The sequence below is a fragment of the Geotrypetes seraphini genome, chromosome 2 (assembly GCF_902459505.1).
Source record: "Geotrypetes seraphini chromosome 2, aGeoSer1.1, whole genome shotgun sequence".
NCBI lineage: Eukaryota > Metazoa > Chordata > Amphibia > Gymnophiona > Dermophiidae > Geotrypetes > Geotrypetes seraphini.
Window position 1 is genome coordinate 516,714,369 of NC_047085.1, and position 223,851 is coordinate 516,938,219.

The window sequence follows — 223,851 nt, forward strand, 5'->3', positions numbered from 1 at the left end:
CCCCTTGCTTCCTGAACAGGTACCACCAACCCCCTCCCAGACCCACAGGAAAGACCGCAGGCCTGGTGGTCTAGTGGCAGCGCTGGGGCAGGAGTGATCCTACTCGCTCCTTCTCATTCTCTATCAGCGACAAAAACAGCTACTGAGACTTCCAGGGGCAGTTTCATGAAGTTCTGAGTAGCCCTTCTAGTGATCCTTCTTTCACTTTCACATCAAGCAGCATTGTGGGGTAAAGACCTGGATCAACTGCTCTCGCCCACTACTTATGAGGAATTCAGAAAACATCTAAAAACTCAACTGTTCCTAAAGTATCTAGACAACCAACCCACTCATCTTCTTTCTCCTCCATAGTGATTCCTCTGTCCTATTAATCTCTTTCTCCTCAACAACGCATTTCCGGTCCTATTAACTCTCCTCTTCCCCCCTCTTAAATTCAATCAATATGTACCTCGCTTAATCTATTGTAAACCGCATAGAACTTAACGGTATTGCGGTATATAAGCTGTTATTATTATTATTATCTGAAGTGAAGTGGTAGTTGGTTCCAGATGGCATCGCCTGGCACAGCATCCCCTGCTGCCCACTTCCTGCCAGTCTGTCCTACCCACTGAGCAGAAAGCCCTGCGGCCATCCTGCCCTTCTCCTAGCACCAGCTCTGACTTCCTCACTGCACTGTGGGGGTAGCTTTGAATTTGCCAGCAGAGAATGACACAGTGACAAAATTCAACACTGTTCCCGTCCCCGTGGATAACCGCGGGAAACCATCTTCATGTCATTCTTTAAAGAGAGGGAAGAATAGAAACATAGAAAGATGACGGCAGAAAAGGGCTATAGCCCATCAAGTCTGCCCACTCCACTGTCCCACCCCATTAAGTCAGAGTGCTGCTCGACCCACGTAGAGATCCCACGTGGATGTCCCATTTATTCTTAAAGTCGAGCACGCTAGTGGCCTTGATCACCTGCACCGGTAGTTTGTTCCAGTGATCCACCACCCTTTCTGTAATCAGAGTATGAATGGCCACAACCACTGACCCACAAGCTTTGCTTTGAAGAAAGCTGGTGTAGAAGGACTGAGGCTGAATAAGACACTAGAAAATGAGATGGGATTATTTCCCGCGGTTATCCGCGGGGACGGGAATGGTGATGAATTTTGTCACTGTGTCATTCTCTATTTGCCAGTCAGGTCTCCGTGGTAAGCCACGCCTCTTCCTGGCGAAAGACATAAGAAGACTTGAGGCGGTCCAGAGGAGGGCGACGAAAATGATAGGAGGCTTGCGCCAGAAGACGTATGAGGAGAGACTGGAAGCCCTGAATATGTATACCCTAGAGGAAAGGAGAGACAGGGGAGATATGATTCAGACGTTCAAATACTTAAAGGGTATTAACGTAGAACAAAATCTTTTCCAGAGAAAGGAAAATGGTAAAACCAGAGGACATAATTTGAGGTTGAGGGGTGGTAGATTCAGGGGCAATGTTAGGGAATTCTACTTTACGGAGAGGGTGGTGGATGCCTGAAATGCGCTCCCGAGAGAGGTGGTGGAGAGTAAAACTGTGACTGAGTTCAAAGAAGCGTGGGATGAACACAGAAGATTTAGAATCAGAAAATAATATTAAAGATTGAACTAGGCCAGTTACTGGGCAGACTTGTACGGTCTGTGTCTGTGCATGGCCGTTTGGAGGAGGATGGGCAGGGGAGGGCTTCAATGGCTGGGAGGATGTAGATGGGCTGGAGTAAGTCTTAACAGAGATTTCGGCAGTTGGAACCCAAGCACAGTACCGGGTAAAGCTTTGGATTCTCGCCCAGAAATAGCTAAGAAGAAAAAAAAAAAAAAATTTAAATTGAATCAGGTTGGGCAGACTGGATGTACAATTCGGGTCTTTATCTGCCGTCATCTACTATGTTACTATGTTACATTCAGGTTTCAATCCCTCTGGAATGTCTATAGACCAAACAAAGCACTGTGTTCAGATGGTGCCATGAGACTATTGGCAGCTGCTGAAGAAAATGTGTGATATGTAGTTACAAAATCTAAGATGTTTTCAGTAGCTGGAATGTCACTTTGGAATAAGCTGTCGGGACATCCAAGACTAAGCACTGACCGTTTTAGTTTCAAAAAGCTGTTGAAAACCAAGCTCTTTGTGAACGCCTATTTGTAGAGCTACTCCGCCTTCATATTAATACATTTTCTGATAGATGTATCTTCTGTCTTGACTCTGTGTGTGAATCAATAACTGGATTTTTAAGTGCCTTTGTTATTAATTGCCTGGGCATTGTTTGATTATGGGGAGCAAATCAAATTTTTTTTTGTTTAAAGAAAATGTATTTTAGGGTACTGTCATTTAGTTTTAATTTTAGAAATCTAATTTTGTTTTATACTCGGCAATTATGTATGTTTAGTTTTATGGAAACCGCTTTGTTTAAAGGCGGAATATAAAATAGCACTTACCAATAAAAAGATGGTGCAAGTGCCCAAATTTAAATGGTGGTTAAATCTTCTAGAAAAGGAGTTGGAAAAACAGCTGTAGTGGATCTGGAAGCCTGATGGGCTCCTCCCTTAAACGTTCTCTAATTTGTCATCTGAGATTAATTTGGTACTATTGTGTCTAAAGTTGAGAGTGGCACGGGGACTGGTACCTGCAGTTCTCCGTGGGGTGGGAACAGGGCCAAACCGTGTGTCCCCGTGTCATTCTCTAGTAGCCTTAAACAGGCCCTTCCAACTACCGTCTTGCAAAACACTCGCAAACCGCATTACTCACAAACTGAGGTTTGACTGTATATGGAAAATCAAATAAGAGAGAACAATTTAAGATTCTAGAATTTTCCAAAATCTCCTTTTATTCCCCTTGTAGAGATGGTTCAAATGTACCATCTGAAACATGCCTCCGATTGTAAGAGCTTTAAAACTGAATTTGAGAAGATCTTTGGCTATTTCACCGACCTTTATACAGTCTTATTTCTGTGGTTATCTTGCCTGGTTAAGGGATGAATGTCGGCATTTAACTGGCCAAGTGCTGATTCTGCACCATGGAACACCCCCAAAATAGTTGGTTTTGAGTTTGGCGCTAGGAATTAAACATCAACCAAACCGCCACCATCCTAGGGCAAACGAGAGTAATGAAGGCGGAGAGGCACCCCTGGACACTTATGAGCCCCGAAGATGCCACACCACCCCCTCTCCCCACCTAATCCCAGGTATCCTATCTGTGACTAAGCGCCAGAACCTTTCAATACCCCCACCTGCCCTCCCCAATCCCCCCTCCCCTCCCCCCCAATGGTACCCTCCACCCCGCCCCACCAGTTCTGGCGCTTAGTCACAGATAGGATACCTGATTTTCTCTCTCAGCGTCAGGAAACGCAAATCCCTTTTTTGTACAGACTAGAGGGGAACTGCACGTCTGTTTCTCCGCTGTTGCCCTTCAGCTTTCTGCTGTGTGGTAACATATCCCCCCTGTCCGAGGGTCTGGAGGGATTTCCCGGGTTTTCGAAGAGTCTCAAGCACGGCGCGATGACGGCATCGCGTCGTCCGCGCATGCGCAGAGGCTCGGCAGACCCGGAAGCAAGGTCCGTGTGGGGGCGGGGCCGGGTGCCTTCTGGAAAGAGGACAGGTGGCACTAGCAGGAAGCGCCGCCCTCGCTCCTCCCCTCCCTCCTGAATCTCCGCCCCCAGGGTCATCCTGGCCAATGACTGGCGGAGCCTTCGAACTACTACCACCCTGTTCCTTTCTGACCAATCAGCGGTGAAAGGAGGCGGGGGGGGGGCTCTCCATTGTGACGTCATCAGCCGAAGCCTGGGCTGGCTTTGATCTCCTTCTCCCAGCCTCGCCTTCGTTTCTGATCCTGGGAAATGGCTGCAGGAGCTTCTGCCCAGGTGGGTCTTGTGGACAGGAGAGAGATCTGGGCTGGGACAACCCTTCCCTCTGCCCTGCTCAGCTCTCCCAATAGATATATATATTTTTAAGTTTCTCTACCATTGTCCCAAGGGAGCTCAGAACAGTTTACATGAATTTCTTCAGGTGCTCAAGCATTTTTTTCCCAGGGGGCTCCCAATCTGCCTAATGTACCTGGGGCGATTAAGTGACTTGGCCAAGGTCACAAGGAGCAGCTGGGTTTGAACCCCCAACCCCAGGGTGCTGAGGCTGTAGCTTTAACCACTGCGACACACTCTCCCCTCTAACCCTCCTCTGGGATTCTGTACATCCAAAACATCTCCCTCTGCCTCACTGAGCCCCAGCACTGGCAGCTCTTCTGAAACACAACTAGTCTGGCACTGTGGGTTATGTGAAGGTCAATTCTGTACATCTGCCCTTGAGAGATACTCTGGGATTGGCTGTTAGGTGGCTGTAATCTATTTAAACCCAGAAACATCTGCCTCACTGAACCCCAGCACTGGCAGCTCTTCTAAAACAGAACTAGTCTGGGACTGTGTGTTATGTATATACAGTAAATTTTCCTCCTCCCCATTGAGCACCAGCCCTTCCTGGAAGAGTTGCAGAAAACGCTGAATGTGTTTCTGGTTTGTGTTTCAGATGCAGGTGACATTTGAGGAGATCGCTGTCTCTTTCTCCCAGGAGGAGTGGGAGTATTTAGATGAAGAGCAGAAGGAGCTGTACAGGGAGGTGATGAAGGAGAACTATCAGATCCTGATCTCATTGGGTATGAGAGAAATTTACATGTTTATTAGCAGTAGTGGGCCATCATTATAAAGACAATTTTGATTATGCTTTGTCTCATCTGACGTGGTGAGAAAGTGAGTGAGTACTGGAGTGATCACTTAATATCTTCTCAGGAGTGCACATGTTGGGGGTCAGTATTAGGGACTGAGGAGCTTATGGCTGAGTGTTTGGCTTCTACTAGGAGATGAATGAGAATATATTTTCTTAAATGCAAATGCAGTAATGAATGAGGTGTGCAGAGAGACTGTTCAGTGGCTTTATGTGACTGTAGGGCTTCAGTTAGCCTAGTGAATTGCAAACCACACTTTCTGCAGAAGGAAATGCCAAAACAAGGCTCTGTGGAATCAGGGTTTTCATCTGTTCAAGATACCTGGGTAGTAGCGATCATCAAACGGTTTGGTTTGATATAACGGCTAAAGTGGAGAGCGGCCGCACGATACTTAAAGTCCTAGATTTCAAACGTACGGACTTTAATGCAATGGGAAAGTACCTGAAGAAAGAGCTGTTAGGATGGGAGGACATAAGAGAAGTGGAAAGACAGTGGTCTAAGCTGAAAGGAGCGATAAAAATGGCTACGGACCTTTATGTGAAGAAAATCAATAAAAACAAAAGAAAAAGGAAGCCGATATGGTTCTCCAACCTAGTGGCTGAGAAAATAAAGGCGAAAGAGTTGGCGTTCATGAAATATAAAAAAACCCAAGAAGAGGAGAGCAGAAAGGACTACAGGGTGAAACTGAAAGAAGCCAAGAGAGAGATACGTTTGGCGAAGGCACAGGCGGAAGAACAAATGGCTAAAAATGTAAAAAAGGGAGATAAAAATTTTTTCAGATATATTAGTGAAAGGAGGAAGATAAAAAATGGAATTGCTAGGCTAAAAGATGCTGGGAACAAATATGTGGAGAGTGATGAGGAGAAAGCAAATGTGCTAAACAAATACTTCTGTTCTGTGTTCACAGAAGAAAATCCTGGAGAAGGACCGAGATTGTCCGGCAAAGTTACACGAGAAAATGGAGTAGATTCTGCGCCGTTCACGGAGGAGGGTGTTTATGAGCAACTTGAAAAACTGAAGGTGGACAAAGCGATGGGACCAGACGGGATCCATCCCAGGATACTAAGGGAACTCAGAGAGGTTCTGGCGAGTCCTATTAAAGACTTGTTCAACAAATCTCTGGAGACGGGAGTGATTCCTGGGGATTGGAGGAGAGCGGATGTGGTCCCTATTCATAAAAGTGGTCACAGGGATGAAGCAGGAAACTACAGGCCGGTGAGCCTCAATTCAGTTGTTGGAAAAATAATGGAAGTGTTGCTGAAAGAAAGGATAGTGTATTTCCTTGAATCTAATGGGTTACAGGATCCGAGGCAACATGGCTTTACAAAAGGTAAATCGTGCCAAACGAACCTGATTGAATTTTTTGATTGGGTGACCAGAGAGCTGGATCGAGGACATATGCTAGATGTAATTTATTTGGATTTCAGCAAAGCCTTTGATACAGTTCCTCATAGGAGGCTGTTGAACAAACTTGAAGGGCTGAAGTTAGGACCCAAAGTGGTGAACTGGGTCAGAAACTGGCTGTCGGACAGACGCCAGAGGGTGGTGGTTAATGGAAGTCGCTCGAAGGAAGGAAAGGTGACTAGTGGAGTCCCTCAGGGTTCGGTGCTGGGGCCAATCCTGTTCAATATGTATGTAAGTGACATTGCTGAAGGGTTAGAAGGAAAAGTGTGCCTTTTTGCAGATGATACCAAGATTTGTAACAGAGTAGGCACCGAAGAGGGAGTGGAAAATATGAAAAAGGATCTGCAAAAGTTAGAGGAATGGTCTAATGCCTGGCAACTAAAATTCAATGCAAAGAAATGCAGAGTAATGCATTTGGGGATTAATAATAGGAAGGAACCGTATATGCTGGGAGGAGAGAAGCTGATATGCACGGACGGGGAGAGGGACCTTGGGGTGATAGTGTCCGAAGATCTAAAGGCGAAAAAACAGTGTGACAAGGCAGTGGCTGCTGCCAGAAGGATTCTGGGCTGTATAAAGAGAGGCGTAGTCAGTAGAAGAAAGAAGGTGTTGATGCCCCTGTACAGGTCATTGGTGAGGCCCCACTTGGAGTATTGTGTTCAGTTTTGGAGACCGTATCTGGCGAAAGACGTAAGAAGACTTGAGGCGGTCCAGAGGAGGGCGACGAAAATGATAGGAGGCTTGCACCAGAAGACATATGAGGAGAGACTGGAAGCCCTGAATATGTATACCCTAGAGGAAAGGAGAGACAGGGGAGATATGATTCAGACGTTCAAATACTTAAAGGGTATTAACGTAGAACAAAATCTTTTCCAGAGAAAGGAAAATGGTAAAACCAGAGGACATAATTTGAGGTTGAGGGGTGGTAGATTCAGGGGCAATGTTAGGAAATTCTACTTTACGGAGAGGGTGGTGGATGCCTGGAATGCGCTCCCGAGAGAGGTGGTGGAGAGTAAAACTGTGTCTGAGTTCAAAGAAGCGTGGGATGAAAACAGAAGATTTAGAATCAGAAAATAATATTAAAGATTGAACTAGGCCAGTTACTGGGCAGACTTGTACGGTCTGTGTCTGTGTATGGCCATTTGGAGGAGGATGGGCAGGGGAGGGCTTCAATGGCTGGGAGGGTGTAGATGGGCTGGAGTAAGTCTTAACAGAGATTTCGGCAGTTGGAACCCAAGCACAGTACCGGGTAAAGCTTTGGATTCTCGCCCAGAAATAGCTAAGAAGAAAAAAAACAAAAACAAAAACAAAAAAAATTTTAAATTGAATCAGGTTGGGCAGACTGGATGGACCATTCGGGTCTTTATCTGCCGTCATCTACTATGTTACTATGTTACTATAACCTGATGTTTTATTGTTTGATTTCATACTGGATTTAATTGATGTTGCTTCTCAGCCCTGCTTTATTGTAACATGCGGAATTTTATTAAGCAACAGGTTTTTTGTTTATTGTTTTCACCATACACCTTTTATTATAATTTTGGAGGGAGGTTTTGGCTATCTGTACTTGTATTGATTTGGCACTGAGAAACTGCGTGTTTGTACAAATCACTTTGGGATACCAAATGATGTAAATAGAGCTGGATTGTGTCACCTAGAGCCAGTTCAACAGTTGAAGTACTTGGGACTCTATTTCAAAATGGCGGAGAGCCATATCTTTCTTCCAGAGCCATCCAAACAGAAACTGACCTCAGATCTCAGACTTCTTAACTCAGAAACAGATCTCAGACTTCTTAATAATAATAACTTTATTTTGTATACCGCAATATTTTGTAACTTTGTAACTTTATTTTGTATACCGCAACTCAGAAACAGATCTCAGACTTCTTAACAATGCCAGCACCTATGGCGTGGCAATACCTCTATGTCCTAGGTTCCATAACAGCGATCGTAGAAGTGGCTCCGTGGGCGAGGGCTCATATGCGTTCTCTACAGCATGCCCTGTTATCCCGCTAGTCTCGGATAGATTCGCTACAGAAGCCACTGGCATGGATAGTAGAAGCTTGACAGAGCTTGTTCTCGCCAGACTGCTTACAGCCAGAGGCGTGCCACCCCACATCTCCACTTGAGTGGCTTTGACGACTGATGCCAATCTCTACAGCTGGGGACATTATTGCCTTGGGTATCCAGTAGTGCTGCCCGATTTCTTTTCAAATCAATTCATTTCAGGTGAATTGATTCAAATCGATTTGATTAAAAAAAAAAAAAATTGGCCTGGCCGATTCTGTGACTGACCCTCCTCCCCGTGCCTTCCTAAAGCAGAAGCAGCAGCGCTGCCTCTTGCTGGCTTGCCGCTGCCGCTCCTGCTTTAGGGTTCGAGGACGGAGGGTCAGTCGGGAAGAGCTGCAGAAATCCTGGTTTTACCTTGTTCCATGCTTAGGTGCTCTTTGCTGCATCCTCCGGCTTCCCCCAGGCCTCCTGCTCTTACCGCAGCCTGCAGAGAGGATCGCCGGTGTTCTAGCGATCCTTGCAGACTGCTATTGGAGTACTTGGGAGTCTACTTCAAACTGGCAGAGGGCCATGTCTTTCTTCCCGAGCCATGCAAACAGAAACTGGTGAAACAGATCTCAGACTTCTTAACAATGCCAGCACCTATGGCATGCTACTACCTCTATGTACTAAGTTCCATAACATCGATCATAGAAGTGGCTCTGTGGGCGGGGCTGGAGATGAAAAAAGGGAAGATGCCAGACCTCCGGGGGAGGGAAGGGAATCGGAAAGAGAGGACAGAGATGGAAGATGGATGGTTAGCACGGAGAAAGAAGGAGACCCTGATCAGAAGACAGCCAGAGTCTGGGACCAACATTATTTGAATAATGACCAGACAACAAAAGGTAGAAAAGATAATTTTATTTTCTGTTTTGTGATTATAATATGTCAGATTTGAAATGTGTATCCTGCCAGAGCTGGGGTTAGACCGCGAACGTGAGCTAGGATTTAACAGAGAGAAGAAAAGTATTTTTTGTTTATTTTGTTTACACCACAAGACCAGTGTGGGTAGGAGAGGGCAAAGGGGGTGAAGAGGCTATAAAATAAACCTACCAGGATGTTTGAAATAAACACCCACTTGGGCAGGAAAATCAATTCAATAGGCTGAATTGAATCGAATCTACATTTTTTTCCTGAATTGGACAGCACTAGTATCCAGTCCAAGGTCGATGGACCCCTGTTGCAGAGGAAATGGTCTATAAACTGTCTGGAACTCCAGGCCATTCGGCTTGCCTTGCAGACTTTGGAGAAACCCCTGCAGAGCAAAGCAGTTAGAGTTTTCTCGGACAATGCCATGGCGGTGTCTTATGTCAATGAGCAGGAAGGCACCAGGAGCACTTCACTGTTCTTGGAGGCCGAGTTGCTATTCAATTGGGCCAAGTCCCACCTGCAAGCAACTTTCTCAGCAGGTCGACCTTGCTCCCAGGGGAATGGTCTTTTTCCCAGAGGGCTTTCAAATGCATAGTGTGATGCTGGTGTCCAGTGCTCGACCTCATGGCATCAGCTGCCAACAGGAAGATGGCTCACTATTTCTGCAAAGGTTTAGAAGCTCTGGTCCAGCCACGGCCAACACAGAGAATCTGCAGTACATGTTTCCCCATGGCCCATGATAGGCCAGGTCATATGTCGGATAGCAAACCATCATGGACAGGTAATCCTGGTAGCTCTGGTTGGCCATGTCAGCCATGGTACAGGGACTTGGTGCGCCTGCAAAAAAGACTAAGGTCTCCCACTGTCAGTGCACATGGATTTCTTGTCTCAGGGTCCAGTTCCCCTAGAAAATCCAGAACGCTTTGGTCGTAACAGCATGGCTCTTGAGCGCTCAGCCCTCGTGTACAAAGGCTATTTGGAGGTGGTTATTACTACCCTACTCAGAGCAAAGAGACGATCAACCATCACAGCTTATTCTAAGGCCTGAAGGTTGTTTCAGCAGTGGTGTACAAATGATCAGGTAGATCCTTGGAAAGTTCCGGTGTCAGTGGTGTTGGCTTTTCTGCAGGCAGGCCTCTCTTAAAATGCAAGTTTGTAGGTCTCATGTTTTAGAGACCAAGTGGAAAAGGGTTCATCGGCTTCACATCCAGATATAATTGGATACTTGAAGGGGGCACTCGGGTTGAGACCGCTGGTAACATTATTCCGCACAGCCTCTGCAAGGCCTTTGCAGGAGGCATCCCTGCTGAATGGAACAGTGAAGACAGTTTTTTTGATAGCCACAGCCTCAGCGAGGAGAGTCTCTGAGATAAGGCACTTCCATGCAGGGACCCATTCCTCAGGATTACAGAAGCGGAGGTTTCCCTTCATACAAACAGCGATATTACAGAAAATAATTAAAAGATACATTGATAAGAATTATACAAATTTATCAAAAAGATAGGATTTTACTGTTTTTCTAAAAGTTTGGTAAGAAAATGCATTTGAAGTAAATTCACTTAGGCATTGAAATGATAGCGTCTTATCTAGAAACCTTTTATAGATACAACACAATTTTCTTACCCCAGGAATAGGTTCTCCGACCTTTACCCCTAAGATTATATCTCAAATTGAACGAGAGGAAGAGCCGTACATCAGGGGAGAGCCCGGATCAGAGGAAAGAGGAAATGGAAAAAGCAGCTGCTCAGGTGAGTGCAGTAATACGAGGGATTAAGGTAAAAAAAAAGTGCCTTCTCTAGACACCTTCTTTAGGATAAGTCTCCAGTCATGGTATGTGGGCTTGTCGTGCTTCTCTTTTATATATAAGAAACGGTCACTTACTAAGGCGCGTGCTTAAAGCTAACACATGGCAACGTGTCCGTAGGATATAATGGACGCGTTAGGAAGCGAGCCTTCGTAAAAGGATCCCGTAGTCTGTGAAAATTAGTTATCCAGCCAATTTTAATCTGACTCTATTATTTTATTGAAGCTTTTTAACTTTACCCCCCCCCCACCTTGTTTTTTCCCTAAATGTCTCACTTTCTGTCAAATAACTTGTAGTTCTTTTCCTTTTTTCCTTCTGTTTTTAGTTTTGTCAAGTTTGTTAATAGTCCCGTAGGACTTTGTTTTTGTCATGTTTTTGTTTTGTTTCCCCAACACTGTATTTTTATTATGTACATCGCTTAGAATCAAGATGAAGCGATTAATCAAAATTTGATTAAACTTGAAACGTGAAGTCAGGGGTGTCCAATCTGCGGCCCCGGTTGTTTACCGTCTTGCTGGCTCCAACATTTTTTTCGGCCAGTGTGGCCCAGGGAAGCCAAAAGGTTGGACACCCCTGCTGTAAGTGAAGGCTTAACATACAGGCCACACAGTGTTGGCTCTGGAAAAGTGGAGGGAAGGAAAGATCCAGGTTTCTTGTATCTTCAGGTCTCAGAAATCTTGAAGCTCAAAACTTAGAAGGTGTGTTTTGTGCAGCCCAATCCTGAGCTGTGAGTGTTGTGTGCTTTGCTGTATACTTGGTCTAAGTGCCAAAGCCTGGAAAGCAGCAGAATGTCTGGATGTTGTCCATTTGGCTGGCATAAGCGCGAACACCTAAATGTGTCCCTTAAACACGTAACTTAGTGTATTCATTTTACCTCATACTAATGTACCTCCGAGACGCTGCCGATGGCTGCAGCGATTCATATTAATTGCTGCTGCGCTGAGGCCCCGCACGCTTCTCTCAGTCACATCCAGCCAGGAAGGAGGGCGGCTACAGGTGATGAATATGAATTGCTATGACAGAAAAATTCTAAACTCCGAAATGGATTCATAGACAACCCCGCGAAAGACAAAGGCGCGCGCCGACAACTGAGTGCAAGACGGAGGCGCGCGCCAAAGAAAATTACAGTTTTTAGGGGCTCCAACAGGGGGTTTTGTTGGGGAGCCCCCCCCCCCCCAGTTTACTTAATAGAGATCGCGCCGGCGTTGTGGGGGGGTTTGGGGGGTTGTAACCCTCCACATTTTACTGTAAACTTAACTTTTTCCCTAAAAACAGGGAAAAAGTGAAGTTTTCAGTAAAATGTGGGGGGTTACAACCCCCCACAACGCCCCCACAACGCGGCGCGATCTCTATTAAGTAAAGTGGGGGGTTCCCCACCCACGCCCTCCCCCGGTCGGAGCCCTAAAAACAGTAATTTTCTGCAGCGCACGCCTCCACGCTGCGCTCAATTGTCTGCACGCGCCTTTGTCCCGGCGCGCTTTTGACCTGACACCCCGAAATGTCTCTGGTCCCTAGCATTTCGGATAAAGGATCTTGTACCTGTATATCTGGGAACAGGAAAGAGAAGAATGCATTTTACGTCGCTGATAAACAAGTCCAGTCGCCAAGTAGGCCGCTGAGAGGCATGTTATTGGTCAAAGGCGCCCTCAAATAAAAAGATGTTGAGACCTGATTTCAATCTAGTGTGTGATTCTCGAATCGAAGAGTTGAGGGAAGTACTGAAGATTCCGATCGAATAGAGTCGTCGTAGATGTTGCAGAATCGGGATATAATGAGAAGATTTGAGTTAGTTTCAAGTTTCAAGTTTATTAAAATTTGATGGTTCGCCTATTAAATCTAAGCGAATTACATAATAAAAGAATTATAGTATAGAACAATAAAACAAGTTATTTTACAGTAACAATTTTCAAGGGGCTACGACAGATTGACAATACAGACGAACTAAGAAACATTAGGAAAGAACATTAGGGAATAAAAGTTACAAATTGTTGTTTCCTCAAGGGAAGAAAGGGGTATGATATGGGTAGGGACAAACGATTAGGTTGGGGAAGATATGTGAGGAAGTATTAATTGTTTAACTATACGCGGAAAAGTTGTTCTAAAGGTTAAATGAAGATTTGAAGAGATATGTTTTTAGATTAGTTTTAAATAAGTTAAGGTCCAGCAAAGAGTCCTAGAAGGAGTGTAGGGAATCAGCAGTCGAGAAAGGTGTGAGCCAGTGAGAGGGAATTGTCTCGGTAGGAGCTTTCTTACCTGTATGCACAGACACGTTAACCAGGTTCTCCAGAAACATTTCAGTCAAATGTTTCCGTTCTCCCTTCACAAGTTAAAGTAGAAACAAACATGACCCAACAGAGGCCACGTTTCAATAGGACTCTGGATTAGAAGTCATTTCTTCATCGTTGTGGAAGAAATCCCCTGATAAGCACAGATTATAATATACACTTCCCCCTCAGTATTCGCAAATTCCGTATCTACGAATTCGCTTATTCGCGGTTTTAAACCCAAAAATGCATTTTCATTTTTCAGCCTATTTTCAGCCCTGTAAGCGCTCCCCTTAAGCATTACCTGGTGGTCTAGTGGGTTTTCGGGGCAGGAGCGATCTTCCCACGCTCCTGCCCCGTGCAGATCGCTCACAGTTAAATGGCTCGAGAGACTATGGGAGCTCAAGGCAACCATTTCCTGTGAGCGATCTGCACGGGAAGATCGCTCCTGCCTGAAAACCCGCTAGACCACCAGGTAAGGCTTAAGGGGGGGGAGGCTTACAGGGCTTAAAATAGCCAGGGAAAGCGGGGGTTATGGGCAGAACTGGCCTGAATATTATTTACGGTTTTTTAATATTCGTGGGTCAGCTCTGCCCCTAATCCCCGCGAATATGGAGGGGGAAGTGTATTCTCATTCTTAAGAGCCTCTTCCCTCTAATTCTATACATAAAGCCAAATGCAGTTACATGCCACAACGGAGGCAGCTGTGCTCGTAAATAGCGCTTAAGAAATATAGTGCTTAAGTGCGAGGGGGTGGTGTGCAAAAAAGCAGGGCACGCGTGGACTATAGGTGATTCCTATATCTACAGACTAGATGGGCCGTGGCCCTTATCTGCCGTCTATTTCTATGTTATGTTTCTACATGCAAAACGTATCGATTACTATCAGAGCACTCAGATTTTTAACACCCTTATAGAATTAACTCCCTTAACTCTACACACTGCCGTTTCCAAGGATCAGCTCACAAACTGGCCCTGTCTAGAGACAAATGCTTGAAAAATTGCTTTGCAAATAGGAAACTGACCAATTCTCGAGCCGCACATGGAAAATCCTGGTGCAACATAAACTATCTTTCCTCATTATACACAGATTCTACTAGTACAGTGGTACCTTGGATTACGAGCATAATCCGTTCCAGGAGCATGCTCGTAATCCAAAATGCTCGTATATCAAAGCAAGTTTCCCCATAGGAAGTAAGGGAAACTTGCTTTGATATGTTCCCACCCCCCACCTTCCCCCCCCCCCCGAGGCCAGCAGCGCTGCTCCCCCCCACGAGAACTGGCATTGCTCCCCCCAAAGGCCCCCCCGCGAACCGACACCCTCCCCCCCGCGATCCAGCACCCCCCGCCGCCATCGAGCACCCCCCCCCCCGCCACCATCGGGCACCCCCCCCCCCCCGCCGCAACCTGAGACCCCCCAACCCACCCGAACCCTCTTCTTACTTCCAGTGTAGCTTCCGCATCGGCACCGGCACCGGCACCAGCATGTCCTGTGCGTTGGTGCCGGTGCCCGAAAATCTGCTTCCTGTGCCAGGTTGAACGTGAACTCTCAGGCCTTGAGCATGCGCACATGCTCAAGGCCCGGCACAGGAAGCAGATTTTCGGGCACCGGCACCAATGCACAGGACATGCTGGTGCCGGTGCCGATGCGGAGGCTACACTGGAAGTAAGAAGAGGGTTCGAGTGGGTTGGAGGATCTCAGGTTGCGGCGGGGGGGGTGCCCAATGGCGGCCGGGGGGGGGTCCGATGGCGGCCGTGGGGGTGCCGGATCGCGGGGGGGAAGGTGCTGGTTCGCGGGGGGGGCGCTCGTACAGCGAGGCAAGCTCGGTTTACGAGGCACCAAGTTTGCGAATGTTTTGCTCGTCTTGCAAAACACTCTCAAACCGGTGCACTCGTAAACCGAGGTACCACTATATCTTAGAAACCACTGTTGTTTTCTAACTCATGAGAAATACCTTCTGTTTCTATCCAGCAGATCATCAGATCCAACGCGAATGGAAGAGAGAAAAGAATCAAGGAGAAGATCCTGTAGAAATGGAGCAAATCCAAACTCAGTCAGAAAATGTCTGTGAGAATATTTCCCAGGGAACTGAGAGGATTAACACAAAGAATTATAAGCAAGAATCAAAGGAACAGAGAAACCCTGCAGAAGACTTGATGGATGGAGTCACTAATTGTGAGAGAAATGACAGGGAGCTCAGTAACATCCCAGAGGACAACAGACACCTAGAAGAGAGATCCTTCCAAATTAATTATAGTAATAAAGTGACTTCTAAATTCCACCATGGCAAAAAGAAAGGAAAAAAATACCAGAAAGAACTTACATGTATTGCATATAAGAGGAGAATCAAATTTATTTGTCCAAAATGTAAGAAGAGCTTCCCCTTGTTTTCAGAACTCGAAATGCACACAATGATTCATAAAAATGAGAAACCATTTATATGTTCTGAGTGTAATAGAAGCTTCGTTCAGCTTTCACATCTAAATGTTCACCAGAGGATCCACACAGGAGATAAACCGTATACATGTACAGAGTGTAATAAAAGCTTCACTCGGCTTTCAGTTCTTAAACGACACCAAGTGATCCACACCGAGTATAAAGCATTTATATGTGCTGAGTGTAATAAAAGCTTCACTCTGCATTCATATTTAAGAATTCATCAGAGGATGCATACAGGAGACAAACCATATACGTGTACTGAGTGTAATAAAAGCTACACTCGGCTTTCAACTCTAAAAACCCACCAACAGATCCACACAGCAGTCAAACCATTTACGTGTACTGAGTGTAATAAAAGCTTCACTCGGCTTTCATCTCTAAAAATTCACCAAAGAATTCACACAGGTCACAAACCATTTACGTGTACTGAGTGTACTAAAAGTTTCTTTAATCTTTCAGGCTTAAAATTTCACGAGAAGATCCACACAGGAGACAAACTGTTTAAATGTACTGAGTGTAATAAAAGCTTCAATTGGATTTCAGGATTAAAAAGCCACCAAATAATTCATACAGGTTACAAACCATTTACATGTACTGAGTGTAATAAAAGCTTCAGAAGGCTTTCAGCTCTAAAAAGACACCAAAGGATTCACACAGGTCACAAGCCATTTACATATATTGAGTGTAATAAAAGCTTCAATCAGCTTTAAATATAAAAATTCACATCACGGAGTAAGACACTGGCTATGAATCAACAGGTAATTCCTCTACTCTCAAATAACTTTGGTATTGTAGACTGGCTTCTGACCATGTTGCCTTAAATAATAACAATGCTGCTGGAGTTAAAGGCAGCCATCTCAGAATGTCTCTGAAAATCCTAGCAGCCATTTTGACTGGAGATGCAAGCTGGACAAGAATGACTGGCGATTGATCCTGCCCCAACTTGCCACTAGACCACCAGAGCAAGAAAGTAAGCCCAGGAGCAGCATTGGCTTCAGCCTACGGATGTGCTTAGAGAGGAGAGCAGCGCTAGCAGTGTATGAGTGGGCCTAGAAGAGGCGCTTCTTATATTTGAGGAGGGGTGAAGAGAGGAGGACACCCACTAGGCCAAATGCGCATTTCAGCTTGGTTTTGGAGCCAAAGGCAAACCCAAAATTCAGTCAGCTTCTGTTTGTGTGCGTATGAAGCCAGAAGAACCAAACCGTTTTGGGTTCTGCTGCAAAACGACCACAGTATGAAGAATGAATATGGACATTGTTCTTTGTTTTATTCTATTCACATGCTGCCTTCTTGGCACCAGGGATTTTCTCATTATCAAATTTATCTTTGAAGAACTTGAAGGCGGCAGAAGTCAAAAAAATCACTCAATAGGTGTAATAGTGAAATTAATACTTCTACAACATACACTTAGAATTCAAAAATATGCTCAGAGACACGAAGGCAACAACATGGAGCCACAGCCCCAAGAGAAAATTGCCTCGCCACCCAATTATTGCATATTGTAAATTCCAATGGAAACCAAAATTCTACACAAGAACCATAAGAATTGGCGCTGCTGGGTCAGACCAGTGGTCCATCGTGCCCAGCAGTCCGCTCACGCGGCGGCCCTCTGGTCAAAGACCAGCGCCCTAACTGAAACTAGCCCTACCTGAGTACGTTCTGGTTCAGCAGGAACTTGTTTAACTTTGTCTTGAATCCCTGGAGGGTGTTTTCCCTTATAACATCCTCCGGAAGAGCCTTCCAGTTTTCTACCACTCTCTGGGTGAAGAAGAACTTCCTTACATTCGTACGGAATCTATCCCCTTTCAATTTTAGAGAATGCCCTATCGTTTTCCCTACTTTAGAGAGGGTGAACAATCTGTCCTTATCTACTAAGTCTATCTCCTTCAGTACCTTGAATGTTTTGATCATGTCCCCTCTCAATCTCCTCTGTTTGAGGGAGAAAAGGCCCAGTTTCTCTAATCTTTCGCTGTATGGCAGCTCCTCCAGCCCCTTAATCATCTTAGTCGCTTGTCTCTGGACCCTTTCAAGTAGTACCGTGCCCTTCTTCATGTACGGTGACAAGTGCTGGATGCAGTACTCCAGGTGAGGGCACACCTTGGCCCGGCGCACCTTGGCATGATAACCTTCTCCGATCTGTTCCTGATCCCTAGCATTCTGTTCGCCCTTTTTGCGGCCACGAACGGCTTCATTGACTTGTCGATCATAACTCCCAAGTCTCTTTCCTGGGAGGTCTCTCCAAGTACCGTCCCGGACATCCTGTATTCGTGCATGAAATTTTTGTTACTGACATGCATCACTTTACACTGATCCACGTTGAACCTCATCTGCCATGTCGATGCCCATTCCTCAAGCCTGATTATGTCACGTTGCAGATCTTCGCAATCCCCCTGTGTCTTCAGTACTCTGAATAACTTTGTATCGTCCGCAAATTTAATCACCTCACTCGTCGTACCAATGTCCAGATTGTTTATAAAGATGTTGAAGAGCACAGGTCCAAAATTATGTACAGTCAATCATGGTATCATTCCTCATCTGCCCTCGCCAGTGCTTCAAACAGTTAACATCACTCAACCAGGCCCTAAACAACTGCAAAGATCAATTGGTCAGACAGGCAGTAGGCAGATCTCTGCACACTTGAAAACTGCATCTGATTGGAAGAGTCAGAGCACACTAGCGCTAGCGGATCCATTCACTGTCACATGATAATGCAGGACTAGTCACGTATACATCCATAAAAGGGGACTAGGAATGTGCTAGTTTAAACTGGTTTTCAGCAAGGTTTTTTTAAAGGTATTTGAACATGCATTGCGGAAATTGTAACATGTAACTAGGCCTAACTTTTGTTCATAGGCAACTGATTCTTTAACTATTTCATCCTGTATGCATTACAAATGTTTTGTAAACCGCATTGAACGACCTGGTTATGCGGTCTAGAAATTGATTTATTGTATGTTAATATTTACTCATTTAGTTGTTTTAATATACTATTTAAATGTCATTTATAATTACCTTTTATTGCTGTACATCGCCTAGAAGCAAATTTTTAAATAAACTTGAAAGTTGCAAGAAAAGGATATATAAGCTGAGGCTAACATAAGAAATTGGGGGAGTTTCACTTCCTGGGACGGAAACAGCTGTCGTAGGGGGTTCTTCCCTGTACCTTTGTTCTCTGAAAGGGGCAGAATTGTTAGTGGTTGAGTTCTTAAGTTTGCTTGTACACTGAATAAAGAAGAAAAAGATGAGTGAGTGATTGTAGTCATCTCTTTTTTTTTTTTTGGGGGGGGGGGGTAAATCTTTATTCATTTTCAAAAGCCAACATTAAGTGCAACAGATTAACAAACAAATATTACAATAATCAGCACTCAATACAATCAAATGATATAATAAATATATAACACCCCCCCTCCCGCACCTCCCACCCACCCTTCCTGGATGTGCATAACAGAAATCAAAGGGAAATACGTTTGTTCATTTCATACAAAATTTTGTTAATGGATCCCAGATTGCTTTGAATTTATTATACTGTCCCAATTTTAACAAATTCATATGTTCAAATTTATAAATTTGGCATAAAGTTTCCCACCAAAAACTATAATTTATATTATCCCAATTTTTCATGATCAGCTGCATAGCAATTCCTGTCATGACGAGAAGCATTGGACTTTTGGGCATTAATAATGTTCCAAACAACACAACATCATACGTCAATGATAATGGATCTTCCAGGATCACAGTAATTTGACCCCATATAGATCTCCAAAATTTAAGGATCAAGGGGCAATAGAACAATAGATCAGTGGTTCCCAACCCTGTCCTGGAGGACCACCAGGCCAATCGGGTTTTCAGGCTAGCCCTAATGAATATGCATGAGAGAGATTTGCATATAATGGAAGTGAGAGGCATGCAAATCTGCTCCATGCATATTCATTAGGGCTAGCCTGAAAACCCAATTGGCCTGATGGTCCTCCAGGACAGGGTTGGGAACCACTGCAATAGATGATCCAGTGTCCCTATATCGAGATAACAGTGCCAGCATCTATTTGACTTAGAACAATCTAACTTTTGCAACTGAACAGGGGTCCAGAAAATTCTATACAACAGAAAAAGCCAAGTCTCATAGATGCTGATGCTGTACATCTCATCCTCCAAGTCCAAATCTGTGGCCATTGAGTAGCAGAAATTTGCCGCTTTGTCTCAATGCTCCAAATGTCTTTTAGACTAGTTTTAGGTTTTTTATTCAGATGCTCAGATATTAATTTATACCACTTGGCTGCCTGATGTCCTAGAAAATCTGTCTGGAAGCACAGGCCTGGCAAGCTATACTGATTTTTACAAATTTTGCCAGTCAGGGAACCCCTTCTGAATGGCCTGCTTCGACTGCAACCATTTATATGCTTGAGATTTTGAAATACCGAATGATTGTTGCAGTCGTGAAAAGTCAAGCATTTTCTTATTTGATATCGCATCATCTAACGTGCGTATACCTGCCTGCAGCCAATGCTTCTAGAGGATCTTGAATCTTGGAGTTCAACTGTAAGGACTGACTCGTGACATCTTTTGTGATTCTATTCTGAGAGATTGGTAAGTTCCATGAGTGTAGGTGAGTTGTAGCTTCTTACTGGCACAGTGAGAGGCGTTCCCTACACCTTGGTGGGCCAGCCAGGAGAGGGGATTTCGCGGCAGCGGCAATGGATGGGGCCCTAGTCGTCATCGGAACCCATCTCACACCGACTCTACTTTCCATCTCTGAAGACTTTGCACAGAAAGTCTGAATCTTTTCTTATATCATGTTTTCTCCCTTAGATCGTGTACTAACCTCTGCTCCCTAGACTGCAAGGGTTCTGATAAGTCTGTTTAAAATAGCACAAAGGTACAAAATGTTTCTCTCGTTGTTGGCCCCTTAATGGGTCCTTCAGTTTGACTGCTTGAAATATCCTTAATGTTGGCTTAAAGCCACCAAGATAAAAAAATAACAAATTGCTTCAGAAACAGCTTGACATTTTAGAAATTGTGGGGGAGCAAGATGGCGGATTGAAAGAAAGCGCTGCGAGTCGCTCTGGTCCCTCCTTAACCTTCTATATCAGGGATCTCAAAGTCCCTCCTTGAGGGCCGCAATCCAGTCGGGTTTTCAGGATTTCCCCAATGAATGTGCATGAGATCTATCTGCATGCACTGCTTTCAATGCATATTCATTGGGGAAATCCTGAAAACCTGATTGGATTCCGGCCCTCAAGGACCGGAGTTGCCCATGTCTGACCTATGCCTAAAGGAAGGGGAAAAACAAGAGCTTCCCCTGCAGCTCCTATTCCTGTATTGGTGGGGCAACGAATCCAAAAGAAAACCTGCAGTGATGATGTACAAGGTTCAGGAGCTTTAATTTAGGTTAATGAGATGTTTTTTTTTACAAAATCGTCAATAAAATATTTTACACAAATTGGTTCTCATAAGTAAGAAGACAGGACCCGACACGGTCCGTGTTTCGGAAAACACTCCTTCCTCAGGGATCCGTGATGTTCTGTACTTCACTACTGGAGAACCATATGGAGAACAACAACTTGACATAAATTTCTAAAGAAAGAAACAGGCGGCGTAAAGCTCCTGTCTGGTTGCTACACGGTAGAAATACTGTATTAGTGAGACCTATGGATCGTTTTGCAGTCTCGGGCTTGTTGGGAGTGGCATCTTCCAGCGGGAGCAAGCGACCGAAGGAGAATCGCCCTCCCTGCTTGAAGCTGACATCTCTTTGAGCCCCGATATTCGGAAAACCCCGACAATGCCAGCGGCCTTGCTTAAAGATCTTGCTGAGTCTTTTCCCGATGAAGGTTTTTTGACTCGGGCTGCAGGGGTAGAGTAGAGCAATCGACCGCTGAGACCGACAACACAGGGTGCTGCAATTAGCACTTCTATCGGGCTGTTCAGTGAAGTGGAGAGAGCAAGGTGAGCAGGCTGAATCCTTTCAAGGTGAAACTTTATTGCAGTTGAGTAAGTCTTTATTGCCCATCACATATTACTTTGGACTCAAATTGGGACGCTTTAATGAGTTTGGAGGCTTCCTTTTCTCAGAAATTATCCACTATAATGGAAACAGAAAATTTATTTATTACAAAATCTGTATACCACATACGACTATGCGGTTTACATATCACACACATAAAATCTTATTTCCCTACGATTTCCACATATAGCATAGACATGACTGGACAACATCATAAGCATCCACCCCAGTATAAAATGTCAGTATATCAAGTTTCAAGTTTAAGTTTATTAGGTTTATATATACCGCTTATGCAGATTAAGCGGTTTCACAATCAGGTACTCAAGTATTTTCCCAATCTGTCCTGGTGGGCTCACAATCTATCTAACGTACCTAGGGCTATGGAGGACTGAATGACTTGCCCAAGGTCACAAAGAGCCACGTGGGGTTTGAACCCACAACCCCAGGGTACTGAGGCTGTAGATCCAACCACTGCGCCACACACTCCTCCAGGTAATACAAATTTTGCCAATTAAGAAAACAAAAAGGTGTCGGATTAAACGATCAATTCCAAAGTAGATGACAAAACCAAGTCACATTTGCATGCAAGGCAAGTCAAATTCCAACGATTCAGAGATATAAACAGGCTTTTAAATCATACATTACAGTCAGGGGAAATCTGAAGAGGATATTTTCAGATGGGATAAGCATTAGCGTAGCAAAGCATTGGCAAATAATTGCATGTTCAGAAATTTTGAGGCTTAAGGAGGGACAAGTGGCTCTGATCAAAGAAAATGGTTAGCTACAAAGAAAAACAACCCCCCCCCCCCAAGAAAAAAAAACAACTCTGTGGAGTGATGATGTTCCTAAATGGACTTTATTTGAAAGTGTCAAAGTTCCAAAGGTACACTGAAATCATCCACATAAAATAATTCCTTCCACATAAAAATAAATCATCCACATAAGAGCCTTAAAGGACCTAGTCCGCTAGGGATACAGGACCCAACACGGTCCGCGTTTCGACAAAATGTCTTCTTCAGGGGTCCCTGGGGGCCCTTTAAAGGTGAGTACGTGGGAAACAATTGTGTGGTGAGCCGGAATTGAGACACTGCTACAAAGAAAACCTGCCTGTTTACAGAAGGAGGGTGGTCTCCTAAACCTGGGCCTCAGTCTTGTATTTCTACCTTCCCTTCTTCACGCATCATGTACCATTTTTTCCATGTCATTGGTATCGCTGCCCCTCCTAACACAGGGGTGTTTTTATTAAGAAACGCTAACCGATTGAGCGCGCACTAAATGCTAAGGTACCCATAGGATATAAATCGGTTAGCGCACCTTAATAGAAAGACCCCACAGTATCTCCTGTTTATACAGCTGCTCTCATATCTTATCCCCTGTGTTTTACTTTTGACGGATAAGATTGCCCTGGACAGCTTCTGGGCAATACTACTAGTTAAAAACATAATATAGGGTCAATCTAAATAAAGGCCTCTTCCCAAAAGAGTATAACTATAATAACATAATATAGAAGCCAATTGAAACAGCATATATTTTTTAGTTCAACTTTTTTTCCCCCCTCCCAAATATAAGAACCTAAGAATTGCCACTGCTGGGTCAGACCAGTGGTCCATCGTGCCCAGCCGTCCGCTCCTGTGGCGGTCCTTAGGTCAAAGACCAGTGCCCTAACAGACTAGCTATACCTGTGTACGTTCTGGTTCAGCAAGAACTTGTCTAACTTTGTCTTGAATCCCTGAAGGGTGTTTTCCCCTAGAACAGCCTCCGGAAGAGCGTTCCAGTTTTCTACCGCCCTCTGCGTGAAGAAGAACTTCCTTATGTTTGTATGGAATCTAAACCCTTTTAACTTTAGAGAGTGCCCTCTCGTTCTCTCTACCTTGGAGAAGGTGAACAACCTGTCTTTATCTACCAAGTCTATTCCCTTCATTATCTTGAATGTTTCGATCATGTCCCCTCTCAATCTCCTCTTTTCAAGAGAGAAGAGGCCCAGTTTCTCTAATCTCTCACTGCACGACAACTCCTCTAGCCCCTTAACCAGTTTAGTCGCTCTTCTCTGGATCCTTTCGAGTAGTACTGTGTCCTTCTTCATGTACGGTGACCAGTGCTGGATGCAATATTCCAAGTGGGGGGTACCATGGGCTGATACAGCGGCATGATAACCTTATCCAATCTGTTTGTGATCCCCTTCTTAATCATTCCTAGCATTCTGTTCATCCTTTTATTAATTTTGCATACAGAAACAAAACTCAAGGTAGCATAGTGTACAGCACAATGAAATGATTCCTATGACTCTTCCAAACTCCCACCCACCCAGATAGACAGAAATATCAGCTAACAAATGGTATACCCCATTCCAGTGTGTCATTTACCAGGAAGAAATCATACATTCAACAAGTAACTGTGGGCTCTGGGTGTCAAAGTGAGCCAAAATGGTTCCCAGCGAGTGCAAAACGCTCGCCCTGGCAAAGTGTTCACAGATGGAGGCCTGCTGCAGCGTCAACGTACTCCAATGAACAAGTGTGGGAGAATCCGAGGAAATCCAACAATGGAGCATCACCTTCTTTCCCAACAGGACAGCTCGATCCAAGAAGCTCCAGAAACCCCTCGGAGAAGATCTAGGAAGGGACTCCAGGGTGAACAGCATAACCGGGCTAAACCCATAATTGTGGTACCACATAGCCATGATATGTTGATGAACTTGTTGCCAAAACGTTTGCTCCTGCACACAAGACCAAAACTGATGTCCAAGAGTAGCTGGAGAGTACTGGCACTTAAGGCATTGATCAGAGGCACACATTTTAGCCCGATACAAGTATGACGGGAACCTGTGTAAGCGTAACATAAACTTATAGTTCATTCCAATCACGATTAATCTAGACCAGGGATCTCAAAGTCCCTCCTCGAGGGCCGCAATCCAGTCGGGTTTTCAGGATTTCCCCAATGAATATGCATTGAAGCAGTGCATGCACATAGATCTCATGCATATTCATTGGGGAAATCCTGCAAACCCGACTGGATTGCGGCCAAGGAGGGACTTTGAGATCCCTGCTCTAGACGTCAGACGGGCCACTCAATGAAGTCCTCGTTTAATCATTTGATCAGTTACCACAGAGGGTAGATCCAAAGACCATTTGTCTGCATAATGTCCATACTGTAGTTCACCCAAACACTCCTGGAGATGACGATGAAATCTCAAAGAAATCTGCACTTGCGCAGACAAACATAATGCCTCAGAGAGACTCCATGTGCTGATCAGTAAGACAGTCTTGTGGCAGTGAACAAATGTGGTAGGAGAGCTGAGTATAAGAGAGCCAGTTTTGAGTTGTCCAACCATGCTACCATATAAATGCATCCAAGGATTTCAGGGATCCATTAGAATGCACAATTTAAAAAATAGACTGAGTAGCAAAGTCCTTCCATCCTGTAGAGGAAACAGGAGACATACCAGGAACAAAAGTCTCCATTACCCTGCAGCAGTAGGTAAGGTGTCACATGATAGGGAATGTGAAGTTGCTGACACAGGAGCCTCCACCAACGTCTCAGCGGTAACAGCAGTAGGTCCCTTGCTACAGATGTCTTCGGAAGCAGGTGTTTCGGGTGAAGAAATTACTGAAATGAAAAGGGTCACAAAGGGATAGTTTCTGGCTAGTACCTGAAAAATGTCTAGTTCCCCTGAACCAATCGTTAAGGTGTCTCATTTGGCAGGCCTGAGACAACATTCTAAGGCTTCGCGATCCCAGACCACCCCTGTCCTTAGGCCTCGCCAACGTGGACAAAGATAGCCATGCTTTCTTCCCATTCCACAAGTATTGTTGTAAGCCATTTTTGATCTGCTTACGGCAGTTCAAGCTGTTCACACCTGAACTTACAGACCCCTGAAGAAGCCATAATTGGCGAAACGGGTCCCGTTGGGCCTTCTGTGGATGGTCTCGGGACTCAAGGATCTACCATACGAAAAACGGCTTGACAAATTACAGCTATACTCGCTCGAGGAGCGCAGAGAGAGGGGGGACATGATCGAGACGTTCAAGTATCTTACGGGCCGCATCGAGGCGGAGGAAGATATCTTCTTTTTCAAGGGTCCCACGACAACAAGAGGGCATCTGTTGAAAATCAGGGGCGGGAAACTACGAGGTGACACCAGGAAATTCTTTTTCACTGAAAGAGTGGTTGATCGCTGGAATAGTCTTCCACTACAGGTGATTGAGGCCAGCAGCGTGCCTGATTTTAAGGCCAAATGGGATCGGCACATGGGATCTATTCACAGGGCAAAGGTAGGGGAGGGACATTAAGGTGGGCAGACTAGATGGGCCGTGGGCCCTTATCTGCCGTCTATTTCTATGTTTCTATGTTTCTATCAAGCGACTAGTTAAAAGATAAGTGTCGCTGTTTATACTTGTATTCTTGCTGTACATATTTTTTGTGTGGGTATAAGAAGAAAGTTATAAGAGTGTTGTAGAGACCACTTGTTTAAAAAGGATATGAAAACCCAGTGAAAGACAAACTGCATGCCTGCCGCTAGCTGTTTCAGTGTTTTCATTGAACAGTGCAGGATTCTGAGGGTTTCATAAAAAAACACACTCTATACCGATTGTTTCAGCCAAGTGCAACAGGTTCGTATTTGTTTTTCCTTGTATTGGTGGAACTTGATACCATTGCTATTAGACTAGGGCAGGGTTGGCAACCTGAGGCTTTTCTCCTATGACCCCTCCCCAACCTACCAAAATATCTGGTGGTCCAGCGGCCCCTGCTCCTTCATGGCAGGAGCGTGGCAGCCTTCTAAGATGGCTGCCGCAACCTTTTGTGAAAGGTCACAGCAGCCATTTTAGAAGGCAACCACGAGGAGGCAGGAGCAAAAGGGCCGCACTCCTGTCACGAAGACCCCCGTTGGACCAGCAGGCATCTCGATAGGCCCGGGGGAAGCTAGGAGGGAGAACTGATGGACATGGTGGTAGAGAGGAGGGAGTAAATATTAAATGTTCTGGTGGAGAGAGAAGGGTGGGACAGATAGAAAAGGATGCAAGAAGGAGCAATGTTGAACATGGTGGAGGGAATTAGAGAAATATGGCATGGTGCTGGAGAGGCGTGTTGAAGGAGAAATGTTGGGCATGGGGCTGGTGGGGAGGGGCAAAAGATACTGGCTAAGGGCCAAGAGATGAGAGAGGGAGAAATGTAGGACATGGCTGTAGAGGGGGTGAGAGAGAAGCACCCTGGATTCCTCCATCTCTCCCTTTCTCCACTCCCTTTGCAGCAAGGGAAGGACTGAGAGGGAGACATGGGGAGACGAGGAGAGAGGAGGAAATGCTGTGCAGGAGTGGGGAGGGGTAAATGAGGGAAATGATCCAGGATAGAAGGGAGGGAGGATGCTGTACAATGGGAGGGAGGGAAGAGAGAAATGCTGGACCATGGTGGGAAGAACCAATGGACAGCGACCGCTTGAAGAATTTGCAGAAGACAGGAAAACAGAAAAAAGAGAAACTGGAATTAACTGGATGGAAAAATAAATCCCCAGACAACAAAGATAAAAAAAGGACCGTGCTGAGGATCGAGTCGGTTCAGCGAACGGCCACCAGGATGGTCTTGGGGCTCAAGGATTTCACGTATGAAGAAAGATTTAAAAAATTGCGGCTGTACTCACTTGAGGAAAGAAGAGAACGGGGAGATATGATTGAAACATATAAGTACATCACGGGACGCATCGAGTCAGAAGATGATATCTTCTGGCTCATGGGACCCTCGACCACCAGAGGGCATCCGCTGAAGATCAGGGGAGGGAAGTTTCATGGCGACTCCAGGAAGTACTTCTTCACCGAAAGAGTAGTGGATCATTGGAACAGACTCCCATTCCAGGTGATAAAGGCCAGCAGCGTGACGGATTTTAAGAGAAAATGGGATACTCACGTGGGATCTTTAAGGGAGTAAATTCAGGGGAGGGGATACTTGGAATGGGCAGACTTGGTGGGCTATAGCCCTTTTCTGCTGCTTTTTTCTATGTTTCTATGATGTTAGCTTTGGAAAATGTATATAGCTGATGTCTTTGTGTTGCGGTCAACAGAAAAGGAAGTGCATTTCTGGTTTTATTTCTCCAGTGTTGAAGAACTTGCTGACCCTTACTGTGGCTGGTGAGGATCCCCAAGCACCACCGGCTGAGGACATCCTCCAAAGATAGCCAAAACTTCCCTCTACCAAGCGTAGAAGTCGCTGGCAGCATCCCTGAACCACTAGGGCTACCCGATTTTCGGGAACAAAAATCTGGACCCATGGCCCTGCCCCCAGGCCCACCCTGTTCCGTCCGGCCATGCCCCATTCTGCCGGGTTTTGAAACGCCGCCTGGACATGACTTCAAAAAGAACGACAGGTCCGGGGAATTCCAGACGTCTGGTAACCCTATGAACCAGTGAGGTGCCAGCATCTATCTCAGAGACGCTACTGCTGTCTGCCAAGCTTGGCAAAAGGGACCCCCAGCCACCTTCAGAGGAAGTCCTCATCTGCTGGATATTTATATTGTATATTTACATTAGAGGCTCGGGCAGAGACTCATTTACAAAGTATGCATTCTTCCCAATGAATATTTCCCAATTAATATTTGTAAATGGGTCTCTCTCTACCAGTAGCATAATTAAATGAAATAACGGGGACAGAAGCGATTACTTGCAGGGATGGATTTGATTCCCATGCAACTCCCTACTAAGTAATCCTGAATTGTATATCCCTGATTTTGCTTTAAGCATAGAATCTAATAATTTCCCATTAAATGTCTACTCTACTTTTAGCTGGTAAAAATCTAATATAATAAAACCCTAAGCCACGCATGCGCACTCCCACCTGGGTGAGCCCGTTTTCCGTGAGCTGTAGGGACCCGCAGGTAGGAATGCACATACGTGCTGCGGCACGGAGCCTGTCGGCCGCAGCGGCTCTTGCCGTCAGAAGGAAGGAAGGAGGAAATGGGACGCGATCCCCACCTGCGTTGGAAGTCCGATGAAGTTGGGGATCTTGAGAGGAGCCGCCGCTGTGTCTTTAGAGAGACAGCTGGGACCGAAGGAGCCAATGGCAGAAATCGTAGCTCGGGGATCCGCAGCTCCGCCTCTTTCGACCACGCCGCTCCTCCTCTTTGGGCAGCAGCGTTTAAAATTCACTGCTGTTGCCAGCTTCAGGCCTTCCTCTCTGACGGGTCCTGCCTACTTCATGTTTTCATGAAGACAGGACCCGCCAGAGAGGAAGACCTGAAGCCGGCAACAGCAATTAATTGTAAATGCTGCTGCTGCTGCCCGATGAAGTTCAAGGAGGAAAGGGAGCAGAGGGGGAGAGAATGGTAGGGCATGGAGGTAAGGAGGAAGGTATGGGGGAGGGGGAAAAAAATGCTGTACAGGGAAGTGGGTGGGAGGGAAATGTTGCAGCACAGGGAAATGGAGGGGCAGAAAAAGGAAGGGAGGCATACTGCTGGACAGGGGGAGCAGGAAAAAGGGGTTGATGGACAGGGGAAGAGGTGCTGATGGACAGGGGGGGAAGAAAAAGAAAGGGAGGCATACTGCTGGACAGGGGGAACAGGAAAAGGGGGTTGATGGACAGGGGAAGAGGTACTGATGGACAGGGGGGGCAGAAAAATGAAGAGAGGCGTACTGCTGGACAGAGGGAGCAGGAAGGAGGTGATGATGGACAGGGGGGAGGTAAAACAAAGGGAGAAGGGCTGCTGCTGGATAAGGTGAGCAGTGATTGGGTGGTGGAGGACACAGGGGAGGTAAAAGGAAGGAGAATGGACAGGGGGAGCAGGCAAGGGTTGGTGGTGGACAGCCAAGGAAAAAAAAAAAAAGAAATACAGAAAGCGGCTAAGGAGAGAGAAAAAGAAATAAAGACAGACACACACACATATATTCTAGCACCCGTTAATGTAACGGGCTATAAGACTAGTAAATAAATAAAGTTTTTAAAAAATTATATTTTCCTTTACTTTTGGGGGATTTTGGGTTTTCATCTGTCTGTTTCTCTGCTGAATTAAGGACTCAAAATGCAGGAAAATGGTTGCGAGGAGGGGGATTCCCCTGTTCACTACATCTTTCAAAGTGCGATGAGGAGGGGGATCGGATCTATCTCTGTTCATTGAATCCGTCTATGTGCAGAATTTCAGCAAACAGGTCTGTGATGTCATGGCGACAGGGAGGTTGTCATACACACTGTGTGGACTCCTCCCACCGCCGAGAGCAGAGAGCTGCTATTGGCTCTTTTGAACGAGTCGGAGCTTTTTTCAGCCTGATAAAACAGGGTAGAGAGAAGCTCAGGAGGCAGTTGGTGTGAGAGGGGAAAGTGAGCAGTTGAACGTAGGGAGTAATAGTTTGTCTCTCTCTGGTTAATAGTTTATCCCAGGACAAGCAGGCAGGTATTCTCACATATGGGCGACGTCATCGACGGAGCCCGGATGCGGACGCCTCACAAGCAGACTTGCTTGAAGAAACTCGAAGTTTCAAGTCGCCCGCACCGCGTATGTGCGAGTGCCTTCCCGCCCAGCGCATCTCCTCAGTTCTCAGTTTTCCGCGGAGCCGAGAAGTCCGTCTTTGACTCTCTGCGTTTAACTTCGTTACTTTTTGCCTTCTCTGAACTGCGGTTTGTATTTTTTTCTTCATGAATCGCTGTTCTTATTTTATTTCTTTCATTTTCAGTTCAAAAAAAATTTTTCCTCTTCCGTCTGTTTCCCAGAACAGGCCGCTCGGCCGCAGCCCAAGGGCTTCGATTTTGCAGCGGCGATTTTTACTTCTATGTCCCAGCCTGTCACGGGCTTCAAGAAGTGTAGCAAGTGCCAGTGTGCGATTTCTCTTACGGATCCACACCGTCGCTGCCTCAAGAGCCTTGGGCCGAAACATCATCCAAGTTTCAAGTTTATTGATTTTTAATATCCCGATCATAAAACAAATATCTGACCGGTTGACAATAAAAAATTTAAAATAGGAGAGTAAGAACTAGTTATTAGTGTATTAAAAAAATTAGAGAAAACATATTAGACATATACTGACAAACATGACCGTGAGGATAAGTGGGAAGGAAGGAAAAAGTTACATAATATTAGAAGAAATGAGATAGAGGGAAGGGATAGGACATGAAGGATAAGGGTGCATGGTACAAAGGATATGCGCTGAAATAAAGGAGAGCTTTTAGGAAAAAGATAAGTAAATAAATAGATAAAGAAAAGATTAGGATTTGTCAAAGGCATCCTGAAATAGGAAAGTTTTAAGATTAGTTTTAAATTTTGGTAAATGAATTTCATCCCGGAGAAATTGAGGGAGAGAATTCCATAATGTGGGGGCTGTTATAGCAAAGTTAGTTTTCCTTGTATAGTAGGATTCTTTTAAAGATGGAATGAAAAGGAGTTTTTGGTCGGTAGATCGTAAGGAACGGGGAGAACTTTGATGTATTAATAATTTGTCGAGAAATAAGGGCAAGTGGGAAAGTTTGATTTTAAAAGAGAGCAGTATGATTTTATAAATTATACGGTGTGTGACTGGGAGCCAATGAGCCTCTTTGAGAAGAGGGGTGACGTGTTCGAACTTACCTATTTTGTAAATGAGTTTGATTGCGGTATTTTGTATGAGTTGCAAACGGCGAAGTTCTTTTTGGGGTAGTCCATTTAATAGTGAATTGCAGTAATCTAAGTGAGAGATAACTAAAGAATGAATAAGGATATTAATCGAGTCGGTATTTAAAATAGAACTGAGTGAACGGATGATACGTAATTTAAAGAAACAAGTTTTTACAACTGAACTTATGTGGTCATGAAAAGTAAGATCTCTATCTAAGGTAACGCCTAGTAATTTTATTTTAGTATCCATAAGTAGGGGTGTGGATTTGATGTAAATTGTTCCTGGTAAAGTTTCGGATTTTTTAATGGGGAGAAGTAAACCACAAGATTTGTCAACGTTGAGTGAAAGTTTATTAGAGAAGAGCCAATCACTGATATCTAATTTGGTATTTAGATCATTAATATCTGAAGAGTTTGAAGTATTAATTGGGTAAAGCAGCTGTATATCGTCGGCGTAGGCAAAAATTGAGAATCCTAGTGATTGGGCAAGAGAAAGAAGAGGGGATAGAAAGATATTAAATAGTAGTGGGGATAAAATAGAGCCCTGAGGAACTCCAAAAGTTTGGGTTACTGGAGAAGAAGTTTGGTTTTTTACATGAACTTTAAAGTTGCGTTGATGAAAGTAGGATATAAACCAGTTGAGAGCGTGACCTGTGATGTTACAGTCTGCTAATCTAGATAAGAGTAGAGAATGGTCAATAGTGTCAAATGCTGCAGATAAGTCAAGGGAAATTAGTATAACCGATTTTAAATGATCGTGGGAGTATTGTATAGTTGTAATGAGACCAAGTAATGATAATTCAGTGGAATGAGAAGTTTGAAAGCCAGTCTGATAAGGATGTAGGGCATGTGTTTGTTCGAAGAAATCTGATAATTGTGAATAAATAATTTTTTCGGTAAGTTTAGAAATTAAAGGAAGATTGGCAATGGGACGATAGTTGTTAGGTAAAGAGGGATCAGTGTTGTATTGTTTAAGTTTTGGGAAAACTAGAGCTGATTTCCATACAGTAGGGACACAACAATCAGAAAAAGATTTGGAGATCATTTCCCTTATATAAGGTCCGAAAAAAGAAAAGAATTTTTTGATAAAATGTGGAGGAAAACTTTCAGTAATGTTATTAGGTGAGTTTATAGATTGTAAAACAGAGAATAGTTGAGTTAGTGAGGGTACTTTGAAATTAGAGAAAGAACTGAGAGGTAGGAAAGTTAGATCATTATTAGTAGGAGCCGAGAAAGCAGGAAGGGAGGGTCCAAGATGGGTTCTAATAGTAGTGACTTTGTTGTCAAAGAATAGGGAAAGTTCATCAGCAGATGGTAAATTTGAAGCAGGAGGAGAAAGTTTTTTTTTAGAATATTTTGAAAGAGATTGGGCAATACTGAAGAGAGTGGATGAATTACTAGTGGTAGAGATAAGTTTTGAATAGTAGTCCTTTTTAGTCTGTTGAATGGTCTTTTTGTAGTGAGAAGCTTTTTCTTTATAGGAAAGAAGGTGACTGTTATAAAGAGTTTTACAAAAAAATAGACTAGTAGAACTTAAGGTTTAAGATACCAAAAGTATTTGTGTACTCTCAGATACCCGTCTCTTAGATCAATGAAGTTTTCACTAAGATTGCATATACGGGTTCAGATATCAATCATTGAGTACCAAAATTGCAAATAATATTGTGAAGTGCTATAAAGTGCTGTAAAGTGCTAAATGAACTCAAAATAAGTATGAAAATAAATCTATTGCACTTATCTTAATGCACCCAATACACCCTACGGGACCCGTTTCACCCGAATTGGGCTTCTTCAGGGGTCAAATTTTTGTGCTGTCTCGAGTTAACAAGACAAAAAATGGCGCTTTAGGGTGTATTGGGTGCATTAAGATAAGTGCAATAGATTTATTTTCATACTTATTTTGAGTTCATTTAGCACTTTACAGCACTTTATAGCACTTCACAATATTATTTGCAATTTTGGTACTCAATGATTGATATCTGAACCCGTATATGCAATCTTAGTGAAAACTTCATTGATCTAAGAGACGGGTATCTGAGAGTACACAAATACTTTTGGTATCTTAAACCTTAAGTTCTACTAGTCTATTTTTTTGTTTATCTTTGGATTATTTAGACTAAGTACATTGGTTCAATTTAGTATAAAGAGTTTTACGCCATTTGTTTTCTGCCGATCGGACCTGTCGACGGAGGAGGATCAAGTTTTCGTTAAACCAGGGTTGTTGTTTCCTTGAGGAAGGGTTAAGAGTGGGTTTATTTTGTTTGACAGATGTGGGAGCTAATGAGTCTAGTAGGGATTTCGTAGCAGTTTCCCAATTAGAAAATTGTTCTGTGATTGAGAGGGAAGAGAAATCTTTGAGATTTAGATCAAAGGAGGATTGTATGGCAGAGAGAGTTATGTTATTTAGATTACGAGTGAAAGAAGAATTATTTGTCTGTTTGATGAGATTTGAATGGGTTGGAATGTTTGATTGCCAAATAATCAGTGTATGATCTGACCATGGTACAGGGATGAAATCGAAATTATGGAAAAAATAGGTCATGGTGGTTAGGCATAGGATCATGTCTAGAGTATTTCCTGCTGAATGAGTGGGCGTATGGATAAGAGGTGATAGTGATAAGTCGGCTATCAAAGTTAGGAGTTCAGAAGTATTAAAGTGATTAGGACAGTTAAAGTGGATATTAAAATCTCCAAGGATTATTGACTCAGGATAGGCGATATTGAAATCAGTTAAAGTGGAGATAAGAGATGAAAGAGAGACTTTAGTTATTGGCGGGGGTAAATAGATAAGAAGAAAGTTAAGAGGAGAGGGAAGTTTAATTGAAAATTGGAGAGATTCGATAGGAATGTGAGAAAAAAGGTTGGAGGTATTTACCTGAAGAGGAATTGAAGCATGATATATAATTGCTAGTCCACCTCCCTTTTTGTTCGGGCGGGGTTGAAAAAATGCTTTATAATTAGGTGGGCAAGCCTGAGTGATGTAAGCATCATCTCCCTGAGTTAACCATATTTCTGTGAGACATAGAATTTGAAGGATATGTTGAATGATAATATCGTGAATTAAGTGATGTTTATTTTTTATAGAGCGGACATTTATTAAACCTGAGTTGAATGTAAGGGAGTGAAGAAGTTGATTATGACAGGAGTTGGAAGGGGAATGAAGTGGGATGGAAATGAGTTGTCTTGAATGAGGTTTGACATGATTTTTGCCAACTGTAGGGTTGACATAGCGACGGCCCCAAATAGTTGGGATGGAAGACATGGTATTAGAAGTAGTAAATGAAAGAATATAGGGGACAAATTCTGAGCCGTGAAATATCAAGAAGAAAAAGAAGAAAAAGATATATAGGTTGAGAAAAAGACAAAAGGGTCTGAGAATGGAGGAGAAAGTAAACAAGGGTAATGTAGAATGAGGGGTATAACGTGAAGTTAATAAGGAATGAAGGAGCTGCATGAAGGAGCGCATAAAGGAGCAGAACTTGCTCCTTAGGTGTGCTCCTTTGGCGCGCGCCTTTGCGGCGTGCGCCGCAAAGCAGAGAAATTTATAGGGGAGGTTACCAGCGAGGTAAAGTGGGCGGTCCTTTGAGAGAACGAGAGGGCCTGTAGAGAGTGGAGAGGACAAACATTAGAAGGATATATGAAGAAACAACAGTAGCAATTAGTATAACAGATAAAATAATCAGTAAATCAAGTTATAAAGATAAAATATAAATACCAGAGATAGAAGTTCTAATACAATACAAATTAAAACAAACTTGAAATGAATTGGAATTAAAATGAAATAAAATAAAATTAGTAAAACCAGTCAAGTGGAAGTTTTAAAATTGAGACAGTGAATCAGCAGGCATAACAGAAAACCAAGCAGTCGTGCCTGCGCTGTGCTACGCTTCAGCCTCGAGCCTTCAATCGTCGTTGTTTTTGGGGAGCTGCCAGATAATTTCTCTAAGCAGCTAGCTACCCCTGTGCATATAGCTCTGGGGTTGTATCCCAGAACCCTAAATATACTGGTAAAGGGAGAATTTCTATTTGTCCTTTACCTGATGGTGTCTTCTGGCCTGCCTCCTGTGTGCATAACTGGCCACAGGGTACCATAGGAAGCCAGGGGCTACACAGTCAAGTAAAGAGTAGCCATTTTGATTTTTAATTTGTTCTGGAAGTACTTGGATAGGTTAACTTCATCAGGATGTTGCATGGAGGAATTTGAAGTAACGTCTTTAGTGGAAATTAACAAGGTAAAGATATTGATTAACAAAAAGAAGAGAGTCAGCTGGAACAGGTATCTTATCTGAATTTTGTGGTACATATTTTGAAGTGTTTTTACTCTATGTCATGGCTACTTCAGCTATGCAGGCGAAAGAACTAGAGAAGTGTGCCTCTGGGCAAGCATTTGAACTTATAGAGTCCTCGGTCAAGTGAATCAGCCCGAGTTTCCCCTATCTCCTCCCCAAAAGAAAGATGTTTCACTGGAAGAAATTAGAAGCGGCAGAAGAAAGGCACAAGTCTCACGAAGCTGAAGTGTTAAAGCAACTGGCTGAGAAACGGGAGCATGAAAATGAAGTGCTTCAGAAACCAATAGAAAATAATCTCTTCAGCAAAATGGCAGAAGAGAAACTGACCCATAAGATGGAAGCCAACAAAGAAAATTGGGAAGCGCAGATGGCGGCCAAGCGAAGAACAAGAAAGTGGAAAAGGTTCGAAAGAACAAAGAAACCAAAGATGATGCTGAAAACTGAATTATGCTATTCAATCTGGCAGCGTGTGTGGGTTTAAAAAAAAATAAAAATTTTACTGTAATATCCAAAGATGGTTTTTCTTTACTCACTAGTCAGTGTTTATATTAGTATACCTGCCCACCCTCTTCACACTACCCACAGGCCCTGCTCTGCACATTGAGTTCTCAAGCAAGGTCCTCGGCATCATCATCGATTCTTCCCTCTCCCTCAACGATCACCTGAATTCCTTGGCAAAATCATGTTTTTTCAGCCTCCACATGCTGAGGAAAGTAAGATCCTACTTTTACCAAAAACATTTCACCATCCTTGTACAATCCATCATCCTATCCAAACTCAATTACTGTAATGCCATTTATCTATGCCTAACAAAAAAAAGTCTTCGCAGACTCCAGCTTATCCAAAATACTGCTGCCAAGCTGATTTTTGCAAAACGCAAATCTGATCACGTCTCCCCACTACTTACCAATCTTCACTGGCTCCCAGTACTTTCCAGAATTTATTTCAAATGCTCCTGCCTGGCTTTCAAGATCATTCACGGCATCCTTCCGCCCCTAATCCCTCTATCCTTCATCGCCCTGACCTTTGCTACCACCAGATCCGCCCACAGACATAAACTATCCTTCCCCTCTCTACACGGCATCCTCCACACAGGCAAACTGGGAAAATCCCTCCTCTCCAAAATCACGGGCCTTTGGAACGATCTCACTATCCCGCTGCGGAACCTGGACTCCCTCCAACTATTCCGAAAGCAACTGAAAACCTGGCTTTTCTCTAACATATAATGTAATGTGCCACACTTTCACAAAAAATGTATTAATGTCATAAATAAGTGTAGGCAGTGCTGCTTTAGTTCAAGGGGGTGTATGTTTCAAAAAACGGAGGAAAAAGCCTCAGGCAAATACCCTCCCACCACCACAATGGTGGAAAAAGGTGTACCGATCATAGATAAGTTGAAAGTTTTTTCATCTATCGATTGCATAGACAGCCCTGCTTATAGTTTATTTAACAGGGAGTGCAAAGGAGGTTTTCTGCCAATGAAGATTACCACCCAACCACCTTTTTCCACCATTGTGGTGGTGGGAGGGTATTTGCCTGAGGCTTTTTCCTCCATTTTTTGAAACATACACTCCCTTGAACTAAAGCAGCACTGCCTACACTTATTTATGACATTAATACATTTTTTGTGAAAGTATGGCACATTACATTATTGATATTTCACATATCCGAGTTTCTTTTGCATATTTTCTCTAACATATAACATTTCTTCTCCTGTTTACATCCCCTCTATCCGTATGCTCTTGTAAATCTTTCTCCTCTCTTCTTATATTTTTAAGCTTTGTAAACCGTGTCGAGCTCCACTTCCGTGGAGATGATGCGGTATATAAACTTAAGGCTTAGTTTAGTTTAGTTTAGATTGTTTCCGGAGTGACCCTAGAAGCTGTAATACTGTAGATCCTTATAGCTGATCAAAACTGCACATGCTAAGTGTCAAAATCAAACAAACAAACAAAAAAATAATTGCAAGATTTCACTTTTTTTTTTAAGCTGTTGCATCCCTTTTTCTACTGACAGCTAGTCAGCTGTCTGCTTGTTTGAAAGAGATCTTTTTTTTTATATTTAGTCCCCGTTATATGCTGAATATTGCAACTTAATCTGTAGGTGACTTGGTCTGCAATATACTGTAATTTTTTACAGTTTACTTAATAAACATACAGTATATGTATAAAAAAAAGAAGAGGCACAGGAGATGTCTAGACCAGACAACTCCGGTCCTCGAGGGCTGGAATCCAATCAGGATATCCCCAATGAATATGCATGAGATCTATTTGCATGCACTGCTTTCAATGCATATTCATTGGGGAAATCCTGAAAACCCGACTGGATTGCGGCCCTCAAGGAGGGACTTTGAGATCCCTGATATAGAACATGTAAGAGACGTAACCTATACATCAGGGGTCCCCAAAGTCCCTCCTTGAGGCCGCAATCCAGTTGGGTTTTCAGGATTTCCCCAATGAATATGCATGAGATCTATTTGCATGCACTGCTTTCAATGCATATTCATTGGGGAAATCCTGAAAACCTGACTGGATTGCGGCCCTCAAGGAGGGACTTTGAGATCCCTGATATAGAACATGTAAGAGACATAACCTATACATCAGGGGTCCCCAAAGTCCCTCCTTGAGGCCGAATCCAGTCAGGTTTTCAGGATTTCCCCAATGAATATGCATGAGATCTATTTGCATGCACTGCTTTCAATGTAATGTAATGTAATGTAATTTATTTCTTATATACCGCTACATCCGTTAGGTTCTAAGCGGTTTACAGAAAATATACATTAAGATTAGAAATAGGAAAGGTACTTGAAATGAATATGCATGAGATCTATTTGCATGCACTGCTTTCAATGCATATTCATTGGGGAAATCCTGAAAACCCGATTGGATTCGAGCCCTTGAAGACCGGAGTTGCCCACCCCTGGTCTAGACCAACCTTCAGTTACACATGCACTTCCTTTCAATCCGCCATCTTTCTCCCCCACAATTTGTAAATATCAAGATATTTCTGATTTTTTATCTTAGCAGCTTCAAGTCAACATTAAGGGTAACTAAATCATTTAGACTGAAGGACCCATTAAGGGGCCAATGACAAAGCAAACATTTTATACCTATTTTAAACAGACTTTTTCCTGAACTCTTGCGGTCTGGGGGGGCAGAGGCCAGTACATGGTGTAAGGGAGAAGACATGATATAAGAAACGACACAGACTTACCGTGCAAAGTCTTCCGAGATAGTCGGGGTGGGATGGGTTCCGACGACGACTGGGACTTCGTCCATCGCCACTGCTGCAAAATTCCCTCTCCTGACTGGCTCACCAAGGTGTAGGGAGCAGCTCTCACTGTGCCAGCAAGAAAGAAGCTACAACTCACCTACACTCATGGAACTTAGGATAGAAACACAAAAGATGACTACAGACAATCACTCACTCATCTTTTTTCTTTTTCTTTATTCAATGTACAAGCAAATTAAGAACATAAATTGGTCCGACTCAACCACTAACAAATCTGCACCTTTCAGAACACAAAGTTACAAAGACAAGGTGACGGGGGAGAACCCCCCTAAGATAGATGTTTCTGTCCCAGGAAGTGTAACTCCCAGTTTCTTAGGTTATGCCTCAGCTTATATATCTAAACTAAACTAAACTAAACCTTGGGTTTATATACTGCACCATCTCCACGAATGCGGAGCTCGGCACGGTTTATAGGAAGAAAGATGAGAGAGGAACTATTAAAGTGGAGAGATTAAAGAGTTAGGTGTAAAGGGGGAAGGTGAGAGGCCTAAGAGGAGGGAAGTGTTACAGTTTTGAGAATAGCCAGGTTTTTAGGTGTTTGCGGAAGAGTTGGAGGGAGCTTTTCTTGCAAGCCCTAATGAGGCCTACTTACATGTTATAAATTCTGCTGTGGGTAAGCAATGCATATTCAAATGCCTCAAAAAGCCTTGTTGAAAACCAGTTTAAACTAGCACATTCCTACTTCCTGTTTATGTTGATTTATGGATGTATATGTGACTAGTCCTGCATTATCACGTGACAATGAATGGCTCCACCAGCGCTAGAGTGCTCTGACTCTTCCAATCACAGATGCCGTTTCAAGTGTGCAGAGATCTGCCTACTGCCTGCCTGACCAATTGATCTTTGCAGTTGGTCAGGGCCCAGTTGAGTGATGTTAACTGTTCGAAGCAGTGACGAGGGCAGATAAGGAATACTACCATGATTTGACTGTACATAAGGGCCTTCAAGGTCTTCATAGATAAATTTGATAATGAGAAAGTCCCTGGTACCAAGAAGGCAGCACGTAAACAGTATAATACAAAGAATAATGTCCATATTCATTCTTCATACTGTGGCCCCATTGCCTGGGCAGCACTGACAGGTCCATAGTGCTTTGCAGCAGAATCCGTGATAGTTTGGTTCTGGCCTCATATGCACACAAAAAGGTTGTTCAGGTTGAGGCCCTCTAACAGGAGCTGACTGTTTTGGCCTTGTTTTGAAAAACCTTATTTTTTTCTGGCCTCGTGGGTGTCCTCCTCTCTTCACCCCTCCCCAAACATAAGCGCCTCCTCTAGGCCCACACATACACTACTAGCGCTGCTGCCACCAGTGCCGTTCCTGGGCTTACCTTACTGCTCTGGTGGTCTAGTGGCATGTTGGGGCAGGATCAATTCCCAGTCACTGCTGTCTAGCCTCTGTCTCCAGTTAAAATAGCTGCCAGGACTTTCAGAGACACTCTCACGAGATGGCTGCCATGACCTCTAGCAGCACTTTGGGATTTAAGCCAACATGGTCAGGAGTCAGTCTACAATACCAAAGTTATGTGAGAGTACAGGAAATATCTGTTGATTCATAGCCATGAATTTTTATATTTAAAGCTGATTGAAGCTTTTATTACACACAGGATATGTAAACGGCTTGTGACCTGTGTGAATCCGTTGGTGTCTTTTTAGAGCTGAAAGCCATTTGAAGCTTTTATTACACTCAGTACATGTAAACGGTTTGTGACCTATGTGAATCCTTTGGTGTGTTTTTAAAGTTGAAAGTCGATTGAAGCTTTTATTACACTCAGTACATGTAAATGGTTTCTGACCTGTATGAATTCTTTGGTGGCTTTTTAGAGCTGAAAGCCAATTGAAGCTTTTATTACACTCAGTACATGTAAATGGTTTGTCTCCTGTGTGGATCCTCTGGTGAAATTTTAGGCCTGAAAGCTGAATGAAACTTTTATTACACTCAGTACATATAAACGGTTTCTGACCTGTGTGAATTCTTTGGTGTATTTGTAGAGACGAAAGCCGAGTGAAGCTTTTATTACATTCAGTACACGTGAATGGTTTGTCTCCTGTGTGGATCCTCTGGTGAAATTTTAGGCCTGAAAGCTGAATGAAACTTTTATTACACTCAGTACATGTAAATGGTTTGTGACCTGTGTGAATATTTTGGTGTATTTTTAGAGATGAAAGCCGTGTGAAGCTTTTATTACACTCAATACATGTAAATGGTTTGACTGCTGTGTGAATTCTTTGGTGTATTTTTAGATATGAAAGCCAAGCGAAGCTTTTATTACACTCAGTACATTTAAATGGTTTGACTGCTGTGTGAGTCTGTTGGTGGATTTTTAGAGTTGAAAGCCGAGTGAAGCTTTTATTACACTCAGTACATATAAATGGTTTGTAACCTGTGTGGATCACTTGATGTCTTTTAAGAACTGAAAGTCGAGTGAAGCTTTTATTACACTCAGTGCACGTATATGGTTTATCTCCAGTGTGGATCCTCTGGTGAACATTTAGATGTGAAAGATTAATGAAGCTTCTATTACACTCAGGACAGGTAAATGGTTTCTTATTTTTATGATTCATTGTGTGCATTTGGAGTTCTGAAAACAATAGGAAACTCTTATTACATTTCGGACAAATAAAGCTGATGCCCCTCTTAGATGAAATACGTGAAAATTCTTTTTGATGTTTTTTCCCTTTTTTCTTACCATAGTGGAATTCATAAGTCACTATATCACTACTATTAATTTGGAAGGGTCTCTCTCCTAGGTGTCTATGGCCCTCAAGGATGTTACTGAGCTCCCTGTCATTTCTCTCACAATTAGTGACTCCATCCATCAAGTCTTCTGCAGGGTTTCTCTGTTCCTTTGATTCTTGCTTATAATTCTTTGTGTTAATCTTCTCAGTTCCTTGGGAATTATTCTCACAGACATTTTCTGACTGGGTTTGGATTTGTTCCATTTCTACCGGATCTTCTCCTTGATTCTTTTCTCTCTTCCATTCGCGTTGGATCTGATGATCTGCTGGATAGAAACAGAAGGTATTTCTCATGAGTTAGAAAACAGCAATGGTTTCTAAGATATAACCTTTCTAGAATGAAACTATGTCGCACCAGAAATTTCCATGTGTAGCTTTGAGAATTGGTCATTTTCCTATTTGCAAAGCATTTTTTCAAGCATTTATCTCTAGACAGTGCCAATTTGTGAGCTGATCCTTGGAAATGGCAGTGCAGAAAGTTAAGGGAGTCAATTTTCTCAAGAGCACCAAAATTCTGAGTGCTCTGACGGTGATCTATAGGTTTTGTGTGTAGGTTTAAGAATCACCTATAGGTCACTCATGCCTATTTGCACCCCACCTCCTCGCTCTTAAGCGCTATTTACAAGCACAGTTGCTTTATCACCTCTGCTTCAGCATCAACGTTACACGCCAAAGTCGCAGTTAATGTTTGGCTCTATGTATAGAATTAGAGGGAGGAGCTCTTAATAATGAGAATATATTATAATCTGTGCTTATCAGGAATTTCTTCCACCACGATGAATTAATGAGTTCTGATCCAGAGTCCTGTTGAAATGTGGCCACTCTTGGGTCACATTTATCTCTACTCTTAACGTGTGAAGGGAGAATGGAAACACGTGACTGAAATGTTTTTGGAGAACCTGGTTAATACGATCATGCAACCCCCTCTTCTGAAAGAAGCCCACATCTCCTTCAAAATTTCACTTCTGGTATTCGAAACTAAACAAAAAAAATACCCTGGCTTTCATTGACAGATTGTTTATCCCTCAGATAACATTGCGACTATTACGATTTCCCAAAAGAATCCCCTATCAATTCCTTCTCTTCGCCATATATTTTATGACACAACAAACAAAACAATCTTTTCTGTTGTGGCCTCTACCTTATGGAATATGTCCCCACCAATATCAAGAACGAAACTTCCTTACCCATATTTAGGACAAATCTAAAGACCTTCCTAAGAAATCTCCTACCTTAAGCAGTATAGTACTTTATACTTACCCCCTCCCTTTATGTTAGGCCTTTATATACAGTGTTCCTCCGCTAATTTATGGTTTGCAAATCGTGGTCTACTCCAACCACATCTTCCTGTAGTAAAGTCGGGCTACACCAATCAGGAGCTGTGCATCAAAGCAGCTCCTGATTGGTGTAGCCCGACTTTACTACAGGAAGAGGTGGTCGGAGCAGACTGCGAGTGATTTTCTTCACCCGCTGGCGCTCCAGCTACCCTCTCCTGCCTTTTGACAGGCGAAAAACCGCATTTGTGGTTTTTCAAAATTCGCGGGGGTTCCTGGAATGGAACCCCCATGAATTTGGGGGGGGAGTACTGTATATTTTTTCCCCCTTATGTCTCTAGTCAATATGTTATCATTCTTATATGACCCAGTCTGATGTCTTTATTTTTAAAACTTTGTTTAACTTATTGTAAACCGCCTAAGCTTCTACTGAGACAAATCCCTCTCACTGGCTCATACCTTTCTCAACTGCTGAGTCACTACACTCCTTCTAGGACTCTTTGCTCAGCTAACTCAAACCGACCCGTTATATCCTTATTCTGAAACATCTATGATGACTGAATTCGGTTGCAAATCTTCAGCATAACTATTCAAACCGCATAGAACTTAACGGTATTGCGGTATATAAACTGTTATTATTATTATTCTCTAGAAGGCACTTCCCTCAACTCTTTGAATTAAAGAATCACACACTAGATTCAAATCAGGTCTCAAAACCGTCTTAGTTGAGGATGCCTTTAAGAACATAAGAATTGCCGCTGTTGGGACAGACCAATGGTCCATTGTGACCAGCAATCTGCTCATGTGGCGGACCTCTGGTTAAAGACCAGCTCCCTAACTGAGACTAGCCCTACCTGCGTACGTTCTGGTTCAGCAGGAACTTGTCTAACTTTGTCTTGAATCCCTGGAGGGTGTTCTCCCCTATGACAGACTCCGGAAGAGCGTTCCAGTTTTCTACCACTCTCTGGGTGAAGAAGAACTTCCTTACATTCGTACGGAATCTGTCCCCTTTCAATTTTAGAGAGTGCCCTCTCGTTCTCCCTACCTTGGAAAGGGTGAAAAACTTGTCCTTATCTACTAAGTCTATTCCCTTCAGTACCTTGAATGTTTCGATCATGTCCCCTCTCAATTTCCTCTGTTCGAGGGAGAAGAGGCCCAGTTTCTCTAATCTTTCGCTCTACAGCAACTCCTCCAGCCCCTTAACCATCTTAGTTGCTCTTCTCTGGACCCTTTCGAATAGTACCGTGTCCTTCTTCATGTATGGCGATCAGTGCTGGACGCAGTACTCCAGGTGAGGGTGCACCATAGCCTGGTACAGTGAAATGATAACTTTCCCCAATCTGTTCGTGATCCCCTTCTTTATCATTCCTAGCATTCTTTTCGCCCTTTTTGTCACCGCCGCACATTGCGCGGACGGCTTCATCGACTTGTCGATCAGAACTCCCAAGTCTCTTTCCTGGGAGGTCTCTCCAAGTACTGCCCCGGACATCCTGTATTTGTGCATGAGATTTTTGTTACCTACATGCATCACTTTACACTTATCCATGTTGAACCTCATCGGCCATGTTGATGCCCATTCCTTGAGCTTGATTATGTCACATTGCAGATCATCACAATCCCCCTGGGTCTTCACTACTACCTACCTAGTGACTGGACTTTATGTCAAACCTACAGCAATCCCAAGGTTTATCTCAGGGAAATATAGGAAAGCATACAAACCCCGGTGCAGAAGGGCAGACCAGGTCAGAGCCCATGACAGCAATTTAGCTGACTACCCTATGTGTAGTGAAGATAATAATAATAATAATTTTTTTTTTTTGTATATTGCTATACCAAAAGTTCAAAGCGGTTCACAACAAAGTAAAAAAACACATACAATCAATATATATTGAGTACATTAAAACGGTCAAAAAAATGGAATGCATCAGTTAAAAAGTAAGAAGTTAAACAGTACCACAACTAAGACGTAAGCTTGTCAAACAGGCATGTCTTTAGTGATTTTCAGAAATCAGAATAAGAAGTAGCCTCTAATATAGGTTTTCCAAGCCATGTATTCAATTTAGCGGCCTGGAATGATAACATTCTAATGAGACCGAGACAGAACAGGAAAGCTTTGCCTTACCTAAGGCAGTGCCAAAACAAAGCAGGAAATCTCTTCCGTACTATTATCCAGTTTCTGTAAGGCAGAAAACAGACAGTTTTCCCTCAGAGAAAGGTCCCAGGCTGAGGAAGGAAAGCCCTCCCCCCCACTGAAGCCAAGGGGGTGTGGTTTTCCTCAGCTTAAAGCAAGGCTCAGCGGAGAGCAGGGAGGAGAGACAGGAAGCTCAGAATGGGCCTGAGCTTACCCCAGACCAGGCAGGCAGCCCTGACTGGGAAATGAGCAAGTTGAAGGAAACCTTCCTTCAGGATTCTTTTCCTCTGAGCCAGGTGAGGCAATGATAGTGGAATTCAACAGTGCTGCAGCTGAGATTTGGCCAGAGCAAATGGAAGTGGCTTGAAACAAACGTGAGTCTATTGGATGTTTTCCTTGGCTGTTTTTTTTTCTCTGGTAAGCAGACTGGGCTACCAGAGAGGGTAATTTTGGACTGTAAAGTTTTCTACAATTTTCCTCTGTGCTTTAAGCCAAGGGACAGTATCCTTCACTGTATAAAACTGTGATTAAATTGAGCCAAACGCTGGGCAGGAATCTCAACCTGTGGGATTACTCTGACTCACTGTTCACAGAACTCCATGTGAGGACACCATCTGTTTGCTGTTACTATAGCAGCCTGTTAATTGCATTTCACCTGCATGCTTCTCAGAAACGTATTGGAAATCTCTGCAGGTAAAACTGCTGTTTCTGCGGTTAAACACCAGCTTAGTTTTGGATTGAGTTCATCTCTGAGAACCAGTATTTGCTGTCTCCTGCCTAAATGCTGCAAAGCTGTCTTTGTGCCTTGCTAAAGAACTTACTTCACAGCAGTGTAAATTATTCCATCTTATTCTCATGGTTACCTGTGCCAGCAGCCCAGTACTGCTGGGCATTAATCACTGCCATGAACTCCCATCCTGCAGCTCAGGAATAGGGAGCTGATTATTTCAGTGAAGCAGTTAAACTTTAGGATTGGATTCTTTTCCTGCATAAAATATGCTTAGCCTTTGACTCTGGTGAAGAGGACTGTATATAATGTGCCTAATAAAAAAGTCCAGAGCTAGCAATTGAGTTAAAGTTTGTTTTGAGGAACCTTGTATAGTAACATAGTAGATGACGGCAGATAAAGACCCGAATGGTCCATCCAGTCTGCCCAACCTGATTCAATTTAAAATTTTTTTTTTTTTCTTCTTAGCTATTTCTGGGCAAGAATCCAAAGCTTTACCGGTTCTATGTTTGGGTTCCACCTGCCGAAATCTCTGATAAGACTTACTCCAGCCCATCTACACCCTCCCAGCCATTGAAGCCCTCCCCTGCCCATCCTCCACCAAATGGCCATACACAGACACAGACCATACAAGTCTGCCCAGTAACTGGCCTAGTTCAATATTTAATATTATTTTCTGATTCTAAATCTTCTGTGTTCATCCCACGCTTCTTTGAACTCAGTCACAGTTTTACTCTCCACCACCTCTCTCGGGAGCGCATTCCAGGCATCCACCACCCTCTCCGTAAAGTAGAATTTCCTAACATTGCCCCTGAATCTACCACCCCTCAACCTCAAATTATGTCCTCTGGTTTTACCATTTTCCTTTCTCTGGAAAAGATTTTGTTCTACGTTAATACCCTTTAAGTATTTGAACGTCTGAATCATATCTCCCCTGTCTCTCCTTTCCTCTAGGGTATACATATTCAGGGCTTCCAGTCTCTCCTCATACGTCTTCTGGCGCAAGCCTCCTATCATTTTCGTCGCCCTCCTCTGGACCGCCTCAAGTCTTCTTACGTCTTTCGCCAGATACGGTCTCCAAAACTGAACACAATACTCCAAGTGGGGCCTCACCAATGACCTGTACTTGGAGTATTGTGTTCAGTTTTGGAGACCGTATCTGGCGAAAGACGTAAGAAGACTTGAGGCGGTCCAGAGGAGGGCGACGAAAATGATAGGAGGCTTGCGCCAGAAGACGTATGAGGAGAGACTGGAAGCCCTGAATATGTATACCCTAGAGGAAAGGAGAGACAGGGGAGATATGATTCAGACGTTCAAATACTTAAAGGGTATTAACGTAGAACAAAATCTTTTCCAGAGAAAGGAAAATGGTAAAACCAGAGGACATAATTTGAGGTTGAGGGGTGGTAGATTGTTGACGCTTTCTTTACTTCAAGTGGGATTTCCCTTCTTTTCCTCCAGGAAAAATCAAGAGAGGCTGACTGAGCTATTAGTTTACTTAACTAATTGCAACTTACATTATATAAAAACAATATGAAAAGTATTTGGTAAGAAATTTATTAATCATCCATTAAAAACAGGGATCTCAAAGTCCCTCCTTGAGGGCCACAATCCAGTCAGGTTTTCAGGATTTCTCCAATGAATCTGCATTGAAAGCAGTGCATGCACATAGATCTCACGCATATTCATTGGGGAAATCCTGAAAACCCGACTGGATTGTGGCCCTCAAGGAGGGACTTTGAGACCCCTGATTAAACAGTATCATCTTTACTTCTACTACCAATCAGTCCCTAAGGAACTCAGTTTTGAAACATCAGGATGTCAAAATATCATCCAAATTGCCATGTTTGAACCATAGTTCTTAGACATCCTGCTAGGCTTTTTGGCCGCAATGTATCTAAAATTCCCGAGGGCATATTGGAGGCATTTTATGGGTGGGTTTAACGCTTAGACATCCTAAGGCAAACCTTTTCCAGGATACCTAGGAGTTATTTTACCAAGCACAAAGTGCTAAAAAGAGACCCAAACTGAACAGATGACCACTGGAGAGGGATGCAAGACCCCCCACACTCCCCCAGTGGTCACTGACCCTCTACTGGATATCCTCCAGCGATCTGAATAAAACAGTACATATCTGTCTCTAGAACAGTAGCATCTGGTATGGGAAAGCCTCATGGAGCAACACACAGGTATCTGGAGTAGCCTGGTGGGTGGGCTAGTGAACCACGGGGAGGAGAAAAATGTGAGCCCACCAAAACCCTACTGTACTATCATATGTATCAGGAATGGCTATAGCTATAGGGTGACACGTAGTGGCCGGATTTAGGTTCTGGGATTGCAGGGTTCCCCCAATTGAGGACTGATAGTGCTGTATTGGCAGGAGATGTAGATATGGAATAGTGTACTGGAACAGATAGGGAGATCTTAGAGTATGCCATACTTCCTCATGGTTTTTAACCAATTTTAATGCCATATTTTCTTTTTGTATTCTTTTGTACACTGCCATATACATATGTGTGGTATATAAATAAATATTTATGTTACATAGGTGACACCTGCAGCCATAAGGACTAATGGGGTGATAGACAGTTGGGTATAGTAGGCTTTAGGAGAGTTGTGGAAGGCTCACCATAAATAGGATTATAGAGCGATAAATAGCTGGCACCCTTTCTATCTATGAAGATCATATCAGTGCCCCCTAAGATTCTCCGTTGCTCTGTTGGCATAGCTGGGTGGCCAGTCTACTAAAAATGCGATGACGGGATAATCACGCACCAGATGCCAGCGTGCCGACAATTCAGCGCAAGACAAGCGCATGGGAGAAAAAGTAATTTTTAAAGACCTCCGACGGGATTTGGGGTGGCAACCCCCCCCCCACTTTATTGGTTAGTGTTCACACTGCCGTTGCGGAAGGGTGTGGGGGGTTTATAGAGAAAACGGAACTTTTCCCAAAAAAATAAGAAAAAGTTCCGTTTTCGCTATAATGGAGGTTTCCAACCCCCCGAATCCCCCTCCAACAGCAGCGCAAACACTAACCAATAAAGTGGGGGGGTTGCAACCCCAAACCCATCGGACCTCTTTAAAAATTATTTTCTCCCACACACTTCTGTCTTGCGCCGAATTGTCGGCACTGGATTGTCAGCGCGCTGGCGTCTATGAACCAAAAATGCTGTCCACTCCCCTAAGTTCAAATGGCTTGTTCTAGGTGTTTAGCATTTGGACAGCCCAGCAGCTGAAAATGGCCAAAGCTAGATGCACACAGGGAGCTGAACACCTAGATGGACCTTTTCTCCACCCAATATTTGGACACACGGCGCTGTGCATCCAAAGTCAGAGTCCATGTCTCTTACCAAAGTATTAATTTCATCTCCATGCCCCTTTATTAAGACTTTTCTCCCCAATAGCTGCTGGGATGGCCTGGCCAAGGACCATTGGCAGACCCCATACGCCATCTGCATTCCAAGGGAGGCCAATGCAATCCAGTGGTTACCAAAAACCAACTATACTCCTAGGGATCTCTGGGCCCAAAGCATCAATTGTATTTTCAATGACCTTCCACCTCACCCTGAATATGCTTGTAAGGGCAATCCTTCTCCTAAGCCCCCTTTTCTTCCGATAGGACAGCCTTCTAGTTCTTGTCCTTTTCCTGTCAGGTCCGCCTCTCCCTGCATCCAACTAGAGAATGACACAGGGAGAATTTTTTCCCCAACTCCACAGGAACTCAATTTCCCTGTCCCCGCACATTTTGTCACTGTCACTTCCCCATTCCCGTATGTTCTGCCTTAACTGCATAAGTCTTGAACACTTATGATTTTAAAGGAATGGGGCAGGGACAGGAAAAGAACTCGCAGGGATGGAAAAATGAGTTCCCATGGGGATGGGGAAAAATGTCCTCATGTCATTCTTTGCTTCCAACTCTCTAGAGTCGGTGGTAGAGGTGTGCACAGCGACATAATCTGGTCCCCATCCTCACCCGCACCTAGTCAATTGTATTCCTCTCTACATCATCCCCATCCTATTGTTACTGTGCCCTCACTATCCTGTCAATTCTTTTCCATCCCTGCACCATCCCCATCATATTGGTACCGTTGCCTCATCTCTACAATTTTCATTCCCATCCCCAACCCACATTTAAAAGCTCTTGTAACTTCCATAATTGAGGAAATTAGAATGGAACCCAGCTCTGGCTCCGTAGATGGTTCAATTTTTACATAGTTTGAAATTATTGTTTTCTTGCAGTCCGTGCTAATAAGTCTTGCTTTTATTGCTGGATCCTGAGGTTAGAAATGAAGTTTACCATATTTTTCTGAGGAAGTTAATGTGCTTAATCAATTTCGCATTTAAGTTTGCACATTTTTCCACTTATGCAAATTTTAGAAAACCGCTCAAGGCTCATCTATATGATAAATTTTTATAATTGGTAACTTAGGATATGTTTAATTATAACTCACTGTTTGATGTTCAGCTTCTCTTGCTTATTGTAAACCACAAGGATCCATATGGTTTGTGGTATACAAGTGACATGTTATTTTAAGGCAATTTATTATAATCAATCCATGCTACACAGAGCTTTCTACTTTTCTTAGACCGAGCCATCACAGGTTCTAGTTAGTGTAACATTGAGAACACATATGGATTTGTCCTTGTGTGGCTTCTTTCATGATTTATGAAGGTTGTTTTTTTTTTAATTAAAGCTTTTATCACATTCAAAATGTTTATAGTTTTATTTCAGTGTGGATTATTTTATGAATACTAAAGCTATGTAAGTGTAAATTTTATCACATTCAGAATATGATATTTCTCTCTAATATGGCTTCGTTCATGAACTCTTAACTTTACTTTTGTGATTGAAGCATTTATAATAATAATAACAGCTTATATACCGCAATCACATTGAGAACATGGTTTTATATGTTTTTTCTCCACTGTGGATTCTTTCATGAACTTTGAGATTACAATTTCTTCCTCCGAGGATATTTTCAATTGAAGATGCCATCACATTGATGACATTTATATAGTTTCTTTACTCATTCAATTTTCTGTATCGTTCTCCCAGGGGAGCTCAGAACGGCTTACATTAATTTATTCAGGTACTCAAGCATTTTTCCCTGTTTGTCCTGGCGGGCTCACAATCTATCTAATGTATCTGGGGAAAAGGGGGGGAATTAAGTGACTTGCCCAGGATCACAAGGAGCAGCATGGGTTTGAACCCACAACCTCAGGGTGCTGATGCTGTAGCTTTAATCATTGCACCACACTCTCCCCCCGTGTGGATTCTTTCATGTGTTCTGAGGCTATTTTTTTGATTGAAGCTTTTATCACATCGAGAACATTTATATGGTTTTTCTCCAGTGTGGATTCTTTCATGAGTTCTGAGATGATATTTTTGATTGAAGCTTTTATCACATCGAGAACATTTATATGGTTTTTCCTCCAGTGTGGATTCTTTCATGAGTTCTGAGATGATATTTTTGATTGAAGCTTTTATCACATCGAGAACATTTATATGGTTTTTCCTCCAGTGTGGATTCTTTCATGAGTTCTGAGATTATATTTTTGATTGAAGCTTTTATCACATCGAGAACATTTATATGGTTTTTCCTCCAGTGTGGATTCTTTCATGAGTTCTGAGATTATATTTTTGATTGAAGCTTTTATCACATCGAGAACATTTATATGGTTTTTCCTCCAGTGTGAAGTCGTTCATGTGTTCTGAGAGTACTTATATGATTGAAGCTTTTATCACAATGTGAACATTTATATTGTTTCTCTCCAGCGTGGATTCTTTCATGAATTCTGAGATTACATTTTTGATTGAAACTTTTATCACATATTGGACATTTATATTGATTCTCTCCAAAGTGGATTCTTTCATGAAGTCTGAGATTATATTTTTTATTGAAGCTTTTATTACATATTGGACATTCATATGGTTTTTCTCCAGTGTGGATTCTTTCATGCGTTTTGAGTTTATATTTTTGATTGAAGCTTTTATCACATTGAGAACATTTATGTGTGTTTTCTCCAGTGTGGATTCTTTCATGAGTTCTGAGATTACTTATACGATTGAAGCTTTTATCACATCGAGAACATTTATATGGTTTTTCTCCAGTGTGGATTCTTTCATGAGTTCTGAGAGTACCTAAACGAGTGAAGTTTTTATCACATTGAGAACATTTATATGGTTTTTCTCCAGTGTGGATTCTTTCATGAACTCTGAGAGAACTTATGTCAATGAAGTTGTTATCACATTGAGAACATTTATATGGTTTTTCTCCAGTGTGGATTCTTTCATGAATTCGGATATAACCTTTGTGCCTGAAACTTTTATTACATTCTGAACAATTATATGGTTTTATTCCAGCGTGGATTCTTTCATGAATTCTGAGAGAACATTTTTGAATGAAGCTTTTATCACAATGCAAACATTTATATTGTTTCATTCCAGAGTGGATTCTTTCATGAATTCTGAGATTATATTTTTGATTGAAGCTTTTATCACATATTGGACATTTAAATATCTCCATTCCCTTAAGGTTCATTTCATACACTTGTTTCTTTCTAGAGATGGTTAATTCATGACTTTTCAGCTGAAATGTCTGACTGAAGCTTTTATTACGTACAGAACATTTGGTTAGCTTTCGCTTTTTGTGAATTTTCTGATGAATTATAAGTTGTGATTTATATGTAAAATATTTTTCACATTCAGTACATTGGAATGACTTGTGTTTGTGAATTTTTTTTTCTTCTGTAAGGTCTGAATTCTCAGAGAACCTTTCCTTGCTTGCAGTGCAATGAAACAGTCTCTCTCTATCAAGTCTCTGATTTTGTACAAAATGTGAGAAATTGTTGTAATTTCTCTCTTGTTCAATACATGCATTGGGTCTGGCTCCATTCTGAAGTTTTTCTTTCCTGCTGGGTGGTATAACGTTACTCATTCCAGCTACACAATTAGCTAAAGGATCTGTGTTGTCTCGGGAGGGGTCTTTATGTTTCCATTCCTCCATCTTCTGCCCATCACCCTCTCTCATTCTCATTATGTTGTTCCCAAATTCATAATCTGTTGGATAAAAAAAAAGAGATAGGCAAATAAATTATAGAGCTATTAAGTAATCTTTAAAGACATTTCACGTCACAAGTCTCCACATAGCACAGTTACTTACCGCAACAGGTGTTATCCAAGGACAGCAGGCAGATATTCTCACATGTGGGAGACATCATCCACTGAGCCCCGGTACGGACAGGTTGAAGTGTGTATCATCACTTTAAAATTTTTATAAAGTTCACAAACTGCTCGCACCACACATGCACGAGAGCCTTCCCGCCCGACGAAGGCTTGTGGCTCCTCAGATCCGCAAGCAAGCTAAGAAGCTAATCAGGGGAGGTAGGTAGGTGGGTGGGTTGTGAGAATATCTGTCTGCTGTCCCTGGATAACACCCGTTACGGTAAATCACTGTGCTTTATCCCTTGAGAAGCAGGCAGCATATTCTCACATGTGGGACTCCCTAACTTACTAGAATGGCCATTAAGAAAATAAATTGTGCAATACTGCTTGGCCGAAGTGATTATCCCGTCCGGAAGAAGATTCCAGATATAAGTGAGATGGACCAAGTAGTAGCTTTACAGATTTAAGCAATAGCAGTAGAGTGTAGGAAAGCAATTGAAGCTGCCATAGCTCAGACTTTATGGGCTGTGATACGACTCCCTAGTTGCATTCCAGCCTGAGCATAACAGAAGGCGATACAGTCGATTCCACTTAAGTGCAAGGCCTTGGGACTGGCCGGTGACGTGCGTTTAAACGGAGTACCACTTTTTAGACATGAAAAATCACAGTATGCTGTAGTCAAATGCAACCACACTTTTATTTAGTATAAAACACACACAAAATAATTCTACAATTTTAGAAACAGCACTGTAAACCTTTTTTTAAACTAACATTCTACTGAAATAATCAGTCATTGTTTTCTGCATGATTCATGTGTATCTGACTACTGATGCTGTAAAACTGGCCTTAGTCGTGACATCCATTTATCTCCAGATAAGCAGCGTGTGTAGGGACTTCAGCGCGTCTGAGAAGGAAACAATCTCTGCAGGTGTTTCATTAGTCGTGATGACTTTAGCAGTATCTCCATCTTCATCAGACTCTTGGTTGTCTGCAGTGTCCTTTATGACTGTACAGATATCGGAATTAGTGCTGTCAGATGATGTGGGCACATCGTTGTCAATGGCGACATACAGCTCAAACTCTTGAGGCGAAAGCCCAACTGGGAGTTCAATGGACGAAGCATCTGCTTCAGTCATCTCATCCGGTGTGTGAACGAAGCTCGCTGGTCAATAGTAATTGGAAATTGTGGATGATGAGACTCGACTCCATGCCTCCTGTACCATGTGAAGAGTGTCGAGCACCATCATTTTTCTCACGAGCTCAGCAGCTCTGGGGCTAGATTCTGTGTTTGCATCAAGCACTGCCATCACTATCTTAGGACAAGTGACCTGTAATGGCATTTGAGGTTGGCGATTATCCCCTGGTCTATTGTCTGGATCAAAGATGTCGCGTTTGGTGGCAGAAACACAAGTTTCATGTTGGTTAGTCGAACCTCATTGCTGTGTGCTGCACAGTTATCACATAGCATTACAATGTGTCTCCTGCGTCTTCTCATCAGATTGTCAAGCTTCTGCAACATTCAATCCACAGTGTTGCTGTCATCTATGCGTTCTTGTTGCTTTCATATTCAACAGGCAGGTGCATATTCAACAGGCAGGTGTTTAATGTTTTTGAAGCACTGAGGATTTCGATTCTTCCCAATCACCAATGGTTCTAGCTTTTCGCTACTGTCCATATTGCAACTTAGCAGCAATGTTAATCTCTCCTTTGGCACCTTGAAGCCAACAGTTTCACAGCGTTTGAAAGCCAATGTTCCATCAGAGCTGGCACGCCAGTACAGGCCCATCTCTTTGGCGATGAAAACGTTGCATGGTTCATATCCACCAATGACTGATGGCAACACTTCCATGACCTATCTTTCTGCACCAAACTCATCAGCGTCTTGTTTATTGCCATGCTGCTTCTTGAACTTTATACCATTACGAACCTTCCATCTCTCCTGCCATTCATTTGTTGCTTTGAAGTCTTCTACGCCAAGTTCTTCGGATAGCTGTGCTGCTTTCTCCATCAGCAAAGGCAGTTGACGACTTCTAGCTTCAGCAAACCTCATCAACGCCTCTTTAACATCTCCAACCTTCCCAATTATTTTCTGTTTCCTGGTCGGATTGATGTTGTTTTGCCAGTCTTTCAATATGGCTTGCCTTTTTTTTTTTTTTTTTGAGAATCCGAGCAATCTGGCTAGGATGGACGCTGTACAGTTTTGCAATGGTGACCTGACTTTCCTTTTGGTCAAGTCTCTTTAAGACATCGACATGTTCAGCCAAAGACAATGACTTATTTCCAGCAGAGTGAACACGTTCAGCCAAGGACAATGACTTTTGATCAGCGTGTTGGACAAGTTCAGACAAAGGTTTATTTCCTCCAGATGTCATGATGTAGTTTCGATCCAAAACACGTGGATCATCAACGTGAGAACGTCTTTGCTTTTAACTGGAGTGAACATAACATGAGTTAATAGACATGGGACCTATAACATCAGTGCTGATAAGTGGATCGTGTGCTTATCCGATTTGCGATTATCCAGAGTTTACGTCCATTGACTTTAATGTTTAAAAAAAAAAAACAACCCAAAAATGAGACTGTGGAGGTAGACTATTGATAACTGGAACATGGTGCTTAACCGACGTGCAATTAGGTGGAGTCGACTGTACAAGCCGCTAACCCTGTAGAAATAGTACCCTTGGATATAGGAAGTCCCAACTTGATGGGATCAAAGGAGACGAAAAGTTGAGATGTTCTATGCAGTTTAGTTCTCAGCAAGTAGTAAACCCAGACTTATTTGTAGTCCAATGTTATGAAGAGCTGTTTCTCCAGGATGAGAATGAAGCTTAGAAAAGAATACTAGAAGTAGAACAGTGATTGAGATGAAATTCAGGCCCGGATTTTCAAAAACCCACGTTAAAAAGCAATGGTCTGCTAAGGCATCCATTTTGATACCGAATCTAAAAACCCGACACATTCTTAAAAAAATTGCTCTGAACTGTTAAGGTATAGCGGGTTATAACTAAATAATAATAATTATTATTATTAAATAAGATTGCCGGACAGCAGCGAAGGTTTCCTACATTTGTACATGTGCAGAAAACTCCTGTAAAAAACAAACACACACATTCTCGCTGCCCCTGTGTTGTAATACTGCGGGAGAGATGCCCATTCTCTCTGCTGCATCACAACACCCCTTCCCTAACATACTGGCCACGACCCCCCCCTCCCCGGAAGTAGGAGAGATGCCCATTCTCTCCTGCTGCAAATAAAAAAAAATAATCCTGACCGGAACGGCCTCCTCCCCTGAAGCGAGATGCCCACACTCAGGAGTAGCTAGTAGTGACCCCCCTTTCCATGTCTCCGCTGTATCCCTCCCCCTTACCTAAAGGGATGTGCTGGCAGGATGGAGACGAACATTTTCACTGCAGCTGCTGCGTCATCTAACTGGGTATTCCCCTCCTCAGTGTATCTTGAGATGCACCGGGGAAGAGCCCTAAGCTCTGATTGGCTCAGGGTGTTTAAGGCCCCTCCTATGGCAGGGGCCTTAAACATCTTGGGCCAATCAGAGCCTCAGACCTCTCCCCGGATGCATCAGGAAGGGTCCTAGGGCTCTGATTGGCCCGGACACCCCATAGGCGGGGCCTTTGGCATCCAGGCCAATCAGCACCTTAGGACCCTTCTTGATGCATCAGAACCTCAGGCCCCTCCCCAGTGCATGGATGTACCAGGGAGGGGAATACCCAGTTAGACAATGCAGAAGCAGCTGCAATGAGGATGTCCGTCTCTGTCCTGCCATCTCATCTGTTTAGGTAAGGGGGGGGGGGTGAAGCGGAGAAGGGAGAGGGGGGTCCCTGCTAGCAGGAGAGAGTGGGCATCTCTCCTCCTGCAGGGAGAGGGCATTCCGGTCAGGATTTTTTTTTTTTTATTTGCAACAGGAGAGAGTGGCCATCTCTCTTGCGGCGGAGGGGGAAGGGGTGGGTGTTCGGGTCAGGTCGGGCAGGATTTTTTAAAATTTACTACAGATGGGTTTTCTAGCAGTCTCTGACACTGACCGGCACTCCTGGACCAGTTGTTTTTTCAGTCACCAAAAGCTGACACCACTTTTTAAAAAATGGCTCGGCATTTTTTAAGAATCCACCGGAGGGCTCATTTCAATGTTGAAGAGATCATTTGCATGTCAGTGTCGGAGACTGCTAGAAACCTCGCTAAAGACTGAGATAACCGCTAACCTGCATATAGGCTAAACCGCCAGAAAACAGTTTAGCGACAGCATTAAACTTTTCTGGGAGGAACTTCGGGTGGGTGTGAAGTACAACTTTGCCAGTATGAAACACGGTGAATCCGCCAGCAGTGCTGGAAGTTCACTTACTCCTTGAGCAGAGGTAAGGGAGAAGAGAAAGACCACTTTTCAAGTGAGGTATTGAAAATGAGTCGAAGACATTGGTTCAAAAGGAGGCTTCCTAAGCCTAGAGAGAACAATATGGAGTACCTCCAAACTACCGAAGGAGGATTGTCATTGAAAACTTCTGTCATTAATTTGGACACAAAAGGATGAGCAGGTAGAGGTTTACCATGAACCAGGCTGTGAAAGAGAGATAGCACTGAGATGAACACTAATCGAAGTGGTCTTAAGACCTGAAATGGAGAATATAGAAGAGAATCTAATATTGAAGATAGAGAGGTAGATTGAGCATCATTATGATGAAAAATACACCAGGTGGAAAAACTGTGTCCATTTCTGCTGGTAATAGTGCTGTGTAGACAGTTTTCTGAGTTCTTCTAAAATAAGTCTGACAGGATGAGAAAGATGAACCTCAGCCAATGTCAGCCCGAGAGGTACCAATCAGATGTAAAGACTGAAGATTTGTATGCAGAAGAGATCCGTGACTCTGCGTACGAAGAGATGGACAAAACTGGAAGAGGCATTGGTTCCCTGATAAACATAAAAATTGACTTCTAGACCGCATAACCTTGCAGATCTATGCGGTTTACAAAAGATTACATTTCCTTACAATTGAGCAATAATCATGGAATTTAATTACCCAAAAATCTAGAGAATAAGTAAATTTTTTTAAAGTTTTCTAAATTCCAGATATGAGAAAGACATAAGAGATAGTTGTTTGAATTCTTTGTCCCAACTGGCAGCCTGATATGAAAGCATACGTTCATGAAATCTTTTGAACTTACAACCCTTCACCAATGGAAAAACAAAAAAAGCATAAGCTTTATGTGAATGTTTTTGAGTAGCAAAGGAAAATGAATTAATCAAATAAGCTGGAGATTGACCCAACAAGATTTTATAATAGACACAACACAAGTTAAAAATAATACGTGCTTCAACCGGCAGCCAATGCAGTTCTCGATAAAAGGGAGTTAGATGGTCAAACCAAAATAAGACTGATCACGGTATTCTGTATAACTTCTAGCCTAGAGATGGTCTTTTTTGTTCTGGCCAAGTAAACAATGTTACAATAATCCAAATGGGCTAACACTAGCGATTGAACTAGTAGCTTGAATGCCGTTATATCAAAATAAGCTCTAATAGAATGTAATTTCCATAGAATATGGAAGCCCTTACGGACTACCAAATCCACTTGGCTCTTCATGGACAAATTTTGGTCAAGAGTAACTCCTAAAATTCTAACCGAGGAACAAACAGGATATTGTGTATTCTTAATAATAAGAGAGTCCTCTAATACATTCTCACAAGGTAAGAAAAATTTGGTTTTCTCAGAATTAAGTCCGACATCCAATCCTCAGTAAGTTCTATTATTTCGGTAATAATATGAAGTAGAAGGGAGAACCAGGATTGTCTGGGCCACTGAGGAGATATAAGAATCATGATGGCTGACTCTTGACCAAGAAAATAGGTTTGATGAAATTTTAAAGAAGACTCCTGGAGGATGATCTGGAGGGATCATCATTGAAAAGAGTATCCTGCTGGAATGACTTTTAGAACCCAGAGGTCTGTGAAGAGTTCCCAACAGAGTATTACAATTGGAATTGACCTCTGATTGGCTGAGGAAGAGGTTGGAGAAGAGAAACAACAATTATGCTTTCTAGAAACCCAGCAAAAAGACTGAGGAAGCATTTGAGAAGCTGTTGATGAAAGATTGTGCTCTTCTGCTGTAGCCTAGAAAAAGCAACTGGTTTTGAGGAATAACGCTGTTGATATGTTGTAGGCATAGAACTGTAACTAAAGCAACCCCAATGATTTTCATGAGCTGTAAGCTTCTGAGGAACGCTTTTACCAGAGTCTCGAAACAGCTGGTCTTCCAAACAGGAAATATTAGTCAATCTATCTTGATGATTGATGTCCATTTACTGAGACGCTGAAGCCTGCTAGAGGTCTTATTGTCTTTGAGAAAGCTGAAGCTTTGGAAGATAATTCAAGCGCATTATAGAAGAGGTAATCAAGTGCCTTCTAGGTAGGGAAGGGTAAAAAAAAAAAAAAAAAAAAAGTACAAAGAAGATGTAAAAATTGTAGATAAGAACTGTATTCACCAGCCTGGAATTTTTGTAATGGCGACCTGTCCATAGTGCGCCTTTTGTGCCTTGGTGGCTCTGAGGCAGAGACCCTTGATGGATAAAAAAAAGTTAATTAATTTATAAAAAGTTAATTTATTTTTACTGCATCCCCAGTGAACAGAAAGTCCAGTGTCCTAGAAAACACTATGATAGTGAAAAGGGTCTTCCAATCCTTGAGAATACAGTTTACAGACAGGTGAAGAAGATCTTTAGGAGGCTCATCATCAACTAAGGCCTCTATGCATTCAGCACGGTAGGCAAAATTAGCTTCTGGCTTTACGGGCAATTGTCTGTCTGATAATTTTAGTGAAAAAGAGTCTTTCAGCCTTTTATAGAGATATCTGAAAAGATTTTGAGGAAAAATCTCCAAAGGAATATAATAAGCATCAGTTGCAAATTCAGGAGAACCCCCCTGTCAAAGAAAGTCTGTTTGCTTTGGAAGCACATGAAGAAAGTCGATGTTCCCTGGAGTTCGAGCATTGAGAGGAAGAGGGTGAAGAAACGATGCCTTGAAGAAGAGCTGGATTTGCGGTGATTCATGTGGAACATCGCGGAGAGTGATGACCATGTCGATGCCATACCAGAGAGCCAAATTGCGGTACCACAGGACCTATTGGCCATATGCTGAGGCTGGGCCAGTACTGAGGGAGACAATGTTGAGGTGAGGAATTTGAACATATCACCCAACTCCTGTTAGAAAAGCGCATTAAGCCTTTCATGGAAGGAAAAACACCTGGCCTATCTGCTTGTACCATCGGTGCTCTGGCTTGCCCCCGGAGAGGGTACCCTCTAAGAGAATGCACATGCTGATGTAGGAGAAGCAAGCCGCAAAGCAGTCATCACTTGGTCAGGATCAAGGGACTCGATGCAATAGTGACATGCGATGCCAGTTGTATGCAACGGTATTGATGGCTGAACAGCCGGTACCATCAGTGCAGCACATTGTCTCAAATGGATAACCTCAATGAGGATGCATACCATATGATAGAGACAACCTGTGAAGCTGGGGAGCAATAGCCTGCATCAAGAGACTCGATGCTGTAGAGACCTATGACGCTTGCTATGGATGCTTCTAAGCTAGATCCCCTGATGCCGGAAGTCAATGCAGCTGTCGCGTGCAAAGATGTGAGGTCTTATCCATGCCGGTCTTGAACTATTTTTTCGTTGAAGTATCCGTCCCAATATCGAATGTATCTGAAGGGTAGAAACAGTGAGTACAGCCTGTGTTTTCCAGTTCAAGTTCTGGAAGCACTAACTGCGAAGGTTGGTGAGAGAAAAGGACTCCTGCAGCACTTTGAAGCCTGTTAATGGCAAAGGTAAAGACCGCGTCATCCAAATTGAATTCAATAGCTGAAGGGGAAAAAAAGGCCTCATCGGGCAAAGCCCGCAAGGACAGAAGAGCAGAAAAAAAATGTTTCCCCACTTTTTTTTTTTTTTTGAGGGGGGGGTTAAAGAAAAAAAAGAAGTAAACTTGAAAAAGCAAGTAAACTGAAGAAAAGAAGAAAAAAATATGCGTGAACAGGAAGGCAAAAAACTGAACTGTGTTCAGAAATACGACTTCTTAGCTCTGCAGAAAACTAAGAACTGAAGAGCCACGAGTCTCCGTCGGGCAGGAAGGCACTCGCGCATGCGCAGTGTGGGCAGTTTATGAAATTTATTAAAATTTTAAAGTGGCAATGCACTTTTCAAACTTTCCTTTCCGGGGTTCGTTGATGAGGTCACCCACATGCGACAATATGTGCTACCTGCTTGTCCTGGGATAATGTCATGTTACAGAAAGTGGTGTTGCCTATAGATATGTACTAGTCAGCAATAGCATGGGGCGAGAGAGAAAAGCTAGCCTGATCTCATTCACTGGTTCTGGACATCTCATCCTCTCCTCCAGTTCTGCAGTATTCCTTCATTCTGATTACATTCACTATCCAAAAACTGTGAACACTCTGCTACAGACCTAGGATTCATTCAGCTATTGAATAAGGTACATAATGGCAAATATCCCCACAGGGATCTTTAAAGACATCTGTTTCACTTAATTTTCCAAATGTCATAAATAGGAGCCTGCGGGCTGTATGGCTCATAGCCAGCATATGGTGCCTGTCAGCTGCGGGAGTATGATCTTGGTCCTCCCTCTTCTTGTCTGGGCTGGCCGTCATCCTGGGAAGGGCCTTAAGTTGCCTGAGCCAATCAAGGAGAGGCTTGTCGACTGAAGGAAGGCCTTGGAACAGGTCTCTGGAGAATTTTCAGTGTGGTGTGGCTGGCTCGTTCTGGTAAGGTGGGCATGAGGGGATCTGGAGGGTTGATGCTAACCTGTGTGGGGGGGGGAGGTGCTGCTGGCTGGCTCTAGAGCTGGAGCTGAAGGACAGTGCTGGACACAAGCACTGGCAAGTTAGACGCAAAGCAATGATAAAGAAAGCCAAGAAAGAATATGAAGAGAAGCTTGCAAAAGAGGCAAACACTCATAATTTTCTTAGGTACATCAGAAGCAGAAAACCAGTGAGGGAATCCGTGGGATTGTTGGATGATCAAGGAGCAAAAGGGGCGCTCAGGGAGAATAAGGCCATAGCAGACAGACTGAATGAATTCTTTGCTTCGGTCTTTAAGGAAGAGGTAAGAGATCTACCTGAACTGGACATGGTTTTCAAGGGTGATGATGCAGAGGAACTGAAAGAAATCTCAGTGAATCTAGAAGTACTAAGCAAAAATCGGCAAGTTAAAAAGTGATAAATCACCTGGACTGGATGGTATACATCCCAGGGTATTTAAATAACTCAAACATGAAATTGCTGACCTTCTGTTAATGATCCGTAACCTGTCGCTAAAATCATCTGTAGTACCTGAAGACTGGAGGATGGCCAATGTTACACTGATTTTTAAAAAGGGTTCCAGGGGAGATCCGGGAAATTACAGACCGGTACGCCTGACTTCAGTGCCGAGCAAAATGGTGGAAACAATTATAAAAAATAAAATTGTGGAACATGTAAACAAACATGATTTAATGAGACGGAGTCAGCATGGGTTCAGCCGAGGGAAATCTTGCTTCACCAATTTGCTTTACTTCTTTGAAGGTATGAATAAACATGTGGATTAAGGTGAACCATTTGATGTAGTACAGTGTTCTTTAACCGCCGATCCATGGACCAGTGTCAGTCTGTAGAAATTTTCTGCCGGTCCACAGGGCCGGCACATCCATCGGGCCCAAGACAGCGTTCTTCAGCTGCCGGTCCACGGTGCGATCAACGCGGCATGTTCAGGCCGGCTCCCTGAATGCTACAGTGCACAAAGCCATGGGAAAAGGCTCCTATGTGCGGCCTGCACCTGAACCGGACGCCTTCTCTCTGACCTCGTAACATCAGAGAGAAGACTTCCAGATGAGGCGCAGGACACGCGCAAGGAGTCACTGCCCACAGCTTTGTGCAATGCAGCACTCAGGGAGCCGGCCCGAAGACCCTGCATTGATCGCACAGTGGACCAGTCCAAAGATGACACCGGGGGGAGGGGGGGGGGGGCAGGCCAGAAGGCAAGGCACATGGAGGGAGAGAAACAACGGCTTTTATTTTTTTTCATTTAGTGATTGGTCTGTTCAGAATTTTATTTGGTGATTGATTTGTCTGTTCAGGAAGAAATGCATTTGTTTCTTTTCCTCTAGGGTTGTACTGCTTGCAGTGTCTTGCATCTTAGGGTTTGTTTGTAAATATTAGTACTTTTAGTTTTTGGTACTGCATTTGCATGGGGTTATCTGTTTTCTGGTAGGAATGAATGTTAAAAAGCATTCCATTATGTGTTAATACAATTATAGTGTGTATATATGAAAAATGAATGGAAAAAATGGTGTTACAATTAGTACTATTATGGGGGCGGGGTATGGAGCGGAGGTGGGCACGACTTAGCCCAGTGTTTTTCAACTACTGGTCCGCCGACTGGTGCCGGTCCACAAAATAATTATTTTATTTCCGCCGGTTCATAGGTGTCAAAAGGTTGAAGAACACTTGATGTAGTGTATCTAGATTTTCTGAAAGCTTTTGACAAAGTTCTTCATGAGAGGTTCCTGAGAAAATTAAAGAGTCATAGGATAGGTGGCAAAGTTGTGGATTAGGAATTGGTTATCAGATAGAAAACAGAGGGTAGAAATAAATTGTCATTTTTCTCAATGGAGGAGAGTAAACAGTGGAGTGCTACAGGGATCTGTACTGGGACCAGTGCTATTTAACTTATTTATAAATGATCTGGAAATTTGAACGATGAGTGAGGTGATTAAATTTGCAGATGACACTAAACTGTTCAAAGTTGATAAAATGAATGCGGGTTGTGAAAAATTGTAGGCAGACCTTAGGAAATTGGAAGACTGGGTGTCCAAGTAGCAGATGAAATTTAATGTGGACATTGGGAAGAACAATCCGAATCAGTTACCGGATGCTAGGGTCCACCTTGGGGGTTAGCGCCCAAGAAAAGGATCTGAGAGTCATCAGATTATATGATGAAATCTTCTGCCCAATGTGCGGCGGCAGCCAAAAAAGCTAACAGGATGCTAGGAATTATTAAAAAAGGGATGGTTAACAAGACTAAGAATGTTATACTAGAAACATAGAAATAGACGGCAGATAAGGGCCCACGGCCCATCTAGTCTGCCAACCTTAATGTCCCTCCCCTACCTTTGCCCTGTGAATAGATCCCATGTGCCGATCCCATTTGGCCTTAAAATCAGGCACGCTGCTGGCCTCAATCACCTGTAGTGGAAGACTATTCCAGCGATCAACCACTCTTTCAGTGAAAAAGAATTTCCTGGTGTCACCTCGTAGTTTCCCGCCCCTGATTTTCAACGGATGCCCTCTTGTTGTCGTGGGACCCTTGAAAAAGAAGATATCTTCCTCCGCCTCGATGCGGCCCGTAAGATACTTGAACGTCTCGATCATGTCCCCCCTCTCTCTGCGCTCCTCGAGCGAGTATAGCTGTAATTTGTCAAACCGTTTTTCGTATGGTAGATCCTTGAGTCCCGAGACCATCCGGGTGGCCATTCTTTGCACCGACTCCAGTCTCAGCACATCCTTGCGATAATGCGGCCTCCAGAATTGCACACAGTATTCCAGGTGGGGCCTCACCATGGATCTATACAATGGCATAATGACTTCCGCCTTACGACTGATGAAACCCCTTCGAATGCAGCCCATGATTTGTCTTGCCTTGGACGAAGCCTGCTCCACTTGATTGGCAGACTTCATGTCCTCACTGACGATTACCCCCAAGTCTCGTTCTGCTACCGTTTTTGCTAGGATCTCGCCATTAAGGGTATAAGACTTGCATGGATTCTGGCTGCCCAGGTGCATAACTTTGCATTTTTTGGCATTGAAGTTGAGTTGCCATGTCCTAGACCATCGCTCCAGTAGGAGTAGGTCGTGCATCATGTTGTCGGGCACTGAATCTTCGTCTGTTGTGCATTTGCCCACTACATTACTACTCCTGTATCGCTCCATGGTGCGACGTCACCTGGAGTATTGCGTTCAATTCTGGTCTCCTTATCTCAAGAAAGATATAGTTGCCCTAGAAAAGGTTCAAAGAAGAGCGACCAAGATGATAAAGGGGATGGAACTCCTCTCATATGAGGAAAAACTAAAAAGGTTAGGGCTCTTCAGCTTGGAAAAAAGAAGGCTGAGGGGAGATATGATTGATGTCTACAAAATCCTGAGTAGAGTAGAACGGGGTACAAGTGGATCGATATTTCACTTCATCAAAAATGACAAAGACTAGGGGACACTCGAAGTTACAGGTAAATACTTTTAAAACCAAAAGGAGGAAATTTTTTTCAAAGAATCGTTAAGCTCTGGAACGCATTGCCATAGGTTGTGGTAAGAGCGGATAGCATAGCTGGTTTTAAGAAAGGTTTGGACAATTTCCTGAAGGAAAAGTCCATAGTCTGTTATTGAGAAAGACATGGGGGAAGCTACTGCTTGCCCTAGATCGGTAACATAGGAATGTTGCTACTCCTTGGGATTTGGCCAGGTACTAGTGACCTGGATTGGCCACCATGAGAATGGGCTACTGGGCTTGATGGACCATTGGTCTGACCCAGTAAGGCTATTCTTATGTTCTGGATCTGGACTGGTGGGAAGAGAGGTGTTGGACCAATGGGGGGGGGGAGTGTTGGGGTTGGAGGGTAAGGAGAGAGGTACTGGACATATGTGGAGGGGGGACTGGAGCTGAAGGGAAGAGAGAGGTGACAGTCCTAAAACTGGGAGCTGCAGGGAATGGAAAGGTACTGGATTTAAGGCTTAAATTTCTACTGCTAGGGCAGTGTATCTCAAACTGTGTGCCTCCTGAGATATCAGGTGTGCCACAGTACACTGGGGAGGAGAGGCGCCGGCGCCAGCTGACTGTCTACAGGACATGCCTCTCGTGGGTGCCAACATCTATCCTTCTCTCTGGCCCCCCCACTGGCGCCTCCGGGCCTGCCTGGAGGACCTTCACCCACACACGGACATCGACATGATGTCATGCATGCGTGTGATGTCATCATGATGATACCCGCACACTTGCAGGTGCCTTGAGCCACGACCACTACCTTTAGTGTGCCGCAGCTCAAGAAAGTTTGCGGGACACTGCACTAAGGTATTTGGTTCTCAAGGGCTTATTTCAACCTTATCCTGTTGGTCATGGGGGCACTGATTGGTAGGGCTGGAGGCATGCTTACATTGGGGCTATAAAGCACAGTTACTTACCGTAACAGGTGTTATCCAGGGACAGCAGGCATATATTCTCACATGTGGGCGACGTCATCTATGGAGCCCCGATGCGGAAGCATTTTCAAGCAAACTTGATTGAAGATTTAAGTTTGCTCTGCTGCTCCACGCATGCGTGCCTTCCTGCTCCACTAGGGGGCGCATCCCCTCGTGGTCTCCAGTTCACTTAACTAGCAAAGAAGCCAACCTCGGGGAGGTGGGCGGGTTGTGAGAATATATGCCTGCTGTCCCTGGATAACACCTATTATGGTAAGTAACTGTGCTTTATCCCAGGACAAGCAGGCATGATATTCTCACATGTGGGTGACCTCCAAGCTAACTGTAAAGGGATGGAGGGAAGTTGGCAATTTAAGCAAATAGATTTTGCAATACCGATTGGTCGAACTGGCCATCGCTTCTGGACAGTGAGTCCAGACAGTAGTGGGAGGTGAAAGTATGAACCGAAGACCACGTGGCAGCCTTGCAGATTTCCTCAATAGGTGTGGACCTGAGGAACGCTACGGAGGCTGCCATCGCTCGGACCTTGTGTCCCGTTACTCGACCATGCAGTGCGAGACCAGCCTGAGCGTAGCAAAAGGTGATGCAATCGGCCAACCAGTTGGACAAGGTGCGCTTGGAAACTGGGTGGCCTAACCGGTTTGGGTCGAAGGACAAAAACAATTGTGGGACTTTCCGGTGTGGTTGAGTGCGTTGGAGGTAAAAGGCCAACACTCTCTTGCAGTCAAGAGTGTGAAGCGCCACCTCTCCGGGGTGAGAGTGGGGCTTGGGAAAAAACACGGGCAAGACGATGGACTGATTGAGGTGGAAATCAGACACTACTTTAGGCAAGAACTTTGGATGTGTGCGGAGTACCACCTTGTCATGGTGGAAAACAGTGAAGGGCGGAGGCCATCCAGGTGGGCTCCCCAAGCGTACTCCAACGAGTCCGTGGTGAGTACCTTGCTGTGAGGAGGGGCGAGGAAGAGCAAACCTTTGGAAAGATTTGAAGAGTCGGCCCACCAGCGGAGCGATCGTTGCAAGGAAGGAGTCACTGTCACGGGACGATCGATCAGGTCCCGGTCTTGACGCCATTGAGAGGCCAGGGTCCATTGAGGGATTCTCAGATGGAGACGGGCGAAGGGTGTGACATGGACGGTGGAGGCCATGTGGCCCAGGAGAGTCATCATCTGTCGAGCTGATACCGAGGTCAGCAGTGAGATCCTTCGGCTCAGACTTACTAACACCTCTAGACGCGGAGGGGGGAGGAAGGAACGGAGGCGAACCGTGTCCAGCGTGGCCCCAATGAATTGTAGGGACTGTGAAGGGCGTAGTTGGGATTTTGGGAAGTTTATCTCGAACCCCAGACTCTGTAGGTAGATAATAGTCTGTTGGGTCGCTGAGATAACCCCTTCCCTGGATGGGGCTTTGATCAGCCAGTCGTCCAGGTAGGGGAATACCTGAAGACCTTGAGAGCGTAAGGTAGCTGCGACCACCACGAGGCACTTGGTGAAGACCCGAGATGACGATGCTAGGCCGAAGGGGAGGACTCGGTATTGCAGGTGCAGGTCTCCCACCTGAAAATGCAAGAACTTGCGGTGAGCGAGGTGCACTGGAACATGTGTGTACGCCTCCTTCAGATCGAGGAAGCAGAGCCAGTCGCCCTCGTCGATCAGGGGGTAGAGGGTCGGTAGGGAAACCATCCGAAATTTTTCCCGTAGCAGAAATTTGTTGAGGCGTCTCAAGTCTAGTATTGGGCGAAGGTCTCCCGTTTTTTTCGGTACCAGGAAGTAACGGGAGTAGAAGCCCTTCCCCCGTTGGCTGGGGGGAACCTCCTCCACTGCTCTGAGGTGAAGCAGATCTCAAGCTTCGGAGAGGAGTAGGGGTAGCTTCGTCCGGTTGGGAGGGCAGTTCCTTGGGGGGTTGTCTGGAGGAATGGCCCGAAAGTTGAGAGTATCCTGATGAGATCACGCCAAGGACCCATGCGTCCGACGTGACTTGTTCCCAGCGAGGGTAAAAGACTTTGAGGCGACCCCCGATGGGAAGGAGGCCTGGGACTATGGCGGAGGGGGCCCGCCCCCTTCCGCGTATCCCGTCAAAAGGACGGGGATGGTTTGGTAGTTGCAGGCGGTTGGGACTTGGGCAGAGCCCAATGGTGGGCTTGCGGACGCCTGGGCGGAGGCCGCGAGAAGGCAGGAGTGGATTTTTGTGGGTAGCGGCGCGGAGGGACCCTGAACAGCCTGGACGCGGGCGGTTTAGGCTTTTGCCGCACGAGGGAGGCAAACGAGCGTTCGTGTTCGGAGAGGCGTTTTGTAGCCGCCTCGATAGTGTCATCGAACAGTTCTTTACCCACGCAGGGGAGGTTAGCCAACCGGTCCTGTAAGTTAGGGTCCATGTCGACCAGGCGCAGCCAAGCTAGGCGGCGCATGGCGATAGCAAAGGCTGCCTCTCTGGAGGAGAGTTCGAAGCCATCGTAGGCCGCGTGGAATAGATGGAGGCGTAGGTTGGAGAGGGCTCTGAAAGCAGGCTAAACGCTCCTTGGCGGGAGGCCGGTAAGTCAGTCTCAAAGGCTCTCAGTAGTCCAATGAGGTGTTTGAGGTAGGATGTGAAGGTGAAAGTGTAGCTTTGCACCCTAGAGGCCATCATCGCATTTTGATATAGTCTCCTGCCGAACTTGTCTAGGGTTCGGCCTTCTTGGCCTGGGGGGACCGCCGCTGAGACCCTGGAGGGGGTGAGCCTTTTTCAAGGAGGATTCAACTAACAGCGACTGGTGGGAGAGCTGCGGTTTTTCAAATCCCGGGAAGGGTACTGTACGGTACTTGGCCTCCATTTTGGAGGGTACTGCTGTGACCATATAGGGGGTCTCCAGGTTCCTGAAGAAAGCCTGTTGGAGTACCGGGTTAGGCGGTAAGCGAAGGGACTCTCTGGGCAGTGATGACATATCCAGCTCCGCTAGGTACTCCTTAGAGTATCTGGAGTCGGACTGGAGGTCCAAGTCCAAAGCGTGGCCCATGTCCTGGTCAAAGCGAGAGAAGGATGGGCGGGATGTTCCCGAGGCCCCATGCGGGGTCGGTGAACGAGACCTCCGTCGGGTGGAGAAGGATGGGGAGGCTTCCCTCGAGTATCGAGGCTCCTGCTCCGATCCACGCTCCGAGACCGGGGAAGCACTGTGAAAGTGTTCCGGGGTCGTGGATCTCCGACGTCTCGAGGAGCCCCTCGGAGACGATGCCGGGGTTCGGGGTACCGATCAATGTCGAATCGGTGACCTCGACCCGGACTCCCTCGGTGAAAGCCTGAAACCTCGGATCGGAGCCCCGGTCCGAGGGGGAGTTAGGAGGATGCGCGGGTTGGAGAGTGATAGCTCCGCCACCCTCAGCGGTCCCGTACGAGGTGTAGGTGAACGGCCTCGTAGAGTGGGGGAACCCCGGGCCTTCTTGGAGGTACGGCGGTTCGAGGTTTCTGTCGTTTTAGCATGACGTTTTGCCCCGCGGTGGTCTGTGGAGGGAGAGCGCCTCGGGTGTCTCGGCGAGGAGTCCGAGGAGGATGGGATGCGGCGAAGCTTGTACGCTTTTCCCCGAGGTGGCTCGACGCGAGGCTCAGGCTGGTCTGGCACATGCGGGGTCGAGGTCGAGGCCGGTTGTAGATGGGCCATTGCAGCGGACAGCTCCGATGAGATCATCGCTCGGAGTAGGTCCTGGAAAACGGGCACGGACAGCATTGAGGGCATGTCCACTGCCTCGGTGCGCTCCACCGGGGGCGACCTCGTATCAGAGTATTCCCGTGTGGTGGAGGCACGGCCCGAAGGCTTGAAGGGCTTGGCCGGGGCTGTAAGCATGGGACTTCCGCCATGCGTCGCCGGTGTCCCCGAGGCTTGCTTCTTCGCTGTTACGGGACCTGAAGAGGGGACTTACCCGGAGACGAGGCTTTCTGTTGTCCCGAGGACTTCGGATTTGAGTCTCGAGGCGATGCCGAAGTATTCGGGGCCAAGGTCAAGGCCGGGGCCGACCTCGAGACTGAGGTAGAGAGTTGGTCGGCGGCGAAGAGATCCGCCATGCGGGCTTTTCTTCGGCGGAGGGTCCAGTTCTGGAAAGTAGCACACTGGGGGCAGGAGTCGGTTGGATGAGTGGCCCCCAGGCAGAGGATGCACCGGCGATGCGGGTCTGTGATGGAAAGAAGCCGCTCGCACCGGGTGCACTTTTTAAAGCCGGTCAAAGGCCGGGACATAGAATCGAAACTGGCCGCGGCTCGAGTAGCCACGCGGCCACGGGGACCCGGAAGCCTCCGGGTCGGTCAAAAACGAAGCAGGAACAAGTTGAAACAAGAAAAAATTTGCGCACAGCGACTTAATCAAGAAAAATAAGAAAAAATCGCGGTGCTAGAAGGCAGTTGGGGCAGAGCCTGGAAAAACACGACTTCTAGGCTCAGCGGAAAATTTTGAACTGGAGACCACGAGGGGATGCGCCCCCTAGTGGAGCAGGAAGGCACGCATGCGTGGAGCAGCAGAGCAAACTTAAATCTTCAATCAAGTTTGCTTGAAAATGCTTCTGCATCGGGGCTCCGTAGATGACGTCACCCACATGTGAGAATATCATGCCTGCTTGTCCTGGGATAAGAGAGATATCATTACAACTCATTTATATAACAATGTTATGGAGCTGTGGGGGATTTTCGACCCCCAAGCTTATTTCCTGCTGCGGCAGCTCTCCTGGCCATTCCTCATGTCCTATTTCCCCCCCCCTTTTTTTTTTTCTTGCTGCTGTTTTTTTTTCACCTATGGTTTGTTTGATGTCTAGAAACTCTCTGCCGGGGGTGGGGGGATGAGGTCCCGCATTGTTTCTCTCAGGACCCATCAGAGTCCAGGCAGGGCCCTGACTTCTTGTCTTTTGCATTGATCCTCTTGGGGCTTCTCCTGTTGGGTGGGCTGGCGATGTTGGCTTTCTTTGCTTTACCTCTTTGAGTTACTTCCGGGGAGGGGGGGCATGTGAGGGGCTGTGGTACTTGAGATTGCTGTTGAATAATTCTTGAACAATTGCTCTGCCTCGTATTCTTTTCCCTGTCATTTCTTCTGTTTGTTCAATATTTCTATTCAAAGTTTCTATTTAAAGATTCTAGGACGGAAGGGAGGGAGGTGGTGGGGTTCATTGCTTTCATTTCAGTTGCTTGTGTTTGTGACCTGTACGCATTGCATTTGATTGTTGTTGCCTTTGACTACTTTAATAAAAAAAAGATTTCACGTTATATAACCCTGTTAGATCTACTGTTGGTAGATACATGTATTGTAGGAGACAGTCCTTGGTCTAGGTCAGTGTTTCTCAACTTCTTTAAGCCACATTATGCCACATATATAGAATGGAAAGATCAATAGCGATACAAAATGGAAATTATAATAATTTTATTAAAATTTGGGAGCCATTAACGTCTTTTTGTCATGATTAAATGCCATTTTTCTATTAGTCATACAACAAATAGTAATGGGAGGGGGAAGGGATACAAATATAGGTTTCTTATTATAAATGAAGAGATTTGAGGGAGGGTGGGGAGAGGGTTACATTTGTATGTTTAGATTATAATGATAAGATATGCAAGTGCTCTGATTAATTGTGTTTATTATGATACGTTGTATACTTGATGAAAGTTTTAAAAATGAATAAAGAATTTAAAAAAAAAAAAAAGCCAGGTACCACCTAAGTAACTCTGACGTCAGAGAAAGGGTGGGACCGCCGGAAGAGGAAGCAGCGCAGACGCAGGGCTCACAGAAGGGCCGGGACCGCCGGCAGAGGAAGCAGCAGGACAACGGTAGGAGCTTCTCCATGATGGGGGGGGGTGGGGAGGCTGTGGGGGTGCGAGTGGTCCTTCGGGGTGGGGGTGCAAGCGGTCCTTCGGGACGAATCGGACGTCGGGGGGGGGGGGAACTATGTAAAAAAAAAGTTGTAAAACGCGCTCATGCGTATAACGCGCATGGTTATGCACGATTTGTAAAATCGTGTATAACGCGCGCGTTATATGCGTGAAAATACGGTAGATTTATTGTAACTCATATTTGGGAGCTGCAAAAATGAAAATGAGGGCATTACAGAAGTTGATGAACTCTGCAGCTAAATTGATCACAGGTACTTCTAGAATAACTCATATAACACCAGTATTGAAGCAGTTGCACTGGTTACTAATACAAAATTATTTCCATAATTCAGCAAATTTTGTACCAAGTCTCTCCTGCTGTTTTTCAAGAATTGTTTTGATCTATCAGCCTAAAAGAAGTCTGAGATCAGAAAACAGTATGAAATTATGTTTGGAAGGTAATATGTTAATCTCCCACATTAAGATTGGTGCAACTATGTTATGTTTACCATGTTACTGTTTTGATATTTGTATACTTGATGAAAGCTTGAAAATGAATAAAGATATTAAAAAAAAAAAAAAAGTGTTATTTTTTAACAACTGAACTAAGTATGTTTAACATTTTATGCTTGATACTATGGAAACTGTATAGGTAATATATGGTATATACATTTTTAAATAAATAAAATTACTGATAACGGTAATACATCCATAGATGGGCCTTTTCCAGCAGAGCATTTTGCCCATATATGGAAATCGTATAGTGCCATCCAAGACACTCCTCTTTCCTGTCCTAACCTATATTGTGATTATCAGTGAACATAAATACAGTTGCAATTGAAAGTATTTTCACTATTTATGTAGTTTAAGCACTGTCATGAGAAGACATTGTCCTTTAATAAATGTAACAAGTTTAACAGTATTAACAAAGGGCGTATTTACCCGTGATTGACAGGTGCCTAACAGCAGACTGTCAATTGTCTATTTTTTCACTGATGGTGATTGTACATAACATTGTTTTTGACCATTAATATATTTTTGTTTTGCTGGGTGATATTTTTCCTCTTTCTTCATTTGTTCTTTGGCTTTATAATGATGTCTCAATACTGCTATAAAAATGTAAAATTATCCCTTACCCAGTGAGATCAGGGTCTCATAATTCTCCTTCATCACCTCCCTGTAAAGCTCTTTCTGCCCTTCATTTAAAAGCTCCCATTCCTCCTGGGAGAAAGAGACAGTGATGTCCGCAAATGTCACCCGCATCTGAAACACAAACCAGAAACACACTCATCTGTTTTGCTACTTGGGATCTAGCTAAGTGCTTGGGACCTGGGTTGGCCACAGTTGGAGACAGGATATTGGGTCTGATGGACCTTCGGTCTGTCCCAGTATGGCAGTTCTTATGTTATTACAGGACCTGGGTAAAAGGAGAAATTAGGTTCTTACCTGCTAATTTTCTTTCTTTTAGTCTCTCCAGACTAGCACTGTTCACTGATGGCCTGTGTTTGCGATATGCCGGCCACCGCAAAAGGGAATCCTCATCGGCTTCAGGTGACAGCGAGCAGGATTCCCTTTTGTGAGTGCTTCACATGTCGACAGCAGGCAAGCCTGGGCTTCCCCTACCACCCACGGTCAGGGAAACAAAGGTTTCCCTAACCGCCCGATGGTGCTGGAGACTCCCTTACCCTTTGCTGTGACCAGCACATCATGACACTGCCCATCAGTGAGCTGTGCTGGTCTGGAGAGACGATTAAGATCTGTGAGGTTCACAGTCTAACCGCATGCCCTTAAAAATCTACTCACCTGTTTTGACAGCTACAGTTGTTGCAGTTTATCATCCCACAGCTCTGTACTGATAAGTCTTAATAAAGACTCCACAAATCTGTGCAGATAACATCTAGGTTACCAAAGGGCAGTTGCCTTATTCGGCCAGCCTCTGAACTTTCCCTGGCACTAGACTAGGGGGCTCCCCCTCCTGGGACCACCACGGATTAAGCAGATTGAAAAACAGCTGCCTGTTAAATTAGGGGAAGTCTAAAAACAAAGCAGTGCTCAAAACTTGGGTTAAGTGTCTTTTTCCAAAGTTCAGCCTTAGGAGTTGCACCATTCACAGGAGGATCCCACAGACCCCACACGGATCTCTACCACACAGCCTTAAAAAGAAAGTGATCATGACATAGGATCCTTTGTGTTGAGAGGTCCACAGGAGTTAAAACAAGGATCCATAGAATGAACAGGATCCGAGAGGTCCACAGGAATTAAAAAACGAAGATCACTGCAAACCTCACATCACAACTGCTTTCTTTTTAAGGCCATATGCTTTTAGTTCTGTGGGGTCTATGAGATCCTCTTTTTAATGTCTACCTTTGCTGGCTTTTCTGTTGATGGTTGGGGTTGCTGGTACTGAATACTGGAGTCTCACCCTAGTTCTCCTTTTTGTGGTGCCCAGCTTTTCTGCACCAGTGTCCCATATCCCTTCTACCTGGAGGCCCCAAGGATCCCACGGAGCTAAAGTACACGGTCTTAAAATGAATGTGGCCATGATGTGGGGTCTGCAGAGATCTTTGTTTTAACTCCCGCAGACCTCGCAGATCCCACTCACCCTTGAGGTGAGCAGATTTTTAAGGGCATGCAGTTAAGATCTGCGTTTTTTATCCAGTCCCTCTTCCACATCATATCTATCAGGCAACCTCCCAGTGCTGGAGTTCACTGATGAAGGGGAAAATTTGCTGGGTGTATATCATTTAGAATCAAGTAATACACAGTCCCAGAACAGGGTCAATGGAGAAAGAGAGTGCTGCTATTATTTGGTCTTATGATTCCCCGATGCAGAACTGCAGCAAAATGCTGGCCGCTTTTGGTGGGACCTTATTCTTGTTTTGAAACCTTTGTCACACCTTGAGCACAGATAAGTTTTGCTATTTTTACTTTTGTTGCCTTGCACGTGGAGTTTGCTTTGAATTTTAAGGAAGTTTGTTATTTTTTTATTTACTGTCGATGACGTGACTCCCTTTAAGTCGATGGATGATCCTAAATCATTAACAGTGAGGCTCTGATGCTTTTTCTTTCCCACCTTTAGTATTATCTTTTGAAGAAGTTACAGTGCAAGGCGTAAAGTAGAAAAGAGTCTATAGATCCTATATTTCAGACCTCCCAAAGCTGAGGGTAGAGAGACAGAGTTTTTTCTTTTAGGTGTATATAATTCACTGTCACATAACATAATACGTAGGTCCAGAGTAGGGTCATACCATGTTTCCCTCATATTAATTTTGGGCCCAAAAAACACACTAGGTCTTATTTCCGGGGTAGGTCTTATTTTTTCATGTACATGATCATCTCTCCCTTCCTCTCCTTCACCCTAATTCTTCCTCTTTCCTTTCTCTCCTCCACATGTGCAGCATCTTTCCTGCCCTCTTACTCATCCCCTTGTGCCTTCCCTCTGCAGCATCTTTCTATCCCTCCCTTACATCCCATCCCTAGTGCAGCAGAACCCTTGCCCTGCTTCTAACCCTCCCTTCCGTAGAACCCTTGAGCAGCCTCCCCCCCAAAACACTGCTGATCCTCCCATCTCTCCCACCCATCCAAACCCTGCCGACCGCGACCCTATATACCGGTACCTCCTTCCAGGGCAGCGTTGGCAGCACTCTAAACAGGCTGCTTCATGGCCTTCTCCCGCTGGGGCCTTCTGTGTGCCACATTACTGATGACATCATCAGTGATGCGGCAGAGGGAAGGCCCTGGCAAGAAAGAGGTTATTTTGTGCTGGCTGGTGGGCTGAATGTTCTGTGCTGTTCTGACGATCATAGGAATTCTATGACCATCGGAGCAGTGCAGAGCATTCCACAAGCTGGCTTGTGCTACAAACCGAAAGAACGGTACCTGTCTGCCTGGAGCAAGAGTGAAGGACGTGGCCAACAGGATCTCCAGGATCATAGACAGCACAGGGGGAAGAGGATACTGCTGTGCTCATCCACATGGGAACAAATGATGTGAGCGGACGGAAGTATGACAGGGAAAAGATAAAGGGCCAGCTCCGCTCACTTGGAAGACAGCTGAAGATCAGGGAGGTGAAGGTGGCCTTCTCCGAGATCCTCCCAGTACCAAGAGTGGATGGAAAGAGACAAGGGGAATTGCAAGCTATTAATGCCTGGATGAGACGATGGTGCGAAGAAGAAGGCTTTGACTTCGTGCGCAACTGGACGGCGTTCTGGGGAAAAAGCAAGTACTACAGAAATGATGGACTACACCTCAACAAGGAAGGAGCAAGAGTTTTGGCAGGCAACATGAAGAAGGCCATCGAGAAGGCTTTAAACTAACAAATAGGGGAAAGCCGACAGTCGACCACCAGTCGATGGCACGGACGACAGGATGCCCCGATGAAGGAGCCATGGGCTACTACTCATACACAGGAGGGGACGACCTGACAGCAAATAAGGAAGACAAGGCAGGAAGGGACAACTCAGACACAGGAGGGGATGACCGCACAGCAAACAAGGGAGACAACACTGGAGCAGTTAGGGATAACGTGAAAGAAACAGTAGGGACAGCAAAGAGTAGAAAGTCCAAAAAGGTAACACGAAGAGAACTCAAATGTATGTATACGAATGCTAGAAGTCTAGGAAACAAAATGGGGGAACTAGAGACAATAGCAAGACATGATAAGTTGGAAATCATTGGCATAACAGAAACATGGTGGAATGAAGAAAACAAATGGGACACCGTACTACAGGGATACAAACTATATAGAAGAGATCGAGTAGGGCAGAAAGGTGGAGGTATTGCCCTATATGTTCAGGAAGGAATAGAATCTGTTGAAGTGGCTACGACGGAATCGAAAGAGAAGCTAGAGTCCCTCTGGGTCAAGATTCCTGGCCAAAACAGCGCAGACACGAAAATTGGCCTTTACTATCGTCCCCCAGGACAGGCGGAGGAAACTGACTCAGAAATGATAGAGGAAATCAAACAAGAATGCAAGACGGGCAATGTAATAATATTGGGAGACTTCAATTTCCCGAGGATAGACTGGAAACTAGGAACCTCCAACTGCGGCAAGGAGGCCAAGTTCCTGGAGGTGCTAGGGGATTGCTTCCTGGAACAAATGGTAAAAGAGCCGACAAGAGGCAACGCCACCCTGGACTTGGTACTAAATGGCCTCACGGGACCGACAAAAGAAGTAGAAGTTACGGTACCGCTGGGGACGAGCGATCACAATGTGATAAACTTTAAGCTTGACATCGGGAATAGAAAACGTGCCAAAACCTTAACCAAAACCTTTAACTTTAAAAAGGGCAAATACGATCGCATGAGAGCCATGGTGAAACAACGACTCAAGAAAAAGGTGGACAAACTTGAAACGGTAGACCAGGCATGGTCCCTACTGAAAAATACTATCACAGAAGCACAAAATCTCCACATTCCGAGGATCTCCAAAGAGGGGAGAACAAAAGGTAAGGGAGAACCGGCATGGCTTACCAGACAGGTGAGGGAAGCCATAAAAGAAAAGAAGGACTCTTTCAAAAAATGGAAACACATGAAAACAACCGAAGCATGGAAAATACATAAAGATGATCAAAAGAAATGTCACAAGGCGGTGAGGGATGCCAAAAAGGACTATGAGGAAAAAATAGCGCAAGAAGCCAAAAACTTCAAACCCTTCTTTAGATACGTGAAAGGGAAAAACCCCGCAAAAGAGGCGGTGGGACCCCTGGACGACCAGGGAAGAAAAGGGTACATCAAGGAAGATAAACAAATTGCAGACAAACTAAATTCCTTCTTTGCGTCCGTCTTTACGGAGGAGGATACCGCTAAAATACCAGAAGCAGTGAAAGTGTTTAGTGGAATAATAGAAGACAGCCTCACCACAGTTGAAGTGGAGTTGGACCAGATATACTATCAGATCGACAAACTTAAAAGTGACAAATCCCCTGGACCGGATGGAATTCACCCGAGAGTTTTAAAGGAATTGAAGGTTGAAATCGGAGAGCTATTGCAAAAACTTGCCAATCTGACAATCAGAACTGGACAGATACCAGAGGACTGGAAGATAGCGAATGTCACGCCAATTTTCAAAAAAGGATCGAGAGGGGAACCAGGCAACTACAGACCTGTGAGTCTTACGTCTGTCTCTGGAAAGATGGTTGAAGCACTGATCAAGGATAGCATAGTCCGGCACCTAGATACACACGACTTGATGAAACCCAGTCAACATGGGTTCAGGAAAGGGAAATCATGTTTAACAAATTTACTTCAATTTTTCGAGACCGTGAACAAGCAAATTGATAGTGGAATGCCGGTGGACATAATATATTTGGACTTCCAGAAAGCATTCGACAAAGTTCCGCATGAAAGGCTTCTCAGGAAACTACAAAGCCATGGAATAGAGGGAGATATACAAAGGTGGATAGGCAAATGGTTGGAAAACAGAAAGCAGAGAGTGGGCATAAATGGGAAGTTCTCAGACTGGGAGAAAGTGACTAGTGGTGTGCCCTAGGGCTCAGTGCTTGGGCCGATCCTATTTAATATTTATATCAATGACCTGGAAGACGGAATATCCAGTGAGATCATTAAGTTTGCAGACGACACAAAGCTATGCCGGGCAATCAGATCGCAGGAGGATAGCGAGGAACTCCAGAGCGACTTGTATCAGTTAGAGAAATGGGCAGAGCAATGGCAGATGAAGTTCAACGTGGAGAAATGCAAAGTAATGCATTTAGGTAGTAAGAATAAGGAACACGAGTATAGAATGTCAGGCGCAACTCTGGGTAAGAGCGAACAAGAAAAGGACCTGGGTGTACTGATAGATAGGACCCTGAAGCCGTTGGCACAATGCGCGGTAGCGGCAAAGAAAGCAAACAGAATGTTAGGCATGATAAAGAAAGGAATCACGAGTAGATCGGAGAAAGTCATAATGCCGCTTTATAGAGCAATGGTCAGACCACACTTGGAATACTGTGTCCAACATTGGTCTCCCAACCTAAAGAAGGATATAAAACTGTTGGAGAGGGTGCAGAGACGAGCAACGAAGTTAATAAGAGGTATGGAGAACTTGGAATATGAGGAACGACTCAAGAAACTGGGACTGTTCTCCCTTGAGAAGAGGAGGCTGCGAGGGGACATGATCGAGACGTTCAAAATGCTGAAAGGCATCGATAAAATAGAGCAGGAAAATAAATTATTTACATTGTCCAACGCAGGGGTGCCCACACTTTTTGGGCTTGCGAGCTACTTTTTAAATGACCAAGTCACAATGATCTACCAACAATAAAATTTTAAAAAAACACAACGCACACTGTACGCATAGAAAATGTTAATCATCATTCCTATTCCAGGGTTTTCAAAGAGGTCAAAGCAGATGACTCTATGCACTATCACTTCAGTAACAACCATACAAAAATAGACAAATATACTCCCTCCCTTTTTACTAAACCACGTTAGCAGTTTTTAGTGCAGGGAGCTGCGCTGAATGCCCAGCGCTGCTCTCGACACTCCTAGGCTCCCTGCGCTAAAAACCTCTATTGCTGTTTAGTAAAAGGGGACCTTAGTGTAAAATATAGACAGCAGATATAAATTCAGACACATTTTGATCACTAAATTTAAAATAAAATCATTTTCCCTACCTTGTCTGGTGATTTCATGAGTCTCTGGTTGCACTTTCTTCTTCTGACTGTGCATACAATCTTTCTTCCCTTCTTTTAGCCTGTATGCTTCTTCTCCTCCAGACCTCATTTCTTCCCCCAACTTTTCCTTCCTCTTCCCTGCCCTTTCTTTCTCTCTGCCTCCCTTTCATTTTTTTCTGTTTCTCTTCTTTCCTTCTGTCTCCCTGCCTGCCCTTTTTCTTTCTTTCTCCCTGCCCTCCCCCAAGCCACTGCCACTGCCATTGCCATCGGGGACCAGGACCCAAACGCCACCAATAACAGGCCCCAAGCTCTCCCTGCTTCGGCCAACCAGCATTCCTCTCCCTGACGTCAATTCTGCCATCGGGAAGAGGAAGGCTGATCAGCCCAAGATCGCGATCGACCTATTAGGGGAAATGCTGCCGGGTCCTGCCTTCGCGGAAACAGAAAGTAGGCAGGACCCGGCAGGAAGAAGAACAAATGCTTGTCTCCCGCATTAGCCCGTAGCGAACGCTTGCTTCAGGGCTCTCAACATGTGCGCGCCGGCTTCCCTTCTCCCCTCCCCCCCCCCCGGACATAACTTCCGGTTTCGGAGGGAAGAGAAGAGAAGCCGGCATGCACATGTTGAGAGCCCTGAAGCAAGCGTTCGCTACGGGCTAATGCGGGAGACAAGCATTTGTTCTTCTTCCTGTCGGGTCCTGCCTACTTTCTGTTTCCGCGAAGGCAGGACCCGGTTTTTTGTTCAGCAGCGGCAGATGACAGCTGGGCGGATCGCCCAGCTAAAAGGCCCTAGGGAGAAAGAAAACTGGAGAGGAAGGCTGATCGGCCCGTAGATCAGGATGGCAACACGAGTCTATCACAGAGCCCGGGATAGGCTCCGCGATCGACTCGCGTTGCCTTCCTGAGCTACTGGTCGATCGCGATCGACGCGTTGGGCACCCCTGGTCCAACGCGACACGGACAAGAGGACATGGTTTGAAGCTAAGGGGGGACAAGTCCAGGACAAATGTCAGGAAGTTCTGTTTTACGCAGCGAGTGGTAGACGCCTGGAATGCTCTCCCAAAGGAGGTTATTAAGGAATCCACTGTGCTGGGATTCAAAGGCAAATTAGATGCACATCTCCTTACGAGAGGCATAGAGGGATATGGGTGACTAAAACTACATCAGGTGTATACCTGACAGGGCCTCCGCATGTGCGGATCGCCGGACTCGATGGACCATGGGTCTGATCCGGAGATGGTAGTTCTTATGTTCTTATGGTACAGTTTAGGGGGTGAAGAAACAGTGGTGCATATCCCCCAATACTGAACAAAATATAAAGATAGCAGATGTATATTTGAAAAAAAGAGAAATAACAAAATCACTTTACAAATTAACAAAAAAAACCCCAAAAAATGGAAAATAAGATACCATTTTATTGGACTAATACATTTTTAAATTAGCTTTCACAGGTCAAACCCTCTTTCCTTAGGTCAGTAAAGTATACTGCTCTTACTTATCCTGTCCTGACCTGAGGAAGGAGAATTTGGTCTTTGAAATTTAGTCAAAAATGTATTTAAATTAGTCCAATAAAACGATCACCGTATTTCCATTTTCTATTTATAAACATTTATCAACACAGCTACAATATTACTTTATCCCATAACAAAAAATTTAAATATATAACTTTTCTTCTACCTTTGTTGTCTTGATTTTCATGTAGGCTCTCTATCAGCTGAATTATGTGTTTGGGTATTCCCATTTGCACTAGAGTTCTCCATAGTTTAATGTAATCCACACAGTCAAAACCTTTGCTGTAGTCGATGAAACAAAGGTATAGGGGTTTTGGGTATTCTTTGTTCTTCTCCAATATTCATCTAACATTGGACTAGGACTTGAACACAAGTTAATGGCACCTAATAACCTTTGTCACACGGTTTCTGCTTTCTTCATCTTGTCATTTTCTTGCTTCCATCCACTGTCTGCCCCTTCTAGAAACTGTCTGCCAACCCCCTTCCATTTCTCCTCCTGCCCTCCACCGCCCCCTGGTCTGGCATCCATCTTTTTCCCTCTGTTCCCCTCACGGTCTGGCATCTCTCTCTCCTTCCTTCCCCCTCTCTCTTCTCATTTCCTCCACTCAGATCTGATATTTCTGTCTCCTTCCCCCTTTCCCCCATGCTCTGGCTCTCTTCTCTATTTTCTGCTTCTGTCTAAATTAAATTCTTACTATTCAGCCCTCAGTTTCCCTCTTTTCTCTGTGTCTACCCAGATTGCCACCACTTTCCTTCACCCCTCCACTGTTTCACTAATGCTCTTCTTCCCCACATCCAGCATATGCCCTTTTTCTTTAACCCTCCTTCTATCCAGTATGTGTTCTCTTTCTCCACTTCCATTCAGCATCTGCTCTCCCCTCTCAACTGACATCCATCTGCCCTCTTCTCTCTCTCCCTTCTCCCCACTTCCATCATCTGCCCTCTTCTCTCTTTTTCTCCCTTCTCCCCTCTTAACCTCTCCCCCTAGTTAGCCTATATCCCTCCCCCTCACCTTCACGGGGCACCTTTCTGATGTTTTCTTTGTCTAGGGATACTCATAAAACAAATTGGAGAAATTATTTTATTTTCACTCACTATACAATTAAGCTGTGGAATATGATGCCATAAGAGGCGGTCAAAGCAATTAACTTAGCTGGCTTTAATTTGGAAACACCCCAAAACCATTATTAGTTATGTAGTTGGGTATAAGTAATACAAAAAAGAAGTACTCTCTGGAATCTTGTTGGATATCTGTGACCTAGATTGGCTACTTTTGGAGACAGGATGCTAGGCTTGATGTACTAGTCTAATCCAGTCTAGCACATCTTATGTTTGTATGTTCTTATAAAACAAAATTATGCATATGAATGTACAGACTAATGCCAGATATATGCATAAAAGACAATTTTATGTTGAAGCACTATTTTGCAAATCAGTGGCATAGCTGATACTCTTAGGCAGAAGGACCAAGATGTTTCCCCCCCCCCCCCACACCATGCTCAGCTATTTACCCAGCTGCAGGATCTTCCACAGTTGCACAGAACTATGAGATAATGCAGGCTATAAATATTTAAATAAATCAGAGACAGTGTTAAAGGTTATCTTTCTGGCCTACAGGAACCTTTTCTCTGCTGCATCCTACCCACAGAAAGTTGGATCAACATGGCAGAATGACAGAGGAAAAGTAGTTTAGTGCTATCCATGATGCTGAAAATATGGCTTAGCATGAGGGGGGTGCTGGAACTTGGCACATGGAAGGGAAGGTTCAGCTACAGTCAGCCCTAAGCATTTTAACAGGCTCACTTATTTTGTTTTACTTTTAATTGTTATACTGGATAAGGCATTAATTTACTATCACATCTTGATTACTGAGTTGACATTAGAGAACCTCAGCTGAATGGTTGTTTAATTAATTAAACTTTACTTTTATATACCGCCGTACCACAAACAGTTCTAAGCGGTTTACAAGGGAAGAGACTGTCTACAGACAGCGACATTACAGAGAACTTTCGAAATTACATTGGCATAGTTTAGTCAGGTTTATCTGGAAGTATTTTGGAAGTACATCAGGTTCATTACAGTATTTTGTTAATGGTCCCCAAATGTCCTGAAATTTCCTAAAATTCCCCTGCTGCATGGCAATTACTCTTTCCATTTTAAATATATGACATAGGGAGTTCCACCAAAAGCTATAATTCAATCGATCCCAATTTCTCATGATCTGTTGTATGGCAACCCCTGTCATAATAAGTAGAAGCCTGTTATTCTTAGATGATATTTGGCTCTTAGCCCTTATTGACATGCCAAACAGCACAGTATCATACAATAATGGCACTGGATTTTCCAACATAACAAAATATTGTCCTCAAGCAGATTGACAGACTGAAAAGCGGCAAATCACCGGGACCGGACGGGATCCACCCAAGGGTTCTAAAGGAACTAAGTCAGGAAATAGCGGGCGCAATCCAGCATGTTTGCAACCTATCCTTGAAAACTGGAGAGGTACCAGAGGACTGGAAACTGGCGAATGTCACACCTATCTTTAAGAAGGGATCGAGAGGTGACCCCGGGAACTACAGGCCGGTGAGCCTGACTTCAGTTATAGGGAAGATGGTGGAAGCAATGATCAAGGACAGCATTTGCGAGCACATCGAGAAAAATGGCCTACTGCGGACAAGCCAGCACGGATTCTGTAAGGGAAGGTCGTGCCTGACAAACCTTCTGTACTTCTTTGAGGGAATAAGCAGTCAGGTGGACAAAGGGGAACCCATAGACATCATTTACCTCGATTTTCAAAAGGCCTTTGACAAGGTGCCACATGAAAGGCTGCTTAGGAAGCTGTGGAACCACGGGGTGGGCGGGGATGTACACAGATGGATCAAGCACTGGCTGTCAGGTAGACTACAGAGGGTCGGAGTAAAGGGCCAATATTCTGACTGGCGGGGAGTCACGAGCGGTGTGCCGCAGGGATCGGTGCTGGGGCCGCTACTCTTCAACATATTTATCAATGACCTGGAAACGGAGGCAAAGTGTGAGGTTATAAAATTTGCAGACGATACCAAGCTCTGCGCCAGAGTTAGGACCAGGGAGGAGTGTGAGGAACTGCAAAGGGACCTCGATAAGCTGGAGGACTGGGCAAACAAATGGCAAATGCGCTTTAACGTAGATAAATGCAAGGTCATGCACATAGGGAAAAAGAACCCGTTGTTCGAGTATAAAATGGGGGGGAGATTGCTGGAAGACACCGGACTTGAGAGAGACTTGGGTGTGCTAGTGGATCCATCCATGAAACCATCCGCACAGTGTGCAGCAGCCTCGAAGAAAGCCAACAGGATGCTGGGCATCATCAAGAGGGGCATATCAACCAGGACGCGGGAAGTCATCATGCCGCTGTATCGAGCGATGGTGCGCCCACATCTGGAATACTGCGTTCAATATTGGTCGCCGCACCTCAAGAAGGACATGGCAGTTCTTGAGAGAGTCCAAAGGAGGGCAACGAAACTGGTAAGAGGGCTGGAAAACTTCCCATATGCTGAGAGGCTGGATAAACTGGGGCTCTTCTCTCTGGAAAAAAGGAGGCTCAGGGGGGATATGATAGAGACCTTCAAAATACTTAGGGGCATAGAGAGGGTGGACAGGGACAGGTTCTTCAGACTAAAAGGGACGACAGGTACGAGGGGGTACTCAGAGAAACTGAAGGGAGATAGGTTCAAATCAAATGCAAGGAAGTTTTTCTTCACCCAAAGGGTCGTGGACAAATGGAATGCGCTCCCGGAGGAAGTGATCCGGCAGAATACAGTACAGGGATTCAAACAGGGATTGGACAGATTCCTGAGGGAAAAGGGGATCGTGGGGTACTGAGGGAGGTGCTGGGGTGTTGCATAAGTATAGACAGCTCACCAGGTCGTGCAGGTGCAAGGCCGGAGGGTTAGGACATTGATGGGAAGATAGGACTTCGATGAGAAACCTAGGGGGCAAGGGGGCCCCTTCTGGTGATTAAGGCAGGTCATGACCTGTTGGGCCGCCGCGGGGGCGGACTGCTGGGCGGGATGGACCTCTGGTCTGACCCGGCAGAGGCACTACTTATGTTCTTATTGTAATGAATGGATATCATTTTTCCCCCTTAAATATGCACATCCAAGGTGGGGGGGGGGCTGGGGGGGTATTTTGGTTTTCTTATGAGTGCAAATAATATGGAGGGGGGTTATTATATGTCTTCTTGTTTGATGAAAGTCATTGAATATGGAGGTGGGAGGGTTATGGGATCTGAATTCAATTTTAATAGGATATTAAGTGATGTATTTAAATATATATTGATGTTATATGCTGTTGCACTTATTGTAAGGTTTTTTTTAATATTCTTTATTCATTTTTAAAACTTACAATAAGTGCAACATCATATAACATCAATACAGCGGTACCTCGGTTTACGAGTGCACCGGTTTGCGAGTGTTTTGCAAGACGAGCAAAACACTCGGCAAACTTTTGTCTCGTAAACCGAGCACTGCCCCTATAAACGAGCGCTCAGCAATGGTGGCCCAGGGGCGAGTACAGCGATTCAAAAGTGGTGCCTTCCTTGCCTCGGGGTCCCCATGCGGCTGCCCTCCTGCTTCGGCGATGCCTTTGCCGTCCGTCAGCGCTCTCCCGGCTCCCATCTAAACGGCCGCCATCCTGAATGAGCATGCGCGACTTCACCTCTCTCCTTTCGAAGTCAGACGCTGCCCCGACAACACGCTCACCACGTACAAGCCGAAGCAGGAGGGCAGCTGCATGGGGACCCCAAGGCAAGGAAGGCACCACTTTCGAATCGCTGTGAAGCACCCGCAAGGCAGGTACTCACCCCTGGGCCACCATTGCAAACTTCGGTTGTGGAACGAATCTTCTGAGTTTGCATTAAAGCCTATGGGGAATTTTGCTTTGCAAAACGAGCATTTTGGATTATGCTCGTAAACCAAGGTACCACTGTATATATTTAAATACATCACTTAATATCCTATTAAAATTGAATTCAGATCCCATAACCCTTCCACCCCCATAGTCAATGACTTTCATCAAACATATGCTGAGAGGCTGGATAAACTGGGGCTCTTCTCTCTGGAAAAGAGGAGGCTCAGGGGGGATATGATAGAGACCTTCAAAATCATGAGGGGCATAGAGAGGGTGGACAGGGACAGGTTCTTCAGACTAAAAGGGACGACAGGTACGAGGGGGTACTCAGAGAAACTGAAGGGAGATAGGTTCAAATCAAATGCAAGGAAGTTTTTCTTCACCCAAAGGGTCGTAGACAAATGGAATGCGCTCCCGGAGGAAGTGAACCGGCAGAGTACAGTACAGGGATTCAAACAGGGATTGGACAGATTCCTGAGGGAAAAGGGGATCGTGGGGTACTGAGGGAGGTGCTGGGGTGTTGCATAAGTATAGACAGCTCACCAGGTCGTGCAGGTGCAAGGCCGGAGGGTTAGGACATTGATGGGAAGATAGGACTTCGATGAGAAACCTAGGGGGCAAGGGGGCCCCTTCTGGTGATTAAGGCAGGTCATGACCTGTTGGGCCGCCGCGGGGGCGGACTGCTGGGCGGGATGGACCTCTGGTCTGACCCGGCAGAGGCACTGCTTATGTTCTTATAAGAAGATATATAACCCCCCCCCCCACACACATTATTTGAACTGATAAAAAAACCAAAATACCCCCCCCCCCACCTTGGATGTGCATTTTTAAGGGGGGGGGGGAAATGATATTCAATCATTACAATATTTTGTTAATGGTCCCCAAATATTTCTTATTGTAAGTTTTAAAAATGAATAAAGAATATTAAAGGAAATACATCCGGTTGAGGTACTTCCAGATAACCCTGGCTGCGCTTAGCAGGCCAATGTCTCTTCCCTCGTGACCCGTTTGTGCTGGAGGCCTTCGATTAATGACGCTCTGCCTTGGGCATCGCGGCTTCTTCTCTCGACCGTGTCTGGGCCAACCAAACCTCCCTTTCTCTCGGCCGCGTCACTCAGTATGGCTCGGGCGACGAAGCCGGGACGGCCATAAAAGCACCGGACCGTGGCGGGCCCTAGGCAGCTGCCTACTGGGCCCTGCTCCCGTGAGAAAAGCCCAGCAGCGCTTGCAATAAACGGAGCCGACACCTGCCCGTCTCCTACCTGCGCACAAGCCCCGGCGGCCATTTTCCGAACCCGGAATTTGAGAAACGGAGATTTGGAGCTGGAGATCTGCAAAAAAAACAACAACACCTTTTTCTGCACGCGCCCCTGGCAACAAAACTCAACTCCTCCTCTTCCCGCCCAAAGAACACTGACCAATCGGTAGTAAAAGGGGTTGGACCAAGAAGACAAGATTCTTTCCATTGGCTCGGCTCTCGGGCCGAGGCTCCACCCCTCCTTTGGATGGCCTCAGGGACACTGACCAATCGGCATTAAAAGGGGTAGGGTCAAGAAGAAACGACTCTTTCCACTGGCTGGGCTCAGTCCACAGCTCCACCCCCCCCCGTCCTTTGTGATGGCCTCAGGGACACTGACCAATCGGCATTAAAAGGGGTAGGGCCAAGAAGAAACGACTCTTTCCACTGGCTCACCTCTCGGGCCGGGGATCCACCCCTCCTTTGTGATATCTCAGGGACACTGACCAATCGGCATTAAAAGGGGTAGGGCCAAGAAGAAACGACTCTTTCCACTGGCTCAGCTCTCGGGCCGGGGATCCACCCCTCCTTTGTGATATCTCAGGGACACTGACCAATCGGCAGTAAAAGGGGATAGGGCCAAGAAGAAACGACTCTCTCCACTGGCTCACCTCAGTCCACGGCTCCACCCCTCCTTTGTGATATCTCAGGGACACTGACCAATCGGCAGTAAAAGGGGATAGGGCCAAGAAGAAACGACTCTCTCCACTGGCTCACCTCAGTCCACGGCTCCACCCCTCCTTTGGGACGGCTCCAGGGGTACTGACCAATCAGCACTAAAAGGGGTAGGGCCAAGAAGAAACGACTCTTTCCACTGGCTGGGCTCAGTCCACGGCTCCACCCCCCTCCTTTGTGATGTCATCAGCCTTTGTAGGCGTTACTGGAACCTTTTTCCAGCTCCAAATCTTTTCGGCCGGACAAAGAGCCCCAAAAGCAGAGAGGAGAATGCCTGCAGGAGCTTCTGCCCAGGTAGGGGATTCTGGGGCCTAAGCTGAGGGAAAGGAGAGAAATCGGGGCTCCCGGTGGCTCTTCCTCGGCTGGGCGGCCTGAAATATTAAAAAAAAACAAAAGGAATTGACCCCAAAATATCCACAAAGAAGAAAATCTGTGCATTGACGATGTTCCTAAATGGACTTTATTTGAAAGTGTCAAGGTTCCAAAGATCCACTGAAATCATCCACATAAGAGCCTTAAAGGACCTGGTCCGCTAGGGATACAGGACCCAACACGGTCCGCGTTTCGACAAAATGTCTTCTTCAGGGGTCCCTGGGGGGTCCTATAAAGGTGAGTACATGGGAAACAAATGGAAGCAGTGTCTCACTTCCGGCTCACCACACAATTGTTTCCCACGTACTCACCTTTATAACATAGTAACATAGTAGATGACGGCAGATAAAGACCCGAATGGTCCATGCAGTCTGCCCAACCTGATTCAATTTAAATTTTTTTTTTTTTTTTTCTTCTTAGCTATTTCTGGGCAAGAATCCAAAGCTTTACCCGGTACTATGTTTGGTTTCCATCTGCCGAAATCTCTGTTAAGACTTACTCCAGCCCATCTACACCCTCCCAGCCATTGAAGCCCTCCCCTGCCCATCCTCCACCAAACGGCCATACACAGACACAGACCGTGCAAGTCTGCCCAGTAACTGGCCTTAGTTCAATCTTTAATATTATTTTCTGATTCTAAATCTTCTGTGTTCATCCCACGCTTCTTTGAACTCAGTCACAGTTTTACTCTCCACCACCTCTCTCGGGAGCGCATTCCAGGCATCCACCACCCTCTCCGTAAAGTAGAATTTCCTAACATTGCCCCTGAATCTACCACCCCTCAACCTCAAATTATGTCCTCTGGTTTTACCATTTTCCTTTCTCTGGAAAAGATTTTGTTCTACGTTAATACCCTTCAAGTATTTGAACGTCTGAATCGTATCTCCCCTGTCTCTCCTTTCCTCTAGGGCAGTGTTTTTCAACCTTTTTTGGGCAAAGGCACACTTGTTTCATGAAAAAAATCACGAGGCACACCACCATTAGAAAATGTTAAAAAATTTAACTCTGTGCCTATATTGACTATATATAAAGTAATTCTCTTGAATAGGAATCAAATAAACACAAAGAAAGTATTTTATAATTACTTTATTATGAAATATTAAGTAAACAGAATAGTGAAAAATTATAAAATACTTTATTCAGTGCGAAACCTGGGCCTGTTTGGCTGAACACAAAGCTGATATTCTGGCTGGAATCTTGACGCTCATAGGCTCCCTGCGCTAAAAACCACTATTGCGGTTTAGTAAAAGGTGACCATATTGTAAAATATAGACTGCAGATATAAATTCAGAACTGTGCATAGTAAGTGAAGGGAAGTTTTCATCTCTGGGAATTTACCCAGTTAACTATTAAGTTATTTGGGCAAATTCCTTTGAAAACTGTGGTAATACTGCCTCCACTTTGCTAAATTTAAAATAAAATCATTTTTCCTACCTTGTCTGGTGATTTCTGGTTGCACTTTCTTCTTCTGACTGTGCATCCAATCTTTCTTCCCTTCTATCAGCCTGTATGTTTTCTCTCCTCCACACCTCATTCCCTCCCCTAACTTTTTCTTCCTCTCTCCCTGACCTTTCTTTCTTTTTTTCTGTTTCTCTTCTTTCCTTCTGTTTCCCTGCCTGCCCCCTTTCTTTCTTTCTCCCTGCCGTTCCCCAAGCCACTGCCACTGCCGCTGCCATCGGGGAACAGGACCCACCAATGGATAGCAGGCCCCAAAGTCGACGCCGACGTCGACGCATGCTCTCCCTGCTTCGGGCCGATCAGTCTTCCTCTCCCCGACGTCAATTCTGCAATCGGAGAGGAAGTTCCGCCCAGCCAGGCAGCGATTGGCTGGCCCGAACTTCCTCTCCGACTGCAGAATTGACGTCGGGGAGAAGAAGACTTATCGGCTCGATAGATTAGATCGCCAAGACAAAGTGAGTCCTGGGTGATCGACTCACTTTGCCTTGGCGAGCTACTGGCGCCCCTGCCTTAGAACACTGCCTAGGACCCTGGGGGAGCCCGGGCCCCCTGTCAGCTCCGGGCCCCTGAATGCAGGACTGGTAGTACTGCCCTGATGGCGGCCCTGCGGCACACCAGGCAACATCTCGCGGCACACTAGTGTGCCGCGGAACAGCGGTTGAAAAACACTGCTCTAGGGTATACATATTCAGGGCTTCCAGTCTCTCCTCATACGTCTTCTGGTGCAAGCCTCCTATCATTTTCGTCGCCCTCCTCTGGACCGCCTCAAGTCTTCTTACGTCCTTCGCCAGATACAGTCTCCAAAACTGAACACAATACTCCAAGTGGGGCCTTACCAATGACCTGTACAGGGGCATCAACACCTTCTTCCCTCTACTGACTACGCCTCTCTTTATACAGCCCAGCATCCTTCTGGCAGCAGCCACTGCCTTGTCACACTGTCTTTTCGCCTTTAGATCTTCGGACACTATAACCCCAAGGTCCCTCTCCCCATCCGTGCATATCAGCTTCTCTCCTCCCAGCATATAAGGTTCCTTCCTATTATTAATCCCCAAATGGACCCCCAGTGACCCTTGAAGAAGACTTTTTGTCGAAATGCGAACCGTGTTGGGTCCTGTATCCCTAGCGGACTAGGTCCTTTAAGGCTCTTATGTGGATGATTTATTTTTATGTGGATGATTTCAGTGTACCTTTGGAACTTTGACACTTTCAAATAAAGTCCATTTAGGTCCGGAACATTGTCACTCCACAGAGTTTGTTTGTTTTGGGTTTTTTTTTTTTTTCTCTGGCCTGAAATATAACCCTGTGGCTCAAGCGATTCAAAATGATATGCATCATCCTCCAGCAAACCTTTCCCTGTCCCGTGATCTTCTGATCTACCTGATGCGGAAGATTTTGTGGGTTTTTAAAAATAAATCTTTATTGATTTGCAGATATTGACAGTGCAATACACATGTAACTGAACATATAACAAATCAAGAAAAGCACTTTGATCTTACAAATATTCAAAAGCAATCATTTCCTCCCCCCCTTAATTAATCCAAAATACAAATGCATATAATCTTCCAATAACCTAGGGGTTCTTTTATTAAGCCGCGCTAGCGGGGTTAGCACGTCGGACATTTAATCCCGCGCTAACCCCTGCGGCAAGCAAAAAATCTAATGCCTCGTCAATGGAGGCGTTAGAAATTAGTGCGGCAGGCGGTTTGACGCGTGTTAAACCCCTACCGCGCCTTGATAAAAGGAGCCCCTAGTTTTAATTAAAATAGTAGTGCATTCCCACCCTGGATGTGTAAGGAAATCAAACAAAAATGAAAGAGAAATGACAACTATATACCGTGTTTCCCCGATGATAAGGCAGGGCCATCAAATAAGACAGCCCCCCTTTTTAGAAAAAATTGTAAAATAAGGCACCCCCCCCCGCAAATAAGCCACCCACCGATACCTGCGCTTACCCGAATCGGGTGGTACGGTGGGTCCCTCCGTCTACCGCGGGGGTCGGCAACCCGCGGCTCCAGAGCCGCATGCGGCTCTTTTCCACCTTTGCCGTGGCTCCGGTAGTGTGTCACGCAGGCATGCAACTTACAAGTCCGGCGTTGCGGCGGGAAATAGCCATGCTGAGCAGTGAGCTCAGCACTACACAGATGAAAGCCTTGCTTGCTGATTGGTCCGGCGGCACGGCCGCCGGACCAATCAGCAAGCAAGGCTTTCATCTGTGTAGTGCTGAGCTCACTGCTCAGCATGGCTATTTCCTGCCCCGACGCCGGACTTGTAAGATGCACGCCTGAAAAAGAAATCATCCTGGCCGGGGTCGGTGTCATGCTCCGGAGATCTACAGCCTTCCTATCTCCCTCTCCCTTCTACCTGCTTCCGGCCACATCCCCTGCTCCGCGGCTCTCTTCGGCAACTCAGCAGCAGCGATCGACACAAGCTTCTGACGTCGGGGCCTACCCTCTGCGAGTCCCGCTTGTTTCAACTTCCTTTTTCCACAAAGGCGGGACTCGTAGAGGGAAGGCCTCGATGTCGGCAGCTTGTCTTGATCACCGCTGCTGACGAGTTGCTGAAGAGAGCCATGGAGCAGGGGGATGTTGCCAGGTGCAGGTAGAAGGGAGAGGGCCAGATGCAGGACTCGTGGGTGAGGGAGCAGAAGAGAGAGAGAAAGAGAGAGGGGAGGGAAACAAAAGGAAATATTTCATACTGGGCTGGGCCAGAGTGGAGGGAGGGTGGAAAGATTCTAGCTACAGGGTGCAGTAACAAAGGAAAGGGGGAAAGCTGAAAATGGAGATAGTGACACAAAGAAGAGAAAGGGTAAGCAGGACCTACTGAATAAGGATAGAGATACAGAGGGGACATGAAAGGGTAAATAAGGCATCCCCCCGAAAATAAGCCCTAGAGCATATTTTGGCCTTCCAAAAAAAATAAGACAGTGTCTTACCATCGGGGAAACACGGTAGAAACAATAAAAGATGCCAATGGGCCCCACACCAAGGTAAATACATTGAACGTGTTGTTTATATTTCAGATGCGGATCAAGTTTGAGGACATCGCTTTGTTTTTCTCCCAGGAGGAGTGGGAGTATTTAGATGAAGAGCAGAAGGAGCTTTACAGGGAGGTGATGAAGGAGAATTATCAGACCCTGATCTCCCTGGGTAAGTGATAACTTTACATTTTTATTAGCAGTAACTGAGCATCATTATAAAGCAAGAAAAGAGAGAGCAAAAATCACAGAAAATCCAATGTACTGTATTAATGTCACTCAGATTGATCATATCAGTGCAAAAATAGCCAGCAACTGACAGTCTCCGTCACAAACCGACACCTATTAATCCTATGTAAAAACACTTTAGTATATCTCTTCATAAACTGTAAAATATATTAAGAAAAATATTTTCATGACCATTTTCTACATATTCAGTTAAAATGACATGAAATACAACTGTGGGGAGAGGGAGTTTCCTGGGTCCATATATGGGAAAAATGCCCTACAGGAAGTTGTTCATATGTCTGATCAATTTCTTTGACTGGGTGACTAGAGAATTAAATAGCTAAAGGGAGTGCACTAGATGTGCTGTATTTAGATTTTAGCACAGCCTTTGACAGTATTCCACACTGACATCTAATAAATTGAGTCCCCTTAGTATGGATAATGTGACCAAAATGGGACATCTATTAATTGTCAGCAACGCCCCAATCCCACCCTAGCCCTGCCTCCAATCCCGCCCCCAATTTCTTCCATTCATTTTTCATGTACACATAATATCTTTTATCCCAGGACAAGCAGGCAGGTATTCTCACATATGGGTGATGTCATCGACGGAGCCCGGATGCGAACGCCTCACAAGCAGACTTGCTTGAAGTTTCGAGTCACCCACACCGCGCATGCACGAGTGCTTCCCGCCCAGTGTATAGCGCGTCTCCTCAGTTTTCCGCGGAGCCGAGAAGTCCATCTTTGACTCTGCGTTAACTTTGTTACTTGTGCCTTCTCTGAACCGCAGTTTCTTACTTTTTTCCTCACGAATTGCTGTTCTTATTTTCTTTATTTTATTTTCAGTTTAAAAAAAAAAAAAATTTTTCCTCTTCCTTCTGTTTTCCGGGACAGGCCGCTCAGCTGCAGCCCGAGGGCTTCGATCTTGCGGCGGCTATTTTCACTTCTATGTCCCGGCCTGTCAAAGGCTTCAAGAAGTGTGACAAGTGCCAGCGTGCGATCTCTCTTACGGACCCACACCATCGCTACCTCAAGTGCCTTGGGCCGGAACATCATCCTAGGTCATGCCTGCGCTGTCAAACATTTCAGCCTCGAGCTTTCAATCGTCGTCATATTTTCGGGGACAAACTCTTCGAGATGGAATCTTCTACTGATCCCTCGACTTCAAAGGCGACCTCGGCCTCGACTCCTACCAAGGTTCTTCCTGCTTCTACTGCTTCCACCTCGAGCCTCATCAGACTTTCCTCGTTTGCAGCGGCTCTTTCTTCGACGACATCTGCTGTATCTTCCCCTGTTTCCTCAGGTCAAATAGCTCAGCAGTCAGTTCCAGCGGTAGTGATTAAAGTGCCTAAGACTTCCAAGTCAAAGCACACTCACACTACCTCGAAGGAACCTCCAGCCAAAGCAGGTGGTCCGGTTTCAGATGCGGATCCATCCTTGCCGGCTTCTTTCCAGACCATGTTGGAGAAGCTGGCAAGTTCATTCAGTTCCTTTCTAATATGGGACCGAAGCTTCTTCCTCTCATTCCAGGCAGCTAAGCTGAACACATGGTTTGGAAAGCCCATACCTGAGGCCACTACATACACGGACTTTAGAAAATCCCTGAAAACTCGACTATTTAACAAATTCTAAATTCCTATATCCTCGCCATGACCCTTCCACCTCGCCCCCTAATTCCAAGGCCCGAAACTAATTATACTTTCCACTTGAATCTCATGTACTGACATAATGTATCTTTATTGTAACCCACCTGCACCCCATGTACTGACAAAACGTATCTTTATTGTAACCCATGTACTGACTAAATGTATCTTTATGCTAACCCACCTGTATCCCTTACACTGACAAAATGCACCTTGATAGTAAACATTACATTACATTACATTACATTACATTTGTGATTTCTATTCCGCTTGTGCCTTGCGGTTCTAAGCGGATTACAATTTAGAAGACTGGACATTTCCAGTAGCTTTATAGTACATATAATCAAGGATGCGTTAAGTTACAATTGTTATTCTGGACTTTTCCAGGAGAAATTGGTAATGGATAGTAGATAGTGATAGGTTGTTTAGACGAGTAGAGTTAATAATGTCCGGGTTCTGTTGTTTAGATGAGTGGAGATAGTACTGTCCGGATTCAAGGTGTTGCTGGTGGTGGTGTTAGGGTAGTCATGAGCGCATTTTCTAATACTTTTGTGAGGTTATGATGATGGGAAGTGTTTTTTGAAGAGATGAGTTTTGATTTCTTTTCGGAATGCTTTAATGTCTATTGATTTGGTCAGTAGATTGGTGATGTTAATATCGATCTTTGCTGCCTGTGTTGCTAAGAGGCTGTCATATAGTTTCTTTCGTCGTGTTCCTTTGAGAGGGGGGTAAGTGAATAGGCTCTGAGTTCTCCTTGATCTGTGTGAGAGGTTACGGTGTAGTCTGTTGTTTAGGTAGATGGGTGCTGTTCCATGCATTACTTTGTATAATAGACAGTAGAATTTGAACTGGGATCTTGCTTTTATTGGTAGCCAGTGTGAGTCTAGGTATGCTTTGGTTATGTGGTCATATTTGCTTAGTGAGTAGATGATTCTGAGGGCTGTGTTCTGAACTGTCTGTAATTGTTTTATCATGTAATTTGGGCATGATAGGTATAGGCTGTTACAGTAATCTACAATACTCAGTACTAGGGATTGTACTAATATCTTATATTGATCTTTGTTGAAGAATTTTCTTATTTTTCTTAGGTTACGTATTGTGAAGAATGCTTTTTGGATGATTTTGTGGATTTGAGACTGCATTGTGCAATTTCTGTCTAGTAGAATTCCCAGGATCTTGAGTGTGCTTTGCATTGGGTACTTGATTGTATTTACTTCTAGTTCTGTGAGAGATGGTTTTTTTTCCCTTTCCAGTAGTAGGAATTTAGTTTTTTCCGAGTTCAGTTTTAGTTTATGATTTGACATCCATTTTTCTACCGTTTCCACTTGTATTGTAACCCACTTGCATCCCATGTACTGACAAAATATATCTTTACTGTAACCCACTTGTATCCCATGTACTGACAAAATATATCTTTACTGTAACCCACTTGTATCCCATGTACTGACAAAATGAATCTGTAATGTAAACCACTTGCATCCCATGTATTGACTAAATGTATCTTTATTGTAAACCGTTTCTATCCCATGTACTGTCAAATGTATCTTTATTGTAAACCGCTTCGAACTTCACGGTATAGCGGTATATAAGAAATAAATTATTATTATTATTATTATCTAGCCTGGGCATTCAGCAGTCTCCCGTGAGGTCAAGCCGCTTCCACTGCCTCAGGCTGACCTTTCACACTCTTTGCAGGGAGCAGAGTCTCTGCGAATGTCTGGTCTGGCATCAGTGCACGTACAGCAAGGAGAAGATCCTTTGCAAGTGCCTCTGAAGGAATCCTCACACTCTATACAAGGAGCAGAGTCTTTGGGAGTGCATCGAGGTTCCTCCATCAAGCCTCTGGAGCTTCGATCTACAGCCTCCAGTCCAATACATTTGTTGATACCATCGGCTGCTTCCGTCTCCGAGGCAAAGTCTCCTCGATCTTCGAGATCTGCTTCCAGGCATAGTTCTCAACGACGATCGAGGCCTTTTTCAAGGCATCCTTCCAGGCATAGTTCTTCTAAAGAAAGACCTTCTTCCACTAAGCCTCGATCTACTCCAAACTCGACTAGACCACCGACTCCTCGTTCAAGGTCTCCAATGCCGGACCTCGAGGATGTCCCGGTTTCGATTGCCTCGTTCAAGTCACCATATTCCTTTGATTCCTTTTTTCCTGCCGAAGCTTCATCTTCAACTCAGGCTGCCTCGACGTCCTCGCGTTCTTCTTGAGGCAAAGCATTAGCTGATCAGCTATCTTTCTCATCTTTTCTTCGTCAGATGGCTGTGGACTTGGACCTTCAATTAGATACTGGCTCCAAATACTCTAAGGAGTATCTCGAAGTCATGCATCTTCCTCAACCTCCGGCAGAGTCTCTTAAGCTTCCACTTCATAAGCTTTTGAATCAGACTTTTGGTCGATGCATGGAAACACCTTTTTCCATACCAGCTGTTCCAGGAAAATTGGACTCTAGGTATAAAACTACATCGCAAAGGGTTTGACAACTCCCAGTTATCTCATCAATCCCTGCTTGTCGAGTCCTCCTTAAAGAGGTACCATCCTTCCAAGGTTTATGCCACCGTTCCTCCTGGAAGGGAAGGGAAACTATGGACGTCGCATCTATCAAAATGCTATGATGTCCTCTAAAGTCCTCAATTATAATTTTCAATTCATCACTTATTTTGAATTCCTTATTTCTCTATTGCCAAAGTTTTTGACTTATCTGGATACTCAAAAGCATTTTGAATTTCAAGAAGTCCTGGCTTCTTTATCCCAACTCAGATTGCATCTCCTGCAGTCATCTTATGATGCCTTCAAGTTGTCTGCCCGGGCAGCTGCTTGTTCTTTGGCTATGCGTCATCTTGCTTGGCTTCGTACCATTGACATGGACCCTAATCTTCAAGACTGCTTGGCTAATATCCCTTGTGACGGCAATGACCTCTTCGATGAATCCATCGAGGCAGCCACCAAGAAATTGTCTGACCATGAGAAATCCTTTGCTTCTATTGTCAGACCCAAGCCGAAGTCAGCTCCTGCAAAACCTGCACGCCCTGCTCCTATCTATCAGCGGCATTTTACTCCGAGGACGGCTCCTTATAATCGCCCTCCTCTAAAGAAACAGCAGCCTCAGAAACAACAGAAACCTCAACCTTCTGCTGCACCTAAGGATACTCAGCTTTTTTGACTGTTTAAAACAGAGTATAACTTCCACCATTCTGACTCTGTCTCATTTTCCCCCTATAGGAGGTCGTCTCCATCATTTCTACCACCGATGGACGATAATTACATCCGATCTCTGGGTACTTTCCATCATCAGGGAAGGATACTCTCTTCATTTCTCTCAGATTCCACCAGAGCTTCCTCTAAAAGAGTATCCTTCCAATCCATCCCAGACTGCCCTTCTTCTTCAGGAAGCTCAAGCTCTGCTTCGTCTCCATGCCATCGAACCAGTTCCCTTGGAACAGCAGAACAGGGGGTTTTACTCCCGTTACTTCCTTGTTCCGAAGAAGACGGGCGATCTGTGACCCATTCTAGATCTCAGGGCTCTCAACAAATTCTTAGTCAAAAGTTTCAAATGTTGTCCCTGGCATCCCTTTATCCCCTTCTCGAGTAGAACGACTGATTATGCTTTCTGGATCTCAAGGAGGCCTACACTCATATCCCCATTCATCAGGCCTCCCGTCAATACCTCAGATTTCGGGTGGGGAATCTGCATTATCAATACAAAGTACTACCTTTCGGCCTGGCCTCGTCTTCCAGAGTGTTCACCAAGTGCCTGGTAGTGGTAGCAGCAGCTCTACGGAATCATGGTCTTCAGGTTTTTCCCTACCTCGACGACTGGCTCATCAAAGATTCCAAATCTCAAGGGTTATTGTAGCGACCCAACGGACTACCTGGTTCCTACAAAGTTTGGGATTCAAAATCAACTTTCCCAAATCTCAACTTCAGCCCTCACAGACTCTACAATTCATTGGAGCTGTTTTGGACACTGTCCAACTCAGAGCATTCCTTCCACAACAACGAATGGAATCTCTTCTTCAACTCTGTCGAACAGTGTCTTCCCGCTCTTCCATCTCAGCGAGACACATGATGGTACTTCTGGGTCACATGGCCTCCACAGTACACGTGACTCCTTTTGCCAGACTTCACCTCAGAATTCCTCAGTGGACCCTGGCATCTCAATGGACGCAAGTTTGCGACTCTCTGTCTCGACACATATCATTCACTTCTTCATTGAAGCAGTCTCTCCATTGGTGGGTGCTCTCTTCCAATCTTTCCAGAGGCTTGCTTTTTCAAACACCCCCCCCATCAGAAGGTCCTCACGACAGACTCTTCAAACTATGCTTGGGGCGCTCATCTCGATGGTCTCCGTACTCAAGGCCTCTGGACCAGTACGGGTCGTTAGTGTCATATTAATCAGTTGGAACTCAGAGCGATCCTCAAAGCTCTCCAGGCTTTTCAACATTTGCTTCACGACCAAGTAGTCCTCATTCGGACGGACAACCAAGTCGCCATGTATTATATCAACAAACAGGGAGGGACGGGGTCTGCCTCCCTTTGTCAAGAAGCTCTGAAGGTTTGGGACTGGGCAATCCGCCACAACATCTTCCTCAAAGCTGTCTACATTCAAGGGATGAAAAATTGTTTGGCCGACATCTTGAGTCGTCTACTGCAGCCTCACGAATGGACACTTCATTCTTCCCCTCTTCATCACATTTTTTCACAGTGGGGACAAAGAATAAAAATAAAAAAAGTATGGGAGATGTCAGCCTAGCTGTCGCTACCATTCAGCATTTTCAGTTGGCATTACTTAAGTCAGCGAAGGCCTATGGGAAATTATATCAATCTGACTCTGGCATGGGAATGCAGATAGACCCTGAGGGCAGGAAGACGGTTTTAAGTATCCCTGATTGATATGTTTCTAGTATCCCTGATTGAATCATGACTAGCTAAAAGGTGTTAATGTCTGATTAAGAGGGTGCTTAGGACAATGGGTCCAGGTGCACAGATAACTTAATCAGAAACTATTGTCAGAGACAGACTGGAAATACATATATGCCCATAGCCTATTCTTCGGCTGTTTACTAAGGAGGGGAAGATTTAACTTCTATTGAAGCTCAATAGTTTTCTATTCAGAATAAGATTCCAAGGTATAAAAGCCTCCTCTCTGCAACACACATCTATCTCTTTCTATCTAGCTATCTCTTGGCTCTTGGCTTGGCACTCTGGTTCTCTCTTGAGCTCTCTCTATCTCTCTGTCTATCCTTCTCTTTATCTATGGAACACGAAACATCACCCCATCCCCCTTTCTGTCTCTCTGCCTTTCCCTGGAACTTCACGCTTCCTTCTGGACTCTGTAAGGCAGGAAAACTGCTTTGCTCTCTGCTTAAGTGTAATGCTCTCTGCTTAATTGTAATGCTTATAAATATTACTTTTCTGTAAGACTATTTCTATAATATATTCTTTATGCAATCACCTCTGGCTGTGCCTTTTTGATTCTACTGCCTGGTGAATCTTCAGTGAGGGAACTGAATCTGGGACCAGCGTTTGTCAGTACGCCTTTCACTTAACCCCTACCACCATGTATTGTGGGGGCCACTAACAAAACTGACAGGGAACGTCTCAGATAGACTTTTTTCCAGCTCACCACAACTACAAACTGCCTCAATTCTGCTCCAGGATATACTCTCCTCATCGCCTCGAGGCAGATGCTTTTCTTCTGGAATGGACAAATCCCTTCCTCTATGCATTCCCTCCATTCCTTCTCATTCTCAAGACTCTGGTCAAGTTGAAGAACGATCATGCCACCATGATTCTAATTGCTCCTCGGTGGCCGAGACAACCTTGGTACTCCCTTCTACTTCAACTCAGCAGCCATACCTTCTACCAGTTTTTTTTTCTCTGCTTACACAGAGTCAAGGATCTCTGCTTCATCCCAACCTGCAGTCTCTACACCTGACAGCTTGGTACCTCTCAACTTAACCCCTCTTCAGTTTTCTTAATCTGTAAAAGATGTTTTAGAAGCTTCTAGGAAGCCTACCACTAGGCAGTGCTAACACCAAAAGTGGACTAGATTTTCTACGTGGTGTTTTTCTCATCATAAGGAGCCTCGATATTCCTCCTTATCTTCTGTTTTGGATTACCTTTTGCACTTATCCAATTCTGGCCTCAAGTCTACATCTATTTGAGTCCATCTCAGTGCAATTGTGGCTTTCCATCAGCTTATTGAAGGGAAATCCCTCTCTGCTCATCCGGTGGTTTCCAGATTCATGAAAGGACTTTTCAATGTCAAATCTCCTCTCAAACCGCCTCTTGTGGTTTGGGACCTCAATGTTGTCCTTGCTCAACTGATGAAGCCTCCATTTGAACCAATTGATAAGGCTCATCTGAAGTATCTCACTTGGAAAGTGGCGTTTCTCATAGCACTCACTTCTGCTCGAAGAGTCAGTGAGCTGCAAGCTTTAGTTGCTGACCCACCATTCACAGCATTCCATCATGACAAGGTGGTTCTTTGTATTCATCCAAAATTCCTCCCTAAAGTGGTCTCGGAATTTCATCTCAACCAATCCATTGTTCTGCCAGTGTTTTTTCCAAAGCCTCAATCTCATCCTGGAGAAGTTGCTCTTCATACTCTGGACTGTAAACGTGCTTTGGCCTTCTATTTAGAACGCACCAAACCACACAGAACTGCTCCTCAACTTTTTGTCTCCTTTGATCCCAATAAGTTGGGCCATCCTATTTCTAAGCGTACCATCTCCAATTGGATGGCGGCTTGTATCTCATTCTGCTACGCCCAGGCTGGATTACCCTTCACAGTAAAGTCACAGCCCATAAGGTTTGAGCAATGGCAGCTTCAGTAGCTTTCCTCAGATCTACACCTATTGAGGAAATTTGTAGAGCTGCTACTTGGTCCTTGGTTCATACCTTCACTTCTCACTATTGTCTAGATACTTTTTCCAGACGGGATGGACAGTTTGGCCATACAGTATTACAAAATTTATTCTCCTAAATTGCCAACACTCCCACCATCCCATTCTGGTTAGCTTGGAGGTCACCCATATGTGAGAATACCTGCCTGCTTGTCCTGGGATACAGGTGTTATCCAGGGACAGCAGGCAGCTATTCTCACAACCCACTCACCTCCCCTAGTTGGCTTCTCTGCTAGCTATCTGAACTGAGGAGATGCACCCTGCGCGGGGCAGGAAGGCACTCGCACATGCGCGGTGCGGGCGACTCGAAACTTCAAGTTTTTTCAAGCAAGTCTGCTTGTGAGGCATCCACATCCGGGCTCCGTCGACGACGTCACCCATATGTGAGAATAGCTGCCTGCTGTCCCTGGATACGGTAAGTAACTGTGCTATTAATTCTTAATGGTAACCATAAAATAAAAAGACACAAAGCACACTATACACAGATAAAAAATGATAATTATTTATATTGGGGGGTTTCAAAGATGTCAAGGCAGATGACTTTAAAATATGCAATGTCACCTCAGTAACTATAGAAAAATAGACAAATATAGTGCAAAATATAGACAGCAGATATAAATTCTCAAAACTGACACATTTTGATCACTAAATTGAAAATAAAATTATTTTTCTACCTTTACTGCCTGGTGATTTCATGAGTCTCTGGTTGCGTTTCCTTCTGATTGTGCATCCTTTCTTTCATTTCTTTCTTTCTGCACTCAGTCCCAACAATTGTCCCTTTCTATTTCCTCCCTCCCTCCTTCCTTCCTGTGTCCTTAGTGTCCCCAGTGCCACCTTCCCATGTCCTTAGTGTCCCCAGTGCCTCCTTCCCATGTCCTTAGTGCCTCTTTCCCATGTCCTTAGTGCCCCTTCCCATGTCCTTAGTGCCTCTTCCTATGTCCTTAGTGTCCCCAGTGCCTCCTTCCCATGTCCTTAGTGCCCCTTCCCATGTCCTTAGTGTCCCCAGTGCCTCCTTTCTATGTCCTTAGTGACCCTTCCTAAGTAACTTAGTGTCCCCAGATCCAGTGTCAGTTCTCCTTTGTACCACGTCTCCCTCATCTGTTATGATCTTGCTTCTCTGCTCTTCCTTAGGGTCTCTCCCCTTCTGCCTGCACCTCCCATAGTCCTGCATCTGCCTCATGTCTTTCCCCTTTGGTCCTGGCCTTTCTTTCTCTAGTCTTTCTTCTGCTTATAACCACCCCTTCTCTTCCTCTTTCTGTCCTTCCGTCCTCCCTCCTTCCTATGTCTCCCTCACTGCCTTCCAGCCTTTGTCCCACTCTCTCCCCCGAAGTCTGCCTCCCTGTCATGCCAAAGCCTGTCTGCCTCCCTCCCTCCAGCGCCAAGCCTGGCCTACCACCAATTCAACCCCCCTTCTCCCCTGGTCCGCCGTTGCTTGCCGAAAAGGAAGGTCCAGGCGCCGGCCCACAAGCCTTCTTCCCAACGTCAATTCTGACATCGGAGAGGAAGTTCCAGGACAATTGCGTACAGACCGTAGAAAATCAGGGGCGGAAAACTGCACGGGGACACCAGGAAATTCTTTTTCACTGAAAGGGTGGTTGATCGCTGGAATTGTCTTCCACTTCAGGTTATGAGGCCAGCAGCGTGCCTTATTTTAAGGCCAAATGGGATAGACACGTGGGATCTATTCACAGAGAAAGGTAGGGGAGGGTCATTGGGGTGGGCAGACTAGATGGGCCGTGGCCCTTATCTGCTGTCTATTTCTATGTTTCTGTGACATATGTGGCTCATGGGCAGCGAGTCTGAGATTGCTGCTCTAACTGAAGGTTTGAGTATTTTTGTTCATTGAAGTTGAGAGACAAAATTTTCAGCACAAAGAATATTAAGTCATGAGTTTGATGGAATCATACTTAATGATTTGGGGAAACCTAATGCAGTTTTTTTTTCACCCCCAGAAACAGGCTCTCCAACTGTCATCCCTGACATTATATCCCACATTGAACGAGGGGAACAGCCGTACATCAGGGGTGAGCCTGGATCAGAGGAAAGAGAAATTGGGAAAAACAGCTGCTCAGGTGAGTGCAATAATAATAATAATAATAATTTATTTCTTATATACCACTATACCAGGAGTTCGAAGCGGTTCACAACAAAAAATACATACAGTCAGTATTTAAGATACATGATGAAACAATCCGTCTAAAATACAATATAAATAAAAGTGATGTGTCAAAATATTTAATGATGTAATATTGTGCACTTGTTGTAAGATGATAAAATGAATAAAGAATGGGAAAAAAAATACAATAAAAATCAATAAAAAAGTACATCAATTGAAATCTAAAAGAGTTAAAACAGTGACATAATTAAAATATGAACAACTGTTGGAATTCGTAATAAGTTAAGACAGCAACAAGGGTTAAGATTTAAAACTTATCAAACAGACATATCTTCAATAATTTTCTGAAGTCAACATAAAAAGTATAGGTTTTCCAAGCCATGTATTCAGTTTAGCTGCCTGGAATGTTAAGATTCTATCAAAAATCTTCTTCCAACCTCCTGTCGGTCCCCTCGTTGAAGGTGATTGGAACTAGGCGTAACGACATGTTCTCTGTTATTGCCCCTCAGTCTTGGAATCTCTTACCGCAACACATTAGGGAATTAAAAGATTTATCCATTTTTAAAAAAACACTAAAAACATTTTTCTTTAAAGATGCATATGATTCTTAATAGTTTATTATGCTTTTTTATTTATCTATAAATTTACTTCCCCTTCCTATTTGTTTTTTCCTTTGTTATTACTCTTCCTTTCCTATCCAATTATTGTAATTTCTTTCCTATTTATCCTCACAATTCAAGTATGTCTCTATACCCTAACTAACATTTTAATATACGAATGTAATTAAGTATGTTTAGTATTTAAGAAAATTTTACTTTATATTGTCAATAACATTTAATTTGTATGTGTTAAGGTATTAATCTGTATGTATTAAGGCTTTGTACATCGCTTAGTGATTTTAAATAGGCGATTCATTAAGAATAAATAAACTTGAAACTTGAAACTTATAGTGACATGATTTCAGAGGGATGATGAAATAGATTTATTCTACGAGTACTCTTTTTGGAACAATTCAAAATGAACTGAGAGGCAAGGTAATCTGGTAGCATCCCAAAGACTGCTTTGTAGCTAATACAGGCAAACTTGAAGAGAACTCTAGACAAGTGTTTTTCAACCTTTTTACACCTATGGACCGGCAGAAATAAAATAATTATTCTGTGGTCCGGCATCAGTCCGTGGACTGGCGGTTGAAGAATACTGGGCTAAGTCGTGGGCCAGATCCCGCCCATCTCCACCCCCCAGCCACCGCCCCCATAATAGTACTAATTGCACCTTCCACGTCCCGTGCGTCATCTGGGAGCTTTCCCTCTGACGTTGCAACGTCAGAGAGAAGGCTTCCGGTTCAGGCGCAGGATGCCTGTAGGAGCCACTGCCCGTGGCTTTGTGCACCGAATCAGTTAGGAAGAGGGAGCTGGCTCGAAGATAACGCCACATCGATCGCACCGTGAACCGGCGGTTGAAGAACACTGTTTTGGGCCTGATGCACGTGCTGGCCCTGTGGACCGGCAGGAAATTTCTGTGGACCGGCACCGGTCCACGGACCGGCGGTTGAAGAACACTGCTCTAGACTCCACGGGCAATTAGTGGAGTTTTTGAAAATAAGGGGTAATGTGTTCCCGTTTTTTTAAACCAAAGATAAGACGAACCGCAGTATTCTGAATCAGTCTCAGTTTTTTGAGTATCTTTTTATAAGCTCCTAGATATATAATATTACAGTAATCCAAAATACTCAAGATAAATGATTGCACCAGTAAGAGGGAGTGGGGTAAACTGAATTCTGTAGACACCTTCTGTAGGGTAATTGCCGGGTGTGCTGCCCTTTACAGATGAGGATCAGTCACTTAGGGCTCCTTTTACTAAGGTGCGTTTTTAGCGCACGCAAGCCGAAAAATTACCGCCTGCTTAAAAGGAGGCGGTAGCGGCTAGTTCGCTTGGCATTTTCGCACGCTCTAAGCCCGCTAGCACACCTTTGTAAAAGGAGCCCTTAGTCTGTAAGGCTCTGGAAGAGGTGGAGGGAAGGAAAGAGTCGGGTTCCTTTCTGTTTATCTGCAATTTCACGACAGAAATATTGAAGAGATAAAGAACCAAATCTTTTTCAGAGAAGGGAAATGGTAAAACCAGAGGGCATAGATTAAGGTTGCGGGGTGGTAGACTTAGGAGTAACGTTAGGAAATTCTGTTTCACCAAGAGAGTGGTTGAAGCCTGGAATGTCCTCCTGAGAGAAGTAGTGGAGATGAAAATAGTGACAATTCCAAAAAGTGTGGGATGAACACAGAGTATCTCTAATTAGAAATGAATAGTAAATTGAAGAACTAAGGTCAATATTGGGCCGTCTTGCACGGTCTGTGGCCCATATATGGCAATTCGATTTAGGACTAGCTGAGGAGGGCTTGACAGAAACTCCAGTAGTTGGTACCTAAGGACACCGTCGGGCAGACTTCTACGTATATGGCCCAGAAATATCAAAGAAAAAAGTCCAATTTACTTTAGCCTATGAATTTGTGACTGGACGGAATGTTCAGGTTTGCAGTCATTTACAATGGGGCTCATTTTCAAAAAGAAAGATGTCTAAAAGACGTTATAAATTGGTACGTGACGATCCTAATTACCGGGACAGCCAAGTGCCAATTTTTGAAACCGACTTTCTAGATGTCGCGCTAGGTTTTCTGACCTCTGTGTGAACAAAGTTCAAGAGGGCGTGTTGGAGGCCTGTTATGGGCACGCTTTGCGGTGCTTGCGGTGCTAATCGAATATTTCCATAGCGTTCCACAGATCAATCCAGATTCTTGTGGGTTGTGTCTGTCTACTAGGAGATAGAGGGAGAGAGAGTTCTGTGAAGCAGCCTCTCTTTCTAGCAGGTAAATGGACATAACCTGTGCAGCTCAGAATGGATGGTAGACACCTGGCCTATCCCTCAGGTTTAGTTGAGTCTGGGAATTACTAGAAGGCCTATTCCGCATGGGGTCCCTCTTCCTCTTCCCCTCCCGGGCCATCGTTAGCCAGTTACGGAGTTTCTTCACTGTTATTACTTCTGCCTCTAAACAAAAAAATAAATAAATAAATAGAGGGCAGCAAGTTTTACTGGCTGGGATCCAGTGAAGGCTAATCATAGAGAGGTTGTTGTGTCTTCAAGGACCTCATATAGAGGTCGGGGTCCTCAAACGAAAGGCCTTGATGAAAGGATCTTCCTCCTTCTTTCTCAACCTCTCCAGACTAATGGGGTAATAGCTCACCATGAAGTGAGGGCTCGCTCGTGGTCGGTGGGGAGGGAATGATGGAGGGTCAGCAGAGGTTCGGCTGCACGGTGAGGGTGGAGAGGGGTACTCAAGGGTTAGAACATAAGAATTGCCGCTGCTGGGTCAGACCATATATGGTATTTTTATGTCTGAATGGTATGTTTGAGTACATAATCTAATCTTCAGTTCTAATACTGTTAGGCTTATTTAATTGCTCTTAGCTATTGTTAAAGAGTATTTAGGCCACCTTTGAGAACACTAGCTCTGTGCATTTAGTCATCACTCTGTTAATCGTCTTTTCTTATCATTCTGTGGTCGCCACCCACTCACATTGAACCCATGGTATATCAATCTAAATGTCCATGGCATGCAACAGGTTTAAGTTTTAGCAAACATTTTATGACTTTTTTATATATTGTTTTAATATTATTTCTTACATTGTTTTTAATATAGTTTCTTTTTATTGTTGTTTAACATTGTTTTCTAATAAAGTCTTTTAATAATTTTTTGTTATTAACATACAATAATGCATTTTAATATTTTAACATTCATATAGTACATTTTAGTTTGGGTTTTATTAACTGTTAGGCGTTAAAATGCACTTTCTCCAGCATATTTGGATCATCTGTTATTTTAAGTTGTATTCATAACATTGATTACAACCTTTTAAGAAGTGCACATTATGAAGATTTATACTATATTGTCTTTTGTATCCTATGTTATACAAATTCCAGTATGAGACAGCCACTGTACATATTAGATATTCTTAACCTGTTCAGTTCTGTTCTTAATGTTTTAGGACCAATGCTTTTATTGACTCCATGCCTTATCATTTTTATTTTCATCAGTTTGTTATCTTTTACGCAGTTTGCTTTATACCTTAACCACCATGGTATGTCTTTTCAGTTTTTTGTTACCTATATGCTGGTTTCCTATTCACACACTCACTGCCCCTTTTTCATTATGCAGTATCACTTCCGGTTATTAAGATTTGGTTTATTTTTATTGTTGGTCTGCTCCATTTCTCGTTTCACCACCACTTCTGGTTCCCTTTTCTTTTCTTATATTTGTGATTTGTTTCTTCCGTCTGTCACGTATCCCTATGTTGATATTAATTGCTTTTCATTTGACACGTGTCACTTCATTTCTAGTTTTTCATTCAGTGATATTCTAGTCATTAAAAATCTTTGCATCTATATCATTATATATTTCAATCACACTCAGAGACACCCGATATTATTTGTACATTTTTACTTTTTCTCTTTAATATGTTCTTGTATGACATTATCACCTTTGTCACATTACCATTTGCTTGCTTCACCTTTTTATGTTCACACATTATCTTAAGTATTTATGCTTAAATTCATTAGGACCCCTGAGGAAGGCGTGTCATCTGAAACACGGACCGTGTCGGGTCCCTTGGTTGGCTATAAGGTTGTATATGTTACTGCATTTACTAATAAACAACGCCTGCATCTTGTACATTGTCTGCAGTCTGTTTGTTGTTTTCTGGTTGCTGTTGTTTACTGCAGACTACGTTGGATTTTCTTTCTCCCTTTTGTGCATGTTGGTAACAAAAATCTCATGCACAAATACAGGATGTCCAGGGTGGTACTTTGAGAGACCTCCCAGGAAAGGGACTTGGGAGTTCTGATCGACAAGTTGATAAAGCCGTCTGCGCAATGTGCAGTGGTGGCGAACAGAATGCTAGGAATGATAAAGAAGGGGATCACGAACAGATCAGAGAAGGTTATCATGCCGCTGTATCGGGCCATGGTACGCCCTCACCTGGAGTACTGTGTACAGCACTGGTCACCGTACATGAAGAAGGACACGGTACTACTCGAAAGGGTCCAGAGAAAAGCGACTAAGATGGTTAAGGGGTTGGAGGAGCTTCCGTACAGCAAAAGACTAGAGAAACTTGGCTTCTCCCTCGAACAGAGGAGATTGAGAGGGGACATGATCGAAACATTCAAGGTACTGAAGGGGATAGACTTAGTAGATAAGGACAGGTTGTTCACCCTCTCCATGGTAGGGAGAACGAGAGGGCACTCTCTAAAATTGAAAGGAGATAGATCCCGTACGAACGTAAGGAAGTTCTTCACCCAGAGAGTGGTAGAATAGTGGAACGCTCTTCCGGAGTCTGTCATAGGGGAAAACACCCTCCAGGGATTCAACAGAAAGTTAGACAAGTTCCTGGTGAACAAGAGCGTACGCTGGTAGGGCTAGTCCCAGTTAGGGCGCTGGTCTTTGACCAGAGGGCCGCCGCGTGAGCAGACTGCTGGGCATGGTGGACCACTGGTCTGACCCAGCAGCGGCAATTCTTATGTTCTTATCTTCTTAAGGTAAAATAATAAAATTGTGCGGAGGCAGGCAAGGAAACCATGATTGTTTTCCATGAGTAAACACGTGGGTGGGTATATTACTATCGATTTGGCATTTATACAGTGAGGAGAAACCTGCACTGGTTGTGGGAAGAGAAATTTTTTACGGTTCTTGAAGCATATGTTGTTAACTGAAGGCTGGGCAATAAGGTAGCAGAGCTACTAAGTACCAGAGTTGGGCAAGTTACTTTGTAACAAATGAGTTCCTTTGGGAGGATGAGGTATAAAGGCATCCATGAGCCACTGAAGTGCCAGCATCTGTGACTCGGGGACGCTACTGCTGCCTGCCAAGCTTGGCAAAAGGGACCCCCGGCCAACTGCAGAAGAAGTCCTCAGATGAAAGCTTGGGGGGTCCTCTCATCAACTGAGTATTTCTATTTTATATTTACATTAGAGACTTTGGTAGAAACCTGTTTACAAAATATGTATTCTTCTCAATAAATATTTCCAAATTAAGAAGTTACGAAAAACGGCTTGACAAATTACAGCTATACTCGCTCGAGGAGCACAGAGAGAGGGGGGACATGATCGAGACGTTCAAGTATCTTACGGGCCGCATCGAGGCGGAGGAAGATATCTTCTTTTTCAAGGGTCCCACGACAACAAGAGGGCATCCGTTGAAAATCAGGGGCGGGAAACTACGAGGTGACACCAGGAAATTCTTTTTCACTGAAAGAGTGGTTGATCGCTGGAATAGTCTTCCACTACAGGTGATTGAGGCCAGCAGCGTGCCTGATTTTAAGGCCAAATGGGATCGGCACATGGGATCTAGTCACAGGGCAAAGGTAGGGGAGGGACATTAAGGTGGGCAGACTAGATGGGCCGTGGGCCCTTATCTGCCGTCTATTTCTATGTTTCTAAGAAAGTGTCTTTGCTTATTTGTAAATGGGTCTCTACCAGAGCCTTTAATTCAGTAGCATAATTAAATGAAATAACTGTTTCTTCAATTTATAGGGATGGGCGGGGACAGAGTGGATTCCTCGCGGAGACAGCTGGGGACAGAGGGATTCCTCACGGGGACGGGGGGGGATTTATGTCCCCGTGCAACTCTCTAGTTCACAGCCAAGGTCATCTACCAGCCCTGGGTCCTTCTTGCTGTGAAAAGATGTGTAGGAGTTTGTGCTTTGCAGGCAGTGTTATGAAGTGGGCCTTGGTCTCTTATCCCACATTGCTCCTTGTGATCCTGGGCAAGTCACTTAATTCCCCCATTGCCCCAGGTACATTAGATAGGTTGTGAGCCTGCCAGGGCAGATAGGGGAAAATGCTTGTGTGCCTGAATGTACACCACTTAGGTTATAAGTGGTATATAAATGCTAAAAAAAAATAAATAATAATAAATACCCTTTTGGAACAGGTTCTGACTAGTCCCTGTGCATGATGAAACGGAGTACCTGTATGAACTGGACTCAGTCAAGTTTGAATGTGTAGAAGTTTGGGTCTGAAATTGGGGAGTTTTCTTGTACAGGAGATACAAAACTAACAAGAGAAGAATCTTTTGGGTTTTCATGCCTTCCCCATTGGCTGTCCGTGTCTGGACAGTAATTAATTTTAGCTCAGGGATTACGACCTGTTTCTCGAAGAATCTGCAACTGAGTACTGTGGCTGTTATCTGACTGAAAGACCTTGTACCATAGCTGAGTTAGGACTCTGCAGTCTTCCCTGCCTGAACGTCTGGGCTCGCTGATAAAGCTCACATCCCTGAAGAGAAATCCATCCCACTGTCTGTTGCTGACAGCTGAAGAAGGGAGAGACAAGGATTTTTCTCTATAGTTCGCTGGGTTGGCTAAGAGTATCTTTTGCTTACTAAGGAAAGGTTATTTGGGATTCTGTGGTAATTAGCCATATATATTCTAGGTGCTGCTTTATTACCTTCTCAGGAAATCTTAAGGGCTCATAATAACATTTTTTTTTAAAGTCCAAAAAAAACCGTCCAAAAAGCAGCCTAAGTCAGTACTTGGACGATCAAAAAGACAGATCATCCAAGTACCGATATCAAAACTGGTTTTAGATGTATCTTATATGTAAGTATATTTATACAGCTTGCTATTTTTCTCGGACTTTGTCTATTCTTCCTATAAGATTCACACAATATAATCTTCAAAGACTTCAGTTGATCCAGAATACTGAGGCTAGCTTGACCTTTGCAAAAAGTAAATTTGATCATGTTTCTTCGCTTTTGCTAAAACTTCATTGGCTTCCAATTATTTCTAGTCTATTTCAAATGTGCTTGCTTTACATTTAAGATCTTGCATGGCATTTTTCCTTCCTTCCTTCCTTCCTTCCTTCCTTCCTCTATTTTGGAATTCTACAAGATCTGAGACTACCAGATCTACTCAAAAACTTAAATTATCCTTTCCTATGCTAAAAGGCATCATCTATATTGGAAAACTAGGGAAGTCTCTTCTTTTCAAAATTACTGAGCTCTGGAATAATTTTTCTGTCCAGTTGCGTGATCTGGGCTCTCTTCAATTCCGTAAACATCTGAAAACTTGGCTTTTTTCAAAATTGTGATTCTTTGTTTCCTTCTATATTATCCCTATCCCTATTGTATTTTTTCTTTAATTTTCTGTAAACCATGTCAAACTCTGTTTTTATAGAGATGATGCAGTATATAAGCTTAAGGTTTAGTTTATTGTAGTTTATAATGGTCAACCACAAAATTAAACTACACCAAGCTTGCTGTATGCTTCTCAACATTCATTCCTACCAGAACACCTGGCGTTGGTCACATATGCAGAGCACAGATAACCCCTATGCAAAAACAGGACCACAAACTAAAAGTACTAATATATACAAACTGAACAGAGTTATTTCCTAACTCTGCCCTTAGATGCTCTGGAATAATGACGATTGTACAAATATTTCCTAACAAATATTGTTTATTAAAAATAACAGAGTAATCCTGTTTCAAAAGGCATTTGTACAATGGAGACAGTCTGTTCAGAGTGTAAATGCATCTTTTTGAAAAACCCGTCTCATACGTTGTCCTGCTGTCTTTACCTATATACCTAATATGACGACATTTTTTCTACCTTCATATAATTGGTCAAACATAATTTTCTACCATATAGGGCTCTTCTGTACATTTATATGGGGGCGTCTTTTCCCCCTCACAAAGGAATTTCTAAAAGTTACATTCTAATACTAACTCAATAATAAAAAGAAATACAAAAGAAACAGTTCCATTCAAAGAAAATATCCATGCAACCAGCCTAACACAATCTCTGTGTTCCTGAAATCTCTCTTCTCTCACATCCTACTACTTGATCTCACAGCGTGCAGTGAAAAGGGGAGCGGTTAAATAACATTACACATATATGCCCATACATATCCAATTATGGTCCATGTTACTTATTCTTCAAAAAAGGCCCCTTGGAATGTGGGGCTCTAGAGTATATCCCCCTTGACCAAATGACACAAGTTGGATAATAGGCCACTATAAGCCTCTGAGAAAACAGGACATCTGGTCTGGATTTTCTCTAACCTATACTACAAATCAACAGAACTTGTCAGTTCTAATACCTCAAGATGGATTCCTGATCTTTTCCTGTTTCTCCTCAGAGCAAGAGCACTTGTTTTCTCATATCAATATCTTATAATTTATCCCTATTTTTGTCTATGGTTCTGTATTCTTGTTATCTAATTTTGCTTTTTTATAGCCACTTATAAAACTTTCTTATCTGCTCTAGGATTAAATCCTTATCTTATCATATTCTCCCTGAATAGTAAAATCTTTCGCGCAATAGTAAGAAAGTTTAGTGATTGTTTATTTCCTCATCCATATCACCAAATACCTGTCCATATTTAATAGGCACACCACACCCTAGGCTCAATTGAGCCTAAGAGCCACATCAAAACAAAACCCTAAGATTGAAGACTGCATGCAGTACAACCCCAGAGAAAAAGAAACAAATGCATTTCTTCCTGAACAATGCAAAATATAGACAGCAGATGAAAGTTATCAAAATTGACACAATTTAATCACTAAATTGAAAATAAAATCATTCCCCCCCTATCTTTTGTTGTTTCCCCTCTCCATGCTGTGCCTCAGCTAGGTGCCTCCCTTTGGTGGATGTCTTACCTTCTGGCTGGCTCCCGCCTTGCCATTTTATGTGGCCTGCAGTACGAAGCGGCGTTTTCATTTCCACCCCCGTTGTTATTTTCTGGCTAGGTCCCTCGCTCCTTGTGTGTTGCGCACCTCATCTGGAGGCATTCCCTCTGATGTTGCGATGTCAGAGAGAAGGCTTTGGGTTCAGGCGCAGGATGCACGTAGGAGCTGCCCCCCACTGTTTTGTGCACACTGTGGCAGTGAGGAGGAGGGAGCCGGCCAGACGATAACACTGGGGGCGGCAGTGAAAACACCGCATCGCACTATGGGCCACATAAAATAGCCAGGCGGGCCGGATTTGCCCAATGGGCCTTGATTGTGACACCTGTGTCCTAGCCACAACTACAGGATAATTGCTGATCTATAATTGTCTGAATAAGATTTATTGCACCTAATTACTGCTAGACAGTGGCTGTCTTTCAGTAGGAGTGTGGATCAGGTGTTGTCGCTTCATCACTATGGAAGAAACTCCCTGATAAGCAGATTTTAATATATTCTCATTCAGACCATGCTTCAAAACTCTTGTGTCTATACCGTACACTGCCATTTCCAAGGGGCATCTCATGCTCTCACAAACTTGTAATGTGTGCAAAGGCTTAAAGAAATGCTGTGCAAATAAGAAACCCACAATCTATCCTGTCCTCCTTATTATACACAGGTAATAAAAAACCACCAGAGCCTTCTAACACATGATTACTATCTTCTGTTTATGTCCAGCAGATCATCAGATTACAGAAGAAATAAAGATAGAAAGGAATCAAGTAGAGCATTCTGTAGAAATGGAAGAAATTCAAAAACATTCAGAAAACATCTATGTGTATATTTCCCAGGGATCTAAGAGCATTATTAACACAAGGAATTGTGACCAGGAGTCAAAGGAACAGAGAGACCCTGCAGGAGGAGTTGGTAAGTGTGAGAGAAATGACAGGGACCTCAGTAACATCCCTGAGCACCAGAGACCCCTAGAGAGACCCAAACTAACAATAGTCATCAAGTCACTTTATATTTAATAGGAGCATCTGGTTTATTTGTCCTAACTGTAATAAGAGTTTTCCCTTGTTTTCAGAGCTGCAAATACACAAAAGGAAACACAGAAATGAGAAACGGATTACGTATACTGAGCATAGTAAAAGCTTCCATCAGCTTTCAAACCTAAAAGTTCACCAAAAGCTCCACACAGAGGACAAACGATTTTCATGCAGTGAGTGTAATAAAAGCTTCGCTCAGCTTTCATATCTGAAAAGTCATCAAAAGATTCATACAGAGGAGAAGCGATTTTCATGCAGTGAGTGTAATAAAAGCTTCCGTCAGCTTTCATATCTGAAAAGTCACCAAAAGATTCACAGAGGTGAGAAACCATTTTCATGTACCAAGTGTAACAAAAGCTTCACTTGGCTTTCAAATCTAAAAGTGCACCAAAAGCTCCACTCGGGAGAGAGACGATTCCAGTGTAAACAATGTGATAAAAAGTTTACTTCTCTTTCAATTCTAAAAGGCCACCAAAAGATCCACTTGGGAGAAAAACCATTTTCATGTATCCAGTGTAATAAAAGTTTCACTTTGCTTTCAAATCTAAAAATGCACCAAAAGATCCACGTGGGAGAGAAACCATTTCAGTGTACAGAATGTGATAAAAGGTTCATATGTCTTTCAGTTCTAAAAAAGCACCAAAAGATCCACACGGGTGAGAAACCATTTCAGTGTACAGAATGTGATAAAAGGTTTGCTTACCTTCAAGTTCTAAAAGAGCACAAAAATATCCACACTGGAGAGAAACCATATATGTGTACTGAGTGTGATAAAAGATTTACTCAGCTTTCTGGTCTAAGAGGACACCAAAAGATCCACACGGGAGAGAAACCATTTCAGTGTACAGAATGTGATAAAAGGTTTGCATACTTTTCAGTTCTAAAAGGACACCAAAAGATGCACACAGGAGAGAAACCATTTCAGTGTACAGAATGTGATAAAAGGTTCACATCTCTTTCAGTTCTAAAAGCGCACCAAAAGAGCCACATGGGGGAGAAACCATTTCTTTGTACTGAGTGTGACAAAAGGTTCACTCTACTTTCAGGTTTAAGAGAGCACCAAAAGATCCATGTGGGAGAGAAACCATTTCAGTGTACAGAGTGTAATAAAAGGTTCACTTCTCCTAAAGGTCTAAAAGGGCACCAAAAGATCCACTCGGGAGAGAAACCATTTAAGTGTACTGAATGTGATAAAAGATTCATTTCTCTTTCAGCTCTAAAAGTGCACCAAAAGATCCATAAAGATGAGAAACCATTTTCATGTATCCAGTGTAATAAAAGCTTCAGTTGGCTTTCAAATCTAAAAGTGCACCAAAAGATCCACTCGGGAGAGAAACCATTTCAGTGCACAGAATGTGATAAAAGGTTCACTCACCTTTCAGTTCTAAAAGAGCACAAACGTATCCATACTGGAGAGAAACCATATCTGTGTACTGAGTGTGATAAAAGGTTCACTCAGCTTTCAGGTCTAAAAAGGCACCAAAAGATCCACTCAGGAGAGAAACAATTTCAGTGTACAGAATGTGATGAAAGGTTCACTTCTCTTTCAGTTCTAAAAGTGCACCAAAAGATCCACACAGGAGAGAAATGATTTGCATGTACACGCCCTTCTCTCTTCCTTTCTCCATTCTGTGCCCGAAGTACATGCCTCCCTCCCATGAGTGTTTACCTTCTGGTCTGCTCCCTCCAGCTGAGGGAGTGACTGGACTGTTATATAGAGGTAGGTTTATTTCACATAGTTTGTTTTGTATAACATTTTTTTTTAGTTCAATTTATTAAATTATTAAATTTTTAACAACATAGAACAAAAACAGTTCAGGAAAGTCTGCAAAATCATTGAAATTAACATGTATCAGAAAAGTTGTATACATTCTAATTGACTGATAGTTTGAAAAATTTAAAAATAAAAATTTTTAAACAGAAGACAGATGAATGTCAATGGGCTTCCATAAATTATGATTAGCATCTGTTGAATGAAAATAGATTTTTTTTCAGCTGCGTGTTGTTCATATCGTTTATGTTTGAATCATTTTTATTAAACAGAATTTGCAGAACAACAGGCACAGCAAAACGTTTTTCAAAACATACCAGAAATCCAATCCCCACCCACCCAACCAAACCCCCCACCCTCCCACCCACCCCCCCCCCCACCCCGGCAGCAGCGGTGTAATCAAAAAACAAATGGATCTAAGGAATTCAAACAGGCCAAAGTTGGGATTGAACATAAGCAGTAAAAGTCAAACTAAATAGGTGCCAGCATTGATAATAGAGACGTCCAGATTTGGACGACAAATCCAGTATCTCACGGCGTTCCAACAGCATTTGTTGTAGCATTAAGGCTCTCCATTGTGAGATAGTCGGGGGTTGAGGCGAGAGCCATTGTAGTAATATACATTTCCATCCCAGAAGCACCGTTTTTCGAATAAAGGCTGCACAGCCTGGTATGGGCGGATGAAATCGAATCTGCAGGGTAAAGAGAAAACTGGGGTGTAGTCTCCAAGAGCAATTCCAGAGCCGTGCCACCCAAGTCACCACTTGCATCCAAAAGGAAGATATCATGGGGCAGGACCAAAACATGTGTCCAAACGAGGCCATAGGACAGGCGCATTTACCACAACAATGTCCCACACTAAGTCCCATGGTATGTGTCCTTTTCGGTGTATAGAAGGCTCGGAGAAGGAACTTATAATTCCGATCTCTCTCAACAGCACAGATAGTAGCAGTCTTGCCAGCACGCAAGCCCTTTCGAAGTACATCAGCCGATATAGGTAGTTGAAGATCTACAGTCCATTTCCGTGCCAAAGAGGAAAAGTCCAATTCACCAGCACGCCCCTGTAACCACTTATGATAGAAACGAAGTGGCACAGACTCTTGTGCAGTAAGAGAAAGTGCTTCTTGAAAGTTATCCTGAATCTCCTCACAGAGCCCCAGTGGAGTCAAAGCGTGCAAGTAATGGTGAAGCTGCCGGTATGCCAACCAATCCGTGGATAAGAGGTGATATTTCTCTTGTAGTTCGCCAAAGGATAATGGAGAACCAGTAGGCTGAACGGCCTGAAACACATAGGTAAGGCCGGCACGGGACCAACGTCGAATCACTGTAGAGTCCAAACTAGGTAGAAAGTCCCCATTACCTACTATGGGCAGGTAAGGTGTAATGTGCGAAGTAGTCCCAATTGCCTTACAGAACAATTTCCAGGCTTTACGCATTGCAGGCAGAAGTGGGTGAGACCACAACTGGGGTATATCTGGCAACCTAGAGGTATGGAGGAGATAGCTAAAATGGAAGGGCTGAAAAAAGAAACATTCAATCACAGGCAATGAGAAATCAGTAGTATTACAGAACCAATCATGTATGTGACGTAGCTGACAAGCCAGATTTAGTCTAGCTATACATAATAATCCTAATCCCCCTTTAGTGAGCGGCAGTTCATATCGTTTATAAAAACATAATGTACACGTCTCCCTCCGTATTTGCAGTTTCAGCACTCGCGGTGTCGCTTATTTGCAATTTTTCGCATACTAACTCCTCTCCCCAAAATTACATTATGCGAAAAGTACCTGTACTGTACCGATAAAAAAGTTTAGATGGCCGCAATACAGAAGCGCTAAGAGCAACACATCTGACTGCTCCACTCAATTAACTTCTCTTCTTGTTTATTCGGCTTGGTGGCCTAAATTACCTTTGGGATGCCGAAGAGAAGGGGCAGAAGTGCGGCTGGCACCTTGCGGCGCTCTGATGTGCCCTCCTTCGGCAGAGTCGATGAGATGTTGCGGCGGTTGCAGGAGGCAGTTTCGCCTGTGTCAGGAATAAGCCCGCTGAGGGCACCTGAAGGGGGCAAGATCAGGGTTGTCTCTCCAGGGCTAGAGATTACCTTAAGCCCCGACTTGAGAGCTCTACCTCCGCGACCCCGGTCTACCAGTTCTCTAGGGGTAGAGGAAACCCCGGGGAAGGGGGAGGTACTTTCCCTCGATGCAGCAGGATCATTGCGGGAGACTGAGGAAGCAGTACTCTCTGTCCGGGGTAGGACAAGCAACCTGAGGTGAAGGACTCCAATCAGAACTTAACCAGGAAAATTTTTGTTCTTCTGACGGTGAGCATTTCTACACCCAGCAAAGGCTTCCAATATGGGAGAAATCAGCGCAAGTGACTTTAGACTCACTATGGGATCTGATTGTGATCCAACACTCTAGGGAGCTGAAAGATTTGACTGCGGATTTGACTTTCAAAGGCTTGACCAAGGCTTGACTTTCAAAAGCTTGACCAAGATATTTTAATGACTAAACAAGTACAGGAGTCCCTAATCAAAGATAATATCAATCTAAGAAAGAAACTGGAAACACTTGAAAATAATTCTCGGAATAATAATTTGAGATTAATTAACTTCCCTAGATTAACTACGGTTACTCCTAGGGAAATGCTTAGGAGATATCTGATAGAAATTTTGCAAGTTTCAGAAGAAACCTTACCACCATTTGTTCAAGTGTATTACTTGCCAAATAAAGAAGGGGCCCAAACGCAAGTTAAAGAATCGAATCAAGCTTTGTTGAATGTTTCTGAATTGTTAGAAACTTCAGTCAAAGAAACAGTTGTACCTTCTACAATGATTTTGACTGTAGCTCTCGCAATAGATAAAATATGGCTATTGAGACTTTTCTTTAAAAACAGACAGAAAGAGTTTCTGGGTTGTAAAATACAAATGTTTCCTGACCTTTCCAGAGAAACTCAAAAGTGACGTAGAGAATTTTTGTTGTTGAAACCTGGAGTCACTTCACTGGGAGCAACGTTTTATCTGAGACATCCCTGCAAGTGTATTATTTGCTACCGTTCAGTTAAATATGTCTTTTTTGAACCACAACAGTTAACTGCTTTCCTGGCTATGTCTCGACTGGATAAAGAGAAATCAACGGCTCCATAATTTATATAACTGCCCATACCTCAGTTTGTCTGTAATTTATCTTCTTATATTATTTCTTTTTTTCTTGCTCACTTTAATGTAATCTTGGATCTATATTTTGAGAACTTGAGTTGAGTTAGTTGAAAAAATTTTCTTTGTACTTTGTTTAATTTGGTTTGATTATGATTTGTATTGGATATAGGTCATTTCCTACTAACTTACTTTCTGTACAAGTGATTACTTGGTATGTAATTTGAAAATTAATAAAATAATTATTTAAAAAAAAAAAAAAAAAAGGTTTGGCGCTTACCAGCTTTCACTCAGAAAATCGCTGCTTCCAAGATTCCCAGCGTGCACAGAGAAAAACGCTGCTTTCCCAGCATGCACAGAGAAAAACGCTGTTGCCTGTTATCAGCCTGAAATCGCTGCTTGCCAGTATCTTAGGGATGTTGAGGACTGAGTGAGATGGGTAAAAATCGCTAATAAGACCATTGTTTGTTATTCATGATTTCATTAGTAATAACGGTAGCTGGTTACAAAAACCCGCGAATAACATAAAAAGTTATTCACGGTTTTTCCGTATTTGCGGTTATGTCCTGCCCCTAACCACTCCGAATACGGAGGGAGGAGTGTATATCATTTCTTGTATATATTATATGTGCCATCTCTCCAATAAACAGATTACATGCTAAAAGCTTCACTAAAAACTCAACAAAATATTCACACGAGAGACAAACCATTTCCATGTACTACTGAGTGTAATAAAACTTCACTTGGCTTTCAAATCAAAAAATTCACCAACAGCGTCACACAGGAATTAAGCCATTTATATGCACTGAATGTAGTTACTGCTTCAACCAGCTTTCAGATCTAAACCTTCACCCAAATACCCATGTGGGAGAGATTAACTACATTTAAGTAGATTCCATCAGATAGAGGAGATAATGCAATCTCAGTCCAAGAAGATGTGGCAGAAAAATTGAGAAATATTTCCAATCATGATGTAGAGCCACAGATTGGTCAACGTACTTACATGAATATGAGGCCAGAACCACACCATCAGGGATTCTGCCGCAAAGCCCTGTGGGCCTGTTACTACTGCTAGCGCTGTGCTGCCAGAATATGAAGAATGAATGTGGACATTGTTTTCTACTGTGTGCATGTTGAAAACTTAACACCAGGGACTTTCTTTGCATTAAATTTAGCTATCAAAACCTTGAAGACACACAGTTGCTATTACAAATACTGGAGGCTATAGGAATTACAGGCAGAGTATATACATGGTTCCAAGAATTCCTTCAATCTAGAACAGTGTTTTGCAAACTTTCCGGCCGGTGGCACACTAAATCCAGTGCCCCAGAAGGCACCTGGAAGTGCACAGAGGCCCATCTGGCCGTGACACGCTTCGGTGGGGAGAGGAGGAGAGTTGTCCATGCTGGCTGACTTCCTACAGGATATTAGAAACATGGATGAAAGACCACAAACTAAAGCTGAACATTGGTGGCTCAGTGTCGGTGAATTCTCTTATTAGTTTTAATAGTTTTTTTGTGTCCTGTACTTTCATTTTTGTGTCCTGTACTTCCATACCTTCCTGTTTGGAGTAGAATGGTTTCCTTTTCTCCTTTAGTTTGGCCTTGTACTGTTTGATCAGGCTTCTCCATGCTGTTTTTCTATGCTCCTGGTTCTTTTTTCTCCATTTTCTTTCAAGTTGTCTGCATTGCCTTTTGAGTAGGAGTAGTTCACTGTCGAACCACTTGTTGGCTCGCCTGCTGATTCTGTTCTTTTTGTATGTACTGGAGCCAACTCGTCCAGGATTGCTTCACTTAGTGTGCACCATTGAGATACTAATTTTTTGTGGTCGCAGGCTTTGATCATGGAATCTGCTTTGACCACGGAATCTACTTTGATCCAGAATGAGTGTTGTAGGTTGATCTTTGGGTTTCTTGTTTGATTTTGCCTTGTGTCCAGTTGATGTTGAAGGTGTATATGTAGTGATATCACCAGAGGGAGCAGAGCCAGGCCCCATATGAACTGTGGATCTCAGGTGAGATGGGTTGTTTGATCATGAAGGCTGCTATATCAATGTAGTGACCTTTCTCATATGTGATTTGGGGGTCTAGTATCTGGTAGGATAGAGCATTGAGAAATGAAAGAAGGTATCCTTCTGCTAGACACCTTCTCCCAGTCTGAGAACTTCCCATTTATGCCCACTCTCTGCCTTCTGTTCTCCAGCCAATTGCCTATCCATCTTTGTATATCCCCCTCTATTCCATGGATTTGTAGTTTGCTGAGAAGTCTCATTCTAATTTATTGTCCTAAATTATACTAGCATAATCTTTTGATCCTTATATTTAATTCTTTGATAAACAATTTTTTTTTTAATCAGCACATTAATTCTGTTTCCTTAAAAGCACTACACCTATATAGCAAGATTATTCCTTATCTTAATTCTTAACCTTTCTGTTAGCAATGTATCCTTTACTAAATATAAGTTCCCCCACGGCAAAACAAATGTACATCATCCTGCTGAGCTCCTTGCTCTTAAACTGGAAAGATGCAGGAAACAACGTACTCCCAATCCCAGTAGTTTACATCAGCCTATAGACCACACCACCCAACCAGGAAAAGTAATATAGACAGAAGCCTGGTAGACTATCATCCTAGAAGCAAAAAGCATCCCCTCCAACACGGCGAAGAAGACCAACATTCACACCAAGGAACACACCTTCCAATCCTCATCCCTGGCCGAAAGATCTTCTTTATCCAAATAGGGTCAACAACACATGTACGGAATATACCCCAATAGCCTGTGCTTACATGAACATCAGAGCACTAGGTCCAATGGTTGACCTTATAAAGAAGTGGATAGAGAATGAGAATCTAGGATGCCTATTCCTTGTCAAAACCTGGCTAACTTCTGACTCCGACCCCCATATAACAGAATTCTGTCCACGGGCTACAAGCTAGAGTGGTCTGTTGAGAGAAAAGAATGAGGGGGAGTTCTGGCCATCCTAGTCAAAAATAATTTAAACATAGAAATAATGGACAAAGCCTCTACTCCCTACATGGATCTACTCACCTGCGAATTATCTGGTGACACATTAAAAGGCTTCATGGTCTGTCTTCTCTACTACATAACGCTAGGGAAATGGAGCACTGCAAAACCATAATTTGAAGATTTTGTATCCTGAGACTCATCATCGTCAGCACACAACCTGATCTTGGGTGATCTAAACCTTCACCTCAAAGACTGCTCCTCCAAACAAGTTGAAGGATAGCGAGGAACTCCAAAATGACTTGTGTCAGTTAGAGAAATGGACGGAGAAATGGCAGATGAAGTTTAATGTGGAAAAGTGCAAAGTAATGCATTTAGGCAGAAAGAACATGGAACACGAATATAGAATGTCAGGTGCGATTCTGGGTAAAAGCGAACAGGAAAAGGACCTGGGTGTACTGATAGACAAGACACTGAAACCGTCAGCACAATGCGTGGCGGCGGCAATGAAAGTGAATAGAATGTTAGGCATGATAAAGAAGGGAATCACGAGTAGAGCGGAGAAAGTTATAATGCCGCTATATAGAGCAATGGTCAGACCACACTTGGAATACTGTGTCCAACATTGGTCTCCCAACCTAAGGAAGGATATAAAACTGCTGGAGAGGGTGCAGAGACGAGCAACAAAGCTAGTAAAAGGTATGGAGAACTTGGAATACGAGGAATGACTTAAGAGACTGGGATTGTTCTCCCTTTGAAAAGAGGAGACTGCGAGGGGATATGATTGAGACCTTCAAAATAATAAAAGAAATCGACAAAATAGAGCAGGAAAAAAAATTATTTACAATGTCCAATGTGACACGGACAAGAGGACATGGACCGAAGCTAAGGGGGGGACAAGTCCAGGACAAATTTCAGGAAGTTCTGTTTCATGCAGCGAGTGGTGGACACCTGGAATGCCCTCCCAGAGGAGGTTATTGCAGAATCCACCGTTCTAGGATTTAAAATCAAACTAGATGCACATCTCCTTACGAGAGGCATAGAGGGATATGGGTGACTAAAATTATGCCAGGTGTACACCTGGCTGGGCCACTGCATGTGTGGATCGCTGTACTTGGTGGACCGAAGGTCTGATCCAGAGATGGCGGTTCTTATGTTCTTATGAATAGCAAGGATATTGCTTTCAGTCTGTCAGTTCATGATGGGATAGGTTCACAATTACTACTTGCTCTGATTACTACTAATTTTAGTCACCCATATCCCTCAAATTAAGGCATAGAGGGATATGGGTGACTTAATTTATGCCAGGTACACACCTGGCAGGGCCTCCGCATGTGCGGATCGCCGGACTTCATGGACCATAAGTCTGATCCAGTGATGGCAGTTCTTATGTTCTTACAGAAAACTGAGATATGTGGTTGTAAAAAAAATAATAAAGTACCGGCTATGAAATGTTATTGAGAAAAATGTTTAGAAATTAATTTTGTGACAAAAAGAGGAAGTACTGGAAGTTGTTACTAGGTAGTGATGTTTCAGATTTTGACAATCTATTGAAGTCTTATTAGCCCATATGCTACTTTTAGTAAGTTAGATAACTTTGGAGGAGTGAGTAGATAATGTTTTATTGATTATGTGTGTATACATGATTATGTATGTTACTTTGTAAACCGCTTTTAAAATAAATAAATAACAGCTCATAGCTAAGACCATGTGATCAGTCTTGCTATTATATTACCTAATCATGCTAATTAACAAATGTGATATAAAAGAAGCTATAAATGTAATAGCCTGAAAGACAAACACAGGAGTATAGGGACAGGAGAGAAGGGCACCTATGCTCTCGGACATAAACACTGGGGGGGTTTTAATGAAACATCTTTTATTAATAAATCAGATACTTTTAAAAAGATTTGGGGGCCATTGATAACTTATTGTAATGATTAGACACCTTTTTTGCAATATAAGCTTATCTATAATTATGGGAAGTGGGTGGAATACTGTTTTATTATAGGTTTAATCAATATTTATGAATACAATACATGGATGTTATTTTTTATTATAATATTGTGAAAAGGGTGGGTGGGGAGGGAGATATTTTATGTATTTAAGATGATATATAGAAAAATTTCAAGTAATGTATATGATTCAGTTGACACAATATTGTGTACTTGATGTAAGATGAAAAAATGAATAAAGATTTGGAAAAAAATCAAAAAAATCTGTGTGTCTAATGAATTTGTAACTGAAGGCTGAGGATCCTTTTCTTCTAGAGAAGATGAACACCCTGGAAATTGCTCTCCTGTCCCACTATCAGTGGCATTGCCAGAGACAGAAGGAGAAACACTAACACTAGAGCAGTGATCCCCAACCCTGTCTTGGAGGACCACCAGCCAATCGAGTTTTCAGGAGAGCCCTAATGAATTTGCATGAGAAAAAGTTGCATAGAGTGGAGGTGACACACATGCAAATCTTCCTCATGCATATTCATTAGGGCTGAAAACCTGAATGGTTGGTGGTCCTCCAGGACAGGGTTGGGGACCACTGCACTAGAGGACATAAAATTAGATTGCAGAGTGATAGACTCAGCAGGGGTGTCAGGAAATACTTTTTCATGGAGAGGGTGGTGGATGGCAGGAATGTACTCCCTAGAGAGGTGGCAGAGGCAAAAACAGTGACTGAGTTCAAAAACGCGTGGGGTAGACATAAAGGATCTCTTAATAAAAAGAGGATAGTAATGACACAAAACTCTACAGAACTAGAGCTATAACTTCTTTTAAATAGCAGCCCCAGCAGTGAAGCCAATGCCAGAGACAGTATGTGGCAAGACTGATCTGGGTAGGTTGGAGTTAACTTGTACGGCAACTCCAGCAGTGAGACAGTATGGCTGATGCCAGGTGGACTTCTATGGCCTTTGTCCTGTGTATGGCAATATGGATCAGGAGCAAGAATGTACATTTTTACCACATTCATGTAGTCTGAGTACGGGTCTTGCCTATCTCACTTGTATAGAGTACAGGACTTGCCTATCTCAGGGTAGAGGAGAAAACCATCTTATAATGGAACTTAGCAAGTAAGGAACAGTCTCCCAGAAGAAGTGCTGGAGACAGAGACTGTGTCTGGATTCAAAAGGCCTGGGATAGGTACGTGGGATCTCTCGGGCAGAGAAAGAGATAATGGTTACTGCGGATGGGCAGACTAGATGAGCCATTTGGCCTTTATCTGCCATCATGTTTCTATGTTTAATGTCTGGTGTGGCTGAGGTAATTACGCCCTTCAGGTTTTGAAATTACTGAAAGCTGATTGACTAAACGCTGAGGATTGAATGGGAAATGATACTGTCTAGAGAAGAAACTAAAAGACGGAACTAAGAGACGGACTAAGAGACGGAACTTCAGTTATAGAGTTTTGGTTTCCCTGAGCTTGTGAGGGAACAAGCTCAGGTTATGTGAAAGAATCAAAGTTATGTTTGGACTATTTAACAAGTGAAGTAGGAACCAGACTTATGGGCCTGAATTCTGTATAGGACGCTTAGGTGACTTCCTGAGAATTGTACACGGACGTCCTAAGCCCACCTAAGAACTCAATTCTTTAACCGACGTCAATGTCACAGTCACCGGTTAGAGAATCGGGTTGCCACAATAAGTTTAGCAGCAACCCGTCCCCACCCTCCACGAAGACTACCGGCAGGAGGGATGCCCAAACCCTCCTGCCGGAACCGCCATCTCGCCGAACATCGTGCGGCAGGAGGGATACCCAGTCCCTCCTGCCAGAACCCTCTACACCCTAACCCTGTACATCGCCAGCAGGAGGGATGCCTCCAGTCCCTCCTGCCGACACCCCCCCCAATGATTGCAACAGGAGAGATGCCCAGTCCTTCCTGCCTACATGCCCCCAATCCCCCCAATGATCATGGCAGGAGGGATGCCCAGCCCCCCTGAATGTGAAATGCTTGCCCCCTACCACCCCCAAATGTTCAGCCCCACCTGGGACCTCCCCTCTAATCTGTTGAGTTGGCTGACTGGATGGCTCCTGCTTGTATCCAGCTGACAGGTCCGCCTCCGCTGCAATGGCAGGCCTGCCCCTTCCCAGAGCATCATTGGGGAGGGGCCTAAGATTCTAATTGGCCAGATCCCCTAGACCCCTCCCATGGGACAGGAGGTAGAAGGGATCCCTCCTGTCCTGGCCACCGCTGGACCACCAGGTCTCACGGCAGGCCCATTGGCTGCCTGGGAGGACGGAAAGGGTACAGAACCAGGGAGGGGGGCTAGATGCAGGACCTGTCAGCAGTGAGGGAGGGAGAACAATGTGCAAAGCCATGCAAGGCAAGGCACTGCACTTGAATATTAAACACATCCCCCCAGTTTATATTCAAGTCAGTTTATATTTGAATCTACTGTATACGGTATACAAAAGTCCATAGTCAGTTATTGAGAGAGACATGGGAAAAGTCGCTGCTTACCCTGGATCAGTAGCATGGAATGTTGCTACTATTTGGGTTTTGGCCAGGTACTGGTGACCTGGATTAGCCAACTTGAAGATAGGCTACTGAGCTCGATGGACCATTGGTCTGACCCAGTAAGGCTATTCTTAAGTTCTTAACTCCTGTCTCCATCTGCACTGCCCTGGCAGTATCTGGATAGTCCTGTAGGTTAGGAGCCATTTCAGCCTGGATACTGATATCATTGAATGCTGGGCCCTGTTATTCTAGTACTCTACCATCACTGGAACCTTCTTGCTGTGAGAAGATGTGTAGGAGTGTGTGCTTTGCAGGCAGTGCTATGAACTGGGCCTTGTTCTCTTATCCCACACTGTTCCTTGTGACCCTGGGCAAGTCACTTAATCCCCCATTGCCACAGGTACATTAGATAGATTGTGAGCCTGCCAGGACAGACAGGACAGGGGAAAATGCTTGAGTGCCTGATTGTACAAAAAAATATTAATACCCTTTTGGGACAGGTCCTGACTAATCCTTGTGCAGAGTACCTGTGCAAACTGGACTCAGTCAAGTTTGAATGTGGAGAAGTTCGGGTCTGAAATGGGGGAGTTTTCTCGTACAGGAGAAACAAATGTCATGGATGTCATGCCTTCACCGTCGGCTGTCCGTGTCTAGACACTAATGAACTTTAGCTTGGGATTGCGACCTGTTTCTCAAAGAATTTGCAGCCGAGTGCTGTGGCTGTTATCCGACTGAAAGACCTTGTACCGTGGCTGAGTTAGGACTCTAGTCTTCCCTGAACTTCTGGGCTCGCTGATAAAGCTCACAACCCTAAAGAGAAATCCTTCCCACTGTTCTTTGCAGACAGCTGAAGGGAGAGACAAGGGTTTTTCTGTACAGTTCACTGGATTAGTAACATAGTAGATGATGGCAGATAAAGACCCAAATGGTCCATCTAGTCTGCCCAACCTGATTCAATCTAAAAATTAGTTGTTGGTTTTTTTCTTAGCTATTTCTGGTCAAGAATCCAAAGCTCTGCCCAGTACTGTTCTTAGCTTACAACTACTGAAGTCTCCATCAAAGCTCACTCCAGCCCATCTATACCATCCTAGCCATGGAAGACATCCCCAGCCCATCCTCCACCAAACGGCCATATACAGACACAGACCATGCAAGTCTGCCTAGTATTGGCCTTAGTTCTACAATATTTACTATTTTTTTCGGATTCTAGATCCTCTGTGTTCATCCCATACTTTTTTTAACTCCATCACCGTCTTCATCCACCACCTCTCTAGGGAGTGCATTCCAGGCATCCACCACCCTCTCCGTAAAAAAGAATTTCCTTACATTGCCCCTGAATCTACCACCCCTCAACCTCAAATTATGTCCTCTGGTTTTACCATTTTCCTTTCTCTGGAAAAGATTTAGTTCTACGTTAATACCCTTCAAGTATTTGAATGTCTGAATCATATCTCCCCTGTCCCTCCTATCCTCTAAGGTATACATATTCGGGGCTTCCAGACTCTCTATATGTCTTTTGGTGCAAAGCTATAATTTTTGTCGCCCTCCTCTGGACTGCTTCGTCTTTTTGGGTCCTTCGCCAGATACGGTCTACAAAACTGAACACAATACTCCAAGTAGGGCCTCACCAATGACCTGAACAGGGGCATCAACACCTTCATTCTTCTACTGGTTACGTCTCTTTATACAGCCCAGCATCCTTCTGGTAGCAGCCACTGCCTTGTTGCATTGTTTTTTTTGCTTTTAGATCTTTGGACACTATCTCCCTCTCCTCATCCGTGCATATCAGCCTCTCACCTCCCAGCATAACAATTGCTGCTGCTGGGTCAGGCCAGTGGTCCATCGTGCCCAGCAGTCCACTCACGCAGCAGCCCCCTGGTCAAAGACCAGCGCCCTAACTGAGACTAGCCCTACCTGCGTACGTTCTGGTTCAGCAGGAACTTGTCTTTGTCTTGAATCCCTGGAGGGTGTTTTCCCCTATGACAGACTCCGTAAGAGCGTTCCAGTTTTCTACCACTCCTTCCGATTATTAATCCCCAGATGCATTGAATTTTAGTTGCCAGATATTAGACCATTCCTCTAACTTTTGTAGATCCTTTTTCATATTTTCCACTCCCTCAATGTCTACACTGTTACAAATCTTGGTATCATCAGCAAAAAGGCAACCCTTTCCTTCTAACCCTTCAGCAATGTCACTCACAAACATATTGAACAGGATTGGCCCCAGCACCGAACCCTGAGGAACTCCACTACTCACCTTTCCTTCCTCCGAGTGACTTCCATTAATCACCACCCTCTAGTGTCTGTCCGTTAGCCAGTTTCTAATCCAGTTCACCACTTTGGGTCCTAACTTCAGCCTGAAGTAAAAGCTGCTTTGTTTACCTCATTGGAATAACTACAAGATGGCATTGTATCTTCCAAAACAGACAATATTTGTTTATTGTTAGTATAAAAACTAAGTATTACAGCAACAAAGACATATCTAAATAATGTATTGTCAGTTCAGAATATGCAATGGAGAGAAGAACTTGCACCCATATGCTTAGCAGGGGGCTAGTAGTTCCCTGTAGCATAAGTAAGTGAATCTCTCTGGCTTTTTCTAGAATGCACGTGTTTTTTATACAGAGCAATTCTTCCTTTGTCCCAAGAAAGTCCATCCCCAAATTCTGGTTATGTAATTCCCTATTGGTACATAAAAAATAATGTATAGCTAACTCCTCCCATCTGTCCACGCCTCTCTCACCTCCACCGGGGGCCTTGCAGAAACAGAGTACTCTTGGTGAACTCTCTTCTTTCGCTGTCCTTGTAAACTGAAAGTTGGCAAAGGTGACCTTTCAACAATCCAGCTGTCTGGTTCCCATAGCGTGGTTCAGAGACAGAGAGCAAATGTTTTGGTACCAAGTTCTTTCATCTCGTTACACCCACATGAGCAGGGCTCCTTGCTCATTATAAAGGTTTTATGGCTTTCTAGGGTGTCTGGCATATGAAGTCATACAGCACTGATAACGGTTCAGCAGAGCACTGATAACAGTTCAGCAGAACCTTGAAGGGATATTCTCCCAGCAGGGAATGGAAACAACATCATTGTTAGCAAGCAGATGTTTACAGACAGCAAGGTACAGGCTGGGCCTGGCTCTGGGATGTCTGTAGTGTCCAGCATAATATAGGTCTGTAGTGTCCAGTTGAATCATCTGTATGTCCAGGATATACATGTCAGTCCCCACTTGGCGGGCTGAAGGACGGGACGTCGGAAGCCCGCCACGCAAAAGGGAGCAGAGAGAGGAAGAAACAGAGGCATGGAGGAGGGGCGTTTGTACAACATCGCAATATACAGCTAATGAAAATAAAATAAAAATAATGAATAATTATTCATGAATAAATGAGAATAAACAAAGAGAAATGGAGGAATTGAGATATGTAACGTGCAAGAAAAATGTGTAGACAAGAAAAAGATAAAGACAAACATACTAGCCATAATGTAGGTGGGTTGTCATCCAACTTCTCTCCTGATTGGCTCATGCCAACAGAGCAGTTTTTCTTTTGGTTTTAAGCATGTTGGTCGTTTCTGCCCCCCTTTGCTCTTTTGGTTTTTTGATAAGTTGTTTCCTCCCCATGCTTTTAAACCCAGCAACAACATGGTTTTAATTGTTAGTTTGTTGGGTCTATGTAGTTCAAAGTTCGCATTTGTTTTTGGAGCCTTTCCAGTACCTAATACTATCTCAATATGGACAGGTTTGGTTGTGTCATAAACTCCCTTCCGTCACATTTTTTCACACCGATGGTGGAGTATACAATCCACAAATATCAAAAGGCCAGAAAAAAAAAAATATATAAGGAGGGGTCAATCTCAATCAGTCCCAAAGACCTACTCTTGGTACTTTGTATTCTTTCTTTGCACATACACCAGAAATGGGTGTGTCTGACTCCAGAAATGCGCTTTCTAATGACATCAGCGGAAATGTGTGTGACTGACATACCGGAAGTGCACATTCTGATGACGTAGGTAGAAACAGGGTAAACGAAGTGCTGGAAATGCACTTTTCTGACAACGTCAGCGTAAATAGGGTAAATGAAGCGTTGGAAATGCGCTTTTCTGATGAGACAGAAATATATTTTCTGATGAAGTTAGCGGAAACATTTAGTCGAACCTCCGGAAATGATGTGGCCAGAAAAAAAAGTGTCTTTATTTTAACAGCCTTTTAGTTAAAAGACAGATTTTAAGAGCTAATTGTTAGAGCAGTGCATCTACAGCTCAGAAAAGGTGGTGGACACATGGAACGCGCTTCCGGAGGTTGTGATAGGTCAAAGCACATTACAGGGGTTCAAGGAAGGTTTGGATAGGTTCCTAAAGGATAAGGAGATTGAGGTGTACAGATAGAAGTAGAGGTAGGTTATAGAAATGGTCAGGAACCACTTCACAGGTCATGGACCTGATGGGCCGCGCGGGAGCGGACTGCTGGGCGCGATGGACCTCTGATCTGACCCAGCGGAGGCAACTTCTTATGGTCTTATGTTCTTAAAAGAAAAGTCAACTATCTACAGATCCTTTTTTTTTCATTCCTCGTTTTTTTTTGTTTTTTTTTTAAAGAGAGACATTACAGAAGGAAACCTTAGTTGATGTTTGTGGGAAGGGTAACACCCTGATTGTCATAGTCATAGTGACAACTGATAAGCTGGTTAATCCTATTACTTTTTTTTTTCTCTAGGGGATATTATCGGTATTTTGCATCTGTTATTCATTGTCTGTTAGTGGGATACAGTGGAGTCCTCTTGAAAATGTCATTGTAAAATTCCCACTGTTAGAGAAATGTTATTAAGGAATGCAGTACCAAGTGGCACAGATGGTCACAAAAAGATTCCTTCCTCACATGGCCCAAAAACGGGTTTTTACTTGACAGTGTTTTGCTAAATTTGTTCAATACAACTGAATGATGTAAAAGCAAAAAACAAAACAAAACAGGCAAAATTACCTACACGTTTGCAGTACTTTGACATGCAGAAAGCTACTAAAGAGGGCGGGAATCTTCTGAATGAGGGCGTGTAGGTAGCCCACCTTACACTGTAGCTGAGAAGCAGAATTCAGGCTTATATATTGATTTTAAACAACATAAAATGAGGGCCTGTTGCGGGAAAGAGTAACATTTGACCCACAGCTCCACAAGCTATGCAATCGAAAATTGTTGCACATGGGTAAAAAATTCCCAATGAAGATACACAGGCAAGGCTACTAAAATGGTGCGTGGCCTTCCGTATACTTTGGACGAAAGGTGGGAGAGGGGAGATATGACAGAGACGGTTAAATACCTACGTAATGTAAATGCGCATGAGTCGAATCTCTTTCATTTGAAAGGAAGCTCTGGAATGAGAGGGCATAGGATGAAGTTAAGGGTGTCAGGTCAAAAGCGCGCCGGGACAAAGGCACGCCCAGACAATTGAGCGCAGCGCGGAGGCGTGCGCCGCTCAAAATTACTGTTTTTAGGGCTCCAACGGGGGGGGGGGGCGTGAGGGGGAACCCCCCCACTTTACTTAATAGACATCGTGCCGCGTTGTGGGGGCGTTGTGTGGGGTTTGGGAGGTTGTAACCCCCCACATTTTACTGAAAACTTCACTTTTTCCCTGTTTTTAGGGAAAAAGTTAAGTTTACAGTAAAATGTGGAGGGTTACAAACCCCCAAACCCCCATAACGCCGGCGCGATGTCTATTAAGTAAAGTGGGGAGGTTCCCCAACAAAAACCCCCATCGGAGCCCCTAAAAACAGTACTTTTGAGCGGCGCGCACCTCCACACTGCGCTCAATTGTCCGAGCGCGCCTTTGTCTTTCGCGCCGTTGTCTATGAACCGAAGTTAAGAGGTGATAGGTTTAGGAGTAATCTAAGGAAATACTTTTTTACGGAAAGGGTGGTAGATCCATGGAACAATCTCCCAGTAGAGGTGATGGAGACAGAGACTGTGTCTGAATTCAAAAGGGCTTGGGATAGGCATGTGGGATCTCTCGGAGAGAGAACGAGATAATGGTTACTGTGGATGGGCCATTTGGCCTTTATCTGCCATCATGTTTCTCTGTTTCTATATTATATTACTACACACACTACAAGCTGAATATCTTCAATTATATAGCCACACCAATGATATTCGTATATAAAAATGCTTTCAGAAGACCAGTGCTAACATTCACTCACACTATAAGAGTAATAATACACCCAAGATCTGAAAACAGTAAGGCCTATAATATTTACAGGAAAAGCCTGTAAATCACTATGCCAGTAATAACGTTGACATAGTATACAATCAAGCCTTCAATGTTTTTACAGGAAAAGCCTGTAAAGCCACTATGCCAGTAATAACATTGACATAGTTTAAAGGGACCTCCTAAATAACGACCCTCTCAGGAAGTGTCAAGAATAACTTTGACAAAGTGTAGTATTTTCAATTACCCTTACCAAAATTCACCTTTAATATTTTTATAACCTATTTTATTATATTTTTCTATTTTCTCCAACTAAATTTCGTAGAGAGAAAAAGCACTTATCTTATTGCCTTCTGGAGGCTCAAAATCACTGCAGGAACCCCAACCTGCTGCTTGCGCCAGCGTTGGCTCCTCTTCTGACATCACATCTTAGGCGCGGGGTCCAGGAAGCGGCATCCAAGAAAGAGCTGGCGCGAGCAGCAGGTTAGGGTTGGGGTTTGCACCAGGAACATTAAAGAGGTACCTGGAAAGGGGGGGCAGGAAAGGAGTAGGTGGGGCAGAGAGCAGGACAGGTACCAGCACCTGGGGCGAACCCCCACTCCCCTTTATTACACCACTGGATGGACCTATGATGTATGAGTTCAGAACTAGATACCAGTGCTGGAGTCTTTGGAGGGAGTAAGAAAAATATTCTTTTTTTGTGTGTGCTGTTTTTGGTCTTTGTTTTGTGCTCGAAAGGACTGCCTTTTCTGCACACTGCTCTCCACGAAGGTTCGACAGATGATGGGCCTCGGGCAATCTTTAGGGCTGACCTATGGCGCCCAAATGTGGCAGCTGCCGAACACCAAACTCTTGATTTTATCTTTGCTCCTGGATGCCGATTCAACTCCACTCCCAAGAGCACTTCAGAGATGAGGCCGACGCTGGGAGTGTAAGTGGTGTTGGGTGGAATTTATCAGAATGAGAGCGAGAGTTGGAAAATGATCTGCGTGTCCCAGTAATAATGTTATCTTTCAATCTCCTGTTTTATCAATTATGCTTTGATTAAATTTATTGTAAACTGCCTAGATAGAATGATAGGCGGTACAGTGTTCCCCCGCGAATTCGCGGACTCAATTATTCATGGTCCACTCAGACCGCCTCTTCCTGTAGTAAAGTCGGGCAGCTCCTGATTGGTGTAGCCCAACTTTACTACAGGAAGAGGCGGTCGGAGCAGACTGCGAGCAATTTTCTTCACCTGCCGGTGCTCCAGCTACCCACTCCTGCGCCTTTGGACAGGCGGAAAACCGCATTTTTGCAGTTTTTCCCCAAATTTGCAGGGATTCCTCGAAAGGAACCCTCGTGAATTTCGGGGGAATACTGTATATCAAATAGATAATAAACTTGAAACTTGAGGAACAGGTACTTGTGGTTCGTCAGTGGAGTTTGCACACCAGAAACGCGCCTCAGCAAAAAGCTTTATTTATAACTCGCACCATCCACTGTTCATAGCACTTTAATTTTTGTTACTGTGGATGAAATCTTCTGACTTGTATTTTTCCTTATATTGGTTTATCCATTGGCTTGCCAATGATTTTGTTAGCAAAAAAATGCATTTCTTTTCATTCAGTGATAGAATGCAATGCTACTTAAAATGCATTATTTAGCTACTGTGTTTTTTTGCGGTGTTCAGAGTAATAGAGTAACGTTTAAAAAAGTTGTTTCTTAAAAATAAAAAATGACTGTCTCGCTTGATCGAGTGAATTCAAAGTTTCCTTTGTTACAAAAAGACAAAAGGTATTACAGATTCCAATCAAAGATGACATAAATAGTAACTGACCTCAAAATGAATTCATTTGCAGACATCTCTCTGAATTTCCTGAAAGCTAGAGAGAAAATGTAGAACTTGTAAGTCATTTTGTTTTGATCCATCTCTGCAACACTTTAATTCACGGAAATGGCCTTGAGAAAGTCGTTGAAGCACACGTCAGATATCCATTGATGGTGTGCAGGTAGGGGCTTGTTGCCTTTGCCTTGTTGTGTTAAGCGCTGGAGGTGTTCCTCCCCTCGCTGATCCTTCACACTGAGGATATCCCGTTTATATACAAAATTTTAGTATATTTATAATTGAGGGCTTGTTGCCTTGTGGTCACACGTTTTATTGCCTCAATACCACTCTCAGAACTTTTCGACTTTTTACTGCCTTCTAGTTGTATCTTTTGCAAGTTCCTCTGGCAGTTCTCTTTTGGAGTTCTTTTTTGTCTTGAGAAAGTCAGAGCAGCTGCAAAGATTACTGGCTGCAGATACAAATCATTCCTGGATAGAACCTTTAAGTTCCAAGCAAACAGACAGCAAGTCTGGCTGAAAAACTACATAAACAAACCCAATCTGTCTTACAGTGCATTCCGCAAATCAATCAAAACCGCCCTATTCGCAAAATTCACTGACTAAAATTATCCCCTCCCTCTTTAGGACTCCCCTCCCTGAAAATGCCTTTCTTTCTCTCCCGCAAGAAGCTCCTCATGTACTCATATATTCGCTGTTCCTAGAACTCCAATTCAAATGGAAATTTAAAAAAAAAAAAAAAAAAAATTCTCAGATATTCTTTACCCTCTGAACACCAATCTGTACAGGACTTTCCCTTCTACACTATTGTATTATATTTAGACCCATTGTATGGTATTGTATTAAGACTTATCAAGACTTAAGTATTGTATTGTATTTAGATCTATTATATTGTATTGTATCTAGACATGTTGCATTACATTGTACTGTATGGTACATAGACTCATTGTACTGTATTATATGTTGACCTATTGTATTGTATTGAGACCTCTTGTTATTCGCTGAATGTCCAGCCTTCTTGCAATGTAAACCGCCTAGAAGTCGCCTGACTATGGCGGTATAGAAAAATAAAGTTATTATTATTATTATTATTATTCTATGAAACAGGAAATACACTTCCTGACTAAGAGCTAGATCCACTAAGCAAACCGATCGGTTTGCGAGCCCTATGTGATCCGATTTCCCTCTGATCCAATTCACTAACCTGTGTCCCGATCATCCTCCAATCTGCGAATGCAAATGAGGGGGAATGGCAATCAAATGATGACAGGCAGCAATTCACAAACCAAAACCCTGCAACACCGACTGGGCTGGCTGAACACAAACAAACAACTGCTGACGACTAGTGCTGCCCGATTCAGGAAAAAAAATTTTTGATTCGATTCGATTCAGCCTATTGAATTGGTTTTTTGATTCGATTTTCCTGCCCAATTGGGTGTTGGTTATTTAATATTTTTTTTTCAAACATGCTGGTGGGTTTATTTTATAGCTTCTTCACCCCCTTTGGCTTCTCCTAACCACATTGGCGCTGTGGTGTAAACAAAATAAAGAAACAAAAAGGACTTCCTCTCTCTGTTAAATCCTAGCTCACGTTTGTGGTCTAACACCAGCTCTAGCAGGATACACTTTTCAAATCTGACTTTGTAATCACAAAACAGAAAATACAATTATTTTTTATACCTTTTGTTGTCTGGTCAATATTCAAATGTTGTTGGTCCCAGGCACTGGTTGTCTTCTGATAACTTGCTTGCCAGGGTCTCCTTCTTTCTTCTTGCTAACCATCCATCTGCCATCTCTGTCCTCCCCTTCCGTTTCCCTTCCCTCCCCCAGAGGTCTGGCATCTTTCCTTTTTTTCATCTCCATCCATAGATTCATCCAGCATCTCTCCCTCTTTTCCCACCACCCCAGGGTCCAGCATCTCTCCCTTTCTCTTTCCAACTACCCTCCTATCCAGTATCTCTATCCCCCCTCCATACTATCCCTTGTGTCCAACTTCTCTCCCTTTCTGTTCCTTCCATCCCTAAATCCCATTGTCCATCATCTCTCCCTCTCCTCTATTTTTAGACCCATTATTTCTTCCCCCCCAAAGTCCGGCATATACATGTCTCTTTGAATCCCCCCTTCCCTCCCTCCCTTCCTCCGTGTACTTCTACACCAGGGCCTCCCTCCCCTGAAGATCTGCCCCCCTGAAGGCCTGTGCCACCATCCCTGAAGGCCTGTTTCCCCCTTGAAGGCCCGTCCCCCCTTGAAGACCTGTCTCCCCCCTTGAAAGCTTGTCCCCCCTTTAAAGGCCTTTCCCCCCTTAAAGGCCTACATCCCACCTCTGAAGGCCTGCCTGCTTGTCCCCCTTGAAGGCCTGTCCCCCCTCTTGAAGGCTTGACCCCCCTTAAAGGCCTGCATCCCACCCCTGAAGGCCTGCCTGTCCTCCCTGAAGGCCTGTCCTACCTCGAAGGACTGCTTCCCCCCTCTCCCCCATCTCCCGGAAGGCCTGCGTGTTCACTCTGGCCTCCCACTGGTATCCGGCTTCCTCCTGGCCTCTCTGCACCGTTTACTTTATAGGAGCAGCCTGCAGACAAGATCGCGGTGCTAGTGATCTTTGCAAACTGCTTTGGAGCTGTTTCCTCTGCCACGGTCCCACCCTTCTTCTGACATCAATAAATATAGGCTGGAGCTCCTGAATTTAGGAAACGTTTTTTGAGCATTGTACATGCTCAAATATAAACTGAGATTTTTGGGGCAAACAAAATGGCCTAAAGATGGGGTTCTTGGTTTAAAATCAGGTCACCGCTGACCTGCACCCTCTCCTAAACCTGTTGCAGGCCTTTCTTCACTCCTGCCCGTGCAGAACCACTAGCTGATTGGTTGCCCACGGACTCGTGTTAACCAATCAGCTTGCGGCTCTGCGCGGGCAGGAGCAAAGGAAGATTGCTCCTGCCAAGGTTCACCGCTGAGCCATCAGGGATTCTAAAGGTACACGGGGGAGGCGGGAGGGAGGTCACAATTCTTAGAATTGGCTGGGACAGGAGACAGGAGGGATCCCTGCTGTCCCAGCTCCCTGCTGGGCCACCAGGACTTACGGCAGGCCCGGTGGAGATCTGCAAGGCATCGGGAGGGAGGGGGACAGGGTACATAACATGGCAGGGAGTGAGGGGGCTCGATGCAGAGCAGCGCCATAAGTCAGCGAGGAGACACTGCACTTGAAAGCCGTAGTAGTTCAAGGCGGTTTACAACAAAGAAGGGCTGGACAATCAGCAAATATAGGTACAATCAGCGAGTATAGATACAATTTACATAGGTGAGCAGGATACAGGTACAATATATAGGTACAATATATAAAGGTGAGCAGGATACAGAGGTAAGGCATAAGAGATCTTGGGAAACACCCTCCCCCCAGGTTTATATTTGAGTCAACCTTTATTGGGAGAAAAAAAGATTACCTTGGTTTATATTCGAGTATACAGTGCTCCCCCGTGAATTCGCAGTTCGCAGACTAATTTGCGGTATTCTCCGACCACCTCTTCCTGTACTACAGTTGAGCTACACCAATCAGGAACTGCGTGTTAAAGCAGCTCCTGATTGGTGTAGCCATACTTTAGTAACAAGACCAGGCAGTCGGAGTATACCGTGAGTGATTTTCTTCACTCGCCGGCGTTCCAGCTGCCCTCTCCTGCCTTTTGACAGGTGAAAAATCATATTCACTGTTTTTCAAAATTCACGGGGGTTCTTGGAACGGAACCCCCACAAATATCGAGGGAATACTGTATACGGTGCTTTTATTTTTACAGCTTCTGGAAGTGTTTTGGGTTTTTTTTTCTGCTTTTATTCTTAGCCAGAACTGACAGCTGAGTGGTTTTCTTTCCTTTTCTCAGCACTGTGAATTGTGTCCTTTTTTTTTTTTTAAATTACATACAGAGGAAAAAAAACCTCATTATAAATTCTGTTTATGACTTCTTTTAGGATAAAATACAAATTCAGGCTGCTGCTGCTTTGCTTGCTTCATTTGCAGTGCTTCAAAATGAAAACGGTTTTAATTGGTTTTGAATTGTTCACTTATGAAATTACCTAGAACTAAATTTTTCTGTGTAATGAGGATGACCTTCAAAAGCTAATCAGCTGTGCATGAGATACTGCATTGCTCTCCTGCACAGCTGATTAGCTTATAAAGGTCATCCTTTCAAACCACCATTCGTTTATTTACATTTAGATGGTTTCACTATAAAGAGGCGATTTGGAAACAAAGTGCTTCTCAGTGAGAATAAGACCCCTGAGGCAGGCCATACAGCCGAAACACGTACATGTCGGGTCTTGAATGAATAAAAAGTTTGAGCACCAAAGTCGCCTCTTTTGCTTCTCTTCAATAAAATTCGGCATCTCAAACATCTATGATCTGGAGGGCAGAGAGCTGCTAAAATGGATGAAATCTACATCTGGACCCCATGACTCCGTCATACATATCATTCCTGTTTGGGTCTACTTATTAAGTTCTTCAGGACTGGTATCTTATTGCACTCTGATCAAGCGTTCAGATAGAAGCATGCAATTGGCACCTTGTTTCTTCAGTGGGGGCTTCGGCTATCTACCCCGTTTTATGTTTTTGTACACCCGCTTCCTGCTTGTCATGGCGAGGTAGTGATTTCCCTCTGCCATTTCCTATTACTATTTTGGGGTTCTTGTATGCCATGGGGGGACAGTGTGGTGCAGTGGTTACAACTACAGCCTCAGCACCCTGGGGTTGTGGATTCAAACCCACACTGCTCCTTGTGACCCTGGGCAAATCACTTAATTCCTCACTGCCCCAGATACATTAAATGGATTGAGAGACAAGTGGGATAAATAGTGAAAACAGTGAAAATGCTGGTGAGACCTCATTTACAATATTGTGTTCAATTCTGGAGGCCGCGCCTTCAAAAAGATATAAAAAGGATGGAATCGGTCCAGAGGAAGGCTACTAAAATGGTGTGCGGTCTTCGTGATAAGGCGTATGGGGACAGACTTAAAGATCTCAATCTGTATACTTTGGAGGAAAGGCAGGAGAGGGGAGATATGATAAAGACGTTTAAATGCTTACATGATGTAAATGCACATGAGTCGAGTCTCTTTCATTTGAAAGGAAACTCTGCAATGAGAGGGCATAGGATGAAGTTAAGAAGTGATAGGCTCCTGAGTAATCTAAGGAAATATTTTTTTTACAGAAAAGGTGGTAGATGCGTGTCTCCTGGAAGAGGTGGTGGAAATGGACTGTGTCTGAATTCAAAAGGGCCTGGGATAGGCACGTGGGATCTCTGAGAGAGAGAAAGAGATAATGGTTACTGTGGATGGGCAGACTAGATGGGCCATTTGGCCTTTATCTGCTGTCATGTTTCTATGTTTCAATGAGTACCTGAATAAATTAATGTAAACTGTTCTGAACTCCACTAGAACGATATAGAAAACTGAATAGTGTGAAAAGTTTCCGCCTCTGATAACCAGAGCTGCTATTGTGATGTCATAATGCTTCATTCCACCAATTAGAGCCAACCTCATTAGTGATGTCACAGTAGCTCAATTGTCCTTTACTTGGCTCACTTTTACTACATTTTGATTTCTAGAGTGGTGCAGTGGTTAAAACACCTTGGGGTTGTAGGTTCAAACCCATGTTGCTCCTTGTGTCCCTGGGAAAGTCACTTAATTGAAGGGATGCACTGAACCAGGGCATCAGAACACAGGCAAGGTCAGCACACAGGCAGTTCTGAACCAGGCCAGGTCAGCACACTGATCTAGGCCCTGTGTACTGATCTAGGCCCTATGTAAGGCTCTGAGGCCCTGTGTAGAAGTATGGATCCTTTCTCATTCCCTCTTGCCACGTAGACAAAGCAAGGAAAAAGGTTTGCACCTTGAGACTGAATGCTGAGGCATTCCCCCCTACCTTTTTGTCACAAGACTCTTGCCACATATTAACCTGACACAAGTTTACTCTTATCCTTTATTCCTTATATGGACAACAATCAGACTTTGCCTGAGCAGGCCCTGAGTTAAGGCTAATCAAGAGAGCTTAAGAAGCATGCATTATAACCTTTGGACTGTGACATGCTTATCTTATTTGAGCTGTCCTTATTTGGAAAGGACATCAGCTGACAGGCATTGCATATGTGCAAAGACTCAGGCTCTGTCCACATGTTAATCAGGCCCTTGAAAAGTGCTGAGTTGGAGGATGATCACGAGGTAAAAGCACGAGGTAAAGGGAGGGTGATCACGATGTATAAGCATGTACCTTTCTTTGTATCCACCAATGTAAAAGCATGTACCTTTGTACCCACCAATCATGAGATGTATAAACCAGGGAGTTACTATGATGTCATTAGCTTAGAAGCATAATAAAAGGGACTCGGAGCTAGCCCCTGAGAGCGCCTCCATCCCGACTCTAAGACTGCATGTGTGTGTTTCCTGTGTGACATTCCTACACTTAATCCCCCTATTGTCCCAGGTATATTAGATAGATTGTGAGCCCACCAGGACACATGGGAAAATGTTTAAGTACCTGAATAAATTCATGTAAACTGTTCTGAGCTCCCCTGGGAGAACGGTATAGAAAATTGAATGAATATTTGGGCATAGATTCATGAGTGTGATTGCAGTGGCCTTAGTTACTAGCAATAGGTAGCCTGTTCTGGTTAGTCATTTTACAAAGTGCTACAGGACCTTTTTGACTAAAATTACAATGTGCTCTGCCCTCTCTTTTCTCTATTGTTATGGAGAGGCCTAGTAGGATTAAACAACAAACTTGTAGCCATTGCATCTTTGCTTAGCTTATATATCTACTTATCATTTAGAATGGCTTTTACCTTGTGGTAAACGGACCAGCATTTCCTTTCGGTTCATACAAAGGGGCTATACTGTGGATGGGCAGACTAGATGGGCTATTTGGCCTTTACCTACCGTCATGTTTCTATGTTTAGCAGGGCCTGATAGCAGAAGCCGGTGTAGTTCGTTGAGCTTTGTGGAGAGATTGGCCGACATCGGATGGGCAAGGCCTTCGACTGGTCTGAAGATCTTCTGGTGGTGGAAGAAGGGATCTGGAGGTGCAGGAACTAAATTTCCCCATTTCTGTGAGTTTTGTCACTGTCCTTGTCCCATTCCTGCAAGCTCTGCCTTAATCGCACAAGCCTTGAAAACTTATGATTTTAAAGTGTTTGAGGCTTGTGCAGATGAAGACAGAGCTTGCAGGAATGGGACAGGGGCAGGAAAAGAACTCAACAGGATGGAAAAGGAGACCCGCTTTGAGGAAAGATGCCTGATGTTGGGTGGGTGGGGCCTTTGACCAGCCTGAAGATCTTCTGGTGGGTGATGATATAAATGAATATATTTCATGGTTACAAAAAGCAAGTAAGTGATGGGTTTACTTATTTGGTGGACAAATAGGATAGTTAAGAACAATGAACACTCTCACCCGCCCCCTCCCTCTTCATGAGCGACACAAGCAAAGGGTTTACTGTGGGTTCAGGACACTGGGACAAGTTATATAACTCTTGATATAATGCTGATTCGCCACTGCCTTCCACAGTTTCCAAATGTCAAGATGTTTCTGAAGGAATTTCTTATTTTTTTTTTTTACCTTAGTGGCTTCGAGCTGACATTAAGGGTATCTAAGTCAGTCAGACTGAAGGACCCATTAAGGGGCCAATGATGGAGACCTCTGTGCCATTTTAAACAGACTTCTTTCAGAACCTTTGTAGTCTGGGGGGGGCAGACACTAGTAGACGATCTAATGGTGTAGACATCATCTAAGAAAAGCTTTAGACTTATCTTGCAAAATCTTCAGAGATGGAAAGTAGATTCGGTGTGAGATAAGTTCCAGAAAACAGCTAGGGGCCCTTCCACCACTGCAAAATCCCCTCTCTTGGCTGGCGCGCCAAGATGTAGTGAGCACTAGAGAATGACACGGTGACAAAATTCATCACCGTTCCCGTCCCTGCAGATAACCACGGGAAATAATCATATGTCATTTTCTAGTGTCTATTTCAACCTCAGTCCTTCTACACCAGCATTCTTCAAAGCAAAGCTTGTGGGTCAGTGGCTATGGCCATTCATACTCTGATTCTTCCCTCTCTCCTTAAAGAATGACATGAAGATGGTTTCCCGCTGTTATCCGCGGGGACGGGAACAGTGATGAATTTTGTCACTGTGTCATTCTCTAGTGAGCACCTCTCACTGGGCCAGCAAAAAGCTACAACTCACCTAAATTCACAAAACTTACCAATCTCTCAGGATAGAAACACAAAAGACAACTATAGACAATAACAACATAAAAGTTTATTTATATACCGTGATACACTGTGGATTTCAATGCAGTTAATATAATTGTCTAAAGACCGTACATATAATCAGTGATGATACAAATACAGATAGTTTAGAAGCAGAACAAGATCAGTATTAGACACAATTACAGTTATAAATACAGAAAACTAAAACCAGATAAACAATTTAAGATTCAATTGCAGTTATAGAGATAAGCAAGTGTAGATAGTAAGAGGGTCACATAGTGAGAACTGGAAGTATCTTTACCTTTACAATCGTTTGAGGGGATGAGGGTGTGCAGCATGCGATTCAGTACTCTGCTAGAAACTTATTGAACAGGCCAGCGGAAATGACAAATGCCTGTATCTTGGTGTAGTATACAGACCTCCAAGACAACAGGAAGACAAGGATATAGAATTAATCGAAGACATAGAGAACATCACTTTGCATGGGGACACAGTATTGTTAGGGGACTTCAATATGCCTGATGCAGATTGGAACACACTATCCGCTACGACCAGCGGCAGCAGAAGGCTATTAACCTCCATAAAGGGAGCACGACTCAAACAAATGGTATTGGAGCCCACTAGGGATCAGGCGATACTGGACCTGGTACTCACCAATGGAGAAAGCGTCTCAAAGGTTTCGGTAGGCCTCCAGTGACCACAACATGGTATGGTTCAACCTCAGGAAAGGTTTCACTAGATCAAACACAGCAACAAAGGTCCTCAACTTTCGGGGCACTGACTTCAAACACATGGGAGATTTCGTCCAACGGGCGCTGCAAAACCAAGCTGAAACCGATAATGTAGAGGCTATGTGGTCAACTCTGAAATCTACCCTACACGAAGCAACTAACCGCTATATAAAAACAGTAAGCAAATGGCGGAGAAACAATAAACCTCAGTGGTTCACTGTGGAGATCTCGGACCTCGTTAAAAAGAAGAAAAAAACATTTATCTCCTGCAAATAATCAGGAAAAAGAGAGACAAAAGAAGACTATCTGGCCAAATCTAAAGCTGTCAAAACAGCAGTCAGAGAGGCCAAACTCCGAATAAAAGAGAATCTAGCAAAGAACATTAAGAAGGGGGATAAATCCTTCTTCAGGTATATTAGTGACAGAAAAAGAAACACAGATGGGATAGTATGCCTTAGGAAACCAGACGGGAATTATGTAGAATCGGATTCCGATAAAGCCAAACTACTAAATGAATACTTCTGCTCAGTCTTTACCTGCGAAGCGCCAGGGTCCGGTCCACAGTTGCAGACAAGGGAAAGCTCGGAAGACCTGTTTCGGAATTTCAAGTTTACACCCAGCAGCATCTACTGTGAACTATCAAGACTCGAAGCGAACAAAGCCATGGGACCAGACAATCTACACCCCAGGGTGCTTGGAGAGTTGAGTGATGTCCTGGCGGAACCGTTATCCACGCTCTTCAATCTTTCCCTAAGTACAGGAAGAGTCCTGTTGGACTGGAAAACAGCTAACGTCATTCCATTCCACAAAAAGGGATGCAGGACGGAGGCTGCGAATTACAGACCGGTGAGTCTCTCATCAATAGTGAGTAAACTCATGGAAACACTAATTAAACATAAATTAGATACGATCCTGAATGAGGAGAATCTACGTGATCCCCATCAACATAGATTTACAAAGGGAAGGTCCTGCCAATCCAATCTAATCAGCTTCTTTGACTGGGTAACAAGAAAGCTGGATATGGGGGAGTCCCTGGACGTCATGTACTTGGACTTCAGTAAAGCTTTTGATAGCATCCCACACCGCAGGTTATTGAGCAAGATGAGTTCGATGGGATTAGGTGAAACATTAACTGCATAGGTCAAAGACTGGCTAAGCGGTAGTCTTCAGAGGGTGGTGGTTAACGGTACCCTCTCTGAAACGTCGGAGGTGATTAGTGGAGTGCCGCAGGGCTCGGTCTTGGGCCCGATCCTATTTAACATTTTTGTAAGAGACCTGACTCAGGGGCTTCAAGGTAAAATAACATTATTCGCCGATGACGCCAAACTATGCAACATAGTAGGCAAAAGCACATTGCCCGACAGTATGTCGCGGGACCTACTCTTACTGAAACATTGGTCCTCAACTTGGCAACTAAGCTTCAATGCCAAAAAGTGTAAGGTCATGCACCTTGGCAGCAGAAATCCATGCAGAAGGTAAAATTATGTTCTTACCTGTTAATTTTCTTTCCTTTAGAAGCAGCAGATGAATCCAGAGACCAATGGGGACTAGCCCACATCTACCAGCAGGTGGAGATAGAGAAACTGATTAACAGGTGGTTATATTGGCTGGCAATCCTCCTGTCTCATTAGTATAGCTCCTTGCCCAAGCACACGTAACCAGCAATAGGCATCACATGTAAAAAACTTCTTCCCAGGAGAAAAGGCAAAGATACCGAATACAACCATCAACCACAACAAACCGCGTAAGTTGCATAAGACAAAACCGATAGACAACTACCAGAAAGGGAGGGGCTCTGGATTCATCTGCTGCTTCTAAAGGAAAGAAAATTAACAGGTAAGAACATAATTTTACCTTCCTTAGCAAAGCAGCAGATGAATCCAGAGACCAATGGGATGTAGCAAAGCAATCCTTAATTTGGGTGGGAAGCAAACGCTGCCTTCGCAACGACCGAAGCATCAAAAAACCCCTATCGCATGTGCCCGCACATCCATGCAGCGACTTGGAGAGAAGGTACTCTCGGAAGACCAGTTAGCCGTGAGACAAATCTCCTCCAAGGCAAAAAACCTCTGGGCCGAGCCCAAGAAGCAGCCATCGCTCCAGCGGAATGGTCATGAAGTTCAATCGCCACCCGCTCCCCCGCCAGTAGGCAAGCATAAAGAATGTTCTCCTGGACCTAATGAGCGAAGTAGGCATCGGACACCGCCATACGCCTGAGGCGTCCCTTGAAGAATATCAAAAGGAGATATAAACCCTAACAGTTGATAGACCCGAGCTCGCGGAGAACTCGACATACGTATCAAAAAATGCAGTGAATAAAAGCATTGCTCCCAATATCCCGTCCCAGGAAGAAGGAAGGAACAAGCGAGCCTGACGGAAAAGAAAGGATGACACCCTGCTAGAAAGAAATAGTGTTACCAGCCGAACTGATAGCCCATATTTTGGAAATCAGAAATAGGAATACCCGTTGAACAAGGCCTGCCACCTAGAAGATTGCAGAGCTGAAGCCATGGCCACAAGAACACCCTGTTCAACGGCACAGCCCTTTGGAAATCCCAAAAGACAAGGAGGAAATAAAGCCTTCGGTAAACTGCGAAGAAATACGTGAGGAATGTACTCCAAATCGTGCTCTCCATGAGGTGCCTGAACATACCGCACTCTGTTTAGGGACTGAACTACATAAAGCTGAGAAGGAAACGAAGAGCCACATACCCAGTCCTTGTAATAAGCCAAGAAAGGCTCCAGAAACAATACTATAGTAGTCCCAATATCCATGATGATTGGACCCCAGGTGAGCAACGACAGAGATACCCGGAAACATCTGTAGCCCAGCTGTCGAAAGACTTAGAAAATCCTTCTAATAAGGATGGGGCCGCTCATCCAGAGAATATACAAATACCGCTCCCGGTAGGCGAGCTCAAGATGGCCAATCCAAGCCATCCCCGAAGATAAGGCGCACTGCTGTGTGACGGATAATTCGGAGTCTGTTGTAGTGTTTCCAGGGCATGAAAGATAAGATTACAGTAGTCAAGCATACCGAGGATGCGAGTTTGGTATAGAATTTGAAATGGGAGGATGTCAAAGCAAGAGCGTATAGATCGCAGTTTCCAGAGTGCTACAAATCCTTTGTGAACTACAGCAGCAGCTTGAGTTTCCATGATCATCTTCCGATCCAACGAGACTCCCCAGATAGTGGACTGTAATGGTAGGGGTTTGCCCCTGATCTTGATGTTCTCGTTTAGGTTTGAGGGGGTTTGTGAGAAAGAATTTGGGTTTTTTTCCAGGGTTTAATTTCAGTTTATGTTTCGTCATCCAGCCTTCCGTTGTTCTGATGATCTTTTCGATTCATCCAGATTAATTGGAAGACAGGGTGGGGACTGGTAGGATGACTGTGATGTCGTCATCGTAACTATAGCTTTTAACTCCTATTGAGACCGGTCGGCTCCCCAGCGAACACAGATAAGTGTTAAAAAGGATCATAGATAGTGGGGAGCCTTAAGGTACTCCGCAGTGTGTGGTGCAGATAGGGGAGAGTTCGCCATTGTAGCTGACTTGATAGGAACAAATAGTTAGAAAGCCCCGGAACCAGCTCAGGGCAGAGCCTGTGATGCCAATAGCACCTGGGCAGGAAAGAATGGGGTGGTCTACTAAATCGAAAGCATTGCTCAGGTCAAATTGCAGAATAAGGGTACTCTGTCCTCACAATTACTCACCTGCTTATCTTTTTTTAAATTCTTTATTCAGTATAGCAGCAAACTACAAACATAAATTGCTCTAACCCCACTAATACAAAGACATGGGGACAAGGGAGAACACCTTATGGCAGATGTCTCAGCTTATATATCCTTTTCTTGCAAGCCGTATTCAGGCCTACTTACATATTATAAATTCTGCTGTGGGTAAGCAATGCATATTCATAGCCGTTAAAAAGCCTTGCTGTAAACCAGTTTAAAGTAGTACACATTTAGTTCATTTTGATGTAAAGTTCCCTTTTTCTGATGTGTACATGCCTAGCCCTGCATCCAAGCTGTGTGGTTCTTCATGCGCCTGTGTCTCAGCCATCTTTACATTACCTTGTTCTTGTTAACCGCGTAACCACAAGTTCAACGCAGTTTACAAAAGACTATTAACGATAAGCATAGTACAAATAAATTAATTAATCAGAAGCGCACTCCTGCTCAAGGGCCGAAAACTGTCAGTGCAGGGTGAGAGATACAGACTTTGTCATTCAAGCCTAATTATTTCCAATTAATCCAGGCTCACACTATGTCTAACTCGAGACTGCCTCTACTTCAGGAAGCAGATGAAAGCCTTGCGCTCCTCCCAAGCCTTTACTACAGAGGATAAGAACATAAGCAATGCCTATGCTGGTCCAGGACCTGTGCAGTAATCCTCTATTTATACCCTTCTATCCCCTTTTCCAGCAGGAAATTGTCCAATCCTTTCTTAAACCCCTGTACTGTACTCTGCCCTATTACGCCCTCTGGAAGCGCATTCCAGGTGTCCACCACTCGTTGGGTAAAGAAGAACTTCCTAGCATTCGTTTTAAATCTGTCCCTTTCAACTTTTCCAAGTGTCCTCTTGTTCTTTTACTTTACACTCATTCTGCACCTGGATTGGCTCAAACACACTGTAACTTAAACCAGTTCCTCTTGTTTAACTTTACAAAGATCTTGACTTGAGTTTTTTCACTCATCTATTTATCCCATCTGACTCTGTTCCACCATCTTGTCCCCATCTATATATCTGCGCTTGGCCCCTTGACTTCACGTTAAGCTGTACTGTAGAAAAGCATTAGCATCTGGTCTATTTGAATCTTCTAATGTGTCTTATTAGGTGTTTCATTAGTATTATGCTGACTTTGTATTATATCTCCGTTATTTGAATTTCAGTGCTGTTAAATGTGTATATTTTTGATACTGTTTCGTGGTAGTCCTGTTAGGCTTCAATTTGCCTCATTCATTGTACTTGTTTATATTTGGTCATTTTACCATTGTCCTACTGTTAACAAAGTCATAAGTTTAATGTTAAACTGTACCTATTGTACATCGACTTGGGTGAACCTCTTCCTAAATGCTGTTAATAAATCCCAATTCTAGTACGACACTCTATTCTTGAACTTGTGGGTAGTCAACCTCTTCTCGTGAGAACTCTTGGAGGGAGCCCTTCCTCCCTTACCTCTGGACGGTCCTTCGAGATCGTAGGAGCTCGTCTTTTCTGCTTGTGTTTATTTTCGTTTAAATTTGGGGGAGGTTGCTAAATTTGTGATGCTTTAGGTGCGACAGAGGATCCTCGTTGTGGGACAGCTCTGGCTATGGGAGAGTGCAGACTCCGAAGCTGAGGGTCTGCTTCCAAGGGACTGTGTACAATTCTGGAGACCGCACGTTCAAAAAGATATAAAAAGGATGGAGTCAGTCCAGAGGAAAGCTACTAAAATGGTGCGTGGTCTTTGTCATAAGGCGAATAGGGACAGATTTAAAGATCTCAATCTGTATACGTTGGAGGAAAGGCGAGAGGGGGGAGATATGATAGAGATGTTTAAATTGGTGATGTTAATGCAGTATACAAAAATAAAGTTATGTTATGTTATGTATGAGTTGAGTCTCTTTCATTTGAAAGGAAGATGTGGAATGAGAGGGCATAGGATGATGTTAAGAGGTGATAGGCTCCGGAGTAATCTAAGGAAATATTTTTTTACTGAAAGGGTGGCAGATACATGGAGAAGTCTCTCGGAAGAGGTGGTGGAGACAGAAACTGTGTCTGATTTCAAGAAAGCTTGGGATAGGCACATAGGATCTACTAGAGCACAGCTGTCAAAGCCTAGGTCTGCGGGGCAAATCTGGCCCGCCTGGTCATTTTATGCGGCCCGCAGTCCAATGCCCCGTTTTACCTAGTGGCCGGCTTTCTCCTCCTCACAGCCGTAATGTGCATGGAGCTGCATGCCCCACACCTCATCCAGAAACATTTCCTCTGACATTGCTACATCGGAGAGAAGGCTTCCGGTTCAGGTGGAGGGTGCACGAGGAGCTACAGACGGGCTCCGTGCACACTACGGCTGTGAGGAGGAGGGAGCCAGCCACAAGAAGACACCAGGGGGCATTGGACCACGGGCCGCATAAAACAGCCAGGTTGGAGCCGACCAGAAAGTTAGACACCCACTGGAGGGAGGCACAGCATGGAGGGTGAGAGACAATAAAGGTAGGGGGAATGGTTTTATTTTCAAGTTTGAATTGTATCAGAATCTGCTGTCTATCTTTTGCACTGCTCAAGAAGAAATCCATTTGTTTCTTTTTCTCTGGGGGTTGTACTGCATGCAGAATCTTAGGGTGTTTTTTAAAAATATATTAGTACTTTTAGTTTTTGGTCCTGTATTTGCATAGGGGGTTTTTGTGTTCTGGTAGAAATGAATGTTGAGAAGCATACAGTGTGTTTTGTGTAGTTTAACCATTACCATTATATGTTAATAAGATTATATTGTGTGTATATATGAAAAATTAATGGCAAAATGGTATTATAATTAGTATTATTATGGGGGCAGGGGCAGGAGCGGAGATTGGGTGGGGTCTGGCCCGCGACTTAGCCGATGGAAGCTTGCGTAAAGTTCAAGTTCGCCTGCCTCTGCTTTAAAGTACTATATGGACTAGCCCCTAAATACATAACTGACCTTTTCTCCTTCTCAGCCAACAAACACAAGAGAAGCTCACATTTGAACTTTGTTTCCCCCCCCCGTCAGAGGATGTAAACTAAAAAAACACCATGAACACCTTCTCTCACATCAGGCAGCATTATGGGGTAAAGATCTAGAACAATTGCTTTCGCCCACTACTTATGAGGAATTCAGGAAGAGCCTAAAAACACATCTGTTCCTGAAGTATCTAGACAGCTGACCCATTCACCTCTTTCTCCTCAATATCGGTTCTCTTGACCTATCAACCACTTGCTTTCACCTCTTTTAAGTTCAATCAATTTGTACCTCTTTTATTCTTTTGTAAACCGCAGAGAACTTCACGGTACTGCGGTATATAAACTGTAATTATTATTATTATGTTTTGGATTTCAGCCCTTTAATGTGATTAAGTTTGACATCCCTGTCCTAGAGAGAGGACAGGCTATAATATTGGCTTATTTGGATTATACCAATTCCCTTTACATTCCTACATGGCATCCTCCCTCCCGTTATCCCACTCTTCTGGAATTCCTCTAACCCTAATTCCACTAGATCCTCCCAAAAACTGAAACTTTCATTCCCCTCTACAAAAGGTATATCCCGCGTAGGAAAACTAGGAACATCCCTCCCCTTTAGAACCACAGAACTCTGGAACAACCTCACATCCCCGCTCAGAGTTTCAAGTTCCCTCCAATCCTTCCGCAAACACCTGAAAACTTGGCTCTTTTCAAAAATCTAACACCTCCCGCTCTTTGGTTCTTTATCTTCCTAGCTCCTTTCCTATAACCCTTCATTGTAGCTCCTTTTCAACCTAACCCTGTAAACCGTGCCGAGCTCTACGCTTGTGGAGATGGCGCGGTATACAAACCTAAGGTTTAGTTTAGTTTACATTGGCCTAAGGTAACCTAAAGAGATTACAACTCATTCAGAATATGGTCGCTAAAGTAATATTTGGGAAAAATAAATACGATCATGTCACCCCATTATTGAGGACTCTGCACTGGCTTCCGATATATTGCAGAGTTCAGGTTAAATGTGATTTTTAAAAGTTTAAATGGGATTTTTTCCCCATTATTTCCACTTTCTTTTTACTCTAATCGTTTCGAATCTACGAGATATATACATAAATTTAATCTACTACTCCCCCCCTGTTAAAGGGATTCAAACTTTAAGCAGATGTTCACACTCCTTAGCTTTTGCAATGATAAAGATCTGGAATGATCTCCCTCCGGATATTAGAACTCTTGCCTCATTGTCCAGTTTTAGAAAAATCTTAAAAACATTTTATGCTGTTTCTATTGATCCTTCCTGCACTATTGTTCATCCTTAATATTTTTGTTAACCAGATCGAGTCCCTTAGGGGAATGATCTGGTATATAAGCTTAAGGATTAGATTAGGACGAGATAATAGTTACTGTAGATGGGCCATTTGGCCTTTATCTGCCATCATGTTTCTATGTTTTTATATCCTGCAGGGATCCATTTCTTAGGATTGCGAATTCAAGTATGACCTTGCACGCAGTCCCATCTTTCTTGCCAAAAGTGATTCTCAGCTTCCACATCAACCAGGAAGTCTTCTTGCCTGCCTATACACCCTCTGGTTTGAAAAAATATGACAGGGTATTAAAATCATTAGATGTGCGCAGACTCTTACTGCGGTACCAAGAAGTTACGAATGAATTTTGATTGTCAGATCATCTGTGCTGGATGAAGCAGCCCAAAAAGGTTGTCCCGCATCAAAAGCAACGATTTCAAGGTGGATCTGTATGGCCATTTCCTTCTGCCTATATTGGAAAGCACTCACCTATAACTGTAAAGGCACATTCCACACAAGGTTTCGATTCCTCATGGGTGAAATCCTCTGCGCTTTCTCCAGAAGAGATCTGTAGAGCTGTCACTTGGTCTTTTCTGCAGACGTTCATGAAGTTTTAAAACAGACATGGCAGTTGAGCAGGACTCCGCATTTGGATCATCGATTCTGGCAGCAGGCTCATCTGTCCCAACCTAAGCTTGAGGGACTGTTCTGTTACATCCCAAAGGTTCAGGAATAGAGGTCTGTCATACCAGAAGGAAAGATTAGGTTCTTGCCTCGATAAATCTTCTTTCTAGTAAACATACATTCTATTCCTGTCAGCTGTTAATTTGCCTGCTTCCTGCTTCAATAAGACTTACAATTCAGACATCTTGGTTCTTCGGTCCAGCCTTGACAAGAACAGAGGCAGTGGCTGCCATTTTATACTTTCCTGGGGGTATCTATACATATCTCCCACACTTTTAATGCAGGCTGTACTCAGGTTGGTGACTCGTTTTTCACTTTATGTATTGCAAATGTTTGAATTTGGTTATCTGTTATATGTTTGCTGATATGTTTCATGATATGAACAGAACAGACCAGTTTATCGGGGAGAGTCCCCATACCCCTCCCTCTTCTGTTTCCTCTCCAGGGCTGACCGTCTGCTTTGTTACTAACTGAGGAGTTGAAGGACAGCCCAGAGGTAAGGGAGGATGAGCAAAAAGAATGCAAATGAAGTTCCCTACAAGAGTTCTTGCCAGAAGAGGTCAACTACCCACAGGTTCAGGAATAAAGTCTACTAGAAAGATTACTGAGGTAAGAACCTAATCTTTCCTAAATAAACAGATGGAAAGCAGGTTAAAAGGAGTCCCAAACTGAAAGAGTATTAACTTAGATGGTGTGATCAAACAGTTAACATCAGCCAGAATGCAAATCTCTACACACTTACAACTACCTCTATGATTAGAAGAGTTAAGAGCACCTTAACACTAGCAGAGCCAATCAGACATTCACTATCACCTGACAGTTACATGAATCATGTTCTCAGTGATGAAAGACAAAATGCAGATGAGGAATGCTACCATGATTGACTGACCCTAATATCAACACTGTGTCACTTTCAAGGTCTTCATAGCTAACTCTGATGCTGAGAAAGTCCCTGGTACCAAGACTGCAGTGTACATAGTATAAAACACAGAACAATGTCCATATTCATTCTTCATACAGTGGCAGCAAGGGCCTTAGCAGCAGTGACAGGTCCACGGTGCTTTGTAGGAAAATCCATGGTGATTTTGTTATGGCTTCAAATGCACACATTAAGGTTGTTCATGCTGAGGCCTTTTTAATAGAGGCCGACTGAATTGTGGGTTTTGGCTTGACATCAAACCCAAGCTGAAATGCACAGAGTTGTTTTGGTGGTCTAGTGGCACGCAGGAATAGGATCAATCCCCAGTTGCTCCTGCCCAGCCCGTGTCTCAAGTCAAAATGGCTGCTATGACTTTCAGAGGCAGTATCACAAGATGGCTGCTGTGACTTCCTGCCGCAAGTTTGGAATTTAAAGCAGCATGGGCAGGAGCCAGTCTAAAACACCAAAGTTATTTGTGAGTGCAGGAAGTACCTCTTGATTCACAGTGTCTTATTCCATGATGTGAAAGTAGTGGTGAATTTTAAGATTTAAAGCTGATACAAGCTTTTCTTACATTCAGTACAGGTATAGGATTAGTCTCTTCTATGGATCATTTGGTGAATTTTTAGAGTTGAAAGCCGAGTGTAGCTTTTATTACACTCAGTACATTTAAATGGTTTGCACCCTGTGTGGATCATTTTGTGACTTTTGAGACTTGAAAGCTGAATGAAGCTTTTATTACACTCAGTACATGCAAATGGTTTGTACCTTGTGTGGATCATTTTGTGATTTTTTAGACTTGAAAGCTGGGTGAAGCTTTTATTACATTCAGTACATATAAATGGTTTGTGCCCTGTGTGGATCAATTTGTGACTTTTTAGACTTGAAAGCTGAGTGAAGCTTTTATTACACTCAGTACATGTATATGGTTTGAATCCTGTGTGGATAACTTCGTGCCTTTTTAGAACTGAAAGCTGAGTAAAGCTCTTATTACACTCAGTACATGTAAATGGTTTGTGCCCTGTGTGGATCATTTTGTGACTTTTCAAATGTGAAAGCTGAGTAAAGCTTTTATTACACTCAGTACATGTATATGGTTTGTGTCCTGTGTGTATCATTTTGTGTCCTTTTAGATACGAAAGTCGAGTAAAGCTTTTATTACACTCAGTACATGTAAATGGTTTGACTGCTGTGTGGGTCTGTTTGTGGTTTTTTAGAACTGAAAGCTGAGTGAAGCTTTTATTACACTCAGTACATGTAAATGGCTTATACCCTGTATGGATTATTTTGTGTCTTTTTAGATACGAAAGCTGAGTGAAGCTTTTATTACACTCAGTACATATAAATGGTTTGACTGCTATGTGGGTCTGTTGATGGCTTTTTAGAGTTGAAAGCCGAGTGAAGCTTTTATTACACTCAGTACATGTATATGGTTTGTACCCTGTGTGGATCCTTTGATGTCTTTTTAGACATGAATGTTGAGTGAAGTTTTTATTACACTCAGTACAATTATATGGTTTGTCTCCCATGTGGATCTTCTTGTGAAAGTTTAGATCTGAAAGATGAGTGAAGTTTTTATTACACACGGTACATAAATATGGTTTTTCTCCCGTGTGAATCCTCTGGTGAATTTTTAGATATGAAAGCCTACTGAATCTTTTATTACACTCAGTACATGAAAATGGTTTGTACCCTGTGTGAATCATTTTGTGGCTTTTTAGACTTGAAAGCTGAGTGAAGCTTTTATTACACTCAGTACATGTATACGGTTTGTACCCTGTGTGGATCATTTTGTGACTTTTTAGATGTGAAAGCTGAGTGAAGCTTTTATTACACTCAGTACATGTATACGGTTTGTATCCTGTGTGAATCATTTTGTGTCTTTTTAGATCTGAAAGCCGAGTGAAGCTTTTATTACACTCAGTACATGTAAATGGCTTGTATCCTGTGTGGACTATTTTGTGTCTTTTTAGATACGAAAGCCGAGTGAAGCTTTTATTACACTCAATACATATAAACGGTTTGACTGCTGTGGGGGTCTGTTGCTGGATTTTTAGAGTTGAAAGCCGAGTGAAGCTTTTATTATGCTCAGTAGATAGAAATGGTTTCTTATTTTTATGACCCCTTTTGTGCATCTGGAGTTCTTTCTGGTGTGTTTTTCTTTTCCTCTTGCCATGGTGGGATTCAGAAGTCACTTTATCACTATTATTAATTTGGGAGGGTCTCTGGTTCTCAGGGCTGTGACTGAGTTCCCTGTCAGTTCTCTCACAGGAAGGGCCTCTATCCATTGAGTCTTCTGCAGGGTCTCTCTGTTCCCTTGATTCCTGCTTACAATTCTTTGTGTTAATAATTTCAGGTGTCTGGGAAATATTCTCATAGACATTTTCTGACTGTGTTTGGATTTCTTCCATTTTCACAGGACCTTCTCCTTGATTCTCAATTCTCTTCCAGTCATGTCGGTTCTGATAATCTGCTAGATATAAAGAGAAGATATTTCTCATGAGATAGAAAACGGCAGTGATTTCTTAGATTATCGTATAACCTGTGTATAATGAGGAAAGATAGATGTCGCAGAAAGATTTTCCATGTGTGGCTTGAGAATGGGTCAGTTTCCTACTTGCAAAGCATTTTTTCAAGCATTTATCTCTAGACAGTGCCAAATTGTGAGCTGTTCCTTGGGAATGGTAGTGTAGAAAGTTAAGGGAGTCAATTCTCTCTAGGGCATCAAATATCTGATTGCTCTAAGAGTAATCTATAGATTTTGCTTGTAGGTGTAAGAATCACCTATAGCCTACTCATACATCGCCTATTTGCACACCAACCACTTCCACGCAATAACTCTTAGGCACTATCTTATGGAATGGACCTTAAGTGCATTTACGAGCATCCTGCCATATTACCCATGTTCTGGCACGTAACTTCTGTTTTAGCATGATAGTTACACGCCAAAGTGGCATTTAATGTTTGGCAGACTGTATAGAATTAGAGGGAAGAGCTCTGAAGAGAATATATTATAATCTGGGCTTACTGGGGAATTTCTTCTACAACCATGAAGTAATGTCCCCTGATCTAGAGTCCTATTGAAACATGGTCACTGTTGGGTCATGTTTGTCTCCACTCTGACTCACAAGAACAGCCAGTGAATGGAGTACGGACACATATAACTGTTGTCAGACAACCTGCTTAATGTGTCTGTTCATAATGGTAAGAAAGCTCCTACCCAGACAAGTTCCTCTCACTGGGTCATACCTGTGGATTCCATACAATCTTTCTAGGACTCTACTGAGCTAACTTAGATCTACTTGTCATACTCTCATTGCACAATATCTTTGACGACTCTCGGTAACAAATCTTCAGCATAACCAGCCCTACTCATGGAATGCCTGTCCCTCAACTCTTCGATTGAAGAACAGTGGCGTACCAAGGGGGGGGCGGCCGTCCGCTCCGGGTGCAGCCTTAGGGGGGGTGCACAGCCATCCAGGTCTGAAAAATGGTCAATCGCCAAGGCAAAGTGAGTCCATCGCATAGACTCACTTTGCCTTGGCGATCTACCGAGCCGATCAGCCTTCCTCTCCCAATTCTGCCGTCAGAGAGGAAGTTCGGGCCAGCCAATCGCTACCTGGCTGGGCGGAACTTCCTCTCCGACAGCAGAATTGACGTCGGGGAGAGGAATGCTGGTCAGCCCGACGCAGGGAAGCAGAGAGAGCTTGGGGCGATGGCGGCTTTGGAGCCTGTTCGTCGATGGTGGCAGCAGTGGCTTGGTGGAGGACAGGCAAGGAGAAAGAAAGAAAGAGGGCAGGCAGGGAGACAGAAGGGAAACAGAAAAAAAGAAAGGGGGCATGAAGAGAGAAAAAAGAAAGGCAGGCAGGGAGAGAGGAAGTAAAAGTTGGGGGAGGGAATGAGGTCTGGAGGGGAGGAAGCATACAGGCTGAAAGAAGGGAAGAAAGATTGGATGCACAGTCAGAAGAAGAAAGTGCAACCAGAGACTCATGAAATCACCAGACAAGGTAGGAAAAATGATTTTATTTTCAATTTAGTGATCAAAATGTGTCTGAATTTATATCTGCTGTCTATATTTTACACTATGGCCCCCTTTTACTAAACCGCAATAGCGGTTTTTAGCACAGGGAGCCTATGAGCGTCAAGAGCAGCCCTGGGCATTCAGCGCAGCTCCCTGTGCTAAAAACTGCTATTGTGGTTTAGTAAAAAGGGAGGGGGGATATTTGTCTATTTTTGTATGGTTGTTACTGAGGTGACAGTGCATAGAGTCATCTGCCTTGACCTCTTTGAAAAATACCCAGAATAGGAATGATAATTAACATTTTCTCAGCGTACAGTGTGCTTTGTGTTTTTTTTATTTTATTGTTGGTAGATCATTTTGACTTGGTCATTTTAAAAATAGCTCGCAAGCCCAAAAAGTGTGGGCACCCCTGAGCTAGAGCGTTGAAGCTGCGTGTGGCTGCCGTAAAGGTCATCTCTGACACAACCGGAAGTTGCATCAGAGACAACCTTTACGGCAGCCATATGCAACTACAACGCTCCGGCTGCTGTAAGAAGGCAGTTTAGACATCGCCGGCCACAGGGCAGGGAGGTTTGTCGGATTGGGCCTGTTGTACTGGGGGGGGAGGCATTGCAGGTCTTGTTGCCAAAATCGGAAAGGTGAGGAAGGGAGATTGAGAGAAGGGGGCAGATGATGGAAGTGGGGAGAAGGGAGAACAAATGCTGAATGGAAGTGGAGAAAGAGAACACACACTGGATGGAAGGAGGGATAAAGAAAAAGGACATATGTTGGATGGGGGAAGAAGAAATAGTTAGTGAGATAGTGGAGGGGTGAAGGAAAGGGGTGGTATGCTGTGGGTAGACATAGTGAAAAGAGGGAAATGAGGACTGCATAGTAAGAAATAATTTAATTTAGACGGAGGCAGAAAATAAAGAAGGAAGACCAGAGAAGGAAAGGGAAGAGAGAGAGAGGAGAGAGAGATGCCAGAGAACGGGGAAGGAGACAGAAATATCAGATCTGAGCGGAGGAAATGAGAAGAGAGAGATGCTAAAAACCACAGGGGGAGGGAAAGAGAGATGAAAGGAGAAAGATGCCAGACCATAAGGGGGGGTCTAGAGGAGAGATGGAAGGGGGAGGCATACAGTTTCTGGAAGGGGCATAGAAGGAGAGAAGATGCCATATAGGGAGGGGCAGACAGTGGATGGAAAGAAGACAGTAACAAGAAGATGAGGAAAGCAGAAACCAGAGAAGACAAAGGTAGAACAAAAATTTTCTATTTATTTATTGCTTTAGGAGACATATGTCACTGTTTCTGTGGTGTTGCATTTTATGCAGAGTCCAGCTTCTTGCTGGTTCAATTTAACCTTTGTCTATGTATTTCTATTTTATCCCCCCTTTTACAAAACTGTGGAACGTTTTTTAGCGCCAGCCGTGGTGATAGCAGCTCTGATGCTCAGAATTCTATGAGCGTCAGTGCTGTTACCACCGTGGCTAAAATCCACACAACAGTTTTGTAAAAGGGGGAATGGTTAGTTTGTGATGACATATTCCATACTAGGCGAAGGTGTTTTCTGTGTTCTATGTGTTCGAAAGACATGGTTTTCTGTTAGGATTGACGGTGTAGGATTGATCTGTACTGGTCTAGCTTGTTTAGTTTTACAATGGGTGTAATGCTCACTGCAATATGTAAGATGCTGCCTTTTCCTAGGTACTCATGTGTGACATGTAGCTTGTTACTAAAAATCATGTTTTTCACACAGATAGGGGGGGGGTGCCAAAAATGATGGGTGTCACATATGCTAGGTACACCACTGTTGAAGAATTACACATTAAATTCAAATGAAGTATCGACATTTTATTTGGAGGATACCTTTGACCAATAACATGCCTCTATGCCACCTACTTGGCGACTAGACTTGGTTATCAGTGATCTAAAAAAAAATTAGGTTCTTACCTTGGAGAAAGAGATGGTATGTTGAACCTTATCTGTGCTCCCGAGCATACATTACAGTTTGTTTTTCCAACTCCTCCTCCTTCTCCACGGTCTCTGCTGCTCCCTTCAGTTTGTACCAAAAGAAGAAGGAGGAATTCCCTGAAAACAGGTCTCTGATCTGCTCAGATGAAGATAAAACAATCAATGAAGACAAAGTAATGCAGTTAAAACATTAACAAAGCTCCGAGAGGAAAAATTAATGTAAAAAATACAAGGAAAAAACAAACAGCCTGAACACTGATGGAGCTAAACCATTACTCCCTTGTAAACATATATACAGTTTCTTCCTAATTCAACAGTCTGTCTGAGAACCATAGGGACATACCTCGGCAGTCCCCAAACACTAGGGTAGGATAGATCAGTGGTTCCCAACCCTGTCCTGGAGGAACACCAGGCCAATTGGGTTTTCAGGCTAGCCCTAATGAATATGCATGAAGCAAATTTGCATGCCTATCACTTCCATCATATGCAAATCTCTCTCATGCATATTCATTAGGGCTAGCCTGAAAACCCGATTGGCCTGGTGTTCCTCCAGGACAGGGTTGGGAATCACTGGGATAGATAATCCTGCATGTAGCACTGAAGACCCGAAAGCAGCATCCTCCAGTGCTGCAATGTCCACCCTGAAGAATCTGGTGAAGGTATAAAGGGAGCACCAGGTTGTTGATCTACAAATCTTCTCTGGTGAAATTGCCCAAACTTCTGCCCAAGAGGAGGCCAATCCTCTTGTTGAATGCACCTTCAACAAGACGGGCGATTTGCCACAACCAATGTATGCAGAGGATATCGCTCTCTGAATCCATGTAGAGATGATGACCTTGGAAATGGGTCTGGAAGTAGCCTAGGGATGGTGGCCTTGGAAGTGGTTGACATGAAAAGATGATCCGAGAAACGAGCTAACACAGGAGAACTCTCCAGACATCTAAAACCTTTAAGGCCTTGTCTTTCTTCTTGGACCTTGTGGGATTAAATGCTCAGCTGACTTTTTGTAAGGAGGCTCACTCCAGCTTCCGTAATCCTGAGGAACAGTTCTCTGCACAAAGGTACCTGCAATTCTGAGACTGAATATTGCTGGTAAATCCCAGTGCCACTCAAACTCCTACACCCTAGACTAATTCAGCCATATCCAAATAATGCTGAGGTGGTCTGTCCATATTTTTAGTGACACTGTCTGGAAATATCTGCTGAAAATCAAGGTTCAAGTTTAATAAGTCTTGATCTATCACCTAATGAGGGGCTACCAAGACTACTGCTTTGATCAATAGATCCATTAGGAAGGCTCCCTGTAAGGGCTCATAAGGGGCTCTGCTGAATCCTTCTAAGACTATGATTCCATGATGGAAACGGATCTGGGCTCGGTGGCCTTAGTCTCAGGGCACCTTTCAAAAACCTGACTAAGTCTGGATGGGCCACTAGCAAAGCTCTTTTCTCTTGGCTCCAAAAGCATGAGATCCCTGCTACGTTAACTTTAAGGGACACCACTGCTAATTCCTTGTCAAGGCCATCCTGGAGGAACTCCAGTACCGACAAGATTGGGACTTTTCCCAGCTCTATCTTTCTCTGCTGCACCAATATTGAAATGTTTCCCAGGCCTTGGCATATGCTGAAGCCGTCATTGGCTTTTTGGCTCTAAGCAGAGATGCAATGACTACTTCTGAATATCCTTTTTGGACTGCGCTGTGTGCTCAAGAACCGTACCATAAGACCAAAATGTCCAGATCCTCTAAGCAGGGGTGAAGTATTTTGTGCTGCCCTGGTCGAGGGCGATGCAGTGTTTTCCTCTGCTGCCCCCGGGTGTTTATCATCTTGCCGGCTCCATCCTCTGTCTTGCTGCAGCGTTTGCGTGGCCCTAGAAACATTTTTTTCGGCCAATGTGGCCCAGGGAAGCCAAAAGGTTGGACACCCTTGTTCTAGGGCAATTGGCCCCTGTGAGAGCAAGCCTGGGTACACCTGGATTCTGAGACTTTGCTCCTTCTATAGGCGTACAAGATCCACATATTACGGGCGCACATATTACGGGTCAACCACCATTCTCAGGTGATCCACCTGGCCTATCATGGGCCAGGTCAGAAACATGTACAGAAGGCCATGGTTAAACCAGAGTGTCTAGCCCTGCACTTCTGGGTTCACACCTTCGGCTGAAAAACCGAGTCGCCTTTTTGTTCTTTGCAGTTCCATGAGGTTGAACATTGGATGACCCCCATAGTAGAGAATGGCATGGGGAAAAATTTTGTCCCCGTCTCCGCCCCATCCCCATGAGCTTGTCCCCATCCCATCCCCACGAGCTCGGTCCCTGTTACATCCCCGCGAGCTCAGTCCCCGTCCCTGCCAACCATTTGATCTCATCTGTACAAACCATCTCCCTTCTGTGTTCCTATTTTCTCCATTTCTAATATCTCCCCTCTGTATCTGTATACTCCCTCCTGTGTCCGGCATTGCCCCCCTGTGTCCATATACCATCTCCATGTATCTCCCCTTTATGTCTCTGTCCCTATGCCCCCATGCACATAATTTCCCCTCTGTTTCTGTTATCTTTCTGTCCAGATTTCCCCTCTCTTCCTCTTCCACACCAATGTGTCTCTCTCCTCTCCAACCCCATCTAGCTCCTTTCCCTCTTTCTCCCTCCACTTCCGCCATCTGGCTCACCTGCCTGTCCTTCTCCCCTTTCTCTTTCCTGCTGTGGGTTCAATATTTGTCTCCCTCTTACTTCATCCCCTTGGCCCAGCATCTCTTTCCTTTTCACTCCCTCCTTCCTACTGTGAGGGAACATGCGCGGTCATGGATCGCGCAGTCCAGCAGCCTCCTTCCTCCTGCATTCTCTGCTCAGCTTCACTTTGTGCTATGAGAAATGAGCTTGCTTCAGATCTTTAGAGCAAAGAGAGCTGTCTGTTCAGCCATTGCAAATTCCCCCTGTGGCGTGCTCCCGGCTCCTTCCTTGCACGATTCCGATCCGGGCCGTTCTCTCCCTGCCTTCTCGGTGTAGTGTGGCGTTTGCAATTAGATGGCAAAGTGAAGGCGGGACAGCGGTAGAACTAGACCCTCCCTGGGGGAACTACAGTGCAGGGCCAGCCTGGGTGGGAAGCAAGGAGAGAGTAGTATAGAAACATAGAAACATAGAAAGGTGACGGCAGAAAAGGGCCACAGCCCATCAAGTCTGCCCACTTTACTGACCCACCCCATTAAGTCTGAGTGCTGATGACTTAGTTCCTTAGCTCGACCCTCGTAGGGATCCCACGTGGATATCCCATCTATTCTTAAAGTCGAGCACGTTGGCGGCCTTGACCACCTGCATCGGAAGTTTGATCTGGCTGGTTCGGGTTTTATTTCTTTGCCTTGGAGCTCCCACCCCCTCACCTTATGTGGAGAATTTCATTTTTCTTCTCTCCCAGTGGCATGCTTTCCACAAGTCACACACAGCTTCTTGAGTTGAATCTTCTCCTTTGATGCAACCGGAAACAGGAAGTTGCGTCAGAGAAGATTCAACTCAAGCAGCCGCGTGCAACTTGTGGACAGCATGCCACTAGGAGAGAAGAAAAATGAAATTCGCCACATAAGGTGAGGGAGGGAGATGGCTGGATGGCAGCGATCGGGTGGGAGGGAGACAAGATCATTCATCGCTCCACAGGGCACTGAATGGCCTTGTACCCATCCCTGCAGCAACCATTTTTCTCTCCCTGTTTCGGCGGGTTACCCATGGGTAACAACCACAGTGAAATTCTCTACCCCATAGTCTCAGAATGGCCTGGAATGCTTTCAGGTACAACGACCGTTCTCCTGGGTCTAATGTCTGTCTGCTGTATGGCAGAGTCATGGCTGAAAGGCAGCAACCAGCCCATGACCCCTGCCTAGCTCCAGGCAGAATGGTTCCCTGGAGTGGCCTTAATGGAACTAAAAATAAATAACTGGCTGAGATGTCTCCTTTACAACTCAAGTCTTTGATTTACTACTACCACTACTATTAATTATTTCTATAGCGCTAGCAGATGCATGCAGCGATGTACAGAGTCACAAAGGAGTCCCTGCTCCAAATAGCTTACAATCTAAACAGACAAGATAGACAAACAGGATGTCATGGATACAGTCAAGGGGAACGGTTAATCTGCTGGCTGGGTTGGAGGACAGAGGAGTAGGGTTAAGGATTGAAGGCTATATCAAAAAGGTGAGTTTTCAGTCTGCTTTTAAACACGGGAAGGGAAGGGGACACCTTCATACTCACCTGCAGAAGGAAGAACTGAAGGAGGCAGCAGAGACCATGGAAAAGGTGGAGGACTTCAAAAGTTGCAACTGACACCTTCTGCAGTATGCTCGCAAACACAGATGGATAACCCTATGGTTCAGTATACCATCCCTATTGCACTGAAAAATCCATTCTCTTTCCTATCCCCACATGTACTTTCTTTCATATAGTCTGAGTTTAAAGTACTTTGTAAACCACCCAGAAAGACCCCTCTCAATGGATGATATATATCAAGACGTATTAAACTTGAATCTTAATTTCCAGCAGCATCTTTCATTTGTGTATACTTGAACAAATGCCTAATCCAAACTACCACAACCAGACACAGGAGAACCCAGAAATCATTCACATACATTCCAATCAGAGACATGAAATGGAAAAAACTGTACGATGACCTTCTAGCCACACAGGTAGCAAAACTAGACCACCAACTCTCTAATCTACTAATCGTGACCCCAGACTACAAAACTTTCAGAAAAGAAAAACCTTGCTTTTCAAGAAATCCATGAAGACTAACTAACACTGAATGAAACATTTCAATCTTCTGAAGCAACCCACTCTACTCTGTAACTCCTCTGGACATGTCCAGAAATCCTCTTCTGTAATCCGCCTTGAACCGCAAGGTAATGGCGGAATAAAAATCACTAATGTATACATCCATGTGAATATTTTAATTATGTGATCATTAACTTGTACCCTTGAGAAAGGCTCGCCAGAGCCAAAACACGGATCGTGTTGGGTCCATCATCACCAACTGCTTTCACAGTGGATGTATTCGATTTGATCTTTGAACCTTATCTCATAATAAACAACATCTCAAGAACACTGAATTCCACAGTCTTCGTTTTGGTTTTCCAATGGTGACGAGTGCTCTTTTTCATATGTATCAGCCGTCTCGAGCTTTGCGCTCTAACAATAAAAAGTGTTTAAAGGTACCCTCTCTGAAACATGCGAGACTGTCTCGTTTTCATCATTCCATGATAACTCTACAGGGTGCTATATAGTGAAATGCATTGTCTGTTGAAATAAAACGTGTTTGAAAGGCCCGCTGTAAATTTAATGTTTGTCTGTTTTAATTATGCATGTTTTATTTTGTTTCTTGCTCAAGTAAGAAATTTCAAAAATAAATAAATATTCTTACAGTCGACCCTGAAATTTCTGTGCTTAACCCTCCAAGACCCGCTACAATACAGACAAGGAGCTCCTCTATGCAGGTGCCTCGGTCACTCTATAAACCCCTTCTCAACAGCCCCCCCTCCCAACAGCACCTACATTTAAGCACTATATACAAACTTAAATGTACAGAGCGCTAGCCGTCATGTGGGTCAGTGTGTGCATACATGCATAACGTGTTAGGAGAGCTCAGTGGTAGTCTATAAAGTACATGCACAGTAGCACATAAGTGCAAAAGTGATCACTAGGGAAGGACATGGGCGGGCGCAGTTACAAGCTTAACTTACAGAATATGCTCTACGTGACAAGGTGTTCGCATTTATGACAGCCAGCTGGACAACATGCAGAGACCCTGCTGCTTCCCAGGCTTCTGAACACAGCCCAGGATCTGGCACCACAAAACACGCCTTCCTTGAAACTCCCTCACTACACAGTTTTGAGCTTCAAGATTTCTGACATATGTAGGAAGTTACAGATAAACAGGAACCTGGATCTTTCCTTCCCTCTAACTCTCCAGAGCTAAGACTGTGTGGCCCAGAGGTTAAGCCTTCACTTACAGACCAAGTGACTGACCCTTATCTATAAAAGGGCAGCACTCCCAGCGGCACGACAAGCCCATGTACCATGACTGGAGACTTATCCTACAGAAGGTATCTAGAGAAGGCATTTTTACCCCAGTCCCTCATTATTGCACTCACCTAAGCAGCTGCTTTTCTCATGTTCTCTTTCCTCTGATCCTGGTTCACCCCTGATATAGGGCTCTTCCCCTCGTTCAATGTGGGATATAATCTTAGGAGTGAAGGTCAAAGAACCTGTTGTTGGGGGTATGAGTGCATTAATTTTCTTAAAATTTTTATACCTCATAAAAGTAACATAAACCTTTATATTCTAATCCCCACTCTAAATAGTGCAATGTATTATCACCCTCATTTTAACTTATTTATACCTTATACAGCATGCAGGTTTCCTTGTTCACACCTAGAACATTTGGAATAAGGTGAAATAAACATAGAGAGCATGCTCAGACTGATGTGAGCTTGGAGAAAGGGCAGGAAGCTAAAATTATTTTCCCACATCTCTCTCCAGAGAAAGCTTTCCAGCAAAGAATTAGCAATTCAGAGATTATCTTTAAATAGTACGGTAAGGATTTATATTCCATGTTAAACATAATAAATGCCCGACATGCATGATTAAATTAAAATGTATTTTCTCCTGTTTTTGTTACAGGCAGCTTGTGGGGTCCACCACTGTTGTCGGTGGACACTACCTCTTTGGGTAGGAGGTTTGTCATGTCCAGCTTTATTCACTGCACGCAGGTTGCAGAGCACAGTGGCATCGCCTTTGCTGGGAACATTTCCTTCAGGCTTCATACAGCTGTCTTTTTTAATTTGGAGTAGGCTGGCCGGGCCTCCTGACCTCCTCGGGCCCGAAGCATGTGCTTTCTGAGTCTACTCTTTAATCTGGCCCTGCCCACTACTACTAATAAACTTGTACCATAGGTTTATCCCTTACCCAGAGAGATCAGGGTCTGATAGTTCTCCTTCATCACCTCTCTGTAAAGCTCCTTCTGCTCTTCATTTAAGTACTCCCACTCCTCCTGGGAGAAAGAGATAGAAATATCCTCAAATGCCACCTGCATCTGAAATAGAAACAAGAAACACACTCAGCACCTTCTGCAACAGAAAATAATATTAAATATTGAACTAAGGCCTGTACTGGGCAGACTTGCACGGTCTGTGTCTGCATATGGCCTTTTGGTTGAGGTTGGGCTGGGGAGGGCTTCAATGGCTGGGAGGGTGAAGCTGGGCTGGAGTAGGTTTTAATGGAGATTTCGGCAGTTGGAACCCAAGCACAGTACCGGGTAGAGCTTTGGATTCTTGCCCAGAAATAGTTAAGAAGAAAAAATTTAAATTGAATCAGGTTGGGCAGACTGGATGGACCATTAGGGTCTTTATCTACCGTCATCTACTATATTACTTCCAGGAAGGGTTGGTGCTCATTGGGGAGGAGAAAAACTTACTAGTGTACATAATTTACAATGACAGTGCCAGAAGAGGATTATATTTTGGGAGACCTCTCAGCACTTAAGCTCAGCAGGGCAGAGGGAAGGGTTTCTAAGTTTGTCCCAGCCCAAATCTCTCTCCTTTCAACAAGACCCACCTGGGCAGAAGCTCCTGCAGCCATTTCCCAGGATCAGAAATGAAGGTGGCCCAGGCTTTGTCTCTTGCACTTTGCCAGTAAGAACAAAAGGGCAGGAAGTGAGATTTAGAGCCGGAAGTCGCTCCCTGGACAGAGATCTTCCAGCCCCCAAATGTTGGTGACGTCCCCGTGACGGAGGCCTACAAGTTGCAAAGCTAAAAGCTTTGCGCATGCGCCAGCCCTCCCGCCCGAATGTATCTACTGTACATATAATACGAGCCCCCCAAACTTCTATTTCGGCTTAACCCGCAAATTAAAGATTCGTTTCCTGTTGGGCACAGGCTGATGACATCACAAAAGAGAGGCGGAGCTTCACCTCCGTTCAAGGCGAGGCACATGGATTTATCTTGTTGGTTCCGCCCCCTTTAGTGCTGATTGGTCAGACAGTTGCTGGGGTATAATAGAAGTTCTGCCCACTAGCAGGGAGGTGGAGTTTTAGCTTCTTCTGGCCCTCATTGGTCAGAATGTTTCTGGAGGCGGGAAAGAGCCAAGGAAAGCGGGAAGCTCTGCTTTGGTGAACTTCAGGCCTGGCGGCGCTTCACTCTCTCTGAGCATTCGGTTTAGTGAGGGGAGGCGGTCTTTTCTTCTTGGTCCCGCCCCTTTCAGTGCTGATTGGTCAGACAGTTGCAAGGGTTTGGAAGAGAAGTTATAAAGCTCCGCCCACCTAGGGGGAAAAGGAGGGGTTTTAGCTTCTTCTTGGCACTCATTGGTCAGAATGTTCCTGGGGCGAGGAGAGGAGGAGTTTAAGGAGGGAGGGAAAGGCGGGAAGTTATGTAGTCCTGTCTGCTCTTCAGCCATTTCCTCCTAAGTGTTCAGTTCCCGTTTTCAGCTTCTCTCTGCTGTTGTGGAAATCAGATTGGGGGACGGAGAAAGTGCTTCTATATAACTATAGTCAGCTCTGTTCAAGCTCCGCCCCTTCCAGGAGGGGGCGGACACTCTGCACTGCAGGGTGGAGTCTAGGAAATGTAGGCGGTTTCTCAATGAGTAGCTCCGCCCTCCTCATTATGATGTAATCGGTCTTTATTCTTGTAAAAGCTCTAAATGAGCTAAAACCCTCCAGTCCTGGATCTCACTTTCTGCCCTTCTCTCCTTTCCCCCAGCACTTCAAGAGAGAAACCCTAAAGCAGGGGTGCCCACACTTTTGGGGCTTGCGAGCTACTTTTAAAATGACCAAGTCAAAATGATCTACCAACAATAAAATTTAAAAAAAATACTGTACGCATAGAATTGTCAATTATCATTCCTATTCCGGGGTTTTTTCAAAGAGGTCAAAGCAGATGACTCTATGCACTGTCACCTCAGTAATAACCATACAAAAATAGACAAATATACCCCCTCCCTTTTTACTAAACCACGATAACAGTTTTTAGCGCAGGGAGCTGTGCTGAATGCCCAGCGCTGCTCTCGACACTCATAGGCTCCCTGCGCTAAAAACCTCTATTGCGGTTTAGTAAAAGGGGACCATATTGTAAAATATAGACAGCAGATATAAATTCAGACACATTTTGATCACTAAATTTAAAATAAAATCATTTTTCCTACCTTGTCTGGTGATTTCATGAGTCTCTGGTTGCACTTTCTTCTTCTGACTGTGCATCCAATCTTTCTTCCCTTCTTTTAGCCTGTTTGCTTCCTCTCCTCCTGACTTCATTCCCCACCCCAAACGTTTTCTTCTTCTCTCCCTGCCCTCTCTTTCTTTCTCTCTTCATGCCCCTTTCTTTTTTTTGTTTCTCTTCTTTCCTTCTGTCTCCCTGCCTGCCCTCTTTCTCCCTCCCTGCCCTCCCCCAAGCCACGGCCACTGCCACCGGATAACAGGCCCCCAAAGCCGCCCGCCGCCGGCCAAGCTCTCCTTGCTTCGGGTGCACCAACATTCCTTTCCCCGACGTCAATTTTGCCTTCGGAGAGGAAGTTACGCTGGCCAGAACTTCCTCTCCGAGGCAGAATTGACGTCGGGGAGAGAAAGGCTGATCGGCCCAAGATCGACCTATTGGGAGAAATGCTGCCGGGTCCTGCCTTTGAGGAAACAGAAAGTAGGCAGGACCTGGCAGCAAGAAGAGCAAATCGAAAGCTTCACTGACCAGTCTCCCGCTTTAGCCCGCGAATGGGGCTCTAACATGTGCGTGCCAGCTTCCCTTCTCTCCCCCCCTCCTGACATAACTTCCGGTTTCAGAGGAAAGAGAAGGGAAGCCAGTACAAGCGCACGTTAGCCCCCGGAGCATAAATTCTCCAAGCCGTTTTGTTTTTTTTAAATGTTGAGCAGCGGAGGCAGCAGCAGAATTCAGGAGCAGGCCAGTCAGGAGGGGAAAAAAGAGAAGGGAACCCGCTCTGCGATCGACTGGGGTCGCCTGAGCGAGCGACCTGTCGATCGCGATCGACGTGTTGGGCACCCCTGCCCTAAAGCTTCTCCCCTGTAGCCAGAGAATGATCCTGATTCATTTCTAAATCCTGCAAACAGCAGAAGCTTCTGCTAATGCAGAATATTTACTCCCAGATTCTCATTCTCTGATGAATTGTCTGCCCATATCCCATCTGGAATACCTTTATGAAGAGAGTGACCCCAGGTAGGGTTACCAGGCAAACAGGAAACCCCAGACATGTCCTCTTTTTCAAAGATTATCTGGGTGCTCAGATGTTTTTGCCTTTTTTAAATTGGGGTAGTTGGTCCAGGTTGAGCCAGCTCTTCCACCTACCTTCTTCCTAGGGCCGGATGGTATAATTTAATCTTCAGGCAGCCAGGAGCAGCAATAAGGTAAGCCTGCACCCCAAAGCCACTTCACTGCAGTGACTTCCTGTTCCTGCTTAGAAGGGACTTTCAAACTTTTTTGCACACTAAATGGGATGAGTTTTTGGAATTTAATGGTCAACATCGCCATACCCCTGACTTGTTCTGGAATACTGCTAAAATTGTCCTATGGGGAGAATGTATTGCCTATGTTATCGCCCAAAATAGATGACTGTCTAAGGGAATTCTCTGTTTAGAACGAGGCTTGGTGGCAGCTAAGCGTCATTATAATAAATTTCTGTCTCTGGTTGCGAAAGAAAACTTACTTTCCATTGAAACGGCCCTTAATTCCCACATTCATGAATGCACAGTTAAGATGTTATTTTATCAGAAGTTTAAGTACCATCGCTATGGGAACCGATTGGGGAAACTACTTGCTCAGTTAATAAAACGGGCGAAGGGCCAAAGATTTGTTTTAGGTTTAAAAGATGGATTGGGGAGATTGCAACCAAGTTTCCAAGTTTAGTTTCCAAGTTTATTAAATAGCTTGATTTATCGCCTATTCAAAATTCTAGGCGATGTACAAATTGTTCAAAAATATAGGTAACATATCATTCGGACATACAATAATTTGGGTGAGAGAAGTAAACTTACTTATACAGATATCAATACATTTAGGTTGAATATTTCTACGAATAATAGTAAAACAAAAGGGAAGTTATTTAATGGTTACATTCATTGTTAAATTCAATAATTCGAGGGAAGTACATTAGGAAGGGAGACAATGACAATTGGCAAAGAAAATTAGATTGGTAGTGGAGAAGATTTTAATCACTAAAAGCATCTGTAAATAGAAAACTTTTAAGTTTGGTCTTAAATTTATCTAAGTTTTTTTCTTGTCTTATCTGATCAGATAGCGGGAATCTTCTTGAATTATTTGGGGGATATTTATAGGAGAGAGGACTCAGGGGCTGGGCCTCTTGTCCAGGACTATATTGAGGACTTTGGTTTGCTGATTTTGACAGACCAGGATATAGACTATCTGAATACACCCATTACTATCAAAGAATTACAGAAGGCTATCCTGATTCAACGGAATTACGCGGCCCCTGGGCCGGATGGCTTTACTGCCAAGTTTTACAAGTTGTTGTCCTCTCAGCTTGGAGTGCCCTTGTGCGACTATTACCATCAAGTTATAGATCAGGGGGAGTTCCCTAGGGGGGGGCTAATGAGGCCTTGATTACACTGATCCCCAAACTGGGCAAAGAGGCGACCACCCCTGAGTCATATCGTCCTATTTCGCTCCTTAATGTTGATATTAAAATTTTGGCAGACCGGCTTTCTTCCATTCTTCCAAGACTCATTGGGTTGGAACAGGTGGGATTTGTGAAAGGACAGCAGGCTGTACATAATGTTCGTAAGGTAATTCTGGCTCTTGCTCATGTTCACTCCCAAGATTTATCTTTGTTGATGCTTAGCTTAGATGCAGCCCGTGCTTTTGATCAGGTGGATTGGTCATATTTATTCGAAGTGCTGAATTATTTGGGGATGACTGGCTGGTATGCTCGTGCGATACATATTCTCTACGCTTCCCCGGTGGCTTGTTTATTGGTAAATTATGTAATCACAGATAGTTTTATGATAGAATGGGGAACTAGATAGGGTTGTCCTTTGTCCCCACTTTTGGTTTTGCTTTATTTGGAACCTTTCCTGTAAACAGTAATCCGGGACCCTGGAATTTCAGGGATCAGATTTGCTTTTTACTCTAACGCACCCCTGTACTTCCATTTCTCATCTTTTACACTCTCTCGAAGAATTTCGATTTTACTCGGGTTTTATGTTAAATTACCACAAATCTCACGTGTTAGCATGTCTTGCTACCCTACAAGACACTTGGGAGGGCAACTTTCCCTTTTCCTGGGCCCCTACCTCGATTAAATACTTGGGAATATGGCTACCTAGGGATACTACTACTTTATATGCTTGTAATATTGATCTTCTATTAGAAGACACCTTGCAGTCCTTTAAAATTTGATCTATTTTCCCTTTATCGGTGGCGGGAAGGATAGCTCTGTTCAATATGGGCTTATTTCCCATATGATTATATAGGGTTCAGGTCCTTTATTGTTATCTTATACTCACAACATCCAACTTACCAGAGGCCTACAACATTATGTTTGGCAATGTAAAAGACCTCGTATGACTTTTTCTAGGCTGTGTTTACCCAGGGAAAGGGGGGGGGGTATGAAAAGCCACCTGTTTACAGCCTTTCAATACCACTGGCTTCAAGGAAACTCAATATGCTGTTATAATTAATATAAATTTATTTTTATTAACAATCAATAACAGGTTACAAGAACAAATCTTTACAGCATATGGAGCTGACAGATAGTATGCCTCATGCGCTTGAGTATACCTGGATGTCTGTCCTGTTTTCATAATCACAAAGGCTGTCTCTTATACAATTCTTGACAGCTTGAGGCCACGTTGGCACATATCATATTGTTAGTTTTTATTGGTCACTTACAAACATCATTACATTTATCAGTTTATTAATTGATTCATAATATCTGTGTCATACCATACGCATGTCCTGTTTTCCAGAAAATCTATATTTTCCCGCATATGCCGTTTTAATTTATCATGTCAGCAATTTCAAGCCATCGGCCAGTAAAAGCCTGCCCATCACAGGATATTCTTGCAAAATAATGTATTTTTATATTCTTGGTTAAGACACGTTCTCATCCTTCTTAGATTACTGCAGATGTGACACCAGTTGCCATGTAAAAGAATAAGTTTTGTTTCACTCGCTCATTTTTCGCTTGGCTCCTTGGAATCTACGAAAGGAGTGTGCCAGGGGTAGTTTTGATCGGCAATGGAGCGTTACATCCTCGGTCTGCTGACCGCGTAGGGTGTGAGCATCGGCGGGACGTGCCTCCTCTCTAATGGCGCCCTGAGACAAGCTGGTGAGAATGACGAGTAGGAGCATCGAGGGCAGAGAGCGGTGAGGATCAGGGCGGCTGGAGAGTGTGCACTGCTCGGTGACTAATTAAGAGATAGGATCCGTACTCCTCCATGAAGTAACTGCACAGATTTTGGTGCTGCGACCACAGTGGATTCGAGGTGACCCAGTGCTTGGAATATTTTTCATGTTATGGTTGTGCACTATCCCAAACCCTAGTTGGCTCCCTAGGGTAAGTGCTTACGGGAAGCTTACGATTCCCAGACTCATGTGGGAGGTCATCCGAAACCTGCTGCTGCTTCGCCATGTGCAGGCCTTAGCCCCAGTGGAGTGGTGGAGTGAACAGTGCCTGTGAGACCTGCTCCAGAGAAGGAAACCCTGATAGGAGCTCAGGAGGTGATGCTGAATTAATTGCCAGCCCGCCCCGCAAGCCACACCTGTAACCCCCAAATTCCCGCGACAGGCTGCCTGACACGTAGGATGTCCATGAGGAGAAAACTGGACATCTACGGGTTAGCGGGAAAGAAGCAAGGAGCCCCGAAGGCAGCAGGAGTAAGCCCGACACAAGCGGCTAAGATGGCGGTGTTGGAGGCCACTCTGGGAGGTGGCGTGGAACTCCAGGAACTCCAGTGGAGTGCAGGGGGGATCCCTGGAGGCGCCGGACTCCCTGAGAGATTTGCTGTTGGACATTCGTAAAGAAATAAAGTCCCTGTGACACGATGTTACCAAAGCAGTAACGGATTTAAAACAAGACCTGGGGGAGCTGGTGAAGAGGCAGGATGCGGTGGAAGCACCTATTAACACCATGACTTGAGGACATCAGAGAAGTGCAGCAGACAGTGGCAGGGGTATGCGCGGAGGAGTTGGCGCTGTGGGATAAGTTGGAAGATCTGGATAACAGATCTCAGCGGTGTAATCTCAGGATCCTGGAGGTGCCGGAAGAAAGTGCCTATCAGGATGCCCGTCAGACAGCCTTGGACATTTGTACATATATCCTCACTAGTGCTCTGGCTAGTGAGGGGCGGGTGCCAGAAATAGAAACTGAACAAGCGCATCGGGCTTTGGGGCGCCCTAAATCCAACTTACCCCGTGACATTGTTCTATGCCTGGGCAGTTTACAGGTGAAGGAGGAAATCTTTCATGCAGCGCGAAAGCAGAGGGATTACAAATGGAATAATTTGCGGGTGGACATATATCAGGATGTGGCGGCTGCCACCTTGCGAAAGCGGAAGGACTTGCAAGCGGTGACCACCTATCTTCGCAGAGAGGTCCTCAGATATCGGTGGCTTTATCCATTCGCCTTGGCACTGACGGTGGGGAGTGTGACGAGACGGGTTCGTACAGTGGCGGAGGCCTGGACGGTGCTACAAGAACTAACATAGAAACATAGAAATAGACGGCAGATAAGGGCCAAGGCCCATCTAGTCTGCCCACCCCAATGACCCTCCCCTACCTTTCTCTGTGAATAGATCCCACGTGTCTATCCCATTTGGCCTTAAAATCAGGCACGCTGCTGGCCTCAATAACCTGAAGTGGAAGACTATTCCAGCGATCAACCACCCTTTCAGTGAAAAAGAATTTCCTGGTGTCCCCGTGCAGTTTCCCGCCCCTGATTTTCCACGGATGCCCCCTTGTTGCCACGGGACCCTTGAAAAAGAAGATATCTTCTTCCACCTCGATGTGGCCCGTGAGATACTTGAATGTCTCGATCATGTCACCCCTCTCTCTGCGTTCCTCGAGTGAGTACAGCTGCAACTTATCCAGCCGTTCCTCGTACGGGAGATCCTTGAGTCCCGAGACCATCCGGGTGGCCATTCTCTGGACCGACTCTAGTCTCAGCACATCCTTACGGTAATGCGGCCTCCAGAATTGCACACAGTATTCCAGGTGGGGCCTCACCATGGATCTATACAATGGCATAATGACTTCAGGCTTACGGCTGACAAAATTCCTGCGTATGCAACCTATGATTTGCCTTGCCTTGGATGAAGCTTGCTCCACTTGATTGGCAGTCTTCATGTTCTCACTGACGATCACCCCTAAGTCTCGTTCTGCTTCAGTTCTTGTTAGGATCTCGCCATTAAGGGTGTAAGTCTTGCATGGATTATGGCTGCCCAGGTGCATGACTTTGCATTTTTTGGCTTTGAAGCTGAGTTGCCAGGACCTAGACCAGCGCTCCAGTAGGAGTAGGTCGTGCATCATGTTGTCGGACATTGAATTTATGTCTGTTGTGCTTTTGCCCACTACATTGCTTAGTTTGGCGTCATCGGCGAATAATGTTATTTTACCTCGCAGCCCTTCTGCCAAGTCTCTTATAAAGATGTTGAATAGGATCGAGGCCAGGACTGAGCCCTGCGGCACTCCACTGATTACCTCCGTCATTTCGGAGGGGGTGCCATTCACCACTACCCTCTGAAGCCTACCTCCGAGCCAGTTCCCAACCCATTTCATCAATGTGTCGCCCAATCCTATAGAACTCATCTTGCTCAGCAACCTGCGGTGTGATACGCTATCGAATGCTTTACTGAAGTCCAGGTATACGATGTCCAGGGACTCCCCAACATCCAGCTTCCTCATCACCCAGTCAAAGAAGCTGATCAGGTTGGATTGGCAGGATCTCCCCTTAGTAAATCCATGTTGACGGGGATCCCGTAGATTCTCCTCGTTCAGGATCGTATCCAATTGGCGTTTGATTAGAGTTTCCATTAGTTTGCACACTATTGATGTGAGACTCACCGGTCTATAGTTTGCTGTCTCCATCTTGGAGCCTTTCTTGTGGAGTGGAATGACGTTAGCCGTCTTCCAGTCCAACGGGACGTTACCCGTACTAAGGGAGAGATTGAAGAGCGCGGATAGCGGTTCCGCCAAGACTTCACACAACTCCCTGAGCACCCTGGGGTGTAGGTTGTCAGGCCCCATTGCCTTGTTAACTTTAAGCTTTGACAGCTCGCAGTAGACACCGCTGGGTGTAAACTCGAAATTACTAAACGGGTCATCTGCGTCAACCCTTGTCTGTAGCTGAGGGCCGAGTCCTGGCGCCTCGCGGATGAAGACTGAACAGAAGTATTCATTTAACAGTTGGGTTTTTTTCAAGTCCGCTTCTACATAGTCTCCGTCTGGTTTCCTAAGACGTACTATCCCGCCTGAGTTCTTATTTCTGTCACTGATATACCTGAAGAAGGATTTATCTCATTTCTGGATGTTCTTCACTAGAGACTCCTCCTTGCAGAATTTGGCCTCCCTAACTGCTGTTTTGACGGCTTTTGACTTGGCCAGATAGACTTCCCTAGAGTCCTGTTTCCCTGATTGTTTGTAAGAGATGAATGCTTTTTTCTTCTCCTTGATGAGGTCCGAAATCTCTGCAGAGAACCACTGTGGCTTATTGTTCCTTCGCCGTTTACTTACTGATTTAACATAGCGGTTTGTTGCTTCTTGTATGGTGTCTTTCAAAGTCGACCACATTTCTTCCACGTTATCAGTTTCTGCTTGGCTTTGTAGCGCCTGGTGAACGAAGTCTCCCATTTCTTTGAAGTTTGTGTCCTTGAATTTGAGGACCTTGGTCAGTGTGGTAGATTTAGTGAAACCTTTCCTGAGATTGAACCATACCATGTTGTGGTCACTGGAGGCCAATGTGTCGCCTACTGAGACCTCTGTGACACTTTCTCCATTGGTAAGTATCAAGTCCAGTATTGCCTGATCCCTTGTTGGTTCCAACACCAGTTGCCTGAGTCTTGCTCCCTTCATAGAGTTTAATAGCCTCCTGCTGCTGCCGGAAGCAGAGAAAAGCGTGTCCCAATCCACATCAGGCATGTTGAAGTCACCTAACAATACTGTGTCCCCACGCAAGGTGATATTCTCTATATCTCCGATTAATTCCATATCTAGGTCATCCTGTTGTCTTGGGGATCTGTATATTACGCCAAGATACAGGCATTTGTCCTTCCCTCTGGCCAAATTTACCCAAAGGGATTCCCCAGTGTAGTGGACATCTGTGATTCTGGTGACCTTAATGTCATCTTTAGTATATAATGCTACACCTCCTCCCATTTTGTCCTCCCTGTCCCAGCGAAGCAAGTTGTAACCCGGTATGACCATGTCCCACCCGTGGGAATCCGTGAGCCAGGTCTCAGATATCGCCACCACATCCAGGTCGGCATTCCTCATTTCTGTTTCTAATTCCAGGATCTTGTTTCCCAGACTGTGGGCGTTTACGTACATAGCCCTCCATGTTGTATGTTTGTTATGTCTCAGTGGGGATGTCCCCACTTGAGCTACTTGGACACCTTTAGCATTATTCGCATGTTTTGTACTTTCCCTAGACCCAGAGTTACAACGTGCACCTATCCCGGATTCCCCAGACCCAGAACTACAGTGTGTTCCTATCCCAGACTCGGAAATGTGTGTACCCTGTGGGGGTATTCCCGCTTGGGCTACTTGAACTCCTTTATTACAATTTGCAATGTGTGTTCTCTTGCTGGACCCAGAATTACAATGTGTACTCCCTCTAGACCCAGAATTACAACGTGTACTCCCCCTAGACCCAGAATTACAATGTATACTCCCCCTAGACCCAGAATTACAATGTGACCCAGAATTATAATGTGAGCCAACCCCAGACTCGAAAGTGTGTATACTCTCCTCTGACCCAGATCGGTGTTTACTTACCTTAGTCTCAAAAAAGTATTGGCAGCTTAGCTCGCCAGGTAGGTTGTTTGTGCCCGTACCCTCCCCCAACTTACCTAGTTTAAAGCCCTGTGTAGTAGGCGGGCTAGACGGTGTCCAAGGACGTTCTTCCCTCTTCTGGTCAGGTGTAACCCGTCTGGTCCCTGCCTCCGCTGGGTCAGACCTGAGGTCCATCATGCCCAGCAGTCCGCTCACGCGGCGGCCCAACAGGTCCAGGACCTGTGCAGTAATCCTCTATCTATATCCCTCTATCCCCTTTTCCAGCAGGAAATTGTTCAATCCTTTCTTGAACCCTAGTACTGTACTCTGCCCTACTATACTCTCTGGAAGCGCATTCCAGGTGTCCACCACATGTTGGGTAAAGAACTTCCTAGCATTCGTTTTGAATCTGTCTCCTTTCAACTTTTCTGAATGCCCTCTTGTTCTTTTATTATTCGAAAGTTTGAAGGATCTGTCCCTCTCTACTCTCTCTATGCCCTTCATGATCTTGTAAGTCTCTATCATATTCCCTCTAAGCCTCCTTTTCTCCAGGGAAAAGAGACCCAGTTTCTCCAATCTCTCAGCGTATGAAAGGTTTTCCATACCCTTTATCAGACGCGTCGCTCTCCTCTGAACCCTCTCGAGTAACACCATATCCTTCTTAAGGCCCACCTAGTTCCACACATCCCCGCCCTCCTACACGATGACGATCTGTTGGAAGCTTTTCAAAACCTATCCGGACCCCAGACATGTCCTCAAAAGGCAAACATGTCCGGGGAAATCTGGACGTCTGATACTCCTAGCCCAGCCGCTATAATTGAATCTTCTGGCACCCAGCAGTAGCAAGGTGAGCCTGTTACCACTGACTTTACCCTGGAATCCATCTCTCTGCAAGTCCCGCCTAAGCAGGAACAGGAAGTCGATGTAGTGAGGCGGCAGGCTCAGGGGAAGGCTTGCCTTATTGCTAATGCTGGCTGCCTGAAGATTAAATTATAGCATCCGGGCTTGGGGAGATGGTAGGTGGGAGAGCTGGCTCAACCTGGATCAACTACCCCAATTAAAAATACCCCAAACATCTGAGCACCCAGATAATCCTTGAAAAAGAGGACATGTCTGGGGTTTCCTGTTTGCCTGGTAACCCTACCTGGGGTCACTCTCTTCATAAAGGTATTCCTAAGATGGGACATGGGCAGACAATTCATCAGGGAATGAGAATCTGGGAGTAAATATTCTGCATTAGCAGAAGCTTCTGCTGTTTGCAGGACTTAGAAATGAATCAGGATCATTCTCTGGCTACAGGGGAGAAGCTTTAGGGTTTCTCTCATGCAGTGCTGGGGGAAAGGAGAGAAGGGCAGAAAGTGAGATCCAGGACTGGAGGTGATTTAGCTCATTTGAGCTTTTACAAGGATACAGACCGATGACATCATAAAGAGGAGGGCGGAGCTTCTCATTGAGGAACAGACTACATTTCCTAGTTGCAGAGTCTCCTCAACCCCTCCTGGAAGGGGAGGAGCTTAAACAGAGCTGACTACAGTTATATAGAAGCACTTTCTCCGTCCCACAATCTGATTTCCACAACAGCAGAGAGAAGCTGAACACGGGAACTGACCACTTAGGAGGAGCCAGAGCTGGGAATGGCTGAAGAGCAGACAGGACTACACAACTTCCCGCCTTTCCAACCTCCCTCCCTCCTTAAACTCCTCCTCTCCCCGCCCCAGGAACATTCTGACCAACGAGTGCCAAGAAGAAGCTAAAACCCCTCCTTCTCCCCGCCCCAGGAACATTCTGACCAATGAGTGCCCAGAAGAAGCTAAAACCCCTCCTTCTCCCCGCCCCAGGAACATTCTGACCAACGAGTGCCAAGAAGAAGCTAAAACCCCTCCTTCTCCCCCTAGTGGGCGGAGCTTTATAACTTCTCTTCCAAACCCTTGCAACTGTGACCAATCAGCACTGAAAGGGGCGGGACCAAGAAGAAAAGACCGCCTCCCCTCACTAAACCGAATGGTCAGAGTGAAGCGCCGCAAGGCCTGAAGTTCACCAGAGTTGAGCTTCCCGCCTTCCTTGGCTCTTTCCCGCCTCCAGGAACATTTTGACCAATGAGGGCCAGAAGAAGCTAAAAGCCCTCCTTCTCCCCGCCCCAGGAACATTCTGACCAATGAGGGCCAGAAGAAGCTAAAAACCCCTCCTCCCCCTTCAGTGCTAGTAGGCGGTACTCTTCTAGCCCAGTAATTGTCTGACCAATCAGCACAGAAAGGGGCGGAACCCACAAGGAAGACTGCCTCCCTCTGTAGACCGAGTGCTCAGAGTGAAGCTCCGCCTCCCTTTTGTGATGTCATCCGCCTGTGCCCAACAGGAAACGAGTCTTTTCTACTTCCTTTAATTCGGGGATTGAGCAGAAATTTCCGGCTTCGGCCCTTTTGTCTCTTCTTCCAACTGTGCAAGAAACAAACCCTGAGCCCGAGAAAGAGCCCCAGATGCATTTCTGATCCTGGGAAATGGCTGCAGGAGCTTCTGCCCAGGTAGGTCTTGTTGCAAACACTGCTGCAGCTTCACTTTGGGACCCTCCTGAGGGGAAGGAGAGAGATTTGGGCTGGGACTGGTGTCTCTTGCACAGATAGAACTGTTCTGGGACTGTGGCTTATGTCTTTGGAAATCATGCACACTAGTACATTTTCCTCCTCCCCAATGAGCACCAGCCCTTCCTGGAAGAGTTGCAGAAAATGCTGAGTGTGTTTCTGGTTTGTGTTTCAGATGCAGGTGACATTTGAGGAGATCGCTGTCTCTTTCTCCCAGGAGGAGTGGGAGTATTTAGATGAAGAGCAGAAGGAGCTCTACAGGGAGGTGATGAAGGAGAATTATGAGATCCTGATCTCTCTGGGTAAGGGATAAACTTATTTGTTCTTACTGTTGCCAGTTTTATTTATTGAATGCAGGTTGCAGAGCATAGTGGCATTCCCTTTGCTGGGAACATTTCCTTCAGGCTACATACAGCTGTCTTTTTTAAATTGGAGTAGTCTGGCCAGGCCCCTTGAGCTCCTGGAGTCGAAGCATGTGCTTACTGAGCCTACTTTTTAATCTGGCCCTGCCCATTACTGCTAATAAACATTTCTACCACAAGTAAACAACAGCAAGAAAAAACACACAGGAAAAAACCTCCTACCCAAAGAGGCAGTGTCCTCCGACCACAATGGTGGACGCCACAAACTGTCTGTAAATATTCAAAAACAGGAAAAAATACTTTTTAATTTAATCATGAAATAATTTATTATGTTAAACATGGAAAATAAATCCTTATCGTACTGTGTAAAGATAATCTCTGAAATGCTGATTAGTTGCTGGAAAGTTTTCTCTGGTGAGTGATGTAGAAAAGTGATTTTGGCTTCCTGCCCTTTCTCCGAACTCAGTCTGACCATGCTCAGTGTGTTTATTTCACCTTGTTCCTGATGTTCTAGATGTGAACAAGGAAACCTGCATGCTGTATAAGGTATAAAGAAGTTAAAATGAGGTGATAATAATAATAATAACAACAGTTTATATACCGCAATACCGTGAAGTTCTATGCAGTTTACAAAAGATTAAGCAAGGTACAAATTGATTGAACTTAAGAGGGGAGGAAGAAAGAGAGTTGGTGGGACAGGAAATCCATTTTTGAGAATAGAGAGATTAATACATTGCACTATTTATAGTAGGGATTAGATTATAAAGATAAATAAAAAGGGTTTATGTTACTTTTATGAGATATAAAAATGTAAGAAAATGCGCTTTTCTTGCCCTAACAACAGGTTCTCTGGCCTTCACCCCTAAGATTATATCCCACATTGAACGAGGGGAAGAGCCCTATATCAGGGGTGAACCAGGATCACAGGAAAGAGAACATGGAAAAAGCAGCTGCTTAGGTGAGTGCAGTAATAACAGGGACTGAGATAAAATTATCTTCTGTAGACACCTTTTGTAGGGTAAGTCTCCAGTCATAGTACATGGGCTTTTCGGGCCACTGGGGGTTCTAGCCCTTTATTGGTGAGGATCAGTCATTTGGCCTTAATGCAAATGCTTAACCTATGGGCCACACAGTGTTAGCTCTGGAGAGTTGGAGGGAAGGAAAGATCCAGATTCCTGTGTTTCTGTAACTTCACATGTCAGAAACCGTGTTGTGAAGAAGTTAGAAGGAAGGGAAGTTTGTGGTGCCAGATCCTGGGCTGTGTGCAGAAGCCTGGGAAGCAACAGGGACTCTGCATGTTGTCCAGCTGGCTGCCATAAATGCGAACACCTCAATCTGTCACTTTAACTTGTCATGTAGAGCGTATTCAGTAAGTTAAGCTTGTAACTGCACCCGCCCATGTCCCTCCCTAGTGAACACCTCCTTTGCATTTATGTGCTACTGTGCGTGTACGTTATAGACTACCACTGAGCTCTCCTAACACTTAAGGCACGTAAGCACCCACCCACCCACATTATGGCTAGTGCTCTGTACATTTAAGTTTTCAAATGGTGCTTAAATGTCGGTGCCCTGGGGAAGGGGCTGTTGAGGAGTTAGAGGAGCCCCTTTTCTGTAGTGTAGTGGGTCCTGAAGGGTTAAGCACAGGAATTTCAGGACTGCTGTAAGGATATTTATTTATTTAAAAAATTTTCTTACTTGCTATCATCTAACAATTCTGAGCAAGATACAAAATAAAACTGAGCCTCTCCAACGGCGCACCGCCGTTTCCAGGCAGGCAGACCGAGGGAAGGTGGGGAGCCCGATCCAGCGGGGAGCAAGAGACCAGCCCGCCCCGCCCCCGAAACCAGCGGGGGCTTTGCTCTTCTTTAACTGAGCCTCTCCAACGGGCACCACCGTTTCCAGGCAGGCAGACCGAGGGAAGGTGGGGAGCCCGATCCAGCGGGGAGCACGAGACCAGCCAGCCCCGCCCCCCGAAACCAGCGGGGGCTTTGCTCTCTTTAACTGAGCCTCTCCAATGGTGCACCGCCGTTTCCAGGCAGGCAGACCAAGGGAAGGTGGGGAGCCCGATCCAGCAGAGAGCACGAGACCAGCCCGCCTCGTCCCCGAAACCAGCGGGGGCTTTGCTCTTCTTTAACTGAGCCTCTCCAATGGCGCACTGCCGTTTGGCACGCCGGCGAAGGCGCGCACCTTTGTGAAGCGACGACTTGTGAAGCGACACATATCTGACTCCAAAACATTCCTGAAAAGTATAATCAGCCGATAATACTGCACTGCATAACTGATACTCTTTTATATCATTGATAGTACTGGATATCTTCCTTTTATGATTGATTTTTCTATATTGCACCTTTTCCCCTGACTATCACCCATCACCCTACTCCCAAGCAGTGTAACTCATTAGCAAAAAATGGCGATTCTCAACAACTATCTCCTGATACTGGAGATACTTTATCTAGAGGGATGGTATGACTCCGAGCTGCTACTGCTAAAGAGAGACCTAAGAAAATCAGAAAGAGTATGGTCTAAATCTGGTACTCAAGAGCACAGGGCTGAGTGGAGATCAAAAGTAAAATACTACAAAAACCTCACCAAGGAAAAACGAAAAAATTTCTACGCCCAAAAAATAGGAAACGTCACAAACAACAGTAGAAACCTTTTCAACCTGGTCAACGACCTCTACAATCTTGAGACACTCACGAACACCCGGGAGGATTCCACCCTAACAGCCAGCACCCTAGCAGACTTCTTCAATTTCAAAATACAAAAATTAAGATCATCTATAACGCCCCCGGCCAATCCCCATGGGTACTTCCCCATCCTCAATGACACAAACACATCCAACTGTGTTCTAGGATCCAGAACCGACCTAAGTTGGAATCATTTCACACCCATAGACTGGCAATCCTTCAACAAATACTACAACAAATACAATAACTCCTACTGCAGACTAGATACTTGCCCTCCTAATGTCATGAAAACTGCTCCAGCCCACTTCAAAGCCAACATGCTGTCATGGGTCAATGCTCTACTATCCGCTGGAAACTTCCCAGCAGAACAAGGCCACATCTTGATAACCCCAATTACAAAAAACTCAAAAGAACCTCCCAACATCCCATCTAATTACAGACCCATCGCCAGCATCCCACTAGTCACCAAAATAACTGAGGGGGCAGTAAATGCTGAACTCACCACATACCTGGACAAATTCGACATCTTACACGACAACCAATCAGGCTTTCGCTCTGGCCACAGCACCGAAACCATCATTGCCTCTCTTCTCGACCACCTGCACTCGCTCTTCAGCCAGAGCTCCAGCGCCCTAATCTTGCAACTTGACCTAAGCAGTGCTTTCGATCTAGTTGACCACACCATTCTCCTAAACTGCCTTGCACACATCGGCATCTCCGGACAGGTTCTCAGCTGGTTCAACGGGTTTCTAAAAAATAGATCTTACAGAGTCATCAAGTACGACTCCTACTCCCATAGCTGGGACAACTCTTGTGGTGTCCCCCAGGGCTCGCCACTGTCCCCCACCCTATTCAATATCTACCTCGTCTCCCTGGGAAACCTCCTGCACAACTTCAAGCTCAAATTCTTCATTTACGCAGATGACATCACAATAATCATCCCTCTAACCAGTTTCACCCTAGAGCTGCTTGATTCTATATCACACTTACTCAGGCAGATAGAACTCTGGATGCTATCCCATAGACTAAAATTAAACGCTGACAAAACTAAATTCTTCCTGGCCTCCCCCAACGACAAACTCAAAACTACCTCAATCCAAGTGAATGGATCGGACTTTCCCCTAGAACAAACCCTAAAAATACTAGGAGTCACCCTAGACAAACACCTTTCCCTTGAGAAACACACTGATCTTACCGTCAGGAAATGCTTCTCGGTGCTCTGGAAACTCCGCACCATAAAAAAATACTTTGATGACAACTCATTCCGACTGTTAGTACAATCTTCCATTCTCAGCATCCTCGATTATTGCAATATCATTTACCTAGGCGCCATGAAGAAAACCACCAGGAGACTAAAACTGATTCAGAACACTGCTGTCCGCCTTATATTTGGCCTAAACAAATGGGAACATATCACCCCTTTCTACCATAAACTGCACTGGCTGCCATTTGAATCCAGAGTACTGTTCAAGTTCACATGCCTCAGCTTCAAAACGGTGTTTGGTCTATCCCCAAGCTACCTCATCCCCCACTTTAAATTAAATCACAACAATAAGAACTCTCGCAGAATTCATCTATTCGCCTTCCCCTCCCTAAAAATATGCCCTCTCAAACGATTCGTTGACAAAACCTTCTCCTTCCAGGCGGCCAAAATAAACTCATGGCTTGCCCAAATTATACTTGACGCCCCCACTTACCTGGACTTCAGAAAAAAACTCAAAACTCACTTATTCCACAGACAGAATCCCTAACACTCCCTCTCGCGACTTCTACTCCCTTCAATACACTTGAACCCCCCCCTTCCCCCCCTAGGTCCCCTCCAAACCTATTAACTTCCCGGTCACTCATGTATATTCCATGTACTATATTCCCAGTATATTCCTTGCATATTCCTTGTATTCTCCTTGTACCATACTCCTTGTATTCTCCTTGTATATTACTTGTATATTCCTACTGATGGTATTTTATATCGACTTCATCTCGTTAAATTTCTGTTAACTTCAACGACATGTACATTCCAAAAAATTGTAAATTCCAACGTTATTTTCATGTGTAATCTTATTAACTACTGTGAACCGCCTAGAACTCTCTGGGTATGGCGGTATGCAAAATAAAGTTATTATTATTATTATTAAAATACCACAGAAGCTGGTGTAACGACGAAAAATCCCCCAAACCAATCCCTATTCATTTTTCCTGGCACAGACCAACCAGGACAAACAAACCAAATAGCCCACATCAATTTCTACATGAATTCACAAAGCTAGGCCCTTTTCAAATACCAGTGGTAAATAGAACTCGTAACTCCTTCAAAATCCATAAAAACAAAACCAAAGAAAATAAACTGAAAAAAAATAGAATGCTTTAAAACGCCCACCCAACCAAAGTACAACAATCTCAAGGGATACTACTTGAACACCCGCTCTGTAAGAAACAAAGCACAAATAATACACGATTGGCTGGCGCAAGCAATCCCCGACTTCCTATTTCTGACTGAAACATGGATGGTTTCAGATACTGACACAATTATGAAAGAAATGTTACCCTACCTCTATCTAGAAACTGGAAAAAAGGAGGTGGTATAGCAATAATTCTAAAAGAAACATTTGATTATAGCAAAACAGACTCTAAAACCAGAAAAGACCTAGAAATATTAACCTGCAAGGTCAACAACACCCAACTGGAAGAGGCACTAACCATGACAATATTTTACATCCCACCCAAAAAGTGGACTAATGCCAGAGAAGAGTTCTTCGAATACCTCACTATCAACACCATAAAAGGAACGTATAACCTACTACTGGGAGACATAAACGTCCACCTAGAGCAAGTAGAAAAACCCGAAATAATTGAAATCAACACCTTCTTAAAAACCCTCAGTTATATAATACCAAAACCAGAAATAACACACGAAAAAGGCCACCAATTAGACATAGTTACTTTTTCACAAAAGGAAATCCCCGACTTAAAGATCCATCATAACACAAGGTCCTGGGAAAAATGCATCTGGTCAGATCACTACACATGTAATTTTGATATATACTGGCAAAAAAAATCACCCCAACAAAAACCCAAAAGAAAAATCCCAAAACCCACCACAATCACCAGAAGAGGAACTATAAACACAACAGAATTCTGGGCCCACTATGAACTACAACCCAAAACAGAAAAAATACAGGACTTCCCGACAAGATGGGCAGAGTTTATCAAAGAAGTGTTAGATCAAATAGCACCATTTCAAACATATAAAAAGAAAGGAAGGGAACTAAACAAATGGTTCGACCATGAATTACTAACACTAAAACAGGAACTGAGAAAACTAGAAAGAACCTGGCAAAAAACAAAGAGGATGACAAAGTAAAATGGAAACAAAAAATGAAAAACTACAAAAACCAGATTAGAGAAAAACGTACAAAACACTACGCACAAAAAATAGGGACTCCCGAAACAAATAGCAAAGAACTGTTCAAATTGGTAAACAGCCTAACTGACACTACCCAAATCTTACTACAGAAAAATGAATGTATACCCTCAGCAGAAACCCTGGCCTCCTTTTTCAACAATAAAATTTTAGGTATAAGAGCAACCATACCTTCACCCTCACCCAACTTCGAATTCCAACTCAGACCCCACGAAAAAGAACCCAGAGTAGACATGATCTGGAACCATGCGATGGGAGTGCGCATGCGCGGCCTAGTGTTTTATTATATTAGATGCGTAAATCTTTCTTCAACAAGCATAACGGCAGAGTCTGTAATACATACAGCCATTTGGGAAAGATGAACATCCTAACCATGCAAATGCGCCCCATCAGAGAAAGGGGCAATGCCCTCCAGGTATCTAGCATAAGCTCCGTCTGTTGCTGAAGCCTATCCACATTAAGACGATACAAACGGTGAACCGGCATGGTCATCAAAGTCCCCAAGTACACAAACTGCCCCGGCGCCCATGTCAGCAGAAACCCATTCCCCTATTGGGCCTGAACTGCCGCAAAGGATGCGAACGCCTCCGATTTATCTAAATTTAAGCGGAACCCGGCATAGTCGCCATATTCTTTTATCAAGTCCAATAAGACCGTCAAGGAGGGTGTACTAAAATATCATCTGCAAAGGCCGATAACTTAAAGATGTAGCACCGATGTCAATCCCCCGTATAGATGGCATCGCATATATATTCCGAATTAGGGGGTCCAAGGTTAGCACAAATAACAATGGTGATGAGGGGCAACCCTGTCTCGTCCTCCTATAAATCGGGAACCGGTCCGTTTCCAAAATCTTTCAACACTATTCTAGCCTGTGGAAGAGCATATAATGCTCGCACTGCCGACAAAAAAACCATCAAAACCATAGGCCGCCAAAGTATCATAGAGAAAGTCCCACCGCACCCTATCAAACGCCTTCTCGGCATCAAAGCTAACCAGCTCAGATGGGAGATTGCACGCCGCCCGCTGTTCCAAAGACAGCAACAATTTTCTTACATTTTTAGCTATGGTTCGTCCTTTCCTGAGCTTCGTGGATAAGGGAGGGAAGCAAAGCAGCCATCCGCTTTGCCATGATTTTCGTTAGCAGTTTAACCTCCGTATTCAATAAGGAAATAGGACGATAGGAGCCTGCTTTTTCAGGGTCTTTGTGCAGTTTAGGCAACAACAATATGCATGCCCTGTTCATACCCTCTGGTAAAGCCTCTGCGCCAACCATGATATTAAACATCCAAGCGAGCGACTGGACAATCTCCACACCTAACAGCTTATAAAATTCAATGCACACGTCATTCTCGCCCGGTGCCTTCAACGGAGGACTGTTCCCTATTGCCCAGTACACTTCCTCCAGCGTTATTGGTGCATTGAGACGCTTCCGGTCTGTCTCAGAGATACGGGGCAACGATATCTCATCCAAATAGGGGCCCGCCGTCACTCCTTCTGACGGGGGGTGGGGGGGTGGTGGGGGTATAGAGGTTATTAAAGTATCGAAAAAATATGTCTCCGATCCCCAGGTCGGTTGTAACTCTCTTCCCCTGCTCGTTCTTCAGGCCCTGAACCCTATGTGAGCCTGTCCTGGTAGCAACCAGGTGGGCCAGCAGTTTCCCCCCTTATTCCCATATCTATAAAGCTGGTACTTATAGTAAGCGAGGGATTTGCGCACCCGCTGATGTAGTAGGGAATTGAGGACCACCTGATATTCCATCAATTTCTGTTTGTGCATGGGGTCACCAGTCTGGCCATACCTCCTCCGGGCCCTTGCTACGTCCCTCTCTAAACGCAAAATTTCCTTATCGCGAGCTCTTTTAACGTGACTACTATAACTAAGGGTATCTCCATCAACACCGTCTTCGCTGCTTCCCAGAATAGGATGGGGTCCCCTTCTGTATGAGCATTATGCCGTTTGTATTCATTCCATGTATCCTGTAGGTCGGGTCCCTATACAATGTTAGTGAAAATACCCAGCGCCACTTCCCCGAAGGCCCCCCTCCTTCTTGTCACGTCACTTGAACCCAGGCATGATCCGAGATTGTGTAGGGACCTATCTCCGCCCGCTCCAACTTCCGAAACACCTGTTCCGTCACCCAAATATAATCAATGCGAGACTGCATACCATGCGCCCGGGACATATGGGTATAATCTCTCTCGGTGCCATGCAGTACCCTCCAGGGGTTGATTAAATCTAGGTTGTCACTAAATTTTTGGAGCTCCCTCTCTCCAGTCCGACGTAGAGCACCCCCTGGCCCCATGCAATCCAAACTAGAATCACAAACCGCGTTAAAGTCTCCCCCAATAATCAGGGAGGCCTGGGCGAACGGCAACAACAAGCGGGTCAATTTAGCATAAAATGCCAGGTCACTTTCATTAGGAGCATAGACACAGCAAAATACCATGTCCTGCTGCGCGATCACCCCTTGACAGAGCACATATCTACCCTCCCCGTCCTTAGCCAAAATTTGTATATTGTCTAGGAGGCCCTTATGGAACAGAATCGCTACCCCCCCTGTGTTTCCCGTTCGCAGAAGCCGCAACACACTCCCCCACCCAGCATTGCTTCAATTTAGTATGTTCAAGATCATTCAAATGGGTCTCTTGGAGAAAGGCCACATCCACTTTATGGCGCTGTAATTGTTGTAATATTTTAGAGCGTTTAATGGGGAAGTTTATCCCCCCACATTCCAGGTGACAAAGTTAACCATAATCCACTGTCTCCAACTACTCCACATACTTCACCATCAGAACCCCCAGGACCTGGCCATCCCAGCCCCTGACCAGGCCCCACCGGAGCATCAGCTGACCATCTGTTACCATAGCTGGGCAGAGAGCACCATGTCCCTTTCCCCTCACCCCAACTCCTCCCCCACCACCCACCTTCCCCCGTCTCTCCCCTTGAACCTCCTCCTCCCCCCAGTTCCCAACCCAAAACTACATCTCGAGACCATCCAAACAGATCTCAAGATCCCCTAAGGAAGAAGCAACTCCACCACCCCATCCACCCCTATGCACACCCTCACCACCCCAGAGATGAACACCAAATAGAAACATAGAAAGATGACGGCAGATAAGGGCTACAGCCCATCAAGTCTGCCCACACCATTGACCCACCCTTATAAGTCTACTGGCCCCCTTAACTCTACTGACCTGCTCTATTAAGTCAATATCCTAGCGACCCTATTCATTGGTATGACCCTCGCAGTGATCCCACATAGGTTTCCCATTTATTCTTGAAGTCTGGGATACTGCGGGCCTCGATCACCTGTACTGGAAGCTTGTTCCAATGCTCTATCACTCGTTCCGTGAAGAAGTACTTCCTGACGTCTCCACCCAGGTTCCCACCACAAACAACCCTCACCAACAAAATCTCCATCCCTCCCTATAACACTCACCCAGCATACAACCACAGCACAGTCCCCCAAAATTGACCCCCCCCACCCCCCTCCCGGCCAGATTGCAACAGACTGCCCAGGCCCACCTTTCAGGCCCCTTGCAGACAGCTGCCCGCTGTATCACTCCTGGCCTTCCTCCCGCATCCCCTCCGCACACAGATTCCCCAACCTATCCACCATCCTGCCCAAGAACACATTCACCTAGCACACACCCTCCAGTCTCTCCCCATTAATGACCCCCACTGCCTCTGAACAGTAGAAGCCGTTCAGGTCAACAGGTAAGTCCAATGATGTCAGCAACCCGATTACATGGGTTGTCCCGGTGGCTCACTGCTCCCTGCACTCCGCACCGTCGCTCCTTTGGTCTGTCGCCGCCATCCGGAAGGTCCTGCTCTCTCCTCCCCTCGCTCTCCAGCAGGTTCCCTCTCAGGAAGGTTAGGAGCACCCAGTTCTTGTAGCACCGACCAGGCTTCCGCTACTGTACAGACCTGACTCGTCACGCTCCCCACCGTCAGTGCCAGGGCAAATGGATAAAGCCACCGATATCTAAGGCCCTCTCTGCAGAGAAAGGTGGTTACCGCTTGCATATTCTTCTGCTTTCGCAAGGTGACAGCCACCACATCCCGATAAATGTCCACCCGCAAATTATTCCATTTGTACTCCCTCTGCTTCCGCTTAGCATGGAATATTTCCTCCTTCACCCGAAAGCTGCCCAGGCACAGAACAATGTCATGGGGCAAATTGGATTTAGGGTGCCCCAAAGCCCAATGCACTCATTCTATTTCAATTTCCGGCACCCACCCCTAACCAACCAGAGCACCAGTGAGGATGTCTGTGCAAATGTCCAAGGCTGTCTGGCGGGCATCCTGATAGGCACTTTCTTACGGCACCCTCTGGATCCGGAGATTACACCGCCGGGATCTGTTCTCCAGATCTTCCAACTTGTCCCACAGCGCCAACTCCTCCGTGCAGACTCCCGCCACCGCCTTCTGCAGAGCAATGATGTCCTCTGTCATGGTGTTAACATGTACCTCTACCGCATCCTGCTTCTTCACCAGCTCCCCCAGGTCTTGCTTTAAATCAGTAAAACTGCTTTAGTAACATCGTGGCGCAGGGACTGCATTTCTTTGCGAATGTCCAGATCCCTCAGGGTGTCCGGTGCCAGCTCACCACTGCCTGGCCGATCCTGGAATTCCACGCCACCCCACAATGTGGCCTCTGACACCGCCATCTTCGCCACTTGCATCGGGCTTACTCCCGTTGCTTTCAGGGCTCCTTGCTTCTTTCCCGCAAATCCGTAGCTATCCAGCTTTCTCCTCGTGAACATCCTATGTGTCCGGCAGCCAGTTGCAGGAATCACGGACTCTGCCAGTGGGGCGGCAGCGGCTGATTATTATTATTACTAGTGTTTAAGCCTGTTACATTAACGGGTACTAGAGTAGATGTCTGTCTGTCTGGTTTTTTTTTCTTTGTATCTCCTTGGATGCTGCCTGTCTGTCTGTCATTTTTTCTGTCTGTGTCTCTCCCTATGTCCTTAGTGCCCCCAGTGCCTCCTTCCTATGTCCTTAGTGCCCCCGGAGCCTCCTTCCCGTGTCCTTAGTGTCCCCAGTGCCTCTGTCCTGCTTAGTGCCATCAGTGCATCCTCTGTCCTTAGTACTCTCAGTGCCCCTTTCTATGTCCTTAGTGCCCCCAGTGCCTCCTTCCTATGTCCCCATCATTATCTTCCAGATTTTGTCCCACCCCCTCTCCTGATGCCAGCCTGCCTCCCATCCCCCTGAGCAGCATGTTTCCATTTAACCCCCCCGAAACCCCCGTTGACCCTCCCACCGCTAGACAGCTGACAAACCTCCCAGCTCCAGCAGCGTCCAAGACACAGTAAACACGCTGCTTCGCAGTCTTCTACTGCCCTAATTTCCTCTGCCGCGTCTCTGATGTCATCAGGGACGCGGCAGAGAAAATCAGGCCAGTAGAAGGATGCAAAGCAACGTGTTTACTGTGCCTTGGACGCTGCTGGAGCCTGGAGGTTTATGTTCATCTTGCGGTGGGAAGTTCAGCTAGGAGGGTCAACGGAGGTTTTGGGTGTGCCGGGTAGGGTCGGCGCCGGGGGGGGGAGTCACGGCGTGTTACCTGCCGCCGGTCGTTAGAATAGAACCCTAAGCGCGCATGTACTCTTACCTGCCACAGACAAACAGATCAGGGATCAGGGAACACGCAGGTAAGTGTGCGCATGCGCGCTTAGCGTTTTATATTCAAATATATTTCATTGAGCAAACAAAGCAGCAGCAAAGCAATGATACTAATAACCAAAACAGCTCAACAGTTTAGAAGATACCCCCCCACACCCGCCCTTATTCAAACCCAAACAACCCCCCCACCCCCCCGGGTCCTCCATCCAAATATACAGTACAAAGGAAATAGCAAAGAAAGCAAGTGTACCAATCTGAACAAAAGGAATCATAAAACAAGAATCAACAGTTAAGCACCCGGCTGCGAGCCAAAAGAGTCAAGGTAGTCTAAAAAGGTTCCCAAGTACGCTGAAAGATGCGGCCTGGGAGAGAAGAAAGATCCTTCACATCCCTCCTCTCCCACATCAGGAGAGTAATCATCTGACATCGCCACAGGGAATAGTCCGGAGCATCAGCCTCAAGCCATTTCAACAAAATGCATTTAAGAGCAATCAGGACAGTCCACTTGAGGAAAGCTGCAACTCCCTTCGAGCGAGGGAAATAATGAGAAACAGTTCCAAATAAAAGCAAAGGGGAGCGGCGAATGGTAATATTCCAAATGCCCTCCACAAAAACAAAGATAGCAGTCCAAAAATCTTGAACATTAGGGCAAGACCAAAACATGTGTCCCAAGCCCGCTTCTGGAGCCTGGCAGCAAAGGCAGGCAGCAGTAATACGGAAGTGGGATAAATAAGCCCTCTTAGGAGAAATATATAAATGAAAAATCAACTTAAAATGTTGTTCCCGAAAGGTGGTGTATTTTCGAAAGGCAGGCAGTTGACGGACAGCCTGCAAGAGTACATCAGATGGCAGCTTAAGCATCTCGCAACCTAGAATGGTCAAACAAAGGGGACTCATCCTTCAAATGGCGATGATGGAACTTAAGGGGGACCGGAAGTTGGGAACCAATGGTAAAAGCCGTAGACAACATCTCTTGGCAGGAGGCTTGTAAGGAAAAATGTAATGGTGGATTTGCATATAAGCAAAATAATCATTGGGCGGGAGATCAAATTCCTCGCGCAACTGTGCGAAGGGTTTAAGGTTCCCATCATCATCTACCAAGTGAAGTACATAGTGAATACCCTTCGTTTCCCACCGAGCAAAACTCGGCCCGTCAATCCCAGGTAAGAAGGAGCTATTAAAGCGGATAGGCAAGAAGGGAGAGACAGAAGTAGATGGAGAGTGAAATTTACAGACCCAACGCCAAACCTTCCGCAGGGGTCGGTGCAGTATTTTCACAGAAAGAGATTCAGGTTCAGGAGAGGGAAGTGAATGAAGATAGGCGCTAAAATGAGTAGATTGAAAGCAGGAAAGCTCCAAAGAAGTGTTAGTGAAAGCTGAAGTACCCCTGAAAATGTCATTAATATGGCGCATGCCACAACCAACTGTCAAATATCTAAGGTTCAATAAGCCCAAGCCACCCCTATACCAGGGAGTTTCCGCCCGTTTATAAGACAAGCGATGCCTCCTCCTAGCCCAAAGAAATCTCTGAACCAATCGTCTCTCATCGCGGGACGTCAAATAAAGGGGAAGGACCTGAAAGACGTAAAGCCAACAGGGGACGATGAGCATGTTATACAGGTGCACTTGACCTAGGAGCGAAAAGGGGAAAATTCCCCGAAGGTGTAGTTTATTCTGAAGGGCCTGGAATAGCGGTTCCACGTTTAAGCAATACAGACTAGATAAGTCCAGCGGAATGGTAACCCCCAAATACTTCAAATTTGAGTCAGCCCAACGAAGAGGAAAAACACCCCTCCACGTTGCTCGTAGCTCTGGTGGAAAAGGCAAGGCCAAAGATTTATCCAAATTGAGGGACAGACCCGAATAAAATCCAAATTCAGAAATGAAGTCCAATGCCGCCGGGAGAGAATCTTCAGGCCGAGTAAGAATAAAAAACATGTCGTCCGCATACGCTAGGGTCTTCAACTCAAGCTCACTAACTGATAGACACCTGACCTCTGCGAACCCCCGAAGAGTACACAGTAAGGATTCTAGGGAAAGAAGGAACAGGAGGGGGGAAAGAGGGCAACCCTGCCAGGTTCCATGAAGAATAGGGAAAGAGTCCGAGCGGGTTCCATTGACTAGCAGAGAAGCCCTCGGATCAGAATAGAGGGAACATACGTCATCAAGATAAAACCCTTTCAACCTAACATGTTCCAGGGTACGAAACAAGAAGGACCAATGGACGCTATCAAACGCCTTAGAAGCATCTAGGCTAACAAAAAGAGTTGGAATTTGGCGAGAATGACACTGAGCAAGGGCAAAGAGGACCTTTCGGACATTATGAACAGACTGACGGCCCTGAACAAAACCGACTTGATCCTCATGGATAAGCTGAAGGAGATGGGGAGCAAGACGCTCAGCCAAAATACGGGCAAAGAGTTTCAGGTCCACGTTTATCAAAGAGATGGGACGATAAGACCCCGGTAAGTCAGCCGCCTTTCCCGGCTTCAACAATAAAGAAATAAGGGCCTCATTTGCAAAAAGCGGAAAGGAACCCTGAGCAACAGCTGCGTTAAAATAAGCCAGCAAAGGTCCATAAAGAGTAGGAGAAGTTTGTTTTTGATGCATTGAGTTGTAGTTTGTTTGCAGTCATCCAGTTCTTTATTTCAGTTAGGCAGCAATGAAGTTTTTTGATTTGTGCGTCGCAATGTTGACCTAGGGCAGTGGTAGGCAAAGTCATTAGTCAAAAGAGCCAAAGATCAGCAGTACGATTAAGATTTCAAAACACACCTGATGCTCTGTAGTGTATTTTTCTGGCCTTGGCTACATCCATATTCAGATTTTCATGCGCCCACTTTTCCGTATGTTTCTATTGGGCGTGGCCTTAACTTTCATATGTACTTCTAATTAGTTTACCCAGAACCATAGGAAAAGCAGGCATTTTTGTAGAAAAAATCCACAAGATACTGCACCAACATGTCCTGCACACTATCCATTCCATTAACGCATTATAGCGCCCCCTACAGCCAACGAGCGCCACCTCAATATCTGCAACTAGATCATTATGTGCGATCTTTGTCGGGAGAAGGCTTACAGTGGAAATGGGGGAATAAACTCCGAACTTTCTTTGCCCAATTCAAAGATGCCGGTCTTTCTGTTTCGGCACTCCACAAGGCTCTCTGCTTTCTGGTGCCGCCGAGGTCTTGGGAGGCCTTGTGTGATCGTTGGGCTCCATAATTGGGGCTGTTGCCGACTGATCTTAATATAGGTGTCTTATTGATCGGATCTCGTCCCTCTCTATGTCTGCGGATCTCCGAGAATGTCAATTCCAGATCTTGCATCGTGTGTATTTTACGCGGCTTCAATTATATCATTCTGGTTTGGCGGACTCGGATCAGTATAAAAAATGTAAAAATGCCTCCAAGACCATTTTTCATGCTTTTTGGAGTTGCCGCGTGGTTAAGTCCTTTTGCAGACGAGTGATTCATTATTTAGAAAGTTTATTAGGCCGACCTATACCAGTTACCCCAGTGGGATTCTTATTGGATAAATTTGAAGCTTTTCAGCTCCTACCTGGGGTGGGTAGGTTGTTTTTGTACAAGCCCAGGTTGATGGCTAAGAAGGTTATTTTGGGAGAATGGGTCTCTGATCGCTCTTCCTCTTATTGGGCTTGGCGTAACTGGCTACATGCTCTGATGTTGCTTGAGAAGGAATGGGTGCGTGCTTCTTTACAACAATCTAAAATTTTTGTGCAGGTTTTGGGACCTTATATTTATTCCTTGTCTCCCCGTATTTGCAGTTTAATACTCAATACTTTAAAGGTTTGATCAGCCTGGAGCTGTGGGGGGTTGGCGACCCCGAGCTTTTTTCCTGCTGCTGCGGCTCTCCTGCCCATTCCTCATGTCCTCCTAGTCCCTCCCCACCTTTTTTATTTTTTATATTTGATTTATTTGCTGTCTAGTAGCTCTCTGACGGGGCTGGGGGGTGGGAGGGGGAAGTCCATCATTGTTTCTCTCAGGACCCATCAGAGTCTTTTGCGTTGATCCTCTTGGGGCTTCTCCTATTGGGTAGGCTTGTGCTGTTGGATTTCTTTGTTTTACCTCTTGAATTATTCCGGAGGGGGGGGGTATTTGAGATTGCTGATGTATAATTATTGAACAATTGCTCTGTCTCATATTCTTTTCCCTGTTATTTATCTTCTTGGTTCATTAACACTGGTTTTCTATTCAATTCTAGGGTGGGGTAGAGGGAGGTGGTGGGGTTAATGGTTTTCACTTGTAACAGTTGATTGAATTTGTGACATGCCCGCATTGTATTTGATGGCTGTTGCCTTTGATGACTTTAATAAAACAGATTGCACACATAAATGCCACTTTGGCGTGTAACTTTCATGCTAAAACAGAAGTTACGTGCCACAACGGAGGTGATTTGGCAGGACTGCTCGGAAATGCACTTAAGTGCTATTCCATAAGATAATGCCTAAGAGTTATTGCGTGCAAGTGCGTGGTGTGCAAATAGGCGATGCACGAGTGGGCTATAGGTGATTCTTATACCTACATGCAAAATCTATAGATTACTCTTAGAGCAATCGGATATTTGGTGCCCTAGAGAATTGACTCCCTTAACTCTCCACACTGCCAAGGAACCGCTCACAAATTGGCACTGTCTAGAGATAAATGCTTGAAAAAATGCTTTGCATGTAGGAAACTGACCCATTCTCAAGCCACACATGGAAAATCTTTCTGCGACATCTATTTTTCCTCATTATACACAGGTTATACATTAATCTAAGAAATCACTGCTGTTTTCTAACTCATGAGAAATATCTTCTGTTTATATCCAACAGATCATCAGAACCATAATGAATGGAAGAGAACAGAGAATCGAGGAGAAGGTCCTGTGAAAATGGAAGAAATCCAAACACAGTCAGAAAACATCTATGAGAATATTTCCCAGACACCTGAAATTATTAACACAAAGAATTGTAAACAGGAATCAAGGGAACAGAGAGACCCTGCAGAAGACTCAATGGATAGAGGCCCTTCCTGTGAGAGAACTGACAGGGAACTCAGTCACAGCCCTGAGAACCAGAGACCCTCCCAAATTAATAATAGTGGCAAGAGGAAAAGAAAAACAGACCAGAAAGAACTCCAGATGCACAAAAGGGGTCATAAAAATAAGAAACCATTTCTATCTACTGAGCATAATAAAAGTTTCACTCAGTTTTCAACTCTAAAAATCCATCAAAATACCCCCACAGCAGTCAAACCATATATATGTACTGAGTGTAATAAAAGCTTCAAGCGGCATTCAACTCTAAAAAGTCACGAAATGATCCACACAGGGAAGAAACCATTTACATGTAGTGAGTGTAATAAAAGCTTCACTCAGCTTTCAACTCTAAAAAGTCACGAAATGATCCACACAGGGAAGAAACCATTTACATGTAGTGAGTGTAATAAAAGCTTTACTCAGCTTTCACATCTAAAAAGCCACAAAATGATCCACACAGGGAAGAAACCATTTACATGTAGTGAGTGTAATAAAAGCTTCACTCAGCTATCACATCTAAAAAGTCACGCAATGATCCACACGGGACACAAGCCATTTACATGTACTGAGTGTAATAAAAGCTTCACTTGGCTTTCAACTCTAAAAAGACATAAAATGACCCACACAGGGCACAAGTCATATACATGTACTGAGTGTAATAAAAGCTTCACTCGGCTTGCAACTCTAAAAAGTCATGAAATGATCCACACAGGGACCAAACCATTTACATGTAGTGAATGTAATAAAAACTTCACTCGGCTTTCAGCTCTAAAAAGTCACGAAATGATCCACACAGGGAAGAAACCATTTACATGTAGTGAGTGTAATAAAAGCTTCACTCGGCTTTCAAATCTAAAAAGTCACAAAATGATCCACACAGGGTATAAACCATTTACTTGTAGTGAGTGTAATAAAAGTTTCACTCGGCTTTCTCATCTAAAAATTCACAAAATAATCCATACAGGACACAAACCATTTACATGTAGTGAGTGTAATAAAAGTTTCACTCTGCTTTCAACTCTAAAAAGTCACGAAATGATCCACTCAGGACACAAACCATTTACATGTAGTGAGTGTAATAAAAGCTTCACTCGGCTTTCACATTTAAAAAGTCACAAAATGATCCACACAGGACACAAACCATTTACATGTAGTGAGTGTAATAAAAGCTTCACTCGGCTTTCACATCTAAACAGTCACAAAATGATCCACACAGGACACAAACCATTTACATGTAGTGAGTGTAATAAATGCTTCACTCTGCTTTCAGTTCTAAAAAGACACCAAGTGATTCACACTGTAAAGTAAGCCTAGTGGCAGTATTGTTAGCAGTGTATCTGTGTGCTCAAAGAGGAGAGCAGCACAAACAGTATATGGTTAGGCCTTGGAGGGTAGAGAACATCCACAAGCCAGCAGAAAATTTTTGGTTTCATCTGAAAATGCATTGACATCTTCAGTTGAAACCAAAACAAGGCTGAATGTACATTTCAGCTTCTATTTGATGATGAAGTTCTTTGTTTTAGACTATGTATACTCTGCAGTCTTGGTACCAGGGACTTTCTCAGAATCAGCGTTAGCAGTTGAAGGCCTTGAAAGTGACACAGTGTTGATATTATGGTCAGTCAATCATGGTAGCATTCCTCATCTGGCTTTTGTCTTTCATCACTAAACTAAACTAAACCTTAAGTTTGTATACCGCATCATCTCCACAGAAGTAGAGCTCGGCAAGGTTTACAGTAATTGGTATAGAAAGAAACTACAATGAAGAGTAGAAGGACTTAGAAAGAGAGGTTTAGAGGGAATTAGTAAATCGATGAGGGAGAGGTCATTGCATTTTGGAGAAGAGCCAAGTTTTCAGATGTTTTCGGAAGAGTTGGAGGGAGGACAGGCACCGAAGCGGGGTGGTAAAACTGTTCCAGAGTTCGGTGATCCTGAAGAAGAGGGAAGTCCCTAGTTTTCCTGCATGGGATATGCCTTTTAAAGAGGGGAAGGATAGTTTGAATTTTTGAGTGGATCTTGTGGTGTTGGGATTAGAGGAGTTCCAAGATAGTGGAAAAAGGGGAGGCAGGATACCGTGTAGAGACTTGAAGGTTAGGCAGGTGCATTTGTAGTGAGAACATGATTCATCTGACCATCGGAGTCACAAAGGAGACAGTCCCTAATCAAATGAACTTAAAGTCTAAACCAGTGGTTCCCAATCCTGTCCTGGAGGACCACCAGCCAGTCAAGTTTTCAGGATAGTTCTAATGAATATGCATGGGGCAGATTTGCATGCCTGTCAGTTCCATTAAATGCAGATCTCTCTTATGCATATTCATTAGGGCTATCCCGAAAAACCAACTGGTGGGTGGTCCTCTAGGACAGCGTTGGGAACCACTGATCTAAACAGTCAAGACAGACAATCAGGATGCCAGGGTAGTGGTTACAGTTAGAGGGGTGGTATTTTATTTTCAAAAGTGTAACTATGATAAAATGAGGAAAATGGTTAAAAAGAAGCGGAAAAGATCAATTGCAAAGGTTAGGTCTGTAAATCGGGCGTGGATGTTATTTAAAAATACCATCGTGGAAGCCCAGACCAGATGTATTCCACGTATTAGCAAAGATGAAAAGAAGAGTTAACAAGAGCCGGCATGGTTAAAAGATGAAATGAAAGAGGCTATTAGAGCCAAAAAAATATCCTTTAAAAAATGAAGACAATAAGAAGAGACACAAGCACTAGAAAGTTAGATGCAAAGCATTGATAAACACAGCTAAGAAACAATATGAAAAGAAACTTGCAAAAGAGGCAAGAACGCATAACAATTTTTTAGGTACATCAGAAGCAGAAAACCTGTGAAGGAATCCCTGGGACCGTTGGATGATCAAGGAGCAAAAGGGGCGCTCAGGGAGGATATGGCCATAGCGGAGAGACTGACTGAATTATTTGCTTCAGTCTTTACAGAAGGAGATGTAAGAGATCTACTTGAACTGGAAATGGTTTTCAAGGGTGATGATGTGGAGGAACTGAAAGAAATCTCTGTGAATCTAGAAGATGTACTAAGCCAAATTGACAAGTTAAAAATTGATAGGAAGCACGTGAAGATACTAAGGGGGAAAAAGGCTGGGAGGAAACAACGGGCAAATTACAGGAGTTGACTAACCCAGAAGAGGAGGTTAGAAGGATTGTAGCACAAAAGAAGAAACTAAAGATCGAAGCACAGGGAAAGGAAATGAAGACAAGAAAATACCAGGATCTAAATTGCATATATACCAATGCAAGGAACCTAAGAAACAAAATGGGGGAATTTAGAAACCATGGCCAATGCAGAGGACATAGACATCATTGGAGTCTCTGAAACATGGTGGAATGAAGAAAAGAAATAGGATACATCACTGCTGGATTACAAGCTCTATTGCCAGAACAGGTCAGGACAGAAAGGAGGTGGAATAGCCCTATACATAAAAGAAAGCATACAATCAACAAGAGTGGACACAGCAGAGACGATCAACAATCTGGAATCGCTATGGGTTAAAAAACCGGGAAGGAAAGGGCCTGAAATAAAGATGGGCCTCTACTATTGTCCACCCGGGCAAACTGGAGATATCGATGAAGAAATGGAAGCCGAGATAAAGCGAGAATGCAAAAGCGGTAACACAGTTATTATGGGAGACTTTAACTATCCCGGGATAGACTGGAGTCTTGGAAGCTCAAAATGCGGTAAGGAGACAGAATTCCTGGAGGCTACACAAGATTGCTTCATGGAGCAGCTTATTAGAGAACCGACAAGAGGAAATGCCACTCTAGATCTAATACTAAATGGGTTAAGGGGACCTGCAAAGGAAGTGAAAGTAGTGGAACCGTTGGGAAACAGCGATCATAATATGATCAAGTTCAAGGTTGAAGTAGGAATACCGAAAGGAAAGAGAACCATAGCGCCTACTTTCAACTTCAAGAAAGGAAACTATGAAGCAATGAGGGAAAGAAAACTCCAAAAGAAACTTAGGAACATGTCCAAGAAATGGCAGACGGTAGAACATGCCTGGTCTTTTTTCAAGGACATGGTGAGCGAGGCGCAAAATCTGCACATCCCCAGATTCAGAAAGGGGTGCAAAAAGAGTCGAAGAAAAGATCCAGCGTGGATAACTAAAGTGAAGGAAGCGATAGGCAATAAGAAAAATTAATTCATAGAAACATAGAAAATAGAAACATAGAAATAGACGGCAGATAAGGGCCACGGCCCATCTAGTCTGCCCACCCCAATGACCCTCCCCTGCCTTTCTCTGTGAATAGATCCCACGTGTTTATCCCATTTGGCCTTAAAATCAGGCACGCTGCTGGCCTCAATGGAAAAAGGACAAAACTGAGGAGAACTGGAAAGAGCACAGGAAGTATCAAAAAGAATGTCATCATGTGGTTCGAAAAGCCAAAAGAGAGTATGAAGAGAGGCTAGCCAGGGAAGCACGAAATTTCAAACCATTCTTTAGATATGTTAAAGGGAAGCAGCCAGCTAGGGAGGAGGTGGGACCGCTAGATGATGGAGACAGGAAGGGAGTGGTAAAGGAGGAGAAAGAAGTGGCAGAAAGACTTAACATGTTCTTTTCATCTGTATTTACAAATGAAGACACATCCAACATACCGGAACCTGAGCAAATCTTCAATGGAGATCAAGCAGAAAAATTAACATCCATGGAAGTGAACCTTGAAGACGTATGCAGGCAGATGATAAAATTAAAAACTGACAAATCCCCGGGTCTGGACGGAATCCACCCAAGGGTTCTGAAGGAACTAAAGGAGGAAATAGCGGAACTACTTCAGCAAATTTGCAATCTATCCCTTAAAATAGGTGTGATCCCGGAGGATTGGAAGATAGCCAATGTTATGCCCATCCTTAAAAAGGGATCAAGAGGTGACCCGGGAAACTACAGACCGGTGAGTCTGACCTCAGTTCCTGGGAAAATGGTGGAAGCACTGATAAAAGACAACATCGATGAACATTTTGAAAGAAACAAACTTCTGATAACCAGCCAACATGGGGAGATCGTGCCTAATGAACTTATTGCACTTCTTTGAAGGAATTAACAGACGGATGGACAGAGGAAACCCCATAGACATCATATATCTAGATTTCCAAAAAGCCTTTGACAAGGTACCTCATGAACGCCTACTTCGGAAACTGAAGAACCATGGGGTGGAAGGAGACGTACATAGATGGATCAGGAATTGGTTGGCGGGTAGGAAACAGTGGGTAGGAGTGAAGAGCCACTACTCAGACTGGAGGAGGGTCACGTGTGGTGTTCTGCAGGGCTCGGTGCTCGGACCACTGCTATTTAATATATTTATAAATGATCTAGAAACAGGGACGAAGTGCGAGATAATAAAATTCACGGATGACACCAAACTATTTAGTGGAGCTCGGACTAAAGAGGACTGCGAAGAATTACAAAGGGACTTGAACAAACTGGGGGAATGGGCGACAAGATGGCAGATTAAGTTCAACATTGAGAAATGTAAAGTACTACATGTGGGAAGCAGAAACCCGAGATACAGCTATACGATGGGAGGGATGTTATTGAATGAAAGTACCCAAAAAAGGGACTTGGGGGTAATGGTGGACATGACAATGAGGCTGACGGCACAGTGCACAGCGGCCGCTAAGAGAGCGAATAGAATGCTAAGTATAATCAAGAAGGGTATTACAACCAGAACGAAAGAAGTTATCCTGCCGTTGTATCGAGCGATGGTGCGTCCGCATCTGGAGTACTGCGTCCAATATTGGTCGCCGTACCTTAAGAAGGACATGGCGATACTCGAGAGGGTTCAGAGGAGAGCAACACGTTTGATAAAAGATATGGAAAACCTTTCATACACTGAGAGATTGGAGAAACTGAGACTCTTCCCTGGAAGAAGAGGAGACTTAGAGGGGATATGATAGAGATTTACAAGATCATGAAGGGCATAGAGAGAGTGGAGAGGGACAGATTCTTCAAACTTTCGGAAAATAAAAGAACAAGGGGCATTTAGAAAAGTTGAAAGGGGACAGATTCAAAACAAATGCTAGGAAGTTTTTCTTCACCCAACATGTGGACACCTGGAATGCGCTTCCAGAGGGCATAATAGGGCAGAGTATGGTACTGGGGTTCAAGAAAGGATTGGACAATTTCCTGTTGGAAAAGGGGATAGAGGATTACTGCACAGGTCCTGGACCTGTTGGGCCGCCGCATGAGCGGACTGCTGGGCATGATGGACCTCAGGTCTGACCCAGTGGAAGCATTGCTTATGTTCTTATGATAAATCACCTGAACCGGATGGTATACATCCCAGGATACAAAAGAACTCAATCATGAATTTGCTGACCTGCTGTTAGTTATCAGTAACCTGTCGCTAAAATCGTCTGTAGTAACTGAAGATTGGAGGGTGGCCAATGTTACGCTGATTTTTATAAAGGGTTTCAGAGGAGGTCTGGGAATTTACACACCGGTAAGCCTGACTTCAGTGCCAGGCAAAATGGTGGAAACAGTTATAAAAAATAAAATTGTGGAACACATAACAAACATGATTTAATGAGAGAGTCAGCATGGGTTCAGCCAAGGGAAATCTTGCCTCACCAATTTGAAGGTCTGAATAAAATATGTGGATAAAGGTAAGCCGGTTGATATAATGTATCTAGATTTTCAGAAAGCTTTTGATTAAGTTCCCCATAAGAGGCTCCTGAGAAAATTAAAAGTCATTGGATAGGTGGCAAAGTTCAGTTGTGGATTAGGAATTGGCTATTGGATAGAAAACAGAGGGTAGGGTTAAATGGTTATTTTTGTCAATGGAGGAGAGTAAACAGTGGAGTGCCACAGTGATCTGTACTGGGACTGGTGCTATTTAACTTATTTATAAACGATCTGGAAATTGGAACGATGAATGAGGTGATTAAATTTGCAAATGACACTAAACTGTACAAAGTTGTTAAAACGCGTGCAGATTATGAAAAATTGCAGACGGACCTTAAGAAATTGGAAGATTGGGCATCTAGCAGGCAGTAAAACAAACAGGATGTTGGGAATTATTTAAAAAGGAATGGTTAAGAAGGCTAAGAATCTTATAATGCCGCAGTATCGCTCCATGGTGCGACCTCATCTGGAGTATTGCGTTCAATTCTGGTCTCATCTCAAGAAAGATATAGCGGCACTAGAAAAGGTTCAAAGAAGAGCGACCAAGATTAGAAAGTGGATGGAACTTCTCTTGTATGAGGAAAGGCTAAAAAGGTTAGGGTTCTTCAGCTTGGAAAAGAGACGGCTGAGTGGAGATATGATTGAAGTCTACAAAATCCTGAGTGAAGTAGAATGGGTACAAGTGGTTCAATTTTTCACTCTGTAAAAAAATACAAAGACTAGGGGACACTCGATGAAGTTACAGGGAAATACTTTTAAAACCAATAGGAGGAGGAGGAAGTGATGTCACCAACGAAGATAGTAGCCTAGAGTAGAGGCTCCATCTTCAGCCGCTAACTACACCGCTTAATATGCTCGTGGCGGCTCTGAGCCTCTACCATTGGTGCTAGTGAGGGACGAATGCACCGGGCTCCGGTAACCCGAAAGGAGAGCGGAAGGACTACAACTGGACTGGAGCTGGGTGACGGATCCTCGGCCCGCTGACCACATGGAGTGGGTGTGTCTGCAGGGCCTGCATCTTCACTGCCGGTGCAAAGAGAAGCGGATGGTGAGCATGCTGTGAAAGCACTTGTGAGTCGATTGCAGCGTGCACCGGAGCGGATATGCGGCCCTGGAGCGATTACAATTAAGCTTTCCAGATGATCGATTGAAAGACGGGCTCCTCGTTCCTAATTCACATGATTGTACTGGTGATGTACCCACTGTAGCTTCGCGGTGACCATTGCTGTGTACTCCCTTTGCGTTGCTGTGGAACACTGTCCCATACTCTGGATGGCTCTATAGGGCTAAGCGTCTTGGAGGAGGAGTTATGCCCACGTCGGTGGGAGCTGGTTCCCAGCTTTGGGCCCCCTGGTGACTTCTCTGCCTGACGGTGAGTGGTCTAAGTCGGTCTTGATAGTTCACAGAGAACACCAGCGTGGTGTGGAGTGGCCCGGGAGTCATGCTACAGTGGGGGAGCTTTTGACTAGAGCTCTGGAGGAGATGCTGGACTTTTTTGCCTAACCACCTCAACAGCAAAGCCCGCAACCCCCCGAATTACTGTGACTGGCGGCCAGACATGTAGGATGTCCACGAGGAGAAAGCTGGACAGCTACGGGTTTGCGGGAAAGAAACAAGGAGCCCCAAAGGCAGCAGGACTGAGCCCGACGCAGGCTGCCAAGATGGAGGTGTCGGAGGCTGCTTTGGGGGGTGGCGTGGATTTCCAGAATCGGCCCAGTAGTGGTGTGCAGGGGAGCTCCCAGGAGGCGCCAGACTCTCTGAGAGAATTGCTGCTGGAAATACAATCCCTGCGCCACGATGTCACAAAAGCAGTTACTGATTTAAAACAGGACCTGGGGGAGCTGGTGAAAAGGCAAGATGCGGTGGAACCCCATGTTAATACGATGACTGAGGATATCAGAGCAGAGCAGCAGGCAGTGGCAGGAGTCCACGCCAAAGACGTAGTGATGTGGGATAAGTTGGAAGATCTGGAGAACAGATCCCGGCGGTATAATCTCCGGATCCGGGGGATGCTGGAAGAAAGTGCCTCTCAGGATGCCCGCCAGATGGCCTTGGACATCTGCACAGACATCCTCACTGGTGCTCTGGTTGGTTAGGGGTGGGTGCCGGAAATTGAAATAGAATGAGCGCATCAGGCTTTGGGGCGCCCTAAATCCAACTTGCCCTGTGACATTGTACTGTGCCTGGGCAGCTTTCGGGTGAAGGAGGAAATATTCCATGCTGCGTGGAAGCAGAGGGAGTACAAATGGAATAATTTGTGGGTGGACATTTATCAGGATGTGGTGGCTGTCACCTTGCGAAAGGGATGTTGGAGGGGGAAGGTGGGAGGGTGGGGGGCGAGGGGTTGGGAGTTGGGGGAAGGGGTAGGGGGAGATGGTACTCTGTTGGTAAAGGGTGGTTAGGTGATGCTCTGATGGGATCTAGTCAGGGGCTGCGGTGGCTGGGTTCTACAGGTACTGACAGTGGAGTGGTTAGTGACAGTGGATCCTGGTTAACTTTGTCACTTGGAATGTGGGGGGATAAACTCCCCCATTAAGCTCTCCAAAATTTTACAATTACATCGTCATAAGGTGGATGTGGCCTTTCTCCAGGAGACCCATTTGACTGATCTTGAACATACGAAGTTGAAACAATGGTGGGTAGGGGAGTGTGTTGCGGCTTCTGCAAAGGGGAAACAGGGGGGTAGCGATTTTGATCTGTAAGGGTCTCCTAGACAATTTACAAATTTTGACTAAGGATGGGGAGGGCAGCTATGTGCTCTGTCGAGAAGTGATCATGCACCAGGACCTGGTATTTTGCTGTGTCTATGCTCCTAATGAAACTGACCCGGCATTCTATGCTAAACTGACCCGCTTGCTGTTGCCCTTTGTCCAGGTCTCCCTGATTGTTGAGGGAGACTTTAATGCTGTTCCTGATTCTAGTTTGGATTGCACGGGGCCGGGAAGAACTCTCCATCGGGCAGGGGAGAGGGAGCTCCAAAATTTAGTGATAACCTGGAGTTAATCGACCCCTGGAGGGTGCTGCATGGCACCAAGAGAAATTTCACCCATATGTCCCGGGCGTATGGTACTCAGTCCCGAATAGACTATATTTGGGTGACAGAACCGGTGTTTCGGAACCTGGAACGGGCGGACATAGGTCCATATATAATATCAGATCACGTCTGGGTTCATGTGAGGTGGAAGGAGAGAAGGGGGCCTCCAGGGGTGTGGCGCTGGGTGTTTCCGCTCGCTTTGTATGGGGATCCAAACTATAGGGAGCGGTTGCTGGGTATGTGGAAAGACTATAAACGGCATAATGCACACACGGGGAGGGACCCCATCTTATTCTGGGAAGCTGCGAAGGTGATGTTGATGGGGATACCCTTAGTTATAGCAGTCATGTTAAAAAAAGCTTGAGATAGGGAAATTCTGCATCTAGAGAGGGACGTAGCTAGGGCCTGGAGGAGGTATGGCTTGTCTGGCGACCCCAAGCAGAGACAGGAGTTGATGGAATACCAAGTGTCCCTCAATTCCTTACTACACCAGCGGGTACGCAAAACACTTTCCTACTATAAGTACAAGCTTTATAGATATGGGAATAAGGGGGGGGGCAACTATTGGCACGCCTGGTTTCCACCAGGATGGGCCCCCGTAGGGTGCAGGCCCTGAGGAACGAGCAGGGAGAGAGAGCTACTACCGACTCGGAGATCGGAGCCATATTCTTTCACTATTGTAAGAACCTCTATGCCCCCCCCCCCATCGGCGGAGGAAGTATCAGCGGGCCCATACTTGGATGGGATAAAGTTGCCCTGTATCTCTGAGAAAGGCAAGGAGCGTCTGAATGCACCTATTTTGCCGGAGGAAGTGTTTTGGACAATTGAGAACAGTCCTCTGCTGAAAGCGCCCGGCGAGGATGGCATGCGCATTGAATTTTATAAAATACTAGGTGAGGAGATTACTCAGCCACTTGCTCGGATGTTTAATATCATGGTTGGAGCAGATGCTTTAATGCATCCTGGTGTTATCTAAACCAAATAAAGACCCCGAAAAAGCGGGCTCCTATCGTCCTATTTCCTTATTGAATACTGAGGTTAAACTGTTAACGTAAATCATGGCAAATTGGATGGCTACTTTGCTGCGCTCCCTTATCCATGAGGCTCAGGTGGGATTTGTGAAAGGAAGAACCATAGCTAAAAATGTCAGAAAATTGCTGCTGTCATTTTTTTATCTTTTGATTGGTCGGTTTTCTCATGATGTCATTCTGCTCCGCCATAAAACTCGTGCGTGTCTCCTGGATAGCTCCTCCCCCTCTCAGCTAGCTTGGCTTGTTCATTTATTGTCAATCCTTACTACGCGGATTGTTCTCCCTGCCTTAGCATGGTTTGGAGTTCCTGAAGAAGGGATTTTCTGTCTCCGAAACCTGGCCTGGTTGAACCTTTTGAAAGTATCTACCGTTGGCAATTTAGGATGTCTTCCGACTCGTTTACTGTGGGACTGAACGATTGAAGCTACCATCAAGCTAAGTTCTCTTCTTATTTTTGAGCGGGCTGGGGAGCTCTTGCAGCGGGTTTTCCTGCGTGCTATAGCACTCAGGTGTGGTAGAAAGTTTCACATTATTTTGTGTTATTGCACTAATTTGAGTTAAGCACACGTGAGGTGTCCAGTGATGGTGTGCGGGCAGGGGCTATATTACCCTTGTTCTTCCGGTAAGCGCTGGAGGTTCCCTCCTATTGCTGTCTTTACACACTGAGGACACCCTGCTATTTATAAAATTTAATTTAATTACACTAAATTAAATGAGTTCTATCATGGTAGCACCTAAGTGCGATAGCAAGCAGGGTTTTTTTCCCCTGTGAGAACTTATTGTGACCATCACTGCTTACTGGGCTGTCTTTGGAACAGCAGTCGGCGTGCAATCTCCCATCTGTGCTGGTTAGCTTTGATGCCGAAAAGGCGTTCGATAGGGTGAGGTGGGATTTAGAGGCCTATGGTTTTGATGTTTTTTTTTTTTGTATCGGTGATGCGAGCATTGTATGCTCTTCCACAGGCTAAATTAGTGTTGAAAGATTTTGAGACGGACCGGTTCCCGATTTCAAGGGGGATGAGGCAGGGTTGCCCCTTATCACCGTTATTATTTGTACTTATACTGGACCCCCTAATTCGGGATATCTATGCCATGCCATCTATATGGGGGATTGACATTGGAGCTACTATCTTTAAGTTATCGGCCTTTGTGGATGATATCTTAGCACATCTTACAGATCCTTTGCCTTCCTTAACGGCCTTATTGGAACTGATTAAAGAATATGGCGATTTTGCTGGTTTCCGCTTAAATTTGGACAAATCAGAGGCGTTAGCATCCTCTGTGGCGGTTCAGGCCCTATGGGGGAATGGGTTTCCATTCACGTGGGCACCTGGGCAGTTTGTGTACTTGGGTACTTTGATGACCATGAAGGTTCCCCTGTTATATCGTCTTAATGTGGACCAGCTTCAGCAACAGACGGAGCTCTTGCTGGATACCTGGCGGGCACTGCTCCTTTCTCTGATGGGGTGCATTTGCTTGGTTAAGATGTTTATCTTTCCCAAATGGCTGTATGTATTGCAGACTCTGCTGTTGTGTTTGACGAAGAAAGATTTGCGCATTTTTTATAAAGGGGTTACTCGTTTTTGTTGGGTGGCCAGGAAACTGAAAATGCAGTTGTCACTGTTGGAGAATTGGAAAAGGGGAGGTTAGGATTACCGGATGTAAGGGTCTATAATTATGCGTGTTTGCTTCGCCATTTGGGGGATTGGGTGAATTTGTCTAGCAGCTACTCTCCTCTTCAGATGGAACGTGAGTTTTTTGCTCCCTTTGATGTGTTAGCGTTACTCCATAGTCCCCGGAGAGCATTGCCCTCTTCTATCCGACCTAGTGTAATATTTCAAGTTTATTAGGTTTCTTGATTAATCGCTTAATCAAACTTCTAAGCGATGTACATTTTAAAATTTACATTTGTTAGGTGACAATACAATATTTAGCACATTGCAAGCAACCTGGCATTGGCTTGTGAAGGCCCTGGGAGAAGATCTGACGGTTACTGATCTCTTGCTATCGCGGGGTAATCCGACATTTCCTCTGGGTAAGGGACTCCAGGGAGTACTTGTCTTGGGGAGAGAGAGGAGTTACTCTATTAGAGCATCTCTTGGGGACTGATGGGGAGCTGTTGCCCCGTGCTGAATTTCTGGCTACGGTGGGGAAGACCTGGGGAGCGCAGTTCACGTGTCATCAAGTGGAGCATTATGTGAGATCCCTCGACAGAGGATACATAAGTAAGCATTTGGGGGCTAGACTGCGGGAGTTGTTTGCCAGGGAAGAGGGGGAGTCCTCTCGGTGTCTAGCATTTATGCTAGTTTGCAAGATTTACAACCAGCCAAGGACTACCACATTATCCGGAGTAAATGGGAGGGAGAATTGCAGATTAATTTGGGACATTAGGATGTAGCCCGTACCTTGAGGGCAACGCCTGGTGTGACCCCGTATGCTTGGTTGAGAGAAACGTATTATAGGGTGACCTTATGCGTGTATTATACTCATACACAGTTGTATTATAGTGGAGGTCTACCTACACCATTATGTCATAAATGTGGGATGGGGACACATACTTTGGGGCATGTCTTTTGGTCCTGCCCTATTATCTAGTGCTTCTGGAGGCGTATAATCTCTTACATGTCAGGGTTAATTGGGAGAGCCTTGCGCAGTACTCATGCTCACTTCATCTTGGATTTGCCAGAGGCTTTTGGCCATTTGCCTAGGGGACATCGGGCTCTCTGTAGGAAGATGAGCTTGCTGGCCAGGAAAAGTATTCTTCAGTGCTGGACGGACCCTGACCCTCCGGCCTTTTGGCATTGGCGGAACCAGTTGCATCAGTTGGCTACCTGGGAAGCGCGAGATGCCGTGAAGGTTAGGAAGCGAAAGATGCTGTTCTTGAATATCTGGGAGCCATATCTGCAGTCATTGCATCCAAAGGGACACAGTGAGGTTTTAAGATGGGTGTCCTAATCTGGGCGCTTAATTTGAAGGGTCAAGAAAGCAATGCTGTGCAATGGTGGGGCGGGGTGGAATGTACCATTGGGGGGGAAGGGATGGGGGGATTGGGGGGGGAGGTGGGATGATATTGAAAGTTTCTGGTACTTAGTCACGGGTATGTTCTGTGGGGTTAGATGGGGGGGATGGTGTGGCCTCTTCGGGGTTCATCAGAATCCAGGGCCTCGGAGAGTCTTTCCGTTCCTCTGACCTCGCTTGCCCTGTGTAAATTTTAAAAAAGGGGGGGAGTTTTGTTGCTATTACTCTTCTGTATTTGCTTGTTATATTCTTGGATATGATGCATCATTGTTTGTACTGTGCACCATTTCTGTGCCTTTGTATTGTTTTTGTTGTTTGCATCAATAAAAATTGTTAACCTAAAACCAATAGGAAATATTTTTTCACTCAGAAAATAGTTAAGCTCTGGAACACATTGCCAGAGGTTGTGGTAAGAGCGGATAGCGTAGCTGGTTTTAAGAGGGGTTTGGACAATTTTCTGGAGGAAAAGTCCATAGTCTGTTATTGAGAAAGATATGGGGAAAGCCACTGCTTGCCCTGGATCGGTAGCATGGAATGTTGCTACTCTTTGGGTTTTGGCCAGGTACTAGTGACCTGGATTAGCCACCGTGAGAACGGGCTACTGGGCCATTGATCTGACCCAGTAAGGCTATTCTTATATTCTTAAACTGCTGGCTAGGGTTGTGAGTAAAGGGGAATAAGTTCATGAGTTGAAAGCTACTATGTATACAGGTCTTATATTTCTTTCGATCAGCCAACTTTTACCACAACTGGAAAACTGCATAAGAGCATAGAAACAGTTGAAAAATGGATGAAAGACCACAAGCTAAAGCTGAACACAGACAAAACAAACTTCCTACTGCTCAAAAAGGACAAAACTCCAACCATAACAGATACAGAAATAAACTCCACTATGTACCCCATGGAACCCGCCCTAAAACCTATCGGGGTGATGATAGACAGATGCTGCACCATGCAACTGCATCAACAAGACAGTCTAGAAATCATTCGCAGTCATGTGGAATTTACCAGATATACAAAAATTCTTTGATAGAGAGCAATTCTGACTCCTGGTCCCGTCCCTAGTCTTGGGACTACTAGACTTCTGCAATGTTCTTTACCTACCATGCCCCGCAGACATGTTAAAACAATTACATACCATTCCAAACACAGCCCTCAGACCAATCTACTCAGTAAGAAATGTGATCACATCTCCACTGTATACCTAGACTCACACTGCTTCCCAATGCAAACACGAATATTATTCAAAGCCTTGAATGGCGCTACCCCTTCCTATCTGAATGATCACTTTATCTGGCATAACTCAACCAAGCCAAGAAGAATTCAGACTCCACAATCAAAGACACACAATGCAAGAAGTTGTACAATGGATTACTAGCAACTCAGGCAGTGAAATTAGAGCACTATCTTGCCCACATGCTGTTAATATCACCTGATTACAAAAGGATTTTTTGCAGTTTGAATCGAAAGTTTTTTGCTTATATATTGAAGCGCAAACCCCAAAGGGTACGGAGAGCTCTGTTATTTCAGATCAAATGGGAGGGATGGAAGCAGGGCTGTGAAGTCGGTAGATAAATGTTCCGACTCCTCAGTTTTTTGTACTTCAGACTCCGACTCCAGGTACCCGAAATCTCCTCTGACTCCGACTCCTCGACTCCAACTCCACAGCACTGGTTAATTTTCAGATCGTTAAAATGGAATGTCAAGTTGAGAGAAATGAGCATTTTCGACACCACCTTCTTTTTGCTTTTAATCAAGGTTCTAAGGCCGCAGAAGCTGCTCGCAACATTTGTGCTGTGTATATAATGGGTGCTATAACTGAAAGAATCACTCGTGATTGGTATGCCAAGTTAAAAAATGGAGTCGGTAGATAAATGTTCCGACTCCGACTCCTCAGTTTTTTGTACTTCTGACTCCGACTCCAGGTACCCGAAATTTCCTCCGACTCCGACTCCACAGCCCTGGATGGAAGTCCCCAATTTTCTTCTTTATCATCAAGCGGCATTATCAGCGCGTACCAAGACAGGGGGGGGGGCAGTCCACCCTGTGTGCATGCCTTGGGGAGTGCACAGCCGCCGGTTTTGAAGGCGACGTTGGACCGGCATGCTTAGCTGTCCTGTTCTCACTGCCTCTAACGCCGGCCCTGCAGCTCCAGACTTCCCCACACCTGCTCATCCCCCCTGAATGCTATTATTTTAAATGTTATGACAGCCGCGGCGCTGTATCCATCAGAGGAGACTTCTAACCTCGGCCTGCCCTGGAACTCTTCCTGCAACAGCGACTTCCTGTCCCCGCCTAGGTGGGCGGTGGCTGCAGGAAGAGTTCCGGGGCAGGCCGAGGTTAGAAGTCTCTTCTGATGGATACAGCGCCGCGGCTGCCATAACATTTAAAATAATAGCAATCGGGGGGAGCAGGTATGGAGAAGTCCAGAGCTGCAGGGCCAGTGTTAGAGGGACTAAGAGCTGATGGTGCCGCAGGGTCCTTTGTGGGGGGGAGGGAGGAAGAAAGAAGAGTGACCAAAGCATTGGAAATTTGGGGGGAGCAGGTGTGGGGAAGCCCAGAGCTGCAGGGGAGAGTGTTGCTGTATCCAGCTGGAGGGAGAAGGAAGATGAGGAAGGGAATGAAAGGAGATGCCAGGGCTTGGAGGGAAGGAGGAAGGTATGCCACACTAAGGGAAAAGGAAGGGGGAGATGTCAGAGCATGTAGGGGGAGGGAAAGATGGAAGAAAAGGAAAGGAGAGAGATGCCAGACTGTGGGGTGCGAAGGAAAGAAAGAAGAGAGAGATGCCAAAGCATAGGGGATGGGGTGGTGACAGAGAGAAAAAAAGGGAGAGGTGGCAGAGCTGAAATCAATCATGTACAAAGGAGAGAAGGGGCACAGGATAGATAGTTATGAAAGGAGCATAGAAAGAAGGAAGATGTATGGCAGAGAGAGAGAGAGAGAAGGCAGACATTGGATGGAAAGGGCAGAGAAGGCAGTGACTAGAAGGGGCGAGACAAGGTGAACAGTAGATGGAAGGGGTTGAGAGAGGGACAGACACTAAATGGAAGTGTGGGGGAGAGGAGGGTCAGCCACTGAATGGAAGTGTGAGGGAGAGGGGGAGCAGACGCTGGAAGGAAGTGGGGAGGAGAAAGAAAAAAAGTACATGCTGGATTGAGGGACGAGGATAGAGTTAGATACTGGAAGGGGTGAGGGAAAGAGGTGGCAAGCTTTAGGTATTGATGAGGGTAGTAAGAATGTATTCTAGACATGCAGAAAATAATCTGAAAAGGAAAATGAGGGAAAAAAGGGAAAGGGATTGCAGAGGAAAGGTGTGGGAAAGGGAAGGAGAGGAGAGATGCAGACCAATTGGGGTGAAAGGAGAGATGGAAGGGGGGAGGCATACAGTTTCTGGAAGGGGCATAGAAGGAAAGAAGATGCCATATAGGGGAATAGAGACGGCAGACAGTGGATGGAAGGAAGTTACAAGAAGATGAGGAAAGCAGAAACCACAGAAGACAAAGGTAGAAAAAAATTTTCTATTTATTTATTGCTTTAGGAGACGTGTCACTGTTTCTGTGATGTTGCATTGTATGCAGAGTCCAGCTTCTTGCTGGTTCAATTTAACCTTTGTCTATGTATCTCTATTTTATCCCCCCTTTTACAAAACTGTGGAGTGTTTTTTAGTGCCAGCCGTGGTGGTAGCAGCTCTAATGCTCAGAATTCTATGAGCGTCAGAACTGTTATCTCCGTAGCTAAAATCCATACTACAGTTTTGTAAAAGACGGAGGGGTTAGTTTGTGATTACATATTCCATACCAGGCGAAGGTGTTTTCTGTGTGTTCAAAAGACATGTTTTTTTGTTAGGATTGACTGCAGGATTGATCTGTACTAGTGTGGCTTGTTTAGTTTTACAATGGGTATATTGATGTTGTACTGCTCATTGCTGTATGTAAGATGCTGCCTTTTCCTAGGTACTTGTGTGACGTGTGGATTGTTACTAAAAATCATGTTTTCCATACAGATGGGGGGGGGTCAAAAAATGATGGGCCCCAGGTGTCACATATGCTAGGTACGCCACTGGGCATTATTACAAGAAGTGGTTGCTTGGATTGAGTACGAGGATCGTCCCTGGATGCATTTGTAGCAAGCTTTCCTAAAGAAGATCTCAATATGAAGATTACAGTAGTATAATGGGTACACCTCATGTCAAAATGATTGACAGCTGTCAAAGATAAGGATCGACCAATCAGCATTCACTTCCAGGTTAAGCCACACCCACTCTGCCCACACCATGCCCACATCCCGCCCCCTCCCATAGGATAAATGATGGTGGCCCCGCCCCATGCCACGTCACCAGAAATGCACTTTCCGATGACATCACTGGAAATGGCGTGTTTGAAATGACGTCGGCCAAAATGGGAGTGCCTGCCCCTACCGGAAGTGCACCTTCTGATGACATAGGCGGAAATAGGGTAAATGAAGCGTCGGAAATGCGCTTTTCTGAGCACGTCAGCGGAAACGGGAAATAAAGCGCCAGAACTGCACTTTTCTGATGAGACAGAAATGCATTTTCTGATGATGTTAGCGGAAACAGATTTAGTCAAACCCCCGGAAATGATGTGGCCAGAAAAAGTGTCTTTATTTTATAAACAGCCTTTTAGTTAAGACAGGTTTTAAGATCTCATGGTTAGAGCAATGCACAGGCAGATTACAAACGCTGCTTTTGCTTCTTTCCTGTTTTGTTTTTAAAACAGACCCCCAGGTTTTAAGAGCAGTGCAGAAACAACTTAGAAAGGCTGCATTTTTTCCTTTCCTGGTTTTTAACAAACACTTTCAGTAGGAATTCTGAATTAATGGTTATGGGAGTGGGCAACTCCCAGATTGTCATGGTGACAACTAATAAGCTGATTCATCCTTCTTTCAGCCCCTGATAAAGCCAGGGGGGGAGGTGTGTTTAAACCTGTCTAAACATGTCCTGGCCCCCCTGGTATTGTCATAGGGACGTATGCCTTAGATCTTTAATAATTTGAAAAAACTGTTCCTAAGGACCTCTGTTAAAAATGCAGAGTTTTAAGACTTTTTTAATTTAGAGCTAGGTTAACAGAGCTGAATGGAACAGAGTGGGGCAGTGGTTAAAGCTACAGCCTCCGCACCCTGAGGTTGTGGGTTCAAACCCATGCTGCTCCTTGTGACCCTGGGCAAGTCACTTAATCCCCCCATTGCCCCAGGTACATTAGACAGATTGTGAGCCCGCCGGGACAGACAGGGAAAACTGCTTGAGGACCTGAATAAATGCATATAAAGCCATTCTGAGCTCCCCTGGGAGAATGGTATAGAAAATTGAATAAATAAAATTTATCATGATCTAAAGGCAAAAGGCAGCTACGGAGGCATTAACCCTTTACTTCAAGAGGCTAAAAAGAGCGATATTACAATCCGAAGTCAAAACGCATACAATTTACACAGACCTGCTAGAATCCATTTTAAAAGAAATAAAACAATGGTGTCGGAAGTTGCCAGCCAGTGGCAAAGTGACTTAGTCGACATGTCAGCCTTTGCTCGTTATGACAACTGTTACAAATACATCTTAATTGTAATAGATATCCTGTTAAAATATGCATGGGCCGTGAGTTTAAAAACAAAAACTGGTCATGAAGTTACCAAAGCCTTTGAAACAATATTTAATTTAGGGCGTACACCTGAAAAACTTCAAACAGACAAGGGTAAAGATTTTTTAAATAAGTCTCTGAAGAATTTATTAAAACAAAAAAGGTGTTCGCCATATTGTGACCCATAATGATGTTAAAGCAGCTGTAGTGGAAAGATTTAACAGGACTTTAAAATCCAAAATATGGCGCTATTTTACAGCCCATAATACCTTTACTTATCAAGACGTGTTTCAGGCTATAGTGCACAGCTATAATTATAGTTTTCACAGAACGATACAGGCGAGGCCTGTAGATGTGATACCCTCAAACTCTTTACAGATTTGGAAACAGTCTACGGCAGTAACATTAAACGTGATCCCATAAAGGATTTCTTATAGAAAGGAAACCATGTGAGGCTGTCAAAAGTTAAAGGAAAATTTGAGAAAGGTTATGAGAAAATGTGGATGGATGAGATATTTATAATAAAAGATGTTTTAAACAGGGGGTCAGAGAACAACATACAAGATACAGGATTACAATAGTGATGCTTTACAAGGTTCTTTTTATCCTGAAGAATTACTAAAAGTCAAGCCGCTAAAGAACAGAATATACCGTATCGAAAAGGTTCTAAACGTAAATGGAGGGGATAAGAACAAAATTTGTTTCATGAAATGGAAGGGGGGGCTGATAAAGCCAGGGATGTTTAAACATGAAAAAAAAACTCTGAACATGTCCCGGCCCCCCTGGTGTTGTCATAGTAACATATGCTTTAACTCTTTAACAAATAGCTGTTAACATCAGAAATAAAAGTTCTCAAACCGTCAAACAAAATGACTGCCACGAAGGCACGTAGCTTGAGTTACTTTCTTAAAGACTGTAATGTGAAAAAAGGGTTACCCAATGACAGAAAAACTGTAAGAATCAGACAAAGAAAACATGGACCCCTTTAACACACAGGTAACTGAAAAAAAGGCCTACCAAGAGGTCTTGTAACTTTCTTAAAGACTAATGGAGAGAAAGAGAGTTCCCCACCAGCTGAAAAACCGATTGACACGACGGCAGATACCGGGGAGCATACGCACGAATTAACAGGTTCTGAAATACAAGAGTTTTCAGACGCCCAAAAGCTATATGATTCGGACACAGAAAATGAAGATGCAGGCTATGAACTACCACAAGATAATACTACGGATATTGAATTTTATGAAGCCGCAGCTGACGCCGAAGCAACAGACATGTTGGAAAAGCCTGGATCTTCCACGGTAAGAGAGAGAGAGAGAGACACACACACTTTTCATTGCCAGGGATCGGTGTTGAAGGGTTTATGAAGCTGAATGTGTTCGTGTGCTTTAAAAAGGAAAATTTATTTCTGTATGTGTTTTTTTTTTGTAGGGAAGTGGCGGATCTTCACAATCACAGAAACCTGCGGACAAGGTGTACATACCGATGATAAATCTATCCTGCTTGTGTTTTTTCTGCTCGTTTCAAAGAGAACCAGCGGTGATTGAACGTTATGATTGGTGGACTAGCATAGGCTTTTCGAAAACACCACCAGAATTTAAATCAGTTATAAAGGTCGCTGTATACTGCATTCTAAACAAATGTCTGCAAGGCGTGAAGGATGAAGCCTGTGGAGCCTGCTTAATACGAGCTGGGAGGCAGAAACACCACGATTGTTTTGATGTGGGTGCAAAAGGATATACAGCAGAAACTCAGGAAAACTTGTGACATGCTGTGGTAAATGAAAATACTGATGCTTTGTAATGAAAGCATTCATATAATCATTGATTTAATCAGAGATATTAAGACCTCTACAAACGGGCCACGATTACTCAATAGATTGGTCAATTTCATGAGAGAGGGTGAATATAAAGAGAGTGTAATTGATTGAATCTGTGACACCGATTATAAATCATTCTTAAAAAGAAATGCTCTTTAAAACATGTTTTTATTCTTGGGATTGAGGGAAACACAGTATGTAACTGCTTGTTTTGTTTGTATAAAAGTTTAATTTAATTTGTGGTTTCAGCTGTCTCTTCCTATCACCCTTGCTTTAGGGTTAGGGAAGATCTTTCTTTTTCATTATTTGGGTTTCTTCCCATTTTCGGTTTTTTTGATTTCTTTGTATAAAAGTTTAAACATGTAACTTTCAACTAAAACATTTATTGTAAAATAAAGATTTTTTTTTAAATTACAAATGTGTTGTGTGTTTTAGGAATTGCTAGTCATCTGAATTAACCCAAACTAAAACAATAGAAGGTGTGACTGGTTATAAGGAACTAGGTTCTAGGCACGTAGGGGTCATTTTGATATATAAAATAACTAAACATGACAAATGATATGTATCTGTAGCAGGGTCCATAGACATTCAATAAAGCCTTTGTGAATGGATAACTTCTGTAGAGTTGTAAGTGTATAAAAACATGCCATGACAAGACCAGCAAGCGTTCTGGTTTTGTGGATGTTACACCGGACCCCAGATACATCAACCGCTAACATGGTGAGTAGAAAAGGGGGCTTATGTTTTATTTTATATTTTTTGTTTTTAGGGATATCATTTTTTTTCCTGTCTGAATCTATCATTGCATTTAAAAACAGGAGTGGACAATATATAATCACATATATATATACATTATATATTATATATTGTACAATATATGTGATTATATTATAGGAAGAGGTGGGAAGGATGGGTGATAAAGCATATTTTTTTTGTTATCTTGATTATTAAATGATATATATATATATATATATATATGATTAATTTGTCTTGACATATTGATACACTTATTGTATGTTTTGAAAATGAATAAAGAATTTAAAAAAAACTAAAAACAGGAGTGGGAATCTGATGGTAGAAATAAACTCTCTCTTACCAGAAAAAAAGACAACAGAAATTGTTAAAAGTAAGTAACAGTTGATTTATCTGGCATGTATGTTGTTTTTTCTTAAAAAAAACCAGCATCTACAAAACATTTTTACGTTATGATTAGACCAAGAAATGGCTGGAGAACTGATATCTTCTACATCAACAAGTTCTAACCAACAACTGGTTCCTTACCAGAAGCCAAAAGATAAATGAAATAGTAGGTACAGTGGTGCCTCGCATAAAGAACGCCTCGCACAGCGGACGCTGCACACAACGAACTTCATGTCATGATTCATACAACGAACTTCGTTTCACACAACGAAGTCGCCCGAGCTTCCACGATCGCTGCCGATGTATTGCATCCTTCCGCGCAGGCAGTGCAGGCAGTCGTTAGTCACTGCGCTTAACTTAAGCACGTATCGCGGCAATCGTTCTTCATTACGAATTAAATCACGCACGCACGCACGTATCACGGCAGTCGTCCTTTTAAGATAAACTCAATATTTTTTATATATCATGGCTTCTAAAAAAAGCAGGAAGGTGATTTCTGTTGAAATGAAACGGGAAATAATTAGAAGGAGTGAATGTGGGGTAAAACAGTGTGACCTCGTCAAAGAGTTTGGCCTCAGCAAGACCACCATTTTCACCATTTTGACAAATTTATCTTTTTTTATGTCATCTTAGCATATTTTATGCTGCAGAACGAATAATTTTTTTTAACATGTATTGTTATGGGAAAACGCGTTTCCCATAACGAACTTTTCGCATAACAAACTTGCTCCTGGAACGAATTAAGTTCGTTGTGTGAGGCACCACTGTATTCTGGTTTTGTAAGGAGACTAGTGTTAAAAGAAAAATTTCTATACTTTTATAATGGTTGATCAAGAAAATGTTAAGCACAGTCAGAACCCCGAAGAAAATGTGTATTAACGGTTATGCTATGCTATAAATTGTAGATCGGGAAAATGTTAGAAAGTCACAAGCAGACACCGTGAACCTGACAGAAAAGTCTAACAGGAAAAGATCACATCGTGAAAGCTTCATAGACGGTGAACCAGAGCCCAAAGGTGCTTACCGGAAACCGAAAGATAAATGAAATAGTAAGCATTCTGGTTTTGTAAGGAAACTAGTGTAAAAAGAAAATGTCATTACTTTTGTAATGGTTGATTAAGAAAATATAAGAAAGTTGCAAGCAGATACCGTGAAGCCGACAGAAAAGTCTAACAGGAAAAAGACACAGCGAAAGCGTCTCAGAGCCGGACAGCACAGAAGATGGAGAATGTTATAAAGTTGATAATTATTCTGATAGCAGCAAGGTGTCAGAGGATGGGTCCTTCTGAAGATTCAGAACCAATCAGCTATGTCCAGTTTGTGAAAAGATGGGATCGTAAACTGGACAAGTTTCATGGTGTACTTTAATCAGAAGAATTTTGTTTCATTAATTTAGACAGGATAACTTCATTACGTGAGGCTCAAAATGCCATACGCCAAGGCGTTCAACATATCCTGGATGATGTTAGCAACAGAGTTTCGCCTGGTGACTAAGTACAAGTGCATCTACATTCATCACTTTTTCAGAACTCCTTGTTTTCTGGTAAATTAAATCCCGAATCACTAGATGCAGATGATTTCTTAGACCAGTTTGCTAAACTCCTTCAAAGTCACAGAGAAATACAGGTCTGTGATTTATTCTGTGTTGTACTTGTAATAAGAAACAAGTGTGGTGGGGCCCGTAGGGTGTTAAAATCTATACTGTTTAGCCAGATTTTGCAGAAAAAAGGATTTATTTAATAGATTTGAATAACCTGTGTTTTGCCGGTAGCCTTACAGCACTTATGTAAAACTCAAAGATGCTGAGCTGTTAACAGGTGCTGAAAAGCTACATGATTTGGGGTGGTCGGTACATTAAAAAAAATCATGCTCGATGATGTAGCAACCATTGAACATTTAAAGATAAATATAAGAGTTGTGTTTTATACAAATTCGTGGTGTTACTTTAAAACATCAGATCAACCCGTGTATCCTAAAACGGTTTTCTTATCGCTACATGATGATCATTTCTAAGGCATAACTGATGTAAAAAAAATTCTATGGGGGAGCATAATTTCTGTACTTTTTGCCAGAAGCCCTATAGTTACGACCACTCCTGTACATTATGCTGTCATCTTTGTTTGACACAGACGTGTTTGAACAATGTCGGTGTACAGCAGAGATGTCCTAAATGCAAGATGTGTGTCGCTGGCACAGAAAAAAGAAGTGGAGTGTTTATCTAAATTACTATATCAGAAATGTGAGTCCTATGTGAACAGAAAACATAAATGTAAGGGTAGGATGTGTAAGCTATGCCGTGAACCCCTAAGCGGTGATGACATGCACTTATGTTTTATGACCCCTAACGGTAAACTTAAAACATCTGAAAAGTATATTTTTCACGATTGTGAATGTATGCAGGAAATGGGGGTGGTATGTTCCTAATTACCTAATTACATATATGCGGAGGACTTGTACGAAACAAGAAAATGGGGATTCTTTTTTTTTTTGTATGCACATTTCCAGCGCTTCATTTACCCTGTTTCCTCCTACATTATCAGAATATGCACTTCCAGTAGGGCAGGCCCTCCCATTTCCGCTAACGTCATCAGAAAGTGTATTTCCGGGGTCAAACACGCCCCATTTCCGGTGACATCATCAGAAAGTGCATTTCTGGTGACGTGGCATGGCCCTCTAAATGAGCTAAAACCCTCCAGTCCTTGATCTCACTTTCTATCCTTCTCTTCTTTCCTCCAGCACTACAAGATAGAAACCCTAAAGCTTCTCCCTACCCTGTAGCCAGAGAATGATCCTGATTCATTTTTAAATCCTGTAAACAGCAGAAGCTTTTGCTCAGGTAGAACATTCACTCCCAGATTCTCATTCTCTGATGAATTGTCTGCCCATATCCCATTTTAGGAATACCTTTATGAAGAGATTGAAACCAGTAGGGTTACCAGGCAAACGGGAAACCCCAGACATGTCCTCTTTTTCAAGGATTATCTGGGTGCTCAGATGTTTGGGTGTAGGGATGACAACACACACAGGATTCGAGTTGGGCAGAGACGCTCTCTTTTGGAGAGTTCTGAGCCCTTTTATTGTGTTTCTATACTAATTACATCAAAGTAACTCCCTTGTTTACTTATCTAATGATTGGTGGATACATTTAGGTTGCATTTAGAGTGATCAAACTAAGCACATACTCAATGCCTGTTTGCTGATGTCTTTTTCCATATAAGGACTACTTAAATAAGATAAGGGTATCTTGTGACAAGGAATCTTGTGACAAGAAAGAGGGAGAGGGAATGATTCAGCATTCTGTCACAAGGTTTTAGTAATGCTAGTGTGCCAGCATTTTCCATGCTTCAGAATGGCTTTACAATATTTGGGTTTTTTAAACTGGAGTAGTTGGTCCAGGTTGAGCCAGCTGTCCCACCTACCTTCTCCCCAGGCCCGGATGATATAATTTAATCTTCAGGCAGCCAGCAACAGCAATAAGGTAAGCCTGCCCCCGAAGCCGCCTCACTGCAGCGACTTCCTGTTACTGCATAGGCGGGTCTTGCAGAGAGGTGGCTTTCCAGGGCAAATTAGGCGGTAACAGGCTCATCTCGTTGCTACTGCTGGGTGCCAGAAGATTAAATTTAGCGGCTGGGCTAGGGTTACCAGATGTGCAGACATTTTCCCCAGACATGTTCTCCTTTTGAGGACAAGTCTGGGGGTCCGGATGGCTTTTCAGAACCCGGCACTTTGTCCGGGTTTTGAAAAGCTTCCAACAGATCGCCATCGAGCAGGATGTGTGGAACTAGGTGGGCCTGGGGGCGGATCTAGGGGGGTCCAGATTTTCTGTTTGGAAAATCTGGTAACCCTAGGCTGGGTCCTGGGATTCAGGTACTAACATAAGAAAAGCCGCTGTTGGGTCAGACCAGTGGTCCATCGCGCCCAGCAGTCCGCTCACGCGGTGGCCCCCAGGTCAAAGACCAGTGCATTAACCGAGACCAGCCCTACCTGCGTTCGTTCTGATTCAGCAGAAACAGGTCCAACCTTGTCTTGAATCCCTGGAGGGTGTTTTCCCTTATAACAGACTCCGGAAGAGCATTCCAATTCTCTACCACTCTGGGTGAAGATGAACTACCTTACATTTGTATGGAATCTATCCCCTTTTAACTTTAGAGAGTGCCCTCTCATTCTCTCCACCTTGAAGAGGATGAACAACCTGTCTCTATCTACTAAGTCTATTCCCTTTATTATCTTGAACGTTTCAATTATGTCCCCTCTCAGACTCCTCTTTTCAAGGGAGAAGAGACCCAGCTTCTCTAATCTCTCACTGTATGGCAACTCCTCCAGCCATTCCAACTAGAGAGGTTTAAGGGCTGGAGAAAAAGCTTGGATGAATTGAGAGAGGGAGGATGGGCTGAAAAAAAGCATGGAGTAGGGTATTGCTTCTCAACACGCGTTACATGTATCTTTGGGAGTATGTGAGCCACTTGTTGGGGGTACATCTGCTGCCTCCACCGCAAGGGATCCCTCCTTCCTGCCTGCCCCCTCCATCAGAGCCAAGCCAACCCCAGCCCCCACTCCTCTCAGCTGGATCCTACCTCTTCCCAGTTCCCGATTCCCCCAACTACCAGCTCTCCACTGCTGTATTTTAAAATCTTCAGGCAGCCGGAGGTGCAATGAAGCCAGCTTCCCGCCATTAATTTATCAAATGTTTTGTTTACTATCTTATTGAAGTTCTTAGATCTCTGATGTTTCAGCTGCATTTTCTATCCCCAAATGCCTACTAAAGACCTATTTTAGGTGATCT

At 44.3% G+C, this 223,851-nt stretch overlaps 5 protein-coding genes, 1 long non-coding RNA gene and 2 pseudogenes across 8 annotated transcripts; 5 read left to right on the forward strand and 3 right to left on the reverse strand.

Annotated features, from left to right (window-relative positions):
• Window positions 1–3,741: 3,741 nt before the first annotated feature.
• Window positions 3,742–17,205, forward strand: LOC117354650 (zinc finger protein 501-like). 2 transcript variants are annotated; one of them, XM_033932485.1, is made up of 4 exons: window positions 3,742–3,868; window positions 4,527–4,653; window positions 10,674–10,793; window positions 15,085–17,205. In XM_033932485.1, exons 1-4 carry the CDS (start codon window positions 3,845–3,847, stop codon window positions 16,260–16,262), a joined length of 1,449 nt encoding a protein of 482 aa, XP_033788376.1. In that variant the 5' UTR covers window positions 3,742–3,844; the 3' UTR covers window positions 16,263–17,205. The 2 variants fall into 2 exon arrangements, with proteins under 2 accessions (XP_033788376.1, XP_033788378.1); XM_033932487.1 differs by having other exon boundaries at window positions 15,088–17,205.
• A 4,148-nt stretch (window positions 17,206–21,353) lies between these two features.
• On the reverse strand, window positions 21,354–42,771 carry LOC117354649 (gastrula zinc finger protein XlCGF26.1-like). The gene is made up of 2 exons (XM_033932484.1): window positions 38,615–42,771; window positions 21,354–21,628 (listed from the first exon to the last, which is right to left on the reverse strand). The coding sequence occupies exon 1, from the start codon at window positions 41,719–41,721 to the stop codon at window positions 40,264–40,266; it is 1,458 nt and encodes a 485-aa protein (XP_033788375.1). The 5' UTR covers window positions 41,722–42,771; the 3' UTR covers window positions 21,354–21,628; window positions 38,615–40,263.
• LOC117354651 lies at window positions 35,442–35,845 on the forward strand (annotated as a pseudogene).
• An 8,390-nt stretch (window positions 42,772–51,161) lies between the features above and the next one.
• LOC117355016 lies at window positions 51,162–87,287 on the reverse strand (annotated as a pseudogene).
• Window positions 87,288–87,936: 649 nt separating this feature from the next.
• LOC117354648 (oocyte zinc finger protein XlCOF6-like) lies at window positions 87,937–119,442 on the forward strand. Of its 2 annotated transcripts, none has more exons than XM_033932482.1 (5): window positions 87,937–88,059; window positions 92,618–92,744; window positions 103,308–103,427; window positions 113,917–114,105; window positions 114,266–119,442. In XM_033932482.1, the coding sequence occupies exons 1-5, from the start codon at window positions 87,946–87,948 to the stop codon at window positions 115,816–115,818; spliced, it is 2,103 nt and encodes a 700-aa protein (XP_033788373.1). In that variant the 5' UTR covers window positions 87,937–87,945; the 3' UTR covers window positions 115,819–119,442. The 2 variants fall into 2 exon arrangements, with proteins under 2 accessions (XP_033788373.1, XP_033788374.1); XM_033932483.1 differs by having other exon boundaries at window positions 113,920–114,105.
• On the reverse strand, window positions 116,530–167,022 carry LOC117355017 (zinc finger protein 665-like). Its single transcript, XM_033932964.1, has 7 exons — window positions 166,703–167,022; window positions 166,055–166,181; window positions 165,241–165,354; window positions 153,951–155,612; window positions 117,908–118,053; window positions 116,840–117,515; window positions 116,530–116,690 (listed from the first exon to the last, which is right to left on the reverse strand). Exons 1-7 carry the CDS (start codon window positions 166,724–166,726, stop codon window positions 116,530–116,532), a joined length of 2,910 nt encoding a protein of 969 aa, XP_033788855.1. The 5' UTR covers window positions 166,727–167,022.
• A 12,388-nt stretch (window positions 167,023–179,410) lies between these two features.
• On the forward strand, window positions 179,411–199,049 carry LOC117354652 (gastrula zinc finger protein XlCGF26.1-like). The gene is made up of 4 exons (XM_033932488.1): window positions 179,411–179,606; window positions 179,839–179,965; window positions 180,870–180,983; window positions 196,591–199,049. The coding sequence occupies exons 1-4, from the start codon at window positions 179,583–179,585 to the stop codon at window positions 198,102–198,104; spliced, it is 1,779 nt and encodes a 592-aa protein (XP_033788379.1). The 5' UTR covers window positions 179,411–179,582; the 3' UTR covers window positions 198,105–199,049.
• Window positions 199,050–216,298: 17,249 nt separating this feature from the next.
• Window positions 216,299–218,335, forward strand: LOC117355669. The gene is made up of 2 exons (XR_004538429.1): window positions 216,299–217,410; window positions 217,541–218,335. It is a non-coding gene; the product is annotated as an uncharacterized LOC117355669 (long non-coding RNA).
• Window positions 218,336–223,851: the final 5,516 nt, after the last annotated feature.

What these genes read in the sequence shown, in the direction of transcription:
- LOC117354650 (XM_033932485.1), top strand. Translation starts at nt 3,845, where the DNA reads ATGGCTGCAGGAGCTTCTGCCCAG. An exon ending in CTGCAGGAGCTTCTGCCCAG is followed by an intron (nt 3,869 to 4,526) that starts GTGGGTCTTGTG and finishes TTTGTGTTTCAG; the next exon opens with ATGCAGGTGACATTTGAGGA. An exon ending in TGGAAAAAGCAGCTGCTCAG is followed by an intron (nt 10,794 to 15,084) that starts GTGAGTGCAGTA and finishes GTTTCTATCCAG; the next exon opens with CAGATCATCAGATCCAACGC.
- LOC117354649 (XM_033932484.1), bottom strand. Translation starts at nt 41,721, where the DNA reads ATGAGAAATACCTTCTGTTTCTATCCAGCAGATCATCAGATCCAACGC.
- LOC117354648 (XM_033932482.1), top strand. Translation starts at nt 87,946, where the DNA reads ATGTCATCAGCCTTTGTAGGCGTTACTGGAACCTTTTTCCAGCTCCAA. An exon ending in CTGCAGGAGCTTCTGCCCAG is followed by an intron (nt 88,060 to 92,617) that starts GTAGGGGATTCT and finishes TTTATATTTCAG; the next exon opens with ATGCGGATCAAGTTTGAGGA. An exon ending in TCAGACCCTGATCTCCCTGG is followed by an intron (nt 92,745 to 103,307) that starts GTAAGTGATAAC and finishes TTTCACCCCCAG; the next exon opens with AAACAGGCTCTCCAACTGTC.
- LOC117355017 (XM_033932964.1), bottom strand. Translation starts at nt 166,726, where the DNA reads ATGGCTGCAGGAGCTTCTGCCCAG. An exon ending in TGAGAAAAGCAGCTGCTTAG is followed by an intron (nt 155,613 to 165,240) that starts GTGAGTGCAATA and finishes CTTTATATCTAG; the next exon opens with CAGATTATCAGAACCGACAT. An exon ending in TAGTGTGGGACATTGTTGTG is followed by an intron (nt 116,691 to 116,839) that starts GTAAATGCGCCT and finishes TTTACCCTGCAG; the next exon opens with ATTCGATTTCATCCGCCCAT.
- LOC117354652 (XM_033932488.1), top strand. Translation starts at nt 179,583, where the DNA reads ATGGCTGCAGGAGCTTCTGCCCAG. An exon ending in TGAGATCCTGATCTCTCTGG is followed by an intron (nt 179,966 to 180,869) that starts GTAAGGGATAAA and finishes CCCTAACAACAG; the next exon opens with GTTCTCTGGCCTTCACCCCT. An exon ending in TGGAAAAAGCAGCTGCTTAG is followed by an intron (nt 180,984 to 196,590) that starts GTGAGTGCAGTA and finishes TATATCCAACAG; the next exon opens with ATCATCAGAACCATAATGAA.